Source organism: Drosophila innubila, chromosome X (genome assembly GCF_004354385.1).
Source record: "Drosophila innubila isolate TH190305 chromosome X, UK_Dinn_1.0, whole genome shotgun sequence".
Lineage (NCBI taxonomy): Eukaryota > Metazoa > Arthropoda > Insecta > Diptera > Drosophilidae > Drosophila > Drosophila innubila.
Window position 1 is genome coordinate 17,624,880 of NC_047626.1, and position 288,358 is coordinate 17,913,237.

The following is a 288,358-nucleotide window of genomic DNA, read 5'->3' on the forward strand; positions in this document are numbered from 1 at the left end:
TTACAATTTTAAGCGTAAGAATTATTGCATGCAAAATGAATAAATGAGTAAACAGACAAACAAACACATAAATACACACATTCATCTGTATTTTAATACTCACTCATTTAAATACACACACTGATGAAACAAAAATTCATCATCTTTTTAAAGTCAGCACTCTTTAAAAATCAATGCGGTTAGTGGTTGATGAGTGCGAGTATGCGTGTGTGTGTGTGTGTGTGTATGTTTTTTTGGTGATGTATTTCCTCTGATGTTAGCTCCCACTGTGCAGTGTTTCCGCTTCCGCTGGCTATTCAAAAAACCGTTCGCCGATGACAGCAATTGCCCCGACCAGAAGGAAGCGTCAACGCTTCATTGGATTTTAGGCAATCATAAGTAGGACGTCGCGTCGATTCCCTCAGCTTCCACTCCTCCTGCTCTGCTCTGCTCTGCTCTATGTCTATGCCCGTATCTGTGGACAGCGACTGCCACTGCCATAGTCATTGCTGCGGCTGCAGCTGCGACCGAGACCGAGTCTGGCCTCGTTGCTCTCTATCTGCGATGCCCTTTTTGCAAAAAAGGAAATGCTTCACAAAAAATAAAAAACAAGTGGGCAGCTACAGTCGAGCACGCTCGACAGTAGGATACCCTGTGCCCACGTACTTTGTACTAAAAGTTGATTTTCGACCGATTGTTACTATGCCAGCTATATGATATAGGAAACCGATATGAACCAAATTTGGTCAGGATAAATAACACCAACTTAAATGCATATTCCATGACTTTGGTTAAGATATCTCAAAAAACAAAAAACTTTTTCATAGTAAAACTTGATTTTTGACAGAGCGTCTCTATGGCAGCTATATGATATAGTGGTCCGATATGAACCAAATTTAGGAAGGATGTATAATACCAGGCAAAATGTATATTGTGTTAGATTGGTCGAGATATCAAAAAAAACCTAGAAGTTTTTCATACTAAAACTTCATTTTCAATCTGTCGTTCCTATGGCAGCTATATGACATAAGGGTCCGATCCAAAAAAGAAAAAACAAATTTGATCTGCGTATCCAGGAACCTACTTACCAAGTTTGAAGTCTCTAGCTCTTATGGTTTCTCAAACAGACGGACAGACGAACAGACAGACAGACGGACAGACAGACAGACAAACGGACATGGCTCAATCGACTCGGCTGTTGATCCTGATCAACAATATATTTACTTTGGGGGGTCTGCCACACCCCTTCTGCCTGTTACATACATTCTGCCAAACACAGTATACCCTTTTTTGGCCATTTTCAATGGGCTCAGGGTATAAAAAGCGGGAGTGTTGGGTATGACAGTCCAACGGCTACCGGCTACCACAAACGAAACCGGAAGGCACTGTCGGCGTTGGCAGAGCTTTCAGCTACAGAATATGCCCCCAAATTCTATCCACTATTCTCCATCCTCCTTCCTCCAGTCTCCATCCTCCTTCCTTCAGCCTCCACCCTCATTCTCTGTGCGTGTCCAGGGGATGAATTTCGAGGCCGGCTGCGAACCAAAACAGACGGCGTTCACTTTGTTGCATACTAAGCACTTTAAGAGAAATTTCAGATATGTAGCGAAGCATCCATAGAATATTCATGAGTACTCGCATTTACATGTACTAGTACGTACTAGTAGTAGTATTTCAAGAACAAGAGTGTTCGATATATCTACTTCTATGGATAGTGCTACTTTTTCTACTTACCTTGTCAGTGAAGTGAAGTACATGAAATAACATGTGTTCTTCAATTCCATTTCAAATAAAATAACGCATATTTCTTTAATTGTTTTTTATTTTTGGATGGGGTTTTATTCATATTGAATTATTTATTTGGTTTATATTTATTCTAAGTATTTACGCATAGACAATTTCGCTTTGACGCTTCTTTTTGCCCAAATTTTCCTGTTATTTCATTACTGAATTTTTCGAAACACTTAAACTGATTATTTGCTCTGAAATTTCTGCTTGCTTTCCATCATTCATTCATTATTCATTTTTCATTTGTGAGTACGTAATTTTCTAGGTCAAGTGTCTTTTTAATTACTGGGAAATTTCATGCGAAGTTGTTTGGGGATTTTTGTTTATCTTAATCTTAAGTAAGTACGTTACAATCGCTTGACCAAAATCCTGCTGTTCTGCACGTTTTAATAACGATGCCAACCTTCAAACCTGTCTGTGTCGAGTCACTTACATCCGAGTACATACATATACATATATAGATTTATATTTACTATTTGGACACAAAAAAAAAAAAAGATCTCTTTCATAATTGCAAACATCGATTTATCAATAACTATACCGTAGCCTGTTTCGAATTCCGTTGAAGTTCAAGTCGTGATGGAAGTTGAAGTTGAAGTTTGAAATCGAATAATACTTATGTTTAATACTGAATAGTATTTGCTATACATATACCATATATGTATGCTAGATCGACTACTTATAATCATAAATATGCAAATTAAATATTGACTACTTGAGTGCAGCGATTGAATTGTGGCCAACAAAGTGTTTATTGCCAACACTGACAACTGACAACTGCCAATTGTTGTGGATAAAGGTAAAGATGAACGAAATTTGAAACAGACTCTCTACTTTTGTGTGTGTGTGTGTGTGTATGTAGCATACTATCTCTGTAAACACATATTTGTATTTATCATACTTAAGATTTGGCCTCGGCAATTCTCTACTCTCTCCATTCCAACAACACTCTCCACTCTCTTCAACATTTTGCCTATGTTTTTTTTATATTCATCCTATTTTTATGCATATTTTGACAGAATTTTTCATCTCTGTTTCTTTGTGTGGGTGTGTGTGTGTGTATGATACTTTGTAGGTTGTGCTGAAAAATTGACATATTTGGTGCTTTCATATAGAACATGCTGCTGCTGTTGTTGCTGTTGCTGTTGTTGCTGTTGCTGCCACTTGAATAGCTTGAGTTTTCTTTGGCTGCTTTGCGTTTCCGCTTGGCGTTGACTAACAGCTTGAGTTTCCGGTTGAAGCTTCGATGGTCGGGTCTTTTGGCCAGAGTATGGATACGTAGAATGATGATGATGATGATGATAATGATGATGATAAGGAATGTGAATCTGATTGCAAATGTAAGTCGAATCAGGGAGCAACATCAACTGATTCAATTTACTGGCAATGCAGCTTTGATTTTTTTGTAGACCAATTACCTAGCAACCGACGTAGAGCGAGAGAGAGAGCGAGAGAGAGCGAACAGAGAAGGAGAGAGAGAAAGTGAGAGGAAATGGGAAAGGAGGATGGGATCGTTTGGTTATCGGAAATGTGTGTTAACTGTAAAAGTCGCTTCAGTTACAGTTTAGCCCAAGATCTTCTTGAAATAGCTAACAGTTTCCGGTTTTGTTAGAGAGCGTCGTCGATTTGGCTTAAATGGCGCCTCAGTTTCCGCCTGTAGGAAGTTTCGTCGTGTTGTCGCGCCCGTTGCATCAATTTCATCATCATCCTGCTCCTCCAGCTGCGTCTCCTCACCACGCCCACTCTCACTTATCAGCCGCAACTTGGCATCGCCTTTCATTTCAGCATTTGCTGTTGCTGCTGTTGCTGTTGCTGTTGCTGTTGCTGTTGCTGCTGTTGCTGTTGTTGTGGTTGCATTTAAACTGTTTTCATTAGATGTTGTTGGCTGCTTTGTTGTGGTCGTTGCCAGCAGATGTGCTGCCTCAGTGGTCAGCATTTTTGTTGCTGTTTCAGCTGCTGTTGTTGTTGTTGTTGTTTCAGTTGCTGCTGCTGCTGTTGTTGCTGTTGTTGTTGGGGCTGTCATCTTTGTTGTGCCTGCTGATGCTGCTGTTGTTGATGCTGTTGTTGTTGGTGTTGGTGTTTCACTTGGCTTTCTTGCAGTTACAGTTGTGTCTGGCACTGTTGCTGTTGTCACAGCAGCGACAGCAGCAACATTGAGTCGACTCGACGTGTACGTTTCCTCATTCACCTGTGCACTTGTTGTTGCAGTTGCAGTTGCAGCTGCTGGTGTTGTTGCTGTTGCTGTTGTTGCTACTGTTGTTATCTTGGCGACGTGCTGCAACTTATGTTCCCCGTGCTCGATATGCTCGCCGTGCTCAGCATGCTCAGCGTGTTTGGTTGGCGGCACATAGTGTGATTTGACTAGAAGCATTGGCGGAATAAAATGCGAGTTGTCCGCCGTTTCCTTAATGTGTGGATGGGGCATTTCGTCCCGCGACTGCTGCTGTCCCGGATGTATAGGATGTGCGATACTGACCGTCGACGCTGCCGGTGATATTGCTGCTGTGGTTGGTGCCGGTGCCGGGTTGTAGTTGTTGTTGTTGTTCTTGTTGTTGCTGGTATAGGAATTGAAGGGTTTGCTGGTTGCGGCAACAACTGTTGTATCTGCTACCGTTTCCACTTCCGTTTCCGCTGCCGTTGCTGCTGCTTCTCGTGTTGCTGTTGTTGTTGTGGCTGTTGCTGCTGTTGCTGTTGCACGAACAATGTGAATTTCAGTTGTTGCACGTGTTGTTGCGGTCGTTATTGGTGCCGTTGCTTTTGTCGTTGTTGTTGCGGGCGCATGCGTGCTGCTGGCGACTGTTGTTGTTGCTGGTGTTGCTTCGGTTGTTATTGTTGCTGCTGTTGTTGTTGTTACTGGTGCTGCTGTAGTTGTTGTAGTTGTTTCTGTTGCTGCTGCAGCTGTTGTTGTTGTTGCTGCAGTTGTTGTAGTTGTTGCTGCTGCAGCTGCTGCTGTTGTTGTTGTTGTTGTTGGGGTTGCAGTGGTTGTTATAAGAGGTGCTGCAGTTGTCGTTGTTGTTGTTGTTGTCGTAGACGCCGCTGTTGTTGTTGTTGCTACTTCCTCAGGTATTGGCGACATGGTCCTCAAATCCTGAGGCAATATCTTCTTTTTGTGAGGCAACGGCTCAAAGATTTCATTGGAAACATCAGCATCGCTGACATCCTCCGGCAGCTGTTCGTCACTCAACGCTGGCTGATCGCCCATCATCATATCCAAGTGGGACACCGGCTTGGCGGTCACCTTGCGCTTCAGCTGCTCCTGCTGCTCCTGCTGCTCATGCTGCTGTTCCTGCTGGGTCTTGTGCTGGGCCAACAACTTCTTGGCATACTCGTCATGGATATTCACTTTTTTGGCTGATTTCTTGACCGGCATTGGCACCTCGTCTGGTAGTATATGGTAACGGGAGAGTGACACTGGCGCATCCGCCATCATAAGCTTGTCCAGGCTGAAGCGTTCGACGGGCGCTGGAGCAGATGTGGCCACTTCGATTTTAGGGGCACTTGCACCATAATTCGGCACCAGCGGCAACAGTTCGATGTCGTTGTTCTCATTGTTGTCGGTGCGTATGTTGTTGATGATTTGCAGCGACTTGAAGTGCGAGTTGGTGATGTCGTTGATGCGCTGTGCCTCCAAACGCTCCTTGGGACAGATGAGCTCGCGTATGGCGCGTTCACGATCCTTTCAACAGAATAAAGAGCATGTGATAAATGAGATGAAGAGAAAAAGAGAAAAATATCGATTACTCTTGTCACGGCCCCAAATGTCACGGCACCATGGGAAAAAAGCCCGATATTTTTGCCTTTTATTCAAAAATTTTGGTGTAAAGTATCTTGTAATTTTTTTGATTTTCTAAATCTGAATACCTATGTGATTTTTTTTAGGTTTTTCGTGACTATGGGTGAGGCTTTTGTGCATCACAAGAGTTTTGTTGAAAGGTTGTTAACTTAACCATCCTTGAATCAGATGTCATTTATATTTTTTGACCGTTTTCGCCTCTATTCGTGAAAAAGCACATGTTGCAGATGAGTTAAAAATGATAAAAAATCGGATTCTTTTCAATGTCAGTATGGTAGGGGGGGTGAAGACAAAGTCAAATAAAAAAAACAAAAATTAGTATAAATTCTACTTTAGTTTTACTAACAAATATCCAAAATATTAAGTGTTGGGCCTTAGATTAGATTTGATTTAGATTTGTTTTTCAATTGTAATTTTTGAATTGTTCGAGGAGGGAGGGGGATAAGATAAGATCCAAGTATCAAGCTTCTAGCTCTATATTTAGATTTTTTTGTAAATATATTACACTTTTCTTCAAAGTAGGATTGGGAGGGCGAGGGGTGAAGGCATTAAAAAAAAATTCGAATCCTACATTAGTCTAACTTAGCTCTATGCCAAATTTCAAGTCTTTACATTTAGAGTTTATGTCAAAATATCGGGCTTTTTTTCCCCTAGTGCAGCGGTGGGCAGCTAATGACTCTTTCTGCTCACAGAGCTCAATCCGTTATGTCTTGGTAAGTGATTGCACAACTGACTTATTTCACGACTTAAAATTGTAGTTCAGTAAATTAAGCATAAAATCTGAACTCTACTGTATTTTTAGTCTGTTACTCACCTCCTTGCCCCTACATGTGTGTCGCAGCAGACCCTCCTCCTGACAGTTCCTGATCAACTCGATGCTTGCCGTATCGGCCATGTACTGCATGGTCAGATTGGGCATCTCTTTCAGTATGCATGCGTCTGCCCAACTAGGAACTGTGCAACACAAATGTCCAGTATGAAGTATTGATCCTTAGCTCCCTTTTCTTCCGTTTTCCTACTTACCAGGCATTTCACAAAGAAACGAGGCCGTCTCCGGGCCGCCACAACGCAACGCGTGCCATCGATAATCGCGTATGGGATCGATAACAGCACAGAGTGGAGCATCCATCAGTGGAAGGGACTCAGCCCAGTAGCCGGTATCCACCACCAAAGGACGTGAGTTGCTGTGTGAAAATAGTTACTTATTGTATAATCTAGAGTCTAATTCAGCTTGATCCAGTCGATAATTTGAAAAAGAAAATCGATTGAATTCAAAAAAAAAAAAAAAAACCTATGAACTTAATAAATTGATATACAATCGATTAACTTTTAGGTCAGATTTCAAAAGTTAAGGCAGATAAATTTCCGTTAATATAAAACGAGTTTCACATAAAGCAATTTAAATTTTATTTAATATCGTAAAAATACTAGAATATTGTAATTTTCGTTTAGAATCAATCGATAAATACTTTTGTTAAACAAAATGTAAGCAATAACTTTTCTGTTATACAAAACGAATTTCTCGTTAAGCAATTAAGTTTTACGAACTTGTAATATCATAACGATAAGAATTAATTATTATTGTCACTCAGTAAAAATCACATTATATCAAAGTTAAAAAGCATAAAGAGCTTTTTGTGTTCTATATTATTTGAAAATTTATATATATTTAAGAAGACTGAAATTGTTTTGGACTTGAGTCTTATAATTTGAGTAGCTATGAGTAGAAATCGTTAATATTCACGTGCTCAACTGCTCATGACAATAAATACACATATCAACACAAACAAAACAATTACAACACAATATATACGTATACATGATGTTCGTTGTGTTGCTGTTGCTTTTGTTTTGTGAGTTAAGTTGGTTTGGGTTGGGTTGGGTTGGGTTTGTTTGTCATTTAGGGGTGTTGCTACTGTACTTACGACCACATAAAACGATCCGAGTTCTGCGGTCGCATGAGTCCAATCCAAACGATGTCGTTCACATCCAATTCCCTCAGCAGGTCGCGCGTTGCATCAAATTGAAAACTGTTGTCGACTGGCAAAAACAACACAACAATAACAGCAATAACAACAATAAAAAGGGGTACAAAAACAACAAATGAATACAACGAAACGACAACAACAACGACAATGAGAATGAGAAGAGACAAATGGTTTTTATTTGTACGGTACGAATATTTCTATTTAATTTGCCAGGCGCATTGTATTTTCGTGTTGAGTATTCAGGACAGTGACCAGAAAAACAACAAAAAAAAACCCCATAGCATCCTATCCACCCAAAGTATCCAGAAGACCCAACACGCCAGCTGACAGAGCAACCCGATCGTTAGGTTTCAGTTCCCATCTTGTGTCAACACAAATTGTTAAAACACATCCAAAAAAAAAGACAAAACTAAACAGGTTGAGTGATTCGACTACGAAATACCCTGCATAAGCCGAAATGTAATGGGTTCATTTCACAAATAATTATTTCTTTGGGAATTCCATAAAATTGTATTTCTGTAGGCGATTCTTCTTTTGATTTTTAAGAGTTTCACTGTTGCCGAATTTTTATTGAAAGATTAAATAAATATTCTCTTTTTCAATCTCCTTGAAATTTTGTATATAAAGATAACTGTATATAAGATACATGTTTGCTGAAAAACATATCATACAATATTTTATTATAATCAGGTTATCTACAAGATAGACTTAGGTTCTGATACTGACATTTTTTTTCTTTTCTTTTCTTTTCAAATATCAGTTTATTTTGTCGATCCCAATAATTTTCGCAACCTTAGAAAACAAATACCAATTGCATTGAAATTCTTATAGACGTACTAAAAAATTTTTATCTTTTAATGTACCGAATTGCTTTATAATTTCATATTAAATTTAGCTTTTTAACTTTTCAGACCAGCTCTAGTTATCTCTGCCAGCGAATATACCTTGCTTCTGTCTGGTTTTTTGTTTGATACATCTATTTATATATTTGGTCATACTCTCGTGGTTATTTAACTGTGTACTTTCAGTTCTTCTTGTTATTTGTTGTTCATCTGTTTCACACATTTACATGGATCCGTGAGCTGCAACTTATTTATGCGCACTGACCCCTCCCTCTTCCCCCCCCCACCCTTTCCCCTAGATATATGTATATTTCAGCTCTGTGTTGTACACAAGTTAATACAATATACGAAGCAACGATATTTATAAGGGATGAAGGGGTTTTGGCTATTGGCCATAGCATACAATCAGGCATCTCATCTGTGCGACTTTCTGAGATTATATTCGTAATTTGAGAAGGGAACTGGGCGAATATTCGCATACGGATATTCCCTCAATGGCAAATGCTTTGTCTCATTGTTGAGCGAGTTGGCCCAATGACATACTTACATAACATATATTTCGATATATTGAAAGCTTGAATTTCCATTGTCATTGAGTGGCATGAACAATTTATCAAGTGAGCATACATATCCAAGCATTTATCTATATACAAGTACAGTGTGCACATGAAATGGTTGACCGCTGTTTGCTTTACTTGAACATGGAACTATTTGAACACCCTGAACCCTGACCCCTGACCACTGAACCCTTGCACCCTACACCCTGTACATTGATCTCGATTCGGCACTGCAGTGGTCAGTATTTGTCACATGGATTTATTGTGTACTCTTATGAGCTATGCACATGATAGGCTTGTGTCTGACTGACACTGGGATTGCCATCGGACACGACCCCAATACACACACATTCACACAAAGCCCTTGGCTCTGGGTCAGTCTGCAGGCATTTTGCAGTCCTTTCGATTCATTTCTCCCATTGGAATCCCAGTGCCCGGTGGATGTCTCCTGGACAAGGTGCAGCTAGTGCCTGGACGTTGTCACAACAGCTGCCGGACATTTGCAATAATGTGCATCCATTTCAGCCCCTCCCAGTTTGTGGGTTACTCTTGTTGGTCTCAGAACTTTGTGCTCCATGCTCTGGCTTTGTTTTCTGTTGCTTCTGTCATTGGGCTTATTTGCATATCACATTTTGTTGGCGTTTAGTATTCCTTAACATCGTCTTTGTCATTCCACCTGGCCTTTCATTCAATTCTTACCCCTAGCAGAAGCTGGCAATTGTGTATTGAGTTTATATTCGCTACAAGTCGAACTACAGCTTAAGCGTAACAGCCATCAATTGACTTTGTGGCTGTCTATCTATCCGTCTCTCAGTCTCTTCGTCCGTTTGTTTTACCTATCGCTTACCTGTCACCAGATTGGCATGATGAAACTGGCAGACGGCGTCAGCCTCGAACCAGGAGATGCGATCACGAAAGAATCGATAGAACACATTCAGACCCTCCTGTGGCATTGTCCAGGTGTTGCTCACGTTCACCTGTAAATTAACAAAAAGAGCCCAACAATGAGAACAGGTGAAAATAATCAGTTGCATGAAAGACTTCTTCGCTTTGCTTGTCAGCGCAAAACCTTTTGAGAATTGACTGAGGCACATGCTCTCAACGCGGCGTATACTTAATGTATTAAGCATACGCCACGTAAAACGCCTTCATTTTTAATGTTGTTGCTCGCTCACAAGCACAAACACACACACACACACAAACACACACACATGTATAATGAGCCAACAAAATAAAAAATAAATACACACACACACACACACGCTCACTCGTATTTTGTATGCAAATGTGTGTATGAGTGTGTGTGTGTGTGTGTGTATGTGAGTGTGGTGCGTGCCTATGTGTAAAAGCGGCTACAAGAAAAAAAAGAAAAAAAATGTTACTTTGAATGCTGCCATGTGTACGAGTAGATGTACTTCATTAGCTTAGGCAGCAGCCGGTTGTGGGGAGGATGTGAGACCAGGAACATGGACGGATACAGGGCCATGGTTGAGAGGGAGGGATGATGCAGGGTGGGGCCGGTACAGCGGCACTGAATAACGAATGGGACAGCTGGCATAAAGCACTGCATAGCATAGGCCATAACACAACCCAAAGCAGCGACTTTTTCCTTTGTAACAACCACCAAGGGAAGCGGATGGAAGGAAGGGGGGGGGGGGAGGGTTGGCAGAAGGGCATTGAGGTTTGCTTTGGTCTAGCCGGATGGTTGCTCCCCGGGACTGTCGCGGTGCTTAGGTGCTGTAATGCCAATGCGACCGACTACGCCAGCACATCAACTAATTACGAGTGAAACTAGAGACAAACAGAAAGTGAGATAAATGGGATAAAGGAGAGAGGGCGAGAAGGGGTGTGTATGTGTGTGTGTGAAGATAAATATGCATATAAACATAAGCCAAAGTAATCTTAAGAGAACATCAAATCATTTTACGCTCGTATGCGACCCACAGAGGTTTATCAAAGCCGTTCAAAAGAACACAATGCCAACAAAGTAACTGTTTGTCAAAGTAAAGCAAGGAAACTGTATGTATAAAACAAGCATTTAAGGATTAGCTAAAAACCAAGTCCTGATTAAATAAATATGTATGACAGACACATTCATAAAGTCGTAAATACACTGATAAACAATAAAAATTAATCTTAGTTTAAAAAAACTATACATTTAGAAATTTCGCTTTATAGTCGAAAAAAATTGAAATTAAATAACTTATAACATTAATTTCGAAGCATTTAACTTTAATTTTATTCATTTATTTATTAATTAATTATTAATAAATTTAAGTTAATTAATATTTTTGGGGAAGTGGCCATTGTTTATTTATTAATTAATTATTAATAAATTTAAGTTTATTATTAATTCTTTTCGGAAAGTGGCCATTAACCGATCCATAAGTTTTTAATCGTATTATTGCTATTAATTATAAAATGATCATTGTTGAATTGTTTGAAGAACAGTTGAAATTGAAATGAATACAAGTGGTGCAATTTCATATATAAGTACACAAGTATTGGTATTGAGAGCTCACCAACGAGGTGGCATTAAGAATGTGCATTGCGCATACGCCGCGTGGGCCAAAGCAAAATTTTGTGTGAGGCAACAAAGTGCAAAAACGAGCCAAACGTTTCATTAAGTTAATTAACTTTTAATTGAAATTGTTTGACAGACGCGAAAAGAGCGCGGCGGTGTACTTTCATCTTTTAATTGCAATTTGAAAGCGGAAAAAATACTGAACGCAAAAAATGAAGAATATAACAATAAAATTGTTGACTTAAGAGCGCAATGCCTCAAGACCAAAGCATGGCATACCAACTAAAGAAAAAAGAAATGTTTAGGGAAAACCAAGTCAAGAATTTCAATTAATGAGCACAGAAAATATGCAGACGACGACGTTTCTTGTTATATAATGTTTTTTTTTCCATTAAGACTTTGATTAGCTAAGACAATTCACATAATAAAAATTCAATTTTGAAAAGAATACTTCAAATTCTCTTTATCTACATATATACTATATTTAGTTGCTTTATTCAATTAAAAAAATTATTTTTGATTTTAAATGATTGAAATAAAAACTTGAGACTTGTCTATCTATCTATTCTATACAAAGCTCAGGCTATAAATCCACTCAACATTTTATACAATTTATTTTGAGCATATTTCTCTCATCTCTTTATATGTGAATTTGTATAGAACTTCGAAAGTCTACAATCGAAAATCGACTTGAAATAATATAAAAGTTCAGTTTTAATTTTTTTTTTATATTAATTTCTGCACGCTTTTTTTTGAAGTTTTTGTTGCAAATTTCCATTAACTGAGTTTGAGGCTAATGGAACATAATTTTTACTTTCCTTCATAGTTTCTTTTACCTCAATATTAATGTGTTTTTTAATAAATTGCCAACATGTCAAATAATTTTTTAATGAAAACTCTTTCATACAGGTCCAATAAGCTCCAAAGTCCCTTATTAAAGGACGTAATGGAAACTAATGGAAAAAGTGCAGCTGTCAAGCTCTGATTTGGGCTGTGCGTTGCTTGCCAATCAATCAGCACAGACAGTTTTATATATTAAGATTTAAACATGATTTTTTCGGATTCATTAATCGGGTTCTATTATATTTTTTCTCTCTCCCATTTTTTTGCCACAGCAGCCACCTATGTGAAATTGATCAACATTGTTGACAGCCGCAAATTGAATGCAACAATTTTATAATCTAAATAATTGCAAACATAAATTTTTTCATACTTTTGTTGTGTGTGTTTCTGCTTGAATATGAAAATATGCAGTCATTCAGGGCGTACTTTTGCAGAGGAGGTGTGCATAATTATTCAATTACTTATTTACACACGAAAACACCATGAATAATTTGCATGATTCATGAAATGGCTAAAAAATTAACTGAGATTACACATACGCCACGTGCATCCGAATTAATTTAACTGCATCGCCTGCAATCTCCACATGATTTTAAACATTAATGCAATTTGTATGCATACAAATGTAAATGTAACCGTAAATTCGTTTGCATCATTTTAAACAAATTAAGTTTTACTGGCGGAACCTTTAAGACCATTTAAAAAATATTTAAAAAAAAAGATTCGGTATTTCAAAAAAATATTACACATAACACATTTCCAACTTTTTTGTTGTAAGTATTACTTATGTTATTTTATTTATTTGTCAAATGTTTACTGAGCTAGAAACTATTATAATCATTTATATTTTAATTTAATAAATTATTTTATAGACTTAAAAAATCAAGGAAAATTGAAAATCCATCGGGAAAATTATATATTTAGTATTGTATTATAGTAAACCAAGGCTTGGAGATTTGCAGTCTTGATTTTATTCTATTTTTTTTTTTCGTTTTTGGCAAATTCGTGTGAAAATGTACAGAAGCAAAATTTTGCGCAGTCCTGTGCCTATGTACATAGCTAGCTTTATCTCCAGGGAGATTGTTGACTCTTCTGCCTTTTATTTTTATTATGCTATTTTGTTGTTGTTTGTGTTAGGGGAAAAGAAAAAGCGGGGGGACCACTTAGCAAGTTGCCGTGCAAATAGTTCAGGTTCTTCAGTTGTTTGTTTGACTGTTTGCCTCGTTATTCTTTGTTTGTAGTTATGATGAAGACGCGCAAAGGGCGATCTTAAGTATAAGAGCCTGTTACAATTTAAACAAAAGAATAAGTGAAAGCACTAAACAATTCTGTATACCACGTAAAACATGAAATAACTACAAACGGGTATAACAAGTAGATCCAAAACATTTCATGATGTTTGTACTGAATTGTGAAATTCATTCCATAATATAAAATATAACCTGATATTTAGTTAATGTGTAACTGCGGAATTGTCCCTGATCGATAGGGAAAACTTAGGGACATTGTATGAAAAAATGTTGAGGACTTAAACATTGTGATATCCTACCTAACCTTGTCCTCACAAAAAACTCCTAGTGGAACTCTGGCAAAAAAAATTTTTTTTTTTTTTCAAATTTTTGGTTTTTATTTTGTTAATTTTTTAATTTTTAAATTTAAAACTTCATGCATGATACTTTGACGACGGATGTATAACTTATTAAATTTTTTTTATTCATGGCTGCTTAGAGCGGAACTCGAACCCGGGAACCCGAACTGAAAAGTTCTGTTTGCGGCAAGTCGGCGACTCTAACCATTACGCCACTGGGCTTAAAATTGCTTGCCTAACAATAATGTACCAATTGACCCCAATTTTAAAGTGACGCTGGCAGAATTATTACAAAGCTAACAACAAAACGTCATGAAATGACAACAAAATCAGGGACAACGTTAGGGACAATCAAGCAAAGGGACTTGCAGAACTACAGGTATCTTGAAGTTGTATACACTTAACTACTGGCACATTTATTTTTGATTTCTCTTGTATAATTTTGGCATTTGCATTTCCGTCTTTTACCCCTTGCTTTGTCCTATTCCGTATCGCTATTTGCCCTGCACTTAAGGACAAGTTTTGTGTCCGCTTTGTATTTGTGATGCCGTGCAAAACGCTTTGCCCAGCACAGGAAGAGCCTACAACAGAGGCAGGGACAAGGACAAGGATTGTGAGAGGGATAGGGATGGGGATGGGAGAGGAGAGGAGAGGAGAGGACAATGTAATGCTAACTGCAGTCAAAGCCTTTGTCTTTATGCTGTGCAGCTGTTGTGAATCAGGCCAAGAGTCGCTCCAAGTAAGGCAACAACTAAGAGATGAAACTCTGCTCAGAAATGGAATGTTGAATGAATATAAAAATTAAGACAAGATAATCATTTTCCCATTTTGCTATTCCTATGTACACGTAGTATATTGTATCCACCTCATTGTGCTAATATAAATAATGCATTTATGTATATTTGTTAAATAAATGTCTCCAAACTTCAAGCACAATTCAAATACCTTAATAAGCATTGAGTTTTACGTGTATGCTTGAATGCCAAATAAATAGCTTCCTACACGATTGTCGATTAATAATGGCTGAATTAAGCCAACATAATTGTGGGTATACAGTGGGTCACGATAAGCGTGTTTAGCATTCACGAGTAGCAATAATTTTGATTGTGTAATTCCCCCCAAACCTCGATTCAGCAATGCCATAAGCTCAATGGGCTTCTAATGGTACTTTGTATATTCAAATTTAACGTAAGCTCTACATAGGCATTCACGTCACAAGCACACACACACACACACAGACACACACACACATATACATACTTATACACTTGAACAAGTACCGTAACAGTGGCGCTTTAAAATCAAAAGTGCGCAGCATCCTTGTCACTAGATGCCACGGAGATACATAGGTAACGATAGACATTCATGGCTTCCTATATATGTATATATATACAGAGGGTAAAGGGGCTAAAGTGTTGGGGTGGAGAGTAGGGTTCTGGAGTATTGGCTTTTTGGCATTGGGGTTGAATTTAAAGTTTGACTCTCGAGTGGCGCACACACACACACACACACACACAGACACACCTATATTAGCAATCCTTTTGATGTATTGTAATATTTTATGCATGGCAACGCTTTCAACTTATTTTGGGACACACAGTGTCCTCCCCCCCCCCCCCCACTAAGTACTTTTAACCGTGTCAAATGTCATGTCATTCGCAAACTCACTGCGATACTCGTACTTGCTATTCACGTTTACAAAGTATGGCCCCAAAAAATATCTACACGCATGCAACACCTGTCGCTACATTGTCGCATTTTGTTGGTTTGAGATGGCCCTGATTGCTAAGTGCTTCTTATGGCCATTATGCCAAATATGGCTCAAAACGTTGTCAGATGCCAGGTGAGTGAATGTTCCGTTCTTAATAAAATACAAGTATATTTTCCTATCTTTTCTAACATTCACTTAAAGTGTTATTTAATTTTCAAGCATATCTAATTATAATTGAAAAACGGAATTCTTCAAACATTTCTTATGCATTTGCATAGGTTTATTTATTCTTTTTCTATTAATTTAGTTCCATTTGCCTAAAAATGTGTTGAATATAGAGTAAGACAATATTCTCATCGATCTTTTAAATGTGCTGCCTGGCAATTTGGAAATTCGTTTTTTTGATAAACTTATTTTTTTTTGTCTTATTTTTGGTTTGTAGATTGACTGGAAACTTTGCATAAGGAAAAGTTTGTCATTGATTACTTGTACCATATGAGATGTCAAATTCGTTGCTAGCAACTTTTATAACTATCGCATTGCTGTACTTTCATCAACATAAAACTCGTACTCGTATTAATGCAACATTTGATATCAATAAATTGTCGTCACTAACTTTAGAGGGAGAACTAAAGCTTGCCTCCATGGACAACGTTGCGTGTGTGTAATTTGTGGTCATGCTTTTGCTATTACGATTCTTACACCATCACAAGGAGAAGTGGATGGGGAGGATGCTTTCAAAACTGTTCCATTTCCATTTATTTTGGTTGAACAATCAGGAATCAGAAGCTGCCAAACTTGCTGCTGCATTGAACGCTCAATTTGCTGGCGTTTGGTGTACAGCATCGTTGATAAAGGGGACAACGACACCGACAATACGACAGTCGGATTGCCTGAAAGTCTGTCTGACAGTCAGGTAAAATGTGAATGTGTGTGTGTGTGTGTGGGGGGTTAAGTTGGGTCTGACCCCAAATGATAAATAGCACTGACGCTTTGAGAGAAAAATTTACAAAAAATGTACACTGATAGAATAAATTTTCTAAAACTATGATTTTGGTCTAAAAAATACGTCGAGAACAATAAATTCTTAGATTAGGAAAACACATCTGGGTTTTAGCAACATTTCAAATAAGACCAAGTTCTTTTTATAAGAACAAATGTCTTCACATCTAAGTCAAGAAATAAAAAAAAGAAAAGATTTTTAAATTTTATTTATTTTATTTTATTTTTTTTGATTAATTTTATTTATATTTTGAGTACTCTACATGCTATTTAAAGCATTTTCAGTGCAATTTCCAGAATTTACAGAACAGTTTTTAAACATGGCAGGGTTCGAACCCAGTTATTTTTCAAACTGTAGTTCTAGTTCTAGAGCCACGGGACCACACAATTTTTTTTGTTTTTTTTTATGCTAACATTTTATTCTGGTTTTGTAAATGTTATGTGTCTTTTCCATGTAATGAGTGGGTATCGAACCCGTGCCTGGCTTTAAACTGAAGCGGCGACTTTTACCAGAGCGCCACGGGACCACTATTGTCTTATAATAAAATGTGACATATTTATACTTTCCTAACAATTTAAGATTTGTATTCTTGTATTGAGAACTTTGATTCTTTAGAATAATATTCTTAGAATTAGTAATATGGTAATAAATGGTCTTTAGTTAAGAATAAAATATTTCTACTGAATGTTCTCCATTTTAGAAGCTGGTCTTTTTTTTCAGTGTATATATATGAAATAAGCTCATGGATGGAGACAAGTGGGCTGCTCGTTGGCCAATAGAATGGGCGTGGCAAGCCTTATAAATAAAGCGGCACACACACACACCCGCTCACTCACTCAAGTGCATTGTCCTTGGCGTGACCCTCTCCCCCTCCCCCTCGCCCTCGCCCTCGCACCTTACTTCGCTTCCTGGCAGCTGCCAAATATAGCAGACTAGAAGCTCGAACTGTAACAGTCTGTGCCACAATGGGAGCAATATCAACGTGGCAACAATGTTGCCTGTGTCAGGCAAAACTGTGGACAAAGTGACGCCACGTCGATGTTGATGTCGATGTCCTTCCACCTTCCACCTTCCACGTTCCTCCTTCTGCCACTCCTTCGTCTTCTTAGTCTTCTCGTGTCTCACGTCTGTCAACTGTCGCGCTTGCTTGCATATAACTACATGCAGCCAAAATTTATTAAAATTGAAGACAACTTGAATGTCATGCAGTTATTCAGCCAGTCAGTCAGTCAGTCAGCATACAATGTGCATGTTGCATGTATCCTCGGGACACTTCACAACACACAGCTCAAAATGCAATACTCTTTTCAAATATCTTCTTAAGTTATATTTAAATGTTATTTATTGTTAATTAATTATGTATGCAAGTACACAAAACGCATTTCAAAATGGTTACTTATATTAACATTAAACGAAAATTTTATTAACAGCTTTCAACTTTTTTCCATCACTTTTAATTTTTATTTTCATGCTTTCCCCTTAATGATTTTCGAAAACTTAAAACTGTCATAACCTTGTAAAAAATTTAGCCAATTTCCTTCGGGAATGTGAATTTGATCATTATTTGGCCTCTATTTTGTTATTGCATAAATTTTTTATTCCATCACTGTCCAATTTTCCATATCTTCCCCTGGACGCTTTTCCACAAACTTTAAACTATCATAACTTGTTATCATTATTTCGACTCTAGTACTCTTTGATTCTGCATAAAAATTGAAATATTCAATTTTTTTTCACCACTGTCCATTTTTTCCATAATTTCCCTCTGACGCATTATCGAAAGCTACGATTTATTGGAAAAATCGTCACAATTGATGAAATTTTAAGCCTTAAATTTAAATTTAAAAAGCTATCTGAGCTATCACGACGGAAGACTATAAAAAATGAGAATATATAAAAAGAGGCTTTTGTTCAGATTCTAGTATGATAAAAATGCCACAAATTAAAAGGTGTACTGCACCACAACACGATTAAAAATTTACCTTTCAATAATGGAAAAAACTGTGTAAAAACGATGAAAAATATTTGATTTCATTTTGTGGAAAAAGGCTGTTACTTATATTCTTGAATAGAAAGTACAAATTAAGATTAGAGACTGCAATTAAGATTGAATTAAATAGTATTAAAAAACGCAATTAACATTATATGCAAATAACGAGAAATTCTATTCATTATTAGAGCATCTGAACTTGTCTCGCTCTAACCAATTAAGAGGAAAATCGAAACCAACATACTCGTAAAATAAAATAAATCCCTTAAGAAAACAGTTTACTTAGTAGACGTCTATCTTGTCTTATACGGTTTTATGCTGCTAATTCTCTTTTAGTCTCTCTCTCGCTATCTCTTCTCTGTGGCTCGTATTCTGCGGTCGCTGTTGCAGTTGACATGCGTTTTAAATCCAAGGATACTAACGTTATTTTCTGTGCATCGTTAAATCCTTGCGCTACTTTCAAGCCAATGCTGAATAATATACATACTCAAAGACGCAAAATATTAACAGTCGCACTTAAGTACATTTATAAGTGTGCATGCGTATATGTATGTATGTACCTTATGTACATTTAAATGTATACTGTTGAATGCATACATAAGTCATTTCAAATACAATATTTGAAGCATTTAGAAGCAGATGTGTCTGTGTGTGTGTATGTGTCTGTGTCTTTGCATAGTTGGGGGCCACAGTTGCCAGTGTGAGAATTTCTACGCTCTTATTTTTGCAACCGGCTTAAGTGATTTACTTTAATAGTGAGCTTCCAACGCACACACACATACACAGAAAAAAATCATCCTAGAATTCAATTTGAAAATTAAAATATTAAAAAGCCAAAAATATTTGATCTATTTCACTTACAAAAAAATCTTACAGAACTCTGAAAATCTAAATATTTGCTGAGAGCCAAATGAAAAATTGTGCTTAAATCATTTATTTTGTATTTGGCTTAAGGAAATCAAGATTGCTTTTTTGCCGGAATCCCAAGTTTTTTTTCTGTGTACAAATGTATATATATATATATATATATATAGATAACTGGCGTCTGTTATGGGTGGTGTGGGGTTGTGGGAAGGTGCTGGTGAATTGCCAAGTCGTTGCAGCTTCATCACATCACAAGACGTTACGAATGGCAGCTGAAAAGAAATTAAATTGCTCTCTCTTCCAACACTGCACTGAAAAAGAAACGCACACCAATGCGCTGCTAGAATCTGCTGCACCAGAGACAGCGGCAGCGGCAGAAGCAGAAACAGCGGCAGAGGCAGCGGCAGCGGCAGCGGCAGAGCCATTCGCTTGCTCAGTCGCTGCAGCTGCTGACGACAATTTGAAAGGCAGCAGAGCACATTTGAGACTGCTTTGGTGTGTGAGGCAGTTAAAGTTTCTAATTGAAATTGAAAGAGAGCGTCGGGCGCTGATGGCTGCAGTTAAACTTGTACTCAAGAAGAGAGAGACGGCACATAAGATGGCCGACCAAATTCAACTGTTATACTAGTTGCTGACACAGAGAGTAAACGAAAGAACAAAAATATGTTGGAGTCCATTGTTGCTTTGGTGTTTTGTTAAGGTGTGTTGTATAATGTATATCACAAAAAACTCATAGAAGAATGCGCGATAAAGTCAAGCCTAAACGTTTGTAAAAGTTTGGTATTTCATAACCTCTAAAATAAAGTAATTTATTTCAAAAGTTATTGTTTTTTTTTTTTAACTATTTTACTGCTGAGTCATTGTCAATTTATAAGCACCGAATTATACTCTAAATACATACTTAAAAACAACATTATAAAATCAAGAATTATAATTATATTTTTGAAAGGTTCTTTTAACTGTGCATAAACTATGTCTTTGGATAATTTCAATTTGATGAATCAAAAATGCAATAGTTTGTATTACGTCTAACCACATAGCGAACTTTGTTGATATGTATATAAATTTCAGCTCAATTAAATTGGCGACTAAAAAGTTTGAACAGCCACAAACACGACCATATGCATGTGCTCAATATTGAAGTATCATCATCATGTCATTTATTGTACGGTCTTCATACAGCACACAACTTTCATACTATATAGTATGTTAGCTGGCCCTCCGGCAAGTTGACAAACTTTGATTGCGTCCCACTCCCTTGACTCCCTTGACTCCCTTACCTGACCTCTCCTTTTCTCTTTTGCTTCCCAAACACCGCACAGCGATGAGATAAAACTTGTTCAGGGATAGCCTTAGGATTCGATTTCTAATTAAAAGCGCAAAAGTTTTGGTCCACGAATATTTGGTCATTGATCGATATCAATATCGAAAATGTCGCATATGATATAGTTGAATATAGTGGTGCGGGGTCGCATATCGCCAGGCGTATTCGAATGTATAATTGTTAAATTAAAGTATCTTTCCACTTTACTATTTGATTTGGGCTTTACAGGAAAATTTATGGTAGATACATAGCTCAGAATACATGTGATATCAATTGATATATTACTGAGACAATTTCCAACTTAATTTCATTCAGCTAGATGTTTTTTAATGATAAATAATTCAGTTTTTTGGCAGAATTTCGAAAACAGGCATGTATATACCCTGGGTATTATAAAACCCTTGGCAGAAGAATTGCTTTTTTTGTTTTAATCACCATAAATTACATTTTTCTTTTTAAATCTTTTTGATACTGTTCTAAGAGTTTAATTTCTGAAAACAAGCTTGAAGAAGAATGCAATCTCCGAAAGATATGCTTAAATATTTGTGTGGTATTGATTTGAAATGTATCTTTTAAATCTATGCTTTTATCAACATTTAAAGTAAGCTCTTTTTATTGCTAGTATTACAACAATTTGGTTTCAAATAATTCTACAAAGTGTTTTGAATAGAGATGCGAGGTTATCCCATATTAACGCTTATATTACTGAAATATATCACAGCTTATTACCCCATATTTAAGCTCGATTACAGGGAAAGTAAAGGAGAATGTATCTTTTTGAAACTTTTAAAAGATGTAAGCTCAAACTTCTTTAATGCTTATATTATAGTTACAAACATATATAAAAGTTTCGTTTAATTATGTGCTACAGCTTATTATACCCCATTTGAGCTGGAATACAGGGTGTTACGAATCAAAAGCGCAGAAGAAAAGTTGTTCAAGTTGTGACACATTTAATTAACATGAATCAGTGGCTAAAATCGGGGAATGGGGTCTTTTAATAGTGGGTATGTGTCAGGCCTGCGGGTATGCGTGTGTATGTGTGTGTGTGTGTGTGGTGTAGGGGTGTGTGTACAGTATGTGTGTATTTTAAGGATAAGTCTTTCATTTGCTGAAAATGCGGCACAACTGTAATTTGTTGGCGCTGAGTTGGGCAATAAACTTTAAAATTTCATGCCCACGAATCATTAAACTTAAACGAGCACTAAATTAACAATTAATTCACATGTGTGGCTGTGTGTGTGTGTGTGAGTATATTTTATGGCTTAGCATACACAAATTACTTAATGACATTCTTTATTGTTCAATTATTAAGCAGAACATGGGCAACATAAAAAGTTTAACACACATTAGAGCCCAATTGCTGGCCCGTTTCCCATTGCCCATTGGCATTTGGCCCGTTTGTGTCAGTTTGCCTTAATCAGGCAGGCAACAGCAGCCCAACAACAAGAACAACAACAACAACAACAACAACAACTACTTCTGCCGACTGCCTCGATTAATGAGCCAACATCAGTTATCAACGATGCCCAAGTGAACGATAATGTTTCAACGCCAGCATCAGCATCATTTTCATTATCAACATCATCATCATCATCGTTATCATCTCCATCATTATCTGCATCATCATCATTATTATAATTATCATTATCAATGATTCTCATCGACAAGAACAAAAACAACTGTGTCTCATTATTGCTGCGCCTATGCTCATTAACATCATCCGGATCATTCTACGGGCGAACTTTGACCGTCTCAAATGTCCGCAAATTAATTTGCCTTCATTGCCATAGCAGCTGCTGTTTTCATATTTTTCTTGATGTTGTTGTAGTTTCCATCGTTGCTGCGGCTGCCCCAAGTAATTGGAAAGGTCCCATTGGGTCGGCTTTACAGAAAAATCAGAAGAACACTTGCCAAAACAGCAGACATTTCTAGACTTAACAACCCATGTTCTACATTATCATCATCTTCAAATCACAGTTAGTATCGGTTGAACAGAAATTTAGAGAAAATTTTATGAATGATTTTCGTTTTTTTGTAAATCAACTTGACTTTCTGTTTACTATCAACATTTGTGTAAAGTTGATTCTGTTTTCTGCTGTCATTGCTCAGGCAATATATCATTTTTTTTCTACATGTTCATTAAATTATTTTCAGCAAATAACATAGCGCTCTAAATTGAGAAATTATTAAATTTTTATTAGTATTTGTGTTATTATTAATATTTTGTTTTTATCTTTACAAATTCGATTATTTTGTGATCAAGACAAAACACAAGACAAACATCACAAATATCTGACTGTACGACTGTATTAAAAGAATGTGTAAACTAAAACGATTGTTTGCTTTAAATGCGCTTGGGATATTCCCTAATAAAACTATCGAATACCTATCGCATTTGATAGTTGTGAGCAGCACGTGCAACTTGTGTGGCAAAAAGCTTCTGATGTCGCAGCTGACTCTTATAATTTGCTGCCAAATTGAAGTGAGACGCTTTGTTTGTGCATAACGAGGCGTGCAGCGCGTTAAACAAAGAACCCGGACCCGGACCCGGACCCAGACCGAAAGGCGCCAGCAATGCCAAATCCAACCGAGAAAATGGCTAAAGGTTGTGAGGATAAACACTGAGAAAAAAAATGTTCCAAGATCAAGATTTTGGTCTCAAAACTAAGAATTTTGCTATAAAAAATGCGTCGAGAACATAAAATTCTTTGGTTTTAAGAACATTTGGAATAAGACCAAGTTCTTATAAATGTTCTTAAAATTTAAGTCAAAAAATCAAAAATTATAAATGATTTTTAAGTTTATCATTTTTTATAGTTGTTTTAATTTTGATATATATACATTTTATTCTGTCTTTGGTAATTTTATAAATGTTTTTTTTTACTTTGTTACGAGTGGCGTTCGAACCGGCGCCTTCCGAATTTTAATTGAATCGGCTTCTCTAACCAGTGCGCCATGAGTGCACTCATTATTTCATATGAAGTAGTACATACTATTTATACCTTCCTAACAATATACGATTTTTTTTCTTGTATTAAAAACTTAGATTTTTAAGATTAATACGCTTAGTATTGTTAATATGGTCTTAAAATGGTTTTAAATTAGGAAGAAAATATTAAAGATAAATGTTCTTGATTTTAGAAGTCGTTCTTTTTTTCAGTGTACATACGTACTATACTATATGTATGTTGGGGCAGGGCTAAGTGCTGCCGCGTTAGCTTTGTGTTAGTTCGTTCGTTGCAAAAGAGAGCAGGGTTACCAGGGAAGGGGATGGGGGGCAGCAGGGTACACAATGTGGATAGGGATTGAGTAAGAATGGTATGGGCAAAGCACTGAAATAAACCGACTGCGAGTGCACCCGCATACGCAACGGAACACAACGGAATACAACGCAACACAACGCAACGGAACGTTGGGGGACTCCCGAATCGGGTCAAAGGAGACAAGGACGAGCGCAATTGAGTTGATTACCGCCTGTCAGGACAAAGACAAAGCTTGTGTTGCACGCCCAGTGAATGGAGGGCCAAGTGGCAGATGCATCACTATTGCATCATTGCTTACTCTTTCTTTCTCTCTCTCCCTCTCCCTCGATTTTTAAGTCGATTACATTCCCAATAAATACGAATTAGGCGTCTGCAATTATCACCAAATAAATAGAGATTTGTAATACAATTGATCAATCGCAGCCTCAAATAAATGTCATACAAATGACGGAAGATTAAGGCAAAAGACCTAAAAATAATTTATAATTTCGGAATGTATAAAGAAAATTTTAAAATTGTTTTTGTTTTAATAGAATCGGCTTGAAAATTTGTATTAACTGACAAATCGGATTTGATAATGCATAAAAAAATTATATGAAGCAAAAGTTTTATAAATTGTTCAGTGAAATACAAACAACTTTTAAGACTGATCACACTTGACCAGAGATTCAAATCGTAACTGTCATTGTCAGACATCTAAAGATGTGCTGCATATTATTTCAGCAGATGATACGAGGATCAAATATAAAATGAGTTTTGTTTTTTATTTATATGTATATCGAATCTCATAAAATAGATTTTTTTTTTTAAATATTAATATGAAATAGTTTTTTTTTCCTTAAGAGTTAAACAAAGTTTTGAAAAACCATTAAAATCATAGTAAAATTCAAGTATGTAAAAATACTGATTTTAACATTTATTTTTGTTTAATATATAAACCGGATATAATTGTTGTATTAAAACTATTTGCGAATCCAATGTCAATGACTCCGATAATTAACATTTTTGCTGAGATTGAAATAGATACCTAAAGTTGAATCAACTATTTCGTACTCGGTTTAAGTTAATCCGACATCACCGGTATTTGGACACTGTTTGAGATTAATTTTATCCCAGAATCGGGGATCGACTTCGATTAAGGCTTTTGGCAACCGATACTCGATATACTCATACAAATGTTAGTGAAAAGGTTATACTGAAGGTTGCATTGGTTTGGCAACCCAGTTCTCCGATTATAGCGTAATTGAGGGAGCCTATTTAGATGATAGGTCCTGCGTGAAGGTGATTTGCATTGCACGCAATCTGTTGATGGCTTCAAACTCAACCTGACTTCGTGTGGAGTTTTCAAGGTCTGAATTACTATACATATATTGCCTGCCACATGCAGCACATTCCATGTAATTTCCGTTTCCGCTTTCCGCCTTCCATTTTTTTGTTCCCTTTCTTTTTCATTCTTTTTGTCAGGCTGTGTGCGAAGTAATTGGCTGCGAAAATGCTGCCATAAATCAAAGTGATAATTATGTGGGCGAATGCTTACCGCCAGTTGCCAGTTGCTAGCTACCAGTTGAGAGTTGCCACTTGCCATAGGAGAGGGGCAGGCAAGAGGAGGCGCATTGCAAGCTTAATTTGATTGCCATTTGCTCGATTTTGGAGGCAAAGGCCCATAAATTATGATTTGATGTGCGAAATAGTTGCAGCTGGCTCAAGGTCGAATATTTTTTGCCTTTCTTTTTTTTGTTTTTTTGTATTTTTCTTCTCTTTTTTTGTTCTTCTTGTCTGTGCAGTGTGTCCTGTGCTGGTGGCCTTCGCCTGGACGACTCGTCCTTGATGTGTTTAAGTAAAAACTGAAAGTGGAGCAGCCAGTGGCTGTTTTGGCAATGTTGCCAACTACCTTGACTACCATGTGGTGGGTGGGGCAAGGGGGGAGGGGTTGGACTGGATTCTACTATGATTAATTGCATGTTGTTGCGGCGACCACATCGTAAATTGCTTTCAGTCGTGTCACCCGCACGTGGATGCCATGAATAAAATGGAAAGCATTTGCCAACAGAGCAGCTTCAATTCCTGCAAGGCTTCGTTACGTTACGTTACATTTCGTTACGTTATGTTACGCTGCGTTGCGTTTGCATTGTTGTCTTTGCTAATGTTGCATTATTAATGCATCTGCAACAAGAATGCCGCATGCCGCATACCGCATGCCGCATGCTGCCCCAAAAACTAGGCAACATTTTTGTCTTAAGCCAAGAACAAACCAAGCAAGGCAGCCAGCCAACCAAACTGCAAAATGACCAACAAGCAAAGCAGCAAAGACAGCAAGAACCACAGCACTACAGCACTGTATATGTATGTTTGTATGTATGTATGTAAGAATTCCGAGAGCAGTCACTGTATTTAATAATTCTAACAAAAGTTGTATATTTTTGGTAACATTTAAACAAAATGTCCTACGCTGAGAAATAACAATTATTGGTTCTCAAAGCTTTTTAATCACACAATTTATCAGTTTTGAGACAAAAAGCTTAAAATTGCGTGGAATATTTTGAAAAAAAAAATTTTTTTATTTGTTAATCTCGTGTATTTTTCTATTAGTTTTTTAAGTTTTCCTATTTACAAATTTAATTAATAATCTATTTTAGATACCAGTACCTGTACTCGTTACTTAAAAAATAACTTAATGGCTACATAGTGCTTTTTTTTAAATATGTCTGTGCGTCCGTTAAAAAGTAGATTCTTATAATTCTTATCAAAACGTTATGATATCACAATTTCTTGGAATAAACTGTGTTTGCATTAACAATCATGGAAATAACACCATTTATAGATTGAAACTATACCTTCTGCGAGAGTAGGTATGAAAAAAATGTACTTATCTCTGCAACCCAATACAAATTGGATGACACCCAATTAAATGCTCTGCTAGCAACAACTGGAACTTCCCTCGATTGAAGGTATGTGTGTAAGTGCGTAATGTTGTAGAGGCAACTCCTGCGGCGACTATGGCTATGGCTCTCGCTACGGGTAAAAGCAATCACGATAATAAGCATAAATAAAAAGCCCAACAAAAAATTACACGACCATAAAAAAAGGGCAAATGGCAAAGGCTATGAGGCAGGAGGTAGGGGCCGGAAAATGGTAGTATGAGCTTGGTGGTTAAAGGGGGGAGGGCGGAGCATTCAAAATGGCACCGCAAGGCAACCCTCCAAGTCCTTTAGACCCGCCAACAACAACAACAACAACAAAAACCACAACAGCAAACAACACGGGGAATGAGAACACAAATAAGTTTTGTAGTGGCTTGCAACCGCTGAACAACGTCGTAAAAACTTATTTAATTTGTGATTTATATGAATAAAATTTTCTAGTAAATTCCCAGAAATTATTCATTTCGCAGCGTGCTTACGGGCGGGTGGACAACACCAGCAACAGCAACAGCAACAGCAACAACAACAGCATCAGGAGCAAAACAAACGGAAGAAAAATGGCACTGGTAACCGGATGGTTAGGGGAGAGGTGGAGAGCCAGTCGACCAGTCGACAGGATAAACTCCACAACCCAAACAAGTCAGCCAGCAAGGAGCTGGCAGTTAGACTGGTTGAATTTCTGGCAGACGACAGAAATGGCGACGATGACGTCGCTATCGACGCCGCTTTCCCCTCAACAGCCAACCAACAAAGCATAAGAAGAAACTTTTTGGCTGGACTAGCCAAGAGTTCACGTTTTTGATTTACTCCCAGAAAACACACATACACACACACACACAGTCGCTCACAGTCGCAAGTTTGCGCATATGAATTGGGCAATTGGAAGCGCTGCCAAAAGCAGAACAAACACCACCCGACGGCCTACGACCACCGGACGCCAACATTGGCGCCTGCCATGAAAAACAATTTCCAATTTTTGGTGGTGAGTAACACTTAGATCGCTCTATTTACTGACCACAGGCGAACCGTCGCGAACTTTCACAAATTATAACTGAAACTGAAAAACTGTTACAACTTTTGCTCTCACTGTCCGACTAAGAATTCTGTAGGAAGAACAACAGTAACTAGACCATACCAATTCCAATCAAATCTAAAGACCATGTGTGTGTTAGTTCGTATAAAAGTTAATGCTTTAACTGGAGTTATATTTTAAACCATAATTTGTTCCGCATTAGTGCTTCATTAAAAAAAAAGTGCTTTTGTTTTTTTAAAATTTTTTTTTTAAGAAAAATATATTTGTCAACGAAATTTTATCGGCTCATATACATTGATATCTTGAGAATTCTGTTCTTTTGCTAATAATCCTATAATTTTATAGGAATTTAATTTGAATATTCGATAGCATTTTATGATCGGTGTTACTCATTGCTGCCAAATTATAATTACTCCCTATTTAATTCACATAAATTCTACCAATATTTTATTATTAAAATTTACTTTATAATTCTTACTTGTTTTACCACGAATGGATTTCAATTCTCTTTTATTTTAAGAAATTCTCGAGTACACATTGCAACATCAAGATTGCAATTTCCGTGACTCCGACGCACACAAGCTCCTTGCACTTATGCTCGCACCCAAGCGCATTTACTCTCTTGAGAGCACTTAATTTAACAATTCCTCTTTGTGCGACATTCTTAAACGTTTTACTGACAGCGCAACGCAGCACAGTTTAGCCTTCGATGTCTTTGCTCGAAATGAAGTAATCACGATTGTGCTTGAGTTTAGAATTTCGGTTAATGGATAGCGTTGAATGTGGCCAACTGGAGTCAGTTGAATGTGTGGAATTTAGAATGTGTAGCATGTTGTGTGTTATGGGAATGTGGCATGCTAGAGAAAAGAAGCATGCACCGGCCACACTGAGAAAAAAATAATTGTTTGCGCTGCATCTTTTAGAGAAAAATTCTTAGTTTTGGGAACAAAATATTTATTTAAAGACAAATTTTTCGCAAAACACGTTGAGAACCTAGATTCAAAATAAGATAAAGTATATTGATTTTAAGGCTGTGTTTTCTTGAATTTTGTAAGGGTGTCTTAATAAAAAAAAAATTCTAGATTTTTGATACTGTTTTTTTTTATTTGAGTGAACTTACCGCACGTGCATCGCAGCGCAAGATGAAGCTGGCGACGCATAGACCCAGGAGCGGCAACATCCATAGCCGGCTGGAGCTGACACCGGTGCGTTTTTGTGGCACCTCTCGTAGCATTTTCAGTTTATTTTGTTTTGGTTATTATATTTGTTTGAGTTAAAATTCTTTATTTAGGTTTTACTCTCGTTAACTTCTTCTGGTTGGTTCGCAATGCGAGTTTGTGGTTGGCGTTTATTGTGTTTATTGCCAGCGATTTGCACTACAAAAAACAACAAAAACAGTTGTGATAAACGAGGGCGAATTTTCAATGAAATGAATGAATGAATGGATTTCAAACTCGAGTCTTTCAGAGCTTCACTTGCTGCTCAGTGGAAGTGGAGTTAACATTTATGTAGCTGGTTTTTGTGCCTTGTCGAATTGCCGGCGCCTGTTCGGCTTGTTTACTTTCACTAGAACGCACACACACACAGACTCATACACATAGACTCAGACAGACAGACAGACAGGCAGACAGAGGGGCAACAAAACTGGCGCCACATATTCGCGGGCGCCACAACAATTGCGACAAGAGCAGAGCACAAAAGCCAACGAAACTAACAACAATATTCACTGAAAGCAGCAGCAGCAGATGAATTCACTGGTGAACGAAACGAACCGAACGCGCACGCGGCACGAATTGTTCTGGCGTCTCGGCAGCGTTGGCAGCTGATTTTGACTGAAGCCAGCAACGGCGAACAGGATATGCGGCGAAAGCGAAAGCTTCACGGCGAATTCGTCCACAACGGCCACTTGTCTGACGAGCGAGGGCAAGCGAGATAGCATCAACGGTGCATGTGTGTGTGTGTGTGTGTTTGCAATCAAGCAAGTGAACGAGCAAGCGAGAGAACATGAGCGAGATGGAGAGACAAAAGGGCCTGGCATGCCATGAAGTTTATAAAATGTACGTGACTGTGGCTCGCTTAGCGCTTGAAGTGTGTGTTAAGCTTTGCCGCTGCTGCCACCGCTGCTGCTGCTTCTTCCCCCCTCTGCTACCATCCAATAGCGCCTATGCATTTGGCACAAAATGCTCAAGGACACACACACACACACACAACCAGAAACGAGCACACACTGAAAGTTAATGCTTTTATTGTGCAGCATTTCTTTATTTTTAGTTGATTTGTTTGAACATTTTCGGTTAGTTCTTTTTGGACAGTGCCTGACCTTGGACACTCCACTCCACTCCACTCCAAGCCACTCCACACCACTTCCCTCTCACGACTTCCATTAAACTTTGCTCCAATTACAACCATTTTCGATGGACAATGGTCGCCACTTAAACTTCACGCGCTCGATTTCACTTGTACAAGCTTCAGTGGCATAATCCCTACCCCAATCCACTCCGTCTACCGTCTCCCGTTGCCACTTTCCTTTGCCACTTCCTTCCTGCATCGCTCACTTTGCGGATTACATTTGCTGCTGCCCCATGACACAAGGAATACATTATCCTAATCAGTGCACACAGTACAGCTGCGCTTAAATGGGCAAGTATAAGAGAGAAGGAGATAGAGAGACAGAAAGTGAAAGAGTGAGAGATTGAGAGGAACCCGATACAAGTACTTAGGTATTATTTGATCATTTCAATGACAGCTTTTCAAAAGCCGATTGTGTTTCAATTTGCAGTTTCAGTTTAAGGTGTTTACTACTTGTCTCTAATACATCCGCAACTAATAAATCATTCATATTTAATAACATTGATCAATCAGAACAAATAGGAGCATAGTTTACTTGTGTTATCGATGAAATCAGTCCTATTCCATGTATTTGTATATTTACGAAATTCCATAAATTTAACAATGCATAAAATACACTTACACTTATAGCTTATTTAAATAATCAGTTTAAAAAAAATTAAAGTCATATTTAACAGCCGGATCAGTCGAGCACCCTCGACAGTCGTATACCCTGTGATCTGCCCGATTAGAGATAAATTCTTGCAGGGCGTATAAGACAAAAAAAAATTAAGTTATTTACAGAAACAGCAACAATTTTCATACGATACCCTTGATTATGGATCGTTCCTTCCTATGGCAGCTTTTGATACCGAGAACCGATTAGAACAAAGTGCGCGAGGTATTATTTTAAAATAAACTCCGTCTGTCTGAAAATATATGGAGTCTATATTTCAAATTTGGTGCTTCTAGCTCTTACCATCTCTGAGATCTTTCGTATATCGTCTCGGCTATTATCAAGAATAAATATACTTTATGTGGTTTGCCACGCCTCCGTTACAAACTTAATATACCCGCCCAGGGTATAAAAATATTAATATGATTTAATTTAAAGTTCCATTTCTTAGTGTAATATGCATAGCATATTTATTGGAGCTGGATAGAATTGCCATTGCTTTGATGTATGTATTTACATACTTTTACATTTATATTTATATATTTCGTTTTAATTAAAAAGTAACTTAGATTTTAGTATTTTAAATGCAAAGAATGAATATTTATTTTGAAATATATTGTCATTTTTAAATGCAAAGAATGAATATTTATTTTGAAATATATTGTCATTTGTTGTACTTAATTGTTATGCTGTGTAACCAGTTGAAAAAAGTAAGAATACTACTATCTTTTGTTTAATCAAAAAACCCTTTGACGACCAACAAAGTTATGAATTAAATTGATAAAGGTAAGTGGCAATACATTTGTTAATATGTTTAATCATGATCGTATGTCAAAATTACATATACTATATGTACATATATTGAGTTGATAAATATTTTCATCCGTAATAAATGCGAAAGAACACTCATAATCATAAAGTGTGTATACAAATACATAGTATACGTAGGTTGACTAACATATGCATCGTAAACAGTTATAGATTACAGTTTCTTGGAATTTGGATGATAATACGTTACTTCGAAAACAGAAACACACAGAAATAGAGAAATGCACATGTGTAGTAGAATCTATTACAATCGCAGCACGTAGGTTTCCACGAACTCGTGCGGTGCGGGGGGTTTGATGAGTTGCTTTCCCGCGGCATCTACGTAGTCAGTGTAGGGCATTCGGTTGAGCAGCTCGAAGCCCAAGCGCTTCATCATGCGGGCTGAGTAGACACTCGTGCAGTCGGAGGTGAATACTGGATAGCCTAGTTCTCGTCCCCGGGCAGCCAGAGCTGTAACGATGCGTTCACCGATACGACGACCACGAAGGGATGAGTCCACCCCGATTGCATGCACATGCAATGCTTTGTTCACGTTGTAACGTTGAAAAACGTTGGCATCGCGCTCCACAATCGCCAGCAATCCCAAAATGCATCCCCACTTGCTGCCCGCTAAGCGTTCGGCTTCTTCGAACAAATGGTCCGCCTCGTCGGGCATCTTGGGACCAGCCACACCCGCGCCTATAATGCGTCCCTCGTGCATCGCCATCACACAGGTGCCATGCGGAAGATTGGAGAGCAGAAAATTCTCATCGGCTGCATCTGGTTCCGGCGGCTCGCAGCCGACGGTTAACGGCTCCTCTCGGTAGTAATGAACATGGAGGAACTTCAAGAGTCGCTCGCTGTCGTCAACCGTCGCAACAGAGATCTTTATTTCGTCCATATCCACTGCAGCACTCATTGAAATTTATTCCAGTTGTGACAACAAGACAGCTGATCGCGAATTTATCAGTAAACACACAGAATGGTGATCAGTGTGACCAAAGTGTGAAGCAGCGAAAGTCACAAATATATTCGAAATACTAAAAATACTTGCATGGATTTTATGTTATCGATAAAAAGAAATGCTTTTGATAACACTCTTGCTATTTGTCGTTACATTTTTATTGAAAAAGCTTACCAAAAGATAAGGCACTTCAATCTAAACAAATATGTTTGCTTATTAGTAAAAAACTAAAAATATGAATGTAAATGTAGATATTAAGCTCAAGACTATTTCGTGAAATAAAAATAACTAAGAAATTGCGATTAATTTATTACCGAATCATAAGTACACAGCTTACAATTGTTTTCGTTAATTAGCACAGTAAATCAATTAGAATTTGAGAATATTTGGTGTGTGTGTAATGAGCGCGAACTGTAGCCGGCGACAAAGGACGAAGGACGAAGGATGCAAAGGGGAGTGCAATTCCAATCGTTGTCGGGAAACGACAAAGGCAATTGCATATCTTTCAGTTCGCCTCATCTTTGGCAATCTGGCACTAATATCAGAATAATTAGTGAGCCGTGTCTAATGTCCCACTCAATTAGGCGCACATGTGCATCATTGAAATGGAATGTGGCAATGTGGCTGTTACTGTGGCAACAACATTCTCAAGGAGTCGCCTCTTAATCAATGTACGAGAAAGCACTGCTCTGTGTCATTTAATACTATATGAACCTACTTGTAGTCGATTCAATGCAATTAAAATGTAAAATTTGAGTATCAGGTTAAGGTCGACCTTTAGACTGCGAGCATATACACTTTCTTATTCAGCCTAAGAAGTACACAGTTTTTGATCTTGTAAGAAAAAATTATTAAGATATATGTAGTTGAATTTTAGAATAATTCTGTTTTTCAATTTTATCATAAAAATTTTAAATTAATAAAAAAAGTCTTATGTTAACAAATATATTATAATTAATTCGTACACTTAAGATTGATAATTTAAGTGGATCCTAATTCCAGAATATTCCATCTAAAATAAGGATTGTATATCTGAGATTCTCCCATTCATCTACATCATTTATTTTATTATTATTTTCAGTTTTCAGTTCAGAATATATTTTAAGAATAAAAATAAATTTTACGGAATAACTCTTATGTGAATTTGTAAAATAAAAATAAAATTAGTAATAAAAGTCTAATTTATGATTAATTACATTATGTACGCCGAATTCCCAATAAAGAACCCAGAATTAAATTTTTGTAAATAAAGTTCACCATCTACATGGCATGCCAAAAATGAATACCCTGTATTCTTTTTAAAACTCGAGCACAATCGAAATTGAGTATTATTTTGTGGACAAATTATTAGGCTCAATACATCTGTGAGGAGTTATGTGTAGCCTGCTTTGAGTGAGAAGCCACCTGTTGTAGTACTGTACCTTCTGTCTGCCGCCTAGGCATGTGGTTTGCTTTGATAAAGTAGACGCCACAGTGGAAATGAACCACAACGGCAGCTGGCAACAGACCGCAGACGATTTGGAATCATGCAGATGCGTATTGCTGTGTGGTTGCCTGGCTGACTAGTTGTGTGGTGTGGTGAGGTGTGGTGTGGTGTGGTGTGGTGTGGTGTGGTGAGGTGTGGTGAGGTGTGGTTCCATGGTTGCATGGTTGCGTGTTTGCGCCACTGCGTCGCTGCCTTACCGCTTTGATTGTGGCCAAGGTAACCGGCAAATTATTCATTGCGCATACGCCGCGTCCGCCCCGCTAATTAGGCGCAAGTGTTGTCGATAATGAAGTGGCGCTCTGTGTTCTATTAAAGCACATTATGTGTTGGTGCGCCAACCATCTGCCGGGCAGGACATAGATGTCGCAACACAACTGAGAGAAAAAGACAAATAGGAGAGAGCGGAAGGGGGGGGGGGGGATTGAGAAAGAGGACTCTCTTGTACGCCCCACGGCCGACATATGCCCGGACACTGTTTAAGCTGTGAAGCACGTCGCCAGACGTGGCATGCATTCCACGACGGGCATTGAGGCAGCCGTGTGCGATATCTGCTCTTGGCTGTGCGCGTGCTCCATTGTCCTGGCTGATGGCACTGGCAGCGCCTGCTAAATGGCAGCCAGATAACTTTTCTGCTCGCCAAAGACAAACAAGCGGCTCGACCAAAAGTTGCGAAATGTGGCAACCATGGAAGGAGCTGGACTTTGGGCAACGAGACGTGGGTGCGTTTCAAAAAAAAAAAAAAAAACAAGTGGGAAAGGCTATAGTCGAGATCCCGACCATAGGATACCCGTTACTTATTTCAATATATGTAAAAGTACTTTATAGAAATTACTACCTAATAAAAACTACTGCATACTTCTAAGTGATTGTATTGAAATAATAACATAATAACTTTGGTTAGCTATTACTCCCTTTCCACTTGTCCGAACTTGCTTTGGTTAAGTGAGAATATAGATAATATTAATAGAAAACGTTATTTACCATAAAAACTGTATTATCTTGAAAACTGTGGGTGTGGTGGTGTCAAAAATTTAAAACAAACTTAACCAGCTCCAACGCATTTGGAGTCTGTGGGTTTGGTATCTCTATCTCTTATAGTCTCTGAGATCTAGGCGCTCACACAGACGGACAGACGGACATGGCCATATCGACTTAGCTGTTGATGCTGATAAAGAATATATATACTTTAGTGGGTCGGAGATTCCAACGAACACAATATACCGTTCTACTTATTTTTTAAGTAACGGGTATTAAAAAGACTTCTAAAGGACAAGGAACTAGTTGGCATGGACGAAGCTGAACACAACTCTCTTCAATCCCCATTGAAAAACGTGCTACTCTTTTATAGCTTGTCACGATAAATAGCTACCCAATCACATGGCCCTGTTTGATATGCGACTACACGTGAAGCATGCGCGACTATTTTTTGATATTTCACGGATCTGCGAACGGATTACGATTGCGACATGTGCTCGATAATCTCCTAGGTTTTATTGAACCAAGGAGTAAATTGAAAAATAATAAACAAACCTGCTATGATAAAACTAGCTTCTTCCCCTTAAATGTTGCCAATCTAGCTTTATTTTAACATGGCTTTGAAAATTAAAAAAAAATATTAATTAAAGCAAACAACTGAAGTCAGAAATCTTTGAAATCGAAGGAAACAGAAAAATGACAAAAAAAAAATAATATTATTAAATTAAAAATTTTAAATATAAAATAACTCAAATACAAATTAAAGATACAAAATTAAAACTTATTAGCATTAAAAATAGTGATGTTTTGTTGTTGATTATTCTAATAATAATAGTAAATACTATAAATATAATTAAAGTTCAGACACCAACAAATTTATTTTATAGCATTGTTCCATTCATTAATGTTTCAATGCATATTTCGTATGACATTTTTAAATTTTAAAATGAATTTAACTAATAATTAAATTTTCAAGTTTTGTCTTGTAAATATTCTGTAGAATTCTAAAATGGAATTGAAAATTCGCTTTCTGAAGATATTTCGAGTATTCCGTATAGTCTCCTCGTCCAACTGATACTGCCTACAAACGTACTGAGCTACCCTCGTATGTTCTGTGTCCGAGTCATTGCACGCTCATCTCTCTTAGCCCGGCCAACAGTCCAACAATCCAGCTGTCCAAGTGTCCAAATGTACACTTGTCCGTATGCCAGATCACGTGCTATGTCTCTGTCCAAGGTCCACGACAAACTTGAGCCTCCTCATCCACATGATACACACGGACTGTGGCATCTGCCGTGCACAGAATTTGTATGCGTGTCACAGTGTCCGAGGACATTCATTAATTATATTAATATTACTATGGTTAATATAAACTTATGTCCAATTGTAATCGAAAGATGCGTAACCTTTTTTTTATTCTTTTAGATATAAATTGAAATTTTAAACAATATAAACATGTAATCTTTTCTGGTTCAACAAAGTCTATAAGTCTATTTAATGCACGTTTAGTCATGTACAATATGTTGTCCCACTGTGCCTGGGCAACTGCATGCAGTTAAATGTATAATGCTAGTGCTAAAGCTGAACTGAACTGAACTGAATCTTAGTGAACCAATCTGAGCATCTTGACGAGGCACTGCATGCGTTGCAATCTTGTATTTCTTTTTTTTTTTATTTGTTGAGCCGCAACCTGATCTCAATTGAAACCCATCAGGGTCATCAAGTGGCAAGTGGCAAGTGACGAAGTGAAGCAGCTTTACATATATACATACATACATACCATATAGTTGGGTATATGTACATTTGTATAAATAAGCAATGTGTTGGGTTCCTTTTGTCTGCAGTTGGTGTCGCTGTTGTCGCCTTTTTGTCCTTTTTATTGCCCGCCTGTCAATATCCGGCAGCACATTGCTTGGCTTGAGCGACAAATTCGTAGGATTCAGTGTTTGCACGGTTTCGGTTTGCCTTTTTCACAATTCGCTCTTTGATTCCATTTCCCGTGCGACACATAAGTAATGCAGCTCGAGATGGAGATGGAGACGGAGATGGAGATGGAGCTGAAGTTGTCGTTGAAAATGTTACTGGACGGGGTTTTGGCCAGTCAGTAAAGCCGTTGTTTGCATGTTACAACTTTAAGGATATGTGCCCATAAACAACAGGATGTAAAATGGCAGCTCCAAGTGCCTAAGGGAGCTGTGAAGCAGTGAGACGTATACCTCAGCCCCCATCTCCCAATCTCCTCTTCGTCTACTCTCTATCCATTTTATTCCCCCGACTGGTTGTTACTCACATTTGTTGCCCAGTCTCCCGCTATCGTAACCCGGAATGTAGTAAATACGGAGCCTCCACAGGATCCCCGACAAGTGTGAGGCTGAGAATGTGAATGCGAATGAGAGGAAGAGGAGTAGGAGGAGAAGTTGTCGCTAACGTAACCGTAACGGTTGCCCTTGGCTACGCACGATTTGAATTAAATTGCACTCGACGCATTTACCTGCAGTGGATAGGGCAAAGGACATTCACAGCAGTAGCCTTTGCCCCTCGCCCCTTGCCATGTGCCCCTTCTCGACGGTCTACCGATTCAATTAATTCAAGGGGGCACCTTGGAACCACCTGCTGCCACTTGTACACAAATAATAAAGTTAAGTTCAGATTTAGTTGGCAAAGTCATGAGCACAAATTTATTATGTTGCCAAATTGGCTTTTCCATATCATAACAGGGATATATGAATAAAAAAGAAAGCCATTCCACATCACCCTCCCGCCACAAATTGCTATTGTGGGTTGCTCGGCTGACATGAGATTTTTGCAAATTGTTAAGCAAATTCCCTTCTCTACAGGGACTGCTCTGTCATTTGCCAGCAAAGTAAAAGAAATCAAAAGAGCGAGAGAGAGAGAAAGAGTGAAAGGGGCAGTGAGTGAGAGGGGGAGGGCAATAGGAAGCTAGAAAGATAGAACCGTCAGCCACAGCTCGACAGGAAACAAACAGCACACACAGAGAAATTTAATTTAAAATGTGTAGTACACACAACCATGCTTATAAGTAACAGGAACACTAGATGAAGCACCTGAGCAACACTCAAAGCATTCCTCAAGGCTGTTACAGCCCCTCGGAGGAAGAGCAGGGGAAGAGGGTGGCAGAATGGGTGCAATTGCAACTGAATAAAAGCAAGAGCATATCAACTGCAGCATACAGTGGTCGCCAGGCCAACTGTTTTTAGCCACATTTACAGTATACAATTTCCACACACACACACACACATGTATGTAGGAACATGTGAATTGAAGCCACAAATACAATTTGCAATAGCTTCATCAGTCCAGACCTAATTACTAAAGTAATCTACAGATCTGAGCTGGAATTTCAAAGTTGCAGCCATAAAACGATTGAAATTCTGTGAAATGGAACATAAGAATTTTTGAATACGATTGCAAGGAAGACTGCACTACATCCTGACTGACTGACTGATTGACTGGCGGAGTGACTGTTTGATTGGCAATAAACGTAACATACCAAACAGTAAGAGGCAGTAAGCTAAAAATGTCCATTCAGTAACCTTTCGAAAATTCCACCCACATGGAATGCAAAATCTTTTGAATGAAACTTTCATTTTGATTCATTTTCAGAAAATAAAAATTTCCTTTTGAAAGATTCAAGCTGCTTACGTTAACCGCATTTACTCGAGGGATTTTCACACAGATTTGTACCCTTTAAATAATGCAAAAATTGTTTACAGTGTAATTGCCTCCCCAGTAAGCAGTAGTTTTAAAAGAAAAATCAATGAATTCCCAGGCGTATATTTATCCATTAGCTAAATTAGTCCGCATTTGCATGTGCTAGCATAGAAATTAATTTAGACCAGAACAGCCGAAAAACCATACATTAAATTTGGATTGTATAGTATGTATAAATGATTCAGATCATTTTTTTAATTTTAAAAAGAGTTTTTAGATTTTTAATAAGTATAAATTTTCAACTTAACAGTTGTTTTAACAATAGTATTGTGAAACAATTTGATACATTTCCAACGGATCCTGCAGTCAGTAGTTAATAGGTTATTATAGACCTTGTACATAACCTGTAATTCGCGAATTAATAATGCTCGATTGAGTTATTATAAATTGTCTTCAGCGGTTTTATTTTAAAAACCATTTTAGAACATCATCTTTTTTTTCTTAAGATACTCCTGCTATTAATTATATCAAGTAAATGCACTCTTAATTTCATTTATATAATCAGGTTAGGTGAATAAAACAAATGTCTTTACTTAATCACTATTTCAATCATTTGATTGAATTATTTTAAATTGTTTTTAGTGGTTTTCTTTAAAAAACATATTAAAATATCATCTATTTTTCTAAAGATACTCCTGTTATTAATTATATTAAGTACATGCACTCTTAATTTCATTTATATAATCAGGTTAGGTGAATAAAACAAATGTCTTTACTTAATCACTATTTCAATCATTTGATTGAATTATTTTAAATTGTTTTAGTGGTTTTCTTTAAAAACATATTAAAATATCATCTATTTTTCTAAAGATACTCCTGTTATTAATTATATTAAGTACATGCACTCTTAATTTCATTTATATAATCAGGTTAGGTGAATAAAACAAATGTCTTTACTTAATCACTATTTCAATCATTTGATTGAATTATTTTAAATTGTTTTTAGTGGTTTTCTTTAAAAAACATATTAAAATATCATCTATTTTTCTAAAGATACTCCTGTTATTAATTATATTAAGTACATGCATTCTTAATTTCATTTATATAATCAGGTTAGGTGAATAAAACAAATGTCTTTACTTAATCACTATTTCAATCATTTGATTGAATTATTTTAAATTGTTTTTAGTGGTTTTCTTTTAAAAACATATTAAAATATCATCATTTTTTTCTAAAGATACTCCTGTTATTAATTATATTAAGCACATGCATTTATAATTAATTAATTATTTCATTTATATACTCAGGTTAGGTAAATAAAACAAATATCTTTACTTAATCATTATTTTCTGGAGATGGCTGTTGTGTGGCAATCGAAGCATCCGGCTGAGATGTCGACTGCGATTCAGTTTCCAAAAGAGACGGGGATTGGGAGGGGCGATAGGTGCGTTCCTCGGTGATCTCAATGTCCTGCACCGACATGCTCTTCACTAGCGTCGTGTTTGGAAGAAAGGAGTATTTGCCCAATCTCTCGCCCCGCTCGCTGGCGATGGTCTCGGTGCGAAGGGGCGTGGCACCGGCAGCTGTGATCACGCAGAGATCGATGTTGGAGCCGGAGCCAAGATCGTTGAAGACACCAGCGCTGATGGCTTCTCGTACCAACTGTTTGCCCTGTTCCAGATCGATGTTCGGATTCCAGCCATTCTCCAGAACAGCCATGGCGGCCAGAGTGCCCGATCCCATGGCGGCATAAGGTATCTTATCGATGGAGCCATGTGGATGGATGCAGTTAATGTGCGGCCCATACTTGTCGACACCGCCCATGACCAGGGCGGCACTAATGTGGCCCTGGTAGCGGAAGAGCGTGTGACGGAGCAGCATGCAGGCACAGATCACCGGCACCTGTCTACCAGTATTGAGCTCATGCAGATCCATCTCGGCGGAGGTCATCAGAGTAATGTGCTCCGTATCCGCAGCGGTGCCGGCGCCACAGCAACTGTCGAAGGCAACAAATGTGACGAGATCGAGATCGAGGCTCAACAACTTACTAAATGTGATCCTGCAGGCGATGGATCTTCGAGCAGTTCTTGTCGGAGACAATGGGTCCCTCGGTGGCACGCGTGTCAGCGCCCAGGATGACGCCGTCCTTGAAGATAATACCCACAATGGAGGTGCCCGTGCGGACGGCCAACGGAGGCTTATAGCCCTTGACCAGCAGTTCACCATTGCTGCAGGCAGAAATAAGGTTAATTACTCGGTGTATACAATATACTAAGGACATTCGAAGGCATCACCGTTTGCTATTGATGAAGTTGAATCCATTGCCAAAGTCAAGCGGAACAAAACTGTCACTTCGAGACTCGGACAGCATCTTGGTTAAGGATCAGGATGAGGAAGAGGATAAAAGGATTTGTGTTACACTGAGGATTTTATTCGCAATTCTAAACCAAAATTTTTAATTTTCTAAATAGTTTATATATAATTGTGTTTTGTTGCGTAGTGTTTGATCTTTGAATCGAAATTAAATCGTATTGTAAGAATCAAAGAATCCAAAGCCTACTAAAACTAATTAAAGAGCTGCATCCAATAATTGTATCCTTGCTCAACTGTTGACAAGCCATGACAAACATACAGTGGCAAAGAGGCAGAGGGAGAGAGAAGTTGCGTGTAATGCAAGAGGGAGTTGGCAATATGCAAGACATTGCATTGGCATCCTAATTCCAATTGGAATACCTAACAGTTTGACAGAGCCTAATTGGTAAGTGTGTGCATTGCTCTTTCCACCTGTCTGTTTTGTGTGTACAAGTGTGTGTGTGTGTGTGTGTGCGCAATGTTCAAAGTTTGCCCATTTGACAAATTCGTCGTTTATCCTGCCGCTTGACATGACATTCGTAAAGGCATCTCTGACTAAAAAATATTCGTAAGTAAGTGTATTCTAATTAATACTTACTAAACTGATCACTGATCGCTGATAAAAGTATTAAAATAATATATAAACGGTAGATGCAAATTTTTAAGTGAAGACTGTACCATTCGATCGGTATATAACTCGATCTGATCGAACAGTCGTAGCAAAGTTTCCATATCAGCTGTATATATTGGTGCTGCTTTTGTCACTAGCGCGAACTGCCGTCCGCAGTGACATGTCTGTCAGGAATTTAAAGTAATAACTCAAAGTAATAAATCAAAGTAATAACTATTCGATTCTCTGACTCAAATCTGATTTTATTTTAGAAAATCTCTCGACTGTACAGAAGCTACAGTCAATGGAATGAAAGTGATATCAGCAAAAATATTCATAATAATTTTGGGTTTTCGAAATGTCACTTATAAATTGCATAAATCACTGTGGACGACAGTCCATGCTAGTGACGAAACTATCACTAAGGGAGCGAAGGCGACTAGCAACAATAATAATAATTATTAATTATTAAAAATATAATAAATAATCAATAATTTTATGTATTAAATTCAGGGACCGTTACAGTTTTAATTTTTAAATTGAATATTATGAAATACAAATTATATGCTGATTTTTATAAAAAAAGTTGAAAAATAAACATTATTTGTAATTTTTATCGTACAAATTTGAAATAAAAATGAATACAAACTTTTTTTATAAAAACTATTTTTAATTTTTAATTTTTTTTATAAACATTATATTCTTGATTAGCATCAATAGCCAAGTCGAAAATGTAATACAGCGCTCTGCTAAGGCGTCAAGTGAGCATAATATTTTTGAATTTTTAGCAGTCCGTCTCCGTCCATCTAGTTTTAAATAATATTTTTAACCTTGATGCAGGACTTATTATGCTTTTTTGAAATTAAGCTGAATACGACGAGAAAAACGCCAAATTGGCATCACTGTCGGCAATGTTGATAGGTCAGCCCGCATGTGGGTTGAATGCAGAATGTGTTGGCTGCTTTCTTGGTAAATCAATGAAATACTTGAGCCTAAAGAGCAGCGAGAACAACAACAACTGGTGACATGTCGAACGCGGTAATTAGCATTAATTAGAGCCCGGTTTTACTTTAATCAACACTTGGATGGGCGATAGACAAGTTCCACCTGCCACCTGCCACCTGCCACCTGCCACCTCTGAAACCTACTATGCAAATCACACGCACTTTGATTTGCAATAGGGGATGAAAATGGGATCGGGGTGTTGCTTGGTATGGGGTATGGATAAGAACTGGACATGCGGCAGAAGTGACTGGTTCTCGAAGTTGCGACTTGCAAATCATGGAGCCAACTTTTATACAACTTAATTGCGAGGGGAGTAATGGTGTGCGGGCAGAGGAAGGATAGCTGAGAGCTGAGAGCCGAGAGCCGAGTCTTCAGATACCGGTCAACAACTTGCAGGAAAGCAAGTCGCCAGTTGCCAGTTGTCCGTTGCCAGTTGCCAGCTGCCAGCGAACTTCAAGTTGCAAGTTTACTTAAACAATTTTGCGCTGCATTTGGCCAAAAGTTTTGGCAAGCAACAACAGCGGCAACAACAATGACAACAGTAACAACACCAACAACAAAGCCAAATCCAAATCCAAATCCGAATGCAAATGCAACTTTCTTTGAGCAATTTAGATTTTTGCTTTTGGCATTCGAGAAGCTTCCCAGCCAGTTGTGCCACTTGCGCCTAAAAGGGATTCGACCCAGGAACTGGAGACCCGGGCGGGACGAGACGGCCAACTGACATTTCAATTAAATCGCCGACAACTTACTTAGCACCGCTACAACTTTTATCTCAATATCGAAGAACTTTTATCTCTTTTGATAACACTGTCTAACAACATTGAAGTTTGTTTTTTTCTGCTTTGGGCCGTTAATGGGTTTCGATTTGTTACCTTTATATATGCATTTAAAATTTATCTTGAACTTTTTTCTAATCCAATTCAAATCTTTTACATCTTTTACTCGTTTTTTTAATTAATTAATCACGGATAAAAGCAGTTGGCATAAAATTGTGTTGGACAGTGTAAATAATACAGAATCAATGAATATAAATTTTAAAAGTTTATTCATTATTCTACTCAACTATTTTGGCATTGGAACTTTTTGCCTTTTCGCATAATTATGGTGCTATTCATTCCAGATTTCCAGTGTCATAGTTCTGTATTTTTTATTCTTTGGTTATTTAAATCGCTTTGGATGGATTGCACATGGCGAGAGAGAGATCTGAGTTTAGGCTTTAAACACAATCTTCGATGCAATCTTAATGGAAATTGTGAAGATTGCCCTGGTACCCAGCACCAGCACCAAGAGTAGAAGCAGAAGCAACGATACAAACTCCATGACTGCACATCTTCATTCACAGTAGGAGAGGATCTATTCTATCTGTTAATAAATCATTTGGACGCCAACGCGTCATTAATGCCGCTTAAGCTGCTGTCGGAAATTTGGAAGTTTATTAGCTTGGCTGCCAGTCTAGACGCGGCTGGTCCTTCCTCCATGCTGACTACATCCCTTCCCTCGACGTGTTTTTTGGTTTAATGTCCGCAACGGTCCCAGATTACTCGTAGTCATTTGTGTGGATTGTCGGTCGGTGGGTGGAAGTGAAAATTGGATGAGAATGGGTCGTGTCTCCACTCGGAGAAGCAAGTCGACAAATTTGAGTCAATGGCTTGGAATCGCGATATCCCCCGCCGTCAAACAAAGCTTATGCCACCCCCCTAAGGTCCGATGATTTATGCAGTCAAAGCAACAACAACAACAACTGACACTGCAATTTGGCCGCATAATTAAATTAGTTATTGCTGAGCTTTTCTTTTGTATGCCCTATACTGCAGGATCTATGGATAAAAGTAACATTGTTATATCCTGTATAGCGGAGTCGAATTACTTTTGAATTAACTTTACTAGCTCACTTACTCGGGCAGGACTCTATAGAGGGAAATATAAGAGCTCTTTTATTCAGAGAAAAAGCAGCTACTAAAAATTAATACAGTCAAAATTGTTTTAAACATATTACATTTAAAAATATAAAGCATATTAAAATTAAATATAAAACATTTTGATTTAACTTAAAACATACTTAAATGTTAAACTTAATGTGAATATAAAGGGTGTTCCATTTAAAAATTGGAATTTAATTTTGTAAAAAAAAAAAACGGCTCGAAATTTTTTAAAGGTTGAATATTTATTGAAAATGTTGGTTCATGTCATTTATATATGAAATTGGCAATAGCCCATTTGATCCACCCAATTTTTGAGAACATTTTCAATTGTTTCGGCACGAATCTCGTTCTTCAAAATATCGAGCCGTTTTTTTACTATAGCAAAATTAAGTTCCAATTTTTAAATGGACCACCCTGTGGTAAAACCAAAGTGAAATCTATTAAAAAGAAAAAACTTATTGTAACAATTTTCAATATCTAGATAACCAATTTCTGTCTTTAGTACTCACGCTGATTAAAATGTAATATCATATACTACAAAAAAACAAAAAAAAAAAACTATTTCTAAATAGTTTTTAAATTTTATTAGTTGTTTAATCAGTTTACAATTTCAAAGCACTTATTTCGGGCGTATGGCTTTTAAATTGAAAGCTGATTTTCAAGATTGAATTACCCTTTGCCATAAACGAAAAGTTGTTTGTTTTAGATCGGGCCACAATATTCCGAATAACGTGCTACATATTCTTCTAGTATAAATATATAGAGATTGGGTGTGTGTGTGTTTTTGTGAGCAACATGTGCAAAACAATTAAAGCAGAATTCAGTTTCGGTTAGAGGATGCACGTCAAATGGCTCCAGAGTCACGGATGCTGGCAAAGGCGGTTTCGGAACTGCGGTCGGGGAGTCGAGGCAGTCGTGGCAGTCGTGGAACAGTCACCGCCAACGCCAACGTCATGGCCATGGCCATAACCATAGTCGTAGTCGTTGTCGTAGTCGTGGTAAACTAGAAAAATACTCAGTAAATGCATAACGAGAAAGAACAATAAGCAAATCGTTAAGATTCACAAACTTTGTACTTCACAACTGCTGCAGATTCACACACACACACACACACACACATATTAACAAAAACACACACACAATCACACATACACAAAGACAAACGGATGCGGAGTAGCTTGGCCATAAGTTTAGTGTTCATTGTTGACGCTCTGAGAGCCTCCATTGCCATTTCACATGCCCTGCCATACTCATTCAGGCATGCACACACACACACACACACACACACACACACACACACACACACACACACACACACACACACACACACCATACGATCCTTTGGCTGCAGCAGGTGTGAAATGCACCTAGCGCACAGTGGTGTAATATAAAACATATTCACATGCAAAAAGAAAGACAATCAGAGGTATTCTAAAAATCCCTAACAGCGCCAAGACCACCTAAAAGCAACTATTGGGGTTCCTGAAAACAAGCAAGCATTGCTTTCAAATGTCTACAAAAAATTTGAGAGATTTCCCAAAATCAAATAATTTTTTTAATTAAACTAAATTAATTTTTAAATTGAATAAAAATGCATAAAATTCATTTTTGACTTCGAAAATATGTTCGAAATTAGTAAATCTCTGACATTTGAGGTACACCGACATTTGAAACGGTTGTTTTCAAAAGCAATTCTCTTTAAAAAATTCTAGAGATTTCTGAAACAAATATTCACATGTGTGTTTACTCCAGGCTTTGACATTTTTTTTCTTTGTTTGAGAAAAACTTGAGAAATTTCTTGTCTTTAACTTAGTCAACCTGTTGTAATTTGTAAGGTATCGATGACACTTCATTACGCTTGGATTAATTGGAAAGACGGTATTCAACGTCAATCTCTGATAGATTAATTGTCTTAAGCATAAAAGCCAATATGGAATTCTACTTACTACATAATGTTGTATGTGTGATATAAGACACAATAGTACAATATTATATACAGTTAAATTTGTCAAATTAATTGAATTGTCGGCCCACTGTGCAGAAATATGGCGACGTTCGAATGCAATGGCCGCACAGTTGCTTTCATAACATAACAGTGTATAACAGTTTGTGTAATGTATATATGTGTGGTCTGTACATATGTATGTACGAATGTAAGGGTTTGTGTGAGTGTGAGTGTGAGAGTGAGTGTGAGTAGGAGTATATGCAACAGCCGTGTTGCATGGTGTATAACGGTGCCCGTAGCTAGCTGAAGCTTATGACTTAATAAATACTTCGCAGTGTGCGCAATGTGGCTGGAAATTTAATAACGAAAGCAAACGGCACGGAGAAACAGAGCACGAAAAATGAAGAACAAGAGCAAAAACATACATTTGATTTACTCTTACTAGTCTGCATGCCACATTCCAGGATAAATAACCGGTATTTTAATACGTATTTGGTATTTTTAGCACTCAACTTTTGATTGAAGTACATTTCACATATGACTGTTGTAATAAAGTGATATAAAACCAATTAATACCACATGCTTTCTATCTAAGTACCTTAGTATAACCTTCTCATGACCTTTAATTCCTTTCTCCATTTTTTTTTTATCTCTTTCTCTCTCTCCTTAAGACTTGAAAGATGATTTCATGTGCTACATGTGATAAACTAAGAATTTAATTATATTATTTTACATACAAGCTGGTTAAAGATGAGGCTTTGTAGAATCTTAATAATTTTGATAATGTTTATACTTAGTTTAAAAATTCTTGATTAATGTTTGTCAGAGTTCCCTAAAGGAAAAGAAAAAAATATGAATTTATTTGTGAAAAAAGAGAAAAGGAGACTCAAGGTCACATGCAGGTTCTTAAGATGAAAGATATTAATGAAACGAAAATAAAGTAAAGAAAGAAAGAGAAACTCAAAAAAGGAAAAAGAGGGAGGAAGTAAAAATATATTCGTCTTTATTATGACATAAAATTCATCGATTAGAAGGAAGCAAGCCAAAATAACGTTATTGTAATAATTGTTGTTGTCTTTATTATTTTAGCTTTTTTCTCATATTTTTTTTCTTAATATTTTTTGCTGTGTTAATATTTTGGGCAAGGAGGAGGAAACTGTCTCTTAAGCATGCTGTGGTGTAAATTGTGCGCGATGCTGCTAAATATTTGTTCTATCAAATTCAATTAAAGTTGACATGGGTTCACAGCTAACAAGAAACAGACCCAGACCCAGACCCAGACGCATACCGAGAACCAAGCCAGACCTATGTAGACCCTAACTCAGTAGCATTGGCACAGGTTTAGCCGCTGGCTAAGCTGACATCCCGTTGGGGTGTGAGTCGGATGTGTGTGTTCTTTAGTCGGAAGTCATCGGCTGGTCCAGGAAGAGGATACTGCAGTGCCAATGACCGCCACAACCTGACTGAATTCAATTTGTATACCCCTTACTCGTTGACTACAAGGGTATATTGCATTCCTTGCAAAATACAAATGTAAAAGCCAGAAGGCGATGGGGCAGGAATTTTAATGTGTATATTTTAGTCTGGGTACATTTTTTCTCAATCAAGCGGTTGTCAAAATAGTTATCTACGATGAGTTCTAGGAAGGTCTGCCCAAGAACTCATGGCACTCAGTTCAATTTTATTTCAAATACTAGAAGTTTCTCGTTAAGTCCCATTTAATCACATCAAGATTTGATAATTATCACGGTAGTAAGAGCTGTTTAAAGTTTTCACGTTTGCAAAAAATTATGCAGGAATTTTTTTTTTTAACTCTTGCAACTTAAAATGCTTAGATAAAATGACTGATTAACTGATTTCTACTTTTTGCAATCAGCAGCACATTTTTTACAATAAATAAGATCAAATTTTGGTATCGGTGTTACTAAATATACATTCTTCCAAAAAAATGTAATACTTTCCGTTCCTGATTAATGTTACGGTTACTGATCCATTACAAATACAGGAATAATAACTGATTAAAATTTCCTGCTGAATGCCCCGCATTATGTTTAACGGGTATCTCATAGTCGAGAACTCGACCTTAGTTTTCAGACTTTTTTTTCATTTGCAACGACAAACATACACGACGTGGAATCCGGCCACGACACAGTACGGCCAAAAAGCAAAGCAAACTCAAAGAAAGATTCGTAAAAGATGCTGCAGCCGACCATTAAGGTTGGCCGCCTCAACTGTGGGCGTGGCATGGCGGGGAGCGGCAGGTCGACGGTTCAGCTCGCACTGATACGCACAGCGGGCCTTGTTGTACAAGTTGGTAACGCCCTTGACTCTAGGCCTTTTGACCCTGCACCGAGCATCATCAGCAGGAGCAGGAGCAGCAGCTGGAGCTCGAGAACGAACAGGAGCTGGAGCATCATCAGACGCAGCGTAATAAGACAGCCGGAGAAGAGGAAGGTTCCACCAGCCATGGGTTTTTTGGGGCAGTTGCTGTGCTGTGTTCCCTAAATTAAAACAGGCATACACACACTCATCCTCCCAGAAAGAGAAAGAGAGAGAGAGAGAGAGAGAGAGAGAGAGAGAGAGAGAAGAAGAAAGAAAGAAAGTGAGTAACTGCCACTGCCTCGGGGTCCGGAAGCGCAAACACAGAATTTACAACTGACTGGCGATGCTCCGCTTTTTACCAAGCTGCTGCTGAAGTCCCATTTTGATCTGGCAACAGTTTGGTGACAAGGGGAGATGGGAGAATACGGAAAGAGGAAAGAGCGGAGGCTGGTTGGGATAACAGAAGTGGACACCCGTTCCCACTCATCCCGCTACAAGTCGCTTTTCAACTGAATTCCGTTCCATGGCCGCTGCTCGAGTGTAAATTTGCTCGTTAAATTTGTTGGCACTCTCGACTAATTTGCACTTGCAACGCAACGGACATGGCCAGCAGACGGACATGGACGGGGCGGTGCGGTGCGGAAAGTAGTCTGACGCTGTGAATTGCTGGTTAAGTTTCTGCATTCTTGTGGTAATTGAAAAGACAACTGGCCAGAAGAATATGACCAAGAGCCGAATATGAAACTAGAAAGAAAATAAACAAAGTAAATCCACTTGTCAACATCATTTTCTTAGAAAAGCACTAAACTGATAAAAAAAAATGTTCTTAAATCAAGATTTTGGTCTGAAATCTAAGAATTTTGGTCTAAAAAAACACATCTTGGTTTTAAGAACATTTCAAATAAGACCATGTTCTTATTTTCAGAAAAAATGTTCTTAAAATTAAAATCAAAAATAAAAATTAATTTTTATGTTTATATTTATAATTTTCTTTTTCTTTTAATTTTTCTTTAAAATTTTCTTTTACCTTTTTTTTTTAATTTTTCTCATAATTTTTCTTTGAATTTTTCATTTTCTTTATTTGTACTGTAATTTTTCTCTGCGATGAGATATCTTAAAAAACAACAAAGATGTTCATATTAAACGTTAATTTTCGACCGATCGTTCCTATATATAAGACACCAACAAATATAAAAAAAAAAACTTCATTCATTTTGTTTGCAATAGCGAAACTTATAAAAAGATTTTCAACTTTTTAGATTGAAATCAAAAATTATGAATTTATTTTGATTGTAAAAATTGTGTAATCTGCAATCAATTTAAAGCAAATGACTGCCATCAGTTTTGAATATCTAGTTATTAAAAAAAATTGATTTTAAATTGTAATATAAATCATGGAGAAATGTAATACACTTAGAGATAAGGTTTTAAAGGTATTCAAGAAAATCGCACAATTAATTTTTAAAATTTTTCGTCTTTGAAAAGTACAGACTGTAACATTTTTTTAGAGAATGTTCAAATGTAAAGGTTGAGTTATAGTATTATAAATATATGCAGAACTATTCCTTCACAAAGAGTCATATTTTTCGGTTTATTTATTAATCGGCATAACTCTACTAAGCATACTCGTATGTATGTCAAGTTAAGTAGAATTAAATTCTAAAGTGGTATTTGAATTAGAAAATGTTAATGAATATTTTCCATATTTGCATACATATTTATTTGGTTTCTAAAGTGGAATTCGGAATAAGCTTATGATTGACAAGCATATTGAATCTATCAGATTTTGATTCCTATAAATTTCCAATCAAAGCTGATGCTACCTTGCAATAAGAATGAATGAATGAATAAAATGAAATGAAATGAATAAGATGATGCAAAGGAGACACAAAGCGAACTGAACATGCCACAGAGAGATTGCCGCATTGTGAAACTCATCAGCATTCTGCTGCCCAAACTCATTCGAATTCAGCGCAGTCATCAACTGGATTTGGCCAGGAGCTAGAAGTGTGCCGATAAAATGAATAATTGTGCCACATTATGTTGCATTGTTATTCGTCATCGGCAAATCAGTTGCTAAATTAATCGTATTGAATTCATTGGCGGGCCACGAAGCCATCCATCCGGTGGCTCGGCTCCATTTGCACAGCTGTCTGATTGATGGCTCTGGATATTTTTCGATAAATGCCAAATGAAGCATTGTTCCATAGGCAACAACTTTGAGCTGAATTTGGAGGCAGGGTTTGAGTTACGGTTGGGCGTTTGAGTGAATAGCAATGTGGATGGGAATGGAAATAGGAATGGGAATGGGAATGAGGAGGTTGTCGGTTGCTTGGGGAGCTCAGTGATTACAGCGCACGGTGGCGCCTATTTGGCGGACTAAGTCAACGATCTGGCGGCTTACACCACTATGAACCGCTGGCTTATTATTATGCAGCTCATGAGTCTCGTTAGTGGCAAAGTTATATGAGCATACTATATATCAGCAAGCCGCACAACTTTGCAACATGCGGCTGGCGTTGAGACGGGCTCTGTGAGTTTCAGATGCCACTTGCAAGCGGAAAGTGTTAAGCACAACGAAGTAAATGCTACCAACTTTCGAGATGGTCCATACAACCCCACACAACCCCATTCAATGTTGTCATAGCCCCAACGTCAACTGGCGGAAGTGGCTCCGACTTAACTTAGACCAATTTATCCGTCTCCTTTGCTCCCCAACTTCACACCCCAAACTGCGACTACACTGAAAAAATAAAAGAGCAATTTCTAAAATCAAGAACATTCATCTGAAATATTTTGTTTTTAAAATAAGATTATTTTAAGACCAAACTACTAAAACTAAGATTAATAATCTAAAAAATCTTAAAATCTTAATATAAGAATAAAAATCTTAAATTGTTAGGAAGGTATAAATATGTACTATTTCGTATCGACAAAATAGTTGCCCCGTGGAGCTCTGGTTAGAGAAGCCGCTTCAGTTCTGAAGCAGTAGGCGCCGGTTCGAATCTCACTCGTAATAAATTAAAATAACATTTTTTAAATTACTAAAACCGAATAAAATGTAAATAAATTAAAAAAAAAAAATTATATTTAAAAAATAATTTTTAGTTATTTTATTTTTTAATTTTAATTTTAAGAACATTTATTCATAAAATATGAACTTGGTCTTAATTAAAAAGTTCTTAAAATCAAGATGTGCTCTCTTAATTTAAGAATTTTATGTTCTCAACGCATTTTATAGACCAAAAATCTTAGTTCTGAGACCAAAGTCTTGATTTTAGATCACTTTTTTTTTATTAGTGTACGTCCACGACTGCGACTACGGCAACTAACCGAACTTCCCCGATAGCAGCAAAGCTTTTCCAATTCGCCGCAAATTGTTGGGGCGAAGTCGTTGCTCACGCACCGCCAACACGCTCGGGTTCGGTTTCTGTTTCTGTTTCGGGTTCGGGTCCGGTGGCGTTTGTATGGGGTTTTGTTTTCAACAAATCGACTATGTTTGCAACGCAACTCCCCCCTCTACTTGCTGCCTCCACCACGCCAAAGACGGTTTGTTAGCCCAAGCTAAGAGAAAGCGTAACTACACGTAAAGAAATAGTAGCAAACTAAAAAATAAAAGTATATATATAAATATATGCAAATAAATAAATGTTCCTTGTTATACAAATTTATATCGATTTCATCACTTTATTTAATCTCAGTGTGAAACTTGAACTATTTGAATAATGTCAATTAATTAATTAATTAATGTCATTAAATTTTAAGTCCGATCCCGACAAGATTCGTATCAAAACTCGTGTTCAGATCAGGACTCTTAAATACAAAGACAAATTGTCAAAGAATAAAAACGCAGGGAATAAAAACTCAAAAATTTTCAACTCAAAAAGCGGGGACTAGGAATTCATTTTAGAGCTATGGTTTCTTGGTAAAAACACCTTAGAATTGGCCGTAGTTCACGATTATGGGGTACCATTTTTTTTTCTTCTAAGAAATCGATGCACCCTAATGTACATATTTTCTCTGAATGAACATATATTTTGTTGAATTTAAAATTTAAGAATCTGCAAGAAAGCATTCGTGCAAAAATAAATCTTAGAGTAAATTTTATTAAAACAAATCGTACGATTTATTGTACCCCAAGAAGTATGCTATAAGCATTCAGGCTTGTTTTGGTTTTCACTTTCGGCCAGATTTCTCGGAATTGAATTTCTTTAACCTGTTTTGTTTTAGTTTGTGGAATTAAGTTCTATAAGGTGAAATACTATCATATTTAAATACTTGGCCCAAAAGCAACGTAAAATTTATATTTTATTGAATGCTATAAAGTAAAAAGAACAGTACAGGACTGATTGCATTTTGACTGTAATTTTGCTCAGTGTAGAGCACTTTCAGCTCAGCAGCCAAATAGGCAACTACAGCAACAACAAGAGCAGCAGTTGAACGTAGACTCGACTCGACAACACGATTAGCTTTAATTAGCTCCAAGTGGACAGGCAGGCAGCTCGAACTGGACAAGGACAATGGGCACATTGGCCCAAGGAATTCAAGAGAAAGCCCCTCCCCCAACTCCCAAAAAAAAAAAAAATAATAATAATAAAAAGCATGCCATGATTCAATTATCCAAGTCTCTATTTGAATCAAAGTGAAGAAGTAAAGATTTGGCGGAGCACTTGGGCAACTGGCAACTGCAATGCTCGTGCTTATGAATTATGTGGCAGTTGATGGGACCCAAATGAAGTCCCAGCTGCGAATGGATATCCAAATGACTGATTTGTGGCAAGGGCGCTAACAATTTACGCTCGATGTGGATGCCACAGAAAATGAGGATTGAGTATTCTACTCGTATGGTATGGTATTTTATGGTTTGATATAGTATGGTATTGTATAGTACAGTATGGTATGGCATGGTATGACAGGTGGAGAAAAATCGTTAAGTGTAGCGATGCTGACAGCTGTTTAGTCTGCCACACCACACAGCGGACCGGTCCAACTAACTGTTTAACAACAGCAACATCGTCTGCGGCAGCCAGTGAAATGCATCCCTCGGGTGTAGTTGTTGCCGTGCCGTTGCATCTGTTAAATTGTACCAGAATCATTGCCGGTTAGCTGGGGAGATAGGGATACTGGGAGACCGGGAGACCATGAACCGGGTCCATAGTGTGCACTCAGCTGGCCGAAAGCGCAGCACAGCAATAATTAGCAACAATCGAGGGAGGGATGGGGGTTAGAGAATGCAGGATGTAAGCGAGGCAGGACTGCTCTAGATGGTGGCAAGGTCCGTGACGGGGCATTTTGTGCGCCGAACTTAATTGAAACGAGCGCCAGCTGCAATTATTTTTCATTCTAATTCAAGTTGCTCCTCTGGGGTCAGGCCCCAGGCCCAGACCAGTTGCAACTTGCAACTGCCCACGTTAGGTTTCCATTTCAACTCACGCTTCAGCTGTGGCATTCTCAGGGGCGTGCGAAAGGGAAAATTTGTTCCGATACCCGCTTTTTCGAAATGAGAAAGAAAATATTTAATTGTCTGAAAAAAAAAATTAAAATAAAATAAATAATTATAATAGCCAGACTACCAAAATTAATCAATATTTCTTATAAATTCTACAGATTCTCTGATCCCCAGTTCATACCTTCACAGCGGATAGGGCCGTTGTAGCCTTTTCGTTTAATTTTAAATTATTCTTTAGTGACCTTCCCAAAATGAGATGAAAAGTTTGGTTTTGATTGTGTCTGTATCAAAACGTTGCAAAAGCTTAAATTTGTCGAAAAAAAAAACTCTCTAGTTTAGCGGGAAAATGCTAAAATTTGCTTAAACTGACACCCTTACAATTTCCAACCCCCCCATGCTATAGATATTTTCTATATATCGCTGGAAATGTATTTTTGATTTTTTTGGTATAAAGAATCGGAATTTTTTCCGCAATGTTAAAATTTTTTTTAATAATAATTTTTTTTTATTAATTTTGACATTGTTTTTCACAAAATGGGATACCAGAAATTTGGGGGCATGGAAAATCTTTTGTCACTAGACTTTTACCTCGTAAAGAGGTTTTTTTTTTATTTTCCAACATTACCGAAAAAGCTTTCCGTAAATATGACCGACTAATATGACCCCAAATTGTCTTGTTGCGCCCGTGGGTATTCGCATCCGCATTCGCATCCGCATCCGCGTGCGCTTCTAATTCGTAGCCTCGTGCAGGGTTTTTGCTTGTTGTTGTATTCAATTTCATTTTAGTTGCTGCTCGAATTGAATTTCAATTGGCATAGAATAGTGCAGCAAAAACAAGAACACCAACGCAAATGGAAGGAGCCAAGAAGTAGCAACATACACAAACATACATGGGTAGGTAGGTGCGTGGGGATGCTGGGAATCGGGGAATTCACCACTGCCGCGGTCCAGCAATTTGCTGTCATCCATCCGCCTGCCACTTGCCGCTCCTAACTGGACTGCCGTCATTTAGCCGTTTTGCAGTTATCGGTTACCATTTCAGTGTGCCACTGTGCAGCCTCATGCAATTTTCGCGTTTAATTAGCTGCAACGTCCATTGGCCAGTTTTCAGCAGTTTTTAGTTGGCCATATGCCAAATTCGTGTCTGCAAATGTTGCAAATGTTGCAATATGCAATTTGTGCATCCATGTTGCAGTCCATCAACACCTTTTTATATGTCGCTCCGCAACTGTCCATCAGTCCCACTGTCCCAGCATCCAATTGTCCAATTATACCCACTGCCCGCTTGGCCGCAAAAATTCAATTGCCTCACGCCCTGCTGCACAATGGGTTGGGCAGATGGATGAATATGGGAATGTGAGTGTGAACGTGAATGTGAATGTCGATATGGATGCCGACGCGAATACGAATACGAAAACGAATGCGACTGCGAATACGAATGTGCCAAGGGGCACGCAACATGATTTGCCCCAGACTTGCATATATTGCTACTCGGTGCAACGGGACTCGGTACACTGATAAAAAAAATTTTCGAAAATCAAGGTTTTGGTCTCAAAACTAAAAATTCATAGATTAAAAAAACAAATCTTGGTTTTGTGAACATTTCAAATAAGACCAAGTTCTTATTTTAAGAATAAATATTATTAAAATTAAAATCAAAAAATACTATAATTTAAATTATTTTTTTTAATTTATAATTATTTTATTAATTTTGACTTTTCTACATTTTATTCTTTATTATTAATTTTATAAATGTTATTTTATTTTGTTTAAGATTTTTATTCTTATATTAAGAGCTTAGATTTTTTAGATTATTATTATTCTTAGTATTAGTAATATGATCTTAAAATATTCTTATTTTAAGAATTTTAAGATGAATGTTCTTGATTTTAGAAGTTGGTCTTTTTTTTCAGTGTATCGACTGGGACCCAGTCACCTCGCCAAGCACTGCAACAAATAACAAGAGTGACTTTATGTAAATTTCTAATTGCATTTTTTGACCTCCTCTCCAACTCCCAGAATGCAACCCCAACTCAACTGCCCGCCGTCTCGCCTCTATGTATTAACGTAGGCCAAATGAACGCCTCGTTAAGCTGGGAAACCAAATAGACAACAAGTGACCTTAAAGACCTCAAGCTGTAGTTTTCGCTAACAGCTCTTAAACTTAACTTAACTCTTAAAAAATTTCTAAATACCTTAATCATTGACATCAGCTGTAACAATAATTTACGTATTCTATTAATATGGAATAAAACTAAGGTTCTCGATATGCTTAACAATTCAATTACAATACAACTGTGGTTAAATACAAGTATTATATAATTGTTCTATCATATTAAATGATTTAATTTATTTAACACAATGGAATAAAACTACCATAAAAATTACAGCCGTCTAGCTCTTACCATTTCATTTGTATATGATTTCGACATACCTCACTCAACAGAAATAGAAAACTATTTCAAAAATTTCAGCCTTCTAGCTCTTAGCCTTCTATCTCTACACGTTGATCAGCCGTCAGGAAATAGAGTTTTATATATACGGATAATTCAACTTAATATCTTATCACTAATTTAGACATTCTTCTATCGTATCCACTATAACTGAAAACAAATTTAGTTTATTTTTTTTAGGACATATCTCTCTCTTTCTAAATATTTTGATTATTTTTATTACTACAATATATATTTATTTTTACAAATGTTTTTTCATAATACTCTCAGTCAAGACAATTATCATGTATGTGTTCGCACATAACTTGATCCTAGTTTAGCTTAAAGGACGTATATAAATCGTTTACGAATAATGCTTTAATGTGTTTTCAAAATTGTCGGTGAGTTTTCAATATAACGTTATGATGTACATAGTTATGCTATAAAATTTGACGAGTAAACACATTCGAACGAACCTTTTAGATTATTAGGAACCTTAAAGTTTAAAGTGCAATCAGAGTAAAAGAAACACCATTAAATGTTTATGAATGAGTATGTTTGCCATTTTTCTGAGGATGGCCGACACCACGACAGGTAGCACAACTTTCATCTAAAACTCGTATAGGAAATTGCGAATATCTTCAAAGTCCTTTCACCCATTCTCTGCCAATGGGCCAGTTTGGCAGAAGGCAGAAGGCAGAAGAACAGGTTCCAGTACCACTAACTTCTAGCCACAAGCTGCTTCTCGTTACTTGCCACCCGTTTGCTGCCACCTGCCACCCCTTTGGACGCTGGACGTTGGCCGTTGAACGTTGGACGCTTGAGGCTGCAATTTGGGCAGGACCAGTGCGGAGCAGAATGCAACGCTTTGTGGTTGCAACAAGGACATTCCACTCGAGGGTGACTCCAAGATCTTTACCAAATTGACTTTGATTTGCCGCCTTCGCACTCAACTCCTTGCAATCGCACTGACCAGCAACGGCAACAACAACAACAGCGGCAACAACAAAAACAACAGCATCGCAGGCATTTGGCCGTGTCCTGGATGCAGCCATTTTTTATGCTTCGTTGCACAACAGCTCACACACACACAGGCAAGCACTTACACATATATGTACATACACATACACATACAGACATACGAAGGCACTTGGACTGGGCATTTGTTGCAAGGCCAAGGCACAAACAACTGCTGATGTCCCCACAATCAAAGTGCAACTCCAACCCGGAGTCCAAGCCAAACCGACCAAAGCAACGCAAAGCGATTGAAAGAGCGCAATCTATAAATATCTAAAAATCCCATAAAACTCAAGGACGTGGCAGGTGGCAGGTGGCATTAGTAAAGGGGCCAGAGGCAATGCAACGAGCCGGGCGAGCCAGTAAATGTCATCATTGAATGTGTGCGCCCAACTTTAGAGACTCAAGTGTGTGTGTGTGTGTGTGTGAGTATGGTTAGTAGGGGTGTGACGGTGTCTAGGGGTGGGGCAGAGTATGCCTTATGCCTACCAATTGACATGCGGTTGCAATGCTGTGGTTGCTTTCCAATTGATCAATTCAACAACGAGCCGTGGATTATCAAAACTTCGATGTCAGTCGTCGTCAGTCGCGACACACACACACACACGTCCCTGAGTGTGTGTAGAAGTGAGTGTGTTCGTTTAGACAATATTTGTGGATGATTGCATGCCACTATGGTCCGGATGAAGATTTTTTAGGAATAAATTAATAACTCGAGAACGAATAAAGTTTTTTTGGTCTAGTCTTTTGCATTGGGCCTATGATATAAATACGCAAATGGCCTAGAAAAGTGGGCGTGGTGCCGCCTTTATTTTCGATTCTGCGATATTTAAATTTTTTCTTTTTCAAGCTATCAAGACCAAACTTACAGGTTAGGCGTGTTACTATGCCCGTAACGTGTTGCCGAAATTTCATTCAAATCGGACAACTATATCATATAGAAACAATAGCAATTATCAGTCGAAAAGTAATTTTTTTCTAAAAACGCTATTTTTTTCCAAAATATCTGACCAAACTGATCGTATATAAGTGATATTATGCTCCTCACATTCGGGCTAACATAAATAAAGATCGGAATACTATCATTTATAATGTCATATTGTTCAAATTGTTAAAATCGGTCGTGAACTAAGTTTTTGTATGAAACAAGAAATTTTTATTTTTTGTCGATTGTAAAGTTTTAACATTTATTCAATACGTAAACACAAGTTTTTGTAATTTTAGCCAATGCGCCCATTAAAATAAGCCAAAAAATCATAATTTTGGTCATTTTGTCTCATTTGTTGTCGGCACACTTTAAACGAATACGCATTTTATAGCGTGAGGTTAGCTGAAATAAAGTGAAATTGTGAAAAATGCGCAAAAATGCGCAGCTTGAGCTTAATAGAACAATTTTAGAATTGATCAATCTTCAAAATGCATATAGTCACATTGCTGACAAGTGCTGACAAAATAAGTTATATCTTATTAAAGATAAAATTTAATTAAAAAAAATATTTTTTTCGTGGCTAGTTTTTAAATTACAGATGGCAACGTATAGCATTTTGATTTTAAGCAACACAGATATATAAACACAAAATACAAACCACAATGAATATAATCCATGATAACTTTTGTTAATAAAGCTTTTAAGTACGTGCTGTAAGAGAATTCAAATTAACCTTAAAAATGCGCATATGCGTTTCATGTGCTCTTTGTTCAAATGAACTCTGTTCAACAGCTGATTGCTGAACAGTGTTGAGAAATGTTAAGATTTTAGTTATGCAACATTTGAGCTTGATGTGTTTTGAATACATCGCCATAAAAATATCGGTACTTTGAACATGTTTATAAAATGACTTAATTCCTAAAAAATCTTCATCCGGACCATAGTGCATGCTTGTGCAAACGGCTTTCATGTACGTGAACGGCAAATTTATTTGCACGAGTGCAATGGATGCTTTGCTGCAGTGGAGGATGCTGCAATATTATAGTCATAGTACCCATACAGATCAGAATCCGCAGCAGACGCAGACGCAGACGCAGACCCAGAGTCAGATATGTAGCTGCATTCTATTTAGAAATTTGCCTGTAAATGCTCCTGAGTTGCACTGTCAAAGTTTGCCATTTCCAAATGCTGCTCGCCAGGTCTGACGTGCGCCATAAAAGTCTGTTGCATAAACCAATTTCGCATTTGTTCGCACAAATGCAACTCACTGAATGCCCGACTGCTCGGAATGGGTTCGGTTGACTTCGGTTAGGCATTGACTTATGCCAGCGTTTGCGTTTTGTTTTTTCCGTTTTTTTTTTTTGGTTACAACATTGGGTTTCAGTTTGAATTTGATTTGGGTGGGGATTATGCAAACGTTCGAGGCTGTCAACGCAACTTCTTCGCATTCGCATTCGCATTTGGAATCCGGATTCGAGAACCCAACGCCCACACAAAATCGTCGCTGATAACGTAAACCGCTTTGATTTTTATTTAACTGCACATTTCGCTTAGGGCGTCGCAGCTCCAATTTCATCTCGAACCATCTCTGCTATCTTCAGCGTCTGCACTCTAACAATTTCTGTCCCGATTTCCCATTGACGTTTAATGGCAACTTGTGAAGAATTCTCGATTTCTCTCTACCTCACTCACTCTCTCTCTCTGTCTCTGTCTCTGTTTTTTTTTTTTGCTGGCTCTGCTCGAATGGCTGTGGTTTCACGAATTTTACCAATTTCGCCAGTTTGCAATTTCACAATTTTCGCAACGATTTTCCATTTTTCCATTTCACGTATTTCTTTTATTTATGTATTTATTTATTCGCTCGCTGCTCAGTTGCCGATGAAATTGATAATTTATAAAATTGCTAGCAAATGTCAGAGCAAATGTTGGCCTCCACCTCCACCTCCGACAACAAACCCAGCGAATTGGCCACAACCCCTTCAGACCCCACACCCAATACTAAAACCCATCAATTTGCTTTCAAAGTCGCTACAACAATTTGCAACAAAAGTATATAGTATGCACCTATATTTGCTAGCTATTCAAAGGTATTCACCTATTTAAGCATCCTTAACATATTGTGAAGGCTCTTTTAGTGCGTGCTTCAAATTTTCTCTATGTAAGCGGACCAACCAGTTATTTAGCAATTACACGTATTTGAAACCTGTGAATTAAGTCCAGTTGATAGAACTCAGTAATGGTTGTTCGATTGTCTAGAACGGTAGTCAAGTTTTTATTTTGTTTTATTGCTTCCCACAGCTCTAATAATACGATGATCTGTCATAAGTTTCAGTTTCCTGATTGGTTCTTCAGGTAATCATAACTTTAAGATAGTCTGGTAGTCTGGAAAGTATTTTTTCCTTAGGCAGTTTATCCCAAATTATGATAGTCTCATCATGTATAGAAATTGTATCCTAGCGTGATACCTTAGTAATTGTTATTCGGATGGTCTGATAACAAAGTTAATGGGAAGACTTATAGTTCTCGATATTTTTTGACTTACAAAAGTCGAAAACTTTTCTTGTAGTCAGAAAGTATAGCAAAACAAAGAAATTAAAGTTTGTACAGTGGGTGAAATAAGAATTTTAAAAACCAATAGAAATCCTTACGAAATATTGAGTAATTTATTAGGTTTCAATATCAAAAGACGCTCAAAGAACAGAAGCAAATTCTTTTCTACCGTCTAGACCGATCTTGAAGCGGAATGTCATTTTGATCGTGGATTGACCTTTAAATTCATTCTATATTCAAATTTATGCAAAGGGTCTTCCGTTGTGTTTTCCGAAAACTGTAAACCTCAAGTTCAAATTTAGACTTTTTAAACTTATGATGTAATATTTAGTATAAAACAGCACTTTATTACTATTGAATTTTCAAATCAAGGTTTTTCTTCCCCATTTTTCCTTCTAAAACAAAATTTTTGTAAATAAACGTAATCAACTTAAAAAAAAAAAACAATAGCAAATATTTCAGTTGTAAAGAAAATTGTTAACTCTGTATGAATTGATAGCTTTAATAAATTTAACATAATATGGGAAATAAAGCACAACAATAATAATAATATTATTAAATTTAAACAAATTTGTTGTACCTGTACGTAGCGGTATCTCTGTCGGAACCGAAATAACAAAACTGCAATAGAACCTTTTTACCGAAATAATAGTTTTTGGAACGTACCGGAGCCGAAATTTGTTTCAGTTTGTTTCCCTAGACAAAATTGAACAAAATACAGCCGAATATGTACTTACCTTTTTATGCAGATAGATATGTAACTAAGAAACATTTTCAGAAAGTAAACTCAATAATTACAATTTTTGAGTTTGACAGAGTCGTTTAAATGTTGGTTACTCAGCTAGACTGGAAGTTCTGCCAACTTTGAGCAAGATTACAGCTTTTAAAATTATGCACACTTTGCCTGTTGCATTTACTTAGCACTCTAAGCAGTCCAATATTTTCCCTTTCCATCTTGGCAGCTCTATTTCTGGTTGCTCCACGAATGTGAGGTACTGCCCTACTACTCGTATATACCATAGGGCTGCCCCTACCAGTTGACGTATTTATTTGGCGCTTCGCTGCTTTTATTTTTATTGAAATTTATGATTTCTGACAAAAAATTTATGTTGTTTTGCATTTGGCGTGTTTGTGTTTTTGTGTGTGTGTGTGTGCTAGGGTAGGTGTGTATGTGTGGTTAAAAGCATAAAATAAACCTCAAATGCTCGTAAAATGCCATACGTACAAACCCCAAACGACCCCACGACCCCACGACCCAAACTCTATAATGCCATCGCCTTCACTCAGTAACGCTTCTTGAGCCCTTCCGGTAGTCTAGCCCCCCTTACACACACACACACACACACACACACACACACACTCCTCCCCATCCCGCTGCTGTGTACGTGTGTGCGTGTGTGGCATCGTTGCTGGGTTGTGCGGTTTTAAGCTGCCCAACTGAGGGGCCCAGACCAACGCGCGTGAATTATTTAATTCGAATAAATATTGAAAACTCAATTTTTTATGATGTTTTCTTGTTGGTTTATTGCGCTTTTGTGGTGTTTTAATATCGAATAACCTTGCTCGAGTGTCTCCATTTGTATCTGAGTACTTGTCTGTGTGTCTGTGTGTTTTAAGAGTGTGTTTGTATTCGAAAACCATACATACCTAAATGCCAGCGTGTGCGGGTATTCTCGTATTTATATGTGCACTCGTAAAACACAAAAATTTGCTCCCATATAATAGTCAAGATACACTTGGAGTACTACACAGAGAATATATTTCACATTGCCATTCGTAATACATGTGTAAATCAGCTGACAGGCAATCTACACTTTCGATTAAAAGTAATCCATCTGCTTATGTGATTAAGTAAATGCAAATATCATTTTTAAGGCGTGCATTCGATTTTAATTCTCCTATAAAAATAACTGAGTATAACCGTGAGTCAAATATAAAGAACCTCAGTTCGAAAAATAGCTGGGTTAAATATTTCGTTAAAAGATTAAGAGGCTTGATTTAAAATTGTTGTTATCAGCTTAGTACAAAAATCATTGCCATAGTTATGTTTATTGTGGAGCTGACTTGCTGAATTCGACTGTACCTGATACCTGACGAATTAAATTAAGAACTAATTGAACGAAAGTCAAGTTAAGTACCATTAACAACCTTTAGAACTTTGACTTTTGATCTAACCGTTTAGATAACAAGCATATTACAATTTCTCTCTATCGAAATTTGTATGAATATACATATTTTAGGCCAACAACTCTAACAGTTTGCTTAGATGCTTGACTGAAAATAGAAACAGCAACAAGCAAATGTGTATAATAACGAGTGTGTGTGTGTGTGTGTGTGTGTGTGTGTGTGTGTGTGTATGTTTGCGTGTGTGCACAACCATAAGTTGACTTCACACACATTTGCCTTGCGAAATAATCCCCAATGGAAGAAAATTGTGTAAAATTTGTGTTGGTTTCACTGATTAAGGATGGCTTACAGCCTGGCTGCAAGTGGAAGGTCTACCATTTGCCTACCGCCCCCCCACCAAACACCCCTCGCTGTCTACAGGCTGCTTGCTCTCGGTCAGTACCCTTGGGGAAATCCTTTGAAAACCAAAAGATGTATAGACCAGTCCGGCATCTAATATGTGCGAAATTTATCAACAACGATACTGTCTGGCATTCAAAGGCGCAGAAGGAAGGAAGAAGCCAACCGACATGGAAAATCGCAATAATAATTTTCCAGTTCAGGCTTTGTGTTGGAGGCCCTCTTGGATTCTGTCTGTCCAGCATACGCTTAAGGATACCAAGTGGACAATGGCATATTGCAGGGGCCTTATTACTATCTACAAAGACAACTAGACATGGGGACTGCTCAGTCGGTCCAATTATTTTGGACTTCAAACAACCGCAGGCGTTAAAATCTGGATAGATGTCCCGGATACGAAGTAAAAACAAAAATTACTCATATGCATATGCTCAACTAAGTATAACTTATATTTGTTTGTTGTTTCGTATAGTTTAGATTACAGTTAGTGTAACAGTTGGATTAAATTGTACATTGCATTTACAGACACATTTCAGATCCACTCTCAGCGCTTAACTCGTTACTTAACATTATGGTTTTTGTAGTATAGTAGTGTGATTTCTTAGGTACTTATTCGTTTCAGGTTATCAGGTTTCTCGTAATTTCTTGTCTTACTTAGCAGTTGATTGGATGAAAGTTGCCAGAAATATTCCTGTCAATGAAAAGCAATCAGCAACATAATTGTTATTAACAATGATCCTAGCACTTACCTAAGGCTAAGTTCCTTTCCTTTTTTGCTGGCTTTGGAATAAAGAAGCAACATCAATAGTGCCTGGCCAATCATAAGGAGCCAATGCTTGCCACAGATTTTGATAACCCAACTACTGAGCTGCGTGGAAGCCAAATGACTCTCGAGGTTCTTGCCCATATAGTGGTGCGACTGTTGTGCCAAATCTCGCCCATTAAATTCCTCCCGTTTTTCGCGCCGAGACACATTGCTTGTCAGATCGGTATCCTTTCGTATTATACCCCTTCGAGATTCTTGTCTATCCATTTGCTGCTCTTGTTCACGGGATTTACGTTCTTGGCTATAAGACATGTCACGCTCCTCTCGTCGGAGATCGCTTCTATCCTTTCGTCGCTCACGATCTTCTCGATTTTCTCGCAAATTTTCATGAGATTCTCGATTTTCTCTTCGCGATAAATCACGTTCCTCTTGCCGGAGATTGCTTTGTTCCTCTCGTCGTAGATCGCTTTGTTTCTCTCGCTGGAGATCGTTTCGTTCCTCTCGTCGCTCACGATCTTCACGTTGCTGCCTGTGTGTGGGAACATTCTCTTCTCGGCGCATATTTTCGCGACTTAAGCGCCTATCCATTCGATCTACTTGCTCCTCTCGTCGCTCACGATATTCTCGTTCTTGCCTGCGGGTGAGACCATGCTCTTCTCGTCGTAAATTTTCATGGGATTCTCGATCTTCTCTACGATATAAATCACGTTCCTCTCGTGGAAGATCGCTTCGTTCCTCTCGTCGTTCACCGACTTCTCGATTTTCTCGCAAATTTTCATGAGATTCTCGATTTTCTATAAGCGATAAATCACGTTCCTCTTGTCGGAGATTGCTTTGTTCCTCTCGTCGTTCACGATCTTCTCGATGTTGTCTGTGAGTGGGTACATTCTCATCTCGTCGTATATCTTCTCGACTCAACCGCCTATTTACTCGTTCTTCTTGCTCCTCTCGTCGCTCACGATATTCTCTCTCTTGTCTGCGGGTGAGATCATGTTCTTTTCGTCGCATGTTTTCATGGGATTCTCGATCTTCCCTACGAGATAAATCACGTTCCTCTCGTCGAAGATCGCTTCGTTCCTCTCGTCGTTCACCGATTTCTCGATTTTCTCGCAAATTTTCATGAGATTCTCGATTTTCTCTAAAAGATAAATCACGTTCCTCTTGTCGGAGATTGCTTTGTGCCTCTCGTTGTAGATCGCTTTGTTTCTCTCGTTGGAGATCGTTTCGTTCCTCTCGTCGCTCACGATCTTCACGTTGCTGTCTGTGTGTGGGAACATTCTCTTCTCGGCGCATATCTTCTCGACTTAAGCGCCTATCCATTCGATCTACTTGCTCCTCTTGTCGCTCACGGTATTCTCGTTCTTGTCTGCGTGTGAGATCATGTTCTTCTCGTCGTAAATTATCATGGGATTCACGATCTTCTCCACGAGATAAATCGCGTTCCTCTCGTCGAAGATCGCTTCGTTCCTCTCGTCGTTCACGATCTTCTCGCTGTTGTCTGTGAGTGGGAACATTCCCATCTCGTCGCATATCTTCTCGACTCAACCGCCTATCCATTCGATCTACTTGCTTCTCTTGTCGCTCACGATATTCTCGTTCTTGCCTGCGGGTAAGACCATGCTCTTCTCGTCGTAAATTTTCATGGGATTCCCGATCTTCTCTACGAGATAAATCACGTTCCTCTCGTCGAAGATCGCTTCGTTCCTCTCGTCGTTCACCGACTTCTCGATTTTCTCGCAAATTTTCATGAGATTCTCGATTTTCTCTAAAAGATAAATCACGTTCCTCTTGTCGGAGATTGCTTTGTTCCTCTCGTCGTATATTGCTTTGTTTCTCTCGTTGGTGATCGTTTCGCTCCTCTCGTCGTTCACGATCTTCTCGCTGTTGTCTGTGAGTGGGAGCATTCTCATCTCGTCGCATATCTTCTCGACTCAACCGCCTATCCATTCGATCTATTTGCTCCTCTTGTCGCTCACGGTATTCTCCATCTTGTCTGCGGGTGAGACCATGTTCTTCTCGTCGTAAATTTTCATGGGATTCTCGGTCTTCTCTACGAGATAAATCGCGTTCCTCTCGTCGAAGATCGCTTCGTTCCTCTCGTCGTTCACCGACTTCTCGATTTTCTCGCAAATTTTTATGAGATTCTCGATTTTCTCTTCGCGATAAATCACGTTCCTCTTGTCGGAGATTGCTTTGTTCCTCTCGTCGTAGATCGCTTTGTTTCTCTCGTTGGAGATCGTTTCGGTTCTCTCGTCGTTCACGATCTTCTCGCTGTTGTCTGTGAGTGGGAGCATTCTCTTCTCGGCGCATATCTTCTCGACTTTGTCGCCTATTCACTCGCTCTTCTTGCTCCTCTCGTCGCTCACGATATTCTCGTTCTTGTCTGCGTATGAGATCATGTTCTTCTCTTCGCATATTTTCATGAGATTCTCGATCTTCTTCACGAGATATAACACGGTGCTCTCTATGTAAATCACGATCTTCTCGCTGTTGTCTGTGTGTGGAGCATTCTCTTCTTCGGCGCACATCTTCTCGACTTAAGCGCCTATTCACTCGTTCTACTTGCTCCTCTTGTCCCCACGATATTCTCGTTCTTGTCTGCGGGTGAGACCATGCTCTTCTCGTCGTAAATTTTCATGGATTCTCGATCTTCTCTACGAGATAAATCACGTTCCTCTCGTCGAAGATCGCTTCGTTCCTCCTCGTCGTTCACCGACTTCTCGATTTTCTCGCAAATTTTCATGAGATTCTCGATTTTCTCTAAAAGATAAATCACGTTCCTCTTGTCGGAGATTGCTTTGTTCCTCTCGTCGTATATTGCTTTGTTTCTCTCGTTGGTGATCGTTTGCCTCTCGTCGTTCACGATCTTCTCGCTGTTGTCTGTGAGTGGGAGCATTCTCATCTCGTCGCATATCTTCTCGACTCAACCGCCTATCCATTCGATCTATTTGCTCCTCTTGTCGCTCACGGTATTCTCCATCTTGTCTGCGGGTGAGACCATGCTCTTCTCGTCGTAAATTTTCATGGGATTCTCGATCTTCCCTACGAGATAAATCACGTTCCTCTTGCCGGAGATTGCTTTGTTCCTCTCGTCGTAGATCGCTTTGTTTCTCTCGTTGGAGATCGTTTCGGTTCTCTCGTCGTTCACGATCTTCTCGCTGTTGTCTGTGAGTGGGAGCATTCTCTTCTCGGCGCATATCTTCTCGACTTTGTCGCCTATTCACTCGCTCTTCTTGCTCCTCTCGTCGCTCACGATATTCTCGTTCTTGTCTGCGTATGAGATCATGTTCTTCTCTTCGCATATTTTCATGAGATTCTCGATCTTCTTCACGAGATATAACACGGTGCTCTCTATGTAAATCGCTTTGTTCCTCTCGCTGCTCACGATCTTCTCGCTGTTGTCTGTGTGTGGGAGCATTCTCTTCTCGGCGCACATCTTCTCGACTTAAGCGCCTATTCACTCGTTCTACTTGCTCCTCTTGTCCCCCACGATATTCTCGTTCTTGTCTGCGAGTGAGACCATGCTCTTCTCGTCGTAAATTTTCATGGGATTCTCGATCTTCCCTACGAGATAAATCACGTTCCTCTCGTCGAAGATCGCTTCGTTCCTCTCGTCGTTCACTGACTTCTCGATTTTCTCGCAAATTTTCATGAGATTCTCGATTTTCTCTTCGCGATAAATCACGTTCCTCTTGTCGGAGATTGCTTTGTTCCTCTCGTCGTATATTGCTTTGTTTCTCTCGTTGGTCATCGTTTCGCTCCTCTCGTCGTTCACGATCTTCTCGCTGTTGTCTGTGAGTGGGAGCATTCTCATCTCGTCGCATATCTTCTAGACTCAACCGCCTATCCATTCGATCTACTTGCTCCTCTTGTCGTTCACGAGATTCTCGTACTTGCCTGCGGGTGAGACCATGCTCTTCTCGTCGAAAATTTTTATGGGATTCTCGATCTTCTCTACGAGATAAATCGCGTTCCTCTCGTCGAAGATCGCTTCGTTCCTCTCGTCGTTCACCGACTTCTCGATTTTCTCGCAAATTTTCATGAGATTCTCGATTTTCTCTTCGCGATAAATCACGTTCCTCTTGCCGGAGATTGCTTTGTTCCTCTCGTCGTAGATCGCTTTGTTTCTCTCGCTGGAGATCGTTTCGTTCCTCTCGTCGCTCACGATCTTCACGTTGCTGCCTGTGTGTGGGAACATTCTCTTCTCGGCGCATATCTTCTCGACTTAAGCGCCTATTCACTCGTTCTACTTGCTCCTCTTGTCCTCCACGATATTCTCGTTCTTGTCTGCGGGTGAGACCATGCTCTTCTCGTCGTAAATTTTCATGGGATTCTCGATCTTCCCTACGAGATAAATCACGTTCCTCTCGTCGAAGATCGCTTCGTTCCTCTCGTCGTTCACCGACTTCTCGATTTTCTCGCAAATTTTCATGAGATTCTCGATTTTCTCTAAAAGATAAATCACGTTCCTCTTGTCGGAGATTGCTTTGTTCCTCTCGTCGTAGACCGCTTTGTTTGTCTCGCTGGAGATCGTTTCGTTCCTCTTGTCGCTCACGATCTTCACGTTGCTGTCTGCGGGAGAGGTTATTCTCTTCTCGTCGCAGATCTTCTCGGCTGAATTGCCCATCCAGTTGCTCCTCACGTTCACGAGAGTCGCGTTCTTGTTGGCGGGATATTTTACGTACCTCTCGCCGCTCGTCATCTACTCGCCGCATATTTTCACGTTCCTCCCGTCGTAGATAGCTTTGTTTTTCTCCTTGGAGATCGTTTCGTTCCTCTAGTCGTTTCACATTTTCGCGGAATTCACGAACTTGCCTTTGTGTAACCTCACGATTATCTTTACGAAGAGCATCTCGATTTTCTCGTCGAGACAGATCGATACGAGAATGTAATAGCTCGCGAATATCCTGTTGACTTGCGCTGTTTTCATTTGGTTCCACATAATTACGAATTATCAGCTCTTGTCTTCGTGATGAGTCCCTCACTCCGTCAATATGCCCGCTTTTCTCATTCGGCATAGGTTCTTGTCTGTACACAAGATGCTCGTCATAATCATCCAAGTCACTTCGTCGGTTTTCCATCATCCGATGCACCGGCTCCGACATACACTGCACAGCATAATTGTCGCACAGCTGGTTATCGGAGTGCATGGAATTGATGCTGGAGTGTGCTAACTGCAGCCTGCCCAGCTGGAGAAGCATTATGAGAATGTTGAGCCTCATCCATCGTGGGTTAGCGGCCATCCTAATGTCCTTGATACTACAACAGCAGCGATTTCTGGTTTGGTATTTGTCGATGAAAGCTAAATGTTGCTTCAGCAATCCTTGGGACTTGAATGACTTTTTCAACCGCAATGCTTCGTTTTTATACCAAAATTTAGCGGAGAGTCCTTATGGAAAACGCCCACACATTGATTGGAACGCATTAAGCCTCAATTTCCTGTTGATTGATTCAATTGCGCTTATCGCACATGTGCACCAATGCGCTTTCTCTTGCCCCAACACTCCACTCAACTCCAGTGAAGTGCGTCAAATGCGTGAAGACCGTTTCTAAATCACAATTTCATGAATGAAACTGAACTGCGGCAATTTAGCTTGTGACGTCATTGACTTACCCTCTGGCCTTTGTTTCCCATTCCATTGCATGTATTATGTACATACTTAAGTTGGTATATAACAATACGCAAGTATATTATATATAAAAACGAGTAACCCAGACAACAAGGAACCGTTAACAAGGTCTTGAACCTGGGTCCTGTTGTAAGCTGGCCTGGGCTGGTTGCACAATTGCGATAAGAGGGTTTCCAATCAAAATCAAATTAAAGTGCAATGAACAATATGTTGGCCCTGGGTGTCGGACAACTGCTAACTAAATGAATAAGGATTGATGCTCATCTAGGCGTAAAATTGTGTACAGACATCGCAAATGTGCCCAAGTGCCCAAGCGTATGCCAGACGGCTATAAAAGGCTCTACTTGCCGTCCACATTATTGGCAGTTCCATTTCAACCAGGACGCGTGCGTCAACGTCCACGTCCACGAAGTGCCGCAGTGGCAGTGCCACGATGGTGCGGTGGAAAGTTGGAAAGTCGGAAAGTCAGCGTTGGTGGTGGTACAAGGTGAACTGGCAACTCGACTGCTAGCAACATTTGTTTGGTCCCGCTATGGAATCCATCGCAGCATCCGTGTAACAGATCCAGTACCAGTAAAGACTACCCTACTAGCATGGAAGATGTGAATCCCCGTTGTGGAAAATTCGTAAAATTATTAAGAAATTGTTAAACTATTTTATCGGAAATTTGGTACATTTACAGATACTTTGTTAACCAACACGCCATAAATATATATATATATTAACTATTTAATTGTTATGTAACCAATGATGAATATCCTTAACGAATCTATGCCGTAGTTAAATGTTGCTGTTGTTTGGGATCGTATTGTCAACTGAATGACGACGTCTTCTTATCCAAGTTTACTTACGCTCAAATATATATACATATATGTACTTTATATTCTCGTTAAATTTAACAGCTGTTATATGTATGCCATGCTATATAGACGATACAAGAAGCACATATGATAATGTTATAAAAACTGTGTCCCTATTCGACACTTACTTATTATAATTATATATATCATACAAGATCTGTACTCGTAAATCGCAAATAAAATATTCTAATCCATGTGTTGAGCAAACGAAAAGCTATTACAAATTTTATTATAGCAATCGCACTTCGTCAGCTGGGGTACTTACCTAATATCTGAATTATTCCTGAACGAGATAAAAATAATTTAAAACAAAAGCTAATTATTTATTAGTTTAAGATTTATTTTCTATGTAGATAATTGTTTTTATTTTGTGTTAAATTTCTGTATCAGCTATTTTGAATTTTTGTTGTACAATTTTGCAATTTGACATTCGACTTGAAGTATAATTTCATCTTGTTGTTCGGCTAGGATTTAATTTGTTTTCAACATTTTCAAAGAGTTCGCGTAGTACTCTTATACACACAAACACATATGCTTAAAACTATTAAGAACACTACAGCCGATCCTCCACGGTAATTTTGGACACTCTATACTCAGTTCAAATTTAACAACTATGAAATCTTCTACATATATATATATATATACATATGTATCTATATGTTGTTTGTTGCAGAGATGTTTTGTAGTTGTAAGTTAAAACAATCTTTAACTGATTGGTACACATTAAATATTAAAATATTAAAGACTGATCACTATAGTTATTAAATCATACTTTAATATTTTTATTTTGGGGCCTCCATGCTCTCATGTACTTAGAGTACATTCTATAAATGAGTCGGCTAGGCTTTCGGTCTATTAAATGAAAATACAATGTTATACCATATTAGATACGTTAAGTTTTAAATGTTATCTTGTCCATTACGAATTTTCCTAGTACTAATTGAAATCTGTGCCACACCACTCTTAATATTTAGATTTAATACTTTGCGATTTTGGATGGACAGTGGCAATGCTACTTGCAACTTGTAGAATCATATGAATCGCTTTGCAATTCGCAGCATTTCTGACGGAACAACTTTATTGGCAGAATTTGAATACCCGATGAGATAGCTTCAACTATCAAATACAATTTCGATTTGCTCTATCATCTCATGCATCGTCTATGTGTATTGTTTTTATATAGTTGTCTCGCTCTTTGGCATGTTGTCTCTTTCGTTAATGTGTATTCTTTGAACAATTTGTTTTTAATTACAATTTCAAGTTTTAGTTGTAAACCGTATTTGGTTTTGTCATTAAAATATACCTAATTCGATTAAAATTATCATAACTTTCTTTATTTTTCTTCATTAATATTCTAATTATTATTATTATTATTTAAACGTTGACCTTTGCTGCAAACGAGGCAGTGAGCGGAGGGCTTTCACTGGCAATGCTAGCAAATTTCCAAAAATTGCCGCACAATATCTTAATTTTTATTTAAAATACAATTTGAATTGCATGCCCAAAACACAACTGATTTCTCAAACCACTTGAACTCTATTTGCTACTCAACAGTGGCGCAATATTTACAAACAATTATGGTGAGCAAGAAGAAGGTAATACCTCCTCCCATCAGTTCAAGTCCTATTTGAAATTGACTGAATTCAATGTTTACTCCAATTAAATTGTTAAACTATCTAGAATACGTCCAATATTTATGGAGTTCGGGCTTACAACATTTTTTCTCTTCTTATAACATATAAACTTTTCGGCCGGATCATGCGCATATATATCTTTTGTCTTTGGCATACAATTGTGCCTTTTATTTGAGATCAAGCTAAAAAAAAAATACAATTTGGCTGGAATTCGCATGCGTTTGAACTATTTGCGAGTACTCGAATTCTGAATAACGAGTACCTGAATACATTTATAAAAATATGAATTGTTCAACACAAGTGAAATTTGGTAATTGGGTAACTTATCAGTACAGTACGAATAACAGAAGAATCATTAAAATATGATTTGCTTTGATTTAAATCCAATGATTCGCGTTTAACATAATTGAGTATGGATACTTATTCATAAAGTACTCAACTCTTCTATCAGTCACACAACTTTGTATTCAACTTAATTACATTTAGTATGGTATTCTATTTGTTGTTATTCTCTTGCAGCATATCCTCCAGTGCACCATTGAGTCTTCCCTTGCTGAGTGCCTCAACAAGCATATGCAATCGCTCTTCCCGCTCCGAATGACGACGCTCCAGGAGTGAAACCTATATATAAGAGAAATGGAATCAATCAAGGAACCAAATAAAATGACGATGAAATTCGATATGAGGATTTCCAGAGATTACGGGAATCATTAATTTGCATTTAATTCAAATCTAAGATATCACGATAATATAGATTTATACTGGTATTTGTATTAAATTATCTTTTTTATAGAAATAATTCCACGAATTGTCTACTGCAGCAGGAAACTAAGCAAAGATAACTTCAATCTTGTTAAATTTGTTTGATAATTTGTTAGATAAATTCCTTAAGCACTTGAATAAATTAATTTACCAGCTTAATCGCATGTCGAGTGCTAAATTATACTTAGTTTTAATTAACTTTCAATAGAAAGCTATATGATACTAATTCAGTCTAAATTAAATCGCTTGTAAATATTCTATTACATTTCGCAGATACTTGTAATTTGGAAACCTCGCTTTAGTCGAATACTATTGAAAAATAGGAGCAAGACAAATTTGTCTAAAAGTTTTAATAAATTTTTGTATGAATGTTCGCAATTCTTGAATTGGCCACATGAACTCCATCTGAGTATATTAGTTTTACTTGAATACCTTGGCTTTGAGTGCGTAATAATCGACTGGCACCTTGCGGCGCTTTTGTGTGGCAAATGCCTCCTCGCGTTCATTGAGACGCTGCTGCAATATGCGAACCGCTTCGTTGCACGACGCCAGCTCACGCTCATGGGCACTTTGCAATGTCTTCAGCTATAGAGTGGAGAATATACAGCGATCAGTTGGATATAAGCAAACTCAGGATATAGTACATCAACTCACATCATGCAATCGCTTATCGTGTAGCGTTTTATAGTCAGCCTCCAGCAGGTGGTACTTGTTTTGAGCCTCCTTCAGGGCCTGGTTTTCTGTGGTGGGAGGCACATGATCCTGGTAATGTTGGCTATGACTAAAGCGCTGACTGCTGCTTCCACTGGCAGACAAGCCACTGCCAAGAGTTTTTACTGAAATATCAAATAAATTATTCATTTAGGTTATATTTATGATAATGACAATACACATTTAAATACACTACAATTCTCATATGGTTTATTAAATGGTTTACTATTTTAAAAATATCATATTGAAATAAAATTTTTGTAATTGAAGTATGCATAGCAGAGCTCGGTGTTCGATTACTGGATAAATAAATCTACAAAAGTCATTTTAAAAGTGTTCCCAAACAATTTCAAGGTAACGGGGAGATACAAAATAAAATACCTTGAATATCTGAACAAGGTAAAAAAAATGTTATGGAAAATGGGACAGAGCAGATCAGCCCGATATATAGATATCTCCTTGATAATTGTGAGTATAGCGAAACAATTTTTATACCCCGAGACAATTGAAAACGGGCAAAAAAGGGTATAATGTGATTGGCAGAAGGGGGCGTGGCAGACCCCCCAAAGAATATACATTCAGCCGAGTGGATTGAGCCATGTCCGTCTGTCTGTCTGTCTGTCCGTCCGTCTGTTTGAAAGCGTCGATCTCCGAGACCATAAGAGCTAGAGACTTCAAACTTGGTTAGTAAGTTCCTGGATACTGTAGGCGGATCAGGTATATTATTTTTTTTTTTTTGGATCGGACCTCTATATTATATAGCTGCCATAGGAACGATAGATCGAAAATGAAAATGAAAAAGCTTGACCAATCTGACACAATATGTATCTAGGCTGAAATTATACATCCTGCCTAAATTTGGTTCAAATCGAACCACTTTATCATATAGCTACCATAGAGACGCTCAGTCGAAAATCAAGTTTTAGTACGAAAAAGATTTTTGTTTTTTGAGATATTTTAACCAAACTTATAGAAAATGCATTGAAATTGGTGTTATTATTACGTTAACAAGCTGACAATTAAGTAAGCTATTTTTGTAAATATCTCGTTTTTTGCCAAGTGTTGTAGGTGCAATTAACCCGTTGATAACTAATTAAAATGATGTATTTTGAGTTTATGTAAGACATGTCACGTGCCAGCCTCTTGATCGGGTTCAATGTACGAATCAAATTTCGAATTAAAATTTTCACAAAATAACAACAATAATAACAAACAAAAACCTCATAACATATAATTAAATAAGAGCGTAGACTGATTGCATAACTGGCGGCAAATGTATCCAAAATTTGCATTTTAACACGCGCTCAAAATGAAAATAGTTATTTATTATTATTATTGTTGTTGTTGTTGTTGTTGTTGATGCTATTATTAACACGATATTTACGTATGCTGTTGTTGCCGCTTAAGGTATTTTTTTGTGTCTTCTTAATAAAATTATGAACAAAACAAATGTAACAACAACAACAGTTACAAAAACAACAACAAGATGGTCAGACTAACAAGACATGAAATTATAAAACTTGCGCGCATGCGCAAACGACAAACAACAAACGACGCGACTTGATGCGACTTGTTGCGTTGCCAACTCCGCAGCCCCCTAAACAGTCTACAGCTTGGCCCAAACAGCTTGCTGCTGTTGCTGCTGCTTTTGCAGCATTTTGGGGCCGGTCCGAAGTCGCCGTCGTCGTCGTCGTCGTCTTTGACTTTGACTTTCGCTTTCGAATTTCCTTTTCTTTTGCTTCACTTTTTTCTCTCTCTTCTGCTGGTTAAAAAAAAAAAACCGAGAAAAAAAGACTAAAACTAAGCAAATTCAAATCGATAAATGTAAATAAACGAGTCCCACACTCAGGTGACATAACCAAGTGCCCGAGATGCCATTTGCTTGCCAGAGACAGGCATAGGTGCGGGGGGTGGGGTGGTGTCGAGGTGGCTGATAGGCATGCAAACGTGTTTGATTTTTTTTTTTAGATTCATTATTCATTTAAATGCTCGTATGTTGAACAGTTGCCATTGCCATTACTTGGAGTTGCCCGTTTGAAATGAGTGCAAAAAGTGTTCGGTCAAAAGGCCGCCCGAAGCTGGTCATACCGGACCGAGGAGGGCGTACGTTTGGGGGGAGTGACCAGCAACAGCAACATCTACAGCAGCAACAGTCGACGGTCGACAGTCATGTGCAATGATTTATTCCAGCAATTTATTTGCGTGTTGTTGCCTCGTCTTTGACTTTGTGTCTTGTACGTGCTGACGAGCAGTGAAAGTCCATAAATTACACTACAACGATCACTGGCGACCGAGTGACACACACACACACACACACATAGACAAATGTTCATAAGAGCATACATATTTAGATCTACATAACTGCTTGGTGCCTTCAACCGATAGTATTTGTTTCTACAATCGATAGTAATGCTATACAATCGACATGAAAATGAATTAAATCAACCTGTGTAGAGATAAATCAAAGACTTTTTTTAAAATTGAAAGGTTTTCAAATACATACTATCGATATATTTATCTAATAACTATCGGACTAAGCAAATATCTATTATAAATTAGTGCCATTATGGGATACTATTTGTTCCCATATATAGTATAGTTGGGACCCCGACTATAAAAATACCCACTACATATTTTTATGAGCTTCTATTGCTTCAAAAAATAAAACTTAGATTACAGCCGTTCCATTAAACCGATCTTATTTCGATTAAATAGGACGATATATAATAGTAAGAGATAACGTTTATTACCAAAAATAACGTTATATCTTAAAGACGATGGCTGTGGTACTTTTCGCGATTTGCGAGGTTTGAGTGTGGATTACATATTAATAATGCCGTGAAAAGTTATTGGTTAAAAATTACTAGATAAGCATTAACTCAAGTATGTATTAATTTCAAAACAAGTTTCTTCAAAAATCACTATCACACTAAATCACTATCAACTATTGACTAAATTATTATACGATCTTGATGCAATATAGTATCGAATTTCACAAACATTTTTAGCAGGTAATCAAACCGATACAAATATAGGTTACGGTTTGACATCAAAATAATAGCTAAACCTAAAAATCTTTGAATGCAGAATGAATTGAGAGACCAAATCATGATCAAAATGTCAATCCGCTTGAAATTCGGTTCAGTTTTAATCAAGTTATGACAGTTTGAATTTGGTCAGAAAGGGTTGTTTTATAATAATTACGATATATGAAGTTGATTTAAAGTGAAATCTTGAGATTAAAAATTTTGTATTTTCAAAATTTCAAAAGCGGGTCTCTTAGCATCGAAATCAATATCTAGCAGAATATAAAGGAAAATATTTTTTTTTAAGAATTTAATAAAATTTAAATGCAGAATGAATTAAAATGCCTAATAATGATTAAAATGACATTCCGCTTGAAATTCGGTTCAGTTTTAATCAAGTTATGACAGTTTGAAATTGGTCAGACTTTGGAGTTAGTCACTTTACAAGTCAAAATTTTTGTTAAATTTCATATGATTTTTTACAAAAAAAAGAAAGGTCTCAGAATCAAGTTTAAAGTGTTGTTTTATACTAATTACGACATAAGGAGTTGATTAAAAGTGAAAACTTGTGATTTAAAATTTTGAATTATCAAAAATTCAAAGGGGGGACCCTTACCATCGAAACCGAATCATGGTCGAAAATAATTGAATTTTCAAAATGAACAAAATTTGAATGCAGAATGAATATAAAGTCCAAATCATGATCAACATGACATTCCGTTTAAAAATCGGTTCAGTTTTGATCAAGCTATGACAGTTTGAAGTTGGTCAGACTGCGGACTTAGCCATTTTACAAGTCAAAATTTTTGTTAAATTTCATATAATTTTTTACAAAAAAATGAAGGGTCTCAGAATCAAGTTTAAGGTGTTGTTTTATACTAATTACGATATAAGGAGTTGATTAAAAGTGAAAACTTGAGATTTAAAATTTTGAATTTTCGAAATTTCAAAGGGGGGACCCTTACCATCGAAACCGAATCATGGTCGAAAATAATTGAATTTTCAAAATGAACAAAATTTGAATGCAGAATGAATTTAGAGTCCAAATAATGATCAAAATGACATTCCACTTGAAAATCGGTTCAGCTCTGATCAAGTTATGACAGCTGAAAGTCGGTCAACTCTTGAACCACAACCATACCGGTACAAACGTTTCGGTACTCGTTTCTTGACAGAGAATTTTCATTCGGTTAAGGTTTCAGTTGCGGTACTAAAAATGAAACGGTTAGTTTCGGTAAACGGTTCCGGTGTCATTCCCTGATTTTTAGAGTGATCTGTGCAAGCTACTACACCTGGATTGATGTATATATCTGTATAAGTTTTTATCAAAGTTTTTCAATGAAAATTATAATACATAATAGCAATGTGACTAGCTATCGATTATAAACGATCCATTTTGTTAGTTACCTGCACTGACAGTGGCTGCTCCATTATCGCGCTGCAGCTTCCTTATGGTCTTCTTGCAGTCATCCAGCTCACGGGTCAATCGCTGCATTGCCTTGTTTTTGATGGCCAAATCCACGCGCATGCTGCGCACTGAGCTCAGCAGTTGTGTCTCCTCCTTGTGACCTAGAGTCTGAGTCTGAGACTGAGACTGACCCTGACCATGGCTGAGCAATGATAGTGTCGAGTCCGATTGGGATATGGGCAGCTTGGAGCCAATTGGTATGCGTCTTTGAGTGCCACTCTGTTTGGAGTTGGGACGCGATGTGTTTGGTGTGGAATTGGCGGTGCTGCTGGTGCTGCTGCTGCCGGCCGAGTGCAACTGTTGCTGCTGCTGTTGCTGTTGTTGTTGCTGCTGTAAATGCTGCTGACAGATGATGCTGGGCGAGGGGCAACCGATCGTGTTGGTGCTGTGATCACGCATTGTTCCATTCGCCTGCGTCTGGGTTGCCTTCGTGTCGCCCGGTAAATGGAGCTGCTCCCCACCTGCTCCCTGGTCGTCAGTCTGGGTGCAGTTGTTGTAGTATCTATCGGCACGCTTGTGCATGAAGCGATCCAGTGTGCGCACTTGAGATTCGATTTGCTCGTTCAGCTTTGTGTTGATCTCTTGCAGGCTAAATGGTTACAGGGACTTCTGTTATAGCTTTATGGATAAAGGATTATAGCTGCATGTGTACTTACCTGAGCACTTGGGTCTCCAAATCGGCAATGTGCGTCTCGTATTTGGCCTGCACCGAATTGAAGCGTGCCTGCACATTGGCCAGAATCTGTTGAGCCTTGCGATCCTGCTCCTTGGCATCTGATTCCAGCTGTGCGATGCGCTGCTCCAACAGCTTGCGGCTGCTCAAGTTCTCCTGGTCATTCATCGAGCAAATGCCCGGATTCTTGGATGCAACTGCAAAAGGTTGGCATGCAACACATTAAAGCAACACAAATGGGAAGAGCAGGAGCAGTAACCGGAGATGTGGTGACTTACCAATTAACGCCGAGACGGAATCGGGATATTTGCGCATTAGAATGCGCTCCATTTCGCGGCACTGCCGCTGCAGATCCTGAATGAGCCGGGCATCCTTCTCCTTGACATCGGCCGCTTGGCGTCGCTCATGTTGCGCCTCCTCCAGTTCGGCTCGCAGCGATCGCTCCAATTGCACGGCCTCATCGCGATCCCGACGTGCCGACTGCAGCTCGGCACGCAGAACTCCCGCACACTCGTGTAAATGCTGTACGTCCAGCTTGAGCATCTCGGACTCGTCCTGCAGCCGTCCATTGTGCTCCCGCAGTGCCCGCTGAGTCTGTGACAGCGATTCGCTCTGCAATCGCACCGAGGCGAGTCGCTCCTCGGTGTCCTTCAGCTGCTCCTGCAGCTGCTCAATCTCATGCTTGAGCGCATGCTCCCGCGGCACACTGCAGGCAATCTGCTCAATTGGGGAGCTCAATGTGCTCACCAGATGCTTCGGGGAGCTGCCCACCGCCTTCTCACAATAGCTGGCCATGGGAGCAATGGGCTTGTAGCATTTGTTGCCTGAAACCGGACCAGGTCCTGTCGCTTGGCAGGAGCTGCGTCGCGAGTTGGCAGTCAAAGGTGGACAATCCTCCGCTTCAGTTATCTCCTCCATCTGCAGAGGCAAATACCATAAAAAAAATATCGGATTAGTTGACTTGATTCGACATTCGTGAAAGTGCGCCTGGCAAGTGCCGGCGCCTTTGGGTGTGTCAAGTGTTGTGCTAACGGTAACAGCCAACGCCGGCAAAATAGCAACAATAACAACAATAGCAACAATAATAACAACCAGCAACAACCGGCAAACAATGAGCATCAGCGTTGTGCGCTTAGTTTCCACGCGTCTCCACCCGAATCAGAAACCAAAACTGAACCGTAGCCAAAAAACCTCAACCTCAACCCCAGCCCCAGTCCCAGTCCCCCCCTTCAGTCCGCTTCCAGTCCGTCAAGCGCAAAAAAACAACTAAACCAGTCGAAACAACAACTACGCAACTCGCTGCACACTGGTTTCAATTTACATATGTATAAAATATCTATCAAATGGCAATTCCAATTCCAAAGTAGAGATTGATTTTTAAATACTTATCAATTACTGTGAACATTTTAGCCCTCTGGATCTTACCGTTTTGCCTTGCGTTTATTGTTATCGTCAGTCGGAATAATAGTTTAACATATTTAGATAGGCAAATAATTATAACACATGAAGCACTACATTTATACGACCACTTAGTAAAGACAATGTATACAACTGTTCACAAAATAATTGACTGCATACCGCTCCTGAACCACATTACTTAAGAAAAAACAAATGAAATGAAAGAAAAAAATTAAAAATTCGTTACCTTTGTTTGTACAAGTCAGAAGCAGAAGTGTCAAATCAAATTAATCACTCAAATTTCTCTATAATTCGAGCAGAAAAGTAGGTCGTGCTTTTACTGTTCTTTCAAAGAAGAAAGAGCAGGAAGAATGCAGATGATGATGAAATAAGTAATACTAATGATGAACATTATTACTTATTTCATCATGATGCAGACACATTGCTGAGTTTTAATGGCAAGTTATGAAAATCTTCAACTGCAATTGTAATTTGGGCGGTCAATAAATTGCCAAAAAATATAAAGAAAACATTCAGAATATTATATTCTGATGCTGTCTTCGGCTCGATGTACGGTTGCCACAATTGATGTTTTTGCACCAAAACTGGAATTGACTCTTTTTTTTTTCAAAGAAAGTAATTTAGATCTAAATATTTTCGCTACCAACAATAAAAATGTAATATACTGAAATTCCCAACATATGTACATATTTAATATGAGTACGCAAACCTTGGACTAAATCGAAGGTATTATGTTAATTTCTGAAAAATACTCGCAAATTTTAATATATTTTTTATTTAATAGAGTTTTTCAAATAAACGTTTTTAAAAAATTTCGTTTTACAAATATTTTGGTTTATTTATAAAATTAGATTGGTTTTCATGAAATGGGCTTTTTTTAGTGAAATTTTCTTTTTTTTAACATTTATTGGCCCATTTTTAATTTGTTAAGTAGCAACCGTGTTTCGATTAAAGATGTAAAAATCTTCAAAAACTCATCCCAAATTTAACTATTTTTTTAAATTAGATTTTTTTGGTGACACCCTAGGTAAAGTGGTATTTAAATATATAAAAGTTATTAAAAAAAATAAATGCATAGTTTTATGAGTAAGTAATATCCTTAATTGATATGCAAATTCTTTAGCTCTGTAGCAGGAACATCATATCTAAATCATTTTTTATTAAAAAAGATATTTATTACATTATCAATGATCATTGTTAAGAAACTGCTAATACAAAATGTCTGAAAAACTTATTAAAGATAATAATTTTTTTTTTTAACAACAAAGATGTTAAATTAATTTTAGGTGTATCAATGCTTTAGACCCACTGTGCGCTCTTTCCCCATTTCGTGCTTCACATATGTACGGATGTATGTGTGTGTGTGTGTGTGTGTGACGTGTGTGTATGAATGTAATCAAGTATTTAACAAGGGTAAGCGATGAGGATGAAGACGTCGTCAAAGATAATTATGATGATGTGGGTGTGCAGTAACAACAACAAATATAACAGTAACAATAACAACAGCAACAACAACAATGCACTCAATGAAACAGCGGAAACATTGAAGAAGAAAGTTCGTGCCTCTGTCCCCAACTTTGTTTCCACCCACGCCAACATCTCCACCATCTCCGATATCGCCTATTGTCCGAGCTGTGCATGTGTGTGTGTGTGTGTGTGTGTGCATGTGTGTGTGTGTGTTTGTGTATGTGCATCGCTTTTTAAGTCTCATTACAAAGCGCTTGTTTTTTTTTCTCTTTCCTCTTTCTATTTAGCCCACTCACTCCACTTGAACCACTCTCGCTTTCATCAGCTCAGCTCACTGATAGATTCTACCTGGAAGGCATCTGTCAAGCTTTAAATGGGGGGAACCCCCCACCCCCACTTTGCTTAACTATTAGCCCAGTTTATTTTAGTTTTTATTGTCTACTCCCAACTGGTATTTATTTTGGCATTTACTTGTATTTACACGTATGTTAATGATCTTTATGTACGTGCTTAGTTTTTCTGTTGTTTCGGTCAACTGGCAAACTAATTCCACTTTCCATTTCATTGACAAGAAAGCAAATAGCAACAACTAGAAACTACAACACCAACAACCACAACCACTATGGCAAAGACAATGAAATACTATAAAAAGTGTTCATAAATATTTAAAAATATTTTATTGAGACATTTTGGTCAAGGAGCATTTTAGAAATCTATTTAACGCCTGACTTGCTACAGCTTGACAGATCCGGAATTCCAGAAAAATATTTAAAAACTATTCCTCGGCTGTCTAGATTCAATAATTTGTCATGCTAATAATTCAGAATGACTGCTCCAGTTTAAACTTTGATCTTCGCTTAAGGTCTTAAGGTTTATTACTTTAATCATCTTTTATATGTTACTCGTCTCAATCATTACTTTTTCATTCGTAAGTATTTATGTATGTTTATCTATCTATTTATCTTCTTCTCTACGGTCATTTTTACGATCGTTTAAAAAGGTTCCACGATTCACAGCGAATCGCTGTCTTTTTCAAAAAATTGACAATACTTGGGAATTTTGAAAAAAATATATAAGTAGTATATTTAACAAAAATATTTGCTAGGGGTGTTTAGCCATGAAAACTAATTTGGAGGATATTTTTGAAATACATTTAAAATAAAGCTATGGTTTTGTAGCTCGACTTTTTTGTTGTTCCTGGTTATAAATAGATTATAGTTTTCTTTTATATATAAAACAGGGCTTACAATGTTGTTAAAAATGATAATAACTGATACGAGTGTGTATAATTGCAACTATATTAAAATACATTATAATTCTCTTTTATATAAAACAGGGTTTGCAATGCTGTTAAACATATTAATAACTGATAAGAGTGTGTATAATTGAAACTAGATTATAATAGATTATAATTCTCTTTTATATAAAACAGGGCTTACAATGCTGTTAAAAATGATAATAATAGTTGAAACAAAATAAAAAAAAATTATTTTCTTTTACCGAGCATTCTTTTTCTATTTCCTTCTCAACATTTTTTGACAATGTGAAATCTTTGGATCTGACAAAAGCTCCCGTCAAATGATTGAGCTTAAATTGCAATAACTTGATAATAGACGATAATTTCAAATGGCTACTCATTGATGTGAGTAGTTATACTTATGAGTGGTTACACTTATGACTATATATGAGTGCTATAAATGAGTGTATTTATGAATATTAAGGACAATTTCACTACTTGACTTCAATCCACTTTGATCACTTCAGCGTTAAATCTGTTGGCGCTTGGCAATTATTGGAACTCTCGCTCTTCCTCAATTGTCATTTGATAAACATAACACACACATACATTTTTCAGATGTATGTGAATGTGTGTGCGTGTGTGTATGAATATAAAGTGAAAGGAGCGGCAGCGATTGATTAGAGAGCGAGAGCAGAGAAGATCATAGTGTGGGTAATAACTGTTCCAGCAACAGCTGTTGCCGTAACTATGTTTATGTGAGTGAGTGTGTGTGTGTGTGTGTGTGTGTGTGTGTGTGGTTTATTCCGAAATCATGTCAATGCGTACAAATTGAAAACTTTTAAAGCTGAACGGGGAACGAGCTCATGGATCACGTCAAGAACTCTGAGGGCAAAATAATCGAGAAGGAGGAGCAGCAAAATGTGTCATTCATGTGTCGCGTGGGTGCGTCCTCGTCTCACCTCACCTTACTACACCTCACCACATCTGCAGTAAACCAACAGTTGAACAATTGCCGACTAAACAATACCAATAACAATGTGCCACATTTAACAGTTAACATTTACAAGTTACGCTACAAGTGGCACGCGGCAATTAACACTTTAAAGTTTAAACGCAGCGCAATGGCAAATTGACATCGATTCGTTATCGATAACGAGCTCGACTAATTGGGTAAATGATCGATGCCACAGCCTGGAGCTGAAGAGGCCAGGGAAGGCATACTGATTGTGCATATAGAAAGTCGTGCAAAATAATTGTAATTATGAAAATAACAATGCTATATTTATATAAAACGATGTATGCACGAGGTTCAATTGTCAAGTCTTTGGCTTAAGTATGAAAACGCTTTTTTATAATTAAGATATAATTTTATTGTTTTGTATCAGCTGGTATACGGTCACACTGTTTTGTTTTAAAAAAACATTTCGAGTGAACAACCTTGGCAAACTACTAAAATAAATATATATAATAAATATTTGGTTATTGAGCAGTCATTAGAATTCAGTTTTTAGAACATAGATACTTTATTATTCGGAGCTTATGGATTGATTCAAAGTAGAAGAAGATTTTAGTCAATTAAAGAGATTATCTTTGTTAGGAATTTCTATTTGAGGACTTAGAAAGTGTGGAAGACCGTCGAATGAAGTGCATTGTTACAAAAAAAAAAATTTGTGAACAAATTTTGAAAATATTTAGTTACTTATTAACCCACCCTTGTATGGTAACCAAATATTGCTCATATCATATTGTATTGTAAATATGCATTCAATTGATTCATTCATTTAAAATTCTGCGCACGAAGTATATATAAGCTCAAACAAGGTCAATATTCGTATTACTCAATTCTTGATCAATACTTATTTAGTATATAAAATGTTTGTATCTCTCTCTCCCTTTCTCTCTCTCTCTTTCTCTCTCTCTTTCTCTCTCTCTCTCTCTCTCTCTCTTTATACTTATATGTGTTCTATTAGCCTAAAATAGTCTATTTCCCCTAAAAACAAATTCGTATTACTCAATTCTTGATCAATACTTATATAGTATATAAAATGTTTGTAACCCTCTCTCCCTCTCTCTCTCTCTCTCTCTCTCTCTCTCTTTATACTTATATATGTTATATTAGCCTAAAATAGTCTATTTTCCCTAAAAACAAATTTATGTATCATGGATCTATCGTAAGCTTATCATTTAAAAATATATCTGAAACATATTTTAAATTGTTTTCCTTTTAGAAGAATTATCTTCAAAATGACCCAAGATTATATTGTGATTTTAATGAAATTGTTATACCTACATAAATTTTAAATAATTGTTAAGGTTTGTTTCTTTATTCGATTCGGGAATTTCAAAAATCCCAAATTATAAAAAAGTATATAAATTCTTGATATTATGATGAGCATTACGTTATTGTGTTATCATTATGAGACGCGGCATTTAAAGTTATTGTAATCAATCCCTGAAAGAAAGCGAGAGCGGGCGGCGTTGGTGTTGTTTGTAATCAGATTTGAAAAAAAAAAAATTAACATAAGAGATTGAAAAGCAGCAAGCACAACAACAACCAAATGACAAAAAACACCGTCCGTCGCATTTATGAAGATTCATGCAACCGATAAACGGCGACACTGGCGACGCGACGCTGGCAACACTGTCCGCTCACAAGGAAGAGAGCGTCGCAGTCGCAGTCGCAGTCAAAGTCGCTACAAAGACAAGCGTCAGTGTCAGCGTCGACAGCGCAGTCGACGTTGACGTCGCTGTTGACGACGTTGTGGACTTGTCGCTGTTGTGACCATAAGAAATGAGCGACGGCATCGTCGCATTTACATACATAACACGATCCCCAGACACACACACACACACATACAGAGAGTTTTGTAAAAAGATAAAGCTTTTTAGCTAGCCGCTGTTAGAGCTGTTAACGCTGACGTCGCTGCCGACGGCTCTGTCAACGCAGCCACAGAGAAAAATATCGAAAATGAAATGGCAATACTTTCCCAGCGTTGATATAAAAGCGCCACTCCACCAATGGGACATGTCTCATTACGGTTTAGTGTTAGATCTCGCCAAGATGTACGATGCGAGATCAAGAGCAAGGCTTTCAGCCAAACAAGCAACAACAACAGCAACAACAACAACAGCAACAACAACGATAGGGATGCAACAACGTTTGTTGCCACTGCTGCTGTTGCTGCTGATCAATCAAGCGACATCCATGTCGCTGGACCGCTTGGCGCTTGAGAGGAATGAGCTGCCAGCAGCGGAGTCAACGGCAGCGTCGGCCGTGGTCGTGGATGACATGAAGATGGCGGCAGTGCCGGCGAATGGAAACACGGATATGTACATGCTGGTGCCGGAATCGGTGGCCAGTCAGCTGGACGATACGGAGCATGTGCATCGCAACACAATCGATGCCGACACGCAGTCGGAATCGGAGGCGTTGAACGAAAATGCGGACATGCTGATGCTGGAGAGTGATGATACGCCGACAATGCAACTGGTCGAGCTGCCCAGCGACATAACCATGGCGGAGGTGGAGCCAGAAGCACAGACGGAACAACAAACGTACTTCCAATCGGAATCCGAGCCAGTGGCAGAGGCAGCAGTTGCCTCGCCCGAGCTGATAGAGGAGCATGTTGTGGAGCATCCAGTGGCAGGACTGGAGCAATCAGCGGAGCAAATGCAACTACTAGCGGTACAACAACCAGCCAGCCAAGAAGTCCAGTTAGAGAACGCTGACAATGTGGTGGAAACGGCGACCGAAGCACCACAAATCGTTGCCATTGAGGAGCCACAGCAGGAGATTCAAGCTGACGATCAAGTGGCAGAGGTTCCCGCGGAGGCTGAGGAGCAGCATGACATTCCAGTTGCCAGCGAAAAGGAAACCGAAGAATCCCTGATGACCATGCAAGCGGACACAGAACAGGAACAGCAACAGGAACAGCAACAGGAAGAACAGACAAAGGCCGAGGAAGTGCCAACACCAGTCGAAGCAGAGAAACAAGATGAAACCCAGTCGGAAAATGAAACAAATAAAATGCAGGACAATGAAGTGGACACCACTGAGGTATCTATGCTAGAATCCATGGCCGAGGGCATCGAGGAAGGTCTGAGCGCCGTCATGAGTGATCTGTTGCCCGAAGAACTGAGCACTCCCGCTGCAGTTGAATCCCAGAGCAACCAGCAAGCTGAAGCAAATGAACAGCCAGCTGTTCAGCAAGACAATGCTCCAGCCGAGCCCGAGGAGCAAACAAGCGAGATTGAGGCACAGTCTGTGCTAACAGAGACTGAAGTGGAAACGGCAACCGAGCAGAGGCTGCAAGATGAACCAATCTCAGTGGACAATGAAGTTACTGCTCCAGCTGAGGAATCACAGCCTGAGCAGCCAATGACAGTTGAAAGCCAGCCTGAAACCCAATCCAATGCCGAAGCCATAGCAGAGCCTCAACCACAGTCTGAAGCTGAAGCTCAACCAGCAGCTGAAGCTCAATCAGAAGCTGAAGATCAATCAGAAATTGTAGCTCAATCAGAAACTGTTGCTCAACCAATGATAGAGACTAAACCTGAGGATGCAACTCAACCAGAAGCACAGGCTCAGCCAGAGATTGAGACACAACCAGAGATTGAGACACAATCAGAGATTGAGACACAACCAGAGATTGAGACTCAAGCAGAGATTGAGACTCAACCAGAGATTGAGACTCAACCAGAGATTGAGACACAGCCAGAGATTGAGACACAACCAGAGGCTGATGCTCAACCCGAGACACAACCAGAAACAGCCGAGAAAGAGACACCGAATGAAGTCGAGCCTATTCCAACTGAAGTTCTTAGTTTGCCCGTTCAAAACGAGGATGAAGCTGTAATTCCAGCTGCAATTCCAGAGCCAGAAGCGCCCACAGAAACAGAGTCGATTGAGAAGGAGCCCGAAGTAATACAATCCATTGCAGAGCAGACATTGGAAGCGGAGAAGCAACCAGAGATTTTGGCAGATGAAACGAGTGATGTGGCCGCAGTACAAGCGGAGCCGAAACCACAACCAGAATCCGAGAAGCAAGTGGAGCAATCAATGCTAACGACCATTATTCCATTGGTAGTGCCACAGATGCCAACGAGTGTCCAAGAGACGGAGCCAATGCATGTAATCGACAGTGTGCTCAACTATGTGAACGCTTCATTTATGCAACAGGAGCAGGATATGCATAAGACGCAACTGGATGAGTCCCAGGTGGAGTCCTCATTCAATGCTCATTTGCGCCGCTATGACGGTGCCCAGGTGTGGCGCATTGTGGTGCAAACGGACAAGGATAAGAAACTGGCCGATGAACTGCAGTCGAAATATGGTAAGTGTTGCCACATGAAACATGCCACATGCCACAAACATGCTAACAATTGTTCACATGCAAACAGATGGACAACTGTGGAAGGAGGTCAAACAGGAGGTGGACTATCTGCTGAAGCCCCAAGTTCTGGCAGCAGCCGAGCGTCACATTCGTGCCGCCAATTTATCGCGTATTGTGCTTATCGATAACTTGCAGCAGGTCATCGAAGTGGAGAATCCGCCCGCTGAGAAAATCGCCGAATTGCAGAATCGCAAGGGTGAGTACTAGAGATCGGCACGGTTCGTTTCGAGCTTCGTGTCTTAAATTCATACACGTGATTTTTTTCGTGCGATAGTAGCCGATAGTACAGAAAGAATATTTTCCACTTAACTTTTTATACAAATTTTTAAAAGTAATTTTGTAGTAATTTTATCGATATGTTTACAAATCGCAAGGGTGACTACTAGAGATCGGCACGGTTCGTTTCGAACTTCGTGACTTAAATTCATACACGTGATTTTTTTTTCGTGCGATAGTAGCTTATAGTACAGAAAGTTAATACGAGAACAAGGAATTTCCACTAACTTTATAAACAAATTTTTAAAAGAAATTGTGTAGTAATTTTATCGATATGTTTGCAAATCGCATGGGTGACTACTAGAGATCGGCACGGTTCGTTTCCAGCTTCGTGACTTAAATTCATACACGTTATTTTTTTTTTTCGTGCGATAGTAGCCGATAGTACAGCAAGTTAATACGAGAACAAGGAATTTCCACTAACTTTTTAAACAAATTTTTAAAAGTAATTTTGTAGTAATTTTATCGATATGTTTACAAATCGCATGAGTGACTACTATAGATCGGCACGGTTCGTTTCGAGCTTCGTGTCTTAAGTTCATACACGTGATTTTTTTTCGTGCGATAGTAGCCGATAGTACAGAAAGTTAAAACGAGAACAAGGAATTTCCACTAACTTTTTATCGATATGTTTACAAATATCGGCGCTTTTGTTTTTTTTTTTTTTTGATAGTGTGAGATCAAAAATACAACCAAAGTCATAGAAATTTCCATTTTACATACCTAAAGAATAATTATTAATATTATATAAGAACAAATATCGGGCTTTTAAAAAATATGATCGATTGGCGCTGGATTTTTAAATTAAATTTCGTAAGCCGGGCTTCCTATAAAAGGTCCATCTCTAGTCAGCAGCGCAAGGACTTCTAAGGGTGCAAGGGTTTCTTAACACCGCGATGCGGGTGTTGCCGTAAACGAGCTATTAATGACGATAATGGGGCGGGCGTGTGAAAAGTCATAAAGCGAAAAGTGACAGGACACACGATAGACTCAATCGGAAACGAAGAAAAGGGTTACCAGAAAGGAGACAGAGACGGAGCTGAGCAAAGAGAGTGAGAGAGAGACAAGCAAAGAGACATCGAGACGGCAATTGAGTGACAGTTTTGACATTCTTGCCACCAGGTTGCAAGGTGATACAATAATGCACTTAAGACAACCATAAACTTGAATGCCCACGCATTGGGCAAATGTGGGCGGGGCAGCAACAGGGTGGCAGGGTGGCATGGGCTGTAAAAAGGGGGCGCAACTTGTAAGACACTTGTTTAATCAATAACAGACAGACCGAAAGACTGAGACTGAGACTGAGAAACAGTCACGCAATTTCCTTGGCGGGCACAGCCGGAAGGACAATTGAGTCATTGAAGGCGCCGCGTGTGCAACTTTCTTTGCCACTTGACAGTCGAAGGGGGTTTAAGTCGTACTCGCAGGTTGAATGAACTTGGCCTGGGTTGCCATAGCGTACATATATCATTTGTTTCATTGTCCTGACCCTTTTATCCATGTGTGCAGGTCATCGTCTAACCTGGCAGGCCTATCATCGTCTCGAGGACATTCACGGTTTTATTGACTATATGGCCAAGACATATCCGGACATTTGCTCAACGGAAATCATTGGCTATTCGGTGGAGAAGCGACCGCTTAAAATACTCAAGTGAGTTTTATTTTCCTACTCAAATCTATGGAGGATAATAATGAAATGTTTGTGTTATTACAGGATCTCGAATGGCAATTCACGTAATCCTGGCATCTGGATCGATGGTGGCATGCATGCCCGTGAATGGATCAGTCCCGCGACGGTCACATACATTGCCAACCAGCTGGTTGAAGGCTGGGAAGATCTGCCGGAGCATATGAGGCAAATCAACTGGTTCATACATCCGGTGGCCAATCCTGACGGTTACGAGTACTCCCACACCACAGATCGCCTGTGGCGCAAGAATATGCGTGCCCATGGACGTCAATGTCCCGGCGTGGATCTAAACCGCAACTTTGGCTACAAGTGGGGCGGCAAGGGTACCTCAGCCAGTCCCTGCTCGCAGACATATCGCGGCAGCAAGGCCTTCTCCGAGCCGGAGACCTTCTACATATCGAAATTCATCAGCGGTTATCCACGGGAGACCTTCCAGGCTTATCTATCATTCCACAGCTATGGTCAATACATTCTCTACCCATGGGGCTATGACTATCATCTAACCAAGGATCGGGCTGATCTGGATCGCGTGGCACGCCAAGCTGGCACGGTAATCATCAGCAATCCAATCTACACCTCTATCTATTTATTTATCAACATATCCTTCCACTTCTTCCCACACAGATCATCACCAAGTCATCGGGCGTTAAGTACACGGTCGGTTCTTCCGCCACAACACTTTATCCAGCCGCCGGCGGCTCTGACGATTGGGCCAAGGGCATTGCGGGCATCAAGTATGCCTACACCATCGAGATGGGTGACACGGGACGCTACGGCTTCGTCCTGCCCGCCCAGTTCATCCAGTATAACGGCAAGGATGGCTACACTTTTGCCGACACCGTTGCCCGTGCTGTCACCCAAGGACGCAGCAAGGACGGCAGGAGCAGCAGCCACCGTCGCCGCTTACATTAGTTGCATTTTAGATTTAGTTCAATAATTTTTTTTTTTGCGTCCAATTGATTTTTTTTTAATGTTATTTATACGAAATTATTTATTTATTTATTTATTTGTAACTAGACAAATTGAACATTCATCAAAAATAGACTGAGACATGTTTATTGAATATCAAAAAGCTCCAATGTTTTTCATTTCCTTTAACTTTGAGTTAAGCTTTGCTGAAATGATATTTAAAAAAAAAATTAACTAAAACTTACTTACCCAAATAGATACGAGAATGGACTGTTAAGTCATTGGGGTAAATAGATAAATTTAAACTTTTTCAATACAAATTTTACAAATTTTTGAGGTTTCAATGTATTCAATGTTTATGTATAATAGTTTTATAAGTTCGCTCGAAAACTAAAACTAAATCTAAATTAACAACACTGCTCGACGGAAAGAGATCTCGCTTAAATGCAAGATCAATCCTATTATTTGGAAAGCATAAATGTAAAGATTATGTTGATAATTACATTTACTCAGACCAACGACCTATCAGCCCAATAAAGAATAGAGAAAGAGGGAAGAAATGCTGCAGAACTTTTGTGACTCACCATGTAACGTATAACAGATATATTTATGGCAAACGATATGTATAACAGTTGAAGCAAAGTAAAAGTTTGACAACAAACCAAAGAAAAAGCAAATACAATAACAACAATATATTTAAGCTATGCTAATTTTGGCCCATTGAATGGCCCAAAAAGTTGGAGAATTGAGAACACGTTGGTCAAAAGTGGCCGTTATCTGGCGGTCTCTCATCGTGTCGCTTGCCAAACTGAATTCAACGGTCACACGGGCAACAGGTATCAGAAAGCAGAAATCAGATAATAAGTAACAGGTAGCATTCAACGGGAAAGAGAGGATATTCAAGATGCGTTACGCATACGCAGCGTGGACAGCAATATGCGTGTGTCTCACATGGATACAACCGATGAATTCAACTGCCGCTAAACGTTACGATTTGCTATCATATCCACGCACAAGAGATGCCCTTGTCAGGTTACCCTTCTTTGGCGGTGGCGTGACTCAACTCCTACGCTATATTCGACCCATGGAGCAGGCGGGCAAAGGTCGACGATCCGCACTACGCTCGGCACTGGATGAGAACTACGTTAGCTATGGGGGCGCCCAGTTGTGGAAGCTCAATTTCAATGGGACACGAAGGCGTGCCGATAACTCAAAGGATGCACAGTTCAATCATTTCGTTGAAGAGTTTGGTGAGTGATGCGCCCTAATCGTACACAAGAATCTATGAATCGCATGCATGATCAAGAAATCAATTATCGAAATTTGATATATTGACGTGCTTCCTGTCACACTCTTATGAGATCTTACGACATTTATATGTTAATTGCGGTCAACATTCAACAGTTCCCTCAGCTTCAATTTACGAACTAAAGACCACAGTGCGTGTTTGGGCTGTTGACCTTTTGGCCGAGTCTCGTTGCTGATGATAAGGCCAATAGGAACATGCAAAAGCACCAATAATAACCAGAACTAAAGAAAAAGGTTGTCAGCGTCACGTCGAAGGTTTTATACCCTTCAAGAGCTCTTTATATATGATCGATACCATACTCCAATTTCAAATTTGTATAAGCCAACACGAAATGCAAAATCTGTAAAATTAGTTGAGATATATTAAAAAAGGTATGATTTTAACCGATCGTTCCTATGATAGCTATATGATACTGTAGTCCGATATCAACAAAATTTATTCAGAATGTATAAGACAACACTAAAAGCACAAAATAGTTGAGGTAGCTTAAGTTTTTCATACGAAAGTTTAAATTTCGATCAATCGTTTCTAGCTATATGATATAGCGATCACATCCGCATTGTTCCGACAAGAGAATAGTTTAGATAAAGACAGAGGTTAGTCTATATTGACTCAGCTCGTCGCTCTGATCATGAATATGTATGTAATTATGAGAGCTGTCTACCTTAATGAGTTACATTAATTACATTGGAAGGGTATAACAAAGTCCGAAGTTAGAAGAGAGCGTCAGAGGTAGCACTAAAACAGTGAAACATGTCAAGCATTTAACGCCCAGTCAACGGCAGCGATCAGGTAGATGGCCAGCTAACCCAACCAGCTAGAACCAGGTCTTTACGCATAATATTGGCATTAATCAGTGGGGCAACAACAGCAAGAACAGCAACAACAGCAACAAACATTCTTTGAGAGGCCATTCAAAATCTTGACCTTCTGCCAAGAGCAACGAGAGAGTATCGAATTAGTTCTGTTTGCGTAGCACGATCAGCATGTTGTTCATATTGGCATTGGGTCTACTGGGTGTACTACCGTCATTAGGTTTTAGCAGCGTCCCGTTAATTCTATGGCGAAGTGTATCTGTGCCAGGGCTGGCCACTTTACCCGATCTCTGGATGCTCAACAGCAGCGAGCTGTATGAGGCGACCTTTGAGAGTTTGCAGTGGCTTGTGCCAACTGATCTGCGACGATTCGATTTCATATCACCGGGCTCAACATACCAGATCAATCGACGGTATCGAAATAATGCCTCGGTGCATCGATACTACGGCTATCAGCTGTGGAAGTTGCACGAAACGCGTTTGGGTCAGCCTGAGTTGCGTGCTTTCATTCGTTACTTTGGTACTGCCTCATCTAGATAGTGATTCCCTCTAATTGTTTAATCATAGCACCTCAACTTATTTGCTTTCAGGTAGCGAGGTCTGGAACGTCAATCATGACGGCATCGATATTCTCGTGGAGCATAAGAATGTTGAGGCGGCACAAAAATATATGGAACAGACTGCCTTCAGCTACAACATCATGATCGACGACATCGAGACTGCGATCGATGAGACCTACACAGAGGTCAGTGATGCCGATCTGGCGGATATCTCAAGTGCCAACTACTCACTGCCCTGGCTGAACCGTGAAGGTTCGCTTTTGACCTGGAGAAGATATCACGATCAAGGTGATATACAACAGTTCTTGCAAAACATTTTGGAAACACACTCCGACTTGGCAGAGATCATACAAATTGGTCTCACACGCAACAAACGTCCTCTGGAAGTGATAAGGTAAGTAGTACACTGTTATCGCAACTAGTAATGTTACTGTTAAAGATTCACTTAACAGTCACTGCATCTGTTTGCAGCAGCTGTAATTAGTTCTGTTACTTTATCTGTTATATACTCAATCTTATGGTGATTGTTACTGTTAAAATGTTGAGGCTTTAACTACAGTAACATTTACTGTTGTAGTATCAGTTACTGATAAAGATTCATTTACAGCTAAAGTAACAGTCACTGCATCTGTTACAGCAGCTGTTATTAGTTCTGTTACTGTTATGTGCTATTAACTCAATTTTATGGTGATTGTTACTGTTACAAAGTTAAAGCTTTAACTACATTAAGATTTACTGTTGTAGTATCAGTTACTGATAAAGATTCATTTACAGCTAGAGTAACAGTCACTGCATCTGTTACAGCAGCTACTATTACGTATGCTATTCCAGTAATCATCTGAATGTTATGTTAACTGTTACTAGTTATGTAAATGTTAAACATACAACTACTGTAACATTTTCTGCTACTGTGACTGCTGCTGCTCTTATTGTTACTTCTACTGTTAGTGCAACTCATGTTTTTAATATTTCTATTCTCTTTTCTTCCCCCAGAGTCTCGAATGGAAACCCCAAGAACTGGGCCGTCTTTGTTGATGCCGGAATACAGGCACGGGACTGGCTCAGTCCCGCCGCACTTACCTATGCAATATCGAAACTAACCTGGTTATGGGGTCAGGGCAGAGCGGAGAAGTCCATGCGCCACATAGACTGGTACTTTTTGCCATTGGCCAATCCCGATGGTTATCAGTACTCGCGTCTTACCGACCGTCTGTGGACCAAAAATCGCAATTACGACAGTAATAGTGGCTGTTATGGCGTTAACTTGGATCGCAACTTTGACTATGCTTGGGGCGAGGCGGGCTCTACGTCGAATCCTTGCAAGAATCTGTACCATGGCGCCAAGAGTTTCTCCGAGCCCGAAACGCGAGCCATGCGGAATTTTCTGCTCGGCATGCGCGACTATTTGGGAGCGTATGTCTCCTTTGGAGGATATGGTCAGGCGGTCACGTATCCCTGGGGCGATGCTGACTTCTTGACGCCCAATCAACGTGAACTACGTCACACTGCCCGCCAGGCGATCCTCAACTTTCGCCGCCTCAATCACGCCGAGTATAGCCTGGGCAGCAGTTATCGCCAGAAGCTGGCAAGGCCGGGCAACGCAGCCGACTGGGTGCAGGATCGCATCGAGCCGCAGTTTGTCTATAATGTATACCTAAAGGATCAGGGACGTTATGGTTATTTAATGCCGCCACACTACATTCCCGAATCCGGCGAGGAAGCTTTCGAATTTCTCAGGACAATAGCGCAACAGCTGCAATAAGGACTGACTAGCCCATCTGGGCTCTTATACAACAAAATAAATAATGTCCATTAATTAATTTATCTATACTTATTAATATTTATTTATTTAATTTCTTAATAAAACCACAGATAAAAAGCTTTTGTGTTTCAACACTCTTATTGAAAATGGTTAAACCAATATAACTAGGTATATAACATATATGCATAAGATCTATAGGTAAATTAACTAAACTGGACGAATGACAAAATCACTGCTTCAATCGGAAATACTCTCTTTTAATACTTACAAAATCTCTCAGAAAAGAACCTTAAAAAAATGAAAAAAAAAAAGAAACTGTATGTACAAATATAATTTTTAAGCGATCGTTGACAGCTATATGATGTCGTTTAGCAAAAAGATAGTTAAGTTACCAAGTTAAATCAACATAACATTAAAACTGTGAGACTTGTTTGCATAGAAACAGAGAAAAACAATAACTAAAATTTTTTTTTTTTTTGATAATAGTAATCCTTTTTTTTTGCCGCTTAATAAACAAATCAATTATAAATCACAATTTTTTATTTGTTAAAAATTTAAATTAGCTCTTATTTTTAATTGAATTAATAGTTTTGAATTCACACAAATAATAGTATTTGTATAATAGATGCCATATTTTGCCGCATTTTACCAGAGTCGGGGAAAAGAGCAAAAAGCAACTTTCATAATAAAAGTTATGCTTTGAATTAAGTTTTGCATCGAAATAGAAAATCGCCAAAAAATAAAATATTCGATAATTCGTCAAAAAATCATCGAGTTGAAGTACTTGATTATAGCTTCATCGATAATCAAGTTGTCGATAATTCGATGTATTTTTACATCACTAAAAAAAATCAACAACAATTTTTTATTTGAAAATTAATAATCAGTACAGCTTCTGTTCAAAAAAATTTGGTATACTAAAGTTTCGAACGATTGCTTCTAATAAGTACGCTACATTGACACAAAACCAGTCGAAGGCATTTCAGCCAAAAAAATAGGTTAATGTTTAGCCTATCATTGCTAAGGTTGACAAGAGATATGTTATTCTGATCCAAAATGTTGCAGTAATTTATTGTTGCATGCAGAAGTGCTTTCATAACATTCCAGCATTTTGCATATTTCTGATTAGCTTGAGTTGCCTTGTAAGGTAGCAGGACCCTCCTTTGTATAATTTCATTATATTTTTAATAAAAAAAAAAAAGCATTTTGCACTGCTTGGTGTAAAAAGTGTTGCATGCTTTTAGGCGAAACGTGCATTGTGCGAAGCTCTGTAGCTGCTGAATTGAATTGTGATACTGAAAAAAAAGATACTCGTTCGTATGTAATTTGAAATGGATGCAAGTCAACTGCATTAATAATTGGCAATAACAATACGAATTTGGCATATTCATAATGCAAATCTGTCAATCGAATTATGTAAACTTTGTTACCATAGCTGGAACTTATTGGACAAAGAAGAATGTTGAATGAAGACCAAATAGAAAGCAGTACAATACTTATATCAAAGTAAGAGAATATGTGTGTGAGCATGAGAGAGCGAGAGTGATAGCGGGAGTAAGAGCGAGAGGGATTATGTTAGGAGAGGTGGCCAGCAAGCAGCCAGTTGGACTTGGACAGCGGGAACTTTCACTTTCAATCGCGTTTTGAAAACCAGTAAAAGACAAATGTGGCGACGGGCAAAATATATATTCATTTATTTACATGCATATAGAAATTATGCGGGGCAGGCGAAAGGCCCGTTTGGAGCAAAAGCTCAAAGCCCGCAAAGAAAGTGTTTTACAAGCTGAACGCGTTACCAAAACAGGTGAGAACTAATAATGTTTGCAAATGCCCGACTAACACACACCCTACATTCAACAATAATTGTGAAAAGCCACAAAGCAAATGCCAAATATCTCTTACAAATAAATTTAAATTGGCCATGTCATTGAGATTGATAAGAATGGAACCACAATTGAGTGGGGTTTCAGATGGTTTTTGTTAAATTTCTATAACCACATGATCTGTTGCAGTTTACAGAGCGCGGTTCCAAAGGGTAACACAAAAAAGTGAAAATCTTTGAAATGGGCACAATGTTATTGAACTATACGCAAATGTTGAAGAAGAAGCAACAATGGCTAAAGACAAGAAGAAGAGCAGAAGATGAAAAAAAAACTCAAATGGAGGGGGCATGTTTATCATCATTAAAGGCAAAAGAAAGTAAAACTATGACAAGTGGGTCAAAAATTGCGCCGTCATACGCATAAACTTAAATATGAAGATCATATTTACATAAATATAATTTTGTATGTTTGAGTAATTAAGAAACTAGACGAATTTAAATACGAAAGCAGAGACAGAAGAGTCTACATCCTGCGGGCACAAAAAAACTGCGCTGTTATACAACACTATAAAATTTAAATTTTAAAAAAAGTGAACGAATAAAAGAACTTATGACAGCTTGACTAATGAAAGAGACTCCCACTCTTGACAGGAGAAAGGCAACTTTCTCGAGAGGATAAGTCCAAAATGATGCGACACATAAAATGACCGAGCGCCCAATTGGACTCCTATAGTGTATGTTGACTTTATGTTGAACGGTGCAAGTGAATCAGTTTTACAGCACGTTAACAATTGTAAAGACGCAACGCTTCAATGTTATCTTGAATCTCTCTCTATGTCTCGCTCTCTCTTTCTTACTCTCTCGTACAAACACACACACATAGAGTGGCAAGTCGAGATTCATACATAGTACTTATCTGGTCGGTCAATTCCCAGTCATTGGGTAACTCCGACTGACAGTGATTATGTTGAATTTTTCAATCAATCTATAAATTGTTTGCATTCGATTAAATTTTTTACCCTGTAATTATAAAAAAAAAAAAAATGGAAATGCTAATGCCTGATTGATATCTTTGTGAAAACTACGGGAAATTTCGCATTTAGTAAGAAATATGTGAATTCTTAATTTTTTTTTTTACTTTATAGATAGTAATCTCTTTTATCAGAGGGAATGCCCACAGTGAACAAAAGACATCAACACGGGGTATTTGCTAGCCGAATATTTTTATTTTAATTTTATTTTAATTAATTCATTTATAAACATATATAGATGGGAAAATAACAAAACAGCATGTGTTATACAATATTTTTGTTAATTGTACCAAATTGTATTCATTTTTAATAGGTGTTTTGATTAACATTCTCATATTATTGGACGTAATTAGAATCGTTATCAGATCGAAACGGAAATCTATAATAACTACAATAAAATGAGGAGCATGAAGGTCAGTTTAAACATGCACCTGAGTACATGTAAGTAAATATGTGTCATTGGTACTATCGTTTGCATTTATTGACGTCAACGATCTTTAAACATTTTAATAATCAAATGAATAATTTGGGAAATCGCTTAGTATTTAATAAAAGTCCCACAGCCAACGATTTAAATAAGATTTTATATTTTTTTAAGCAAACTAACCTAAGCCACAAAATTAAATTATAATCGAATGACAAAAATATGAATGTTACTGATCATCAGTCCAGAAAATGACAGTGTTCCCAAAATAGAGGCGCTAATTTAATTTTATATTTTTAATGGAGAACTACGCAGAGAGTAGATGTCTCGATTTGAATGCTGAATTTGATGATAGCTTTAATAGCTTTAAACTAACTATAACTTTAACTGTGCAACTGCAAGTGCAAAGTGCAAAACTGCATTCTATCTCTGTCTCTCTCTGTGTATGTGTGTGTGTGAGCAATAGATTGGACTTTTGGTGAAGCACACAATAAAGACAATGCAATGAGAACAACAACAACAACAGCAACAGTAACTGCTGCGTTACAGCATGTCGCAAAAGAGAGTCAATGTCGGTGACTTGCATTGTCAGGAGAGGAAAGGAGAGGAGAGGAAAGGAGAGGAGAGGAGGGCGTAGGCGTAGGCGCAGCATCGGTTACCACCCTTTGCCTCTCTCTCCCTCTCTCTCTCTCTCTCTCATTATCTCTCTCTTCCTGCACACACATGCTTGCAGCCATTGTCAAAAACATGCACATGTGCAGACGGAGAAACACTCTTTAAAAATGGTTGTTGTTGCTGTTGCTGTTGCTGTTGTGCTATTGAGCTTTAATCACACCAAGCGTGACTCTCTCGCGCGCTGCCAGCAAACGCGACGCGACGCGTCGCTGCTGCTGGCGACGCAGCTGCGACTGGCGACTGCGACTGACGCTGCTGCGGTTGTCATTTCATTCAGTACGCGCCGATCGCTCCAAGATCGGTCGTCAGCCAGCAGCGCAATTTTTTTCAATATTGGTTTTTTTTTTTTCACTTTCTGTTGTAATTCTGTATAACGCTGGTATTTTTTTTTTTGTTTTTGTTTTGTATGTTGTTCGGTCTCTTTTTTTTTTTGTTGTTGTTGTTTCTGATTTGAGCACAGCTGTTGGCTTTATATAAAAATTGAAGCGCACACAAAGGCAGCATTTAGTCTGGCACAGTCACTGGCCTGTCCAGTGTCACAGTCAGACAGCAGCAGCAGCAGCAGCAGCAACAGCAACAACAACTGACCGGCGACTGCAGCAGCAGCCAAGAAGAACAAGAGGAAGCACAAGAACGTCAGCGACAACAATAAAAAATAACAAACAAAAAAACATCAACAACAAAAAATGTAAGCAAAAAACAAATACAAATGAAATATGCGTGTATGCATGCGAGTGTTAGCGGGTGTGGGGGATGCAAGAAAGTCAATGCGGATGCTTATACACACATATGTACATATACAGTATGTCAACTAACTGTGCTGACAAATTTAAAAATTCGCTTGTTAGATTTAAAAAATACTTTTTCTTATTTTATTATACCTTCTTATGGTTCTTAAATAAAGTTAAAAAATATAAGCAAGATCACTGCGGACGGCAGTTTGCGCTAGTGACGAAAGCAGCACGAATGGTACGAAAGGCGACTAGCAATATATACAGCTTATTTGGAAAATTTGCTATGACTGAAAAATTGTAAATCAAAATATATATAAATTTAAAAAAAAAAGCGAAAATTGGCATTCGGCACTGCGCAAAATGTAATTTTTAGGTATAAAGAAACTCCAAATTTTTTTTGCACAGTGCACAAAGCCAATTTTCGCTTTTTTTTATTAGTTTCTATTTTTATTTAAAATTTTTAAATTAAACTGAATGTTGTTCGTCACAAAATTGGATATCAGAAATTTTGTGGCTAGAAATTGCTTTCGTCACTAGACTTTTACCTCGTGTAGTGGTTTTTTTTTGTGGGATATAAGAAAATAGTACAATGTAAGAAGAACTTAAAGCTTAATTGAATCGGTTACAAAACGGTTATTTCGCTTAGAATAATTTCGGTATATTAACAAAATTCGGTTTAGATTAGGGTGTCAGTTACGGTTAACAATTTCAAACGGTTAATATCGGATAAAAAATAATGTTTAATTACGGTTTTATGCCTTGGTTAAAACACTTTCTTGACTAGCTGTACGATTGTTTTCTTTGTCAAAACAGTTGCTTAACATACTGTACGTTAGCATCTTGGCTTACCCACATTAACATTAACATTTATATTTCGCATTAACATTTCACTCTGGGGCCCAAACAAGTAGTTTTCGATTGCAGCAAGTTGCAACAAGTTTCGAGTTTTTTTTTTTTTCAACTTGCGTCAAGGCAAATGTGCAGTCGCTCCAGTTAACATAAATAAAAAAAAACACTAAAAACGTAACGTAGCGAGAGCTGACGATATCATCGGGGACACGTGATTGGCACGAAGGTCGGGGGCAATTACGATACTATATCATTCTATCACACGCATCACTATAACAGAAATGTTTGTTTAGTACCAGAACCAGTTCTCTGGGCTGCTTTCTGCATTAAAACCACTGAAAAACCAACAGAAAGAAAAAAAAAACAAATCGTAAAATAAACTACAAATCTAAACGGGTCGTTGGGGAAAATTAGCACAATTGCGTGCTAACCAAAAGCGACAACAGTTTCGAAATTGGTTTAGCGGACGTTTTCTATTTTCATATCAAGTCGAGCCAAACAATAAAAACTGAAACTGAGAGATTTAGTTCACTCGTAATTCAGATTCTGTCTTCGAAATAATATTCAAATAATAATAATAAAAAAAAGAACAAAAAATAAGCAGAACCATAATCAATTGCCTTGGAGATTATGCGATCGTTTAATGCATACAAATGATGCAATTGGATTTATTATACATTTCGAATTACCTAGAGTACAGTCCACACTCCATATACCCCTTGCCGATCAAATTTAAATTCCAAAACAGGTGTTTAGCCTTAAAATCCGCGAACCAAATCAATCGGCGTCACTCAGTCAAACAGACAAACTGCACTAGGGCAATAAAAATCCACTGCGAGTCCGATTTCATTATAATATTGAACTTGGCCGTTGCTGCCAACTCTTGGCCAAGGCCACACACTGCACCCACACACGAAATTGGCCAAGTTTTGCACATTTAAATTATTCAATCGAATTCAGCATTTAATTTTGATTTTTAATCATGATGCCTGATTACTGCACAGAGCAGAACATTTTCAATTATCAAACCATCAAATCTTGGTATCATTCTGTTAACTGTTATAAGTTTTTCTATTTCAAAGTTTCAAAATAAGAGTTATTTCTGATTATTAAATAAAAGTTAGGAAATTACCTCTATTTTTGAAATTGAAATAAAAGTTAAAAGATTGATTTAGTTAAACTGTGACTTCACAACTGTTATTTTCGGTTTCAGTGTTTCACGAGTGACGAATATAGGTTTTTCAAGCACTTTTCAACGAGAAGTTAATTGATTGATTATCACTTGGAAAATCTATTAAATCAACTAAGTAAATTCGTCTCGGGCTTAACGGGTCTGGGCACATATCATAAAATCTACACATTTGTATAGTATTTTTTTTTTTTTATTATTTCTGGAGTGAACGCCTCTGGGAATTCAGACTAACAGATGCTGACATCAGCATTAGATCGATCTTATGATATCATACATAATCCTATGTGCTTTTTAAAGGGTAGTGACAAAAAGAAAGAAAATTGCATCTAACTAAAACTGGAGACTCTATTAATTACTTAACCAATCGCCTAAACAACTGATAAGATATTATTTCACAGACATTGAACTGACTACTGATAACCACTAAGATGGCAATGAAAGTTAGACTTGAATTGCTGCCGCTAGCGATGCTGTTGGCAATGTCCACAGCAGCAATAACATCGCTGAACAGTTCGATGCCATTGGAAGGTATCGAGTATGGTAATGGGATTCCAGAGCGCTTTGATGAAACGCAACTGTGGCGCATCTACAATATTACGGAGGCAATGCAACAGAGTATTCCAGTTGGCCAAGTGATGGAGCAAAAGTTTGGCGGCAACATATGGAAAGAGAACTCCAAATTTCTGGACATTTCGATTGCCAAGGAGCATGTGAAAGCAGCGCGCAGTTTTCTGGACGCACATCGCCTGGAAGCGCAAGTGTTGACCGAAAATGTGCAAACATTGATCGATGAGGAGCAGCTGGATGGAATCAATAGTACTCAGTCGGAGCCTGGTTATCGCACAAGTGGGTTGACTGAATTGAATGTATGAATGAATTTCGGAAATTTAACTAATTTTAATTGACTCTCAACAGAGAAGGCATCGCGCAATGGCAGCGGCATGCACTGGAAGGATTATCACGATCTGGAGACCATCTATGCATTTATGCGCGAGATTCGTGCCAAGTTTCCCACCATATGTCGACTCTATACCATTGGACAGACGGTCGAAGGACGCGATCTCAAGGTTTTGCGGTAAGTTGACTACTAAAAGCAAGTCCCTTAGATACTCTTACATTCAGTCGCCCTAAAGCAATACGACAAGCCCTTTATCCTAGACAAATTGTTTCTTTTTTATATCTTTAGAGTTTATTATCTGATTTTAATGAAATTTTAAGAGCAGATTCATAGTTAGTTATATAACATACGTGCGAAAACTCAAGACTCAAACTTTAAATTTGCATTTTTATATAGTTTTTTTTTTTTTTGGTTTACGCGGGAGGCATTTAAATCTTGAAATGAACTTGATTAGCCTGCACATATGTATGAGTAGTTATCATACCAAATTTGGTGACCCATTAAAAAAAAAACCTTAAATCTTACTATCCTATAAAAGATGGTTTCATGAAAACATCAGCACAGAAGTGGTCACGAACTTATTAATCAATATACCCTCAAATTATATACCCTCGGCACAGGGTATAGTAACCACCTAAAAGTATGCTGCATTTTAAACAATTTTTAACCCTATTCCAAATTGGAATTTCCAATTGCGAACTTCAAATACTTTTTCAATCGCCGCCTAAGAGTATGCAACAAATTTTTGTTTTGCTATTTTACAGGATCTCGGAGAACCCGCGTGAATACAAAAAAGTGTGGATTGACGGCGGCATCCATGCACGTGAATGGATAAGTCCCGCAACGGTTACATTCATATTGTACCAGCTGATGCACAACTGGGAGAATCAGCCAGCGCATATACGCGGCCTCACGTGGTACATTATGCCGGTGATGAACCCGGATGGATATGAGTACAGCCGGACGGTGAATCGACTGTGGCGTAAGAATCGTTCGCCTTCGAAACGTCCAACCTGCTTTGGCGTCGATTTGAATCGTAATTTCGATATTGGCTGGAGCGGCTATGGCTCCTCGACGAATCCCTGCAGTGACACGTATCGCGGCACCTCGCCTGCCTCCGAGCAGGAGACAAAAGTGGTCGCCGATTTTCTCTCAAAGCGCAAATATAATCTCGAGGCGTATCTAACGTATCACAGCTATGGACAAATGGTCGTCTACCCCTGGGCCTACAAGGCCGTCAAGGTCAGAGACTCGAATGTGCTGCAGCATGTGGCCAACACAGCCGTGGATCGTATAGCACAAATGACGGGCACATCCTATCGCGCCTCGGTTACCCACGAGGTGCTTGGTGTTGCCGGCGGCGGTTCCGATGACTGGAGTCGTGCTGCCCTTGGCGTCAAGTATGTCTATACCATTGAGCTGCGCGATCGCGGCACCTACGGCTTCGTTCTGCCACCAAAGTTCATCAAGGACACTGCCCTGGAGGGTTGGACCGTTGCCGAAACGGTTGCTCAGGCGATTGTCTAGTCAAAGTGACCTAGGCGAGTATATATGTATGCGTGTTTAAGTGTGTGTGTGCGTGTGTGTGAGTGATTGCCTATTTATGTATGCGTGTACATTGTACATATGTAAAGTAAATAAATTATATAAATTAATTGTTTAATGCACTCTTATGTATTTATAATTCTTTTGTTTCAATGTCTTATAACCAGAGAATAACACCGGAACAGGTACCGGAACTAAACGATTCTTTTTTAGTACAGGAACCGAAACCGTAACCGAATGAAAATTCTCTGTCAAGAACCGAATACCATTTGTACCGGTACGGTTGGTGTAAAGTTGCTAGGTCACAGAGTTGTCCAACTTCCATTTGTCATAACTTAATCAAAACTAAATAGAATTTCAAACGAAATGTCATTTTGATCATGATTTAGCCTCTAAATTCATTCTGTATTCAATTTTTGTTCATTTAGAAAATTTAATTATTTTCGACCTAGATTCGATTTCGATGTTAAGAGTCCCCCCTTTGAAATTTCGAAAATTCAAAATTTTAAATCTCAAGTTTTCACTTTTAATCAACTCCTCATATCATAATTAGTATAAAACAACACTTTTAACTTGATTCTGAGACCTTTCATTTTTTTGTAAAAAATCATATGAAATTTAACAAAAATTTTGACTTGTAAAGTGGCTAAGTCCGCAGTCTGACCAACTTCAAACTGTCATAACTTGATCAGAACTGAACCGATTTTCAAACGGAATGTCATTTTGATCATGATTTGGCCTCTAAATACATTCTGCATTCAAATATTTTTAAATTCGTTTAAAAAGTTTTTTTTTGCCCTAGGTCTGTCTTTTTTTTATGTCATATTTATTATAAATCTACATCTTAAAATTTTAAGTGTTTCTAAATTGATTTTTGTAAAAATGAATTCAGACTTTTCAAGTTGAAAAACGAACAAATAACTCGTTCAATAATTAAAATATCTTTCGTTTTTGAATATATTTTTGGGCTCAGTGTTTAATTTACTATAATTTATGACTTCAGCAGATTTTTTTTGTCTAAGATTTAAATTACAAATCATAAACCAAACTGAAAATGACCAAAAAAAAATTTAAATGCTAAATCAACCCAATAGCTAAAGATCCTTGAGACGGAGGAGACTTGAAAAAGATTTGAGCATAGATTTCAAATATTTTTTAATAATTTAGATATTTTGTTGAACAATATTTTCGACAATATCAACTACTTACCGTATCCTCATCGTCGTCCGTGTTATCGAGGTGTTCCAGCTGAAACTGGGCGATAGCCTGACCGTTCTGTGTGTGATTAAGCATATCCTTGGGCGTGGACTCCTCGGAGATGACCGATTCCGAGGGCAGGTTCTCGACAAACGCCACGAAGTTGCCACTGTTGCTTAGCTCCTGTGGCGTCTGGGCTTGCTCCTGCCCTTTAGTCTGCTTGGGGGATAAGGACTTTGGCTTGCTTGAGTTGGGTTGGGAACTAGACTTATTCACATTGATATTGACATGCTCAATGGAGCGCGTGTAGCGCGTGTTCAGCTTGATGCTGTTCTGTGGCGATGACAACGACTGTGGCGACGAGGACGAGGGCGTCTGCCGATCCAATTGGGAGCTCGGCTTAAGCTGCACATCATTATTGCCGTTGGCATCTCCGTCAGCGGCGCCCAGTCGCAGCTGTTGTTGTATGAGACGCTCTGCTTCCAGCAGCAGCTCATCCACGGAGCGCATGTCGGTGTTGTCTGAGAGGCGATTAACCTCCTGGAATATGGTGTCCGGATCAGCGGGCTCGATGCTGCAATCCTGTTCCTTGGCCAGAAACTCAATGATCGAGCTGCCACTTGTATAGTCAAGTGTGTCCAGATCCATGCTCACCATATCCACATCCACTACATCTGCCTCCATGTCACCGCCCCCACCCCCATCCCCGCCCATTTGGCGCAAGCGTGGGCGTGGCCGATGGCGCGACACCGTCTGCTGCTTGTGTGGACTGAGCACCTTGGACATGGCGCCTTTGCTGCAGTGTCCGATGGCGTTGCCGACCCCTTCCTGTTCCCCTCCCCTTTCCCTTTCCCGTTTACGTTCTCTTTCTTTTCTCAGCGCTCTCTTATTTACTATTTGTTATTGTATTCGCACTGTCTCGCTCTTTGATTAACCGAGTTTTGTTTGTTTATTTTGTTGGTATTTTAATAATTTTTAGTTTTTTTCTCTTCAACTTGATTTCTTGATAATAACGTTGCAATTGACCGTCTTTGCACTCAATTTAGTCACTACAGCTATACGTATAAAAAAATAACAATTTTCTCTTTACTTTTATTCTCGCAATTATTTTCCGTCTTGTTTGTATATTTACTAAACTTATAGAGTTGTATCGTTCATAGTTCATGAGCAGTGCTGCCAACTTTTGAGGAAAAAACATCATAAGCTGCCACCCAGTGAAAATTTCAGGTCTGGCTCATTTTTTTTTACCAAAAAAAAGGTTAATTTAAAAAAAAAGCATGTGTAGTTTTTCATTTTTTCTTAAAATCAAAGCTAGAATTTTCCACATTATTGATGAATTTTTATTTTAATTGTATCGATTTTTTGATATCCGTTTTAATTAAATTTGTAACTTCCACCTTTTTAGGGTTTTAACTTTGCTTACCTTAATTTTATCTTAATTCAAAAATAAAATTTTCCTTAAAAATTTATAACTAAATTATTGCCAAATAAACTAAAAAAAAGGTTCACATTTGAATTGTGCGCCGCTCACAAACAGATATGGTGTAAACAGTGCTGCCAACTTTAACGGAATAGATAGCTGTTTCTGACTCGAAATCATTTTTGCGTGCTCTTTTGCATAGATTTAGAAGAAATACTAATGCAAAACATAGCTGAATATATATTGAAAATTACCATTTCTGCGGCTAATAGCTTTAACCAGAACTAGCTTTAAAATAGCTAAGTTGGCAACAGTGTTTATAAGGCAGCTAAATCTGATTTTATTAAAACTGTCCTTCAGAAAGATCAAAATTTATGTTTCAAGCATACTAAATTTCATAAATTTAAGCAGCAGCATCAATACATTAATTTAAGCAGTCATCAAACATTGATTTAATTTGATTTTAATTTATTTCATTTTTTATGGGAGTTATTAAAGACTAAAATAAAAGCTTTTAAAATCTTATTTTTTTGGTGAAAAGAACATAAGTTACCAAAGAACTTCAAGCATCTTCGAATCAATCCGACTGACATATAAACTTGACAAGATTTGCTACTTTGAGCTTATCATAAATATAATTTCCAGGGAATAATACCGGAAGCGGTACCGTAACCGTTAACCGAAACTAACCGTTTCACTTTAGAACCGGAACCGAAAAAATATTTTTTAAAAACCGAAAACAGAAACGATTGCATAAATATTTAGTAAAGTTTAAAATCCCAACTTCATATATAAGGGGAATAAAAATCACAATAAAATATAAATTAAAACACTCTTATTGATTCTCTTCCGCACACTATAATTGTAAGTGGGCCTTTTCAGAATGAATGTCTGCAAATAGAATTTCCATAAGAGTTCGCTTAGAGTAGGGTACAAATCAAAATCCCATATCATTCCAATCATAATATGACGTCATTCCATTTGAATTTTATTTAATATTTTCTTTTTTTTTGCAAGAACAATATTTATATGTATAGTGTGTAATAGTATCTTATAATATTTTTCACATTATCGACAATTTTAAAACAAAAATAAATACATTTATATTTTGTTCCCGAAATTGTTTTTTCTCTGTTTTTATATCTCAGTTGTAAGCCTAAATATGACATTTTTTTAAACATACACAATACATACATACATATTTAATTATGAATAGAGTTGTACTTAAATGTATATGCAATAAAATAACTATATATTTTCTTATTTTCTGCACTCCATTCCATCTTTATCTTTTTACATGTACATGTGTTTGTATGCCTATAAAAAGCGTTCTACAATTACAAAAAAAAAATATTTAAGTATGTATAATATAATATTAATAATAATTATTATAGAATAATAAAGAATAGAAACATTAAATAAATCCTAGGTTGCGCTTGATAAAATCGTTGAATAAACAATATGTACAATTGATTATTTTATGTGTATTTATAATAATAGTTGCTAATATTGCTTATGACTATATAACGTACACATATCAGTAGTAATTTGGATCATTGAGTGTTGTATGTATCTGTGTGTGTGTATGTGTGTGTGTGAGTGTGTATTGGTGTAGGTGATTGTAGTTATAACGCTGACCATGCTCATGAAATTTGCTATCACTTTTTGTTGAATACAATAGAATACAAACGCTAAGCTAAAAACCAAAGCTGAACAGAGCCGAGCACTAAAACTAATTGCTAGCAGCACAGTGTTCATTGTAACTGTGCAAATGTTGTTGTTGGCTATTTGGCGTGTGTTTTCGCATTGATATACAAAAAACACATGCATACAGTGCAGGAAGTAAACACATTCTACTATGCATTTTTCCTCTATTATAATTAAAATATACATAATTATTTTGGTGGCAGGCTTTCTTTCGGTGTGATTGGCGACGGCGACAGCGACAGCGACGACAACAGAAGGGAGGCAGCGACGGCTGTTTATTTATTTTGAGAGCATTCAGTATTCGGAGTCTTGTAATTATCTGTGACTGCTGTAAGTCTTAAAGACACGTGGCATGCTGCTACTGCTGCTGCTGGTGGTGCTGCTGCCGCCGCTGCTTGTGTTGCTGCTGCTTGTGCTGCGCATCGCCGTTGGGGATGTGGATGATGCATTTGCATCTTGCGATTGCACTGTATCGTTCGGATCATGATGCGTCGTCGTCTCCAGATTTAAGGGCATTGGCATCGCATGATCTTCAGCATGCTCATAGATGTAATCGCGCTTTTTAAAGTTGTCAATGATCTTCTTTGTTGATTTCATATGCGCCACAAAGGCTGCCTCCAACTACAAATAGAAACAAATTAGTTAGAATCAAGATTTAAATGCTAAGTAAGCAATTTTCCCAATTAACACTCACGCTGGAAGTTAGGTTCATGAAGGTGTGATACTTTTCCAGCACACCAACGATCTCTTTAAAGCTATTGCCGCGCAGCTGCCGCCGCACGATTATCTCATACTGCTCGTTGTCCGTGATCAGGTTACCAATGAGTATGGCCGCATAACTGCCCTTCAGCGTGTGCTCCATGTGGTGGCCAGCGCGTTGCACAACTGCAATTAATAAATAATGTTGAATAAATAGTAATAACAGTAAGAAAAATATAGGATTGATGCCACCCGCTCACTGAATATGGAAATCATTTGTATTCCAATATTTCGATAATTACTTTGCTCTGAGTCAACAAATTGCAATAGATTCAAGTGTCACAAATGTATATAGATAATTAAGTTGCAACCTTTATATCACATCATTATTTACAAAAGATATTTAGTTTCTTTCCTTTCAAAAACAAAATACTGTGGAATTTCAATTGGTAAACAACAACAGGTGCGATAACATAAATGCATTTAAATGGAATCGAACTTACGATTGTTGACTGTCTCCTCGACTTCCTCCTGCTTCTTTTTGCCCTTCTCATTGCTCTCCAGGAAGGCATCCGTGTTCTTCTCCACAAGTCTGCAAATATATTAATTTTGAATAAGAATGTGAATTGTTTAAAGAGACAGCGGCATTTAATACCTGGCGAGCTCCTCACACTTATAGAAATAGTCGAGTAGTGCCTGGACCGCGCTAACCGCCTGATCACCCGGCGGTGGATTCTCAGCCACATATTCGGCGGGCGCATGTGCCTGCATCAACGTGGCCCGATTGGACGGTGTGTGCATGCACAGATTGATGAGCAGCGTCAGCACCTGATAGAAAAACAAATTAGTTGAGTCACTTTTAAATTAAGACAGATATTGACATATTCTAATCACTGATTTCAAGAAATTAATACAGGAATGAATTTATGAGGAGTGCACATTTATTGTACCCATCGTTTTTGCTAAATATAGTGCAACTTAATTGCTTCCCAGATATAATGATAGGTCTTTCAAATTGTAACTTCTGTTGTTCTTGGTTTTTGCTACGTACAAATTGTGGAAATTCAAATATTTAAGGCTAGAATGCTCACCAGAATACTCAGCTCAAAGACGCAGCGATCCGGAATGTAGTTGGACGCCAGCAACAGGAGGTGGAAGCTCGTCTCGATGACATCGCTGCGCTTGCCGAGCAACTCGGCGCCCAGCGACGGCTGTGCCTCGTTGAACGTGTGCGTCAGGTTGATGAGGACCTTCATGACGGGTATGAGAAGTTCACGCATTGCCACGCCCGGATGCTCTTTGCTGCTGCTGTGCTCCGTCGTTGAGGGATGCAGGATCAGCTGCCGATCGCAGAGTCTATAGAGTAGGCACAGTGTGTCCACAGCCCGTCCCTTCTCGTAGGTGAGCATGTACCGCTGATTTGCCTCATTGTGCTGCGTCACATTCTCGAGAACCCGTAAGCAACGTGCCACCGTTTGCATATTGTCGAGCAGTGCCGGCTGCCAGGCAATCATTGCCATGTCAGTGACAGCTGTCGATATTATGGGTTGGCAGAAGTCCGATATCGTTTTAATGATGTGCTCCAACCCGCCCAGTTTACGCAGATCCTCCTTGAACCACTCGCCGGCACGTTTCGAGGTCAGCGAGAGCAACGTTTCCATGGCCAGAGTGCCCACCGTTATGGATTCAACATTTAAATGGGTTCCCTTGCCCTGGGCCTTGATCTCCTCGCACAGTTCCCGCACCTTCTGCTTGTTTCGCTCGTAATTGGCGCGATCTGTTGGCGCTGCCACGCCCTCAGCCTCCAGTAAGTTGATCATCAGCTCGAGTGAGTCTCGATCCAAGTCCATGTTAAGTCCCTCCTGCGACAGTATATACATAATGGCCGAGGTGCACAACCCCAAGCTAAGATCCTTATTCGCGTCGGACAGTGCCTGTGGAGAAACGAATGGAAAGATTAGTAACCCGTTACTTGCTACTCGTCACTCGCTACTCACCTTGAAGAACTTGGTGACAACACCGTGGGCACGAACATGCATACGAAATGCGGGAGTCATGCACTTGGTGGCCAGCTGGAGGGCAGAAAGACAGCGTGTGGGAGGCGGATTGTGTGGCTGCAGTGCGTCCAGAATGTATTCAACATCGTCATACATCTCCTGGTACTCGCCAATCTCCTGTATCTGATGTGCCGTCTTCACGTTGCGCACCACTGTGTAGTACTCCTTGGTCTTACGATCCACACGCAATCCCGTCGTCCGCTCGCCACTGCCTCCTCCTCCTCCACCTCCGCCACCAGCTCCGCCGTCTTCCGGACCGGGTTCCAGATCCATATCGAACGCATCCGCCGATGTCGCTGCCGAGGACTGAACACTATGCTGTGGCTTAGCCTGTCTTGAGAGTTTCCCCAGTGCAGGACTCTCGCCACGCAGTGCGGAGCTACTGCAGGTATTATTATTGGAATTGCTATCACCAAAGTCGCCATAGATGGCATCGATGGCTGCCGATGATTTGCTGGTCGTCAGACTGTCCGTTTTGGCGCCACTGCCCGCCGCCGTTGAGGCGGAGGCATTGCTGGCATCACTGCCGGTTCCAGCGCCATTGGCCTCCAGTGCCGCATCCCAGCTGTGCTTGTACAGATGCCGCTTGGCGACCGTCGCCTGCTCAGCCTGATCGGAGGGCACCAGCGCTCGACTCTTGAAGATGCTGCCCTTCTTCTTGGAAATGACCAGCTTGACGGCGCCCCGTTGTCCCGTCTCCTCGCTGCCTGGAGCTGCAGTCGCAGCTGGAGCCGGAACAGCGCTGCCTGATGCCGTTTCAGATGAGCCAACAGCGCCATTACCCGCTCCAGCAGCTCCCGCTCCAGCCACTTGAGTGTCCAGCGTGAGTGTGCGCTTAAACTTGTCCTTGAATTTGTAGTCACGTGGCGGCGGCGATGAGGAAGATCCATCGTGCTGCATTGAGGAGCCGTTCGAGGTATTTGATAGCTCATCCATGCCGGGATCGGGATCGGGTTCCGGATCGAGCTCTGTGTGCGGCATCTTGGCGGGTGTTGGATTCATATCCTCCAAGTCCTCATCATCATGGTGCAACTGACCCAGCAGCTTAAGCTTCAGTTGCTCCGCCTCCGTTGCTGCCTCCGTCTCCGTCTCTGCCGTCTCCGCTGTTGTCTCCGGCTGCAGCACCTGCGTCACCTGCTGATTCTTTCGCTTGCGTCCATAGCTGCGAGTAGCGGCGCCACCAGCGCCATTGTCGGACGCCCGACTGGCCTCCGCCTTGGCCGACAGATTGGCGGCTATTTTGTTAATATTATTGTTATTATTGCTAGCCAAATTGTTGTTATTCGCTCGTGCTGCGGCGCGTCCACGTCGTGGCAGCGACAGCGACGATGACGACTCACTGGCAGTCGCCTCCACTGCAGCAGATGCCTCTCCCGCTCCCGCTCCTGCACCTGTGCCCGCTGTCCACTTTTCCGGCGACTCATCCACTTGCATATCATCGTTTGGTGCTTTCTTGGAAGGACGACCGCGTGTCGCTCGCTTGGTGACTGTGGCGGATGCGGGGTGAACTGTGGGCGATGTCTCCATGGGCTTGGCCCGTGTCCTTGTCCGTGTTTCCGGTGCCACTAGCACATCTTCAGCATTGTTGTTGTTGCTATTGTTATTGTTGTTGTTGTTTGTCTTGCGCGCTCGTCCGCGTGTCGTGCGTTTCGCCTGCTTGGCTCCGGCACCGGCGTCGTCTGGAGCGGCTGCATCTGGATCTGCATCCACAGTGCCATTTAGACGTGGCACCACATCGCCCCGCAGCACCGCCAGAATATCATCCTGCAGCGGCTCCTCGACAAGCGGAATCCTTGCATGTGGATCGCTTGTGTTAACAGCTGAACTGTTGCCATCCATGGTCATCATCATGGACTCCAATCGCGATTCAATGTCCGATGGGGGCGCCACTAATGACGAATGCTGGCTGGTCTCCAGATCACTGGTGATGACACTCGATCCTCGACTGCGTATCACACAGCTATCCTCCTGGACAGCCTGCGCCAACAATTGCGGCGTACTGTTGCCCTTGGATGAGATGCTGCCCAGCACGGAGGATTGCGAATCAAAGTCGTGCTCGGATCGTGTCGTTGGCGATATGACCGAGCCACGTTGATGATGAGCTGGATGATGATGGGCCGGATGTGGTTGCTGCTGGGGCGGATCACTTAATGCCAGATGCGGCGATGGCGTCTTAAACTCGGAGGCGGGATTCTCCGTGGCATTCACTGGAATCGCTGCCACAGTTGCCGCTGCTGCCGCTGTTGCAGTTGCACTTGCAGTTGTTGTTGCCACAGTTGAATGCTTCAAATGCTTATGCTTTTTGCTCTTGGATTTCTTTTCGCTGCGCGAATCCTCTCCAGCGGCTTTCGCTGCTGCTGCGGCCGCTGCCTTTGCAATTGCGTTGCGTATCACGTCCGTTTTGATGATCAGCTTCAGTCGCTCCTTGGGCGGCTTATCCGGTGATATTTTCACAGTACAATAGTTGATTTCAGGTGGTTCTTCCTCCTCATCCTCCTCTTCTTCCTCTTCCTCCTCCTCCTCTTGCTCTTCGTCGTCGTGGTCCTGCTGCTGCTGCTGCTGATCTACATGCGTCGCTGCATTGTTCGCTTGTGACGTCACTTCGCTGCCAACTGCAGCGTCTTCTGCCAAGTCCGACGCCGACGTCGACGCCGCTGTTGCCGGTGGCCGCAGCGGTTTAACAGTTATTTTTGGCGTTGTTGCTGCAGGAACTATGGCAATGTCTTCATCCAGTGTCGCATCGTTGGGCGTCTCAAAATGCCGCTGAGCAGGCGAACTGTTTGGCGGCTCCTCGCTGTCCGTGCTGACTAAGCGCGATGTGCCCTGCAAAAGATTCCATTGTATATACAGTAAGTCAAGTCATTGTTTTCACAAACAACACAAAAATGCACACATTTCATTTAATACTCTGAGAGTATACATACATTTTCCTGATCAGTATCACACTATAGGAGCTAACGACATTATAGTATAAATAGTATGTACATAGGTTCTTAGATACGATACACAAGACGCAGGGAACTGCATAACAAGAGCAACCTTAAAGCCATAGACTTGGAATTTCGTACACATGACGAACACGGTGGAATCAATGAATCCCAAAAATTTCATAACGATCGGATAAGAAACTCACAAGATATTCAATAAATGGGTTAAAATTCCTACGTATCTAAAGTCTTCTTATTTAAATAGTTAAACCCAATCAATAGAACTCATAAAGATAATGATAACATAATAAATTATTATTTATTTTTTAGCTGTTTGTAAAAACCATAAGCAACTCTTGTAATATAAGGAAAAAGAAACCTAGAAATGATTTCTTTTCAATTCCATGTGAATTTTGAATTTAGTTAAAACAATTACTTGACTAACTGTACGTCGTACATACAGCATAAAAGCCATTGTTTTGACAGCGACAAAATTAATAGAAAATTTAATTTTCTCGACTTTTTGTATACATCTACTTATATATAGGTTACTTATGGTTCTTAGAACAAGTTAATGAATAAAATTTTAGTAGAATTTGCTTTCTTGTTCAATGATTTAGTTGACATACTATATATGAGTTCGTTTCAGTCAAGACAGAGCATAGTTTGTAGCATTTATGTATGTAGTTTATTTTTTCAGCCGCAATTAACACTTGGACAGTAGTCACAACAACAACAAACAGCAACCAGAAAAACACAAAATAATGCGGACAACGGGAGCGACAACTACCGCCGAACAGAAACAAACAGAAACTGCGAGCGGCGAACGGCGCAGCAGCAAAGTGAAAATGAAGAAAAAAACAGAAGAAACAGAAGTTAAAAAAAAAAAAAAAAAACTCCGCTTAATGTAAAAGCGCGCGTAATTTAACACTGCGTTTCTTGTTGTTGTTATTGTTGTCGCTTTCTCTTTCCCACACATCGCTCAGAGAGCGGTTCAAAATGACAGAGATGGCGTGCCGTCTAAGCGAGATAGAGAGGTAAGGGTAGCGGAATTTTGACTCTCTCTCGCTCTCTCTGTGAGCGCGTGCGCGCTCAGCTTAGCAGGCAACGCACAGTGGGCTTAAAAGTATAAATACAATTGCATAAATCGTAATCGATTGATTAATAGACAATAGCTTGAAATTTGTGAATATTTCACGGTATGAATACTTCATAAAATTAACTAAATAGCATGGCATGAACTGGATTCTAAATAAAAAAAATAGAAATAAAGCATTAAAGATTTCTTAATTTTTAGTTTCAGACCTTTAAATTATTTTACAGAAATTCTATTTATGCAAGGAGGGATATAGTTTAGATTTGAATATTGCTATTGCTTAGCTATTAGCTATGATGGTAAATATATCGATAAGGATATTATAGTTTGTTTATTGGAGATATGTTATATCTTCATAAAGACATTTGAAATAATTTCGATAAGACCCGTTTTTTTCGCTGAAATTGTATCTGCAAGATATTTTTTAATTATTAAATATTATTAAAATAAAACCACTTTGTCGATAAAAAAAAATTGAATGCGAACATTAAAAATATTTGATTATTTTTTTATATTTTGGTATGAGCATTCAATTTATTTTTAAAATTTGTATATTTTAAAAGTCATTGAACAAATAAAAATTGATAATACAAGTTTTTCCTGTTTTTTCTCGATCCCCGATTTCTATACTTTTTACGATAAAATATCTATAAGTTAACTTTAAGCTAAACTGAACAATTTAAAAAAACATGGGCAGACTGTTCTACAAAAATTAAGGCTTATTCTCAAGCTGCACAAACTCACTTTGGAAATGCGCAGAACAATTGGCGGATGTTCAGGCGTGCGGGAGGCACTCGACGAGGCGGAGGCAGACGGTATTGTTCCAGCTGCGGATGCTGCTGCAGATGCTGTCGCTAATCCAGAGGAGGCTGCTACTGCTGCTGCTCCGGCTGCTGCACTGGGTGCCGTTGTCGGCGGAGGAAGGGCTGGAGTTGTGTCTGCAGTTGTATTGGAGGCATCTGTTGCTGTGGCTGTTGTTGTTCCATCTGTTCCACGTGTCTTGGGAATGATCAGATCTTTGACGGGCGTTGGATAACGCTCATCCTCATCCACCTCGCAGTAGTTGACTGCCTTGCGGGCGCGTCCCAAAATCCGTGACGGTGGCGCTTCCGGTTTTAGTTTCTTCTCCTCCTTGACCTTCTTCTTTTTGCCCTTGGGTTCGTGGGCTGTCGGCGATGCGCCAGCTGATATATCCATATGATCGGATGCATCCATGTCCAAGTTGTCGCCTCTGTCGGCGGCGCCAAACGCACCTGGCGTTAAAGCAGCCGCAGCTGCCGCCTTCTTCTTGGGCGACTTGCGTTTCCGCTCAGCGGAGTTGCCTTTGCCCAGCTTGAGCTTAATGGGCTCCCGGGTCGGCGTCATCGACGTCTGCTCCCGCATCGGTGACGTTGCGCCGACGCAGTGCGGCAATTGTTGTATTATCTGTGCTATAACCTCTGGCGGCGCCGCATTGCGTGACTTGAAGAACTTTTTGGGCTTTGGCGGCTCCGGCACGGATACGGACATGTCATTTGGATCATGATCATGCGTCGAGGCCGGACTCTGAGCCGGACTAGCCGCTGCCGCAGCAGCAGCCGCCGCAGCGGCCATTGGATGCAGGGCAGAGAGCGTGTACGTCCGGGTCGAGGTGAAACCCATTTTGCCCCACTTGCCCACTGTGCCCACGGAGCGAGCAACCGTTGGCCGATTCGTGTTCTCCTTCTCCTTGCAGAGCGAGTCCAGTGGGACGACGATGTTCTTTCCCCAGCGCGACATCTTGACTGGAGTCCTCCGAATCCGACAAGATTCCAATCCTTCAAGTTGAGCTTCGGTGTTTTGTTTACACTTCTTCTATGGCCACTTGATGGCAATTACACTGCAATTGCACAGGTAAACAGAGACGGAAAGAGGGTGGGAGAGAGAAAGAGTGAGAGAGAGAGAGAGAGAAGAATACGAAACACATGTTTATTATTATTATTATTACTGCAATAATTAATAAAATGTGTACACACTCAATTCAATTGTAAATTTACTCCTGAGCCGAGTTTTATTTTAACAATGGCAACAAAAAAAGGAGCCTTAAAGCAAATGTCAAAAAGCAACAACAACAAAACACAACAAACGAGTGACCATAACCGATGCACGCGTGCGAGAGAGCACACAATAGTAGCGCTGCACACACACGCAGACACACGCACAGTGCATGAGCGCGAACGATTCACAATTTTTTTTTATTGTTGCCAAAAACAAATCAATGCAAAATAAACTGTTTGCTGCACTGTACGATTAAGGAAATTGTTGCGTTTCATTTGTAAAATATGTATATGTGTAGCTGGTATGCAAGCAACAATTTATGGTACACATGTAGGTACACACATACGTTTCGTATTATGCTCACCTGAAACAAAACATTTGAGTTGAGGACGATGTTGATTCTTGTTTGTTGTTGTTGTGCTCCGTTTATTGCGTGAATGCATACATATGTATGCTTGTATGTGTATGCTCAAATCTCTGTTGCTGTATGTACATATGTATGCGTGCGAGTAGGAATGCAATAAAACAGAAACAGACAGAAACGTCGTCGTTTGCTTATTGGCGCAATTTTTTGTTCCACGCGCGGATTCTTCGATACTTCTTGCTTTTTACGAATAAACACAACACATATTTAATAATATTAACTAACGCACTATTTCGGCTCGCTTCTCTATGTGCATAGTTAGTAGCAACTGCATGTTTTTTGTTGCACACATTTTCCACCACTTTTAACGCTGCATACGAAAATCGCAACGAATCAGGTACAACAACAGCTACAAATTACATACATACAAATAATTGCTTATGGAAAACTTGAAATTAATGTGCATAGCCGACACTAGATTAAATACATTAAATACACATTTGCAGTTTGCCAATGCAATTGAATTGGTTTAAAAACACACAAAAATATTAAATTTTTTCTTCGCAACTACGATTTAGAGTGACCGAATTTTGTTTGCGTTGTTCAGCCTGCCATTCGCCTCGAACGCTCAGAGTTGTGTTTTTCGATAAATTTATTATTTACGTCGTCTTGCTCTTTTTGCGGTAACGTGTCACATTTTGCGCTGCTTTTTTTGCGCACGGCGCCAAAATTTAAATGTAAATTCTATTTAGCAATAAATTAAGATTGTTAAAAATATGTAAAAGTCAAAATTAGATTGAAAAAATGTTTTGCAAAATACTAACAAAAATTCTGTTAACATTTTCAAAATTTGTTGGCTATCGCACTTTTATTGAATAGAAAGGCTGCCCGATTTTAAAGTATCGGTAGTTTTCTGGGACTGTAGCTTGAGCGATTAGACAAAATAACTAACATTTCATAAATATATAAAAAAAAATATATAAAACTAGATAGTTTTTTTTTATTCAGCTATTTTTCGGTTGCTTTCCAGACAGGAACAGCTGTTCATTCCCTTAACAAGTTGGCAGCACTGCAGAGCACTTCACGCGAGTAAGAACTTGCGCGCAGCCAACTTAATGGGAGTCAACAATTAGCGCGCAGCCAACTTCACGTAAGATAATATTTTGGCGCCATCGAATATTAAACAAAAACTACATACATTTTGATTAGTTAGTGTCTGGTTTATTTATAACTTTAAATGTATCTTGAGAGTTTTGATGTTCATTTACAATATACGCCAGTGGATCGTCTTTACTCGACTCCATCAGATGCTCGCACGAAGTTTGATTTATGGCAAACATGAAAGATAAATCAATATCATAGCGTGGCAATTTCTCTCTATAAATTTTTACGATTATTAGCGCATAAAATTTTTTAGCAAGTGATTGTTGTAAATTACCTCAGAAAGGTTACCACATTGTCTCCCAGCGTAGATTCCCGTGAGAGCAACAAAGCGGACAAATAACGCGGATGCTTCTTCTTCTCGGCGCAGTGCATAATTAGACCCCAATTTTGATAGTCTGTATCCAGGACATAAGTGTTGTATATGCCCTCATCTGAAAATTATATATACAAATATATTTCTAAAAGTACATTTTTTAAATGGTATTTTCTGTTTCTATTTTGCAGAATTCAAAGTTTAGTAGACTCAAGTATCAGACACCATTTTTTTTTTTTTTAATTTTTTGGTCTGTTTTTATCTTTTTTCGAAACTGTCACAAATGTTAGAGTTAATGAAAGCTAATGAATATAAATATCTATTAATCATTCAAACACCGTTTTAAATTTATTTCGAAAGTTTTAGAAATATATACTTTGAAGTAAAAAAAAATTTCTTTTTGAAATTTTTTTTTTATACTTTCAAGTTTTAGAATAATTCGGAAAATGTTTGTAAATTTTGACTTAATACTTTATTTATATATCCTTTAAGATACTATTTGTTCGAATCGGTAAAGATTATACCATATCAGCAAACTCTTTTGATGTCAGCTTTCAGAAAGTGTAAAGCTTTTTAAATCAGTTGTGACATTTTCGAGAAATGACTGAAATTTTGATAATTAAAAAAAAAAGCTTTACCATTGAACAATATTTTAAGTGATTTTTTTTAATGTACAAAAAAAATCTGTCTGTTATCAATTGTCAATTTTTGTTTTGAAATAGTCTTTTGGCAAGTGTTTTTTCGTTGTTATTAGTTAAATCTGACCTAGAGTCTGCTAAAGTATTTGTTTAAGGGCCGATTTTTTAATGTGTCCTTATATTTTATCAAAAGGATATTTTAAAAGTTGTAATTAATTTCTATACATTTTACGTCAAACTTTTTTTGATATAGTTATCAAACCCCTTAGACATTGACATTGACTAGACATTGAAAAACTGCCCTTAACTCTTTTTTTGGAGTGGTCCCTGAACTCACAAATATCTTCTGTGTGCATCCAGTGGCCGGGTGTACCAAAGTCTGGTATTAACCAAGTAATGTTGCCTTGTAGCTTTTCCCGCAACGGATCCTCAGCGAAGATATAGCTAAAGTTCATAGTAATCTAAAGTTGATACATATTGTAATTAAGGCACTATAAAGTAAATAGTAGGTCAAGTAATTGTTTTGACAAAGTAATAAATACAAATGTGTGTTAGATAATTTAAATTTTAAAGCCAATCTGTTCAATTGAAATACTTACAAATGGTTTGTTTCTTTGTCAAAATAATTACTTGACCAACTGTATGTGAATTCATTCAACTCACATGCTGATCCTCAGTGGAGAAGGCAAAGTTGCTGCGCATGCAGGCGTATTCCGGCAGTTCCTCGGTGGATGCATAATATTGCACCACGTGCCAGTTTCCCATCATCAGCTCCAAATCAAAGTTGCGTATGGCGCGCACCTGTTGTGTGGGTGGCAAGTGGTAAGTGGCAAGTAAGTGGTTAGTGGCAGGTGTTAAGGTGCAAAGTGTTAGGGTGCATAGAATGATGAGCTTGTAGAAAGCTGACATGAACATAAATAACAACAAAACACACGCTCATTTCAAGACAAGTGCGTGCTAAGCGAAATTAAGCCACACACACACACATACTCGTACATTAATACAAAGCCTAGTTAGACCCTGTACCGAAAGTACACACAAAATTGCACATTAATACAAATTTCAATCTTACAAACTATATTTTCCTATTGTTCTGTTTTTTTTTATAAATCTTTAGACGAGTAAAATATTATTTTTAATATTTTTATTAAAATTTAAGAATAGATAAAAAAAGAAACGATTTTCTAAATTTCCTTCAACCTTATGCTAACACGTCAGGTACTTATTTTGAATATATTGCAGTGAAATGATCCTCTATGTTTAATAAAAAGTTACTTAGATCTTGAAAAGTTTTACATAAAAGAAAAATTTGCACTTCAAATAAATTTTGATTAGAATGTGGGGTACAGGGTATCAATATCGTTGGGTGCGCTCTACAGTTGCTTTTCCTACTTGTTGCATGTGTCACTTTGTGCATTTCTTCAATTTGTTTGTGGCTTTTGGCTGTGCATTTTACACTGCACTTGACCGCTGTCAGCGGTGCGCCAGCGATGCCAACTGTGAAGTCGACGTCGACAGCGACAGCGACGCTGACTGCGACGTCAGCATGCTAGCAGTCACTTAGAAAGTGTGATTGATTTTGGCATCAGTGTGCACACATTTCTTTGGCCCCAGACATTCTGAACGCGAGCTTGAGTGACTCGCATATTGATGAGAGCAGAAACACACACACATATACAAACACACATACACACACTCACACACACACACACATACACACACGTGCTTACACTGAGCCAAAATGTGACAGATTTGAGTATTTTATGTTCTTTTGTCTATTTCTGACTTATACTACAACTGAATATAAAATTTACAAACGATCTCTCTCTCTTTTAAACTCTGAAAATCGCTGTAACGATCTTAAAGAATTCAAAATGAAATGCCAATTGATCCAAAGACCAAGACCTTAAATTTTTGTGTAATATCTAAAAGACCGTCTCTGAATAGACTTTTTTGGTTCGAGTATAAATATATCATAATTATAAATATATATCTATAATTTTATAGATATGAAGTGGAAAAGTTTTATTGGAGATGAAAACGCACTTTATCTGCACGTAGCTTGAATTTTATATTTTTCGCTAAAACAAGAATTTTATTTTTAAGTTACTTAGATAAAATATAAAATGTATAAATCGAGAAAGGCTAATGTATCAACAAGCATTTTTAACTGATATGGATAAAAAAAATACCGGATTTAAGGCTTACATTTGGACACTTCCGGCGTAGATCTGTGCGCTTCCTGCTGGTTGCCGTGTAACTGTTGTACTTCATCCATGCATCCGTTAGATGGAGCAGGAGCGCAAAGAGCAGCAGTGCTGCCCAGTGCAACAATGATCTCATCACCAAAAAGAGTTACCAGATGGATATGGATATTATTGATAAAAAAAATAAATGTTTGTTTTATTCCTGAATAAAACGTATGATTTAGACGAGCGCTCGTTGCTGCGTTCTTTATGACACTGTTTGTTATTCGGTTTCTCAAACGGATGCCGCAAGCAACGGTTCGACTTTTAGCGGATAAGGCGCCTTATACTATATATACTTATATATATATGTACATGTATTACACAGAATATTGCATAGATGTTTGTACTTACAGTTATGTATATTTCATTAAATCGTTGTGCGTTGTTGTCGCTTGCTTATTCATTATCGTAGCTGAAAATAAAACGCACTCACACTCGGACACCATTGCATGATCAGTGGTGAGTATTTAGTTATTTTTTTCTTATAGCTTAGCCCGAGAAGTTGTCCGATTTATCAATATTTTAACATAACTTTCCTCTGATAATAACAAATTCAGTGACTATTTGCAAATAAGAACACTTTGATCTGGATTATAATAATAAAAAAAAACACTTATTTTTGGGGCTTTTAATCTGTAGCTAACACCTAACTGATATCATAAAGTTACTTGGACAACTTAAAATTATTATAAGTGTATGAGAAACTTTTTTGATTACAATTAGTTATTATATTTGAATCTACTAGGACCAATAACTGACTATAATTATTGAAATATTATTAAATTCCCAAATCAAAATTTTATATTTGAAAATGCAATAAGAGTTTAAAGTTTTATATCAATCTTGAAAGTGGAATCATGTCTTTATAGAGATTAAATAAAACGAAAAACTGTTATTTTTCTATTAAAAAAGCTTAAGTTAAAAAATAGCTAAGTAAAGCTGTTGATCTAGCGAAACATTGCGAATCAGTTGTGCACAGTGGCACTATGTCTGTGTTTATACCCTTTCAGACACTATTTTCATTTTTTCACTAAATATGTAACGCGACTATGTAAGCTAAAGATTTCCAACTTGGTATGTAGGTATGTACTAAAGCATACAGCTGCCATAGGAACGATTGGTCGAAAATCAAGTTTTAGTTTAAAAAAACATCTTTGTTTTTAAAGATATCTCAACCAATCTTACAGCATATGCATCTGGGCTGGTCATATACATCCTGACTAACATTGGTTTGAATCGGTCAACTGTAACATAAAGCTGTCATACACTCAAAACTGAACTCAAAAAACTGTTGTTTCTGGATCTATCTCAATTAAACTCGCAGTTTATGAATTTATGAGGCGAAGACCTCTTGTATTTTATTAAAATCGGTTTTATAACAATTATTTAACTAACAACATTTATTTTTTTGAAAAATAGTTACTTCATGTTACTTTAAATTTAAGCTTTTTAATAAATCTACTGGATTTGGTAAGGGTATCCAATGTTCGGAGTACTGAAAGTAATTGATTGTTTTATATGGCAATGCGTCATTTTGTGCTTATAATTCAGATTATTGAAAAGTGACCAAGCATCCAGCGCCGCGCTCAAAGTTATCATTATCAGCCACCCCCATAAATACATACTATACAAATATATATGCAACATTTCACAATTGTGTGCAACTGCACATTGAACATGCGTGTGTGCCATTAATAAATATGTATGTGTGTGTTTTTCATAGCACGTGTACCACGGTGCGAGTACACATTGGATTCCAGAGTAAGCGACAAGTTTTATTTTTGGATTCATTTGGAGTTGAGATGCGTTGTACTTTTCAATTTAGTCAGTTTTCACTTGACGCTGTCGCCCGAGCGGCACATTGATCTCAGTCCGGTTCGCAGCGATCCCTTTATCGTTCCCATACCCCCACCCCAACTCGAACAGCAAGTGGAACCCAAATTCTGCCTGAAGGCTCACATTATATGTGGTACATACATATGTACATACGAATGCGTAAACGCAAACGTACACATACATATAACTTTCTCGCTGCACTTGCTTGGGCGAAGGGGGATGTGTTGATAAAGATGAAATTTTTATCCAGACTTGTAAAAAAGAAAAAAGACAAAAACAAAAACCAAAACCAAAAAACAAAAAAGGTATGCAGCAAACAGGAAACACAAATTTATTCTTTACGATCGCGAGAACAGCCTGCCTTGGACACTTTCTCTTTATTGCGAAACTCGTTGGGCGGCATTTTCACGCAGCCATCGCCATTCGACATCCACATTTATAACGACATCCACATCCACATCGACATCCACATTGACATCCACAACGGCCATCCTCAGCTTCGTTCTCTTCAGGTGGCGGCGGCATTGCACAAATGTAAACAGCGATGCTGATGCTGACGCTAACGCTAACGCAGACGCTGACGTTAACGCTGACTTTGGCAGCGCAGCGTCTTCACTTTCCTTCTTCCGCCTGCGTTTGAGTTGCGTTTGCGTCTCTGTCTGGTTTGGTCAGTCAGTTAGTCAGTCACTTGGCCAGCCCGAAAACGGCGCAAACTTTCGTTGTGTAGTCGTGATTGTGGTTGTTGCTGCAACTGCAACTGCGACGACATCACTTGGCCATGGCCATGGCCAGTTCCGGCTTTAGCGGTCATCTCCACAAGACTTAACAGCCAACAGACAGAGACGCAGACAGAGACGAAGACGCAGACGCAGACAGAGACGCAGACGGAGGCGCAGACGCAGCCAGCAGGCAGGCAGACATCTCTCTCATCCAGGCGCGACGCACTTAAACCAAAAGCCGTTTTTTTTATGTGCGCCAAAAAAAATAAGTAATGAAAAAAGAAAAAAAAATGAAAGAAATAGAAAAGAAAAGAGCGGCCAGTGCAAAAAAGGCGAGAAAACGACCAACGAGAAATGTCTCCTGATCTCGCACACATACTCATAAATGCAGTGAGTGAGTGTGTGTACGTACATATATGAGTGTATTTGTTGCAGATGAATGAAAATGACTGGCAATTGAAGCATGCGCCAAGGGCGTAGACAAGTCGCTAACTCAACTCAACTCGAACTCGTACTCGTATTTATGCTGCTCGTTACAGATGGGCGCGTCTCGTGACACGAACGTGAGCACGCTCGGCACGAGTTGACTTTAATTTTATCGTGCGTGTTTATGTTGTTGTTTAGCTAGAGACGGCGACTTAATACTACCTAACATACATACATATTGTCGAATTGGAAAAGTGTTTTACTAGCAGATATCCTGTACGAAACTTTAAAATGTTCTCATATCTATATCTAAAGTCTTGTGAGGAAAGTCTTTTCATGTTCCACAAATTTTGTGACGAACGATATTAAAATACGTCAAAATGAAAATTAATAAAAAAAATGTATTCTAAATTTATATGTATATTAAATGTAATAAATACTTACAATTTAAAATAAATAATATTTGGAAATATGCTTAAAAAATTACAATTAAAATAGATTGCATACAACTTAAATTGAAGAAATTGAGAAAAATTTACTAACTTAATCTGGTAACAGGGTATGCCTGAGTCGAAAGACTTGATAATATGTTGGATTTAAGTGTATAACATTTGATTTGTTGAATTGGATTGAAGCTGATAACCACTATGCACTGTGGACCGATTTCTCAATGAATATCATGAGCCAAAAGAGTTTGCCATTAAAGTTTTGGACATGCCAAGACTGCAATGACAACAGCAATCACTTGGACGACAACAACAACAGCAGCAGCAGCAACAACAACAATACAAACCACAAGACCTGCAAGCATAAAAGAGAAAAAGTTGTGCGTATTCGTAGAATAAGTTAATGATCATGATGTTGATGATCATGAAGTTGAGATGCGACACTTGAATGCTTGAAATGTGCGCGCCACGCCCAACAACAACAACAACAGCAACCACAACAACAGCAACAACAACAACAGCAACCACAACAACAGCGAGAGCAACAGGTGGCAGCGGCTCGCCCGGAATGTCAAACGTTTATTTGTCGGTAATTAAATTTAAAAATGATTTAAATTTCACCAGAGATTTTTTGGAATTGGACTTAACACTTTCTTCTCAATCCACCATTCCAACGATCCCAGTTGTTAACGTTGCCCCGCCGTCTCTCCGTTTCATTTCTTTTGCAGGTGGGGCCACCCGCAAGCGCAACATTGCATGTCCCCATACGGCCTAGGCCTCCAGCCCCTTCCCCCCCGGGCCATTGAGCATCGCACACGTACCCATAGACATATCCAATAATCAATACTCAATACTCAATACTCAATACCCAATACCCATACCCGGACTTCAGCCCCAAGAGCAATCCGAAAGATCAATTCGACTGATTGGAGATTTGTTTTCTATTTGCAATTGATTGATGTTTGGCAGGCAGGCGGCAAACGCAAAGGCAAAAGTCGCGGCTGGACTTTGCTCACTGTGCACTACCACCACCGCTAGCACCAGCACCAGCACCAGCACCATCACCGCGCACCACTGTGCACCACCACATTGATCAGCATCTTTAACCGCCATTGGCGCTTGTATTTCTTTCGCATGTGTCTGTGAATAGACTCGTAAGACTATTCAAATTGTTTCTTCAATAATCATAATTGTGGCTCTCATTCATTACTTTTCAATTTCCATTTCGGTGCTGGTAAATCTGCCAAATTCGACAATGCTTTGTCTGTATACAATATTTAAGAGCCTATAAAAAATACAACATTTAATAATTCAGCATCTGGCAAATTGATATCCCAATTTCATTGAGGAGTACGAAATTATAAATTGATTGTTTCATTTAAACCTTTCGGAGCGGAGTTGAAACTCCGATTCTTTTTTGATTTAAACAAAACCTTTTTGGAAACTATTTAGAATGTAATTTAGATTTCTATATTTTCATTACCAACAGTAAAAACTTTACAAAAATTACCAACACATGTAAATTTTGAAAATCAGAGAGAAGAGTACGATAATATCAATGGCTGATCTAAATCTAGAAAAATTATATAAAGTTATAGATTTTCGTAGACTTGAAAGTCAGCATAAAGTGGTGATTGAACTAGAGCTGAAAGATTACCTATTTTATCTTCCAGCCCACTTCAATAGCATTTCGGATCGTACTTTTTCTATACTTATTAGACATGGCGGGAGACTTACCAAACAAGAAAATGTTTTTGGTAGAAAAGAATATGTTACTTGGGTAGATCAACCCCACGAAGTTTCCTATTATAGAAAATTTAGGATATTCATTTTCTAATCTTCCATAAAATATATGTATTTACAAATTTAAAATATATCTCATTTATAAAAATAATTTTATTGCGTTTGTTTTTTTATAATATTTATAAACATTTTTATTGTTAGCAATTTACATTTTTATATATTCCAAAAAAGTATATATACTCTTTATGAGCATCAAGCGTCTAGGAATTGATTTTAGAACTATGATTTCTTGGTGAAAACATCTTAGAATTGATTGTAGATAACGAATTTGGACTTTCTCTGTTAGAAACTATCTCCGTATATGTTACATATGTGTGTACTTTCAAAAGTAAGTTAGTAAATTTGATTGATTGTATGTTCAGGGTTTGTTTATAGATTTTTTGGATCCGCTTGTGCATTCACTTGCACACGTACATTTTGTTGGATTTGTTGTTGATGGAGTTGCAACTAAATTATGCGCAGACACATTTTCATCTGGCAGTGCGTGCCCTACCTGTTGCACCATTCATCTTGCTTGCCACATCTTGTAGCACGAGTCGATTTCATTTGTTTGCACATGCGTGGCACATTTCAGTTTGAATATTTCACAATTATTGACGTCTTGTCTGACACTCTGTCTGAGTGTGACGTTGGGGTTGGGTTTCGAACTGGGACTGGGACTGGGTCTGGAAATATTTAAATATTTCACTTCGTGATGCTATTTGCTGATCTACGAGTTTTGTTTTCATTTGGAAAGTGCGTATAATTGTTTTCATTTTTTTCTTTAAACAATATTTTTGGAGTAATATATTAAAATCAAGACGTCGAATAGTTCGTTGATTTCTATAATGAACTAGTTTTAAAAGCAAACTAAATTCTTTTTTGATTTCGAGTACAATATAAATTGATTCTATCTTATAGATTTGGACACCGAATCATCTAAGAACATCACCAAAATCAGTTGTAAAATGCTGATAATACTGTTTTATTTTTTATCATCTCAGTTTTAATTTTACATTTAAATTTTTAAGGTATTTTCATAATTTTAGTTAAACTTATGTCAACTGTTCTTAGTTGACACTGAATAAATAAATAAATAAAGTAAGTTAACTTTAAGTCTTCGTACTTTCTATAAAATTGTTGATAGCTCTTACTTTTATTATAATTCAGTTGGTATCTGTAAAATATTTAAGGTGTTTATGTTTTAAATAGTAATCAATTATTAACCGAGTTTAAATGTGGAATTTATTTTATAGTTGTCACACTTGCGTTCCATATTCTTTTCTTTTGAACTATCTTGCGTAACCAAACTTTTATGGGAATTCTAGAATATCTTTAAATCTATGTATCTGAGAGGCCAAAACAAAGGAACTGAGATAAGAATGTCGTATCAGTAGCTGCAGATTTATGTCTAATTGTATTAAATATATAAAAATAAAATATTAATGAATTTATTTATGTTATTTTGATACATTTTTTATTATAATGAGCACTCTATATGCTAACTGAAGCCTTTTCAGTTCCATAGCAGGATTTGAAACAAGACTGGCATAAGATTTTTAAGACGGCAGTGTAGGAATCGTACCCAGTTATTTTTCAAACTGTATTTGTAGTTCTTGTTATGTGACAGGTTGGCGACTCTATGTAGAGAGCTACGGGATCTCAAATATTAATTTTAACATAATTAATTATATTTTAAATTATATTTCAAGTCAAATGTAGTCAAGTTCAGAGCGATTTATAAAAAAAAGAAAATCAAAATTCGCTTGCTTTACTTTTTTACACGTATAAATGCAATTTTGAAATATGTTGACCTTAACTTAGGTTAAGAGATCATAACACAACATATATGTTGATCTGGAACGCGAAGCCGGATCCTCACTTAAAAACTACATGTACATACATACATATGAGTATGGAAATACTAGTATGTATGTCAAAAAGGTAACGAAATATTAGTTTCATGACATTTACAGATCTTCAGTTCCGTTAATTCGCGAGATCAATAGAAAAGTGGCATTTGCTGCAGTGAGGTAGAGATAGACAGAGAGGAGAGAGAGTGAGAGAGAGGGGGGGATTGAGGCGCCTCTAGCTATGGTTTGAAGTACACGTATGTGTAGAAGTACAAGTGTGTGTAGAAGTATGTGAATGACTGTGTGCACGCCCAGTTTTGCTAAAAAAGAAAAAAGAAGGCCATGACAAGAATAACAATAGCCATAATTGACGAGTGGCCCTACCCCTCGTCCCCCTTCTCTCTCACTCACTCGCCATTCCCTCTCACTAACCCCTTTTGAAGTGTCCCCCTTTTAAGAGCGGCGAGAGAAGAATCTTTTGGACAGCTGCTAATTGACTTTCAGTGTTTGGACCAGCTCTTTATTTTGTAGTTGCTGTTGTTGTTGTTGTTGTGGTTGTTGCTGTTGTTGTGGTCGCTGAGAAAGTGAAATTGATCGCACGGCAAGTGGCACTGGCGAGCTTGCTTCATGCTTCCTCTTGCTTCATCTTCTTCACTTCACTTGTTGTGCGTCTTGTTTTTTTTAAATTTTTATTTTTGGTTTTTTGGTGATTTATGAGGCTGTGAGACTGAAAGAGATTTGCACATTCCGCATACCAATCCACAGGGATTCTAAGGAGCTGCCATTGCGGAAGCTGAAAAGCAGATGGAGACGAAGATGGAGATGGAGTAGGAGAAGGAGCAGCTACCGCTTTCTAAGCCGCTGTTGCAAGTGATGCGATGTTGCTGTTGCTGGGATGAGTTGCATGAGTTGCAGCTTCAGCTTTTACCACGCATGCACCGGCGACAGTTAAAAGCGAAGCGAAATGAAATGAAATGAGCAAATATCAACAACAACAACAGCAACAACAATAACAATGCTGGCATCTCTGCTGGCAACAGCTTTAACCCAATTCTTTGACTGCATTTCCGCCGCATTGCCACTGAACTTCTCCAAAGGGCCAAAGCCGAAGTCGACTCCCAACTCCCGACTCCAAAACTTGCAGCTGAGTAAAAAGTGTCTTCTCATTGCTTAATGGCAGATGTTGCTACTGTTTCTTTTGTCGCTTTTGTTACTTAGTTTGTTTCTTATTTGTGGCGTTTTCACTTTGGTCGCTGTCGCAGTTGCAGTTGCAGTTGCAGTTGTAGTTGCAGTTGCCATTGCCACCTTATAACCCAACAATAATGGACACATGCGACCGATTGCAGGCAGCGCAAAGGTTATTGCAACAACAGCAACAGCAGCAGCAATATCTACAGCAACAGCAACAACTACAACTTGGACAACAACAACAACAACAACGTTGAATGCGGCAGATGACAAACGACAAGCCACTCGATGATGGAGTGTCAATGCAATGAAAACTAAACTAATAAATTGTGAGAGCGACCCAAATAGCTGGCTAGAAACTGGCAACGTGCAAAGAGGATTTACTGGGCGATGCCTCTGACTTTACTATCTATATACGTGTATATGTTGTTATGTTGTTATATTGTTATGTTGGTCTTTGGCCATCGCGAGGGCGTGGCCGAGGGCGTCGCCACTGTGGGACTCTGGCCATGTAAATGAAGCCATCAATCCAACAGCAACAGCAAATAAATCTCATCTTCAGACCAATCGAAACGATCGTCATGTGAATCACAAATGATGCAGCACAACAATCATTTTTATTACAATTACAATTTGCATTTATTTAGATTTTCTTTTGTTATTATGCATTAAAGTATATCAGGGGAAATATTTAGAGATTTTGAATCAAACTGATTTGCATATCTCTGAAACCAAACAGTAGATGACACAGAACTTTGAGATATTTAATTTTTCGGAGTATTCCAGTATATTAAATTAAACAACTTAATGTGTATGTTCATTTGTCATAAAAAAGAACAATCAAAATGACATATTAAAGACTCCAAATAATTTTGAAACTGATTCCAGCTTACTTGTGTAAATTTACTAAATTTGACAACAATAATTTGTACTGAAAAAATTTGCATAACATAGTTAAACGAAGTGTAAAACTTAACAGATGTTATTAACATGACACACATATACGATATTTTATTCGATATTTAGCACTTTTGGTATTTTTTAGGGCTTTGTTATGTTACTTATGTTTTTTTTTTTTTGCCATCAGGAGCATTTGCTTAAAGTGTCTGTGGCTAAGCGAGCTGAAATTATTATATCATTTTTTAAACTCACCTCAAGGGCTGTTCATTATTTTCTCTACTAAATTTACGTAAATACAAGTTTTGTGAATACCCTAATTGTATTGATCTTCAACTAGCTGAGATCTCACAGTACTTAAAAGTCTCATATGGTGCTCTAATTAATCTCTAACAAGATATTAGTTTCTCTTTATAATTCCCAACTTAATTTAATGTTTTTTTTTAGGTTAGTGATTATATAAACTTAATACTTTCAAATGGAATTTGATTTACTAAGATTAGATGAGTATTATTTAATAATGCCATGTACTTCCTGCTTCTGTGCCATTGAAAATACCTATGTATAATTAACCTGACTTTTCTTTTTTTCTCTCTCTCTCTCTCTCTCTCTCTCTCTCTCTCTTTCTGTCTCTCTGTCTCGCTATCGCCGGCCGGCAGATGAAAGATGATGAAGTTGACGACAATCGGAGAGACCTTCGCTTGGGGCAGCGCAGCACCAAATTTGGTTTGAATCGACTGACCAACTGTCCCAAGACCCCTCCGATTGGACCCCTCTCCTCTTCTTCCTCTCTCTCTGTCTCTCTGTCTCTCGCTATCTCTTTCTATCTGCGCAGAGTCCATGTGTGTGAAATTGAAGCGCAATTCAAGTCTGCGGTCGGTGAAAGTAACAAGATACTTTTAATAAGACATCTGAGCAGAGAGACAACGGCGGGCAGCGTGTGGTGAGGGGTGGGGTGGGGAGGGAGGGGTTAAGTGGTAAAGGGGGAGCAGCGTTTACTTAAGATGCGCGCGGCGTGCGCCCAGCTATTAAGCGGCAGCAACAACACTGCCACAAACACAACCACAGCCCTTGCCACTTGCCACTTGCCCCTTGGCCCCTGGTCTGGCCCTTGCCTTGTCCTCAGTGGCGGGTTGTCTTTGATATTTGAGCTTGGCAGCTGCGAAGCTGGAGCTTAATGGAGCGCCTAGCAATCTCGAACTAAGCGCGTTGGCATTGGATCAATGATCATGCAAAGCAGATCAGCAAATAATTGATCAACCAACTGGCAGACTTTGTGGCGCGACTCAACCCCAGCGTAAGTCGCGTCCGCGTGTTACTTAATGTGCGTCGATAGACAACGACACCGACAACGACAGCAACAACGACAACGACAGCAACAACGACAACGACGGCAACAGTAACAATAACAACAACAACGGAGACTGGCTCAAATGGCCAATTTCAGGCGGAACCAAGTGGTAGGCCAACAGTCGATTGGTAACCAGCTTATGGCCAGCCTGAAAGATGCGATGAAATTACTCCAATTTCGAGACAAGTCATTTTGGTCATATTTAGCAAACAGGAATCGAGGCACTGCTCCTAAATCTGCCAACTACCAACTACCAACTGCCAACTGGACTTGAAATGGCGATGAAATCGCTACTCACCCATGCACAGTGGTGCAAGTACTTCTACTTTACACAAATGTTCACAATTTCGCTTTTAAGCCTTTTAACATCATGCATTGCAATATTTTTATTAAATGTATGCTTTAACAAATTTCAGCCTACCTACACTAAAAAAAAAAAAAATTTAAAAGTCGAAACATAAAAAAAGAATTATAAATTAAAAAAATAATTAAAATTTTTTCAATTTATTTAAATTTTTTAAATTTTGATTTTAATTTTGAGAACATTTAGTTTTTAAAAAAGAACTGGATCTTACTTCTTAATTTAAGAATTTTTATGTTCCCGACGCATTTTTTTGACCAAATTCTTTGTTTTGAGACCAAAATCTTGATTTCAGAATTTTTTTTTTATCAGTGCAGGATGTTCAAAGCTGGAAACTGACTTAATTTTTTAATACGTTTTTATCTCATATTTCTCTTACTCAGTAGATAATTGCTATATTATGTTGTGCACTTTAAATAAATTCAAAATTAAAAAGTTAAAATTTACATTAAAAATGTAAACTTATAAATTGAATTTTTAAATAAATATAATTAAATTTAAAATGTACTTAATAAATTGTAAAATTAAAATTTTAAATTAATGAAAGCACATGTGCTAAATAATATCAATGAATTGAAAATCACGACTGAAATAAATAATTCTATAAATTTCATACTTTTTTTTATTTTAGTAAATTGCATTTATTTTGTTATATAAAGTTTTGATTGTAACAGTCGATAAAATAAATAAAAATCTTTTTAATAAAAAAAAAGGTTAAAGGCTTCGAAAATTATAAAAAGAGTAAAATACTTGACAAAATTGTGTTGCATAAAATTGAGTCAAGTCTTTTCAAAAACGTTGAAGGTTTGCAGCCTTGATCTATACAAAAAATAAGAATTTCTATTATTTATTAATTTTATTTTGTTTTATTTATTTACTTAATTTGAACATTACTCATGCTATCAGTACAAAGATAAAAAGTAGAAAAAATAAAGAATGCTAAGAACGAACTTAAATAATAGTTGCTAAACATTTCTTAAGTACTTTTTAATTATTATTAATTTCCAATTTAATTGTAGTATGTCTTAACTTTAATTGCTTACTTCTTAAATTTTTTTTTTTTTTTGTAAATCTCTTAAAAACCTTTCAAAATATCTATGGTGTCAGTGTGCAGCAACGCAACCAGAGCAAGTGCAGCGGGTGCAAAGACAGGGAAGACAAAGTAAGGGGGAAAGGGGGTGGGGGGTCTACAGCGTCATCGCCATTGTCGCTGACTGACCAAAGCAAACCAAATGCGAAGGCACTTGGCAAAAATATTTTATGGAAAAGTGGAACAATCGATTAAACATTACGACGATGCCATGAATAAAAAAAAAAAATAAAAAGAAGAAGAAAAGAAGAGCAGCAACTGCAGACGCAGAAGAATAATGAGAGGCGGCAACAGTTGTTGTTGTAGCTGACATTAGGGTCTAGTCTAGGTACATCATTCCAGCAAAACCATGCCCTCTTTTTTGAATGCGCTTAGACGCCCACAAGCTAATGGCTTGCTCTGAACTTGATCGATCCTCAATGGGCCAATGAACAAAAAAGCAAATAAAAATAGAAGCAAGAAGAGAATACGTGTGTGGCATCTGGTGTTGACGTTGCAACGCGTTGGTGGCAAGCGGTCAGTGGTGCAGTGGTATAGAAAGTGCTAACAGTTTGAGGATGTTTTGTCGCATTTGTTGCGTCTGCATTGCAACTGAAAGTTGCCGTTTGCCCAGTGTAAACAAACAGACGAATGGGGAAACCAAAGCGCGCCACAAACGCATGCCACAGTCAGAGCCACAATTGCAGTTGCCGTCGCCGTTGCCGTTGTTGTTGCAGTCGTCTTACCGATACCCGAAAACGATACCGATACCGATACCCGGTTAACGTTAGCCGAAGCAACACTTACCGTATTTGTATTCGTGTCTCCGAGTGTCTCACTTATTGCTGCCTATCAATGAAAAGAAGAAATTTCGCCGTCGACAGCAGCAGCAGCAGCAGCGGCAGCAACAACATCGACGGCGGCAGCGCTGCTTGCCTCGTGGTCGTCGCCGCCGTTGCGCATGCGAAGTGTTTCGCTACGAGAAAGCAGGTGGATGCAGCATTCGGCGCTTACCCACGGCGCGGACCAGACGCGTTTTCAACCACTTCGCTTGCTTCGTGCTGCAAATCGCCTTCAACTCAACAACAGTCTATTGTAATACTTGTAATCAACAAAAAAAAAAAAATAATAATAAAAAAACCCACACTAAACAAACAAATATCAAATTACAAATAACAAAAAAAAGAATACAACAACAAACCAAAACAAAATATAAGCCAAACTTTTGTATTGGCCAAGTGCAAGTTGCATAAACTTTTTGTTGTGTGTGTGTGTGTGTGTGTGCGCGCGAGTGTGTGTCTCAACAAGAGTCCTTTTTCCGTGTTGGCATAATTTTTTATTTTTTTTTTTGCATTTTTTTGTGGTATTTTTGTTAGTATTTTCTGTGTGAATATTTAAATATTGTTGTTGTGTCTATCCGGGTGCAACGCCGCTGCACGTCGTTAATTGCCACCGGGTGCAACCTGAACTTCAATCGCATTGTCAACAAACAATCCACAACGAACAACAAACAACGAACAGCAAACAACGAACAACGAACAAACAACAACAACGAACAGCAACTGCTTTCGAAAGTCACAACGAACACACATCCTGTTTGTCAGCATTGCATCAAAATTGGAATTGCGGTGCTCTCGGAATTGGTCCGAAGCGAAGGTAAGTGCCGCTAGAAGCCACCACTAAGCCACAATTGGGGCCACTGGGTGGATGAATAGATGCAGTTACTCAGCACTGGGCTGACTACTCCATTTACTCCACTTATTGATAGTAATTAGCCCTGCCTGATTCTCATATGACTCCAATAACTGACTCCAAACAACTGTAGATCATTAGGTTGATATAACCAAACGATCATCATCGATTATTGGCTTATTAACTTTCAATTACTATCGAAGTTTCAAACAAAGCGAAGTTTCAAAAACAAACTCTGTTTTTATTAAATAAAGTGTATTTTTTTTTGACTTAGAAACATTGTTTTTATTTAAATTATAAAAAACGATAATTTGTGCCCTATTTGGTAATCAAAAAGAAAACCACAGATTATTTGATAATTATTTACCACCCTAATGGAAATAAATATTTTAGAGACTAGTGGGACGGTATAGTTGTCATGTCTTATAAGCTATACTATACTTTTAATTGGTTTCTTATTCTGAATTCTTGTTCTTAACAGAAACCAATTTCATAATTGCTTTTCTCTATTTAATTTTCGATATTATTATTTATAATAGTGATGGAAAAATCGATCTTGGTTTTTATACATGTAATATCTTCTACATGCAAATTTTTAAATGACATAGTGATGTTTAGAAATCAATTAAGCAGTTTTTGCACAAAAAATATGCATATATATCTATATATAGGTTCGGCAAAAAAACAATATATCGCTGTATCGAGTTGTTTTACATCATTAACTTATAACAATTGAACAAAGTAACCATTTGTCATTATGACAAATATTCTTCAAAAATATACTTAATTTTTTTTTCGATTGTTTTCATTTCTTTTACTTTACTCCAACTGCAAGTGTATCTGTTTCCCTCTGGGCCATCCCTTGTCTTGGCCAATTCTGTCACTTGTTCTTGTCCTATTGCAAGTAAACGGTCAACAGTCTACAGTCTACAGTCTGCAGTCTGCAGTCTTCTAGATAATTGCTCAACTTGATATTTGTCTTGGGCATGTTGACGTTGACCCACTTTGCTTATGGAACCTATTAACACATTTCACCTACCAACACCTCGTCAACAGGTGAATGAGTTGTCATTAAAGTGCTTTGTTTTCTTCTTCTTATTCTTTATATTGTTGCCACTGTCACTTGTTGTTGTTGATGTTGATGTTGTTTCAATTGCTCAACTTCTTCAATTTGCATGGGTGGATTGAAAGGGCAGCTAAAAAGCACTGTCAAATCAATCAGTTGAACGGTTCAATCAGTCAATCAGTCAATCAGGCAGTCAGTCAATTAGCCAAGCATTTTAACTGCAAAATTACCAATAAATTATAATTAACAGACAGATACACAAATAGAAACCGGACACACCTGAAAGCGAAAACGACAACAATAAATAATCATGCTAACAACAACAGCAACAATATTAATAATAAATAATAATCACTATTTGAGTGTATGTAAAAGCAACAAAGCCAACACTTTCTAGTGTTTCAACTTTATCTTTATCTTCTTCTTCTGTTTCTTTTGCTGTTGCTGTTGCTTCTGACCATTCAACCAAGTTCAGCTTCTATTTGCCACAATTCATTTGCTTTTCCAACAACAAACTATTGCAGGTAACAACAAAAGCGTGCACATGACAACAACAACAACAGGAGCAATACATTAATTGCATTTTATACATACATTGACAACGACGACAATTGCAGCAGCAGCAGCAAGAGCAACAGCAACAACATGCAACGACAACAGCAACACTCGCAGCAAATGCATAAACAGCAGCAACAACCACAACAACAACAACATCAGCCAAATATTAAACAACAACCACAACCACAACAGCAACAACAGCAACAATTGCGTTGCCAAAGTCATCGCCATCGTCATCGTCTTGGGATCAAACAGATTTGGCTGCCGCTTATCGTTGCTTTCCTTTCACTGCAGGTGAGACAAACAACCAAACAACCAAACAACCAAACAACCTAACAATCTAACAGCTTAACAACTTAGCAGCTTAAGCTTTTCATCTTTACACACTCGCACATGTAATTAAATTTAATTTAAGCTTAATTTTGCAACTCGTCAATTCGATAACAATCGATAGGCACAAGTGAAAGAGCTTTCGCGAAATGCAATCACACAAATCATAATCCGCTAAAGAATTAACAACCGTGATTACTTTACATACTTACTACTAGATAGCATAGATTAAATCTATCCAATATTAGCCTTACATATTATTTAATTGAAAAATTATCAACTTTTAAAAGTATCTCTTTTAAGATAATGATTTATGTATAATAAACTATAAAATGTATATAATAATGATTTATTCATAGCGAACCTTATGTTAATGGATTCAGAATTCATGACATAATTTAATTTCTTGTTTTAACAGTTTAAAATTTATCAAAATGGGAAACAGGGAAAATTATTGAATTTCAACAAAATATACACCTTAATTCTCTAAATCTTTAAATCTCTGAGTTCTGTTTGTTTGTTATTTTAAACTAATTTATGTGGCACAAGTACACTACTATGGAATATTCTTCTATATCATTTAAGATCATTAAACATTTTAAATTTAGGAAATTTGAAGAGACATAAATAATTTGTAATGATAAAATAAATCCAGGTACTGAAAAAATATTAAAACTTTAAACGGAAATGGCAATAATATAAAATAATATGATTGTAATTCCCTTTATTTCTGTCAAAAGTCAAAAGTATTTACACAAAACTAAAATTAAATCTACTCGCTATTTAAAGTTCGTTCATTTACATTTTGGCATCAATGGAAAGGTCCTCAAAATGTCGTTTGAATGATACAAAACTTTTCTTAATCCATTAAGTAGCCATTGAAAATTTTGAATTTGGGGAAATACTATTTATTTGCCTTTTTTGCTAGGGCTTCCACAAATAATGTTTTGATGCAAAAGCTTCTTCAAACAATTCTAATAGTCACTGCAAACATTTTTTTATGATTTTTTGAAACTTGCTAAAAATTACTTTTTTTAAACACATTTTCCTCCTTTTCATGCAAATATTTTTAAGATCTTTCCATTTTATCAGTTGATAAAATAATTTTTTGCATCTCAATAGTTGCTGAGTAGTATAATTTATTGAAGATTGACGATTGACGAGTCTTGACATGTCAGAAAGAATGTCATTGCCACAAATCGTTGTTAGAAAGTCTTCAATTAGCTGTCTCTTTTGGCTTAGCATGTGGGCGTCTCACGTTCCTCAGCTATGACACAATTTTCCAATGTGCTTGAAGATGATTTCCCTTTCCTTGGCTGCACGACAGCAAAGGCAACAACAACGGCAACAACAATACCAATAATGACAACAATAACAGCAACTGCTGCAAAACTCTTCCTTTTTTTTTTTCACAAAGCTTCACTCGGTTCACCTTTGACCCCCAACCAGATCTTGCCCAGCTTTTTTGTCTGCTTGCCAAAAAATGAGATAGAAAAAATAAAACGAAAGAAAAAACCAATTGCAAAGAGAAAAAAAGAAAAAAGATTCACATTCTCTGGTCAGAGAAGCTGGCGGCATCGCAGTCGACGTTGTTGCTGCTGTCGACGCTTTTTCGCGTTTACTTTCTCTCGATTTGGTGCGCTGCCAGACTCGCTGCTTGCAACTGCAACATTGAGCCAGACTCAGACTCCAGTGCCAGACAGCAACTCGAAATTTTAGCATTGGTCGAGGTCAAGATGAGCAGCAGCAACAACAACAACAGCAGCAGCAACAACAACAGTGACAACAACAACAACAACAACTAAAGCCGGCATCAGGTGGAGTTTTAGCTTTGGTTCCGTCTCCATCTCCGGCTGCAACTTGTGGCTGCTGGCTGTCGCATCATTAGTTGTCGCATTAGCAGCTGCCGCTTGCAACAAGCGCTCACGATTTGTTCACTGCGGCATTTGCGCGTTGCACGCTGCACGTTGCACGTTGCATGCTGCAAAAGGAAAACTTGGCACACATTTCACATGAATGCTGCATCGAGTCTTAAGGAGCTGTAGCAACTTCTGTTCACCACACCTCCAACACACATCACCCTACTCTGCATCCCCCTTTCCCCTTTCCGCTTCCCCCTTCCCGCCTCCCTTGGCCATCGATTCTCCTCTTTAATGGTAACGCGTTCTATTCGCATTGCGGAACCGGATCACGCGCACATCAAAAAGTCTAAAATCGAAATGAAACCAAAGCCTCGGCTCACCTTGTCTCATCTGCCGCTGCTCCGCCTGCTACCTCCCATCTGCCCATCCCCCCATTCCCTTGCTCTTAGCTTAGCGTCTCGTCTCCAGTCTCGTTGTTATTCATGGCCTGTTGGAAGCGTCGCCCGTTGGCCGTTCCAAATCACGTCTACTTCCAATGTAGCATGCAAATTTGCTTTTTTTTTATAGTATTTTTAGAATTTGTTTTCGGAACTCGTTTGCCAATTTATCTTAGTGCCAGTCTCTGTGTGTGTGTGTGTGTGTGTGTGTGTGTGTGTGTGTGTGTGTCGTCTGCCGCCTGGGCACATCACTTTCTACCTAAACAGGATTGGCGCAGGATGCCACGACGATGCAAGTCGCGCTGATTATGTGACATCCTCATGCTCATGCTGATACTGTGCCTGGGAGAAAGTTGTTTTGGCTGCGGCACAGATTGGCCAAATAAAATACTTAGTTTGGCATTGGGCCAGCTGGTCAGTTAGCCGTCTCAATCACCAGTCAGCAGTCACAGTGTCTGCCAAAATATTCACCTTACTTTGTGCACTTGTCTCTTCATTTAACTACAACCAATTCAAATCTTAAGCCACATTTCCTATATATCTCAGAGACCAGAGGCTGCAAATCTATTAAAATTTTGTACACATCATACCAATACTCTATACTTTTTTAATATATCGTTGCATTGATAAGAAATTCTTAGCTTTGTGGGAAAAATGTTAATCTAAAAAATGCGTCTGGCACAAAAATTCTTTAATTAAGAGTAGACATCTTCATTGTAAAATTCTTTTATTTTTTTTTATTAATTTTTTCCCTTAAAGTTGCCATTTAAATAAAAAATTAAGTAAGTAATGTTATTAAACATTTGTATTATTTTCTTAAGAAAGCATTACTCCTAGATACAGTCTGAAAATCTTATAAACGAACGTATTTCTTCTTAAAGAACTAGCACGAAATTTTTTTATAATAGATACAAATACCTTCTGGGAACGTATGTCACTTTTCTTTATATAACTTTTAATTCTGTAAAAGATATATATCTCAATATATTTAATCAGAAATAGACTGAAACGAAAATCTCTGCTCTTTAATGAAATTTTTGTGAAAGATTTAGCTACAATAGATCAAAACAGTCGAATTATCCATAGAATAAAGTTTTCTTTGAGTTATAAGATTACTTTAGCTTTTATACATAAGTAGCATAAATAATAATAAGTCAGACATAGGATACAATTTATGTTTCATCCGTGTTTTAAATTATGCAGTCTCTAAAACTGTCGATAATTATCGACATAATTGATCGATTAAATGCGCATAATTAGATATAATTACTTGGCAAGAGATTGTCAATAAGCAGACAGCTGGCTCTGGCTTTGGCTTTGGCTTCGGCTCCGGCTTTGTCTCTCTCCGGTTCTAGCCTTGACATCGTTGTCGAAAAGGCGGATCTCGGATGAGGCAATTGGGTCACTTGAAGCTGGCGATGGCAAAAAAGTGAAATTGTTACACTTTTGCGTTGCTTTTATTTATTCTTTTTTTTCTCTTTTCTTTTTCTTTTTCTGTTTTTTTCTGTTTTTTTTTTTTTTTTTTGCCTTATGCAATTGAATCACAAGTCGCATCCGCCATTCGCTGGCAGTTGGCAATTGGCATGCGACATGTCTGTGCTCCCATTGTACTTAGTTTAGATTCTTGGCAGCACCTTATTAAGGCGAGCTACTCTCTTATTTTCTTCACCTTCATCTTCATCTCCATCTTCTTTTGTTTTTTTCTTGCCTTTTTCAACTACATTTTATGTGCGATCCATTTTGCAGCTCGTTTTGATCTGGGCGGATGAGGTTGAGGTGGTGAAGGCGGTCGCCGGTGGTGGCAATGATGAGCTCACATTGGGTATCTCCGACCATGACAATGAGGTGGACCAGATGGCGCTCGAATCGGAACAGGAGCAACAGCAGCAGCAACAACAACAACAGCAACAACAACAACAGCAGCAGCAACAACAACAACAACAGCAACAACAACAACAACAGCAATCGGTTCCAAAGGTGCAAGTGCATTATCAACACAATGGACCACCACCGGCTCCACCACTTGGTCTGAGCCTTAGAAGTAAGTGTCTCTTAGCATTACTTAATTATTCAATTTCAAAATATCTTGTGTCTTATCCCCAAAAATTGTACATTCGATATTAGAAAAATGTACAACAAATTTCAAGTCTCTAAAAAAAGATCCATACTAAAAATTTGCATCCGATTGTTCATATGGTAGCTATTTAAGATCCAAAAGTAATCCAATTTTGAAAGAATTATACAATGTGTAAGTTTAGTTGAGAAAAAGTTTTTCAGGCTTTAAGTTAATTTGAATCCAATTGTTCCTAATGCAGTTATATACTTACTAAAAACATAATCATCAGATTTGGACCAAATTTAGTTGGAGTTAAGAACAAGAAAATACAAAATCTATGAGTTTGATTGAGACAGCTACAAATAAAACAAAGATTTTTACACTAGCAAATCACTCAAAGTGTAAACTTTAACGCACTTGGAGATCAAAGTCTTAGATACGTTGTGTACAAATTTCAGCCTTCTAGTTCATACGGTTTGGGCTTTGCAATGATTAGTCAGAGCTTGGTATGGTAGCTTCAGAGTAAATGACAAGTTACATTTTCAGGACCTTAACTCTGAGACTTGAAATTTTGTGTACATGTTCTTATATTAAATATAAAAAAATATGTTCTCCATACAACGAAGAAACGTAGTATTCAATATATAATCTTTTTTTTTTTTGCATAGGCAACAATCAAAGTCTTTGATACGTTGTGTACAAATTTCAGCCTTCTAGTTCATACGGCTTGGGCTTTGCAATGATTAGTCAGAGCTTGGTATGGTAGCTTCAGAGCTTATCACAAGTTACATTTTCAGGACCTTGTCGGCACGTGAAGGATTTAACTCTGAGACTTGAAATTTTTTGTACACTTTCTCATATCAAATATAAAAAAAAAGTTCTCCATACAACGAAGAAACGTAGTATTCAATTTATAATCTCTCTCTTTTTTTGCATAGGCAACAATCATCAGAATATACCGATGAGCTTTGGACAACCTTTTGGGCCACCACCGCCGCCAGCTGCACAATTTTATAAGGGACCACCACCACCAGCTCAGCGTCCACCACCACCGCCACCGCAGGTGCAGCAGCAGGTGCAACAGGTGCAACTGCAATCGTTGCCCGATTTGAGTGTGGGCGCATCCAGCAACAACGAGATCTGGGCCTCACCCGTCCAGGATATGCCCAAGATAGTGTCGCTGGATGTGAAGTGCGAAAAGAACGGCATGAAGGTCTTTGTGCAGTTCGATAAACCCTTCAATGGCATCGTCTTCTCCAAGGGACACTACAGCAACATGAACTGTGTCCATTTGCCGTCGGGTTTGGGTCGCAGCTCGGCGAGCTTTGACATTGGACTCCATGAGTGTGGAACAGCGGGCAATACGGATAACTATAATCAGGGTTACGGTCACGAGTCGGGTGGTGGTGGTGCCGGTGCTGGCACATACTTTGAGAACATCATTGTCATCCAATACGATCCGCAGGTGCAGGAGGTGTGGGATCAGGCACGAAAACTTCGATGCACCTGGCATGATCAGTATGAGAAGAGCGTCACGTTCCGTCCCTTTCCCGTGGACATGCTGGATGTGGTGCGAGCTGATTTTGCTGGCGATAATGTCGGCTGCTGGATGCAAATCCAGGTGGGCAAGGGACCATGGGCATCCGAAGTATCCGGTCTGGTTAAAATTGGACAAACCATGACCATGGTGCTGGCCATCAAGGATGATGACTCCAAGTTCGATATGCTGGTGCGAAACTGTGTCGCTCACGATGGAAAGCGTGCTCCCATCCAGCTGGTGGATCAGCGTGGCTGCGTCACTCGACCCAAGCTAATGTCCCGCTTCACCAAGATCAAGAACTTTGGGGCATCCGCCTCGGTGCTGTCGTATGCTCACTTCCAGGCCTTCAAGTTCCCCGACTCGATGGAGGTGCATTTCCAGTGCACCATACAGATCTGTCGCTACCATTGCCCCGATCAATGCAGCGCCGAGACAAATCTACAGGATGTTCACCATCTGCAGGTCGGACCCGAGTCCCAGTACGGACCGCCACCCCAGCTCCATGTGGATGCGTATCATGTGGCCAGTGCCATTGGCAAAAGACGCGACGAGCGACGGGTTCAGCGGCGGGCACGTGCCGTTACAACGCCCACAGAGCAAGTGGGTCTCAATCGGATCATTAAGGTTGTGTCTTCCGGTGATCTGACCTTTGCCATTGACGACCCGGCCGGCGGTAATGGTGCCAATGGTAGCAACATTGGCAACAACATCGGCAACATTGGCAACACATCGCCCCAGACCATGGTATTCCCCGTTCGCGAGGAGGGACTCATCTGCATGACAACGCCAGGATTTGCCATAACGCTTATTGTGCTGCTGGGCATACTCGTCACATCCTGCCTGATGTCCGCCGTGCTCTATGTACGCCTTAGGCCATTCTCCTCGTTTGCCGCCAAGGAGCGTGCCGTCGCCTTCACGAATCCGCAACTGGCAAACGCCACACTTCCCGTCATCCATCTGCCCGCGCCGTCCGATGCGCTGCCGGGCACTCTCTCCAAGAAGCGGGCGCTCTCATGAGCTCAACATCCAATCAGATATTAGCATGATTCCCATCTCTAATCTCTTATCTCCCATTTCCTATCTCTTGCCCCCCCTTGTCTCCATTCTTGTTAGGTTAGACAATGAAGTTTTCCAATCGTATCGCTAATTGCTATTCATTAGTTTAATTTTTGACACAAATTATTTATTTAATTATGTAGTTCATGCCGTTCACTGGGTTTCTAACACTCACACACTTGCACTCTCTCAATCACTCACTCACACTCTTTCTCTCTCTCTCTCTCACTCTCTCATGGTGGCAGTCATACTTGAAAGAATTAACGAAATCAGTTAAAGCATTTTAGTTTAAGTCTAGTTTCTACATTAAATCGGTGCTAAGCCAATGCTATTACAGTTAAAACGAATTGACCAATCTGGCAGCTCTGTCGCTGTTATACAGCTACCAATCTGGCAGCGCCGTTGCTATCTTTTCCATGCAACTGGTAAGAATCTACTCACACTTGCACTTTCTATCGTTTCCTCTCTCCATCTATCTCTCTCTCACGCTTTCTTGCAGCACTCTCTTTAGACTCTCTTAAATATATAACATTATACTTACATATATGCATGCATTAGTTATGCATATGTTTCAATTAGTCACTAAATATTTTAAGTGCTTTAATCTTAGTCTAAGCTCCGTTCTGCTTCTAGCCAATTCGATTCGATTCGATTCTTTGATCCTTCGATCCTTTGATCTTTTGATCCTTGAAGCGCCTTGTTATTTTTAATAGTTACATTTCTAATGGAGCGCATCTTATTTATATTTATTTATTTATTTATTTACCAACTAGTAACTATCCCGAACTCCATCTATTATTTATTACGAGTATATATTTATTTGTTTATTTATATTTTTTTTTGTTTTTTTTTTTTCTATTATTGTAATTCCTGCAATTAGAGGAAAAAATTTAAGACAAGAACGTGTTCAATTAATCGATAATAATAACAATATGTTGGAGACTTGACCCTTGAAATTAAGGTACATAAACAAGTATGAGAACATGAGTACTCACATAACAAAATATCAAAATATAATCTATTTATTTACGAAATGTATGAAACACACATAAAATTAGCTACATTGTACTTATGTATGAGCGAATAAATAAACGAAAATTATACAAGACTTTTCATTATTTTTTTTTTACCTGCATTAAATATTTTGAACCTAGCTGACAAGCTAACTGGCTTTATATAGGTTTATTTTTGTTACGTTGTCATACCGGTCTCAGTGTAAAAAGACTATTATTGGATCTATCAACAAATAAAAATAAGGTGGCAGCCCAAGAAAAATATAACGCCAACAGCCGTAATGTATGCTATACTTTTTTATATACTTTTTCTGTTGGAGTATCCGATCGAAACATCAATAAATTCACTAGCAAATATATTTACAAACTTAATTCAATTAGAAGTGATGTATACTAATAATAAAAAATTTGGGAAGAAATTAAACAATTGACTAACTGTATAACTTGAAATGATTGAAGTCCAAACATTTAGTATAAAAGACAATAGTTAACATATGATGTTAACTTTAACAAAAAACAATCATTATAAAATGTTTGTTTTATTTTTTTAATTGATTTAATACGTGTTTATTCCACCAAGAAATAAATGAACTTTTGAGTAAAGTTAGAGCTTACACATTATTTATTCAGCTGTTCAATCTAATGAGTGAATTGAAAATATTTAAAGTTGAATTATTTTATTTGATTGATTGTATTTCCAACTATGTCAATTAAAAAACCATTCATTTATCATTTTTGTATATTTATTCTTAACTTTAAATATTTATTTTATTTTTGCTTTCATTTCATTACAATTTGCAGTGATTTGTTTTTGTATTTCTTTAGCTTTACGAGTATAAAAAAAAATTATATAAAATTGTATAAATTATTTGGCCTTGACAACCGATTTGCATTTGTTGTGTTTTTGCTTTGTTTTGTTTTTTTTTTTTTGTTTTTTTGTATCCATTCCATTCCATTTTAACGACAATTTACTAGATATATTAGTATGTGGTAAGTAAGTACATAAATCTAAATTCACATAGATCAGAAATCTGGTGAAATGTTAAGAAATGTATTTTCTTCAAAGGAATTGCCAAATAAATAAGAGTAAAAGCCATATATCTGACCTATCCGAATTTAGATATAATTTAACTAAAAATTTCACTTAAAATTTGCTAATCGCCGCATCCGAATGACTTTACGAGTAAGTTTTTAAAATTTTTAATTCAAGATTTCCTAATAACAATTTTAGATATCCATGTGAGCCGCCGCTTAAGATAAGTTCCTATAGATTAAGTAAATAAGTTAAGTTATCCCTAACGTTAGTCATGTGCGCTGTTGTATGTATGAATACCGGATCATCTCTATTTGAATGTGTATTTCGATAGAGTCTTATAACGACTAAATACACCCAGAAGCAAAACAAAAAAAAAAAAAGGTTCGTAGGTAATAATCATTACGTGTATAATCATAAATAAATAAATAATTAATATTCAGCACCAAATTGTGGACCGGGACATCCAACGCATCTCTCTACCGGAACAGAGTTGGGCATGTTATACGACCCACTAATTGCCTCCAAGTATTGCCATGTTGCCCGCGTAGCTGACGAGAGAAATAACTAACGAGTTCAGAAACTAACGAATGCCATTCGACTTTTGCTGCATTTGCATTTCTTTTACAATATTTTCTTCTTTTTTTTGTTGTTTTCTTTACGAAGTGGAAGAGGTGCAAGTATAACTTGCCAGTCAGTTGGATATATTCTCTTGTAGTTGTTCCAGTTGCTCTGCTAATTCGACTTCTGCACAACCAACAATTAAACAAATCAAATTAAAAAAAAAACAAAGAACGCATGGAATGTTGCAGTTAGGGATGAGGAGAGTGGAGAGTGGAGAGTTGGGAGAAGGAGTCAGTGAATTCGTCGATCACTGCACCGTTTCATGACCAGTCACAGTACTGGGAGTTTGTTGCGGTTGTTGCGGCTGTCGCTGCTGTTGTTGTTGTTGCTGCTGTTGCTGTTGCAGGTGTCGCATGCGAAAGAGTCGCAACGTCATCCAGGAGGCGAGTGTACCAGGCACTGGCATGGGCGTCTGCTTCTCGAGCGCCTCCTTCTGCAGCTGATAGCGATAGAGCAGCGATCCAGCGATGAGCGCCGAGACAATTGTCGCCGAGATGACCACAATGAAGAGTATGCTGAAACCGGGCACGGGCATGCAGATGCCATAGACGACCTCCTCGCTGATTTTGCCCTGAAATACGGTGACCGCTTCCTGTTTGGAATCGGGCGAAAAGGCCAGATCCGCCTCGGAGATGACATCGTAGAGACCGCTGACTCCAACATCCGCACTGCGCACCTTACGATCGGATATGACCAAAGAACGACGTCGGCGTCGCGTCGGCGCTTGCGTGGATGATGATGAGGATGATGATGATGATGAAGACTTTCTTGTGTCGTCCGCATCGGAGCTGTTGGCTGTTGGCTCATCCAGATCAATGTGATCCTCTCGCGACTTTTTCAGTGCCTCCGCCTGTGGCCGGTAAACTGGACGTGGCACATCATCCATATCCGATTTGGGCTCCAGCGAGCGTGGTCCAGCCATGGGCACACCCATGCGCTTTTGTGCCTCCAATTGTCGTGGACCATGTGGGAATTTACCGCTTTTCTTCAGGCCCAAATAACGCTCGCCCTCGCTATCCATGTCTTCAAGATCATCATCGCCAAAGAGATCGGATAGATCAGCCTCCTCATCGGGATTCTCGTGCACCGGACGCGGCTGCAGATTGACGCTCTTTTCCTCGTACTGATCTCCGCCTCCAGCACCGCCCATGGTTTGCTTATGATCGTGTATGATGTCCTCGTAGAAGATGTCATGTTCCAGACCCATACCCATTCCCATGTTGGCCATGCCCATGTTGCCCATGCCCATGTTGCCAATACCATGTTGTCCCGACTGCGGTCCATGTCCCATCGATGCCGGCGGTAGGGCCAAATCTCGGAGAAGATCATTGCTGCTGCTGCCGACAGTGTCGGTCATGTGGACATCCTTGCGCTCATTGGCACTGCCAATGGACAGACCCGCACCATCTCCACCAGCCGTATTCTGGCAGTGATCCAAGCAGCCATGACGACAGATCTCCACCTTGCATTTGATGTGCACACTGAGGGCATCCGGGAACTTGAAGGCGTGGAAGAAGGCATACGTTATGACCGTGGCACGCTCATCGGGAGCGCGTGCCTTGAGGAATCGGGATATCATCTTGGGTCTCAGCACACAGCCAAATTCATCGGACAGATTGATGACATGGCCCGATCCATCCGATGCCACACACGACTTGACCCGCATATCGAATTCACCTGCAGACAGATAAAATGTTTAGATGATCTGAATGGAGGTTATGGGGAAAGAGATCACTCACCACGATAGTCATTGATGGCCACAACCAGGGTGAGTGTGGATCCTAGTGGCACAATGCCACTCACTGGCGGTGCCCAGGGTCCCTTGCCATGCTGTATCTCCATCCAGCAATCAACATTGTCGCCTGACGGGTTTCAAAAGCAAACGTTATTTGGCGGTCGAATAATTGAAAAGATTTCAAAAAAAAAAAAAAAAAAAAAAAGAAAGAAAAGGCCAAGGGCTTCTCTTTCAACCTATTTGCTGGCCCAAGCAGTCATACTTACCGCGAAAGTCGAGTTGTATTACATCCAAATCGGCAATTACCATCGGCGGCTTGGAGGCGGTCTTCTCATAGTCGTTGAACCATTCACAGCGCAATCGCTTTGCCTCGTCCCAGACCTCCAGCAGATCCTTGTCATACTGCACGACTACCTGCGGTTTCAATATGTACCATTGACGGTGAGCGGTTAGCGGTTCAGGCTTAAGTAAATGGCCCAAGTGAAATGGCCTCGAGCAGGTGAATGTGGGAAAGCGATCGGTGATCGTTTCTCCATTTCCTTTAATTTACTATACATAACTCTTCTCATGCGATCAACATGCCCTGATCCTACCAATCAACGATGCAACGATCACTGATCACTGATCACTGATCACTTGACCCACTCATATTGGCTTTTTGTTTAAGTTAACCATTACATGCATCAGCATCAGTCATTCCACTTACCGTATTCTCGTAGAACTGGCCATTTAGATCCGGTTTGGTGCCGCAGCGGGAGTACGAGATGCGGAATGAGAAGAACGTCTTGCCCGTCGATGGTGGCACATACACACAACGCGGATCACTGTGTTGTCCTAAGGATTTTATGACATTCATTAATTACATACTATACTACGTTTGAAGTCAGACAAATGATTGATTAACGCACCTTTGGAGCTCACAATGCCCTCAAAGGGATGGGAGAAGGTCAAATGCACATCCATGTGATCCTTACCACACATGACCTCAAGTGAAACTATGTTTGGCATACCATCGGGCCGCTCCATGGGCCACAGTTCATTACCAGCTATGACTAAACTAAACTGCAAGTAGAAAGATGATTTTTTTGTAAATTCAAATTAGACAGGTTGCAAATAAGAGAGATTAAGAAAAATTAAAGACCTAAGGACATTTTTTAATATTACACTTAAATGTAGCTAATAATGTCGCTTAATGTATAATAATATATTGAATATCTTAGGAACCAAGTCTTATAGGCTATTTCCACGACCACTCACATTTGCCACATTTGCTCACATTTGAATGTGCCTCATATTTGGCTTTCCACGACCAAATGTGAAACTGTTAAGACACTTAAAGCAAAGCAGCTGTTCGGCTTCTGTGCACAAATTATAAAAAGCAGCCAATAACAACATTTTATTATTTATTATGATATTATAATTGGCGCAAATTTAATGCCTACCGATTTTATTGATTAGAACAGCTGGTTAAGGTGATAATTGCTTTTTTTTACGAGTTTATCGATAAACATCGCATGTTCGATAAAAAAATACTGAAATTCACAGGGTCAAATGACAAAAAATCGGCTCATTCATAATGAATGAGCCAAAATGATCATTCGGATTTTGTACTGAAATGAAGTCCACATTTGAACCAAATGATGAAAATGGCGTCGAATGAGCCAAATGTGCTGTCGTGGAAATAGGCTATTAAAAATTAACCTATCTATCCTTTTGATCCTCCCAGCTTGCTTCCAATATCCGAGTTTCGTGTTTTGCGAGACTCTTCTTGTTGTTCTTATTTATTTTAGAAAATATTTATTTTTTTCAAGAGAACGGTCACTTTGTTCAGACTTTAAGTTTGTCTGCGGATCAGTTTCACAAGTCCCACTATTCTTTTTATTAAAGCCTAAAAACCAGAGGTCAAAGGATTCTAATACAAATACTCGGAAAGAATACTAGCGAAGCATTTGAAAAGAAGACATCTGTATGAGTCTACACTACATACCCAGTTACCAAAATGTAATTAAAGCTTTTCGTTTGGAAACAACTTGGACTTACTTGAATTATACTTAAAGCGAAACGTTTCAACTTCATCATCTCATGATCCTCAATTTTCACATGTAGATCTCTTGGCTGAGATGCTGACAACGATGTGTAAACCGTTATAATTTCTAATTAACGCAATTCCCACAGGCAAACTTGACACCTGCAGCTGCAGCTGCAGTTGCCCCATCAACCAAGCGACCAAGCGACCAAGCGACCAAGCGACTAAGTAACTGCCACAGCTTCTTTGAACTGGAATGAATCCCAAGCTGGTCCCCTAACCGCAGACCTCTTCTCGTGTTACGACGAATCTGGCTTGGAATTCGCGCACTAAATTAACAAGCAGCGAGATTGGTAAGTTAGTTAGTTTGTTAAGTTGGTTGGTTGCATTCCTTCTTTCTCCTCCTCGCGCTCTCTCTCTCTCTCTCTCTCTTTCTTTCTCTTCTCTCATCTTTCCTTTTATTTTGCCACTCGCTCTGATAAAGGGTCGTCTGTTGATGGCCTTGAGGCTGTCTCTCAATGCTAATCACTTTATTTATTTTAATTACACTTGTTAGCCAGCCAAACATGTTACCAATAAAAACGAAATGCCGCTTGAATTTTCATACCAATAAGAAAGCAAATTCCATTGCACATCGCTGGCTGGAGAAAAGGAAGGTGGAGGCTGCAAGTTGAGCCAAGAAGCAAGTTGAGGCATTGGACAGCTGCAAGTGGAGTTTCAGGCATAGACAACTCGTCTATCTGGAATCTGGATAGGTCTGGCTGGCTTAGCCATTTGCATACTTGCCCCAAAGCTGCCTTGCCAAATGTGGCAGGCAACCGAGACCAAGACCGAGACCGAGACACGAGCCGAACTGAGCTGAGCTGAGCTGGATTCCGGGGCATCTCGACCAGGCGACTGGCTTTTGGTTGAAATAAACTGACCAGTTAAATTCGCAGTTGTTGTGGCCAAATTGCAAATGGAATTTCTTGTTGCACTCGCAACAGTAAAAATTGCTCTACTTGCCATGCAAACAGCATACAAATATCCAATTCTTACCACCATCTTCCCTTCCCTTTTCACCCTCCGCTTTACTCCATTTTAATATCTAAATACACACAATGCCTTCGGCTGCGATTGAGCGACAGCTGACCAGATATCAACGAATTGGCCAGAGACGGTGCCAAATTGTCTGCAGCATCCACTGTACAAGCCAACACTATGCAACACAACTCACAAAATGTGATGCAGTGTAAATCAGCAACAGCTGACAAGAAAAGTTGTCGCTTTTTGTATGCTGATGAACTGATAATCCAAAGTAGTTCTTTCGAAACCATTCTTAGCTCAACTTATTTTAATCCAAATCATTAATCAAATATATCCATACACTCAGAAAAATATGCCATCCTAAAATTAGGTACGACCGTACTTGAATTTATACCGTTTCGTTCTTAAAGTTTTAAGATTGCTGTGTACTAAAAATCTTGACTTAAGTATAAATCGATCTTAAATTTAAATTTGTGACTTCACATTCCTGTGGCAGCTATCCGAAATAGTAGTCCGATTTTATCCAAACTTAGTCAGAATATATAAGACCATGGAAAATATATAATCCGTGAGTCTCGATAAGATACCTCCAGAAACAACTGAGTTATTTGTACTAAACTAGTTTAAGATTTTTTTGTACTGAGTTTAGTTTTTTCAAGATTAAAAAGAAGTTAAAAATAAGATCGTTTTGTACTAAAAACAAGTACGTTTTGGAATATTTATTTTGCGTTGTCGCACCTTAGAATCCTCAACTGGTTCTAGCTACGCAAATATGACGTTAAGGTTGGATCGCTGGTAAAATCAGCACCTATTTCGAAAGGTCGCTAACCAAGAAAATAAACCATTATTTAGTGGTATATAATTTTGGTATTTTGAATAGTATTAGTACACATACTAGTGTATGTTTTAAGATTAAAGTTAATTAATTATGACACTGTTTTGTACTAGAAACAAGTACATTTTGGGTTTACCTCAAGATTTTTGTGTACTTAAAGTAGTATGTTATTAATTTTTTCAGACTTGAAGTAAACCCAAAACGTACTTAAAGTATCCCCAAAAAATCTATTTTTAAGATTTCCGTACTTGCAAAAACCGAACTTGAAATAAGATTTTTGTTCTCAACTTTATAAATTCGGAACTTAGACAGCTTTTGAGATCGTTTGTACTTGAAAATGGCCTGTTTAAGTACGGAAATCTTGATTTTTTTTGTGAGTGTACACATAGTATCATCCTTAAGTTTTAAACAATATTTTGAATTTACAATTTATATAATATGCTAATTATGTTCACCACTCATGATGACTGATCCCCAGTTCTTGCATTTATCAGCAAATTGGCAACAATCATAAACATAAAATTTGGTAAGGCTATCACAAAAAAGATATCGTACAAGCGGTGATAACTGATACTGATAACTTTCTACGAACGATAAAACGAGATTTTTCTAAAGCATTAAAAAAAAAATAGACATGATAGACTTATTTAATAATACAAATTTATCATGCAGTAGATTTGTTAATTACCGTCTTATTTTATTCTACTAGTTCTACTAGTTACGAATTATTGATCACTAGCAAAGGAGCGACTTCTGATTGATATTACATAACTGCTAAAAACTCCCATGAATACTTTAATCATAATTTTTGCAAACTTATAAAACAACAGCATCTTATAATTAATTGTGTTTATGATAGTTTCATATATTTACAAATGTCTTGAATTAATTTAATTTCGTTAATTCCAACAAATTAGCTCAACATTATTTTCAGTATAAAACGCTAACAAAGCGCAGAAAATACACATTTTTAGTAAACATTTTTTGTTTAGATTCTCACTGAAGTAAACTAATATCTGTTTTTATTTCACAATATTAGTTTAAGTTTAAAAGCAACAAATTAAAATGAAATTAAGGTTTTTTTATGCTCCACAAGCATGACTAGCATTAGCAAACAAAAACAGATTAATATTCTTATAATGGCGAAGATAAAATACCCTCTAAAAATCTATTTGAGTAAATACATGGATTTGTATTAGCATGCTTAAAACATGTTAGATAGACTCATCATACCCTTTGTTGGACTTTGCAAATGTTGCTCTCACACAAATACTGAGAGCCGTGTCGTTAGTTAATTATATGTTTGATACGCTCTTTCCGTCAGCTGATCAAATCGCAAAGCACCGAAAGAGAGTGAGAGCAATGAAACGAGAGAGTGAACTAAACAAAATATCTCTGGGCAAGTCGAAGTTTGAATACCCTTGCAGATCAGTGTGTTTAATTTTTGACTGATCGTTTCTTCAACAGCTACTTGTATGGTATATGTTTTATATTTATATAAAAATAATACCAAATACACTAGTGTTGTGAAACAACTCGATACATCGATGTTTTGACTTCAGTAAAAAATATATTTATGTATGCATACTTTTTGATTGTGATTAATGTCTTTAATTAATGTAAATATTTACAAAATATGCATATATATATTTTAATATATTTCCAGTTTAAGAATTAGTATCGGATTTTAAATAGATTTTTTAACATGATTAAAATAGACACTCTGCGAGTATACTATAATTAAGATATCTTAAGAAACAAAAAAAAATTTGTATACTGAAGTCAGATGTGATATAGTAATCAGTTAATGAATTTGTTCAAAGAGCACTAGAAAATAGCAAATATCTCAAAAACAAATTGGTTTTTCATGCTAAAAGTAGATTATATATCAATTATATATACTATATATACATCCAAACGACGTCAGCTAGATATTCTAATCAATTATTTATTATCTTTCTGGCATCTGTCACGCCTCTTTTAATGCGTGGCACATTGAGTGACAAAAGTATAATACCCTCTGCAAGGGTATTAAATGGAGAGTGTTGTTCTAAGTGGACAGTGTGGGCAACAGTTGTAAATATCAGCATGACTTTGAACTTTTTGAGGGTTTCGATCAGAGAGTGGCTATGTAGCAAGGCGAAAGGGGGGCGGGGCGGGGGAGGGGCTGATGGTTAGCGAATTCAATTGGAACGCATAACCAGACAAGTTTCGGTCGCAAAGCTATAAAAGCAGCGGTGCACAGGAGCCTAGGCTTCAGTTGGTGTTTTAATAAATTGGAGGCAACAACTACATATAAATATACATATTTATCAACTTTTGTTCATACACAATCCGCGAACAAGAAGAAAATGAATCGTTGGTCGAATCGCGTTGCTGTGGTGACAGGTGCCAGCTCTGGCATTGGTGCGGCATGTTGCAAGGATCTGGTGGCCAAGGGCATGGTTGTTGTCGGCTTGGCACGTCGCGAGAACCGGCTGGAGGAGATCAAGGCTGCACTGCCGGCGGATCAGGCAGCGCGCTTCCATTACCACAAATGCGATGTCAGCGATGAGAAGCAGGTGATCGAGACTTTTGCCTGGATTGAAAAGACGCTTGGGGGTGCCGATGTGCTGGTTAACAATGCGGGCATTTCGCGTCACACGACTCTCACCGGTGAGGGGAACAGCGCGGATCTGCGCGCCGTTCTGGACACCAATGTCCTTGGCGTCTCGTGGTGCACGCGCGAGGCTTTCAATTCCATGCAACGCCGCAAGATTGACGATGGCCACATTGTCATCATCAACAGCATTGCCGGTCACCGCGTCCCAATTCTGCCTGGCATGAGCTTTAACATGTATGCGCCCTCCAAGCATGCGATCACCGCCCTCACCGAGGTACTGCGTCAGGAGTTCCTTGCCAAGGGCACCAAAACAAAGATTACGGTAAGCATCAAAAGCGACTCTCTCTGTTCCAGTTCATATACTCAATACTCCTATTAATCTCATACTCCTTTGCAGAGCATTAGTCCCGGTGCCGTTGATACCGAAATTATTGATAAGAATGCTTTTACCAAACTGGGCGATTTTCCCTTGCTCCTTGCCGAGGATGTTGCCGATGCCGTTAGCTACTGCATCCAGACACCGCCAAATGTTCAAATTCACGAGCTGACAATCAAACCCGTGGGTGAAAAATTCTAAAATCCTTGCGGGAAACATTTTACGAGCTAAGAAGAACCTACACATTGGAACATTGTTTTAAGGTTTAAATTATTCACAAAAGCTATATTTATTTGTTTACTATTAATTCTTCAATTTTTCCAAATAAAACACTATGTTAAAAAATAACTAACACCCACAAAACAAAACAAATTTCTTATTTTGAATTTTTGATAGTATTTAACTAGCACTATTTTTAGGGCAAAAAGTAGCTTCAGTCGAATATTTAATATATTTGCAATCAACATAAAAATCATTGTAAACATGCATCTAACTAAAAAAAAATATAGAAATGCAACATAATTTTTAAGATTGATAAAATTAAAGTAAAACTGGAGAATATAGCTTTATATAGACAGTTGTCTTTTTGAAATATATAGGAGCTTTAAACATTTAAGTATTATTTAGAGCGACATTAAAATTAAATTAATATATAATATAATTTTGTTTTTTTAAGGCTGTAACTATTTCTCGAGAAGTTTACTATTAGTACTATTCATTTTAAAACTTAAATAGACACAAGTCGTTTTTCCAGTTTCAGTTTAAAAAGACAAAGGTTTCAAAAGGTTATGAAATCGATTAAAAAGTATATATCATTTCATATCTATTGGTTGTACGAGTGTTTGATAAGTTCTTTACATATATGTACATATGTACAGAACCAAGCTACTGTTTGTATGTCATTAGTCTGGTCTTAGCCTTATCACAAATCACGTTTATATACACAAGAGATAAGATATCATAAGTGAACAGGCAGGAGAAGTATTTAATATTTGTTATGTTTATAAATCGTGTCTATATATTTGTAAGCATACAATTTTATATATTTGAAATATGAAACTAGTTGGATTTGTAAATATAAATAATAAATCTCTTCGCTCTGATTGAATTTGGTTGATTAAATAATTATTTAACTCACCATTAAATTTAATATAAATATACAGCTACTAAATCTAAGGTCCCACAGCCGTGTAGGACCTTTTTGTGGGCTCCACATGCTGACGATGTGGCCGCTGTGCCTATATCTGCAAATAGAGACAAAGATATAGAGAAAGAGAGAGATAGAAACTGTTAGTTTGGTATAACATTAAAAAATATAATTAAAATAATTATAATAATTATGTGGTTTGTAGCTTGTAGTTTACAATGTTGAAGCATTCATCAAAAAAATATTTGTAAATCTTTTGAACACTTAAGCAAACAGTTAATTAATTGAACGTTTTAAAAGTTAGCAATTTACTAGTTAGAGAATTACTACAATTATTTCTTTCATCTTTTTATTAGATCAGTTCAGAAGAATCTTTCTACTTGTCTATAAATCTAATTTAACCATATGACTTGCGATTTTTCAGTTCACAGTTATCAAAAGTGTGATTATTTCTTTTAAAATATTAAATAATGTTGCATAAAAAATTATACATAAGTTTATTATTGATCAAGATGTAGACAAGTGCTAATTGTTATGCTTTCCGTTACGGCAATTTCGAAGCCAAGTTTCTAGCGTATTTGCTCCACTGTGCGGCAGCTTTATTTGCCACTCGATACATAATATCACTGCGATAACACAAGTTGTCGATAAATTATTGAGGCGTTCATTGTGATAAATTCTTAAGTGGTTCAGGTGTTTATCGTATAATCCAAATAGCAATTACCCAGATCGTAAATCAGATCGGAGAGTCTTACACGCAACTCAATCGACCTATTTGATCTGTAAAATTTAGCACGTTGTACTCGTTAGCTCAGTGTTTCGAATCCGCGGCAAGATAAACGATATTGCGGTTAATTTCACTTCGGCTCGAATATTATACTGAGGTGGGCAATTGCCTTGGGTCAGAGTTCAATTACCACGTTTCAGCTGCCATTAAGTGACCCCCCTCCCATTTCGTGAGTTACTCAAGAGATTTGTTTTTTTGCACTGTGGGAAACTATCTACCAAATGTGCTATAAACAATATTAAAAACATTTCCAATTTTTATCAATAAATCAAGTCAGTTATCGCATCAAATAATACTTTAGGTCGAAAAGATTAGATTGTAAAAATGGCGAGCATTTTGGGAATACATTCCAAAGGCTTCTTTAAAGTTTATTTCAAAGTTTTACGTTCTTGATTAGGGTGCCAAGGCTGGCTGGATGGGAGGACGACGGATGAGAAGTTTTAAAAATATTGTAAAGTGGCAACGCTGCTCATTGGTATCGCTGGATATGAAAATAAAATTGAAGAACAAAAGCGTATTTTAACGTCCGTATAAATGGTCGAATTATTTTTTGCAAATCAATTTTATCCGGCTTGATTCCCTTACCGAAAGAAATATCGGTTCCGGATAAAATCGATTACACGATTCACAGGGGAAAACATTTTTTAGAGAAGTTAATTAAATTTGGACGTAGAGTGAATTAAGAGGTCACACCATGATCAAAATGACATTCCATTTAAAAATCGGTTTAGTTTTGATCAAGCTATGACAGTTTGAAGTTGGTCAGACTTCGGACTTAACCACTTTACAAGTCAAAATTTTTATCCAATTTGGCATGATTTTTTACAAAAAAATGTAAGGTCTCAGAATCAAGTTTAAAGTGTTGTTTTTTACTAATTTCGATATAAGGAGTTGATTAAAAGATTAAACTTGAGATTTAAAATTTTGAATTTTCGAAATTTCAAAGGGGGGACCCTTAGCATCGAAATCAATATCTAGTAGAATCAAAAGGAAAATTTTTTTTTTTTTTTAATTTAATGAAATTTAAATGCAGAATAAATAAAAATGCCAAATAATGATTAAAATGACATTCCGCTTGAAAATCGGTTTAGTTTTGATCAAGTTATGACAGTTTGAAGTTGGTCAGACTTCGGACTTAACCACTTTACAAGTCAAAATTTTTATCCAATTTGGCATGATTTTTTACAAAAAAATTTAAGGTCTCAGAATCAAATTTAAAGTGTTGTTTTATACTAATTACGCTATAAGGAGTTGAATAAAAGTGAAATCTTGAGATTTTAAATTTTCATTTTTCAAAATTTCAAAGGGGGGACCCTATGGTATTAAAATCTTAATCAATATCTAGAGGCAATTTTTTTTTTTCGAAATTAATTAACTTTAAATGCAGAATGAATTTAGAGGCGAACTTATGATTAAAATGACATTCCGCTTTAAAATTCGTTTAGTTTTTACAAAGTTATGAAAGTTTGAAGATAGTCAAATCTTTGACTTAGCAACTTTACAAGTCCAAATTTTTGTCCAATTGGGCATGATTTTTTACTAGGAAATGAAAGGTCTTAGAATCAAGTTTAAACTGTCGTTTGATACTAATTATGACATAAGAAGTTGATTAAACGATGAAACTTAAGAATTAAAATTTTTAATTTTCGAAGTCATAAGGGGGGACCCTTACCATCGAAGTCGAATCTTGGCGATGATGGTCGAAAAAAAATTAAATATTTTAAATGCACAAAATTTGAACGACATTTTGTTTGAAAATCGGTTCAGTTTAATGTAGCAATGTTACTGCAACCGTATCGGTACAAACGTTTCTGTTTTCGGTTCTTGAAAAATAATATATTTCGGTTAGTTTAAAAAAAAAATAATCTGAGGGCCTGGGCACAGGGTATATCGTAGTCGTGCTGTCTCGACTAGAGTGTTTTAACATATTTGATTTATACTAATTGCTAAACAGATATCAAATAACCATATTTCAATTGTCAAGATTTGAGAAACAGCTGAAGAAACTAACTGTAATCAGGTGGTTCAATTTTGTGTTGTGAATCCGCTGTCGGCGCTTTGTTGCAAGCTGCACTTTCACTGCTTTTGCGGCAAGTAGCAAGAAAGTAATTTAAAAGACGCCGACATTGGCATGAACCAATCAATCAATCAAGCCAGTCAATCACTCAGTCCCAGCCCACAATCGTCGTTCACAGAGCAATACTAATAAAAATACAAAAAAAATACAAAAAAAAGAAGAAAAAAAACTTAACTTTTAATTCTTTTTCTCTTTTATGATTGTCGTAGTTTTATTTTTTTTTCTTTTCATCCCGTTTCTTGTATTTGCACACTTTTACCGCTGGCAGGCGATGAACAACAACAACAACAACAACAATAATAATAATAATAATAACAACAACGTTAGCACAGGTGAAAATGAAATCGAAATTATTGTTGGAGTTGCTTTCAATCGATTGTGAGTTTCAGTTTATACAAAGGCAAATGACGAATGGGCAGGTGCAGATACAGATACAGATGCACATACAGATACAGATACGAATACAGATTAAGATACAGATACATAAACATAAAGAGCTTGCTATTGTTAAGCTGACTTGTTGTTGTTTTTGTTGATGTTGATGTCTTTGAATTCAAGCGCAAAAATGCGGTCAGAATCTCTCGCAGAACTGTAAATTGAATATGTCGGAAAGAGCCCAACAACATTAACAATAACAACAACAGCAACAAGAATCAATAGAAATGCGATTTAACAACGGTAAATTGTCTGTATAAATTTCTTGTTGTTGTTTTTTTTTTTTTTTGTTTAATTTGAGACCAATTAATTTCTCTTTTTTGTCGTCACTCGTTTTGAGCGTTTTCACTCTTTGCTCTATGTTTCTTGTTGTTTGGCTAATTAGATGAACTTGTAGACCACATATGTTGGACCGTTTTGGCCATTTGGCTAAAACAAACGGTAAAGAACCCGCCAACACATGTGTTCGCTGTTGTTGGTCGGTCAGCTGTTGTTGTTGTTGCTGTCAAGATCAAGATCAAGACCGAGATCGAGATCGAGATGTGGGTTTCAATATCAGAGACTCGTGCCACAAAGCGTCTACTCGTTTTGCATGTGCCTCGCCCCTCCCCTCCTGCCGCTGCGGCTGTTGCTGCCACTGCCCCTTGGCATCGACAACGTTGTTGCCACGCCATGGCGCCCAATTAAGTGGCTCGCCTGGACGGGATCTACTTAAAAAGTAGCTGAGCTGAACTGAGCTGAGCTGAGCTGTTGGCTGTCTACCGTCTGAGGTCTAAATATGTAAGCCAAAGAAAGTGCGGCATGGTGGCATGGTGGCTGCTGCGCATGTTGCACGCTCCGCTAACGCTTAATTAATGGTAATGGCAAGCAGCAGTCGCAGTCGCCGTCGCCGTTGCCGTCGCCGTTGCTGCCACCACAGCCGCGTTGCAATTAACAGTATCGCATTTTGAATGAGGATTTTAAAATGATGGGGCTTTCCAACCAGCAACTTGCCACGCTCAAATATGAACGTGAGCTGAGCTGAGCGTAAGCTGATCAATGCTGCCACTTGCTACCAATTCAGTTGCCCAATTTGTGGCAGCAGCTGTGTGGCAACAACGGCATTTTCATTAAAGCCGCATTTACGTACCGTGTTGCGATCAAATGAAATGGAAAAGCAAATTGTCGCACAATACTATCTGTGTATGTGTGTGTGTGTGTGTGTGTATGTGCGGTTTTCACTTTTCATTTTTAAGCTGTCACACCGCCTTCCACGGCCAACTTGCCACAGCCTCACTCATTGTACCGGCCAATAAATTGAGCCAAATATCAAAAGCCATTTGGGCGGTTTGACTTGGGAAAATTGCTATTCGAAGACCACTTTCGAATCGTAGAGTTTTTTCACACACACACACACACACACACACACAAATAATCAGCTAAACGGTAAACCACCAAACAAAACGCAGTTACTTATAAAGCATTTTTTTTTTAATGCCATTTTCTGGTTTTCGGTGTTCGCCTTCTTTGAGATGCTCTGCACAATGAAAAATGCACCACAATAGCCATATTAATGTTAATTAAAATCATCATAATACCCGAGCTATAAATAAAAATTAAACAGCTAAATCTAAAAAATAAATATACGAGTGAGTACATTCGCAAATGGTTCACTTTCTTTTGCACCCAATTTTAATTAAACTGGTTTCTAAACTAGTCACACAAACTGGTATTGTTAGCAGCACCAAACAATCTGGGCAATGTTTAGAAGTGGCTAATACTTAGGTGTAGGGCTAACAGATAACTGTTAAGCTGGGGTTATGAGAACGGAACTGTGAGGGGAGAGAAAATTTTATACATATCATATGAAATCAAATTATTAAAATTATCCAATCATAAGAATTTTTAATGAAATTTGTTTGAGAAAAGTTAACGTAATATTCAGAATGATTTTTAACAAAAGTTGTAGATCTGTATTCTTATACAAACATTAAATAATTTCTAAAATAAGGTTTAATTTCTAGAATTTTTAGTAAAGTTACAATTCCCAACATTTAGATTAAATAAAAGCCATTTAATAAAGATTTGATAGACAAAATACGTATACATAACTATAAGGATAGGATAAAAGTATAAGTATAAGCTATAAAAATCCCATACAAATATTTTAAAAATCTGTTACGGCTATTTAAGTGAGAGCTTAAAGATCTAAGTATCTTTATCAACTTATATCCATTTATTTCAACCAGTGCAACTTATAAAATTTAAAAAAGATTTTTACTCTTCTTAGGATAAGGTGCAATAGGCATGCTAATGGCACAACAGCAATAGAGGAAGGGAGAGAAAAATTTAAAGAACGAAAGAGAGAATAAATTGGGAGCTAGAGAGGGGGGAACAATCATTTGTAATATTCAAAATGGGCGTTTCTAATGACACAAGAACGTGTCAAATTGCCCGACAACATTAGCAACAGCTGCAACATCAGCAACAGTTGCAACAACAGCAACAATTGCCACAGTTACAGCCACAAAATGCTTTGGGAATTGCGACTCACAGAACTTGGCGAGGTCTTTTGCTTTGTTTTATTTTATTAAGCTTTGTCAGCGAAGTCAATTTTGAATCCCAAGTGATGGCAAGTGAAGCTGACAACCCTGAAAGAACAAAAAAAAATTTAAGAGTTGCCACTTACAACTTGCCATTTGAGGATCAAGGCAAGGAACACGAATGTAATTGCACTTCTTAAGTTGCTTTTGATCAGCTTTTGTTAGTTAATTTATTTGTTTGAATGCAGTTCTGTGAATTATTATTTTGACTAAATTGCCAATTCGAAGGTCAGTCAATTTTATTTGCAAATTTAACTTTAATTTGTAACCGATTTTTGTTGCTAGCAAGTCTATGTGATCAATCATTAGATTTGCTTAAAAAGATAATCAATAATATATCATATTGAATGTTAGTAATGAGGAGTATTTTCATACAGAATAAACAAATAAAATTGAATATGCAATAAAGTAATTAAAGCATTCTTCAGCACTTCTTCACAAAAATAATCCGTCAGTTATGTTACAAAAAGTCTCTTTTGATTTACTATTCAGGGGCTTGCTACTTCTCTATTATGTATTTTCAGTTAATACTATACATTTGTAATTGACCTGGTATAGAAATTCGGGAGCTTACATTAGCTTGAAAGCTAGTTTTCTTTGCTATGCCTCCATATCAATATGAACCATATTATTAAAGGCAACTTCACTCTCCATTTTTATCGGATACAATTGAGTTTCAGGGAGAAGGCGTCCAAAGAGATTTCCATTTCATTATTGGAATGCAGTGAGATACGCGTAGCGGAGTCGAAGATGTGTGTGAGAAGTGAGATGATAACAGTGCTTTTTGTGTATGTGTGTAGAAAGGCAGAAGAACAGTTAGACGCCGGTGGAGATTTCGAAAATTTAAGACGAAAAAGAACATGGAAAATATATTCGAATTGTAAAAAAAAGAAGAGAAGACAAAAAACTTGTTGAGCGCAAATTAACATTTTTCGAAGAAAGGCATCGCATGTTGCTGTATCTGTATCTGTATCTGCATCTATAGCTGTATTTGTATCTGTATTCTCGCAACAAGCTGCTGAAGTAAAAGATGCCAATAGGCAGGCAATGGCAAAAACCGAATTAGCTTATAAATTATGCGTCATCAAAAAGGGGAAGAAGGTTAAGAATGTGACTGGGGGGAGAATATGGTGAAGAGAGGTCAACAAGTAGATGTTGATGTGTTTGTTGTTGTATGTTGTTTATAGCCGGTAGTTGGCAAAAGAAAGAAAAATGTCAAACAATGAATGAAATTCAAATGAATTCGAATAGCAAATCATCAGCAAATGGGAAAGATCTATGAGTTCCTTCCATACCAAGAAGATGCAAAGGAAATGGAGTTAAAAAAAAAGGTATGCTCATAGATCAAATAGTTACTTAGACAGTCCAGAGACCAGAGACTTGAATGCAGACGCGTCACGTCTTCATAGGGTGTCCCATGTGCAAAAGCAAATGATTTGAGGCCAACACACACACACACACATCACACACACACATACATTTATATACAGTTGTAGAAGGGGACCGTTGTCGTTGCTGTTGATCTCCGTTTGCCAACTTGCAACAGATGCGACAACGACAACGACAACGGCAACAGCAACAACAACAGCTTGCAACTTGCAACTTGGCATTGCATTTATGGCCATGTCGCGTGTTTGTTACCTGTCTTTCTTAATGTGTCCATGTGTCTGTGTGTCTGTGTGTGTGTGTGTGTGTGTTTGTTTTTCTTCTATTTTTTTTTTTTTTTTATTTTTCTAACTGGCGCGAGGAATTGAGTTTATTGTGCCACCGCGCGGCGTTCTTTGGTTTGTCGCATCAGCTTGATTAGAATTCGAAGTAGTTAACGGTGCATTTAATGCGCTCCAAGACGGATCAAATGCATTTAACACCGCTCTCTTCTCGACTGTCTCACTCTCTCCCTCTCCCTCTCTCTCTCTCCTTCTCTCTTTGTGTGTGCGTGTATTGTTCGCTAAACGTTTCGATTGCTATTGATTGATATGTGAACTCATTAGCTTCAATAATGTCTAATTACACTGAACGAAATGAGTGCTTATTAGCAAATGATTAAAACTAATATAGGTTTTGTCGTAGCCACACTTTTTGAATTCGTTTATTTAAATATTGATTACACTAGGTAACTAGGTAATTTTCCATTCTAAGACAGTTGAACATTTTTTTTTTTATTTAAATCCTTTTTTTCTAAGGATTTTCTCAAGCTAATCTTGCATCTAAGATCATTACTCGAGATTGTCTTAGTCGATTTTTGCTAATCAAATAAAGAGCAATACAAAATTCTTAAACACAGTTTATCAAAATTTATTAATGAAATATTTTTAGCTTTGATATTCATTCTCCCTTGAAATTCTGAACTTGAAATATATTTCCATTATTATCGATTATCATTTTTTTATATTTTACTACGACTATTACCAAAAGTTGAAAGCTGTCTGGCAACTCTGAAATTCTCAAACAGGACGTGCAGATAAATGCATATAAATGACAATGGCATATCACGATATACACAAATACATACATATGTACGTGTATAGTAAACATAGATTGATTGATGGCTTAAGGCCATTCAATTCACAGTTCCGTTTCACGTACTTCTTTATTTTCCCATGCACAAGTGCATGTGCATATACATACAAACATATACATATGCATATGTATGTTTGCATATGTGTGCACACTCGAATGTTTCCACTTACCGGTATAAAGCAAATGTCCTCGTGTTAAACTCTTTCTCGCTCTCGTTTTCGCTCTCGTTCTTCAGCTCCTTCAATGCTCCACTTAATGAGAACTTTTACGTGTTATGTACATACATACATATATGTACATATGTATGTATGTCAGCGTGCGTGAGTTGTTTGTTTATATTGTCAACGATTTATATGCTCTCCGACTATGTAAGTCAAAAAGCAGCAAGTGCATAAAATATACCAAAAACAACAAAAAAAAAAACATAAATAAATAAAATAACGTCAAAAAATGAGATGTTGATGTTTAACAAGATGCAGAAGAAGAAGAAGAAGAAGTAGGCGACGATAAGGAACGTGTAAGTACGTTAAAGAAGATGAAGTGAAATCGGCAGACCGCTGCATACTCGTAGCACGTAACGTACTCGTAAATAAGAACCAGCCAAGCAACCAAACAGTCAAGAAGCCAAGCAACCCAGCCAGTAACCAGCCAAGACACCGAGCAAGCAACTCGGGAGAAATGCTGCCACGGAATGGAGCTGCGACTGCGACTGCGAGTGCGACTGTGTCTCGAGTTGTACAAGTGTTTGTGGTCTGGGTCTGCGACTGGGATCGGAGTCGGAATCGGAGTCGGAATCAGGGTCGGGGGAATATCATAAAGTATTTCTTTTTACATTGAAAAGTTATAAAGTCCATGATGATGATGCTGGCAACTAATTAGTGATTAGTTAGCCATTTGACACATATGCACAGTTAATCAAGCAATTGTTTTGACAACAAAAATTAACTTTATTTTTTTTATTCAAAAAAAAAACCTTTAAATTTATTGACTATTTTTTTTTTCTATTTTAACTTGTTCTAAAAGTCAAACACACGAATAATGAAAAAAGACATTTTCATTTTCATACATTTTCGATATTGTCAAAACACTTTTATGGATTTTATAATCTTTTTTTTAATATGATTTATTAATAATTGCGTTTCATTCCTATGGAACTTAAAAACACAGTTATAATAATACGACGGGAATCGAACCAAGTTATTTTTCAAACTGAGTATCTCTATATGCGAAACCTTCAATTATCAGTTAGTCAAGAAAATGTTATGACAAAAACAAAAATCATAATTTTTTTGTATTTTACAAATAACAAAATAATCATTTGCTTGGAATTTTATTTTTGATTTTCAATTTGTTAATATTTAATTTAACAGTTTTATTCTACGTCAAAACATTTACTTGACTGACTGTATGCGTGTCTCTATCTCTCTCTCCATATCTTCCTCCCTCTCGTTTTGTTGTATTTGGATCAATGGCAATGAAAGCCGGAGACGCCAAAAGAACAGACAGACATACAGGTGTACACGTATGTAAGTATGTGTGTGTGTTGGTGTGTGTGTTTATGGGAATGTGAATGGCATTGGTTTTACAACTATACTATTGTCAATAAGTAATAACGAGAGTAAAGAGTGACGTAGAGAGGAAAGCTTATGACAAATCACTTTTTGTTTATACACATTGTTTTGATTTGTGTATAATGATTTTTAATACGTTTTACTAACTGTAACTGTAATGTTAAAAAAGACTTTTGCATCCGCAAATGAACAAAAGAAAAAAAAAAAAAGATACTTTGATTTTGATTTCGATTCTCAGTTGGGCAGAGAGAGCACAGCTTTTGTGCTAATTGGAAAAAATTAGAAAGCATGAAATGCCGAGTCCGCTTGCCCCTGACTGGCTGGTTAATCGGCTCTGCGGCTTCGCAGTTGCAGCGGTATTTACAGCTGCAGCTGGTGCTTCTCCAACTCCAACTCCATCTCCTTCAACTTCAACTTCTTCATTTTTTATCTTTTTCTGGTTGTTGTTGGTTGTTGTTGGTTGTGTCCTATTTGACTGGCCGGAGTCCAATTGGAATCATTTAGCGTACACATTAGTTCAATAATAGTAGTTAGGCACAAAAAATGAAAAAACAAAAAATGTATAACCACAATAGAAATACAATTTCCTGAGTTTACGATCGTTTGCTATGTAGTTGTCTGTTTTGAGTGCTTAATGGCCACTCAGGGGTATACTTAGTATACTTTAGTATGTCTAAGAACAAAAAAAAAGTAGTTACAAAAACAACAACAACAGCAACAACAACTACTACAATGACAGCAATAACAACACTCACTTCACTGCGATCTCTTTCTTGCTGGTGTCTATGATGCGTGGTTGTACTTGTTGAATAGCGGTAATTGCGAAAAGCACAACAACAACAACAACGGAAAAAAAATTACAGAATTTAATACACACTGACACTGACACTGGGGCAACTTGGGCAAGAGCACGAGACAACAACGAGACTCGTTTACGTTCCGAGCGGAATTCGGATGCGGAATTCGGATTCAGATACAAAATTCTCAGATTCAGATTCGGTATCGGTATCGGAATCAAAATCTGATTCTGTGCAAGTTGCGCCAAGCGAGCAAAAGACGTGTGAACTCGTCGAGCGACGAACGCGAAATACACGCGAGCCAGCCAAGATACTTTCTTTGGCCTCGTAATGTAACTGTCGGGAACAGAAGAAGAAATTCAAGACAAGATACAAACACACACACATAGACAAGAAAATCTGACGCTGAGACTGCGACTGCGGCTACGACTAAAGCCAAAGCAGAAGCAGAAGCAAAAGCAGAGACAGAAGCAGAAGTAGCCAGCCGCCTGTGACTGGCTGCGCCGGCGCTCTCAACGATATCGAGGCGACTCGACACGACACGACACGAGGCGACGCGACGACGACGACGACGACGGCGACGACGACGCCAACTGCACAAATGAGCACAGCAGAGCAGCAGCAGAATCTTAGAACTCGAACACTCGTAGTTAGTTGGAACACACAGACTCCAATTAGCACTTGTTGCTTCTCAGTTGGGCTGATTAGATGGACAAATACAACAGAATCATTTGACAATTGGGCGCCAGAAATGGTAATAGGAACGTCTGAAGCTCCTGCAGGATCATTTTATTGACAGCGCTGTCGACGCCAACACGCACTTGAACTTGAATTTTAAGCCATTGGCAGCGACTGAGCTTTGCATTTGGCTAATTTGTTGTTGTTGTGTTCACAGAGTTGCCAATCGTCTATTAAAATATGCGATTAATCGCATAGCGATTTAGATTTTATTAAACTTTTTTTATATGCCTACATTTAGTTTAACTAAGTCTTAATATTTAATTATCATAATAACGATAAATCGTATTGTTTCATGAGTTGTTACTTATATTATAATTTTCGATTTATTAAAATTATCTACCTTCGTACCCGGACAGAACCCTTTCGAAAATGCTTCGAAAAATAAATATTTTTATAAACTGCATACTTTATTTTATAGTACTATCTATAAATTATTTTAGATTAATTTTAAAACAGTATTTAATTTTGGCTAAGTTTTCCCATGATTTTTAATGGTGACTGTAAATCCTATAAAAGTTTAAACATTAACAATTACATACATACATAAGTACTAAGCTCATATTAATTCATAATTTAAAATGCATTTTATTAAGATTTTTTTAGATAAGAAGTGATACACGGAACAGGCTTAATATTATTGATCATTATTTTTCAAAAGTTATAAGTTTTATTATAAAATAATTTACTAGGCTTAAGAAATCTTAAAAATTTGGAAAGCAATTAATTGAAAAAAAATTATAATATAACATTGAAAGTCTGCTCTGTGCTTTCAAAAATTAGAAGTTTTGCAACCTTTATAAAACGAGGTAATTTTCATCTGATTTAAATCAGAGGAAGTGGCAACCCTGCTGTCACCAATTTTAAATGTATGTGTGTGAGTGTGTGTGTGTGTAGTGGACTTAAAGTTGCTGTTGCTCCGCTTGTGCTTTTCTCCTCATTTGTTGTTGGTGACTGCATTGACCGATGCAGTCTCTGCTGCTGCTGCTGCTGCTGCTGTTGTGGTGACTGCTACTTCAGTCTCTCGGTCGCTCTCTCTCTCTCTCTCTCTCTCTCGGTGTCTCAGCCTCTGATGCTGTCTGTCTCGCTTTTGCACACTCACACTGGCAACTGGGCGCATTTCAACGGTAAACATCATGAATGCATTTGGAAAGTGGCTCGTGGTGTTTGCATTTTGCATTTCTTCGCATTCTTTTATGTTTATGTGTAGCTGTTGCTGTGGCTTTTGCTTTGCCTGCAACTGGCAACTGGCAACCATCGCACAATTGTGCCAGCAACAACAACAACAACGACGATGATGCCGAAGACGGCGTTTTCATTTCTCAGAATTGATTGGCCGTCGCGGCGGCTGCTGCAGTCGCGTTCGCATACTCCGCACGCCAGCTTTTATTTTTTGCTGCATTTTTCTTTCAGCCGTTGCCGCTGTTGCTGCCTCTGCCTCTGCCGCTGCCTCTGTCGCTGCCAGGCACCTGTCGTTGTTGCTGTTTTGCCGTTTTGCTGCAGACGCTGCTGAGACGCCTGTTTGCCAGTTGTGTACTTTTGTTTGTGTGCGTGTGCGTGTGTGTGTGCGAGTCTATCTGTGCCTTTGCCTTTACAATTCTGATTAAATAACGTTTGACTTGGCGGGCGTCGACGCCGCCGTCGTCGTCGTCGTCTGCGTTTTCATCTCTGTAAGCGTCGCGTCGTCATCACTTACCTTGTTTATGCGACACACATACAAGCTTACATGCATATCACGATATTCCCATATCCCTGCACAAGTATACATATGCCCGTTATGAACTGCGTGTGAGCAACTGCCATTTAAAATTTTCACATTCGTTAAATTAAGCTTCATAGGTGGCAATACTTGTTGTCATGACACATATTTTTTATGCAAATTGTGTAATTCCCCTATATTTATAATAAAGCTACATTTGGCGAAAATAGTAAAAACGCTATGGTTAAGTCTACGACTATTTACGACTGTATAAGATACAATTTATAATTAGAATTTAGAATTTATTATTTTTAATCATTAATGGTATACTTATGCACATGCACGTATTTAGGCACTTGGGGCTCCTTTAAAAAATAATTTTTATTTGTTTTGGTAATAATATACATGTATTATAAAAGGGATACTAAAGTGTCCTGCTACATTACTAGGCAACTAATTTAATCAAAAGTTAAAAAATAAACGGTCATAACTTCCGTTATATTAAATTTTATTAAAATAGTCCTTTTTTAATTAAAAACTGTTGGTATGCTTAAGATTATATACGACTAGTAAAGGTGTTAGAAATGTTTACAAATTTTAAAACACGCATCAGGATAATACGTCCACCAACTTTGGAGCGTCTAGCTCTTTTAGTGTTACAGCTAGTCGCTTTTATTAAATAGTGGGGCGGCTTTGGAAAAATACTTGAATTAACTTTATCCTCATAAAGTTCAGTGATGTCAGCGTGTCAAATTTGGTTGCTCTAGCTCTTAAATCAAAATTTAGTCAGATGTATAGTTCTAAGAAGTTTTACTGTCGAATTTTGAAGTAATTATAAAATGGGGGCTATTATTGAGTTTGACATTTTTATCCATACATTTAATATCAAAATATCTTTCAGTTTCGTGTCTGGGAGCCTAACTAAACACTGAAAGAACTTACCTTACACTTTATTTCCAAATGCTTGCGAAACTGTATTCAGTATAATGTTTTTGGTTTGTTTACAAAGCTTGACTTTCATATATTAGTGTGTTATGCGATACGTATAAACGGAAAATCCGGTCGCTTCATTAGCTGTAGATGACGAGGTGGATAACTGTGGCAGCAAGGCAACAATGTTGCCACTACAGCATTGACCAGTCGTCGTAGTCGTCATCATAATCTGTACATATATCTGACTGACCGTCTGAGTATCCGAGTATCTGAGTACAAGTATTTATTTGTGCTTCTCGAGTTTGATTCTGTGCTCATTCTCATTCCCATTCTACGCATGCGCAGTCCACTTTTTGAATTTGGCATCATGAGCAACAGTTGCTGCTGTCGTGCTGTTGTTGCTGTTGTTGTCGCTCTTTCATTTCTTGCTTGTTTCAGTTGGCGTGTAAATCTATTAACGTCGCCTGGTTCTATGACTGGCATCGCAATGTCGACCAGCACACTTTGGCATTGGCTTCTTCAGCAACTCTTGTCATCATTGTAATTCCTCAAAGCACCTGTCGCCTGTTGCTCCTGGACATTGCCGTTGTCGCTGCCGTTGCTGTTGCTATTGCTGTTGCTGTTGCCATCGTTGTTACCATTGCCATTGCCATTGCAGTTGCCGTCGCCTCGTGCCAATTTGCCTAAGTCGACTATTTAACTATTTTTGCCGTTTGCTTATCCAGAAGATGCTGCTCCATTTGGATGTGCGACTTTTATCTCTGATTTTATTTCACGGCACGTCGCAGTTGTCACTGTTGCTATTGTTGTTGTTGCTGTTGTTCGGTTGGCAGTCAATCAACGTACATAGTTAAGCGTCACTTGTATCTCCCCATTTATTTACCTATTGTAGGGTCTGTAAAAACACATACATACACACCCAAAAGTACCGCTAATTTGAGGCCATTTTCGGGTCAACATACTCGTACTTCAAAGTTCGAATCCAAGCAATGTCCAATGATTGATGAACGACAGTTGTTGCCACTTAATTGACGCGACATTAGCTGAAGCTGTTGCCCACATTGAGGCTGCCGCTTGCCACCACAACAAAACACATCACATCACATCAGCCATGCCACGCCCGTGAAAGTAATCATTGACCCACTGGTGACAAGGTTCAACCCACAGATGCAGTGAATCAAGCATAGATTAGATACAAATTCATATGTACAGCTTAAAAAACTTAAAATTGGAAAAGAAAACGTACAGTTAAGTTTTTTTATTAACATTTCTTGCTTCGTCTAACAAATGTATTTATGAATGTATTCTAGATATATATCTAAGCAGTTTTAACAGCATATAGTTTTCTGGATAACTTTGATATCTGAATAAACTAGCAGTATAGCTTAACTTAAACTTTCTTAAACAAAGACTATATTTATAATTTTTATACCCTATGCCGAGGGTATTATAACTTTGTGCAAAGAATCTTACAGACAATAACTGATGTGGTAAGCCTCCAAAGTTGTATACAGTTTGTTAAAAAACTATTTTTGACAAAAAAAAGAATTAGCGTAAATTTTTTCTTATAAAATAAAAATGGATCCTAACGGAACTTTTTTATAACTTGTTTTAAGAACCCAAGCAACTTTAATATAATCTGAAGCAAAATAAAATATGAAAGTTTTTTAATTTGTCTTTATATGATTGTTTCTATATGAACAAACAGATCTTAAAGACATTTAGATCTAGAAGCACCAAAAATTTAACCCTATATGTGCGAATCAAAGATTAGTAAGAAGTTCTTAAAATTGCCTTTTAATCACATTTATAAAGAAGCCTAAGAAAGAGGAGCAAAAATTTACTTTTACAACTTTTTTCAAAATTTAGGTGAGTCGACAAATCGCTTCTTCGACTTTTAATTCAATGCACAGTTTTGAGAATAAAATAGAATACATATATCAGATATAAGATGTCAATTATTAAAACATAGTATCAAAGAGGATTGAAGATTCATACCTTATAATTTCAACATCCCTTGATGATGTTAATGTAATTTAAAGTTAAGATATTCTTGGCCATACATACTTTCTTTAAGAATTTTGGATTGACCGTTAAATGTACTATAACTGGAACTAATGAAACTCGTACAATATGGAACTGTATTGATCCATATGCGAGCCGGAAGAACCGCTCGGTCGGTGGGTGTGGGCTAATTTACTTTGATTGGTAGTCGCTTACATACTAGAAATAGTGTCGCCAAGTTGCGGATGGGAGGAAGATGGGGGATGTGTGTGGCAAACGGGACTGTCTAATGGAACTGGCACTGCACTGACACTGAGACTGAGACTGAGACTAAGACTGGACAGTGGTGCTAGCAATGGGACTGGCAGTTGTTATGTGGTTATCTGTCTATGCCATATAAGTCGACAAATGCGCAGTTAGGCAAGTCTATGGTCAATGCCTGGGCCATGGCCAATAGCTCTTGCCAGATACTCGTAGTTGATGCCTGAAGGCAGTCAGTCTGTGACAACGTGTGTGTTACGTACTCGTATTTATGATTGGCAGCTCTAACTCTGTCTCTGTCTCTGTCTCTAACTCTGTAGCTGCATCTAACTTTAACTCTAACTGTGGCGGCGGATCAGACTCTGTAGACTCTATAGACGGCTCAAACTATTGCCAGCCGGCGGAGCAAACACCGTTCACTGAATAAATAAAAAGCGTACTCGTACTTACGATTGCAGATGCAGACGGCACTTGGAATGCGTTTAGTGGCGACTCAAGACCATCCTCTATTCCCTCCTACTCCTCCTCCTCCTCCCTTCTCCCTCATCCCCTTCATCTCCTCCTCTGCCCCCGAGAGGCATTGCCAAGAATGTTAATGCAGCCACAACTGCTATCGGCAAACGACAACATTGACAACAACAACAACGACAACAACAACAACAACGACAACAACAACTGTAGAAATGAGCACAAACATTTACTTAATCCATTTCCAATGCAATTGCTCTTGTTCCCGTACACGTTCCGTACCCGTAACCGTTCCCATTTCTTTTCCCATTCCCGATCCCATTTCTATTCCCATTCCCGTTCCCATTCACGTTCCCGTTCTATCCAGAAGTAATCTAGTTGTTTTTGCTATACTTTTTGCAGATGCTTCATAAGAAGTTTAACACAATTATATACAGCAAAACAAGCAAAAATGTTACCAAATCCAGAGCAAGGTCGCAATACTTAAGCTTAAATATTATCTGAGAGTTTTCCATTTTATGAATGACTTTTTAGATCCTTTACTCAAATAGTAAAGATGGTGTGATATTCAAAAATTTAAATTAGTTTAGATAAGTATAATTTATAATAAAAATCGCTTATAAATGAAATATTAATAAGTATTAATTTAAATTTTTGTTATAATTTTTTTTAATCAAAGTTTAATTCGTACTTAATTCCAAGAACGTAGACAGGGGATGACAAAAATCGGTTGATATAAATTCATTTTAAATATTAACAAAATTATTAATTAATATATGTTAAAAATTGTTTTAATGTATTATATGCACTTTAATTTAATTAAAAAATACATTTAATTTAATTCAATAATTTTGAATTTTTAATTGCAACCACTGTTGGTTTCTAGGGCATCAAATAAAAATTGTAAAGAGATTTGGCATTAAAATAATTAATTTTTCTAGAGATTTGTGTGTAAAAAAAAAAATAAATCACACAAACGCCCTTGCTTAATTCAATACTTATGGTTACTAATTAACAAAAAAAAATATTATTCAATAAGCAATAATTTTAGACAGTTTACTTAGAATTAATTTGAGTCGTAGATGAAGTTGGCGATGTGTTTTTGGACCTGGCTCGATCTGGCAAAAAGTATGACATGCAGGTGAGCAGTACCACTACGCCAAGTAGTGTCCAGAAGGTGACTTCACAGCTATTGAACAGCAATCGACCCATCAGATTGCTGCCCACAACGGCGCCCAGGCGACCTATCATCATGATAAAGCACATGCCCATCGCATTGATCTGTGTCGGATAAAATTCCATTGCCATGGTGCTCACCAGTCCGCCACAATTGCCAACAGCCATCACCAAGGTCAAGGCGATAACCAGCGGTGCAAACTGAGTTACATAGTGTAACAACACCAGGCAGATCAATGTCAACATCATCCATCCAACTGCAAAGATACCAAGACAAATTAGCTAAAGGACACTTTTAAGCAATCCTAATTACTATAACTTAACATATTCTACACTGAAAATCTGATCTGCATATTAAACTCTAATTCTTGAAAAGAAAATAATATAAAAACAAAGTCTGATCTGCATATTAAATACTAATTCTTAAAAAGAAAATAATATAAAAACAGCCTGAAGTTGCTTTAGCTATACCATTGTATTCTAGAATTTGTTCAATAATAAATAATATTCACATTAAACAAATTAAGTGTGGCCAATGATCATCACTTAGAAGCTTTACAAAATATAAGGTATTCCATTTATATACAGGGCTTCCACAGAAAACGAAACCAACCGAAGCTCTCCCGAAAAATGTGTGAAGCTTTGAGAGATTTTTTGGTTGGTTTCGTTTTCGATAAACTGTTGTCAATGATCAAGAACTCTAAAGTATTCCAATAAACTGATCATCTAAAACCTAACTAAAAATTATAATTATATAATTATTATAATTATTTTTATTTAATTATTTAATCAATTTTTTTTCGTTATTTTTTGATAAATAATATAAAATAGTTTTGATTTTCCTAATTTTTGTTATCCTAATTTTAGTCTTCCTAATTTTTAATTCTTAATAGCCGTATTCCTATTTTGGTATCCCAATTAAAGATTTTTAATTTTAGATTCCTAATTTTAATTTAATAATTTTTTCTTTCGAATTTGCGTATTCTGAGTAATATTTTACGACATTTGTATAGTGAATTATTGTGCAGTTAGTTAGTTTTATCGTTAGTTAGGACTTAATCTTTCGATCGGCATATAACTCGATCTGATCGGACAGTCGTAGCAAATTTTCAATATTAGCTATATTGCTAGTCGCCTTTTGCACCCTTAGTGCTGCTTTCGTCACTAGCGCGAACTGCCGTCCGCAGTGATAATTTCGTTTACTCTGTTTGATGTGAAAAATTTTTTTCAACATTCATTTATATTTTTATACGCGTTACTTGTCTAAATTTTTAAAGCAATATAAGCTCCTAAAAGTATATAACAGGTATTTCTTTAGTCGAACTCCCGACTATAGTCTTTTTAACTAGTTTCCTAAGAATTATTATCAACTTTGACTCACTCAGCAGATTCCGTTTGCCAAGCAGATCGATGGTATAGGCGAATATAAGATAAATGATCGTGAAGGCGCCGCCAATGGTGATCATCACCTGGTAGGTGCTGATATCGGGTGATACAATGCAGGCACCATCTTCAGGCACATTCTGGGGTGAACTGTAGCCCTGCAGTACAGTACAGAGTAGCGAACCCTGTGCGCTCTCCTTGCCCAGTTCATTGAGTATGGTTGGGAACCACATGAAGATACCCTGGGCAATTCCATAGATCATGAACTGTATGAGGCAGATGTTCAGTGTTTGCAGAACCCGCGACCTGAAGAAAAGTGGAACCGTCTGCTGCCAGATGAGACGCACTGCATCGCAGAAGCCGTGCACACTGGACAGACTGGCACCGCCGCTCTGTTGGGCCAAACGCTCCACTGGATAATCGGAGCTAGATCGTCCCGAGTTCTGTGCATAAATGTTTCGCAGTGTTTCCAGAGCCTCTTCGACTTGGCCCTGCACTAGCTGATACTTTGGTGTCTCCGGCAGCATATAGAGACCGCACAATGCTAGGAGCGTAATGGATACATCCGCAATTAGGAAGATACGCCAAGAGCTTATAGCCATCCCGAAAAGCGATGCGTCGAACTGCAGAGGGAGGATGCCAATGGCCACAGCTGTCAATAGAAGTATGTTAAATGGAATAAGACTAAAGGAATTCTCAGGTTGATTGGTGTGGTCACTTACCTGGAGCATACATCATGGCAATGCACATAAAGCAGGAGAGCAGGGTTACATGTCGTACCCTCGACTTGTTACCATGGAACTCGCCGCACAGACTAAAGACGCACGCCTGACCGCCCGAGATGAAAAAGCCGGTGAGGAAGCGACATACGATCAACATCCAGATGTTAACTGAAAATGCTGAGACAATGGAGCTGATGGCACTGAACATCATCGCATAACGCAATGTGGCGACACGTCCCCAGGTGTCAGCTAGAAAGCCCATCGCATGGGAGCTGAGCACGACTCCAAGGAAACCAGCGGATGCAAGCATTCCCTGCTGCTCGATCGTTGACTGGAGATCACATTTGACCAATGGCATTATCAGGCTAACGCCCATAATCTCAACCATGACGGCCATGAAGCAGAGTCCACAGATGAGCAACAGCTTAAGGTGAAACCTGCCGACACCTGTCAGTGTGATTGCCTCCTCGAAGCTGTATTCCCTCTGAGCGGGCTTGCATTTTTCCACGGTGCCTGCAAAAATCAGTGAGCGCATATGAGAAGGAAGGTAAATGCAATCGCCGTCAATCAAAGTCAATCAAGATGTCAGCTTAAATTAAATTCAGTTCTCATTTGCATAATTGGAACCGCCATAAGAACAGCACTGCCATCGCCAACCGTCCGGACTCTGGAGTGCATTCGCGATGGCGACATCAGCAAAGACCCCGGAACTATTGGCGGACGATGTTCAACTGCCCAAGGAGCAGCCACCCTCCGAGTTCTTTGAGTCGAAAACTTTTCGTCTGATCTCAATTTTTATCTATTTGAGCGGCATCAGTGGCCTGGGCATGGCCCTGGCCTTCTACTATCTCATCTTCTTTGACTCTCGCATGCCGGACATACATCTCAAGTTTCCTGTCTCAATCGGCGGTCACCCGGTGCAGAAAGTGCACGAGTACCAGTGAAGAACCGCTGGCACAGTCAGGTGAGTCAATACAAACACCCGGCCTCCAAAACCCAGCCATAAACCTACGCCAAACATACGAGCTCATGTCTAATTGGATTTGCCAATGGCTCATTGGCGTCAACAACAATTGGTACTGCTCGACTATCGTCGACCCTACAACTAATGTAAGGAAAAGTCGTGTAAATACTTTTCTATCAGCTTATCTTAGCCAACCAAGTAGAAACCTTAAATCCAATCGCGCAAGGTTTCATTCAAGGAGCAGGCGAAGAGTTATTTTTAGTGTTAAGGATAAGATCTACCAGACTGAGGGAATGAAGTAGAAAAAATATTTAACAGGTTGTATGAAGGACTAATTCAACGTTTTCGTGATCTCCTGACGAAAAGTCTTTCCCAGTTTGTCTTTACCAACCAGCTAATTGGACTTAGAACAAGGACTTAGGGTAAGGACTTAGAATAAGAAGAGGCGGATATTCCATCCTAGTGTACGGAATAAATCTACCGAGTTGAGGACATAATAAAGTGAAAAAAAAATAACAGATTGTATGAACAACTAGTTCATCGCTTATGTTAAGTCATTTACCCCTAAAGTCAACCACGAGCTTTTGGGATAAAAGTCATTTCTGGTATGATAATCTACAAGAACATAAAACTTAGTTTTCAATTCAACCAAACTAAGTCAATAATTACAGTTAGGGTATCCACTTTTCCTATCAGCTGCTTAGAAATCTTATAAAAGTAACATATTCCGACAGCAAATTAGTGTCTAAAGGATCTCTCAGGAACAAGCCTGCAAACCACCAAAATTTTGGTAAAGGTTCGGTTCGATGGTTTGAAGCATAGAGCAAGACTGAGGCTTGGTTCGCAAACCGGCTTATGTACCCTTTACACCCAAGGTTGGGGTTCCAACATTGGTTCAATTTTATGCAAAAAAAAAATATTTTTATTGTATATGGTTTTTTTTTGATTTTTTTAACGTAAAATCTAATTTCATAATTGTTTAAATTATTATCAAGATGACTTATTATTATATGATTTTTATGTTATAATATAATTTAAGTGAACTTGTTTTGTTTCCGAACGATTGAATTCACTTCACTTCTCGATAAGCACTAAAACTCCAAGAATAGTTTCGATTGTAGATCATTTAGTTATGCAAATGAACTATGATGAAGAAACTCCAGTGAGTTTTCGATGTTTTCATGGATATTGATTTAATCAACTGGATAGATTCACTTTCGCAAATATCGGGCTTTCGATATTTCGATGTATTTTTACATCACTTATAAAAAGTATGGAATTATTTTTTTTTCGAACCGAACTTTTTATGTAAAGAAGTGGTTCGGTTCAGGTTTGGGCTCTCGGAGTATATAATATATTAGTTTCGGTTCAAAATCCGGTTCGGATTGCTTAAAAACCCGAACCGAACCGGTTCAGCGCGGTTCGGTTCAGAACCGGCTTGCAGCCTTGTTCAGGATCTTGTCTTGGGCGGAATAAACCCTTCTTGGAACTATTATAGGGTGCAGTCACTGCATATGAAGCAGAGAAGAACAAACGAACGAACCAAATCAAACCAGGTCAAGTGGCTAAAGAAGTGCGCACGTGATGTGGGCAAGCCAAAGGGTTGAGGGATGATTGTAAAGCGTAGGCTGAAAGACTAGGCGACTAAAGAGACATTAGGGGGATGGGATGGTCGAATCTTATTAACGTCGCGACGCGGCCAAGACGCTGTCGGAGCACGCCTCACTTGAACGCGGCCTGAACGAACCTCGATACCGCTCGACCAGAAGCAACAGCAACAATACCAAGAACAACAATGCAGAAACCGCAAAACAAATCAGCATAGAGAAATAAATAAATACGAGAAATGTGACTGGGCACCGGGCAATCGACAAAGTCCGCCGCCATTCAGTACGCCACGAGAAACGCAAAGCCGTGGAAGACCGCAGATTTAAACGGTTTCTATTTTTTGTCAATTTTTTGCTGTGCCAAGTGTTCGGTTAGTTACAAGGAATACGATAGTCGCGTCTTTGTTCAATCTACAGCCATGTCAGTCACTATGTCCAATCTGGCCGCCGTTGTCAAGGAAGCAAAGGACGAGGAGATTCAAGTGCCCAAGTCCAATGACTTTTTCGAATCCAAGACATTCCGTCTCCTCACACTATTTCTCTATATGGGCGGCGTCAGCGGCATGGGTCTAACTCTGGCCGTATACTATTTATTCATTTGGGACTCTCGCATGCCGCCACTTCCCATCTTCAAGCATACCCATCCAATTGGCTAAGAGAACAAACAAAGTGAGAGATAGAGGACGAACGTTTCATATGCCATCAGTATCGAAATTATTTGGGTGAGTGTATATTGTTCTAGTGTCTTAGGTCAGGGCTTATTGAGGGCCTACTACGAGTACGTCTATTAACAACTTCTTGCGCTTTCTACCACCTACTGGGATTAATTTGGGGCCTACAAAGCATAATGAAATGCGATGTGAGAGGTGGGTGTCAGTGTCTGTATCTGGATCTGATACTCGTATAATTAGTTGACAGGCACGCACAAAACTAATCCGCTTTTGCACGTTCCACTAAATCGCAGAGCTGGATTGTCCACAAACAATCACTCATACTGCCTACATCCATGGGCAAACCTCCAGTGTCCCCTCCCGCCTGGCTTGCGTCATCCATGGCGACGGCCACGTCGCCATCCGATTTTGATTTTATCGACGTCAGCGTCAATGAAATGAAATCAGTAATCGAAACGCCGCAAAGCAAGCCAGGCCAACTGTCAGGTGGCAAGTGGCAAGTGTCTAGACGCTAGATCCAAGCAGAGATTGCCAAATCCAAAATCTAAACACGCTTACCATGTCAGCGGAGGCAACCTCAGCAGCAGCTGCCGCCAATTTGGCTAAAATAGTTAATCTTATCGGTTCCAATGCTCGGGATGAGGAGCAGCCCACCATCCAATCAGTCAGCTCTAAGAGTGTTCGCCTGGCCAGCAGTGGAACGCCTAGACGCTCTGCTTACTCATATGTGCCCAAATCGCCGCAGCTGGAGGAGATTGTTTTTGCCGAACCGACGTGCTCTGAACGCTTTGCACGTTACTTTGTCATCGTCATCTACCTGTGCGGTCTCTGTTGTCTAGGCTTCTTTTTATCCATCTACCACATATTCTTCTGGGACTCCCGCATGCCACCCGTGTTCAAGGGTCAAAAGAAAACCCCGGCCTTTGGCTAATTTCTTAACCATCTAAGAATCTCAACAGCAGCAATGCTCACTATAAAGGTAAGTAGTGTATCATATTGTTGACCACACAATAGGGTATACTTGATGCCTCTAAAGATGAACAATTTAACCTAATTCTATAAATCTCAAAAGAAGACAAATACCCTGCTACTGGAAAAACCTGAAACACAGTTTGGTTTACAAAAGGTAATTCATTCCATCAACCAGCAAGATTGCACAATTACACAATTTGTGACTTTGGTCAGGATACCTCAAAGAACAACAAAGTTTGTCATGCTAAATTGATCTTTTGTGGTGCAAACTTTGACCCACTTGCAGGTCAAGTTTTCCATTCCGTTCATTATTGCGCGCCTACACCATACCATAGCTTGTATGGTGTGAAAATTTCAGGTTTCTAGCTCTTACTGTTTCGGAGTTGTAGTGGTTGCCAGTCAGTCAGTCAGGACAAAGAGTATTTTGTATTGTTTTGGATGAGCAGTGCAAAGTAGTTAAGCAAGCAGCTTGTGTGTTTCGGGAATACATTCAGATGTACATATAAGCTAAAGGGTATCTTCAAAACATTAAATCTTGAGTGCAAACCAATTAAACGTAATGCAATTTTTGGCAAATATTTTCCCTTGAAATTATCTTTTTACTGCACAACAGACAAAACTGCATTACGTGCAAATGTTTACTTAGGTAGATTTCGATTTCAGGATAACTAATATTTCAGATTGTTTTTGTTGCTATTGTTGTTTTTGTGCCCAAGAAGGCCGTCGAAAGCGGCGTGCCACCTGCGACGGCAACGAAGATTCCTTGAGGGCCATTTTAAAACAATGTTGCATTCGCTACTCGTATACCTGCCCTTAAGGGTTGGGGGTTGGGGTTGGGGTTGAACAAGGGTGCAAGCATTGGAACTGGGCGTGTATGCGTTTGGCCTACATTCAAGCGAGCCAACATGATGAATGTGTGTAGTATGTGTATGTGTGAGTAAAGCTTATACAATAAAATCAATGGCCAACGTTGCAAATCGCTCGGAGTCCAAGCAGATGCCCGTGTACTTTCTCTCTCTTTCTCTGTGCGCCTCTCTCTCAGTCTCTCGTTTAGCTTTCAGTTGCATTCGCTTCGTTGTCCTAGTGACCTAGTTGCAGATTATTAACCTCCAGCCAACAACGACCGAGCGACCAACGACGAGCGATTGCCGAATCGCAACAGAAAACAAGTAAGAGTGTTGCCTTTGATTGAATGCTCGATTAGCAAATACCCTGTGATAAAGCAACACGTAACAGAAAATTAACAGTGCGCTAACAGGATGACAAAAAACTGCATTGAATTTGTGTTATACACATGTCTTTGTTTGGTGTTCGCGTTAAAAACTAAGTATAAGTATAAATATTTTGATAAACAGTCAGTCAAGTAATTTTTGTGGCAAATTCAACATAGTTTGAATTTTTTAAATGATCATACAAACAATTAAAATATTTTCTTTGATTTGTTATTTTATTTCTCAAGTTTATATTTTAAAGTAGGTTCTGATAGTTCAAAAAACAAGTTATGCAAAATAATAACAATAAGCCATTGGGCATAACTAAATAAACAAATAAAAACAAATACACTGTCACTCATTCAAATAGGGAGAATAATTTTAATTTGCTGAAAATGTGGTAGTTGAAAATTTCTTTAATCTAATTAAAAAACACTTAAAAATGCTTATATTTCGACGGCATAAATAATACGTATTAAACAGGGATCGCAAAAAAGACTAATTTTTATGAAATTATTAAATTTAACTCTTATCTTTTATACAAAAATAGTATTAATTAATAATTATTAAGCTTTATTGACAAAATTAAAAAATTGCTTTAATTTTTGATTTCTCTAATAAAAACTGGTAAAAAAAAAAATAAAATAAAGATTTTGGTTTAATTACAAACTATATTTATAATTTTTTTAAATGAAAACAAGAGTTAAAATTAATTTTTAGAATAAAAATAAGTCTAATTGGCGATCCCTGGCTTCAAGTACATAATTTTAAATTCTGTGAAAACAATTAATTGACTAACTGTATGTTAATCAGCAAATTCAGCCGTATGAAAGAATCGAGAAGTCAAACTTTGTGTACCAGTTACATTCAGCAATAAGTATACAGATGGGCATACCCATTCTTCAGACCTTCCTTACAGGGTATACAAAAAAGCAATAAAGCAGCGCATGGTGCTTGCAAGCGAAGGTGCAGGACTCAACGAACAGCGAAAGTTTGCCAAGAAAACAACAACAACAACAGTGAGAGTTACCTGCACTGCCCTCTGGTGTCCTTCGCGACGCCTCCTGCGAAGGTTGCACCTGGGCATGGTCACGCGAAACGAGCATTAGGAATGGAAGATGCAACGACAACGGCAACGGCAACTTTAATGCAAATTGCTACAGTGTTTGGCCATGATTTCCGTACGCGAGCATTTGATTGATGTTGTTTTTATTTCATAAAAGTATTTGTAATATTTGTAGATTATTATTATTATTTTCATCTTATTTGGGGTAAAAATCAGGCGCGCATTTGCAGTCAAAAGAAAAAATGCTGACCGTTGACTCATTACACAGCACATTGCACAGTCAGCTTGGTGGGCGTGGGACAGACGTGGGCGTCGGACTGCCTCGCTCTTGACACATAAAGCAGTGACAGGCCGCAAGACGTGCCGACGTGATGCCCGCTGCCTTTGACTTTGCAGTTGCCTGTTTATTCGGAATGCCAACGGCGCGTGCCAGCTGCAGTTAGAGCAACAACACAACACGCCAACGGACCGCAACCAGCCGCTTATTGACGCTGACGCTGACGCCGACGCAGACGTCGACGCAGCATTGTACAGTCAAAAATTTGTATGTAAATGAAACATGAACAACGGCAGCAGAGAGCGGCAGCTGGCGCGGTGTAAACAGGCATTTTATGAATGAAATTATATGCGAAAATAGCGAAAAGAACAGCAGCGATTAAAGGCTGAGGATCGCAGGGCGACAAGAGCGAGCGAACGAACTAAACACGAAGGCTAAACCAAACGAACGATGACGATGACAATGCCGATGACGATGACGATGCCGATGCAGGAGCCAAAGGCATCGCTAGCAGCAGCAGCAGAGGCAGAGGCAGCGACCGCAGCAGCAGCAGCAGAAAGGCTCTGCTTTTGGTTGAAGCTTTTTGCGTTTGGGGCGTCATTTCGCTTGCATTCGCTCGACGCGTCGGTTGGCAGCGTTTTTTATGCATAGCAGAAGACAGAATCTGCAACTGTGAGCTTTAAAATTTCAACTTTCAACTGTAAACAGTTGAAGAGAACGACGCGTCACAATAACAATAACAATAATAAACAAGCAGCAGCAACAACTACAAGAAACATTGCATTTATGTACATATATGATTACAACAAATTGAAAATACAAATACAAAATAATATTGAGACTAAACGGTGCACTGCCAGAAGCAACAACAAAGCTGAACATATCAAAAAAGGAAAGTGCTAAATACACAAGTCAACAAAGAAGCACAATCAAAAAAAAAAAGAACCTATTGAATCGAATCGAATTGAGTCAAAATCAAAATCGAACATCGCATATTGAGAATCAAAAGCAAACAAAACGGAAGTTTTCAAAAAAATAAAAAAATAAAAACCAATAACAGTAATAACAAATAAGTAGAAGAAATAACAAATAAAAGAAAGCGAAAATGAATTCCAAAGTCAATTCACTGGAGGAGAAAGTGAAACTGCCGCCCACGGAGACAATAAGCCGTTGCTATCAGCCGCAGCAGAGCAATCGTAAGGTCATCCGCATCCTAACGGTAGCCGTCTATGTGCTATGCGTCTCACTGGCGGCCATCATGCTGTCACTATATTATATATTCATATGGGATCCAACCATACGACCCTTTGTTACCAAGGCCAATCAGTGCGGTAAGTAAGCCAAAACAAAAACTCACTCTCGCGCATCGTCGCCTCGGCCAAGAGTCGCTTGGGTTGATTTCCGTCTGTTGTCCGTCACTTTTTTACGGGCCGCATTCATTCCGTAACTGGCGTAACTAACGCAATGACTCCTCCAATCCAATCAAAGTTTGGGAGTGGAAGTGGGAGTGGCAGTGGCAGTGGCAGTGGAGGGGAAGTGCGGCATTTGTACTATGTGTGGTGGAATGTGGTCAACAACTGGGCCCATTAGGGGCCGGACTCGGACCGACAAGTCAAATTGGGGCAAACAGACTACCATGAACTAGGCTACTGTTAAATTGCATTCATTCACCACCCCAGCACCCTTCCATCCAACCCCTCCTACTCCCACCAGGCTTTCCTCAATGGGGCCAACAATAACGGTAACAGCTCGGAACGTGTCGGCTCGGTGTGGTTCAGGGTGGTTGCGTTGGGCGTCCGAGTTTTTTTTCCTTTTCCCTTTTCCTTTTTTTTGTTGTTGTTGCTGTTGTCGTTTTTCAGTTTTGTAAATCAACTCGAAATTAGGTCAATGGGCTATCTCATGCACACACAAGTGCACGCATATATGTATATGTATATGCATGTGTGTGTGTGTGTGCGTGGAATTGTGGTTGTATGATTGTGTGTGTGTAATCTGCTTGCATGGCATTTGCGGTTCAATAAACGCATTGTCACCAACCATGAAATTGGTTCATCAACAAAAAGCTTACCGAATATTCGAATCTTTTTCAATGGATGCTACGAGTACTCATAATGTATGAGTATTTATCCCTATGAATTCATTATGCATAGATCAACTATGATGTTTTTATTTTAAGATCCTTTTGACTTAGTTACAGAGTTAAGGAAACTTGTTTAAATTAATTCAATAATGAACGAACGACTTTTTTTCAGGTACATTTTGAAATTGCATTTAAGTTAAAAAATACTATTATACAAAGCTAAATTAATGAAAACTTTTGGACTTGATAAATCGGAAGTTAATAAGAAGAAGAAATAAGAAGTTAAATTTCGTATATGGGGTCTTAGGCAATGCTGAAAGCAAAACAAACCGATAAATGTGAATGTATTGGAGTACTTTACACTTAGCGATTTGGCGCTTAGGAAAACTTTTCAATTATTTACTGCTGCCGGTTGTGAATTGTTTTTAAATGAATTGAAATTTAGTGTAGCTACTTTGCTATTAACAAATTGAACTATTGCTTATATTTATATATTTATTAGGGTTAACATTTAATATAATATAAATCAAAGAATTAAACCGATACAATTGTCAAAGTCGGCTTAGGTTCCGGTACGTCCCGAAATAATTCTATCCGGTTTCGTCCTTTTGTAGTGGTACAATAAATTTTTATTGAAAAATTTTAATATCTTAAAGTTGTGTTTTGTACGCGTTATGACACAAGATGTTGATTAAAAGTTGAAACATGAGATACAAATATTTTAATTTTTGAAAAACACAGGGGAACCCCTTGGCAGACATTTAAATGACAAAGAAATTAAGATGCTAAGCCATGTTTAGAATGATATTCCGATTAAAAATCGGTACGCCCCGAAAAATTGTTAAATGTTTAAAAAAACAAAGAAAAATGCATTATTTCTCAAGTCGGCTGTTGATGCTGATCAAGGATATAAATATATTACGTGTATATACTATCTATATATATAAAACTCTTTGTCAAACTGACTCACTGACTGACTTATCTATTATATAAATACACTCTTTGGGGTCTGTCACGCCCCCTTAAAATTCCCTTTGTTCTTTATTAAGAACAACGAAAATAGTTTAACAAAAAAAAAAAAAAAAGCATAGCAAAGTTTTTGGAGAAAGTGTGTTTGGTAAATTTTAGAAACTGTCTGATCCCAAGTGTTATTAATAGTGAAGTATTCGGAGATAAAATCTAATTTGCCTTTATTCCGTTTATTTACATGACATTGGATGACGAATGCTTACCAATTAGACAAAATTGTGATACCCGAAAAAATAGCCATACGCCTACTAAACTCATCGGAAGTCACCGCGGAGCAGTTCTATAAGCACATCCTCGATCAGTACCGCATCCTGAACCATCTACAACAGCAGCGACAGCAGTTCCTGCAGAAGCAACACCTACAGCTGCAGCAACTGGAAGCCAGCAATCGTTTCCAGGAGGTATTTGCCACTGCCACCATTATACAGGCACATCCGCATCCACATTCGCGGGATCCGCTCAAGAAATCCCTTGGGCCAACGTCCAGCAACAGCAACAACAACAACAACAGCGATTCTGGGGCATTCCGTCTGGAATCACCCTTGGCGCCATCGAACATAATGGACGTGGCCTCCGAATCATCGGCCCATCACATGCCCATAGTGCTGGATACATCGCCACCAGCGGACATGGGCGGCATGACGCACCTGAAGCGCAAGTCCCACCGTGGTCACTACAAGCATCATCGAGCGCGAGGCGGAGGCAGCCTAAAGAAGGCAAGTTCATCTGGAGGTGCTGAGAGCACTACACCCGCGTCCGCATTTGCCTTGGGGGATCAGCCAACGGCAGCGGCACCACACGGCTATATGGACACGCCTCTAAACCCGGCGGCAGGTACCATCTTGCAACAGCCGTTGCAGCTGTACACCTCGATGCCCATACCTCTCATACTGAGTCCCAGCAATAACGAGAAGCGTCCGGGTCACCATAGCCACAGTCATGTGCATGGCGAGAGGCGTGGTGGCGGTGGCGGTGGTGCACAAGCGCGTCGACGCACCACCACGGCCACAGTGTCCGGCTACGATGCACGAACATACCTCAATCCGTTCCTCACCGGCGAGTTAATCTTTGAGAAGTAAACATCCTCGTCGGCATCAATGTCTTTGAAACACTTTGTTCATTTTTTACAAGAAAACAAACCTTAAATAATTGGCCAAAGATTTGCATGTACAGTAGGTACAATAATTTGAGACATCTGGCAATCCGGAGCCAGATGAGGGAATTGGTTAAGGAACTCAGACTCGGACTCTGTCATATCACACAGACATAGCCACAAACATACATGTATATGCCACTTCAGTACTTAATACTATCCAAAAAATATAAGGACACTCGCACGACACGACGAAAGCATCAGATATCAGATATCAGTTATCATCTCAGATACAAACATATATCAAAAACGAATTCCACTAGCTGAGTGATTCATTCATTCAATGAGTCGACAACTCTTCTCATTATATTTTCTTTTTTTTCGTTTCGAAAGATGAAAATGTTATGCAGTGGAATGATCGTAAGCTCGATCTACCCTAACGATACAATCTATAGGGTATCATTTAGAAACGAAATGAGAATTGTACTCGAAGAATCTATATCTCTGATATACACCTAGTAGGTACAATAAATATTCGATGCAATACAATACACACACACCACAACACCTTCAATACATGTGTTACCAATATATCAGATACTATATAGAGGGGCATTACATACATAGATACATGCATAAACTTGTAGACCTACAGATAAGACACACACACACACCAATACAAACCTAATGGGCAGAGGCACGGCAAGCGCATTACTAATTATTAGATAAATACCATTGCATACGATAGTTAAACGATAGCTAGGTACTTGTATACATTTGTACCTATACGGGACCCACTCCAATAGAGCGTCACTCACTGCGGCAAGCAACAACACCCCACCTAGGACACTGCTTTAAGGCAGCTAGCGAATGCTACACCAACTATAATACAATAAATAATTAGTTAACTTTAGTATATCCAATAATACACAATAATAATTGCAGCCAAAAAAAAAAAAACTCACACAACTTCACGGCATCAGCATCAGCATCAGCATAAAAAATATTTTGAGAGCGGGTTCAGCTTAAAAACTGCATAACATACTATATAGTACATACGTACTAATATGTACACAATTATATATTTACATATATACGAGTATAAATTATTGTTAGATTGATCAGATTGAGTATATATCAGTTACATGGTATTTTGTACATACATAAGCGAAGTGCACGGCACTCGACAACTATATAGAAATATATACTACGTATTCACGTATCCGACTTAGTTGAATTTTTTTCAATATTTGAATACAATAAATAAATGTGATTAAAACAATATTAATATACGATTATGAATGAATCGAAAATCGGTTAAATTTAAATAGATTTTTAAAGTGTTCAAAATAATGTTTGTATAGAAATTTTTGTGACACGACAAACGTAAAAAAATAATACTAAATAATCATCAGATGACATTTCAAATATTAACGATATATTGTTTTGTGTTTTATTAGTCTCAATGTCATCAAATGTGGATACAAATTTGAAAATGCTTTAATTTTAACGTACTTTCAGGTTGTTTTAAGCGTTTATTGGTTAATATCTGTTAAATGCACGAAAATTTTGAGCGTGACACGACACGCATGCATCTCAAATGTGCTTTAATCTTTATTTTTGTCGTATGTTTAGAGAAAGTACTTGAGAATTCTGCAATTGTCGTGATTTTAGTTTAATTATTATTTTTTTTATTGCATGGCAATTGCATGCACATTTCTGTACGCTCAGCGAAAATAGCGATAAAACAGAACTTGATTATATAACTATACTAGATATATATATACATACATATACATATATGAATATATACCCAACATACTGCTGTGGCACACCACTCATTGCATAATGGAACTGCAACCGCATGTGCATTCTCAAAATAAAATTAAATAAAATAAAATAGAGAAATGAAATGTATCTCAACTACACTCCACACATTTTACACTTGACAATTGAATAAACGAATTATAATGGCAGATATATCAATATGTACCACTTAACTATGTATGTATGTATATGGCTTTATGACATAGAATTGAATCCTGTATCTGTACTTGATGGACATATGCATATAACATATACATGAATACCGTGTACTTAGAAAATAATAAACTGAAGTCATTTCGGCAACACAATAATAAAGCGTAGAACATAGTAAACAAACAAAAATTTTACGAACTTTGTTTTCTTTTATCTTGCTAAAAAAAACTATAAAATACCCTGTGTCTTAGTCTGAGGAACCCCAGAAAGTTCTCAAAGATGGCTGGGAATACAGAAATCTAGAGCAAAAACCAGTCTTCAGACTTTAAAGATGACAGACAATATTTAAACTAAATATGAACAATTTTGAATTATATCTATATGTTGTCTGTTGTCGTTAATCAAGAGCTGAATATAAAAATTATTGTATCGCATATTACATAAATTAGTATCACTTTATGAGTAACATTTTGGCATTTTTTATGACTAGATAAAAAAAAAACACAAAATTTCGGATACTAAAGATAAGTCGGCTTAATTGCTCCCTTATAAGTTATAGCACATTTAGACCCAGTTATCACTCAAGCACTTAAGTTCTGCCCCATGTAATACAAACATGGCCATAATTTTAACAGTTCTGCTCCGACTTTCACTTGTTTTTACTTGAAGTTGAACACACGCCAATCGAAGAATATCAATGGATAATTATCAATTATATACTAACGAATAACTCACCGAACTCGCGCTCGCAGTCGATCACATAGCCAGGATTATCCATTTAAGTGTAGCTCAAAAAAACTTTGATCCGAAAAAAAAAGAAATAAGAACTAACACGCACTACAATTAGCTCAGAGATCGGATCAGATCGTATCTTACTGTGGTAACACAGATACTGGAGATACTGATGCGTCTGCTGGCACTGCCGAAATCCAACTGGCAGAATGTATCTTCAAGTAATGCTTATTTGAAAGACCGATTGCAATTGGGTTCTGTAAGACCAGAGATCTACGTGTAGCCAAAAAACACAAGACAAAACATACAATAGTCAAGACTCCTCGACGTTTAAATACCCAGCACTTTGCCTTGACATCATCGAATTGTAGTGAATTCAAAACTGACAATAAAAATATGTGTTACGTCTATAAAAATAACTCTTTAAATACCATTTTTTCGTATATTAAGTGAAGAGATAGGGGTGGAAATATCTTTATCTGTTTACATTGAAAACACTGTTTAAATGGAATATTAAGTAAGTATTTTTTTCAAGGTGGGTAGAGATTGGTTAAATGACTATTATGTTTAATATTATAATATTTTTACTTTGGCAAAAATACCTTAAAAAAATAAATAATTTTCATACTAAAAATTAAATTTTCAACTGATTTTACATACATTTCGGATGTATAAGAATGTTTAAGGCAGTGCCACATTGACAATTTGTGAGTTTGGTGCAGATATTTTAAGAAACTAAAATGTCTCATATTAAAGGCTGATTTTTAATCAACAAACATATAGTAATATCTTCAATATACTCCATTGAGTAAGCCATATTATAATACCGCCCGCAACAGTATACTTGGCTCCTACAAATAGGCAATGATATCATACTTGTGTATATAAGACCCCTCTCGACAGGGTACAGGGTATTCAAATGCGATATCAAGCAACTATCAGCGTGGGTTAACTGCGCTGTAAAACATTAATAACCGCTTAGGTAAACTTAAGAACAGTAACTCTATAAATTAATGCAAGTCAGCTCCAATGGGTTAAAGTACTCTCACTCTTCATAGCATAATCACAGCTGTGGTTGTTGTGATTGTTGTGGTTGCTGGTGGTGCTGCGCGGTAAACGGTCAACAGTTGCCAAGAGTCTTAAAAGATGACAAAAAATAAATAAATGCTTTTATACACTACGTATATATACTATATAAGTACTACAGATTAAGTTCTTAAGTTTCTATATACTTAGCTCTAAGATTCATATTAAAAACTTTAACAACTGCTTGAGGTGTTTTCAAGGACAGCCAGCTCACGATTTAACAACATCTGCATTCACTTTCTAAACAAGGTCATAGGGATTAAACTTGAAATTAGAGGCGTTTATTACACAAGGGAACAAAATTGAACTGTTTGTGTGTTGATTTGAAAAGTATAGAAGTTTTTTTTCTAATTTGGGGTCGCTTATTTCAAATCTGATCTCCATTTTTCTCCATCATCTCTCGTTTTTTAGTTACAGGTACTTATCGAATTTTTGACTTTTTTCCATCAATAAAAGTTTGAAAAAAATCGTAGGTTTATTGTTGACGATTTTTGGATATTTTTTTAACTGAATATGCTAAACGGTTATCCAGATATTCCAATATACATATGTAAGGCCTTAATTTTGGAAATAACGGTATATCGCGAAAAGTCGAGCCGACAAGTGCCGATTTGGATTCAGCGCCCCAATCACGGTTGCCATTTGATAATATAAAAATGCTGCAAAAATTTAAAAAAACAGCCAATTTCACTAAAAAAAAGAGCCAATTTCCTTAAAAAAATAAGCCAATTTCATTAAAACGAACCAATTCTTTTTAAAACAACCAAATTATTCACAAAACGAAATTTTTTAAACACAAAAATATTTAAATTCAACTAAAATCAAAAACCACATTTTTTAAATTAACATTAACATTGAGAATTTCAGTACAATGGTACAATACATTTATATTGTTGGTAACGAAAATATCTAGGTCTAAATTAAATTCTTAATAGTTTTCAAGAAACTCTTGTTTTAACCAAAAAAGAGCCAATTCCAATAACAGAGTGCCATTTCGCCAACAGGAAAAAAAAGAGCCAGTTTTGGCGCAAAAACGCCAAGGGTGGTAGCCGTGGCCCCAACTGTCAATTCTTAATCAAATTTTTGTTGCCTTGTGTTAACATATCAGATATTTTAAGTTCAATCTATAAGTTAGTGAAAATATTTCGATATAATATGTACTATATTTTTTTTAATGGCACACATCTTAGGTTCATATACTCGTACTCTAGAACTTATCGATACCACAAAAAATAAATTATAGACAAGATATTAAAGTTGGTACACATACTTTTATTCCCCAGGGAGAATGGATTGTAAGAAACCCTCTTCTGGCATTTAATAACAATCAGGATTATGATATACGATTATATGATAATTGATATTTATCTGTTTGAATAATCAGCGTACTTATTGACGTCTTTGCATTTAAATTTACAAACATACATACATATGTATATGCCACACGCTGTCTCTGTTTCTCTTACTCTCTCTCTCTCTCTCTCTCTATTTCACTCAATTCGTCTTTCTGCATCTGCCACACTTTTCTTATGTATGGACAGTAATTTGCACTTTTAACCCAGCAATCTATTTATCTATTAATGAGTAGCTTACGGTTTATGAAGATTTAGGTATATGTATGCTATAACAAAAGCCATGTAGTTAAATAGTTAAGACCTGGCTGACAATATTTACAAAAAACAAGAATAAGTAAAAAAAATTAAGCTAAACAGAATGATTCGACTTAAGAATAACATCTTATATACAGTTATACAAATACAAAGATACTCATACAGAAATAGATACAGATACATGTGTATCTTACTTTTAATGGTAAAGGTTAATTTCACGTCAACGTCAGTTGAAAGAAGTCTTACATATACGTGTATGTAGGTAAGTGTTACTTATCTTAAATAGTACATAAGCATTTGCTGATAAACTGAAAACAAAGTCTTTCGATATACATACTCGTACCTGACCAAAACCTAGTCAAAGACTCCCATTGTTTTCTATACAAATCAACTTTTATTAGAAAAATTCCTTTTCATAGTCATATTTGCCATCTTAGTCTCAATGTCAATCATTGGAATTGCAATGCGACCGGTAAACATAATGAATGATGCAATGATGCAAAACGCAATTCCAAATACATCATCAAGTAAATGGCCTTTTATTTGCTCAAGTTAAACTCAAGTAAAAAAAAAAATATAAAAAAAATCAATAGTAGGAAAGGCTACAGTTCTGCGAGCTCGAACTTGAGAGACCCTGTACTCATTGTGTATAAGAGCAAATTTTGTTAAAAATAAAATAATGTTAATAACGCAAAATTGCAACACGTGTTACATTTCATAACGTCATCGTTACGACAGTACTCTTCTCATCTTCTTATAGCCCTACACTTAATAATTTCTTGAATAACTTGGTACAAACTATTTTCTAAATCTGTCCGTACAAATTATAACGATCAGGTAAACTCGAAAGTTATTCAAGAAACAATTTTGCACAGCGCTATTGACAACCTTAATTAATGTACTTTTGAAGTACAGGGTCTACAAAAAAAAAATTAATAACAATAATCATAATTATTATAATAAAGAAAGCGTAGTTATCATATTGCAGCAAACATTCAATATGTTTTTCTTGACTTGGTGCTTGGTTTTAAATGTTCTCATTTTTACCAAAAAATGGAAGAAATAACGAAGAGCTACGATGCAAACACACATAGAATACATTTCAAAGCATGTATATTCGCCAAGATCAGGCAAAAGTGACATCGAGATATCTGATCTTGAACAAAGATATTCAAACATATTACGCATATACATCTATATATGTGTATATTAGTTTGCATACTATGTATGGTTATGGGATTATCAGGTTATCAGTTTATCAGGTTATTGAATTATCGGATTATGGATTTTTGGGTTGCTTTTCAACTCAAAACTGAAATGGCGGCGCGTCGCGACAGGTGTGTGCGTCCATTGGCGTTATGACCACGTGCAGGGAGAGCGTATTGCGCTCATTTCCAGTCAGATGGGGACTCAAGTAGCGTGACGTATGCTCGAGCTCCTCGTACGGTAACAAGTTATCCAAATTGATGACTCTCGACTGATCGGAAAAGTATTCCGTTCGCTCCACAACAGTCCGTATATGTGGAATCTCGTTCTGTATGCCAACGATGAGCACGGCAATCTGTTGATGAGTTCGATTTAAATTATAAATGCATTTGCAGTTCAAAATTTATTCATGGACTACGCACCTTGAAACGTTTCTCCTCAATATTTTGATGTTTGCATGTGACTCTCAGTCGCACCGTGTTCAGTGAGCAACCGGGCACATCCTCGCCACAAACCATTTTGGCCTTGTTGTACTTTACTCCGCGCGGAAAGAATTCAATTTCCCAAGTCATGCAAGGATCTGAACAAAGAAAATCATTTGATAACATTAGATAGCAATAATTCTTAGGAATAATAAATATGATTATGATTTTTTAAATAATATAATACATACATATAAGACAAGCCCAAATGCATATGGTTAAGATATTTCAAAAAACAAAAACTTTTACGTACTAACAACTTATTTTCGACTGAGCGTACTTATGGACTGATTTGAACTAAATTTGTTCAGTATAAAAGCAGTCTAGATGCATATTCTGCTGGATTGGTTGAGATATCTCAGATTATAAAGAAGCTTTTCATACTAGAACTTGTCGATTTGTGGTTCGATCAAAAACTAAACAAAAATTGATCTGCTCACGGAATTCAGAAACCTACAGTGTCTGAGATCGACGCGATCAAGCAGACGGACAGACGGACGGACATATTTAGCCATGTCATGTCGACTGTTGATACTAATCAAATATAAATATACTTTAGTGGGCAAGACTCTCTTTGCATTAGTTAAAAATGTAAATGAAGTTCTTATTTAATAATTTTTTTAAGATCGAGAAATTAAATCCTTTTACAGGATAAGGCTCTTACAACAACAATAAATTGAGTTTATCCCATTCATCTACGTTACTTTTTAGATTTGATTTGTTTAAACTAAACTCGTTATGAAGGTAAATTAGTTTATCAATTGTCCAAGAACTCACCGTCTTCAGTCTCGGCGATATGACGTTGCGAAAAGAAGCAGGTTACATAGTTTTTATAGTCCTCAATCTGTGTAAAGTTGGGCACATCGATGCCAACGCTCCACGTGTCGTTCCAGTAGAGTCTTGGTGTGAATTGCAGTTCCCCACATTCGGAGCTGCGAACCTCACGGACGCGATCTTCCTGCCCGGACTGATAGCTCAAGCCAATGGCCGTGCGCTCCACGAGAAACTCCTTGTGGTACTCAACCAGTGGGACAAACAATAGATGGGCCAGCTCACGCGGCGTCATCATGCCGAACCGTATGTGCATGACAGTCTGCTCGATAATTTCCATAAAGCTGCTGATCTTCCTCTCGGCGCTCATGGTGGGCGTGGCCTCGATTAGCTCGCGCCTATGCAGCAGCCACGTCTGCAATATGGTAAACAATTTGTACTCACTGGTGATAACAAGGTCGTTCTGCTGAAGTAGCAGCTGCAATATGGCCGGATCCATATCCACAAAATCCTTTGAGTCGGCCACCATTCCCAGGTTCCATTTAAGAAAACGCTTCAGCGTCTCAGTGAGATCATTATGTGTGGGCGTAAACGACAGCGTATATTGTAGCCAAGACACCAGATATCCACTGGTCGCCGCTTTGGCCACATGCTTCATCATATATCCCACACACAGTTCGATGAGATCCCGCACATTGTATTTGTCGGACAATGCCAGCATTGGCATCACCGTCTGCAGTGTGACCTCAATGTGGCCCACATACAAGTATTTAATAAACTGTGGAAACACCGCCGAGCAGCAGGCTTCCTCGTGAAGCTCAATCACGTGCTTGCTGCTCTCGTTCCACTGCGGATTCATGAGCATTACTTGAAAGACATCGCTGCTGGCGCATAGTATGACTCGATGTGCCGGATACTCTTTCCCATCCACCAGCAGCACAATGTCCGACATCAACTGATCCGCATAGAGATGTGCAATCTTATTGAGCACACTGTTTGCATCAATCATCTGTACATATGTTTCATAAATAAAACAAAAAACAAAACAGACATTTGCATATAAGCAGATGATTAGGGTATTAAATAAATGTGCATACTCACGGTGCTAGCGCCATCCTGGGCTTCGTCTGTTTCCAAGCACTTGCGCCGCTTGGCGTCCTGGTCATCATTGGCGCCGTTTGTTGCACTGTTATTGTTACTGTTACTGGTGCCAGCGCCAGCGCCAGCATCACCTGCACCTCCACCACCGCCTCCAGGACCTGGGCCAGGGCCGCCACCACCAGCAGCAGCACCACCGCAAGCTGCAGCACCGCCAGCACCAACACCAGCTGCACCACCACCACCAGCTCCAGCAGAGGCAGCTGCACCACCGTTACTGTTTGCGTTCATAAAAAAACTTTGCACGCGCTTGCAGTCAACGTCTATATAGCTGAACAAATCACCTGTCACACTGTTCAACTCCAAATGAATTGATCTGGCAGCTCTGTCTATGCCTACTACTGCATCACTCGTGCACGAGCTACGGAGGACATGCCCAACATGTTAACATCAGTTAACATTTATTTCCTGCAAATGGAAAACAACAAATTGCGTTTGTGTGTGCGCTGCCAACTTAGCTGTTTTATAGCTAGCTCTGGCTATTTTCAAAATTCGTTTGCTGGAAATCTGGCTATTTTACTATTCATATATTTGGTAAAATTACTAAGCAAATAACCTTTAGGAAACTCAAAAGGACGGTTATTTTTTTACAGGTCCATATTAAATTTCACCCGTGGACCCAATGTCTGACGTTTTGTATGGACACTTTCGTTGTATTAAATGAGTTCTCTATAGGTTATTTGCTTAGTGGTAAAACTGTGCAAAGTGCCCAAAATAACATATTTATATGCTTTCCAGCCAGTAACAGTTATTGTTCCCCCCAAAACTTGCCATCACTGGTGAGGAAGACTGCCACCCAGTCCAAAGGCTGCCACCGAGCAGAATTTACCGATCTGGCAATGTGAACCATTTTAGGAACATTGTCAAAATTGGTTAAAAAAAAATGTTTCCAATCAGTTTTGGCAAAGTTCGTAATTTTGAAGCTAGAATTTTTGAATTTTATGCAGAATTTTCTCGATTTTTTTCTATTTAGTTTTTTAGAATTAAATTTTGTAATTTCTCTCCCAGAGGGTGACGAACTTCAAACCATCATTAAAATGTTAACCATAATTTTATGTAATTTCGTATTTAAAATTTTCTTAAAATTGTTAATTAATTACAAAGCTATGGCTTCTTGATATTTGCAAAACCTAAGTTTAAAACTAAAAACTTGCCAGCACTGGTGTGGAAGGTGGCAGCCTGGTCCTTGGCCCTTGGGCGGCCACCCTACAAAATTTCCCGATCTGGCAGCTTGTACTAATTTAATAACAATAACAAATTTAGATGTTTTCCAGCCAGAAACAGCTATTATTTCCCCTAAAAATTAATTTTTATTCCTTAAGGAATGTGTTCAAAAGTGTAGGGAAACCTTAAATTAATATAGATTTACTAAAATCTGAATAAAATAGTTTAAAACCATTAAGACAATCCATTCCCAAATTGGTATTTATTAATTTTGTTTGAGCTAAAATTATTACACAAATTGAATTAAACTAGAATTAGTTTTTAATGTGGAAGAGTAAAGCTGAGATCAAACATGCCAGATATCCTTTAAATATTCGTATTCTTGCTTTCTAGTACATAAATAGCTGCAATTTTATAAATTGTTCTACTTCAAGGCTATTAAATTCAAAATGTGATTGATTGTTTCCTAGATATTTGGCACATGTGAACTAAACTTTAAAATTATAAAGAGAAAGAAAAAAATGGATCAGAACAAACATGTTTATCGAGAAACACATTAAATTAAATTTGTATCAAACATTTGGTTTTTTTGTTTTCTTGTTTTTTAAATGGATGACTACTCGTTCCAAATGGCACGACTATCAACCAATATCCTCACAGGAGCTAAAAGAGGAGCTGGCTCGAACATAGAGTAATTATGTTACTTTGGCGATGACATTCGAATATGTGTGATTTTGTTCTTCATTTGATGATTATACACAGCTCAAAGTTCGTCATGTCCGATGAACTTCTTGATATACGCCTGCAGTTCCGGCAATGAGCGGCTGCCTTCGTATTCATTCTGACGCTTGCCATTCTTGTAGAGGAAGAGCGTTGGATAACCCTCCACTTGCTGGTCTATGCAGATTTGTTTGTTCTCCGGCGATGTGCAATCAACCTTGGCAACAACAATGCCGGAATCGCTGGTAACCGTTTCCGTTGCCAGCTGCTCCCAAGTCGGCTGCAGCTTTTGACAATGACCACACCATGGTGCATAGAATTTGATGAACGCAATGCCCTCGGCAATTGCCTTCTCGAATTCCGTATTGCCATTCAACTGTAGCACAGTTTGCTTTTTAGCCTCATCTTTCGCATCTTTTGCATCTTTTGCGGCATCATTTAGATCATTGCTGCCACCACTTGGGGTACCAATCATTTTCTCAACGTAGCCTTTCAGCGTTACCATGTCGCGGGCACCGGAGTATTTTTCAATCTTCTTGCCATCTTCAATCCACAGCAATGTGGGATAGCCTTTCACTTCAAAGTCCTGGCAAATGGAACGATATTGTGTGCAGTCCACTTTGGAAATCGTTGCCGCTGTCTCTTTGATTAGTTCCTTTGCCAATTCATCCCAGGTGGGCGCCAGACGCTGTAAATATAGATAACATAAAAACATAAATTAGTGATTAGTCGAAAGTGAATGAATTAATGAGACAATTACCTGACAATGACTGCACCAGGGTGCAAAGAATTTCACAAAGTGATTGCCACTGGACACATGCTTGGCGAACGTATCCTCAGTGAGATCAACCACTTTGCCAGCATTGGGATTTGCATCAGAACCATCCACAGCGTTCTGTTCGCTCAAATCCTCCTCGGCGGGTGTGTTGAGCTCTTGGTTAATAAAATCTGTTATCGCTGGCAAATCCCGTGTGCCCTTGAACTTAATGGATTCCTTCTCGCCGAGCTTAAAGAGGCGCAGGGTTGGGTAACCGGTCACTTGATGATCGGCACAGAGCGTTTGATGCTTGGTGCAATCCACCTTGGCAATTGTCACCTTGGGATCATCAATGTTCATTATTTCAGCCAACTGCTCCCACAATGGATGCAATCGCTTGCAATGACCACACCTGCAAATGTCAACAATAATTATTAATTACCATTTATTATGGGAATTTAAAAATTGATTAGACCCTGATGTTAGTATTATTATAGTATTAAAAATTATTCGAGTTCCTTAAAAGCAATACTAATACAAAAATAGAATATAATTTGCAAGAAAATCATGAGAAATTTAATAATATTTAATTTAACGATTTTTTCTATTTTCTGTTCAATTTTATAATTGTTTCTTAACTAATAAATAAAAAATAATAATTATAATGTTTTTTTTTTTGTCGTTTTTTGAGGTATAAGCACTTCTCACTATGAAATGTATTTCCAAATCTGCTAATTCCCATTTAAAAGTGACTAGAACACTTAAAACAAAACAGCAAATTGACATGCGATTTTAGTTAACTAACTAACTGCTTTATTAACTAAATTTGGGTTGTTTATTGAGCTTTGGAAAACTTGGTAAACAATACGACAATAAACTACACTTTTGAACAGATTTAGATAAGCGCTCTTTCTTATCGATCAATAAAAGCAGTATTTTCAAAACGATTTAGAAGCATTTCTTGATTCAAATCTGAATCTTATGAGTCAGGTCAAAGAATTAGCACAACGATAGACTGAAGAATTAGCCATATATGGTTTTTTGAATGTGATTTGTTACCATGTTAAAGACACGTCTTTGAGAAGGAGTTCGGGGAAGGGAAGTCAAGTGAAACTTTATTGGATAAGACGTAGATCTGACGTGTGGAAACGCATGTTGAAAGAATATGTGTTGTCGTACATGATATACGAGTAATGGGGTATTAAATTGTAAACTGATAAGACGACGCTTGCCGGTCAGTGCTCAACTTAGTATATGTATTAGTACTCGTTTGAGTGTGTGTGCGTGTGTTTGTGTGTGTGTACAATGGCACTTTGTACATACATATGTACATACTACTCATGTAGTATTTGTCAATCAATTGTGATTCTTGACTTTTCTCAAACAAAGCCCCTTTGACCGTTTGGCAACGTTCTTATCATAATACGTGTTCAATTTCAAATGAGTACGTCAATGACACCGAAAACAGCAGCTGTTGCTGCCGAAACAATTCTTAATTATTTATTTTTATGTGTGTCAACAGGGAAATATGTTTGTACATATGCTCACACATATGTATGTATGTATGTACAGATGTCTTTGGGAATGCGTGGCCACTTTTGATGCCAACGTACATTTGTACATACATATATACATATAAGTAAAACTCCAATTATCTGACAGCCATGACCGAAATATAAATGAAATCTGCCAACTTGCGAAATATTGAATACGTTTTGCAATTAACTCGTTTGCTTACCATGGCGCAAAGAACTTCACAAAGACATTGCCGGCACCGATAACCTCGTCAAATGTTTCCGGGTCCAGTTCGACGGCAAATTGCTTTTCATCTGTTTGCTTTTGCTCCTCATCGGTCGCAGCTGCTGCCAAAAATGGTGACAAGCTTAAGGCGCAAATGGCAAGCGGTATAACTGATCTGAATAACATTTTGGACTGTTTGAAAAATTTTTAATTGTGTTTGCACTTAAATACACGACATGAAATACAGTGTTGCCAGCTCTTTAGAGAAAAAAAAGCGCTCGCTCTGCCAATTAGAAATTTTTGACGCTGCCACCAGGCAGAAAAAAGTTGCCATTTATTTTAGCGCTGCCAGACTTGGAAATCTGTTCTAGATCATCTTCGTATTTTATCGTTGTTTTCAGAATGATTTTCTTCGTCCATTTTTTTTTAATTTGAAGCTAGAAAATTTTTGCATAATTCTTGTTAGAATTTTGTCGGTGCTTTGATATTTTTCACGAAACGGCTTCCGATAGTCGATTGCCAAGTTGTATATTCATCATTTATCGATGTTCAGGTGATGTTTCATCTGCCTAATAACGATAACAGTTAACATTTGCTTTTAAATTTGACAGTTGTATATTTGCCAAACTTGTAGTACTTTATTTTATATAAATTTTAGATGCTTGTATTAAACTTTGATACACAAGATGTGGCCAATTAAATTCATACATACATGTGATCACATTAATTTTTAATTGGGTGCAATTGCAACTAAATTCATAAAAAAAAATAGCACTAAACCCTTTTTAATTGATATAAGGATTTCAGAAAAAATGAGTAACAATTGTAATATAATCTTTTTATATCGTATAAACAATATGTGCATATACCAAACAACTTTATAGAGTTTATAATTTCAGTCTAAGATGCCTCGTCTATCAGTTTCTACAGGTTAGTTTTGTTTCGTATAAAGGGGACCTGTAATACATTTCATGAGTATTGCAAAATCTTTTACCCAATTGTAGCACATAATACTCATACGTCTCGTGCCCAAGTTGAATATACTGTTTGTCTAGTAACTGTTTTGTTATTTTTTTTTTTTAAATAGTTTAGCCCAATGGATCTTGTTTAACCATAAGCAGCTCTCTTATTATGTATAAAAAAAACGGGAAATTCTAATTATAATTAGTTTGCAAAATAAAATATGCGTATTTTCAAAACAGTTACTTGACCAACTGGATATATGTGTCTTTCTCGGTTAACTTTGGGATCTGTCAGAAGCTAGCTTCAATAGCATGAGGTTTGTGCCGTGATGGAAACAGTCTTGGGGTAGTTGTACCATTATAATAGCACTTGTTTACTTTGCCGTACAAAGTTATTTAAAATTAACATACTATTTTGTGTACTCTTTTTAAAATATCGATTGCAATTTGTTTTGACTCTTATTGTATTGAATTCTTCTGAGTAGGCTAACGAATCAATAACTGGACGCTCCAATCATTTTGCGTATCTGCTCGAAGGATAACCAGAAGGTGAGCGACCAGGGCGCCATGCGTATCCAGCAGGGCAGGAATCCCTTATAGAGCGCCACGAATCCTTCCTTGCCCACAGTCTGGCGCAGGCAATCCACAGAGCCGCGATAGAGCAATCCACTGCAAGGGAATCAAGTTGGAATCACAATGATATTTAACTCAAGTTTAGGTTGGATACATACCGTCCCAGGTCGTCGGTGGGCTGGTTCATGATGCGCGTCTTAACCACATCCGCCGGAGTGCCCATGATGGCCGCCACGAAACCCGCGCAGACGGAGGCCAGTATATGAACCGTATGGCAATCGGGCATTTGAAGGCGATGCATGATCAGATGCTTGATGGTGTCATATGTGGTAAGATCGCCCAAATTGACCAGTGCAGCTCGCTGCACATTCGGTATGCTGCCTTTCCACAGACCCTTGATGCCGCCACGATTGACAATCTCGCGGAACGCATGCGCTGCTCCATGGACACGGGGCGCTTCGCCCATTAGACGTCTGCGTCCCTCCATTTGGATTTGCACCTTGACCAGATCAGCGGGTGAGGCCAACCATTGAGCAACGGCACCGGCGGTGACACCACACAGCGCCGACTTCCACACTGGCAATGCCTGGGTGCCATTCTGCGTGAACTCCTTGCGCATCAGGTCATAGCTGCAGATGCGCACGCCACTGTCGGAGGAGGATACGAGATTAGTTGGCTGCTTGGCACTTAGAGTTTACTTAGAGGCCTCTTTTATGACGGTTATGGTGTCGGTTATGCTGTTGGCAATCCGGCAATCGCAGTCCAGTATTGCAAACTCTAACCACACGGAACGATTGAACGATTGTATTGTACAATGTACATGAGATTATACATATGTTGATATTTGCCCACCTATAGACGACGTGTCTGTAGAGCGCCGGCGTCACGCCCTGCCACAATCTGAGAGCGCCCTCCTCACGTACAATGCCAAAGGCGGTGGCGACCATGCCGCGATATTGCATCTGGTAATGGGGGGTGGGGTTGGTGGTTACATAATATGTACTTGGTTCATCATATAGAACATATATACCCATACTATACATACAATTGTATACATGTATGCATGGCAACAAGATTCACATTTAAACACGCACAGTGAGAAGGGATTAAATGGGGAAACTGGGGAATCATGAAGCATTTGGCGGATGGTTAAGTGGTTATATTGATGGGCAATGGCGTTTGGCATGAATCACAATCACCTGATCTTAATCTATATACCCCTATCTATTTGGGCAGATTGACACACCCCAGAAAACAAAACAAACAAACTTCAAATTGTGAACTGTACAAATATTAGAGCTTATCAGTTAGCTGATAATGGATGTTGCTGACCAAAATAATACACAGATGCTAATCTGGCCTTAACAGCAAAAAAAGCAACAAAGTTTAAGTTAACTTTCGAACACCGAAGCGTTAAATACCCTTGCAGAGGACAAACTATCTACCTACAACTTAAGTTGTTGAGAGGAAAACAAATTCATAATTCGATATATCGAGTCATTTGTAAGCAATCGGAAAAATGTAAATATTATTTTAATTCCACAGAAATTTCAACCGCAGCCAAATATTTAAAATTGATCAAAAACTCACAACTTGTAAAATTTTTCAACAGAAACATTTTCAAGTTACTTGTTTTAGCATTTTACATTTGAATTAATTCACTAGTATGAGTACTAGTTTCTCTAAATTTTTGCCTGTCTTTTTAAAAAATGATTTTTTGATGATATCTTTCTTCTAGCATTAAAAAGTTATTAGGAATGCGAAAAAAGTACTTCAATTTTAATAATAAAACTTCTTAATGACTTAAAAAGCTCAAATTTATTTCATACGAGGTAAACCAAAGATATAATCACGATGGAACAAAATGTCCCATGCGACAGTGATTCAAATTAAATTAAAATTGACCGTTTAACAGTTTGGACTTAAGTATAAAGAATTTTTTAGATTTATAAATGCATAACATTTTAAAATAAGTCGTATTAAAATATTCTCTTAGGTTTCGCTGATATCAGTGATTGAACTGTTCGGCATAATAATTTATAATTTTCTTGAAAGCGAACTATTGCCTAAAATCAACCTTAACATCAATTATCCAATTCGACATTAGAGAATTGCCCACATAAGGAGATATTTTTCTTGTTTATAGATAATTTACAATTCTCGATCAAATTGTAAAAAATGTTATTGTCTAAGGTTATGGAAGCTCAAATGAAATTGAACTGAACTAAAATGGTAGCGGTTGAAATTTGTAAAAGCATTGCATTTATATATTTTTAAATTTAGGAAGTTGTTAGAATGTGCAAAATTAAATGATGTTTTATAATTGTTACTGCAAAGGTTTAATCATTAAAAAAGCCGGGAAGAAAAAGCTAAGCATGCATGAAAGACCATCACAACAAGAACAACAACAACAAGAGTAACAATTGAATTGAAACTGCCAAAAATTACTTACATTGGTTTTTGCAGCTGCGGCCACACTGGCCGCCTCGCCTTGGATCTGCAGACGAGTCTTGGTAAGATCTAGCGGATATGTGGCCAACTCGGCTATGGATGCGGCCACAACCGATACGACATAGGTGCAGGCAAACGAATCCGCATAATCGTATTTCACCGGTCGCAGCTGGTGACGTCCACTTGAGACGGGACTATTGCTATTTGCTGCTGCTGCTGATGACGCCGCTGCTCCTGCTGCTGTCGCCGTTGGCGTCGTCGTCGCCGTTGTTGCTGTGCGGCCATCGGGGCTGGTCACACTGGCTGTGGTTGCTGCTGTTGCAGGCATTTCTCAGCTGTAAAGTGGAAGACAGGAAGACTTGATTAATTTGATTGATTTGCTTAAATCATTTGACTGCATAATACAAAAACGACGCCAACACACACGCGTTTATTGAAAACCAGCCAAATTTTGTAACTTTTGCTGCTGCTGAGTATTTTAACAAAACAGATCTCGTGACTTTGCTAAACGCAGTGAGAAATCTAGTTACAAATCTCTCTAGCTTTAAAATCTCAAGGATGCTGCGCGCTCTTAATGCTGTTGCTGAATTTACATAACACAAACAGCAACAACAAACAATACCAGTAGCAGCAGCAGCAGCAGCAGCAGTGACAACAACAATCAACAGCAACGGTTGCCAACGTCGCGATGTCAATGTATGTGAAAAATAGAAAACTACAAATCAGAACCAAAATTAGTTTAGTTTTTGCTCGCCTTTTATTCCGTGGCCGTGTATCGGCCGTTTGTATTCAATTAAACGAAAGCGCTAATCGTCCGTTCATTGCAGAATTGATTTGTATGTATATGTATATCAGTATATGTATGTGCTTTATTGGCGCTTATCAATTGTGCATCAATAAAATAAAAAATGTGTGTCACAATAACAAAAACAAACCCAAAACTGACGGCAGTGTTGCACAGCTGTTTAAAACACAAGCCGTGAACACGGTTGCCACCTTATAAAAGTTATTCCGTACCAGTTTTTAAGGGAAATTTGAACTCTTTCAAATAAATTGTACCATTTTTTGAATGTTACTAAATTGAGGGATATTTTGAAATAAAATGTTAGAGTTCATGTGAAACTCAATATTGAAATGAATTTAAGTAACAAAATTATAGAAAAATTAAATTGATAATATTTGGGAACTGTTCACTAATATATATTGACTAATCCATTAAAAACGTTTAAAATTCAGCTCTACTGTATCGCTCTATGACTATTTGAATATTTTTATTCAAATATATGTATGTTATCCCAATCGATAGAAAAATGCATATTCACTTAATTGAACAAATGTACTATACAAAATTTAGATAAAAGAATATGCAAAAGTTATATAAAAAATGGAGCATTTCGAATAAAATGTGATCCAATTTACAAACAAACAAAATACTTACCAGTCTTAGTGCAGACGTACCAGGCGTGAATAATGTTTGTAAAAGTCTGGCATCACCGATACACCTATCGATGCATCGACCAGCGAGTTGGCTGCTCTGTAGTTCTAGCTATTTTCAAAGTAAAAGAGCGGTGCACAATTTAAAATTTTGTAGTTAATTAGCAATAACTTGGCGAAAAAATTAACAATTTAAGGTAAATTGGTATATCGAAGTAATTATAAAGTAAAGGTGCATTTTTATAAGGGGAAACAACTGCAGACAACTGCAACTAAGTTTAATTTAAATTCAAAAATTAGAAAAAATGTTCAAAATTCTAGCTTGAAAATTAATAGAAGTTACAGATTTTGGTACATATTGTAAATTGCTCACAATATTTGTAGCCATATTGCATGATAATTTCAGCTATTTTCCGGATGCTTTCCAGCCAGAAACAGCTATTTATTAGTCTAAAAAGTTGGCAACACTGGTTGGCTGTAGAGAAAACAGATGATTATGACGAAATCGGGCCTTGCTATTCAAAAACGGGCTCTTGTGGTGCTTACGCTTTATTTACTATGCACTGAGCGTCTGTTTGCTGATTACTTCATAACAGGGGCCAGCAACTAACGCTAATCAAACAGCAATTGCACCAATAAAACAAATAGAGCGATAGCCAATTACGACACAAATTATTGTTAACAGCAACAACTCATTAAAGTATGTAAGTAACAATAACAATAAGGCTTCAAACATATGGATGAGATACTAACAATTTATTTTTATATGTGTGCGTGTGTGTGTGTTCGATAGCATGAGCAATAAAGAAGCAACAGCGACTTCGTCGGGGTCGGCGACATCAGCCTCGCCCAAAGCGGAGTCGAATGGGCGCCAACATCTGGAGACGTATCGTGTCTATGTGGTCACCTGGAATGTGGGCAGTCGATTCCCGGATAACATTTCATTGCGTCAGCTGTTGGGTCTGCACAACGATGCTAGTGGTGATTCGGCGGATTATCTGCCGGATATTTATGCAATTGGATTGCAGGAGGTGAACGCACAGCCGCAGCAACAGGTGTTGGGTCTGTTCAAGGAGGATCCGTGGACGCACAAGGCCAAAAAGCTGTTGCGCTTCTACGACTATGTGGCTGTGAAGACGGAGCAAATGCAGGGATTGCTGCTGACCATGTTTGTACGGCGTCCGCATGTTGAGCATATTAAAGACATGGAAGCGGAGTTCACGCGCACCGGCTTCGGTGGCATTTGGGGCAACAAGGGAGCGGTGAGTGTTCGCTTCACCCTCTATGGCTGTGGTCTGTCCTTTGTGGTGGCCCACCTGGCTGCCCACGATCATCAGCTGGACGAGCGCATTGAGGACTACAAACAGATACTCGAGAATCATCATTACCATGTGAAGCGTTATCGTGAGATCTACGATCATGATTATGTCTTTTGGTTTGGCGATCTCAACTTTCGGCTGGAGGGCAGCGACTCTGCCACGGAAGTGCGGGATGCGTTGCGGGATGATCAGATGCTGGATGCACTCATCCAGCGGGACCAGCTGTTCCAGGTGCGTGAAAAGTCACAACAGGCGTTCCAGGTGATGCATGAGAGACTGCCCGCTTTTCCGCCCACATTCAAGTTCAAGGAGGGCACCTCCGAGTACGACATGAAACGCCGTCCGGCGTGGACGGATCGCATTATGTATGCGGTGCAGCCGTTGAACCGCCTGCCGGGATTGCAGCTGGCCATTGAACAGTGCTCATACAAGTCGCATCCCGCCTATAATATCAGCGATCACAAGCCAGTTACCAGTGACTTCACCATCAAACTGTATCCCAATTATCGGGCACCAGGTGTCCATTTCACACCGCTGTCCGTGTGGAGCATTGGCGATGAGAATACCGTCGAGTATCGCAAACAGACGGAGTTCGAGGAGGGACCCAATGATTGGATCGCCATTTATGCCACGGACTATGCCAGCTTGGCTGACTATGTGGCCTATGAGTACGTGAATCAGGCTGAATCGCCCAACTCCTCCGATTCAAATCCCGAGCGCGATTACTTTGAGACGCCAGCTCCACAGGCCCCACAACGTCGTCGTAGTCGTCATCGTCATCAACATCATAATCGTCAGCGTCTGCGACGACAGCAGGATGCCAACGAGGAGCTGGTGCGTCTCGATTTTGCTGACGACGTCGATCTTCGTCATGCTGATGAATATGTGCTCATCTACTTCCGCAGCACTGGACTTCGCGGAGTGACCAGCATTGCCGGCATATCCGGCAAATTTACCGCCGAGAAACGGAGAGGTTCCCCGCATCGCACCGAGTATCATGTTGATTAGCTAGCGGAGGCGCTGGACATTTATATAATTTAGTCGGGAGATTGGGGATGTCAACCCATTGAAAATATGTGACTTGTTTCGCCTTATTTGTTGTATCTTCTATATATGTATGTTACATACATTGTATATGCATTTCATGTTATAAATATGTAGTGTTGTTTTTTTTATATATACATGTTTCCACTGCACATTTCAGCACATAAAATGTATTTTTTTATTTTTATATTAATTTATGTATATTTACCAATATATGAATAATACACAAATATATACACAACAACTACACAGACCAATTGAAAGACTGTCCGTTTCCATAGCGTACGTAACTTTATACATAGTTTTTTTTCCCAGAATTAATTATATATTCTCAATCCGCGTTAAATGCTTAAATGATACTTAAACCTATTGACATGCCTTATTCAGAGAATATCTCTCATCTGAATTCTCCACAGTTCAATTCAATCTTGCCTAATAGGATATATCAGTTTCTCCAGGTTTGTAATCTCTTATTGGTGCATTACAGCAATCTTTATTTTTATAAATGATGTCGGTTGCTGAAGCATTTATAGCATATTGTAACCGGTTTTTGCACTGTTCGCATTGCGATAAATGTTAGTTACGTCACCTGCAGCTCATTTACATACAAAAGCATTGCGAAAGATGACAAATTTAAGCTTTAAGCCAAAATTTGGCTAAAAGTCTTTAGTCTCCATGTTTCAATCCCAATAAACTGAGAAAACAATTTTGTTTTAAGTTTTTCATATATTTTATTGTAAGGTGATATTTAATGATAAATATAAATAGAATACATATTATAATAGTTGCCAGCGCTAGTTAGTGATCAATATAATGCACTTATCTATAGTAACACATTATGATATACTAGATAATACATCCAGCAAAATAGATACTTAGCCTACACATATACATTTATAAAATGGGTGGCTGAACAAATTGTTTGCTGAGTTTTCAGTTTCGCTTTCGTTTAATTGCCCATTTTCAGAAAATTTTTCCGCATTAAATGTTGTGCGCCATAAATTAAAATACAAAAAAAAAAAAAAAAAGGCACACGCTTCGAATAAAATGATTGGGAACGCCTTATAAACAAGCGCTTCATAAATTATTAAAAGAGATATTTGCAGAATATATACATATATATATTCGCATTACTTCCCTATTAAATATATCTTTTGATGGGACTGCGGTTGACTAACAAATTTTCCAAAGGACTGCAGACTTTTCATTTTCAATTGTTCTATCTAAGAATTGAATACTTAATTAGTTCCATTTCAAGGAGTAAAAGAACAGAGCATATTTTTGTTAAAAAAAAAAAAACATTCATTACAAACTAGATACTATATATCTATATTATATACTATGTATATGAAAACTTAGTCAATATTCGTTGATCAGAATCAGATATAATACATGCTTATATGGTATATGGGATGATGATATGCATTCATGCATTGTAGTACTCAATTATAGCTTAGAAATTTCAATTATCAATTTCAATTGTTTAATTAAAATACATATATTTATATAAATATACATATACATATATATACTACTTATAAATACATTTATTTGCTGACTGCAGTAGTATCAAAAATAGTATGCCTGATACTTATGGATATAGTTACACATACTTGTAAGTAAAAAATACATAATTAGTATATATTCGCTGCCTTTTGCCTCAGTCAGTTAGAATTTCATATTCGTTGTGGTTGCTTGAAAATTTTTTCAAAAATACATACATATATACTTTAATTATATACAATCACAATTAGACACAGACAAATTTCTTGAATCATACACTCTCGTTATAAAACAATTAGAGGGAAATATTACTTTTGGCCTGAACACTTTGGAAGTACATATAAATACGTATAATAATAACTATTTATCATAATACATGCTCTTAAAATTAAATTAGATTATTCTTCTTTGATTTGTTTCAATTTTTTTTGTCGGTTTTCAAAACGCATTTTTCTTTTTTGACATACGTTAAACGCATATAATGATTTTAAAAACAAAGGCAAATAAATAAAAATGTTATTAAAAATATTAAAAATTGTACTGTTTTTAGTTTCTGCGTTCAATAAAAAATATTATAAAAAAAAAAAATACATTTTGTAAGTGTATAAAGTCTACATACAATTTGAGCAGATCTGGCAACGCTGTTGGGCTAACTTACTAACGGCACATTGCGTCTTCCTACAGATCAGTGTGTGTGTGTGTGTGTGAGTGTCCGGTTAATTAAACTTGCTTTCTTATTGGCATCTTTGTTATCTGTTTACGTTTTGTGTTTCTATTTATCATTTATGTGTTGCTGCCTTTTTAGGCCATTTAACCTTGATCAGTTTCGTTGCGTTGAACTTTTGATGATAAATGTAAATATGTACATTTGTTTGTGTGCATATACATATGCATACATATATATACATATATATGTATGTTTGTATGTATATCAAAGTAAACTATTAACCAGTTCAATGTTTGTTTAATTAAACGCGCGCTTTTATGCGCAGCGAAAACAAAACACACACACAGCACAATTACAATTACACACACAAACGTGCCCTATGTAAATAAACTTTTGGTGTTTACAAGCAGATCATCAGTTTTTGGAAAGATCGCCGCTCCCAACCAGGATCCACTTGTGCTGCCCACATACATAGAAGAATGAGCTGGAAGGAAAAAACAAAACAATTAGTTAATACCAATGAATTGTGTATGCGTGATTTTCATTTAACTATACATGTGCACATACAAATGCACACATAAGGAAGAAACTCAATTAACTAAATACACATAAATGAATCATAGAAATCATCACAGGAGGTCCCAACCAGTGGGAGACTCTTGTCGAATAGCACAGCAGTATCTTCTAATAATATATGTTAACTACTCTGATCAACAACCATTCCCTATTGGGTGGAAGAACCAGAGAACTGAAAACAGGATCAAGTAAGGGACTCTTTTTTATTATTAATCCAGCAACAATTATTTATATCTTTATCTTTATGATTGCAAAGAGAGAAATCATGTCATTGGCCTCTTCCGATGTATTTTAATTTATTGGGTATGCAATAATGCCATCCTATATAAATAATGTCCACAAAAATCCCATTGGGACTGTTCCGAATCTCGAGTATTCATAAATTCAGCGGAAAAATCTATGCAACTCGTAACCTAAAGAACAGCTAATATTTTTATATGGATTTTGGTTTTCATGCTCAGAGATTATGAAATAAATGAAAATAAACATAAAAATGGTGAATAAAAGAAATCCTTACCTTGAAGTTCACGATTCAGCTAAATTAATTAGCTTTTTTTATTATAGAATGAAATGTAAAAAGTATTTTTATTTAATAAAAATAAAAAATATCATATGATATATTTTTTATTTATGATGTATCTTTAAACAGAAGTCGAGTGTAAAAAATGCAAATTTAAATCTAAACTGATCGATGCATCTTTTAAACATGTATCTTGTATATTTATTTATTGTCAATAATGATCTCTAATGTCAGCTAATGATATCTAATACTATGTATATTATATCAGATCAGATGGGTAATTTAAATAAAAGCATCAGCTATGCGGAGTATTTTGAATAAATATGTTTTAATTTTTTTGCTATAAAAAAAGCAAGCACAGCAAAAAACAGATTCCAATTTTTCATTCAAATTATTGAAATTTTAAAGCAAAATTCAAAGAATTGCCAATAATGCGGCTCTTACAAACAAACAGCTAAACATTTTAAAGCAACTTCAACATTAGCTAAGTATTCCAAGAAATAGAATTACGTATAGACAGCGATGAATATAAGTTAAGTGGAAATTATGCACAAAATACTTTAGTCAAATATTGTGCCATGATTTTTATTTTTTTGCCAGATGCCACTGAGACAAACAATTTGGACATGTCAGGCAAGGAGTAAACGAGGAGGTCACCTGGTTAATGATTAAAAACCTTTTTTTTTACCTGAAACTCGTATTGTTGCGATGTTTTTTGCTAAACACTCTCAGTAAACCCAACCCAAAATATGTGCAAAGCCTTTTAGACCTTATGTCAGTGGTCAAACATATTGTAGGTAAACATGAAAGGCTTGAGCCACATAAAAGTCAGTAATTAATGAACAGACTCAAAGTATCTGGCAAAAGGGGGGGAATCAGTAGAGATAGTATCTACTAAGCTCATGACCACACAACAAAGAAAAAGAAAGAACATTAAAAAAGTCAATTAAATTTCAAAGTGTGCGGGCAACATTTCTTGTAGAATGAACCAAGATAACCTCACAGTGATGCAACAGTTGAATTACTATCGATAGTATTCGTGAAAACTGTAGTTAATAAAATTTTTAATGCATGAAAGCATATTTATTTCTTATATAAAAATAAAAGTTGTGGAATAAGATTGATTTTTGAATACAAATTATTACAATCTACATGTGTATGTTATGTTATCTATGGGCCTAGGTGAAGGGTATCTCATAGTCGTGCACTCTCTACTACTTCTTGTATCTTAAACATATTGAAAAAAAATCACATTCACAAAAAGTGCAATCATTTTATAAATGTGTCTTCAATTGAATATTTAACTTTCAGTATGAAAGTCACGTAACTCACATTTTTGATATCATATACATAGATAGTTCCGCAGCTCTTTCATTCAGCATCATCTTAAAGGCACAAACTAAACCATATATACAATTTATATATAGAAAATGTCTGTATATACGCACTAGAAAACCTACTAATTGAAAATTTAAACATCCAAAAGTGTATTTTATTTATTTATTTCACCCGAGAGAGGAAAAAAACCCCACTTAAAAGATCATAAAAAATGCTGGAATGAAATACCGAAAATTATTGAGCAATCGAACAGACAGAAAACAGCGACACACCAATACACGGACACATATACATTGTACATGTGTGTGGATACGTGTGATGACGTGAAATGCAGCCCAGTCGCAATCCAAATTAGAATCAGCTAATTTAAATGTTGCCGATTTCTCACACTTGAACGTTTTGTGGCTGACAAGAGGCAGCGGCAGCGGCAGCGACAGCGTAAGACACTTAAAAACAAAACACAGCAGAGTAGAAGTCGAAGTCGAAGAAGAAAAAGCGAAGAAAAATAATATAAACCTAACTGAGAAAAAAATGCCTCAACAATAAATTCCTTGTGACTATCAGTTGGTGCTAATGTTGCGGCTATTGTTGTTGTTGTTGATGTTGCTTACGTTTGCATAAACAAAATACACAACCACACACACACATTGAAGTGCACACATGCATACATTAGATGTACATACAGTAAGTCGAGAAATTATTTGAACAAAATCACAAATTTGCACACTTTCTCTAGCAAAAAAAATTAATTTATTTGGGATTTATATGCATTTTTATTTTATTATTCTTGTAGACCAAGTTTGGAAAAAGAAAAGTAATTTTCATTGAGATTAACCATTTTTAAAAAGTAACAAAAATAAAAACTAAAACACTTGAGAAAAACTATGCGTACAAGCTCAATGCGAAACATTGATTGTCGAAAAGAAAATACTTGTGTTTATGATATTGTCTAATTTATATTTTAATTTATGTGTTATATACTAAAAAAAAATAATTTAGACATTTTAGCAAGTTCACGAATTTTTTTGTGACAGTAAAAGTTTCGCATAGTTTTTTTAGTCAGTGTATGTGCAATATTAATTTGTCAAAACATTTTCTAGACTGACTATGTATGTGTGTGCGAGTGTGTGTGTGTGTGTATTGGCATTTGAAAGTCTTTGAACAATGGCAGCGCTTTGTCTGCCATTTTGTTGTTGCTTTTGTACATTCCTTGCCGCCTACGCAGACTGCATTCCATTTGCAGTGTTTTGCAACACTGGCTCTTTTCTTGTCTTCTGTTCAATTAGAATGTTCAGCTCGACCTCTTCCTCTCTCACTCTTACTCTCTCTCGCTTATTAAATGCTTTGCACACCGTTATTTCAACAAATAAAAGCTTTTCTTCTCAGGTTAAATACTATTATATCTACTTACATATATAAATGTGTGTGTGTGTGTGTAAGTAGTTTGTTCGTGTCTGTCGCTTTTGTGATGTCGGTAAAAAACGGATTTTTAAAATACGGCTCACACATACATACCTACATACATGCACTTGCACAATATACTTACATTGAGAAATAAGCTTGGCCAGCTGAACTGGGCTGGGCAGTTTTTGCTGTTGTTGTTGCTGACCACTCGGTCAATGCGCGTGCTTGAATGTTGAATGTACCCGTTGTTGTTGTTATTGCTATTGTTGTGGTTACTATTGCGCAAGTGTGAATGCTTGTTGTTGTTGTCGGCCCGTTTCATTGTCATTGTTGTTGTGGTTGTTGCTGCTGTTGTATTGTTGTTGTTGTTGTTGCTGTAGGACTCGGTTTACTTTCGCATTGTCGCTCGTCTCAGTTTTCTGCAAAATGTTAAGAAACAAAAGGGCAACACATGATTACAGACATATCAGCGTAAATGCGAGGGTAGCACATGAACTATACGGAGCCAAACAATGATATCTATACATATATTAGGAGTGTAAATTAAGTTTAAAGTTTTGAAAATTACATCAGAATAGATTTGAATATTTAAATATCTTTTACAATTATATAGTATACTATATGAAATTTTTGCATATAATTATAATCGACAAATATCTTTTTTTATGACAATATACCAGGGAATCAAACCGAAACAAATATAGGTTACGGTTTAAAAATATTTAAATGCAGCATGTATTAAGAGGGCAAATCATGATCAAAATGACATTCCGCTTGAAAATCGGCTCAGTTTTGATCAAGTTATGACAGTTTGAAGTTGGTTTGACTGCGAATTTAGCCACTTTACAAGTCCAAATTTTTGTTTATTTTCACATGATTTTTTACAAAAAAATGAAAGGTTTCAGAATCAAGTTTAAAGTGTTGTTTTATACTAATTACGATATAAGAAGTTGATTAAAAGTGAAAACTTGAGATTTAAAATTTTGAATTTTCGAAATATCAAAGGGGGGACCCTTAGCATCGAAATCAATATCTAGTAGAATCTAGAGGAAAATATTTTTTTAAGAACTAACTAAAATTTAAATGCAGAATGAATTAAAATGCCAAATAATGATTAAAATGACATTCCGCTTAAAATCGGATTAGTTTTGATCAAGTTATGACAGTTTGAAGTTGGTCAGACTGCGGATTTAGCCACTTTACAAGTCCAAATTTTGTTTATTTTCACATGATTTTTTACAAAAAAATGAAAGGTTTCAGAATCAAGTTTAAAGTGTTGTTTTATACTAATTACGATATAAGAAGTTGATTAAAAGTGAAAACTTGAGATTTAAAATTTTGAATTTTCGAAATATCAAAGGGGGGACCCTTAGCATCGAAATCAATATCTAGTAGAATCTAGAGGAAAATATTTGTTTTTAAGAACTAACTAAAATTTAAATGCAGAATGAATTAAAATGCCAAATAATGATTAAAATGACATTCCGCTTAAAAATCGGATTAGTTTTGATCAAGTTATGACAGTTTGAAGTTGGTCAGACTGCGGATTTAGCCACTTTACAAGTCCAAATTTTTGTTTATTTTCACATGATTTTTTACAAAAAAATGAAAGGTTCCAGAATCAAGTTTAAAGTGTTGTTTTATACTAATTACGATATAAGAAGTTGATTAAAAGTGAAAACTTGAGATTTAAAATTTTGAATTTTCGAAATATCAAAGGGGGGACCCTTAGCATCGAAATCAATATCTAGTAGAATCTAGAGGAAAATATTTGTTTTTAAGAACTAACTAAAATTTAAATGCAGAATGAATTAAAATGCCAAATAATGATTAAAATGACATTCCGCTTAAAAATCGGATTAGTTTTGATCAAGTTATGACAGTTTGAAGTTGGTCAGACTGCGGATTTAGCCACTTTACAAGTCCAAATTTTTGTTTATTTTCACATGATTTTTTACAAAAAAATGAAAGGTTCCAGAATCAAGTTTAAAGTGTTGTTTTATACTAATTACGATATAAGAAGTTGATTAAAGTGAAAACTTGAGATTTAAAATTTTGAATTTTCGAAATATCAAAGGGGGGACCCTTAGCATCGAAATCAATATCTAGTAGAATTTAGACGAAAATATTTGTTTTTAAGAACTAACTAAAATTTAAATGCAGAATGAATTAAAATGCCAAATAATGATTAAAATGACATTCCGCTTAAAAATCGGTTTAGTTTTTATCAAGTTATGACAGTTTGAAGTTGGTCAGACTGCGGATTTAGACACTTTACAAGTCCAAATTTTTGTTTATTTTCACATGATTTTTTACAAAAAAATGAAAGGTTCCAGAATCATGTTTAAAGTGTTGTTTTATACTAATTACGATATAAGAAGTTGATTAAAAGTGAAAACTTGAGATTTAAAATTTTGAATTTTCGAAATATCAAAGGGGGGACCCTTAGCATCGAAATCAATATCTAGTAGAATTTAGACGAAAATATTTGTTTTTAAGAACTAACTAAAATTTAAATGCAGAATGAATTAAAATGCCAAATAATGATTAAAATGACATTCCGCTTAAAAATCGGTTTAGTTTTTATCAAGTTATGACAGTTTGAAGTTGGTCAGTGCGGATTTAGACACTTTGCAAATTTTGTTTATTTTCACATGATTTTTACAAAAAAATGAAACAGAACATGTTTAAAGTGTTGTTTTATACTAATTACGATATAAGAAGTTGATTAAAAGTGAAAACTTGAGATTTAAAATTTTGAATTTTCGAAATATCAAAGGGGGGACCCTTAGCATCGAAATCAATATCTAGTAGAATTTAGACGAAAATATTTGTTTTTAAGAACTAACTAAAATTTAAATGCAGAATGAATTAAAATGCCAAATAATGATTAAAATGACATTCCGCTTAAAAATCGGTTTAGTTTTGATCAAGTTATGACACTTTGAAGTTGGTCAGACTGCGGATTTAGCCACTTTACAAGTCCAAATATTTGTTAATTTTCACATGATTTTTTACAAAAAAATGAAAGGTCCCAGAATCAAGTTTGAAGTGTTGTTTTATACTAATAACGATATAAGGAGTTGATTAAAAGTGAAAACTTGAGATTTAAAATTTTTAATTTTCGAAATTTCAAAGGGGGGACCCTTAGCATCGACATCGAATTTTGGTCGAAAATAATTAAATTTTTTAAACCAACAAAAATTGAATACAGAATGAATTTAGAGGCCAAATCATGATAAAAATGACATTCAGTTTAAAAATCTATTCAGTTTTGATCAAGTTATGACAGTTGGAAAGTGGACAACTCGTTGATTTTTTTGGAAAGGTAAAGAAAACTTAAAAACTAATGTAATGTACTTCATTTCACTTCACTAGTGAATGTTTCCTTAAGTAAATGGATATCAATTACAAATTGTATATTAAACTGTGTAAAACATTTACCATTCACTACATAATTGATATTAATTATATTTCGCAGCTAGTTAAGCGGACATTCACTCCTGGGTTAGAAAGCATACAAAACTGTCTTGAAGTATTTCAAATGCAGCAATATTAATGTTTAATGCGCAACTCCTATTAGTTGTAATTTTTGTTGTTGTTTAAATATGTGTATTGCTTTATTTGTTTAAGCCTTAATGACTATTTCTACTAAAGTACTTTAAAACGTAAAGTAAAAGCCAACATTAATATTTCATATTCTGACTCAATGTATAAACATACACAAAACCATCTAATTAACTAATAAACTTTTAATATACAGATAAGAAAATAATGCAGTTTATATGCGCATGAATTCATTCATTTGAGTCTACCCTCGCACAATCAAGACGGAGCAATTTCGACGATACTCGTAGTGGTTGAGTTGCACATAAAAAACGAAATAACAATTCACTAAAGTACAACGAAATTTGAATACTCTTGCAGATTGCATTTTTTAATCCAAATATGAATGCAAAAATTAAAAATTAATTTATTTAGCTATATTTAGAAGAGAGAATATAATTGTCTGATAGTCTTATCTGACCGGATATCTCTATCATCCTTATACGTCGAGTTTAATTGGCAGTAAAAGTATAATGTCTTTTGTAAGGGCATTGCAAGCCGCTTTGCGTAAAATATAAATGGGCCATATTGCAATTATAACTTGAAAAACTGCAGAACGTAAAAATTAAAATTGCCGCTAAAAACTCAATTAATGAGCTGCCCTCGGATGTGTGTGTGTGTGTTAGTGTATCTATGTGAATGTGGAACGTTTTGCATTTCTGCTGTTTCGCCAATTTGACAAAAGAACTGAAAGTTCTCGTACTCCGGATACTCGAATTCGTATTTATATTTGCATTTGTATTTGTATTCGTACTCGTTTTCGTATTCATGAGATACACACACATTTTGGCTGTGGCAAGAAATCATGTCGATATGCGCGTACCGGTTGACGAAAGATGCCATTTCCCGTTCTCCATTCCCTTTTCTGTCCCTCCCCTCCGTGATCCCATAGAGCTCAACTCCATTGGATCGACATGATCTGTGGATCGGCTACAAGTTGCAAGTTGCACGGTTGGGACTAAGCGTGACGGTGACACGTTGCCCTGGGATTATGCAAAAGAAAAGAATGAAAAGAAAAGAAATTGCACATCAACTGCCTGCCACAAACGGCGGCACAGACAGCTGTGGCAAGCAACGTGGACAGATCGACAGACAAGCGGACAATACCATCAACGCATTTGCGGATGCACAGTGGGGCCAATACACGAAAATGTGCATTCCCATTTGGTGTAAACAATCAACAAAGTCTATAGCACATTCACACTTGAATAAAGAAATCATTTTGTTTGTAAACATCATCAGAAATAAATAAAGAACGGAGCAACCTTTAAATATTTCTAGTACTAGCCTATAGTAAACAATGGAATTACATTTGATTACAGTAAACACTAGCGATTGACAACCAGGTAACTGACAACCAAAATGGTGCCAGATACGAGAGATTAAAAATAAATCAAAACAAAGTTTCTAAACTCCATTTTAAAAAGCTTAAAATATTTCAATTATTTGATCAGTCTTTACTCTGATTTCATTTTAAGATGATCCCAAAAATATGCTTCATATTTCTGTAGAATGGATTTGAAAGTAAAATTTTTAGATTTATACACATTTCTGTACAATATCTGACACTTAGATTTCAAAGGTACTTAGATTAATAAAAGTAACAAAGATAAAAAACCGATATACACGTATATCATAGCTACTTAATTTCAGATTACAATCAATTGTAATTCATATTCTAAGAGCGACATGATAAATAATTTAAATATTTTAAAGTATAACATAACATTTAATTTCAGATTATGGAAATTCTCTTTGCATCAACTGTGATTCTATTTATGTAATCTAAGCACGATCTGAGTTAATAAGCACATTCCTCTGGTATGTCACACTGTGCGACATGTTAATTAAAGAATTCTATATTCTATGCCACACTGTCTCAGTCTGAGGGTCTGAGTCGAAAGAGTTGCTGCTTCGTTGTGGCGTAAATAGAGTGGAGTAGAGTGGAGTTTAGAGTATGTGCCCCACCAGTGTTGCCATTTCATCTATTTTGTAAATGCAAAAGTTAGAAAAAGTGTAAAAATTATGTTTGCTAGAAATCTGGCTCTTTTGAATTATAATTTCAGATAACTTCAATATGCTATATATAAATATATATGAATATTATAATCTATAGTTTCATGATTCTAAGGTACAATTTAAAGAAATGGACCTAAAAATAGCTACATTTATTTCAACATTAACCAAAAAAATTGAATTTATCCAAGCACTTTTTATAATTTGTAAGCGACTTTTAGCTAACTTTATTCTTGTATGAAATTAGCTATTTTAGCCCTTGAAATTCTGGCAGCACTGTTGTGCCCATGTGCTTGCCATGGGTAAGACAGAGTGCCTTAGTATGTGTGAGTGTGTAAATGCATATGTAGACATTCCACTTGTAATATGTATAACGTTAACACAACTTGACCCGGCACAGTTTTGAGCCGGGTTTTTTTTACATTTATTTTTTTTCCCAAAATTCGGTTGCGTAACAACACGTTAATGGCCTATGGGCCTCTTGCGTTGAGGTGTTTAGTCCAAAAGATTTTGGTAAAACCTCACACATGTACAGTCATTGGGGGCATCGTTGATGATTATTGGCATCGTAAACAGATCGATCTTCCCTCTTTCTACCCGCTGTCCGCTGTTAATTCCATTTACCTCGCCATCTGTTTCTGCAGTCCATGACGCAGTTTGCATTATTTTCAATTTCATTTCATTTCGATTTCAATTTCAATTTCGTTGTGATTGTTGTTACAATGTGTCATTTTAAAATGTGAGAGGGTGGAGGGTGGGGGTGGTATGTGGGGTAAGGTGGGAAAAGTAGCTGCTTATCACAGATATCTCTATCAATATGGAATATATATGTATTTCAATTGCTTTTCGAATGCCACAAGCGGTATTTTGTTTTGTGGCATTAAGAGGCTGCCAAGCAACAACACACACATACACGCACTCAGTGTGTGTGTGTGTGTGTGTGTCAAGGGTTGCGTTGATTATTTTATGGCCATGTGGAAATCTACAGGAAATGTCCGAATAGCGAACGGCGTCTAGGCGACTGCTGAGTCGACGATGTTTTCCAAAGAAAAACGTTGAAAAACATTTCACATTTTTATGGCATTCTCAAGTGGCTTGCAATGCAACAGTGATACAAGAAAAAGAAACAGTCCACGTATAAGACAAAGCTGTTAACTTGGCGCATGGCCGTAAAGCAATTAAACAATGCTAGAAAATGGGCAAACACACACACACACACACACACATAAACACTACATATGTATGCATTTAACACGGCAATGAGTAAATTACCCATTTGGAAAATGGAAAATGGAAAGAACGGACAATCGAACAATGGAACATGGGACAAACAGCAAATAGCTGTAACATGCCTAAAACATTCGTCAGGCGCCGCGGCGCCTTATCGAATAGTGTTGGAAAATTCCCACAATAATAGGAGCTGCACAATGAAGCCATAGAATCACCGTCAGCATATGGAATCAGCCACAGCAGTGGATTACTCCTCTACAATTTTTTTTTCGGATGAAGTAGATTACAAAGAAAAATGTGACTAACAACAAGGTAAAAGATCTTATGACTAAGAATGACGCCACATTGACAACTTGGAATAAAGCCAATTAATAATAGTCTGAAAATTACCAAATTTGTTAAATGTTATACTATCTATAATCTTATTACACATTGCTTTTGAAACAGTAAAAACATTATACAACAAATAATATGTAGCTCATTGATATAGTACTCCGATTATAACCAAATATGAACAGGACAATAACAAAATCATCATCTGTAAGATTGATTGTGATATCTCAAACAACAAAAAAGTTATTCATACCAAAGGTCAAAGAGACGAAAAATTGTATTTATTGGTACTATACAATTGTTCCTTTTACATTTATTTAATGAATGATATTTTACATAAAGATCCGATAACATATTTATGTACAATACTTATAATATTAAATTAGGGGCGGCATTTTTAGGTCTTTAAAGTCTTATTTGCTTAGACTATGTCTGAACTAAAAATACAATTATATAAATACAATTTATCCAGAATTATAAACTCAACAAATAGTAAAAAAAAATACCCCTCAAATCACATTATTTTCATAATTCAAAAATAAATATGTCTAAAACTATTGATTGATTGATTTGATTTAAATGTAAAACTGTCTATGTTCATTGATTTTATTTTATTCAAACCATTGAACTGAAACTTCTTCAAAATTAAAGAGATTTCCCATTCATTTTAAACAAAAAAAAAAGATTGTAATCAGGTTGTTTAGTTTAGAGTTGCTAGAGATCAACAGAAAAATGAAATATTCGTATCTTATCTGATTATTCATCAAGCAAGATGCAAGAAGCATCCAGTCTAATGTTAGGATTGGGATTAAAAATTGTTGTGTCAAGTTCTCAATTTCAAGAATGTTTGTTTTCCACTCGCGTGGAGAAAGTGTGTAAACTTTGGAATAATCTCTTTAAGTATGTGCGAGAAAGGTGTTTATCTTGGGTGTGTCTGGATCTTGATATCAGGCTTACCTGCGCCTGTTTACTTCAAAAACAACCTAATCTTATCATTGTGAGCAAACACTTACCTTTAGCAAATAGTCTCCATCGGTATTTTTGTAGTTGTTGCTGTTGCAGTTGCAGCACAGGTGGGAGTTGAAGTTGGAGAAGTGGGCGTGGGCGTGGCATCATCTAGAGTGGGAGGACTGGCTGGGGCAAGACTTGATGTTGTTGTTATGTTCATCGAGGTATTTTGGGTGAATTCGGTGCCACCACCGGCCATGGAGGGCAATCCCTGTGAGCTGCTCGAGTGCTGTACCCCATTGGTGGTGTTGGTGATGTCGTGCGTCAATCGCGGGCAGCAGATCCGTTTGCAGGCGGTCCACACCTGCGGCTGGCAGCCGACAACAATGAAGATAAAGACGCCCTGCAGCGCATTGATCAGATCCGTGACCAGCCAGGCATCATGTGGACCACCGACCAGCCACGAGATGATGTCCCAAATCCAAGTGACACCCATGACAACGACTAGCTTCAGGCACACTCGACCCAGTGCCGACTTCTCCGACGTGGACTTGACATCGTCCCGCTTCCACAGTCCGCAGGTCAGCTGATGCGTTGTCGAGATGAAGAGCATTATGTTGGCGCAAAGGAGCAGACCAATTGGACCATAGAAATAGGCGAATATGGCCAAGGAACGATTGTCGAACCAGCAATAGAGATGACCAAAGCCCGGACGCAGCAGCGAAGTCTCCGTCTCCGGCAACTGATCCACACAAGCGGCAATGGCGCAGATTAGAAGAGGAACGCCCCAGGCATATGCCGAGTATAGCCGGAGACGCAGTGTCTCCTGGTTGCGTTCCAGGGAACTGGGCCGAAAGTCGCGAAATGTCCACCAGATGTTAAAGCACATCGTGTTGAGCCAAAAGAAGGCGGACAGGAAGAAGAACTGCATGCCCATTGCCAGGAGTAGACAGCTAACGGTACCTGGCACCAGAGCCGTGCTCAGCTGTTCGATAACCAGCAGAATCTTGCCGAGAAATAGGCTAAATACATAATAGATCTGGCAACGCCAGTGGAGGGCATGATGCACCGCTGGCAACATGTAACCCGCCACCAGAGTGGCAGCCAGAAATACCACCGAGATGATGATGCCCACATCCAGGACAGCCTTCTGCAGACTCCCATCGTCCACATAGTGAGGATTGCCGTTGTCCTGGGCAAAGTGTTGGGTGCAGGCAATGATCTTGACCTCACCAGGTCGCTCTGTATGCTCCAGGCAATACTGCATTGCACTCAGATTCGTGTGCATCATGTGCAAGGAGCCGGTGGTGCGATTCAGAGTCGCCTCATGCCAATCGCCGGCGATGGCGTAACCGTAACCATAACCGCTGCCATTGCCCTGACACTCGGGCAGGCCATAGGTGGTCTGATAGCTGCCCAGTGGCAGTTGTGGCTCCAACTGCAGCTGACCATTCGAATCCGACGGCGTCTGCAACGTGCAGCTCTTGACGCTGCTGTCATAGATGCCACGCTTGCCACAGCATTTGCGCATGCGCAACGTGCTGCTGCTGGTCATGGAAGCACTCTGATCATCTGTGGACTGCGAATCACCTGGCATTCGTTCCTTGTTCGCTGGAATCGGTTCATGATCCACACAGACCAGTGCCACATCCTGATCCACACAGTAGTTGATGGGCTCCACATGAATTCCACGCTCTCGCACCGACATGGTGCCATTCTGGAAGAGAAATACGTTTGCCTGCCGGCTGCTGAAGTGCTCCAGCTTTTTGCCCTGCTCCTGGCAATTGGGCTGCACATTGGGCAGAAACTTGATGAAACGCGGCCTGTCGCCTTCGGGCTTAAAGAAGCGTCGCTGCTGCACCAGAAACACAAGTGGAACCCATCTTTCGGAGGCGCCAGCAATGCACATGCGTGTGGTCACATTCAAATATTCACCCTGGTGGCAACACTTGTTGAGCGTGACACGCGGTGGTCGTGACTGGCCAGCAGATGGGGCTGCTGTTGTGGATCCTATTGTTGTTGTGGATGCTATTGTTGTTGTTGTTGTTTCTGGGCCTGCTGTCTCTTCCTGGCTGCATGTGTTATTGATAAGCGGCAAGAGCAGCAGCAATAGCCAAAAGCTCCTCATTCTGTTATAGTATGTGTTCGTTATCCTACCACACAGCAGGCTCAAAGCTTAAAAAGAGCTTTTAAGCTTTTAAGCCAAATCTACACGAATACACTGTTAATGTGTCGAGTCTTCTTTTTGTCTGCTCCTTTCTTTGATCAATTTTCACAGAGAGCTTCAAATTGCTGAGCGTGCCAGAGCTTTCAAGACAAACTTGCACTAACAAACACACACAGATTCATCTATTGTATTTACACACGCAGATATATATATTTTGGATGCCTGAGTGAGCTGAACGTTCTTGTGGTTGCTGTTGTTGTATATCTTATTTGTTGCTTCGTCTAATTTTCTTGCGCTCTTGTGGCTTCTCTGGTTTTCTTGTGTTTGTTGTTGTTGCTGTTTTGTGCTCTCGTGCAATGCTCACGTTTGCAGGCGCTCGTTGTCAATTATGTGAAAATACAAATACTGTTGTTGTTGTTGTTGCTCGTTTTTTCTTCTTCTTGCTGTTGTTGTTGTTGTCTGTCTTGCATTGTTTGACACTAGTTATCACCCCTCCCCCTGCCGCATTTGTCGCTACCGTTGTCGTCATCAAGCACGCATCATGATCTTTTTTTCTCTACTTCTCTTCAGCTATTCGCTTCTTCGTCTTCTTTGCGTCTCACAATTGTGTTGTGTTTCGTTCGGTTTCGGTTCTCAAGCGTAGCAGAAAAATTGCTTTTCACTTTTCTTTTCTTTCGTTGTTGTTCAATGCCATTTTGGTGCTTTTATTTTTTCTTTTTATTCAATTTTTAATTTGCCAACGAATCACGCTGAATTTATGTGTAAACAGATTTTATTAAGTACACTTAAAATCACTTCGCGTCAGTTGAACGAACCACAATTGAATTTCAAGCGCGTCAAGAAAATAATTAAATCGAAAAAAATTTACGAGCTCCACGCCCGCAACAAACGAGTGTAAAAAACCGACTGCCAACTGTAATTTAACATAGAAAACATGTATTGCTCTGCAGCAGTGCTGCCAACTTTTTAGAGAAAAATGCCATAAGTTGCCACCCAGGATAAATTTCAGATCTGGCTCGATTTTGTTTCCATAAAAAAAGGTGTTAAAAAAAAAAAAAATAAATAAAACATCCCTTTTTCCATAATTTTGAATCTGGAATTTTTAAAATTTTTGCAGAGTTTTTGTTAGAATTTCTTGTTTTTTTGATATTTTTTTGTAGAATTAATTTTGTTGACTAATTTCAAGCCTTCGTTAATATGTTTACTTTTGTTTCAGCTAATTTATAATTTTAAATTTTCACCAAGTTAATAATTTATGGCAAAGTTTATTTGCATTCTTGCAATTTGCAAATTTAATCAGTGTTGGCAACATGCCTAACGTCTTTTTTTCTTGGGCGCGGTGCTGCCAACTTTTTTAAGGAGAACATAGTGCGGACAACGTGGCAACATCGGCAAGGCCCGGGTCGCTTAAAAATTGAATTGACTGCGAAGATCAGCGACCGCCCCATTTTGTCCAATGTTGCCAACTTTTTGGAGGAAAAAATAGCTGTTTCTGGCTGGCAAGCATTCAAAAAATTGCTGAAATCACGAAGAAAAATAGCTAAAAGCCAAATGGCAGCCCAGTACCCAAAAAAGGTGTGTGAATCCCAGAAAAAAGTAAGGGATGTAAAAGCCGAAAATAGTAAAATTTCAGAAATGTATCATTTTATGTATTTTTCTTAATTTTTAAGCTAGAGTTCTTGAAAATTTTTGTAAAATGTTTGTTAGAATTTTGGCGAATTTTTTATATTTGTTTTTAGAATCAACTTAGAAAACATCTTTTCCCGAACTTCAAGTCTTCATAAACATGAGCACGTACATTTGATTTAATGTTCAACTTTGAATTTTCTTTGATAATCTTTATTGATTGCTAAATTATTGCTAGGTTCACTTTTGAACATTGCGCCGTTTACAAACAGATACAGTGTAAGCAGTGTGAAAAATGTTTGCGAATAAACTATCGCACTCACAGGGCTGCCAACTTGAGAGGAAACGGCTGTTTCTGGTCATGAGCATTTCAATTTGTTTTTGCGTGCACTTTAGCATAGTTTCATGTTAGTTTTTAGTTGTTTTGGACGCTTTGGCTTTATTCGCTGTGGGAGCTTTCTTAGTTGTAGTTGTGTTCTTCGCTAAGGTTGGAGGATTAAATATTTGTGGAGATGTAACATACTTTTAGACTGCACTTTCAATGTGGTGAAGCTTTTGCATTGGTTTGTGTCGAAACTAAGACTGATAAATTGTGTTCCCAGTATTGGGAACAATTGATTGCTCCTTCCTTGAGGGTGTGAACAGTTAAGTGTGCTATAACTGTGCTATAAATAAATAAATTTACTCCATAAAAATTTTGACATTATACATAATACAAAAAAAAGGAAAACAAAAATTGCAATAAAAATATTTTAGGCAAGTTTTACAACAAGAAATTAAAAATATGGTTTGGAAATGTGATTATTAAATTAAACAAAATAATTACCATTATTAGTATTCAGATTCAAATTCTATAGTATAAATAAATGTTGAAAGCTGAATAGATAAAATAAAGTTAATTTTAATAAGTTTAAATGCAGATTTACAGATATGTTTCGATCTTAATTAAATTCAATATGTCGATCGGCTTTGTATGGTGATCTATGTATAACCCATTTGTCCTGCCTCTGGGAGTATTCGTTTCTTTGGAGATCTGTAAATTGGGAGTATCGTGAGTTATTGTTGCACCTAGGCCAGTTAATACCTTGAGAGCTCAGCTAAAAAAGCTAATAAATCGTGTCGCCCTGTTGTCGCCTCTGCTAAAAGGCCGAGTGTCTGGAGAGGATGGCGGAGAGGGGAACTCAAGAGAAAGATGGTGTGGGAAGGGGGGAGGGGGAGGGTAGAGGTTACTTGGTATCTATTTTTGGGGTGCACTGGGGAAAATTAGATAGAAAATAGAAACAAATCCATTTGATTAAAATTGTATGCCCAGGCGACTGAACTGAACTATGGAATGATGCTGTCATCTAGGGTGGTTCCATCCGTGGTTCTATGTTCGGCTTCAGGGTGGTGGTGGTGGTGGTGGTGGTGAGGGGTGCGGGTGCGGGTGGTGCACACGGTTGGCATTAAGACATCAAATTGACAACTGAAAAAGTTTGGGGCAACAGTGAAAATCGTTAAGCAAACGATGTGGAACAGACAGACGAATTCACCACGGCCTTGGTAACAGATTCACCACCCACTTCCACTCCCACACCCACTCCCACTCCCACTTTTCTAGCTCCATTTTAACTGGGCTTACTGGGTGCGCTCTGGTGCTTGAAATTAGATTTTTGACTTGTATAAAAATTGGCCAGTTGCTCGGATTTGGATTCGGGTTCGGATTCGTTTCGATTCTTAAGAGCGCTACCGAGTGAGAAGGAGGATGAGGAGAGGGGAGCTAGCAAATCCTTCAAACAGCTTGTGATTTATAATGCAACGGGCGGCGGCTGTGGACAAAAAGGGGGAAGCCCCTGGCCAAAGGTGGGCAACAAATAAATGTTTATGAGCGGATTATGTTGGCCTTAACCAAATTCCATTTGAATTTAATGAGCCCAAAGATTACATATAGAGAGTCAGCGAAAGAGAGCGAGTACACTAATAAAAAGAAAATGCATTGTATAATTAAATATTTTTTTTTGTTAAATAACTTATTTCAATTCAACTTAAAGCAGCTGATCAAAATTTAAAATAAAATAATATTGGCAAAATAAATTTAAACTTAAACAAATTTTATATGAATTAAAATTATAACTGAAAAGATAAAAAAATTGCATATTAATGGCAACTACAACTATAAAAAACTTAAATTGAACAACAAAATGTAATTAGACGTAAAAGTTAATATGAATATATTAAAACTTAAGTAAAAAAGCGCTTAAGAATTCCAGAGTTCATTTAAAGTTCAGCCCGATTTTTTTTTAATTTGCAGCAATTGATTAGATTGTATTTAAATAATATTTTCATGTAATTTTTTTTTTAATTCGAAATTTAATTTAAGCATTTGTGTATGTTTTTATTTATTAATCAGAAAAATTATTTAGGCTTAATATTTTTCACATTTAAATTAGAATTTTAAAAATAATTTTTTGATCGGTGGGCGCTATACAAATTAAGATTGAACACTATTATAAAGGTCTTTCACATTCAGGCTTATGATTTACTTTAATTATTTTTTTAAAGCAAGATGAATTTATATAATATGATAATGATATCACGTTCTTATAAATAAATTCATATTAAAAAAAAGATCTAAGTGTACACACTTTAAATCAAAGAAATTGTTGAATAGTTGAATAAATAGTTTTTTGCTCTGTGTAGGAGGAAGCGTGTGTGAGAGAGAGAGAGAGAGAGAGAGATAGTAAGCGATGCAGAGAGAGAGAGAGATATAGAGATGAATCGTCCAGTCGTCGCGTCATGTCGCTGTGCATTTTAATTGAAATATGTCGCGGCGACATTTCATACACATTTAACAATCCATCAGACGATGCGATGCAGCCACTCCCCTGCCCCTCCCTACCTCCCTCCCTCCCTGCCAATCTTCACTTCAATCCACTTAATGGCACTCTTGTTCTTGTTCCTTATCTATCTCTTCTTCTTGTCTGCTTCGTCTTGTGTTCTCCGCTGTTGACTTGTTCTCTAATTTATGCCGCCAGCGTTGCCGCCTTGTCTTCAATTAGTCGCTCGGCAAATGCAACTGCAACCGGCAACTGGCAACAGGCAACCGGCAACTGCAACTGCCGCTTGACATTGTTGCTGCCCCCGGGGAACGCAGCAGCAGCAACATCTCCACTTACACAGTCCCACCCTATTTCTTCCTCTCCGTCTCCCTGTATCCATCGAACAGAAATCAAACTATTCGTCTAGCATTACTTGATACTTAAACGTCCTTTATTTATGTGGCTGTCAACGCCTCTCAGCTGCTCGCTTTCCCAAATGCAAAAAACCAAAATATATATATATTAGATAATGCATTTCGATTTGAATGGTCGCACGTCATATACCCTAACCACACGCTCAACTTTACTTTTCAAACTTAAACTGCAATAAAAGCCTTTCGTATTTAAATCAATAAAATTGCAATCATTATATAAAGTCATACTTGATTGTTCTTATGTTTTTACATTAATTATAATAGTACAAATTTTAATCTGCATTGATTTTTTGCAAATAATAGCAACCAATTTTTATTGCAACCACTATTTGATTTCAATCCATATTTCAATCAAAGTTTAAAATTGTAATCCCAAAAAAACAACTGTTTTGGTACATTTGGGACCCCAGGTAATAGTTTTAAAGATATATATTCTTGAAATAGGCAACATTTTGTTTATTTCTTCTCTTTTTTTAAATTGTTTCTAAATATGTGCAACCCATTTTAATAAATTTATTGAAAAATTTAAATATTTTCGAGCTCTTGGTTTATGTTTTATTTGTCTATGATTACAACACACTATAGTAATATATTTTCAATTGAATTTGGTTGAGTTTTATATATATATCTTATATATTATCTGTTTATATATTATACACAAGCAAAGACTTAGGTTAATAACTCAATATATTAATTAAAAATTATTTAACATTTTCTAAAGATAAAATTAGATCTTAATTTAATAATTAAATAAAATGAAGAGTATTATAAAATGTTGGTGTATTTAGTGTAATAAATTCATATTCAGTAATTTCTACCTCAATGCTTTACAAACTAAATGAAAATATCATCTTTCCCAACGTTAGGGTACAAGAACTTCTTCAAGTTTTCGGCTCATTTTAAAATGGGATGGAGTACGGGTGGAGGGGGGTAAGGGAGGAGGAGGGTAAGCATTTTGGGCGCCCTGCAGTGGCTTTTTGTTAATTGAAACCTGTTGTAAATCACAAATCATATCGACTGTCGGCTCGTTGTTGGCGTCACTTGTCCCAACACCAGCAACAGTTGCAGAGAACAACAACAATAACAACAATTACAACAACAACTTGAACAGATGTCGTCAGTTTTTCATATTTTAAAAGCTGACTGTAGGCGGGTGCAACATGTTGCAGTTCATTTGAGGCCCATTTTAGGGATCAGATCATAAAGTTGATGCACCACTGTGGCAACTGCCCCACATTAAGGCGCAGTCAGCAATTGAGAGTCTTTAGTTTCTACTTACTTCCCATACGATATCAGCTGTACGCAACGGTACAGCAAATCAATTTAGAAACATTTTAATAAATATGTCATCGAAAAAAACAGACCTAGAGCAATCAAAATTTGTTAAACGAATTTGAATGCAGAATGAATTAAGAGGCCAAATCATGATCAAAATGACATTCCGCTTGAAAATCGGTTCAGTTTTTATCAAGTTATGCCAGTTTGAAGTTGGTCTGACTGCGGATTTAGCCACTTTACAAGTCCAAATTTTTGTTCAATTTCACATGATTTTTTACAAAAAAATGAAAGATCTCAGAATCAAGTTTAAAGTGTTGTTTTATACTAATTAGGATATAAGGAGTTGATTAAAAGTGAAAACTTGAGATTTAAAATTTTGAATTTTCGAAATATCAAAGGGGGGACCCTTAGCATCGAAATCAATAGCTAGTAGAATCTAGAGGAAAATACTTGTTTTTAAAAATTAACTAAAATTTAAATGCAGAATGAATTAAAATGCCAAATAATAATTAAAATGACATTCCGCTTAAAAATCGGTTTAGTTTTGATCAAGTTATGACAGTTTGAAGTTGGTCAGACTGCGGATTTAGCCACTTTACAAGTCCAAATTTTTGTTCAATTTCGCATGATTTTTTACAAAAAAATGAAAGGTCTCAGAATCAAGTTTAAAGTGTTGTTTTATACTAATTACGATATAAGGAGTTGATTAAAAGTGAAAACTTGAAATTTAAATTTTTGAAATTTCGAAATTTCAAAGGGGGGACCCTTATCATCGAAATCAATATCTAGGAGTATCTGGAGGAAAATATTTGTTTTTAAGAATTAACTAAAATTTAAATGCAGAATGAATTAAAATGCCAACTAATGAGTAAAATGACATTCCGCTTTAAAATCGGTTCAATTTTGATCAAGTTATGACAGTTTGAAGTTGGTCTGACTGCGGATTTAGCCACTTTACAAGTCCAAATTTTTGTTCAATTTCACATGATTTTTTACAAAAAAATGAAAGGTTCCAGAATCAAGTTTAAAGTGTTGTTTTATACTAATTACGATAAAAGAAGTTGATTAAAAGTGAAAACTTGAGATTTAAAATTTTGAATTTTCGAAATATCAAAGGGGGGACCCTTAGCATCGAAATTGAATCTTCGTCGAAAATAATTAAATTTTCTAAATGAACAAAAATTGAATACAAAATGAATTAAAAGGCCAAATCGTGATCAAAATGACATTCCGTTTGAAAATCTATTCAGTTTTGATCAAGTTATGACAATTGGAAGTTAGACAACTCTTTGATCTAGCAACTTTACCAACAAACGTTTCGGTATTCGTTTTTTGACAGAGAATTTTCATTCGGTTACGGTTCCAGTTCCGGTACTAAAAATAAAAGGGTTATTTTCGTATAACGGTTTCGGTACCGGTTCCAGTGTTATACCCTGCTATAAATGGATGTAAGAAAAAGATTTTTCACTTTTAAAACAACTTAAAAATAAGTAACATTTTCGACAGTCTCGAACTCAATTTAAAGCTCAATGCTAAAATATGTATATGTTATACATATATATGAAATTATAAACATATTATATGAAATTAGTTTTTTAGCTGAAAATAATGAAATTATTGGTTTGAAAAAGTATTTCTAGCTTGCTCCGATGAATTTCCTTTTGCACTTGTTTTAACATTTGGCAACGAGAGACGATGTCATCATCGATCACAATATTGGAAATGAAATCAGACAACTGTAAACTAATGACATTTGCAGTTGATGCTACCCTCCTCTTCCTCCTTCTCCTGCCACTCCTTCTACTGCCTTGCCTCCTGCTGCTGTTGCTCCTGTCCCTCCTGCTTCTCTCTTTCGCCTGTGTCTGATCCTTTCTAGCTGCTGTGTGTTTGTGTGTGTGTCTTGTGGTCTTTTCTGTGTATCCGCTTACAAATGCAACCTTTGAGGGTTGATCCTGTTCTCGACTCGAATCCACTCGACTCGACTTGTCTCATTTGTTTGTTTTGAGTGCGTCGCTTGCTGTCCAAATATGCGGCAGCTTGTAACAATTACCAAATGACACCCTCGACAATTGTCAATCGGTAATCGGAAGTGTCCTTTGCGAGTACAGCGAAATGGAGAAGGACCAGAGGCAGGAGCAGGAGCATCAGCGGGAGCTGGAGACAAAACAAATGCGCAAATATTCACTTGTCGCTAAATCAATGACAATATTTTTGCCATTAGTTGTCGTTGTCGCAAATGAAGTAATCAAGCGAAATCAACTTAAAATTCAGCCGAAGGGCGAAATTTATGAAGTGGAAGTGCTTCGGCTCATGTCTTTTTGAAACTACGCACTTGTCAGTCGATGGGGTTGAATACCCTGATGAGATTTCGATGTGACTGCTTTCTTATCAGCACGATTGAGTCAGGTTCCTTAATGGGAGTCCTCTTTGTGCAACTAGAAAGCATAAGCGAATAGAACTTAAGGGGTTCGCAATGATTCGGAATTGATTATTCCGTCAAAATAAGTTAGGATTCTCGGCAAATGTCTAGGAAGTTACAAATTAGATGTGGTAATCCATAATAGAATTTGGGCAAGTAAGAATACCAAAATTACGGCAAAATAAGAAACACACAACTTAAAAACTTGAAATTAGTAACTACAAATTTAGAAAAATAAAAAATATTAAAAAATTAGGAATAACATTGGAAATTTTGAATTCAAACCACTCAGATTTTCTATAAAACATTTTTAATTTTGGCAATTGCACTTATTTCTACTATAGCTCAGCATTTTCAAAATATGATTTTGTTTAGAAATACTCCAAATAACAACCAGTTGAAAACACAATATTTTATCGTAACATTTTTTAGAATCATCTGTATTCATCTGAGTACATATGTTTTGCATAATGTAGTATTAACCTGTTCTATGAAATGGAAATGTATATTTTTATTTGAAAATAAAAATCAAATGGTGTCCGAATAATCAAAATAACTTTTACCAATTTTTGCACTTGTTTTTTAAGTTTTCTATAATAGTTTTATTTTTCATTTTTAATATACCTGATTAATTTTTTATTTTGGAATTCTTTTGAAAATATTCAAAATTCGCATGAGATACCAAGATTTTGATAAGAATATTGAAACTGATGGACAAATAAGATGACCTTAGTATTTTTGTATGACTTCAGGAGAGGCTCTAAAAGGTTCAGATAATTATAAGAATTAAGTAATCCGGAGAAAGGAGTTAGCTGGAATAAAGTTCCTTTGTAACATAATTAGAATGTCCATTGGGGAAAGGAAGCGGGAGGAGAGTCGGAACAGCCAGTCAATTCCCAGACAACTAATTTATGTAAACTGTCTACGCATATTTCCTGCCCAGAGTTGCCTAATAGACGCACAGGCCGCATAGGCAACCCCAAGGATTGTCGGAGGCAAGTAATATAATTCAAAAAGCACTTAACCCATAAAAGTGAAATAATTCTATGAAATAACAAACGCACTTAACAAATTACAGATGTGAAAATTTCATTTTGAGTGTCAAGAGAACCCAGCAACAACAACAACAACAACAACAACAGCAGCAGCCACAACAACAACATTAACAACAACAGTATGAAAAAAGTAACCCAGTTGGCCGTGGGGAACAGGCAGAACGACCCTCTGGGCCAGAGAGACATTCCACTCTGCCACACTCTGCATTCCACAAATTAGAAAATGATTAATGGACTCAACCGGTTGCACAAATTCTCCGCTCTCCCCTCCACAAATAAAAACACTCACTAACTACACTCGAAGAAGGCGCCGTCGCAGCCGCTTCCTCTGCAGGAACTGTTTGTGGGTGCTGGGAGTTTGGAGTTGGAGTACAGGAGTACAGGGATACAGGGATACAGGAGTTGGCCGGTGTCTGGCACACTTCAGCATAAAATAGCACTCAGGAGAATCAAGCTGGCGGCAGGACACCCTCGCATCCTTCTGACCGCCAGGAGTCGCGTTAAAATCACTCTTCCGTTTCATCCAAGCAACCCCAAAAAAAAAACAGTACACTGCAAAAAAAGACCAACTTCTTAAATCAAGAACATCATCTTAAAAATGTTGCTCTTCAAATTAGAACATTTTAAGACCATATTACCAAGGCTGCAAACCTCCAAAATGTTGTTAAAGGTTCGGTTCGGCGGTTCGAACCATAGAGCAAGACATCGGTTCGGTTCGCAAGTTGGTTTATATACGCCCTGAACCCAAGGTTTGGGTTCAAACCTTGGTTCAATTTCATACAAAAAAATATTTTTATGGCTATAAATTTTTCTCTACATTTTTAACTTATTACATTTTTTTTTTTTTAAAGAAGGTTCAGGTTCCGGTTCAGGCTGCTTAAAAACCCGAACCGAACCGGTTCTACGAGGTTCAGAACCGGTTTGCAGCCTTGCATATTACTAATTCTAATTCAGAGTTCTTAATAACAAATTAAATTAACATATATAAAATGTAATAAAATGTATAAAAGTCAAACTTAAAAAAAAAAATAATAAACATAAAAAATATTTTTTTTTTTATTATAACTAAAAAAAATCATTTTTAATTTTGTTATTTGTTGATTTTAATTTAATTTTTAGAAAAAATGTTCTTAATTTTTTCTTAAAATTCGAGCTTGGTCTCATTTGAAATGTTCTCAAAACCCAGATGTGTTTTCTTAATCTAAGAATTTTATGTTCTCGACGCAGTTTTTAGACCGAAATTCGTAGTTTTGAGACCAAAATCTATAGATATTAGAACATTCTTTTTATCAGTGTAGCAGCTCCTGCTCCTTCTCCAGCTGTAGCTTCAGCTCCAGTTCTGCAGACACAGCGCAGCAATGATGATGCGAGCAATTCGATTCCATCCCATTCCATATTAAAACATCCCTTTCCGTTCAGCTTCATTCAGCTGGGGGTGTGTTTGTTGTCATTTATTGGTGTTGTCCTGTCTCCCGGTTTCGGTTTGCCGTTCCCGGTTCCCTGTTCCCGTTTCCCGGTTCCTGGTTTCTGCTGGTAGCTGGTAGCTGGATTCTGGTTTTTGTGTGATTTTTCTGGGGTCACGCTTGATCTTTTGATCGCATTCCCCTTGGCCGAGAGGACTCTTGCCTAACCCATGAATCAAATTACACTTTAAATCCTTGATTTTAATCTGAAGGGGCTGACAAATGGATTTTTATGTCAATTTTTCCTAAATTACTGCTACACTCGTCCTCATCCCGCTCCTCCCCCTCCTGACCCCCTCTCATCACAGCTCTTCAGCTCCTGCTGCGCACAACAAAAGGATAAGCAATTGAATTTTGCATTTTGACACAACGCAAACATTACACAACAGAGGGATGACGGGGAGGAAGTGTTGAGAGTACGGAAGGAAACAATCAGTGGGCGTAGTACTCAAAGGGGGCCAGCTTTTTAATCTCTGATTAGATGGCTAAAACTGTTGACGCTGATGAGGTTGCGCATTTTGACACTTGCAGCCGGAGTCAGAGGCGGAGGCGGAGTCGGAGCAGAAGATTCCGGAAGTACGACAAATACTGTAGATAATTGTGCTCAATTAGCGCTAGAGGAATGTGAAGAATGTTAAGAAGAACGTTACATATGCCATAAGTAATGATTCAATCAGTTTATACACTGTTAAAAAAAGTGCAAACTTAAGCAAAATTTTATCGCACAACTAAGAATTTTCCTATAAAGATAGTTAGTTAAGCACAAAAATATTGTATTTTTATCTTTAAAAATTGAAGTATTTAAACTAATATTCTTAAAACTTGAACTTAATTAATTGTTACTTTGAATTGTGATTTTTTCATGATATATTAGTTGTTTTTATTTCAAGTTTATATTCCCTTTATTGATCACATTTCATGGAATAGTTAAGAATAATCAGCTAATTCTGTATAATGTAATAAAATAAATATGTCATTTCATTTAAAAGATGTCAATTGATAAAATTAATTTTGGATTTCAGTCTCTTGGAAATATGTTTTTTATTATTAGCTCAAATTATTAGTTGCTTGAATCATTTTCTCTTAAAGTTTTTTTTTTTTTAAATATATTTCTTACTTAATAAATAACTCACAGTTCATTTACTAACCAAGCGTTCGATTCATAAAAAATGACACTTGAATGTTACGAATATTATCTACAACATTCATATTCATATTGACTTAAATGATTATCAACAACAAATAATTTTGAAACACTCGCTATACTTTGTGGATAACATAGTAAACACTAATAATATCAATAATAACAAAAACAACAATAATAATAATTATAATAACAAGAACAACAACAGTAACAACGCTGGCAATCAAATGGACAGCGTCATAAAGAAAATGGTATAATAACAATATTTCAAAGTCTCCACAGGATATCATTGTTGCCATGTTAACGCTTATTTTTTGTTTACATTTTGATAATTTTGAGAGACTACAGAATAACGAAAACAGAAAGCGAACAAATATTAATAATAATAATAAAAATAATAATAAAGCCTGCAGTCGATTGTCAGTTTCGGCTCGAATAGAAACCGAAGAGCGGCAAAGACAAGCGGGAGAAACCATACAAAGAGCGAAGAGACAAAGGGAATTTCGCGGTATTTTCACGCTTGATGCAATCCCAGCAAAGAACGAGAAAAACTGTAGAATGATGGAATGAGAGATACCCTTTGAACAGTACTCGAATCGACAAATTTATGAGATTTCTGTGTGGGTTTAAATTTAAATCATCTTAATCTTAATGAGTTGAGAGTATACAGTGCTAAACATATCAAAATGTTCGATTATTGTCTAAAAACTAAATTTGTTTGGTCTAAACAATAAGAAAAAATAAAGAATGGAAGAAAGCATCTATCATTCGAATTTGTAATTTTTACTTAAAGATATCTTATGTAAAAAAAATATTTCTTAGTTTAGAAGCCGGTCTTATATACATATGTAGGGTGGGAATCAAATTGAGATCGATGGTTTGATAAACTTGTCTGTTCCGTTAATATTTAAAAATACATTGCTTGCTGACTTACCTTATTATCAAATAGGTTATACCCGCTTTGTGCATGAAATGTACAGGGTATGCAAGCAAAGTCGGGTTCGACGATGGGATTGGGGCCCTGAAACTGCTCACGGCAAGTGTCTGGAGGCTGCTGCATTTTGGTTTTGGATTTCATTCAGGGGAATAAAAAGCAAACAGCGTTGGCATCGCTGAGTTGCCAGCGGATTAAAATGATAACAAGACTTTCAGCTGTGAGTTGGCTTTTGTCTCGTCGTCGCTGGGTTCATAGGAAACAGCCAAGACCTAAAGGATCTGTCTTAAGCCCAAGGTTTAACCCCTTTTTTTGATTGGGATTTTGCATTTACGCTTCAATGTCTATCGATGCTTAGCAGCTATTTCACTATTGATCTAAACCGATCCTAACTACAGCTCAAAGCTCTCTCTATTCGTGTCAGTGGAACTGAAAGAAATCTGCGGGTTGTCGCGAGTCTTTTTCTTATTTTTAATGATTTTTGAATGGTTTCAAAACAACTTCATTTCGTCTTGTTATATGCTTTTTATGACTTCATTTTGGGCATTTTGACTTTGGAATATGTCCTGCATCTTTATGAGCCGTAATTAAATCTTTATGGCTGAAATAAAGGCGCCCCTCCATCCCCCGTTTCCCTATTAAGCGGACTACCTGGCGCCAAAGTCATAAAACGGCATTCAAATCGCAACTGAAAACAAATGTGGCCGATTGTGTGGGAACTCCCTCCTCTCTCTCACTCTCTTTTCCTCTCTCTCTCTCTCTCTCTCTCTCTCTCTGTATGTGTGCTAGTTATCTCTATGGATCGTATAACCATTTAGCACCGTTTGTAGCGGCACTAGATAAGCAAAGGCAGAGAAAGTGCGACAGAGAGGGAGAGTCTATAAAAGTTGTATATAAGTCATAAGAGTTTTGGTATGAATCGTTGGATTTAATGGGTTGGGTTAGCTAATGAGGAAGGGCGTTGCCAAAATGTCAATAATAACCATATAAAAGATACGCTCAGTCGGGTTCGGAGTTGGAATTGGAATTGGAGGTGGAGTTGGAGTCGGAGTCGGAGTCGGAATTGGAGTTGAGTTAAAGTTCGAGTTGTTGCATGATAAATGACTCTCGCGCGTGCCCCTTGAGTTTTGAGTCTTGCCACTAAGCCGACTGACCCAATATGAGTCCGCTTGTGCTACCTGTCCAACTGGCTACCTGTATTTTTGATCGGCCAGGTGCTATTTTGATATATGACGACCGCATCATCAATTATCCGCTGCACCACTTCAACTCTCTCCCAAGACCAAGACCAAAACCAAATTGATTCTTGAAGATCAGGAGTGAAACAATTGATGGATTAGTTGCATTAGTCGCTAATGATATACGCCCATAAGTAGCCTACGCCTGCCCCACTTAGTCGAGTCGCGAGACTCGCGACATCAGCACCCCCACCTCCACGGCTCGTTGCATGCCGCATGTTGCACGCTGCATGTTGCAACGCTTCCATTTATCAGCGCGTTTCCGCTTTTAATTATTGCAACGTCGTAATATTGCCAAGTCGCGGCCCTGCAATGACATGCAACCAAATTGCTGGCAATAAATTTCGCACATTTCACAACAAGATACAGAAAAAAAAAAGAACAAGAAAATGCTGTTTTCTGCACGCCGAAGTTTTGATACACTAGCAGAGCGCTAATTGTTCCTAAGATATAGAAGTCAAATTCTAACCACAGTTTGAGATACTTAATAAAACAAAAATACCTTTTTCTACTAAAGAATAATCTTCAACTGGTCGTTCCTATATCAGCTATATGACATAGTAGTCCGATTTTAAACAAATTTGATCAAAATGTAAAAGACAATATTTATTACACAATATGTGAGATTGGTTGAACACAGATCAAGAATATATATGGGTATTAGAGTGAGTAAATTTTTTTTTGCGACAAAGCGGTTATGAAATTCGTAATCTACGATGAATTCTGAGAAGAATTGTCCAAGAAACCATATGTCTAAAATCAATATCGAGCTTCCACTCTAGTATGTATATATAGGGTATATACCTTATGAAGTCCGTTACGCCTCCTTTAATGTGTTACACATTTTGTGACAAAATTATAGTACCCTCTGCAAGAGTATAATGAAAACGTAAGAAATGGATTGAAATACTTGGAGTGCTTCTCAAAGCGGTTCCACAATTGCCACTTGACTACGCACTTTGTCAACCAACAGGAAGAGATCGAGAGGGGGGGAATCGAAGGAAAGGAAATGGGAGAAATACCAGCGAGCTGCATCAAGGCGAAATACATACTATATAAGTTGAGTTCCGATTAACGTAATCGCAGCATTATTTTTATTTTTTTTTTTTATTATTATTATTACCATCCTTTAGGATTTTAAAGATTGAAAAGTGATTTTGAAAAGAGAGAAAGACAGAGATGAAATGAGAAAAGGAGAGGGGAATAAAGAAAAATAAGAGATAGAAAATAAGTTACGTTCCCGCTTGCGTAATCACAACATTAGGGTTAAGATCGCAGTTTATCAAGGAAAGACAAAAGACATGAGAGTAAGAAGCAGAGGAGATAATGATTTGTTATGTTTCTATGTATGAATTCATAATAATGCATTCAAAAAAGAAAGGATAATTTAAATGAGAGTAACCAATAAACATAGAGACAGAGTAAGACAAAAAGAGACATTAAAAAGGAAATTTAAGCTGAAATCTCCAATAGCGAAACTCTTTTAAATTGAGAACAACATGACAATATTGAAAATTAGCTGATAAAAGCCACGTTGCACATAGAAGAGAGGGGTGACTGAGAGAGGGAAACTAAGAGTGAGAGAGAAATTGTTTTGTTGCTGGAATGCAGTTGCAATTGGCACAGCAACAAATTGCTGGAATAATTACGCACACATTGACAGCTACAGATTGATATGTTATCGCTAAGGACGACAAGAAGCGTCGGGACCAAGTGACTGACTGACTGAGTGACTGACTGACTGAGTGACTGACTGACTGAGTAAGTGAATGAGTGAGCGAGAGATGCAAGTGACAAGCATGTAGCTACCTTCTGTTCTTCTGTTCATTGATGAACGTGAGGTGTCAAGCAAATTGACTGCCCAGCACAGAGATTGCCCAGAGGCGTTGCATTAAACAACTGCAAGAGGGGCTAAGGTGATCATGCAGCGAGTGAGACTTCAATCTGCCAAAGGCAACAGTCAATGAGACTGCTCCCCCCGCAAGGGACGCCTCTGTGTCACAGTGACTCGTCTGTGTCTCTGGAATTTGCTGTTTACGTGAATTACGCTCAAATTACAACACGCCAATCGAGTCGAGGCAAAAAAGAAAAAAAAAAATCAACAAAATAGCAGGGAAAAAAAAGGCTAAAAAACTTGCCTGAAAATAGCTGCAAAGCAATGAGAATGCATCGCAAATTAAAATTGCTCGCAAAACGTTCGACAATGAGTCGAGATGTTGGCAAAGAAGAAGAGAATGCTGGCCCGGGATTGTGGCATGGGGGAATAATACAGGGTGCTGCGCTCGTGCACACAGGGTGTCTCATCAGAACTGTCGCTGTCGTTGCGCCCATTAAGCTCGTTAGGCGATAACTTTATGCGGCATTAAATTTTATGCGGCCATAAAACAAACAAATTCAAGTCGTACATTCATTCATTCACAACATACACAAATATTACGGCAAATAAACACGACACGAAGCAACAACACACAAAACAACAGTGCAACAGCAACAATACACCACTAACAACTACAGCAACAACAATAACAATGCAATGGGTTGTGCTTGGAATGCACTCTTAAAACTAAGAGCACTACACTGAGAAAAATACCGGTTGCCAAAGCCAAGAATTTTTTATCTAATTATTTTATTTTGAAAAATCGAGACAAAAAGAAAAAATATACACAAGTAAGTTGTCAAATTCTCTATTTAAAAAAATTCGTAGCTCTTGGTACAGAAATCTACCTTTAGCACCTTTTTTTTGATCAGTGTACCAGGAGTACCAGTCAGCAGTAGCGTTTGCTCTTCTGTGTGTGTGTGTGTGTGTGTCTGTGTGGTATGCGAGCCGTATCGTTAAGTGGAACAAGAACATGTCGCTTTACGCCTCGATACAACTCAACTTGGCCCATTGTGTGTAATCGAATATACCCAAATATGGGCCGCACCCAATTCATACCGGTTGCCAAGAGATGTGCAAGTGTTCCAATACTAAATATTCGGTTCAGCTTAAGCCAACTTAATTTTGCAAATAGGTAAACTTAGTTAACATCTAATGCGAGACTGCGTCTTTAATAAGTAATTAATGCTAGCTTGCAGCTTGATTAGTTACTCAATTTAAATATGTAATTATTTAATCAATGAGTTTTAAAATCCACGAGGCTCACATTGCCTTAATACTTATAACATTCAAACTTAACGTTACATAATATCGATCATAATTAAGTATGATGATTATCATTATCATTATTATAAAAATTAAATATCAAAACGCTATTTCTAAACAATTTTGGGTGTTCTGGAGTCATTGTTGATGTAAAACTAGTGATGTAAATCCAAATATTAGATCGAGTTGAATATCAAAATAGAAAATCGCCCCAAAAAATCATCGAGTTGTCGATGTATCATAATAATGTCAGAAACTTCAACGATTTTTAATAAAATAAAGTTTATTTAATTAACCAGTTTAGTCTTAAAATAAATTTTGATAGCTAAATTCCTAATGATTCGCCCTCTTTTTGTAATTGTATTTAGTTTTTTTTTTTTTGCAAAGGCTCCCGATAACAGACCTTTACCGAGCGCTTAATTTCACATAACTTCTCGATAATTGCTTAATTTCAAGAAAAGTTTCGATTGTAGATCATTTAGTTCTGCAAATAAACTACGATAAACGAACTCTTGTGAGTTGTCGCTGTTTTCATGAAAATCGATTTAATCAACTCGATAGATCGTAAACAAAATGATCAAGTTGAAGTACTTGATAATCTCTACCGCAAAAATCGAGTTCTCCATATTTCGATGTAAAACACATTGAAAAATAGAAAATTCGATTTCGTCGGAAGCTATTTTTAACTATTTTAACTTGATAATTAATTTTTTACGATATATTGAGTTTATTAAACGATTTTAATTTTTGTCCACACTTTCACCCTGACGCTTTTTCCAAAACTTCAAACTGTCATAGCTTTGTCAAATCTTAACCGATTTCCTTGCGGACTGTCGATTTTATTAATATTTCACCTCCATTTTTATTCTGTATCAAAACTGCAAAATTCAATATTTTTTTCATCACTGTCAAAATTTTAAAACAAACTTGATCTGCCCCACACTTGGTAGCTATAGCGCGTACAGTTTCTCAGATCTACATAGGCTGATAAAAATATATAAACTTTAAAGGATCTGCCACGCCTCCTTCTCTCTGTTATTTTAGTATATACAATATACTCTCTACTCAACATGTAACGATTATAATAATGGTAAATGCGGTCTGAGCTAAATAAATTGCAGGACAAACATGAATTATTGAATGGATGGTAACCCTAGGGTTACCAACATTTAGCAAAGTCTCCAGTTACACGCGTTTTCATGTTTTCTAATCACGTGTCAAATCTGAAAATAATTTTGATAGTAACTCAAAACCAAAATTCAAGTTTGGCTCTAGACAGAGGGTAGGCAATAGGAATCGCAATCACAAATTGCGATAAGATACTACAGCAGTGCTGGGAGCGGTTGTGCAGGGAGCGGAGCGGAGCGGAGCGGAAGGGGGAGCGGTACTCTACTGGCTTTGGATTGGGGCATTGAGGAAAGTCAGCGAGCCTGATGTTAACTGATTAACAAGCCCGATAAGCGACATGCCTCAAACAATTGCCGAGCACTCGCATTTGCCACTTTTTGAGGCTGCCACAATGGCCCATTGTCAGCCTTTGTGCAGCCTGTGTCCTTCTCTGTTGCTCCTGCTGCCTCTCCTGGTCTTTTGTCATGGCATTTAGGGGCGTTGCTGTTGTTATTGCCACAGCTGTTCTAATAAATGAAATAATGACTCGGCGTGGGTCCAACAATAGAATACGCTGCCCGTTTCACTCCTGAAGATCTCAAGTTATTCTGGTAGAGCTAATTCTTTAGTATTAGATGCAAAAAGTTTGGAACGTATGGAACCAGGATAATCTTAAAAAAAAAGTCCGATTATGGTTCCGAATGAAGTAGTATCACAAAACAGAACCGTTTTCAAAATTTTGAAGGCTTGGAAATCAAATTATTTTGGAAACTATGACAGTAACGAATAAGTTGATAAGTACACTGATACAAAAGATGTTTTAAAATTAAGATTTTGGTCTCAAAACTAAGAATTTTGGTCTAAAAAATGCAACGAGAACATTAAATTCTTAGATTTAAGAACATTTTAAAAAAGACCAAGTTCTTGTTATGAGAACAAATGTTTTTTTTTTAAATTTAGGTCACAAAAAAAAAAAAATATGTATAACTTTGTTTTTATATAATAACATTTTATTAATATTCTAAGAATTAGCAATATGGTCTTATTTTTCTTGATTTTAGAAGTGGGTCTTTTATTTTAAGTATACCTGTATAATATTATCCACCATGGCTTGTACGGGTATAAGATGAAAGTCTTTGAAAGGAACTCGAAAGCTAATAACTTGGTATTTCGCCTGGTAGCACCTGCTGAGCCGCAGCTCACAACCCATGGAGGGACATGAAATAAAAAAAAAAAAAGAATAACATTATAAAGCATCTAAGAAATGATGTGGCAAGTTAATTTCGTAGTACTTCGTGACAATAGATTAATAGCATTCGATTCACAATGTTGTCGTTGGCAAGAAGCGTGAACTGGGCCCAAACGCTACCGTCTACTCTAGGCTGGTGCTGAACGGTCGGGGTACCCCGAGGGCACCCGATGTGGTGTCCCCTAGTGCCTATTAATGAGCACGACAACCATACGACATTTGTGGGTTTTCAAACGATGATTTATGCGGCTGTTCATTAAGTTCATTAAAAGTGAAAGGATGCCTGGCGATTTGTCGATCAGACGATCAAATGATTGGACGATCCAACTGTCCACCGATCCACCGATCCACAGATCGAACCATCTACCGATCCACTTGAGTCTTGAGGCAGGTGCTTCTCAGTCAGTTTGTTTATTTGTTTGTGCGTTTCCAAATGAGCCGTAACCAATAAATATTTACGACTCGGCAAGGGGCAAGTGGCAAGGGACAAACCGCAGAATTGAGGCAACGCCTACGGTTGCCCATTGAGCACAATAAAAATCATCTTGAACAACATTAAAATGACACATTGTTCGTTCGGGCCAATACCAATTTTAATTCAAAAAACCAACTTCAATTCCAATGCTCAAAGATGATTATCATTATGATCATTATCATCAGCGGATCAGTAACTTTTGCCCAGGCGCCAGACGTTGTCGCAGCGCTTATCAATGGTTAACGGTGGGTCATCAGCGGTACAACCCGCTGTGTTTCAAGCCAAACAAAACTAAAGCAACAATAACAACTACATTCGTAATGGGCACAACAAATGCGCTGACAAAAGGTAAACCATATTTTTTTGTTGTTTAGCTAAGTAACACCGAATTTCAAAGACCCTTGATTGAATATTATTTTTGGAATTTGGAGCTAGTCAAAGAGTTGGTCAGGGCTGGTAAACGGATGAGGAAATAAGAAATAAACTGCTCAGCAATGTTAACTAATAAAAATTGGTACACTGAGCGAAATAAAAAGGTCCAAACCGAAATGCATCTACACTGATAAAAAAAATGTTCTAAAATCAAGATTTTGGTCTCAGAACTAAAATTTTTGGTCTAAAAAATGCGTCGAGAACATCAAATTCTTGAATTAAGAGAACACATCTTGATTTTAAGAACATTTTAAATAAGACCAAGTTCTTATTTTAAGAATAAATGTTCTTAAAATTAAAATCAAAAAATAAAATAAATGATAATTATTTTTTATATTTATATTTTTTTTATTTGTAAATTTTGATTTATTTATATTTAATTCTGTTTTAGTAATTTTATAAATGTTATTTTAATTTGTTACGAGGGGGATTCGAACCGCCGCCTACTGCTTCATAACTGAAGCAGCCTCTCTAACCAGAGCGCCACGGTGCCATCATTTGTTTGATACGAAATAGTACCTATTTATACTTTCCTAACAATTTAAGATTTTTATTCTTATATTAAGATTTTAAGATTTTTTAGATAAATAATCTTAGTTTTAGTAATTTGGTCTTAAAATAATCTTATTTTTAAAACAAAATATTTAAGATGAATGTACTTGATTTTAGAACTTGGTCTTTTTTTTCAGTGTACTATTATAAATTAAATTTATTTTCAAATTTTATTTTTTTTAACCCTCTTTTTAAGAGATACTAAGGACACCGTATACTCGTAGAAGACCCTCTATACTCTCCGCTTTACCTAGTGGGTACTGTCTTCTGTCATCTGCTATCAGTTGTATCTAAGGCACAGCTTGAAGAGCATCTTCATGCGGCTGTGGACAGGTTGTTGCCGCACCATTAATCATATGCTGATTCGGTGACAGTTTTCCATTTGGTGACCTTATCGCATCTCGATCGAGCGATCAATTTTGTGTGCAGGTAGATGACTCAGCTGCCATGTGTGACGTCACAAATGAACCTGATGGTATTTTAATTATTACGACTAAAAATGATAAAGCGCTCAGCGTTTATCAAAGCAAATACGACTCAGAGTCCAACAAAAAGTCAAAGTTCTTGTTCATGTCTTACGAGTACCACTTTTATTTGGATTTTTGCAAATAGCTGCAAGGCGTGAAGTTCGTACGTTGTGCCTGGGTTCGTGTGGGGCCGAGTGCTTCAAGTGGCTCAAGTGGCTCAAGTGGTTGCAGTGGGACGGCAGGTGAATAAACTGCGGTGCAACTGTCCGCCCTTTCTTAAAAAACACTTTGTGCATGCTATAATTATGCTGATCTTGCTATTTGTTTTGCTCTGTGGTCCAAATAGTGCACAGTGGTTTGCGAGTCACCAAAATGCAATTAATAGGATTGCCAAGTAAAAAAAGATACACTTTTTTTTTTAATTAAATGCTTTATTTTATTTCAAATTGTTGGAATTGAAATTTCTTGTGACGTGATCGACACATGAAACGGTAGCTGGCACCACTGTGACTTGATGCGGGTTGGGGCTCAGATTGTGAGCCCGCACGCACACATTTCACTTATTATTTATGAGGCGTGCGCTGTGGGCGTGGCTGGATTGTTGATCGGCGCTACATACACGAACCGGACGGCAGGTAAACTGTACCTGGGACGGTACGGGACGTTTTCAATCAACGTTCTCGCTGGCCGCTTGGCATGCCAGGCGAAGACAAGCGGGGACCACCCTTTTAATGAAGCCCTAATTACAGTGTTTATAACAAAAGGTGATTACCAAAGCAAACCAACAACACCAGACACCAGCGAACCAACGAACCAACCAAGAAACCAACTTACCAAGCAGCCAACCAACCTCAATTCCAGCCAGGCACTGGACACATCAACAGCTCTTTAGGACAATCCAACGACTGACACCGACTCCGTCGAATCGACAAAATGCTGCTGTCCTCTCCGCATTCGCCCTTACCGCCGTTGTACCTTCTTCTTCCTACTGTGCGCCTTGGGGGCAACTGCCCTTTTTTATTTCAGATCGCAGCACGAAAGACTTAGGCTCTGGTTCTCTTTTAGACTGTTTACTTTGGCTCACATTTACTTCTCGCCTCCTTAATACCCTGCATAATTATACTTGAGAGGACATCGGCTATAGTAATTGAAAGTTAACTATTCAACTTATTCACAATCAATTAAATATGAGCACAATTGTTAATCAAACTAGCAGATTCTTTATTTTTTTGTTTTAAGGATGCACATTTTAAAAAATTATAAAAGGATTAATGATTTGTTGGCTTACCAAATTTTTATTTTATTTTCATATTCTGTTTGTTTTGTAATTATAAATTATAACTATGAACTCTGCTATTGTTGAGCATAAAATTCATAAAATCAACTAAGCCTTTTTAAAATATACCTATTCAATGTTCATTAAAAAATGTATTTGATGCAATTTTGTTTTTTTAGAGTAGTTATTAACACAAACTAGAAATATTTATCTTTTTTTTTTGTTTTATTTTTATTTAATTCGATTGCATAAATTAAATATTAATTTTAAATTTAGTTATAAATAATAGGAATATTAATTTGGTACATTTTTCACTTTAATAAGGTACACCATATTTTCAGGAAGTGTCTGTTTACAGGGTATCTTTTAGTCAATCACTTGTTATTGTTGAATTTGACTTGTTTTGTGGTGTGTTTGTGTGTGTGTGTCGTCTTCGTCTCTGTCATCGTCACATTATTTATAACATTTCATGTTTAAATTCGTAATTTTGGGGCGCAATGCAGCCGCCCGACTTGCCCCCATTTTCCCGATTCCCTCATTCCCCCCATCCATCTAGGACCATAACCACCCAAGCATCTGACGCTCCATGGCGCTCGTGACTTGTAAATATTGATTTTAATCGAAATTGCTCTAAATTGCTTGTTTTTCATGTGTTTCGGGTACGCAATTTAAGACACTTTTGCTGTGAAAAGGCGCTCCATAAGCTCACTGTGCCAACTGTGGATCGTTTATGATAATATAGTAGACGATATTCAAAGTAAACAGCTGCTAAATTCATTTAAATTATTAAATATTATTCAATAAACTTAAGTTGCTTTTTAGTGTGATATTTGTTTTATTTAAATATCAAACCATTATGTTATTTATTATAGATACTATAATATATAAAGTAAGATAACTGAATATATGTATATTCATCCAATGATCTGCTTTAAAAAGAAATCTAAAATCTAAATCTATTCTAATTAAAAATCAAATAATTATATCTTATTAAAATATAAGAAATATAAAAAAAATCTGACTACAGCTGTCTAAGATTTTAGATTCTGCTCAGACAGATACTGATCCGACTGGAATTTCTTTATTCTAGAGCCTTTGAAATATTAATTAAATGCCAAGTACTAATATCTTATATGAAATCTGTCTTTGTATTTATCTATTGCCTGGAGTGCCAACTGAAAATCTGATAAATATGAATGCAACAAATTATCGAGCACTACTGAGGTTTATCTGTAGTGTCCTCCCTCAGGTAATGCACCAGGATTTGCAAGTAAAACATCAATTCAATCGCAATGATTGAAGAGACTTGAAAGGCAGCCGACTGAGGCCGGTAAAGCCGATCCAGCAACTTATCATGTCCAAATTAAGCTCAATTCCAAATAAACAAGAGGACGACTGCGTTTTGTGTATCCTTTCCTTGCCTGACTCTACCTTACCTTACCTTACCTTACCTTAGCTTACCTTTCCTGGTCACATCAGTTTCACTGCCTGCGATTTTCAATTCCCTTGGTTGTCGATATGCCAACTCTATTTGCATTGGGTGCGGCTAACCACGTTCCAGACATCGCCTTGTAGTCCGAGAGTTGAAGCTCGGACTGAAGTTGTAGCTGTAGTTGGAGTTGGAGTTGGAGTTGAAGCTAAGGCGATGGCAATGCGGTTCTGCTTTCGCGTTGGCCTTTGTTTGAATTAATCGAAGTGATATTTTGCTTGTCCCGAAATAATTTATCCCAAGCAGTGCAGTGATCGGTGCCCGAAGCCTGTTGGAGCCATTATTGGTTTTTATTTGCTGGCGCTCAGCGTCGTCGAGAGAAGCACTGAAATATAAATATTCTCCATATGGGATTCATTGATACATTCTGACATGAGTTGTGGCCTAAGCGCGCGTTAATAACCGCAATTTATGCGATTTTGAAGACTGCCGCAAAGAAACCAAAACGACAGACAACGAAAAAAAAAAACAAACAACAAAAAATTGAAAAAGAATCAAATGCAGTGTTAGTAAATTGATTTTTCTTTTAAGTTTCAAGCTCAAAGGCATTCCAAATTGATTCAAAAAGTGAATCTTTGGCTAGTGATCAACAAGTTTTTTACACCATTTGTAAGATATATTCCAATGTTTACTTAAATTATATCAAAAATATGTTGAATAATAGAATCGTTCAAAGGAAAGTATTATTTTTATACTTATATAATTGAATAAATTTTAGATTTGAATTATTACATTAAACTTATTAAATATATTATCATTGTTCTTAAAATATAATATTAAAATAAATATAAAGCCTCGAAAAAGTTGACGATTACCGAAGCTTAGTTCATAATTATGTTTTACTAATAAAATATCAATTTCAATTGATTTACAAAAAAAATTTGTTGTAGCTTTTTGATTGGTATTTTAATACGCTCTTGGTGTCAGTTTTTCTGTTGACAGTATTGTTGTTGTTGTTCCCATTTTGTGGTCGCTTTTGCCTGTATTGGCTGCAGCTGTTGGTCGCAAGCAGAGTTCGTTGCCTAAGTCTTTCGTTGCGTGCCTGATGCGTGCGTGTTGCGAACGTTGCGAACGTGGCAATGGGGAAAAAGTGGGGACTAAAGGGGCGACGGTGATGCCATTGGAGTGGCAGGCTGAAACGTTATGCACAATTAACAAGATTCGCATAAAATTACAAAACTGACATAATTCAAGATAGCAACGCGCTCGGCTCTCACAAAATAATCTCATTGCGAGTCGTCGCAATGTCCGAAGCCGTCTGTTAAATGGCCTGCTAATGGCCTAAAGTGTACTTGCAGATAATATTTAGTGCAAACGCATCACTTAGGGCTGCTTACCAGTTTCTTCGTCTTTCAGTCCATCTCTCTCTGACGCTCTGGTGTGATCAGCGCATTAAGTTTATATAGTTTCAGGTGGCATTTGGGCGCTTGGTTAAGCAATAAAGTGTTTGATATTATGGCTGTTGGCAGATGAAATCCATTTACATGCATTCAATTACAAATTGTCAGCCATTTCTGGAATCAACATGAAGACGAAGACCAAGAAGAAAATAAGCAGCCAAAACAAACGCTAACTTTCCAGTGAAAATCTTGGCCATCAGTTTATGAAGTTTACGAGCCAACTGCCAACTGCCAAGTGCCAACTGCTTGTAACGGCGCGTTTTTACGATGCAATACACCCCTTACCCTTCCCATACCCTGCCCCGTGATTCGCTGATCGTTGCGACATGTTTTGTAGCGTTGTTAAACGCTTGCATGATTTTGATTTTGATTTTAATGATACGAGAAGTCCCACTCGGACTTGGACTTGGACTGGGACATGGACCTGATCTTGGACTTAGAGCTACAGCTACAGATTGCAACTGCTGCAACTCTGGTGTGGGACTTGCAACACATCCTAATTAGCGCCCGACTGTGGTGGCCATCAAAATAAACACTTTTAGAATACGAGCGAGCCGAGCGGAGGCTGTGCAGTTGGAGATTGTGACATGTTTTTATGGCCATAAATTCACCGAGTTTACAGTGGGAATTCTGAGATCTGGCAAGAGATTACAAGAGATACTCTTTGCATGGCATTTCTGATGGTTTCCTGATGGCGACATTGATGGATATTCGATTGATTCTTAATTGAATAAGCAAATACTTTTGGCCTTATAATCAGCACGGATAACACCCAAAGTGCTTCTCTGTTTTTGTCTCAGCCTCTCGCTGTCTGTCTCCTTCACTTCTCTTCTCATCACTTCTCTTCTCTGCTCATTGGAGCAATAATAGCAAATTCATGTTTATGGGCGCCATCCGCTTATCTGGGTGCTCTGTTTCACATACTTGGTTAGCAGCGACAATGTCTCTCTTTCTCCCCATCACACAGATTAACAAGCGACTAATGGCTAATGGCTCATCCATGCCATGTTGCGATCTGCCATTTACATACTCGTATATCCACGATCCTCTTCCTTCTGACCAATAATACGAGAAGAACAAATGAAGCAAACATCGCAATTCTCGGGAGACTGTCGTCGATTTCTCTGCCATAATTTAAATACAGACGCGATAAGACAGACTCTGGTTGCAGAAAGGAACCAGTCAACCAGTTGACTAAAGGGAATTAAATAAATGCATTTATTTTACAGCTTCTCGTCGAATTTGTCATGATTTATACATATGATTCCGCTTTAAGTCTTCTTAAGCAGACAGACGGACATGGCCCAATGAACTACGCTGTTGATGCTGATCAAGAATTTATATATAACTACTTTATTGGATCTGTAGCGCCATCTGCTGCCTGAAACATACATTATCGCTAGCTTAATATAGCCTCGACATAGTGTGTTCAAATATGTACTGCGAATAAAGATTAAGAATATTATTTAACGCACTTGCAGTTCGAATTTCCAAAACAACGTCTTCTCTGACGATGAATTTATGTTATCTATGTTGTTTCCAAATTTCAAGGTCGCACGTCAAACGGTTTGGCCCGTACAATGCTCAGTCAGTCAATACATTAAAATGTAAGTTTTTTGAGCTGTTCATTTTAAACCGCCAATATTGACCGAATATTCCTTCAATTTCCTGCTGATTACTAACCAAATTTCCCTTCTTTAATATAGTGCTGGAAACATTTCAAATTAGTTGATTGAAAAACAATTCTATATATATATTTCCCATTATCCAAAGGGTTCTTAAATTTTCTGCTGCGTTCCTGGGCTTGGAAAACTTAAATAACATTTTAAATGGGACTTTTTATGGTTTTTCATCGTACATATATATTATTTTCTCGCCTGACATTTGGTTTATGACTTGGCATATATTTTAGCCGAATAGGAACATCTTTGGCTAAGCTAAATTAAGAAAATTGGATGCTTAAGGGCCGCTAGAATAAGTTTCATAAAATTTATTTGGGATTTGCTTGGTGTATTAATATATACATATGTTATAGGAATTAATTTTTTAAAATTTTTTTTAATACTTTTATAGATATTATCTATTAATCTAAGTTTACCAGCTGACTCAAATCAGTTCGATGACAAGCCTGATTCATTTCAAGTCAGGAATAAGAGTTAATTAAATGTTGCATTGCAAACTGAAGCAACAACAAAAGAAGGAGCCATAAGAGTGTCCGAGATTGCGACTGGGAGAATTGGGATTGGTCAGCATCTGGTTAAGTTAGGGGGTTCTGGAGTTGGTACAAAGCCTAATGGCCATAATAAATGGATAAGGAGCTGCGTTTACACGAATGCGTTGATATTTCCACAGACCAAACAATATATAAATTAAGGTAACTGCATGGGACTGGGATTGGGCCTGGCGCACAGGCTCATTACTGGCAGGCAGCAGGACCAACAACAACATGGGCAGAATGAGGAGCAACGGGAGCAGAAGATGCAACAGGAACAACAGCAACAACAACTGGCATCAGCTTGCAACGATTTGGAGTGTCTGCTCAAGTGCTCTGTGGCATATACTTAATTTCAAGTTGTCCGCGGGAAAACTTAAGCATATTTAACCGCATGTCGCTGAATTTTATGTGTGTGCATCACAGGTGGGGGGCCCCGGTGTGCTGTTGCAACTGCGGTGGATCTTAGTCTCAGTCGTACACTGAAAATAAATGAAACAACTTCTAAAATCAAGAACATTCCACTGAAATATTGTATTCTTAAAAAAATACCATTTTAAGACCATATTAATAATATTTAGAAAATTTATCTAATAAATCCAAGATCTTAATACAAGAATAAAAATTAAATTGAATAAATTGTTAGGAAAGTAGAAAACAAGTATGAAACAAATAGTGGACTCGTGGCGCTCTGGTTATAGACGCCGCTTCAGTTAAAAACAGCAGCAGGCGCCGGTTCGAGTCCCACTCGTAACAAGGTAAAATAAATTTATAAAATGTATGTAAATCAAAATTAAAACAATAATAAAAAAATATTAATAAAAAATAAATTTATGAAATGTATGTAAATCAAAATTAAAACAATAATAAAAAAATATAAATTAAAAATCCTTTATTAAATTTTTTATTTTTAGACTTAAATTGTAGGAACATTTATTCTTTTCATAAGATTATTTATTCTAAACATAAGAACTTGGTCTTGTTCGAAATGTTATTTAAACCAATATGTGCTTTCTCATTTTAAAAATCTTATGTTCTCAACGCAATTTTTTGACCAAAATTCTTAGTTTTGAGAACAAAATCTTGATTTTAGAACATTTTTTTTTACCAGTGTAGTCGCAGTCTGGGCTGAAACATACTTTGGATATAGTTTCCATCGCAATTCTCAGTTGAAACTTGGTACTGATTTGAATGTTATGCTTTGGCTGCCGTCTGGACAGTTGGGACAGTTCACTGGAGACTGAAGACGGGAGACTGGAGACTGGTGACTGGTGACTGGAGACTGTAGAATGGCCATGGTTTTGGCTATGGCAATCGCTTGATCGTTGCCCTGTTTCACTTCTCGTGCCCCTTCTGCGGGCGACGACGCTCACGCATATTCCGCATATGCAGACAACGCGCGACGGGATGCAGGCGCCACTTGGGCACACGCACACACACACACACACAAACACACACACACACTCACCTAACATGCAGAAGAGACACACAACAGGTAAATGCTAATGCCAATGCCCTCTTGCTGCCTCTGACTGTTTTACTGTCTGACTTGCTGCTTGGCTGGAATCTGGCAGCTTGCAACCAGCTGACCTTTGCACATGCCACATGCAACAACAACAACCAACGCCGACAACATGGAGTAGGAGGTCAGATGTCGTCAGTTGGCCTGTTATAGCGCCATCCGTTGATTCTGTCCAACCATCTTACCATCTTACCATCCAATTGTCCAACCGTTCAACCGTTCCACCGTCCGTCGTCTTCATCTTCGGTCTGCTGTCAACGTTGCCATCATATCAAATGACAAACTCGACTGCACAACGAAACGCAATGCGTGCTGGCAGTCTTGGAGATTATCAGAGCTCGGCTAGCTCAATCGGAAAATGATCGATGATCGTGTGTAGCATCATGGTCATGCACTTGAAATGGGTTCGCATAAGACCTGACATTTGTATGGCTCTCAAATTCACCTCCATCTCCATTTATATTGTACATATATGTACATACATACATTCACATATTGTCAGTAAGTCGGTCTAAGGTGGCATTTTGGGCATTGCCCTAATTAAGGTCTACTGCTGCTACTGATTCCGAGATTCGTATTCTCTGAATTTGTATCTTTGTATCTCGTCAATGTCACCACACACAACGAGCTGTTGAGTGCTCGGTTGTAGATACGCCTTCGACTGAGAAACTGAAAGCAGGTTAATTGACCTTTTTTTTAGGACAGATTAAAATTAAAGAATTAAATAGATTTAAAATAATACATTACAAAAATCCACAGCACTCCTAAAATACTAAGCAAATTAATAACAAATAACGAATAATATCGAATTTTTATTATTTGCATTGTTAAAGAAATTTTTAGCATTCCAAACATGTCATATGGGAATAAATTTAAAGAAATTTAATTTTCAGCAATAACACAAATTTTAGTGACAAATTGAAAAAATTCCATATTTTGAGCATATCAAAAAGTGGTTCCATAGGGAAAACAATACCAAATTAAATAACCATAAAATAAAATAAATTTGATTTTGAAAAGATAAAATAAATTTGATTTTCAAAAGACTTAAGCTAAAGTCTTCATCGTTGATATTATTTTTTTATTAGTATTATTTGTAAGCTAAATAAAGTGTTTAGTCAAAAAAATAAAAAAAGTAAAAATGCTATGTAAATAATTTTTTTTTTAACCAAAACTTAAATTTAAAACAAGCGAAAGAGTCGAGCGTACTCGACAGTAATATACCCTGTGCCTAGGCGCGTATCTGTCATTGGGGACATATAAGACGAAAGACAATTCATTATCTGCGAGTTTGATTTAGATATCTTAAGAAACAATAACCATTTTTATACTAATTCTAAACTATGGCAGCTAAATGAATTCTTAAAAAAGATTTAGTAAACTGGAAACTTTTTTAATTTTTTATTGTAAGCTGTCAATATTATAAAAAAAAAAAATTGTTGGACTATTTTTGCTGAGGCTTACTAATTATATTGTAAATTAGAGAATATGTTAGTAAAGTGTTTTCAGAAAAAATCGAGTTTTAGGTGAATTTGGTTTTGGGAATATATCCATTTTCATGCTTTAAATTTAATTGCAAAATCAATTATTAAAAGGCAGCAAATTGCAAATACGTTAACTGTTGACATTGTTGTGAAAATGGAAAAACTTGCTTTCATTTGTGCGAGAGCAATGCTTCAGCTGGCGACGGAATTGCCCCAAGTTGCAAACACAAATGAACATGTCGACGTCCAAGTGTCACCACAAAATAGTAGCCAAGTAGTTGGGACAGAAAGTGGGACACACATGCGGGAAATGGGAAAGGGAACAGGAACGGGAAGAGGGACGGGAATGGAAAACGGGCAACGGCAAAGGGTATCGTGTCGTGTCCATGTAGCAGCAGCTGCAACTGCTGGGGTCCAGCACTAAGAAGGGCATCGCCATCGCCATCGTCGTCGCCAGCGTCAACTGCAGGAGGAGCAAGGGATGTTGTTGTGCTGCCAGCGATTGCAATCTCTCGATATCTCTGTCTCTCTCTCTCTCTCTCTCTGTCTCTGTCTCTCTGTTTTGTTTGTGTGCCACGTTTAGAGACTCACTGTTGCAGTTGTCGTTGCTGTTGCTGCCACAGCGAACTTAATTTTCCGCCATTTGCTCATTCGGTCAGGCCGAACCATAAAGCGTATGTGCCAATGCCATATGGAGGAACAGCAGCGGCACCAGCAGCAGCACCAGCAGCAGCAGCAGCAGCAGCTCATCACTGCAGATCTCGTGCAGCTGATAAAGGAAACCGCCGCGAATGAAGTTGTCGCTAACCGGGACACAAAACATACACAATTTAATTAAAGAGACGACTACCGTGCAGTTCCACTTAACGAAACAGATCGGGATTTGATCTCCCTCTCTCTCTCTCTAGCTGTTTCTCTTTCTCTACGTGACTTTCATTAATCTCATCGATCGATTATTATAGCTTTATACCGATTAAGCTGACCTTACACTTTTCACATTGTAAGCAGCATCGACTTAAATTGAGTCGCATCGACCTTGAGACGCTAATGAAGATCTTTCATTGACTTGAAATCGTTGGTTACGAACAAACGTGGCCGTTTGCATAATTCATTTCCAATTTATATGCTATAAAACCCGATAATGTCCGCAATTAAGTTCGTGTCCCTTTGATAATTTTCCACATTTACGCGGCCATTAAAGTGATTCCCAGTGCATTTTTCTCGCACATTATCAGCTCCTCATTTCCATAGTCGATGACATGCAACGACGACGACAAGGTTCCATTCCCATTCCCATTCCCGTTCCCGTTCCCATTCCCATTCCCTATCCCAATGCCAGATCTGTTTCTGTTTCAATTTCAGTTTCTGTACCAACTCCATTCGCATTCGCTTATCGCATGCAGTCAGACGAAGAAAAATGATAGACGCATTGTGGAAAAACATCTTAGTTTTAAACTTATGGGCCTACCTTTTAGGGTGCCTCAGTCGTAGTCGTAGTCTGTAGTCGTCTGTAGTTCCTGCCTCTCTTCTATAGTCGGTGCTTGTCGACGACCCTAGGGCTGAGGTGTTAATTAGCTTTATCTTAATGCAGGTTCCGGCACACAGTTCAAACTGAATTATACATAATAATTTGTTTGCCACTCTCTAAAGTGGAACTTAATGTAGCCATAGCTGGCCATAAAATCCAAGATATGACACCATCTTCCCCCCTCTCTCTCTCTCTCTTTCTGTTACTCTCTTAGTCTCTTTTTTCCTCGTTCCCTCTCGTTTAGTATTATTCTCACTCTGTTTCGCCCACACGTCTATTGTGCTCTTTGCCGTTTTATGGCTGTTAGACGCCACCCACAGTTTTTAGCCAGCTCCATTTAGCCACGTTAGCAGCTCGTGTTAAACGGCCATTAATCACATTACATATGCATTAATTCGGGACACGATTAGAAAAAGCTCGTGGACTCTGCTTCTGGTAATGACATTAGAGTGAAACATAGAACGGGCCACATTTCATTGCTTCTCTCTTTCTTTATATTTGTATGAAAAACATTATAAATACTTTAAATATTTATTAAGGGATGAAAAATATTACAACTCTCTATAAAGCCATCCATTTATTTATTACTAATTATTTATTTAATCAATTGCAAAGCTTTATAATATAAATACATATTTTAGAATGTAATCTTGTCAAGCTTTGCGCTTTACAATTCATTTATTAAAATAAATGTCTTGTATGAGATATGTTCTATGTTTATATGCACTGATAAAAAAGATGGGTTTCTAAAATTATGAATCAATATTTTCTTTTCAACATTAAAGACAACTTTTGGAGAAAAATAAAATAAAATCAAAAAGAAGTGGTCTTAAACCAAGATGTTTTTATTTATTTTAATGTTTTTTATCAGTGTGGTAACTCCATTTGAAGCCCAACCACCCACAATATCAACCCCAAGAAATATACACAATGTTAGTAAAGAGCAACATCGCTATCTTTGTCACTGTATTTGTGATTATCTATGTGAGCACCGCTTGCCGACTGTGTGTGTGTATGCGTGAGCGCAAAAGGGGCGGAGCTAAGTGGGAACAGCAACAGCAACAGAAGCAGAGGCAAATGAAAACATAAAGAGGCCGCAGATACAGAAGCGGTGGGTCCAAAGGGGTTGCATTTGCATTCAAGGGTATTTCTGTAATAATGTAAGCGTATGTACATACGCTTGCATGTGAGCAGTGAAAGTATTTGCCATAAAAACGCGTTATTCTCTCTCTCAGAGCGCGCTCTAAGCTGAAGCTGGTCGCCATTATAACGCTTTATTAAACAAACAAACAATGAAAAGAGCATTAAGCAAACAGTAAAATAAACACAAAGGCAAACGCACACATGCAAACGCATAAGCACAGACACAGGCAAGCAAGCGAACATACATACATGCACATATGAAGAGCAGCGCTGAGAGCTCAGCCATTATGCTCTCTCTCTGCTGGCGGCGAGGTGAGAGCGAGCGTATGCGCAAAATGAGAAGGCACTGCGTGTTGTGTATAAATGTGTTTAGTGCTGTTTCGCTCGCACGCGCACACTGGAGCGTGGGGAGATGGAGATTTGGCAGCGCTGCGGCTGTGGCGGCGGCTGCGGCTGCGACTGTGGCTGGTTCTTGGCTGGCAGAGATACTTTTCTTGCGGCGTGCACGCCATACAAAATCAGTCAATGTCTTGGAGTTGATGGCGCGAGTACACGCGACACGAGGTGACTGCGACGAGTGCGAAATCAACTCGAACTGGAACCCAATATCGAATATCGAATATCAAAATCGAATCGATGCGAATCGAATTGTGTCTCTTTGCGTGTTACGTGAGATAAGCTGAAGCCGCCGCCGCCACCGCCGTCATTCGCTACGTGAACAACAACAATTGCATTTTGTTATACAAATTTTTTTTTTTGAAGTGCATTAGAAAGAAAAGCATAAAGTTAAAACAAGAAAAGTGAAACATGCTAAAACTGTTCGGTTCGAAAGATATTGAAACTTAACGTAAGGTGTTGCCTATATTACAGTTCCTAATTTATTGAAAAAAAAAAACAAGAATACTTAATAAAAAAAACCGATTGATATATAATTATCATCATCAAGGAAGGAGAACATCATTATCACGACGTCGTTACCCGGGTCAATAATGCTGGTGCCGTCGGACATGATCGCGGCACAGTCCAAGATGGTCTATCAAATGAACAAATATTGTGCGGATCGTGTGCAGGTGCGAAAGGCGCAGATCCACAAGCAGATCCAGGAGGTCTGTCGCATTGTCCAGGACGTGCTCAAGGAGGTCGAGGTGCAGGAGCCCCGCTTCATATCCTCCCTCAATGACTACAACGGCCGGTTCGAGGGCTTGGAAGTGATCTCACCCACAGAATTCGAAATCATCATCTACCTCAATCAGATGGGCGTACTCAATTTCGTGGACGATGGCACCCTACCCGGCTGTGCGGTGCTCAAGCTAAGCGATGGACGCAAACGTTCCATGTCCCTGTGGGTGGAGTTCATCACAGCATCGGGCTATCTATCGGCGCGCAAGATCCGCTCCAGATTCCAAACGCTGGTGGCACAGGCTTGCGACAAGTGCGCTTATCGTGACATCGTCAAAATGATCGCCGACACCACCGAGGTGAAGCTGCGGATCAGGGAGCGCATCATTGTGCAAATTACACCCGCCTTCAAGTGCGCCGGACTCTGGCCAAGATCAGCCTCCCATTGGCCATTGCCCGGCATACCCTGGCCACATCCCAATATTGTTGCAGAGGTTAAGACTGAGGGCTTCGACATGCTATCCAAGGAGTGCATTGCCCTCCAAGGAAAGAACTCCGCCATGGAGGGTGATGCCTGGGTGCTTAGCTTTACAGACGCCGAGAATCGACTTTTGCAAGGTTCGTTTACAATTCTACTCCTTAATTAGTAGTTAACACACTTCTTCAGTGCTTGATTCTCTATTCAATTTTGCCGTCGGCGAAACAATCAATTCGCATACTCCCATTGACGGTCTGTCTATATCAACTAGCAGTCCACACTAGTGACCAAATCAGACCCCAAAAGTACACATAATATATCTAAGGGTAAAATCATTGAAAACACAGGGAATTAATATATTATATACACGTATGCAGCTTAGACAGATCTGCTTAAATTCTACCAATCCATCTAAAATTCTGACAATAAGAAAGTTCTTAATAGTAAGCTGCACTAATATTTTTAATAGTATTTAAAATATTATATTATTACCTTAATTATTTTTCCATTTAATAATTTTCAACGACATTTTGGACCTTAAGTTAATATTAAGCAATAGTACTACTATTATATAGTTTATCAAACCGAATCGAATTTAGGTTTCACTTAGGGTTTCTGTTATGCTTTTATTTTGGTTATCGGTTACGGTTATCATTTGAATATTGCTTTCGAAATGGTTACCGTTTTTTTTTTTTGTATGCTATTGCTTAAGAAAACCGATATATATTGGCTTCCAAATAAAGAAATAATTTTTGTATAAATGTTAAAAAGATCTATTTAATAAAATTAATATTAAAGAAACAATTTTTGTATAAATGTTAAAAAGAACTATTTAGTAACATTAATATTAAAATTTTAAATCAAAATTAGTTTGAAAAGCAATAATTACACAGTAAGAGTATAAGTGAATTTAATTGATCCAAAACCAACCGTTGTACATGAATCGGCTAAGAATCGGTTATTTTAGTTTCGGTATCATAAAATACATTGTTTTCGGTTGGGTTTTTAGCTACGGTTACCATTTTCAATCGGTTAATACCTGTTAAAAGTTACGATTTCGAATACTGCTTTAGTTCCGCCTAATAGCTAATCTAACTACAAGCTGCATTTCAAAACTATTTTTAGACAATATTTATTTAATTTCTGTTTCTAAAAAAAACACCTTTTAAAAAATATTTCAAAGCTACAAAAAAATTGATTTATTCGAATTGTCCATTAAGCCAAACACCTTCCTTAAACAATCTACGAATTATTTGTATAAATTGTGATTGAAATAACATTTAAACTATCTAACAATAATTGGGCATTTTAAGTAATTTCAAGAGTACATAAAATGGATCTGTACCTAATTTTGGGAAAACCCAAACACTCCATTAAACCAAAACCAAACAAAACAAAAATAAATGTTATTCGGTTGTAAATTAATCCAGAATTCGGTTGTACGAGTATTCGTAGCGAACTGTCAACGGTAGTTATACGAGTAGCAAACGTTTTTACAATCAGTGACACACTTAAATTTAATTGATTTATTTCCAACAAATCAGCGACTGTAGATTCATATAATTGCTTGTAAATTATGTATTTGGTCTGGTCACACGACGCACGATCAGTATGCCACAAGATCGTTGGGGGCCGATATCCGTATCGGTGTGGCAAGCAAAGACCAAAGTCGCCATACTCGTACTTGGAGATCCATTTGATAAGGTGTTCATTAGTCGATCACAATGCCTGATCACACATATGCGTGCATACATATGCTATCGCTTTCAATGGGGATCATTGATCACAGTTAAATTAATGAATACTCGTTCAACAATTTCACCATCGATTCACAATAGATTCGCAATCAATTCACAATCATTTAAGCAGCAGATCGAGTGATTTAGTTCCAGAACCAACCTTGCTGCTTGAAAACGCATCCATCGTTTATCGGGAGAGAGATAAGAAATGAGATATGGTCCCGTATGGCTGGCAGCGATCATAAATCTGTTCAGGGCGACGATTGCTGCACTGGCTGAAGAAACTAAACTATTGGGTTGCCTCTCTTCTCCACTTTACCCTCATGTCTCCCCTTTTTTCCACGCGCACAAATCAGTTGATCTTAGTCAGATAAACACAATCGCAGTCGCAGTCGCAGTCGGCGTCGCCGTCGCCGTCGCAGTCGCTGCCATAGCTAAAAGGTAGCCTGTTAGTCAGTCGTTTGGTCGAAAGAAACGGGTTTCGGGTCCGTAGCTGTAGATATCAACAATGCCAATGCCTGAGCCATAAATAAATTTCTAAACGATTTTATAAATATTTTAAATCTCGGCGATTAGATAAAGTCAACAAATAAATAAAACAACGGCGCGCAGTCAGCAAGAAGCTACCAAAAAAAAAAAAAAATAGCTACAAAAACAAAAGCGAACCCAAAAACCACCAGAGACGACAAAGCGAATATAGAAATTAAACCACAAACGAAATCCAAAACCACAAGCAATACCAAGACCCAAATCGGAATCGAAATCAAAATCAAAATCAAATCTCCAGCCCTCACAGCGATTGTGTGTGCCTTGATGCCATCTTCGTCTTTCCGTTCTTTTCCTCCAATCTTACTATGAACTCTTATTCGATCTTAGTCGATCCGATCGTCTTGACATTTAATTTAATGCGCTGGCGCATAATAATTTTGCTGTGATCGTCGACCGACTAACTGTCAAAGTGTCTGTCTGATACAGGCTGTATCCATTACAATGTCGTTATCGTTATTGCTATCTTATATCGCATACATAGCTATCACATTCTTCCAGACTCGACGCTATACACGTGGTTCCCTTAAAATTTAACACAATTCAGCTCAAGAAGAACTTAGTTACGAGTATAGTCTATAGTTACAATTCTAGGTATTTTGAAAGATTTCGTTTTGTATATTTATTGTTAAAAAAATTATTTTACAATTCTGCTGAATAGTTATGTGTCAATGTACGGCTAAGATCGTAGTGTAGACAGTTATACAAATTCTACAAGATTTTGTTTTTAATGCTATGGACAAGTTAAGCACAATTGTGATGAAAACTATTTTTGTGAATGCAGAGCCAAAATGAAAAAGTTGTGATTGTTTTGAAAGATTTTCACTTAATCACGACATTCTTAAGATTTAAAAAAAAGCTACATATTGGTAGAGGACTTTAAATAATTGTAGTACAAAACTTACTCAACTTATTGTTTTAATTTGTTTGACTTAGTTTCAGATTTTTATAGAACTTCCAAATAATTATGCTAAATAATTCTGAGTATCGGAAATCACTATATCAGTCTGCAAAAAGATAATTTGTATATTATTATTATTATTATTATATTATTTTATTTGTCAAAAATATTATATTTTTAAATTTTTCTTTATGATGTAGACTTATGTTTTCATAAACTCTTTTATAAGTGTTGCTTTACACTTTATATAACAGCTCCACAATTTTGCAAATATTTCCTCCCTGCTCTTCCAAGATTTGTTCCTTGTTCAATTTTAGAAACCCAATTAAATTTCAAATAAAGTTAAATATACTAAGGGCCGGTTTTTCAATATGTATTTAAGGGGTTTGATAACGATATAACAGATATTTTGACGTAAAATGTATAGAAATCAATGTCAAATTGGAATTTATCTATTTTATAAAATTTAAGGATACATTGATAAACCGGCCCTAAGTTTCTATGCTTTCCACGGTAAAACTTATAAAAATCAAATTCTAAATTCTATTTTTACGATGATTGTACTAAGTAGACTCACCACTATCTAAACGGCCTATAGTCGTTGAAAAACTACAAATATAAATGTACTCCACCGTGATTATCGGAGCAGGTCAAGATTAGCACGCTTGACACTCCATGTCCATGATTTATGTGCTGTTTGACATGTGCGTTGGTTGATCAATCAAACCGGTTCGAGGCCTAGTTACCGATCCGACATCTTATTATTAGCACATTCAAAAATGTTAAGGGGTAGTTTGCCTTTTTATATAAGTAGTGTCAATTATCAGAAAATTAGCGACAAAGCTTGAAAGAGACAAACTAATCAGTTAGTCAAACAATTAACATTTTCGAAGTAGCACTTATCAAAGTTTATAAATGTTCGTTTTTGTTCACTTTTCAAACTTTTCAGACACTTGAGTGCTATTAAAATGAGTAATCGGGCATAATTGAAATTAATCAATGTCCAAACTAATAATTGAAAAATTGTGAAATCTATTATGTTGAAAATATATGAAATTATAGATCATCAAGCTCAGATTATTTTATTAATGGTTTCTAAAATTTTTCAAAAAATATTAGCTTTTGTGATTGATTCAGTTGATTATATAAACTTGGAAAACTATAGAGTGCTACAAGAATCTAATAAATGTTAGAAACGAACAGAAACTAAAAAATTGTAGAGCCTTGCTAAGAATTTTGTCGATAATTTAATTCATAGTTGATAAAAATCTTGGGGAAACTATTATAAATCTTCATTTGAGTGTTAAAAATATAAATGAATGGATTTTACACTTTTATTTATTTAATTTGATTTTATTTGATATAATATAATAATTCTAAATCTAACTATAAAAAGCAATATCAATAGGCTCTAAAATTTTTACCATCTGATTAATTAAAACTTTCAAGAATAATTGCAATATTATCGCTTTGCAAGAGCATTAAGAATATTTTGTGCCAAGATTAAAAGACTTATTGAAAAGATTCTAAGCCCTTTATTTAATTTATTTTTTAGGTGCCAGTCGCCGTCGTTGCCTTAGCATATTAAAGACTTTACGGGACCGTCATCTGGACCTGCCGGGCAATCCCGTAACGTCGTACCATCTGAAAACCTTGCTGCTTTACGAATGCGAGAAACATCCGAGGGAGATGGAGTGGGAGGAGAACTGCATTGCGGATCGCATCAATGGCATATTTCTACAGCTGATCTCGTGCCTGCAATGCCGGCGCTGTCCTCACTATTTCCTGCCCAACATGGATCTCTTTAAGGGCAAGTCACCAGGTGCTCTCGAGAACGCCGCCAAACAGGTCTGGCGTCTCACCCGTATCATGTTGACCAATGTGCGCTGCCTGGAGGAGTTGTAGGGTGCCTGAGCAAGTAGTGAGGGGATCTTTTTTTTTTTAAATCATTTTGTTATTATTTTTATTTAAATTTAAATTTTGTTTAATGTTTGGTTTTTTTCTTTAGTGTGGAAAACGAGCTGAAAACAAAAGCCACATAATGTGACCCATTACAATTAGAGAGTAGAATGGGGGTAGAAGCGAATGGGGGTAACGCTCAGAGAGGTAGTTCGGAAATTTATCCCAAATACTATTTGATATTTCATTAGCTTGTAATTTAGTTCTTAGGTGCTTTCGAAAAGTATACGCCGCTTAAAGAGTTTCCTATATTTAATTAATACAAATACACATACATATACAAATACGTATACAAATACCTACATAGATCTACCATATAATACTTATGTAAATGAGTATAACAAGATCATAAATACGCACAACATTATGTATACAAATATATATATATATATATATTTATATATATAAACAGCGCCTAAGTAAACTAAGTTTAACTACTCCAATTTTTTTTTAGATTGCAAACATTTTTGCCAGGCGGCAAATAAAATTAGCTAAAGTATTTAGTTTAAGTTAAGAAACAATAAGAATCGCTCAACTTGTCAAAATGCGGTTGAAGCTATTTTTTTTTTGTTTTAATTATTTATTTGTGTTTGCCTTTCTTGTGAGTTTAGTCAATAAAAACTTAAGTTTTTTCAACAAATTTCAATTGAGTTGTTATTTCTATTTGGTTCAACAGAAATATCCACTGATATTTGCCATTGGTTGTGAGTATGTTAACATCAATAACAGCACTCTGTTAACTAACAACAACTTAACATACTTGTGAATTAATATGCTGATACAATTATTATTAAATTATTTGTATATTTGAACTTAATAATCTATTCTAGCTATTGAAAATAATTATTTAACTTTGGATTTTGAGTCCGGGTCTGGTTTTTGGCGCTACTTTGATGTTCATCGGCGTCGTGTGGAATTTTCGGTAATTCTGGTCAATACAAATTTATAGGTCGATATTTAAAAGTCGTCAAGCCAGGCTGACAGACAGCTCGACTATTGAAAATGTCAGCGCGACTGACAGTCGGGTCTCTAGTTGACACGCTGTGAATTTTAATGGGACATTAAAGAAATTTCGCAGACAGCTAACAAACCCAATAAACTTTACATCAATTGTCGCAAAATTATTGCCAATTCATTGTCCGTCTTCGGTTATGGCCATAAACAGTCGAGGCGGCCCACTTTGAGCCTGACTCAGGCTACTGGCCAAGTCCAAAAAACAACCATCCCAATGGACGATTGACGACCGATGGCGCATACAACATTTAGATCACGTGTGAGTTTCAGTTTCAAGCAACAGACATAACAGTCAAATTAAATTTAATGCCATTCATAAATTAATGTATTTAACATTTCAAGTTGCTTCTTTTTTCGATTTTCTAATACCCTGCACAAAAAGATATTCAATTGTCAACAATAATAAACAAATATTGGAACATGTTAAGGCTGCACTCTTCTAAGAATTAATTTTGTCTACTAAACTATTTTCTGTCACCTCAAAAAAAAAAAAAATTTCATTAATAAAATGATAGTTTCTTTTTTATTTATATTTTAAGGATAATTTATAGTTTTTTTAAATTTGTTCTTCGTTTGGATTCAGGTACAAAATACTAGGTACTTCAAGTTATTCATATATTTAGTGCTGTTCAGTGTGTGGTTGATTCATCATTTTTACAATTCTCGTACATACTCTGATATAGTATAATTTTATTGTTTTCTTTTGATTTATGTTTGCATGTTTTGGATTTTAAGTTCAATTGTTCGAAATTTCTCCAAAAATGACAATTACAATAGCAAAGTCAACTGTTTCCATCGATGTTTTATGGTGTTTAAGTGTGCAAATATGTGATTACTTCAATCAATGAACGGTTAACTGATGTTTTAGGTTTATCAAGTTCACAATTTCTTATGTGAAGCACGTATTCTCAATAAGAATGAACATATGAACAAGTTTAATAGTATATTTTGTTTCACGAACCAGTTTTATGTTGCATAAAACCTTTAAAATAGGTAACATACATATATAATGACATTTTATTCCCTTATATAGTACAATAATTATTTCTTTTGGAGCAGTATCTGTACCAATTTAAACTAGCATTGTTTAATAATGTTGATGTTGATCAAGAATATATATACTTTATAGGGTCTGCCACACGTTCTGTCTGTTAAAAACTTTGAAAAAACTTAAAACCCTCGAAAAGTATATACAATTTTTTAATTTATAGCTACATTTATGTTTTTATTAAAAAACTGTAATTTTAATTATAAAAATTTAAAATGGACGCTATTCCTAAATTTGAAATTAAAATTAACGGCACTACAAACCAAAAATATTAAAAACTTCCAATAGTATAACAAATATATAAAAATATCAACAAAAAAATAACGAATTTTCTTAAATACACGTTTGGTGTATGCATTCAATATTTATTTTTATACTACTATTTATTTTAAGCTATGAAATTTAAAATAAAAAAAATATAAATTCAAATATGATTTCAAAAGAATAAGAGACATTTTTTATTGTTTGATTAAAATGATTAGAAAAGTCATATTTATTTTTTTTATTAATTTATATTTTTTATTTATATTTTAACAAACACATAAGTTTCGATCGCCATTTTCAACTGATCTGGTTTAGTGGCAATATATTCTTAACTAGCGTGTGGGCATATTTCTCTCTATAACCGATTAGGTCGCATGTCGGTTGATTGTTTGGGCAAGAAGAAGATTGGAACCAAAATTTCAGTTCGGGTCGTTAGCCGGTTAGTTGCGCTTTTAATGAGTTGTTGTTTATTTGATTTGATTTGCATTTTAATATGCCCAAAAATTTATTATTTGTTGTTGCTTGCGGTTGCTTTTATATTTCAGCTGTTATCGTTGTTGTTGTTGTTGTTGTTGTTGTTGTTGATGATATTGTTGAGATATTTGATTTTTGACTCGTCGCATTTTTATAATATTTTTGGTCACAAGTGAGAAAGAGGCAGAACGAGAGAGAGAGTGAGAGGTAGGATAAATGCCATTGATGCGTTGCTTCCCACACAAATTAAAGAACAATTAATAAATGATAATTTCCCCTCCCCTCTTTATGGCCCATTGTTGCTTACCTCCAAACTCTTCCTCCCTAACGCCCCTCGAGCCATATGAGTCGCCTGTCCATTGGCATCATCATCAGCAGATGTCAGTTGGGGCCAATTTGTTAGGCAACTCTTGTTCTTTTATTTTTGTTTTGGTTTTGGCTGTGGTTCTGGTTGTGTTTCTGGTTCGTGTCTTAATGAATTTGATGCAATTTATATTCATTTAATGGCCAGAAGCAAATTTTTATGAACGTCTCATAATCACATTTTGAACACACAATTTGTTATAAACAATACGCCTTTTTCGTACCACCATTTGATAATATATTTTATTGGGCAAAGAGAACAACAGATAGAGAGAGAGAGAGAGCTGAAGGCACTTTAAATACGAGTAAACGCTGTAATAATCGGGAATTAAAGCTCTCAAAGATTGAGTAGCTCTGGTTTGGCTGGCCCCATGATCATGATCATGATCATTATGGAGGCTGGAACAGCTACCAACAACGAGATTTGTGCACGGCTGTCAACCGGCATCACCATCTTCGTACGTCCCTCTGTTCGTCCAATACATTTGCACCACACTTGCAGCGTATTTTAAGCGAAAATGAAAACAAATGTTTTATTTAAATGGTTAATTTGATCAGTTTGTTGCTTGAAACTGGACAGACTTTGGGAATTTGGTAACTCGTTTGTTGCACATAGCCAAATGAACAGCTTACACGATGATGATGAGACGCTGGCGAACACAAATGAAGAACAAATGACGCGGGTCTGCCAAATCGTGAGAATTGCATTCGAGCCCCAACCTCAACTTGGCTGACTGACTGGTCATTTTAATTTGCGGGCTTCAATCAAACTGCAGTGGCAGGCAGGCAGGCAGGCAGGGATCGGTGGATAGGTGTATCGCAAGATCGGGGGTTGCATTAAACCCGGCCGAGATGAGCTGTTGCCTGCCTGTGACGTGATGTTGCGTCGGCGCTTGCCACTTAGCATAAACGGAATGAAGTTGAGCACAGAAACGGAGGCAGAGCGATCAACGATCAGCGACCAACAACCAACAACCAACGTAGAGCGACCCGATCAAAGACCAGTTGGCAGGATCGTTACTTTGCGTGAGCCGTGAACGGTGATCGCGGAAAACGCGAGCCAAGTGAGCCACGACCTGTGTGGCCAGTACATCAGGGTAACAAGCTGTAATTAGAGCCTCTTAGCCTGTCATCGCCAGTGTGCTTGATTATATGCTTTTGACAAAAAGCAAATATTAATTTAATACGGTGAGCCACAAGCGCCGCAGGCAACAATGCGCCTGCCTCACGTTGAGCTGCACATCAGCAACAATCCACAACAACCACAACAACAACAGCAGCAACAACAACAACATGTATAACAACAACAACTGCAACGTTGTGCTATCAAGCGAGTTGCTTGAAAATCTGTTACATGGTTCCTGTAATTACACTGATACAAAAGAATGGTGTCTAAAAAAATATATTTTTTATTTTAAAAATAAGACAAATTTAAAAGAATACAAGATGTTTTCTCTACTTTTTAGAGTTCTCTTTAGTAGCAAATTGTTAGAGACTATAATCTTAGTTTGTGACCTTTTTCAGTGTATGTGCATGGGAAAAGTAAGCAGTAAAATTCACTAGAAGAAAGTCAGAACTTAAAGAAAGCAACTGAAGCGACGTGGAGCTTAAGAAATGAGGTTTCGATATGAAGAAAGTTGCTGGTCAATAATGTATACTAAAATTAATTATATAGTACCTTGTATGTCCTGCAAATTAGCTATATAGGTGTTAAAATGTGGACCTAAACCAGAACATAACAGACTGACGCACTGTTAAATGTATAGCAAAATTACCAATTAATTCAAAATAATTGATTAACCTTGTCGAATTTTTATGTAAAATTTTCAAAGGAGAAAATTAAAAATTAAATAAGAAGCCCCATTTTATCTTCTGTTATATCGAAAGTGAAACAGTGTAAAAATTTCTTAAATTTAAAGGAAGACGAGGGTAAACTATGTGATGTCTTTGTATTCCAAATTTTAAAAAAGTGAACTTACAAAAGAGTTTAAAGATAAAATATGTGCCAAATATAAATTAGGTATAAGTTGGAATATGAAATAGGATATTATATAGTCAAGTTAATTTAATAAAAAATGCTGTTACTATCCAAGAGACGCTGTAGGTATAAAAAAATAGAAAGAACAAGGGGCTCGTGGTGAAACACGGCTACAGTTGAGCGTGCTCGACAGTAGGATACCCTGTGCCCAGGCACTTGAATGCCATGCAGCACGTTGAAGACTTGATGGCCTTTGCCAAACACTGTATTAGACTGATTGTTTCAATGACAGCTATTATGATATAGCAAACCGATGTATTAGACCAACTAAAATGAATATTCTGTTAGATTAGTTGAGATAATTTGAAAAAAAATATTGTACTAAAACCGATCATTTCTATGATACAGTGGTCAAATCCAAAAATAAAAACAAACTGTATCTGCTTACCGTACCCAGGAGCACACATGAAACATTCGAAGTCTCTAGCTCTTGTAATTTCTGAGATTGACGAGTTCAAACAGACGGAGAGACAGGGCTAAATGGACTCCGCTGTTGTTAGTGATCAAGAATACATATAATTAAAGGGGGCTGCCACGTCTTCAACTGTATGTTACATTCATTCACCCAAAAACATATTATACCCTTCTTTATTTGCACATTTTTATTGGGTACAGGGTATAATAAAAACCAAACCCAGGTAAATACTTGTTTCATAAGGATTTTTTTCAAGCACACATATGTAAGTATGATTTTCCGTTGGAAGTTTCCAGATATACTGAAGACTTGTTGGGAATTATTGAAATAATCCAGTATCTATCAATTAAAATTGAGTTAGATTGCCAAGTCCAATCTCAATTTTAGCCCAATTGTAATACTTAACCATTATCAACTTAATGCTAATGTTGTTGTTGTTGTTGCTGCTGCTGTTGCTGTTGTGTATGTTATGGTTGTTGTTGTTATTATTGTCGTCTTCTTTGTGACAATCGTACGCCCATTTTTGGTTAAAAACAATGGGTTCAAACGGCTGCGCTTCAGCGGAAAACAAAAAGCAGCCAACGAGCCCTAAATCAATCACAAGCAGCGACATGTCAACAGCCGCAGTCTCAGTCCCAGTCCCAGTTTCAATTCCAGTCCCTAACCCTATCCCAGAGAGAAGCATCCGCTCACCCGTACACCCGCAATTGTCCAAGCCAAATGTCAACGTGATCATTGCAGCTTGAAAAGGGCCGCCGACTTGGCCAGCTCATATACTCGTATTGGCCATATAAGTATGTATGTTTTATATATTGTACAAAGGCAATGTGAATTGGAATTGGAATTGGAATGGGATTGGACTTGGACTTGGGTACTGGACTATGTGGAACGTGGCGTGCCCATGCCGAGAAAGGGTCGAACATCTCCGGGCTGTGTGTGCGCGTGATATCTGAACTACGAAATTGAGATCGATTTCAAGTACGTGTTTGAAATGAGAATGCCTCTGATATCACAAAAAAAAAACAAAGAGTGTGCCAGAGAGAGATAGAGTGCAAGAATCAGTTAAGGTGAGAGAGTGAGATAGTTGGCTGTAACGATAAATTATGATATTATTGAAAATTAACGTTAAGCAAAATGACAGGGGCTCTGGGTCCCATTCTCCGGTTTCGAGCAATGCGTGATTAGCGTGCACTTGTCGTCAAGATTGTAAGTTAAGAGGGCGGCAGAAAGGGAGACTTGGCTGATACACTGCACTCGTAATTAGTATTCCAAACAGAGGATCGCGAAACACATGTACGCTACTAGGCAATGACCAATTCCTCGCTCAGTCTCAATCTCAATCTGAGTCTCAGTCTCGGACTTGGACGCGGTTTCAGACTTGGACTCGGTCTCAGGGCTACAAGCGCAACGCGTCGCATGCGTAATGAGACGCAGACGGAGATTGCAACGGTACAGATATACAGAACGAAAGGGAGGGAGAGAGAGAGAGAAAGAGAGACACAAACTGCGCCCAGACAAATTCATTTCCACAAAAAAACACATTGACCGCTTTGGGGGCCGTTCACAGTGTATAAGGATGTGTGGTTGGTTGCTGGTTGCGGATGTGGTCGAGGATTCGTGTCGCTGATTTGTTCGCTGTCATAATTCAATAAAGTAGTCAAATGTCACCTGTACTTAAGCAAAAAGCGCAAGGCTTACGGATGTTATTGTTGTCATTGATGTTGACTGCATTTATGTGTGGAGCACGCTGCACCAACAACAACAACAACACCACCAGCACCACCACCATCGAAACCACCACATGAAACAGCTTAAATAAACGGGTTTAATGGCTCTGCAAATCCGCTTAGCGATTGCCTTCTTGCATATTTCTAACAGCAGCAAGAACTGTAAAGCTAAGAGAGAGAAAGAGGTAGATACAGTGACAGAGTGAGAAAGAGAGAATGAAAGAGTTGAGGAGAGTAAGGAACTAGGGCTTTCAAATTCAATGCATGTGCTTATATGGTAAGTATAGTAAATAAATACAGTTGACATGTTAATTAACATTTTCCGTGCTGTTAACGTAACAGCTGCTTAACATAACAGCACGCAATCTGTTATATATTTTCTAATTTTAATTGTTGTGTACAAATATCACATTTTGCTATGTAGTAGCAACTTGTTTAATAATTTCAAGTGATGCTCCTTAACAGCGAATTAACATTGTAGCAGACTGTTAGTAAAAGAACACCTTTACTTTAAATGATAAAGTAAGACTTTTCAAATTTGTATAGTTGTTAGTAACTAATTCCAAGTTTTAAAATATGTAGAAGGAAATTGTTTAATAATTTCAAGTGATGCGTTCTTAACAGTCACTTAACATTGTAGAGAACGCCTTGACCTTATATGATAACGTGAGACTTTTTTGTAATAAATGATAAGTGAATAAGTTTAATTAACTTGGGATTTATTTACGACTATAAATGAGATGTTGATTAACATTTCAAGTGCTGCTGTTAATGTTAACGTAACAGCTGCATAACATAAAAGCGTTATATGGTATTTGTTATAACTTTCCTAACTTTATAATTTATAATTTATTAGTTTTAAGATCTAAAGGTTTTTCACTTTAGTATTTTAATATTTGTAGCAGGAATTTCGCTTAGTAATTTCAAGTGCTGCTTCCTTAACAGCAAGCTAATATTGTAGAAACATGTTAGAAAAGCAGCGCCATAATTCTTAGTGATTAAATGAGCGTTTTTGTGAGTTTTATGCATAATATAATATGATAAAAGTTTAAGTGGGTTTCAAGATTCGCAAATTGATATGTGGAATTTATAGTATATAATCTAGTTATAGTATATAATATATGTATGTTGGGATTCTCAGGTGGGGATGAATGCATGTGAAATTGTGTTATTGTTCTTTTCCATAGAAACTTGGGCCAGTTGACCAGTTGAGAAGTTGAGAAGTTGAGCAGCGGCTCTGAGACAGACTGGACAGACTGATATATCTACAAGATAAACGACTGCGTTGATGGTCAATGGTCGACGGTCGCATTCGCGGGCGACGACGGTGTCGGTGACGCTTTTTAATAAAAACAAAAACAAACCAAAAAAAAAAAAAAAAAAAACAATAACTACAACATCAACAACAATAAGAAGCACAAGCAAAGACAAAAGAGACGAAGGAGCAGAGCTGACAAAGCAGCAAAAAGACAAACGTTGCGGCGACAACGCAGCAAGTGACAAACGTTTAGATGGATGGATCGTTCTTCATTTGGGAACGAACCCGGAGACCGCTACAGGGATCGGGACAGAGGCAGCGGCAGAGGCAGAGGGACACGTGGAAGGGGGGAAGGCTGGCAACAAGCGAGCAGGCAAATAAACCAACCGAAAAACGCGACGATTGCACATAAATTATATTCAAATTTCTTCAAGATCTAAGAGATATATAAATACGGGAAAAACATACTCACTCACACACACACACACACACACACACGCACATACAAATTTATAGTACCATACATGCTTGTTTCCACTTTTTACCTTTTGGTTTTCTTTGTGTCCGTCTGTCGCCCTTTGTTTAAAATTTATGCAGATATGCGCCGATCTAAAAACATCGCCCGCCTCTCTTCCGATATGTGAAAATCCCCTCGCTAAAACGAACCAAATGCCATGTCTTCCAGCTGGCCCTTATTCTTCACACATCTACTCCCACAAAATTCAAGTTCATTGGTACAAGTAATCGTGATAGTATATCACAGCAGACTTTAAAAGATCTATTGATATTCCGCTGACAACGCTGATAACATTTAATAATATTCAGGCATTGCCAACTGCTTCCTCTTTTTAGTCAACAAACTTACAAATTGAGATCTGAGAGTCTAAAAAGATTACCACACATAATATCTTAATGATTACTGAATACTCAGATATTGTTTATTCGAATATGATCAGCTTAAATATCTATCTAAAAATTTCTCGATTAAATTACAGTTGTTGTGTCTATGTGTGAGATCGATTTGGCTTTGAGTTTGATTTAGGTTAGTATGAATACATATTAACATATCACATACAAATGTATGTCCATAACTCTTGGAAAAAAAGTATGTATTTATATCTCTGCACATTAATCTTTGTAACTAATTGATCGATAAACAACACAATCATTTGGATAACTCAAATATATTTTCAACAGCTAAATACTTCATGTATTTAATGGGTTTTGAGATCTGTTTTTGAAGATATGAAGAGATATATTATATTGAATATTACAGGGAATCTAACCAGAAAAATGTAATTTAATTTAAAAATTAAATAAAAATACAAATTTTTAAAAGTTAAAAAGCAAAAATATATAAGTATGCGCAGATATATACTTTCGGTTTATACCTAACTTAAATTTTTTAAAATCAATCAAAATTAAATACATACAGAAACCAACAAATAATTTTTGATAAAATATAACGAAACCGTCACGGAACAAACTTTTCATTTTAATGTGCAATCCAAATCTGATTTCGTGTAAGAGAAATAATCCCTATAAATCAAATTCAAATACATCTAAAAGGAGTTATAATAATAAATAAGAAGAAGTTTAAGATCCATTTTTAAAATTGATTATAAACTCTTATGTGCATTTTTATATCTAATTTCTTCGGATTATGTTTCAAAACTAATTTTCAAGCGAGTATAATAAACAATATAAGTTTAAGATCCATTTTTAAAATTGATTATAAACTCTTATGTGAATTTTTATATTTAATTTCTTCGGATTATGTTTAAAAATTAATTTAAAAGCGAGTATAATAAACAATATTCATTGAGATTCTCCATATCCACTTTCGATTCAATACTTAGCTTTACTATGTCTTTCATTTTCGGATTTTTAAAAACTAAAACACAAATGGGATGATATATCAGTTTAAATACAAAATATTCATTTGTACATATTGTTTATTTTTTTGTGTTGTCTTTTTTATTATCTGGTTTTTCTGTTTATTCATGTATTTGATGTTTTATGCGCTATTCGTCAGCTGTTTGTGTTTCCATCGATTTGAATTAGTGCCATCTGAGTAGGAATTTCGTCTAATTGAAAGATACAAAACTAATTTGACGATTGCTTTGATCTGCACAGATGTCATTTGTTGGAATGACACTTGTCTTTAATGTCCAGTCGATGCTTTAACTATGAAAAGTTTTAGATACATATTTCTCATATGTTACAGACTTGTATATATGTTAATATAATAATACTATTAAGCCTTAGCTGGGGAGGAGTTGAAAAGCAGGCTGGAGGAGGGAAAGGAGAAGGCGAAGGGGAAGGGGAAGGGGCTGGGGCTGGGACAGAGGAAGAGGGTCGTTTGGTTGGAACAACGCTGTCAAAAATTGCCAACTGGCACATTAATCCAGGCGACATATTTATGAATGTATCTGTATCTTTGTAGCTGTTGGTTGCATGTGCTCCGAGTATCTGTGAAATGTAAAACTTTTGTGTGTTCGTGTATCCGTGAGATATAAAGATATCGCCGTCGTTTGCGCTGTTGTTGTTGTTGTTTTTGTCTCTTTGGACGAGGGTTACTCGTTGCTCGTTGCTAAATGAGTGCACATTTCAGATAAATTATTGCACACAATTCGTGTACGACGGCGTCTGGCACAAAATGTATTTAACAAATTAAATTTACACACACACACACTCACACACACACACTCCACTCGCCTTGCAGGCTTGCAGCGCTAGTGCGAGAGGGCAAGAAGAGAGACAGAGAGACAGAGAGAGAGAGCGAAAGAGAGAGAGAGAGAGACTTCAAAGAGCGCGCCGCGGTGTGACAGCGTCTGTCCGGCCGACGGCACGTTGCACACTGCTGAATCCGCGCTCTCTCTCTCTCCCCTTCTCGCTCTCTCTTTCTTTCTCATTCTCTGTCGCGACTGGGCGGAGCTTGTGTGCGCCGGTTCAGCCAATGCCATGGCTCGCTCACATAGATACACTCACGCACACCAGCCGCGGTAGATTCAAAAGATACATAGATACAGATACACACTTTCACATTGGCTGCAAACAGGGTCGCTTTGTTTGCTTTGAACTTACTTACTGTTTGCTGTTTTCGCTCTTTGTGCCACTTACATACACACATGGACTTACACACACACACACACACAGACAAAACTCCAGTATCTTAACGATTTTTGTTGTTGCTGTTTTTTTTAGCTGCTGCATGGCACGAGACTGAGCAACAATGACACGGCCTCTGTCACGTGACACTTTGACAGTTGCATCTGTATCTGTATCTGCATATCTGCAGCTGTATCTATGTAACTGCGCCTGCAGCAGTATCTGTATCTGTATCTGCATTTGCATCTGTGTCTGTATCGGAATCTGTATCTGCAACATACATACTATATATGAGCAACTGTATTTGTGGGTGTAATCACACTCCATTCATGAGATGGCGGATAAACTAACACACACACACACACACACACCGACACAACAAGAGCAACAACGAGTTGCACTTTTTTTTGCCGACGCAGCAAGTGTGTGTGTGTGTGTTTGAGTGTGTTTGAGTGTGTTTGAGTGTGTTTCTCTGGCCGAACGTTTTATCTGCCAAAGCTGTAAATATCCGCGAGATTTACAACGCTGACGACGAAGACGGCGGACACGGACGACGACGGTGACGTCGACAACGTTGCGTATCTTTTCATATGAATCGGTATCGGCTGTTTTGGAATCGTTGCCAAGCATTCGACAGCACGACAAGAAGACAACACGACTCCAACTCGCAATAACGCATTACGCATCCGTAAAACGCGGCTAATCCGCCAGATTTCGGCAGCAGATCTGCAGCTACAGATACAAATGCAGATACAGATGTAGCTACAGATACAATATCTGTCAGATACGCGCCCGTGAGTCCAATCCAACACAATTTAACACACCAAAAATACACATAAAAAAACAAAAAAAAACAAAAAATTTGTGTTGTGCTCCACTTGCAACCCATTGTTGCCACACGGCCTGTCAACGTAACTCACAATTGAATTGTTCCTTTGTCTTCGCTGCATTGCGCGGACTTCGAATCTGACTCCGATTCCATTTCGATTTCCATTTCCGATTCCGAGGCTCAATCGCATCTTCAAAGTCACATAATTGGCAAAAGCCTTTGGGGTCACGGTCATCGGTTGGGTTGTTTGTAGTTAACCGCCAGATCTGACCAGATCAGCCCCAGACCGGGAGTCGTCAGTCGAGTTCCTGATTTGAGGATCAAGTGCTCATCGATACTATCAACATGCTGGTGCCACCGGACATGATGGCCGCCCAGACGCGAATCATTTACCAGATGAATCGATTTTGCGCCGAACGCGTCCAGGCGCGCATTTTTAAAACGGCGACGGCCATTCGAGAGATCTGTAAAATTGTACAGGATATACTCAAGGAGGTGGAATTACAGGAGCCGCGATTCATCTCCAGTCTTGTTGAGTGCAATGGCAGGTGAGTATTAAGAATACTTTGAATACAAATCAGAAATACTTACGTTAAAGAAAAATCAATTAAATCTATCTTAATAAGAGTAGAATATATAACTCAGCAAGTATAGTAATCCTTTCAGCAAGTATAGTAATCCATAATACGCAAAATTAGATTTCCATCAAACCTAGCTTAAGTTTTAAAACAAAGGAAGAAATTGAATCAATTGCAATAGGAGTTAATTATTTCATTTATGTTTATTTTTGAATATATAATAGAAAAGAAAGACACACGAGAAAGATTAATTTGAATTAACTTTAAATCACACTGACGATATATTAATTTTCCATAGATATTAAGAATAAATTCATATTGAGAACTTTTAAATGAAAAGCTAGTGTAAACCTTGTCTAAATTAAGCTTAACTGAGATGTTTTACAATATAAGTTCCCACCTAAATATTGTGGATAATTAAAACTATCAGTTTTTCTTCACTTTATAACATGAAATCGCATTCGAAAAAAGGTTTTCAACAGTAAAACTTTAAATTGCCTTCCCAATTTATTTTACCTTATAAGATTTTATGTAATTTCGTGCCCAGGTACTTTGTACTAAAAGTGGATTTTCGACCGATTGTTCCTATGCCAGCTATATGATATAGCAAAGCGATCTAAACCAAAGTTGGCCAGGATGTATAACACCAAACTAAATGTTCTATCAGTTTGCTTAAAATATCTTCAAAAACAAAAAAATTTTTCATACTAAAACTTGATTTTTGACTGAGCGTCTCTATGGTAGCTATATGATATAGTGATCCGATTTGAACCAAATTGGATGGATGTATAATACCGACCTAGATGTTTGTTGTGTCAGATTGTATATTGTGTCGAGATATCACAGGTATATGGGAGCTATATGATATATAGTAGAGGTCCGATCCAACAAAAAAAAAAACAAACTTGATCTGCGTACAGTATCCAGGAACCTAAATACCAAGTTTGAAGTCTCTAGCTCTTATAGTCTCTCAGATCGACGCGTTAAGACAGACGGACAGACGGACAGACAGACGGACAATGCCCAATCGACTCAGCTGTTGATCCTGATCAAGAATATATATAATTTGGGGGGTCTGCCACGCCCTCTTCTGCCTATTACATATATTCTGGCAAATAACGCTAAATAACAGCCTGATTGTAACATTTACAAATAAATCCCATCATTAAATGGATTTCAAAATTTCTAATTCTGTCATTTACAATATCCAAAAACATTTTTTTTTGTTACATGACGCAAAAACAATTAAAAAAAATGTTTTTTAGCTGAACTTAAAAATTAAACATATTTAGCGGTAAGCTTTAATTTTTATTCTGTTTTTTACATTTTTTAAAAGCAAATTAATATATATTTTTTTTTTATTTAGACACACTTATACCAGAGAAAATGTATCTGAAAAAGTAGTTTTGGTTTATGTTACAAGCTAAAAGCGTGAAACTTGTTGCCTAGTGTTATTCATTAATCATTCCAAAGACAATCAGAATTCAAAATATTTGTAGTTAGGCGTGCGTAAGGTGTGCGTAAGACAGTCATTGCCACAAGATGTTGCAATCAATATGAGGTGATCTGGGCAAGAGGAGCATGACTTGACAGCAATGACAATGCATGTTCCATGCGATGAAAGATATCCGATGTTGTTATATTGATCCCTTGGCAGCTCGAGGGCCACACAGTGGGACGATGACAGCCGTCAGTCGACTGAATTACGCATATCCAATTGGTGGATCCACTTGATCCGCACTAGTTCTAAGATTATCAATGGATTATTTGACCCACTGCAGCAGTAACGTGTTAATGTCTTCTTTTAGGTTTGAGGGTGTTGAAGTGATCTCGCCCAATGAGTTCGAGATTGTGCTCTATCTTAACCAGATGGGCGTGTTTAACTTTGTGGATGACGGGACACTGCCCGGCTGTGCGGTGCTCAAGCTGAGCGATGGACGCAAGAGATCCATGTCCCTGTGGGTGGAGTTCATCACTGCGTCGGGATATCTGTCGTCCCGCAAGATTCGGGCACGCTTCCAGACATTGGTGGCACAGGCCTGTGACAAGAGCATCTATCGGGATATGGTCAAGATGATTGGAGATACCACAGAGGTGAAGCTGCGCATACGGGAACGCTTTGTGGTGCAAATAACGCCGGCATTCAAATGCTCCGGCATCTGGCCAAGATCGGCGGCACATTGGCCCATGCCGCACATACCCTGGCCACATCCAAACATTGTCGCCGAGGTGAAAACCGAGGGCTTTGATCTACTCTCCAAGGAGAGCATCATCATGCAAAACAAGAACAACAATGCGGCCAGCATGGAAGGCGATGCCTGGGTGCTCAGTTTCTTTGAAGCTGAGAATCGGCTGTTGCAAGGTAGGTGAGAGGTACACAGAAAAAAAATCTGGGATTCCGCAATAAAATCAATCCAAAGCAGCGTCAAAAGTACGGTAGTCCCAGATTTTCTTACGTCAAGTACAAAGTACTTTATTTAAGCAATATTTTTCTCAGCAATATTTAGATATTCGGGATTCCGTAAGATTGTTTTCAGTGCAAATCAAATCTTCAAAAAAAAAAAAAAACTTTTCACGAGGTCAGAGTCTAGTGACGAAAGTCTAGGTGCCCAAAAATGTATGATATCCAATTTTGTGACGAATATATCTAATATATTAAATTATAAAAAATAGTTCGGCAATCGGCACTGCGCAAAAAAAATAAATTTTTGGGTAAAACGAATGTCGAATGTCGCATGCCGAACTATTTTTATTTTTCATCTGATCGGATCTGATCGGACAGTCGTAGTAAATTGTCCATATTAGCTGTATATATTGCTAGTCGCCTTTCGCGCCCTTCGTGCTGCTTTCGTCACTAGCGCGTGATATTTTAGAATTTTTCGACTTTTTTTGATATATAGACGTTGCAGTTTTATCCGCATATTGTTTTAATTTTACAATAATATCCTGAAGGTATTACCTTAGAAATTCATGCTTAATTCAAGAATTTTTACTTGATTTTTAGAACGATTTATTTTTTTGTGTAGGGAGTAAGGATGACCTAGAAGTGGAGTAAGATTTTGTGCGATATACAATTGCAGTTTGAAAAAAAAGAAAAGAAAAGAAAAAAAAACCAAACTGATGTACATACTTGTATCTTCAAAGGTAGCTGCCGTCGTCGCTGCTTGAGCATATTGAAAACGCTGCGTGACCGTCACTTGGAGCTGCCCGGGAATCCGATCAGCGCGTATCATCTGAAGAATCTGCTGCTCTACGAGTGTGAGAAGCATCCGCGTGACTTTGAGTGGGACGAGAGCTGCATTGCGGATCGACTGAATGGTATATTCCTGCAGCTAATCTCGTGCCTCCAATACCGACGCTGTCCCCACTATTTCCTGCCCAGTCTCGATATGTTCAAGGGCAAATCTCCCAGCGCCCTAGAACAGGCGGCTAAGCAGGTCTGGCGTTTAACTCGTGAGATGCTCACTAATGCCAATGCCTTTGAAAAGTTGTAAGCGAAATCTCTCAGCAAAGGCAGAGAAAGAGACAGAGAGAGAGAGAGTATAGAAAGAGAGCGAAGCGTGTGTACGAGTATGATTCAAGGTGCTAAATTTTCATTGTCACAGGGCGACGATTGCGTTGATCTGATAAGCGACTGACCTCAGTGGCTGCCATTTTGTGTGCCATGTGTGTGTGCCATGTGTGTGTGTGTGTGTGTGTGTGTGTGTGTGTGTGTGTATCAGTGTGTGTGCATAGCAACAACAATAGCAAGCAGCGAGACCCGAAGTGTTAATGCAAAGATGCGAGATAAGCCGCACTTTTGCCCACTCCTCAAATCCAGCAAAAAAACACAAAACAAAAAAAAGGAAAACAAAATTCGACTCTTTTTTTTTTTTGCAACTGCTGCTGCTGCTTCTTCTTCCTCTTGCTTCCTCTCCCCAGTGTTGCCAAAATTTTGAGGGTCTAAATAGTTTATTTGATACAAAAAAGTAGCTGGAGAATGCTAAAAGTTTATTAGAAATGCTTAAAAAATTTCTAATTTGGTTTTAAGTTTTGCATAATACTACGAAAATACATAATTGAAAGTAAGTAGCTATAAAAGAATTTTTGTTAACCTTAAAAACATGTTCCATGATAAAATAACGTTTAAACATTTGAACAGGATGTATTTTAAACATTTTTTCCGAATACTAGCTTATTAATGCTTTCTTTAAATATTTCTACGATGAATTGTTGATTTTCATAAGTATATTGATTTTCTATTTATTTAAATAGATAGATTTCAAGCTAAAAGCATTTCTATAGTTTTCTAGCTTTTGCAATTACAAAATAGCCAAGTCTAGATACAAAATAGCCAAAATGGCAACACTGGTTCTCCCTTTGCATGCCTGGCTGCTTATCCAGCGAATATTGTTTTTAATAACTCTCCGCTTTCGACATGTTTCTCATGCTCCTTTGCCTGTGCCTTATGGCAAAACAATGGCAGCAATAACAACAACAACAACAGAACAAAGCAAAGCCAAACGCAAAACAAAAAACAAAACAAAACAAATACAGCAAAAAAAAGAACATTTGGCGGCTTCCTTTGCATGTCCGCTCAACTGTGAGAGATGACTGATAGAGAAAGAGAGGAAAAGACAATGAAAGAGAGTTAGAATTGGGCATCGACTCGTAAATTGAGTACTTTACACAGTTAAGTATTCATTGTAAGTAATAAATACCCATGCATAGGTAATTGTATACGATAGAACTAAATATAAAGCACATATGAAAATACATATTTATATATATGTTAATGTATACCTTAATGTACGTACATATGTGTATGTATTGCGTTATGTGTATATTCATTTGTTCTTCCAAGTCTGGCTGAGAGAGCTACAAAATATTTCAATTACTAAAACACTTATTAAATAGTTCTTATCCCTATTATAAAATATGTATGTATGTGTCTTTCTTTTTATGTTTGAATATTAAATGTTCACTTTTTACTGTCTTCCTACATATAATACTATATATAAATATATATTTTTTTTTGTAAAATTAAGATTGTATTTAGATTGCTTAAGACACAGTTAAATGCAATAAATTTTAAAACAGCCCAAGGCAATTTTTGGTTTACATACAACTTATTTCATTTTTACATACAGATATATCAGGGATCAAAAATCGATTTCCAAGCTTATTTCAGAACAAATACTTTCCCAACTTTACTGGTACTTAAAGAACTCTGAACTGAACACTCCTGTAAATTTCATATTGATCGCACTAGATAAAAAATACTTGGATGCAATATATTTTAAGGCACCGTTTACAAAGAGTGTTAAAACCAATCATTTTACAAATCATTTCGCCTTTATTACAAATCAAATAACTAATCATTACATAAAGAAATTGGTGAATTGTCCTTCCTCTATTTTCTTCGAATTGCGGAGATTCAAAGAGAGAAAATTGATCAGCTATCCTTGTTAAAATAATATATCAGTATTATGTATGTTGAAATAAAAAATATCATAAGATAGATCTGACAAATAGCTATTTCAAGTCAATTCAACTTATTTTTGAGAGAATTTGGCTCAGAAATATCGCCAGGCTCCCAAAATGGCATTTAGAGCATTTCAGTCCGAGGATCCATGGGATCGTGATCAAAATGAGGCTCATTAAAAGTTGCAGTGGTTCTGTGGGGACTGTGAGTTAATGTTATGAGTATTGGACAATGTCGGATCGCCAAAAAGAATTTATTTGTTGCTCTTAGCCAGGACAAGCGACAGAAATCAGGAGAAAGGGGGCAGGAGACAGAAGACAGGAGGCAGGCTGAGAAGAAGAGCTTGTAAGCTTGTTATGGGTATCAGCAGCTGCAGCGACAACTGAGCATCATTTTTATGACCCTTATTTATGGTTATGTTTTCGGGTCTCCAATTGGCTCCAATGGATTCTCCAAGTTGTTTGCCAGCCTGTCGCCAAAGGACGGACAAAAAGTTTCAGCGAATGTAATCGATATTTTCGCTTTGGCAAGCGATTCTCGAGATTCTCAGACAAAAGATGTAATAAGAGGGGGGAAAATCCAGTGAGGATACGAGTACTTGTAGTATTATCTTAAAAAGGACTAAGAGAAAGCAGCACAAAAAGTGGAAGGGAGCAGCATAATGCGATAGTCAAAATAACAAATTATGCTCAAGCACGCAGGATCATATTACCTTACATACACATCTAAACCATTCCATGTCATTATTCCATTATAACCGCCTCCCCCCCCTCAATACAACGCCCATCTCATTCACAACTGCGTAGTGGAAGGGGGCGTGGCAGCAGCAGCAGTAGCTGGAGTTCCTTTGGCTTGGGAAAAGCAGCATCAGGTGACTGCGGTCGATGGTTGCTGCTGCTGGTGGCAAAGTGCGCAACGTGCAACCGGCCGTGGCACGTGTCCACATCCATAAGCAAAACCTCCGACTGTGGACTGTTGGCCATGTGGATCATGAACCATGGACCATGTGAATTACCGCAGGCTGCACGCCCCCGGCTGCTGATAAGGCACGTTTATGCTCTAACCAGGAGGAGGAGCAGGAGGGGAGACACAGACAAAGACAAAGACAGAAAGAGAGTGAGAGAGAGTTCCGGGAAGCAGCTTGTGTTTTGACAAATTATATTTGAAATGCAATTAAAAAAAGGCAGCTGAATCGAGTCACTGTTCCCAGTGTTTCCATACAACCTTTTTCTTCGTCCTTTTTTTTTTTTTTTTTGGAGAATCCTTTGACCTGTCACAACTTTTCCTAAAGCCAAACAAAATGTCCTCAGATTTGTTTGTTTGTTCATTCTCTCAATTTTTCTCTGCATTTTGTCATATGACATTTAAGCAACCCCTTCCTTACACCGCCGCCCCCTTCTGCCACCCCACAGCCCCTGTCGCAGCGAAAGTGGGCGTGGCACGCGTTGACAGGCAACTTGCGATAATGCCGCATTGTTAACGTTGCGTCCCTTTGTTGTTGCCTTCCTTTGTTTTAATTGTTTACTAATGATATTTAAATTAGTACTCTATATGACCGCGAGCGGTTTCTTTGTTTTATTTACTCGTAAGTCCTTCACATATCATCGAGACCCAGTTCCCTGCATTTGACATTCCCCACAACCCTTTTGAAATCCACACACATACGTACATACGTACATATGTTGTAAAAAGGATTGTGTGCTTCAAAGGGAATAGTCCATAAAACAGAATGTTTTGTTTTATAGTCAAGTATTTGACTGGCAGGACAGATGTTAATTTACAGATGCTCTGCAGCATGCAATTAACAGCTCTGTAACTTAACAGACTAGTGTTATGTAAGTAAAAACCCTTCCGAGGTCTCTAGTCAATTTTCAACTGATCGTTCCTATGACTGCGATATGTTATAGTAGTCTGATCTTAGCCCAATTTGCTCAAGATGCATGAGACAATAAAATATACACATTATTTGAGATAGCTTCAAGATAGCTATAAAAATGAGACACTAATATGTACACATTTCGTGCCTAAATCAAGTATTTTAAAAATTACAAAAATTGATATTCGTAAGTAAATATAACTATATATTACTCCGTTTATATTCGAGTAGGACCTAGTGTCTGCTAGATTTAAATAAATACAAGTATTTTAGACGTCGGAGTGGAAATATAACTACTATCACTTTAATAACGTGATAAGTTATGTTATCTGGGAAAATAAGAAATGATCCGAAGAAA

At 37.7% G+C, this 288,358-nt stretch overlaps 25 protein-coding genes and 1 long non-coding RNA gene across 37 annotated transcripts; 12 read left to right on the forward strand and 14 right to left on the reverse strand.

Moving 5' to 3' along the window:
* Window positions 1–1,912: 1,912 nt before the first annotated feature.
* Window positions 1,913–29,824, reverse strand: LOC117787618. Its single transcript, XM_034626192.1, has 9 exons — window positions 29,787–29,824; window positions 29,135–29,390; window positions 9,795–9,924; window positions 7,486–7,600; window positions 6,584–6,744; window positions 6,375–6,514; window positions 4,799–5,443; window positions 3,791–4,585; window positions 1,913–3,745 (listed from the first exon to the last, which is right to left on the reverse strand). Exons 2-9 carry the CDS (start codon window positions 29,246–29,248, stop codon window positions 3,332–3,334), a joined length of 2,514 nt encoding a protein of 837 aa, XP_034482083.1. The 5' UTR covers window positions 29,249–29,390; window positions 29,787–29,824; the 3' UTR covers window positions 1,913–3,331.
* A 1,991-nt stretch (window positions 29,825–31,815) lies between these two features.
* Window positions 31,816–32,794, reverse strand: LOC117793777 (dopamine N-acetyltransferase). Its single transcript, XM_034634170.1, has one exon. The coding sequence runs from the start codon at window positions 32,742–32,744 to the stop codon at window positions 32,091–32,093; it is 654 nt and encodes a 217-aa protein (XP_034490061.1). The 5' UTR covers window positions 32,745–32,794; the 3' UTR covers window positions 31,816–32,090.
* Window positions 32,795–40,195: 7,401 nt separating this feature from the next.
* Window positions 40,196–41,363, reverse strand: LOC117790963 (proteasome subunit beta type-7). The gene is made up of 3 exons (XM_034630586.1): window positions 41,217–41,363; window positions 40,971–41,150; window positions 40,196–40,918 (listed from the first exon to the last, which is right to left on the reverse strand). The coding sequence occupies exons 1-3, from the start codon at window positions 41,291–41,293 to the stop codon at window positions 40,258–40,260; spliced, it is 918 nt and encodes a 305-aa protein (XP_034486477.1). The 5' UTR covers window positions 41,294–41,363; the 3' UTR covers window positions 40,196–40,257.
* Window positions 41,364–60,080: 18,717 nt separating this feature from the next.
* LOC117794069 (centrosomal protein of 162 kDa) lies at window positions 60,081–107,511 on the reverse strand. Of its 2 annotated transcripts, XM_034634534.1 has the most exons (8): window positions 106,733–107,511; window positions 79,792–80,431; window positions 79,497–79,710; window positions 78,780–79,429; window positions 74,290–74,471; window positions 74,068–74,220; window positions 73,354–73,494; window positions 60,081–60,095 (listed from the first exon to the last, which is right to left on the reverse strand). In XM_034634534.1, the coding sequence occupies exons 1-7, from the start codon at window positions 107,504–107,506 to the stop codon at window positions 73,369–73,371; spliced, it is 2,739 nt and encodes a 912-aa protein (XP_034490425.1). In that variant the 5' UTR covers window positions 107,507–107,511; the 3' UTR covers window positions 60,081–60,095; window positions 73,354–73,368. The 2 variants fall into 2 exon arrangements, with proteins under 2 accessions (XP_034490425.1, XP_034490424.1); XM_034634533.1 differs by lacking the exon at window positions 60,081–60,095 and having other exon boundaries at window positions 72,727–73,494.
* LOC117794070 (trichohyalin-like) lies at window positions 64,406–66,827 on the reverse strand. The gene is made up of 4 exons (XM_034634535.1): window positions 66,106–66,827; window positions 65,932–66,000; window positions 64,733–65,826; window positions 64,406–64,674 (listed from the first exon to the last, which is right to left on the reverse strand). Exons 1-4 carry the CDS (start codon window positions 66,694–66,696, stop codon window positions 64,638–64,640), a joined length of 1,791 nt encoding a protein of 596 aa, XP_034490426.1. The 5' UTR covers window positions 66,697–66,827; the 3' UTR covers window positions 64,406–64,637.
* Window positions 67,416–68,963, reverse strand: LOC117787628 (trichohyalin-like). Its single transcript, XM_034626203.1, has 2 exons — window positions 67,966–68,963; window positions 67,416–67,680 (listed from the first exon to the last, which is right to left on the reverse strand). The coding sequence occupies exons 1-2, from the start codon at window positions 68,961–68,963 to the stop codon at window positions 67,416–67,418; spliced, it is 1,263 nt and encodes a 420-aa protein (XP_034482094.1).
* Window positions 70,776–71,452, forward strand: LOC117794074. The gene is made up of 2 exons (XR_004618353.1): window positions 70,776–71,005; window positions 71,062–71,452. It is a non-coding gene; the product is annotated as an uncharacterized LOC117794074 (long non-coding RNA).
* On the forward strand, window positions 92,872–96,353 carry LOC117784142 (carboxypeptidase B). The gene is made up of 4 exons (XM_034621801.1): window positions 92,872–93,157; window positions 94,252–94,551; window positions 94,622–94,985; window positions 95,585–96,353. Exons 1-4 carry the CDS (start codon window positions 92,872–92,874, stop codon window positions 96,351–96,353), a joined length of 1,719 nt encoding a protein of 572 aa, XP_034477692.1.
* LOC117794071 (carboxypeptidase B) lies at window positions 100,764–105,641 on the forward strand. Its single transcript, XM_034634536.1, has 4 exons — window positions 100,764–100,993; window positions 103,479–103,926; window positions 103,996–104,155; window positions 104,743–105,641. Exons 2-4 carry the CDS (start codon window positions 103,509–103,511, stop codon window positions 105,503–105,505), a joined length of 1,341 nt encoding a protein of 446 aa, XP_034490427.1. The 5' UTR covers window positions 100,764–100,993; window positions 103,479–103,508; the 3' UTR covers window positions 105,506–105,641.
* A 1,752-nt stretch (window positions 107,512–109,263) lies between the features above and the next one.
* Window positions 109,264–119,588, reverse strand: LOC117794068 (protein wings apart-like). 2 transcript variants are annotated; one of them, XR_004618352.1, is made up of 9 exons: window positions 119,007–119,588; window positions 117,371–118,484; window positions 112,544–115,426; window positions 111,638–112,480; window positions 111,202–111,374; window positions 111,050–111,138; window positions 110,542–110,732; window positions 110,105–110,468; window positions 109,264–110,074 (listed from the first exon to the last, which is right to left on the reverse strand). XR_004618352.1 is itself a non-coding variant. In XM_034634532.1 (8 exons), exons 2-8 carry the CDS (start codon window positions 118,382–118,384, stop codon window positions 110,163–110,165), a joined length of 5,499 nt encoding a protein of 1,832 aa, XP_034490423.1. In that variant the 5' UTR covers window positions 118,385–118,484; window positions 119,007–119,588; the 3' UTR covers window positions 109,264–110,162. The 2 variants fall into 2 exon arrangements, 1 of the variants encoding a protein (XP_034490423.1); XM_034634532.1 differs by having other exon boundaries at window positions 109,264–110,468.
* A 615-nt stretch (window positions 119,589–120,203) lies between these two features.
* Window positions 120,204–123,529, reverse strand: LOC117794073. The gene is made up of 5 exons (XM_034634537.1): window positions 123,330–123,529; window positions 121,785–121,922; window positions 121,459–121,582; window positions 120,445–120,601; window positions 120,204–120,383 (listed from the first exon to the last, which is right to left on the reverse strand). The coding sequence occupies exons 1-5, from the start codon at window positions 123,462–123,464 to the stop codon at window positions 120,212–120,214; spliced, it is 726 nt and encodes a 241-aa protein (XP_034490428.1). The 5' UTR covers window positions 123,465–123,529; the 3' UTR covers window positions 120,204–120,211.
* Window positions 123,530–131,864: 8,335 nt separating this feature from the next.
* Window positions 131,865–157,523, forward strand: LOC117780721 (farnesol dehydrogenase). 9 transcript variants are annotated; one of them, XM_034617380.1, is made up of 4 exons: window positions 131,865–131,872; window positions 146,705–146,717; window positions 156,533–157,111; window positions 157,187–157,366. In XM_034617380.1, the coding sequence occupies exons 3-4, from the start codon at window positions 156,539–156,541 to the stop codon at window positions 157,364–157,366; spliced, it is 753 nt and encodes a 250-aa protein (XP_034473271.1). In that variant the 5' UTR covers window positions 131,865–131,872; window positions 146,705–146,717; window positions 156,533–156,538. The 9 variants fall into 9 exon arrangements, with proteins under 9 accessions (XP_034473271.1, XP_034473279.1, XP_034473285.1 ...); XM_034617388.1 differs by lacking the exons at window positions 131,865–131,872; window positions 146,705–146,717 and adding exons at window positions 136,696–136,701; window positions 138,250–138,252 and having other exon boundaries at window positions 156,536–157,111; XM_034617394.1 differs by lacking the exons at window positions 131,865–131,872; window positions 146,705–146,717 and adding exons at window positions 143,894–143,907; window positions 148,193–148,196 and having other exon boundaries at window positions 156,536–157,111.
* Window positions 138,789–146,484, forward strand: LOC117780697 (the record flags this gene model as incomplete). Its single annotated transcript, XM_034617328.1, has 3 exons — window positions 138,789–138,908; window positions 142,990–143,284; window positions 144,238–146,484. Coding segments are annotated over 3 exons (2,034 nt in total), but the record flags the coding sequence as incomplete, so codon positions are not given.
* LOC117780794 lies at window positions 147,829–169,080 on the reverse strand. The gene is made up of 8 exons (XM_034617455.1): window positions 169,040–169,080; window positions 166,884–167,077; window positions 158,304–158,409; window positions 151,209–151,362; window positions 151,007–151,134; window positions 150,567–150,714; window positions 150,305–150,427; window positions 147,829–150,242 (listed from the first exon to the last, which is right to left on the reverse strand). Exons 3-8 carry the CDS (start codon window positions 158,379–158,381, stop codon window positions 148,813–148,815), a joined length of 2,061 nt encoding a protein of 686 aa, XP_034473346.1. The 5' UTR covers window positions 158,382–158,409; window positions 166,884–167,077; window positions 169,040–169,080; the 3' UTR covers window positions 147,829–148,812.
* A 6,975-nt stretch (window positions 169,081–176,055) lies between these two features.
* On the reverse strand, window positions 176,056–192,289 carry LOC117780687 (synaptic vesicle 2-related protein). Its single transcript, XM_034617318.1, has 4 exons — window positions 192,151–192,289; window positions 178,466–178,978; window positions 177,742–178,395; window positions 176,056–176,617 (listed from the first exon to the last, which is right to left on the reverse strand). The coding sequence occupies exons 1-4, from the start codon at window positions 192,191–192,193 to the stop codon at window positions 176,241–176,243; spliced, it is 1,587 nt and encodes a 528-aa protein (XP_034473209.1). The 5' UTR covers window positions 192,194–192,289; the 3' UTR covers window positions 176,056–176,240.
* On the forward strand, window positions 179,145–188,576 carry LOC117780777. The gene is made up of 2 exons (XM_034617431.1): window positions 179,145–179,429; window positions 188,553–188,576. The coding sequence occupies exon 1, from the start codon at window positions 179,149–179,151 to the stop codon at window positions 179,407–179,409; it is 261 nt and encodes an 86-aa protein (XP_034473322.1). The 5' UTR covers window positions 179,145–179,148; the 3' UTR covers window positions 179,410–179,429; window positions 188,553–188,576.
* On the forward strand, window positions 181,443–181,718 carry LOC117780784. The gene has a single exon (XM_034617443.1). It carries the CDS (start codon window positions 181,456–181,458, stop codon window positions 181,690–181,692), a length of 237 nt encoding a protein of 78 aa, XP_034473334.1. The 5' UTR covers window positions 181,443–181,455; the 3' UTR covers window positions 181,693–181,718.
* LOC117784192 lies at window positions 182,267–182,680 on the forward strand. Its single transcript, XM_034621858.1, has one exon. The coding sequence runs from the start codon at window positions 182,267–182,269 to the stop codon at window positions 182,636–182,638; it is 372 nt and encodes a 123-aa protein (XP_034477749.1). The 3' UTR covers window positions 182,639–182,680.
* LOC117780705 lies at window positions 186,316–191,608 on the forward strand. Of its 2 annotated transcripts, none has more exons than XM_034617345.1 (3): window positions 186,316–186,564; window positions 188,553–189,431; window positions 189,463–191,608. In XM_034617345.1, exons 1-2 carry the CDS (start codon window positions 186,339–186,341, stop codon window positions 189,419–189,421), a joined length of 1,095 nt encoding a protein of 364 aa, XP_034473236.1. In that variant the 5' UTR covers window positions 186,316–186,338; the 3' UTR covers window positions 189,422–189,431; window positions 189,463–191,608. The 2 variants fall into 2 exon arrangements, with proteins under 2 accessions (XP_034473236.1, XP_034473229.1); XM_034617338.1 differs by having other exon boundaries at window positions 186,324–186,564; window positions 188,553–189,427; window positions 189,460–191,608.
* Window positions 192,290–194,484: 2,195 nt separating the features above from the next.
* On the reverse strand, window positions 194,485–198,909 carry LOC117792890 (BTB/POZ domain-containing protein 17). The gene is made up of 4 exons (XM_034633202.1): window positions 198,404–198,909; window positions 197,309–198,311; window positions 196,472–196,629; window positions 194,485–196,404 (listed from the first exon to the last, which is right to left on the reverse strand). Exons 1-4 carry the CDS (start codon window positions 198,689–198,691, stop codon window positions 196,150–196,152), a joined length of 1,704 nt encoding a protein of 567 aa, XP_034489093.1. The 5' UTR covers window positions 198,692–198,909; the 3' UTR covers window positions 194,485–196,149.
* A 949-nt stretch (window positions 198,910–199,858) lies between these two features.
* On the reverse strand, window positions 199,859–203,098 carry LOC117789093 (thioredoxin domain-containing protein 5 homolog). Its single transcript, XM_034628133.1, has 3 exons — window positions 202,840–203,098; window positions 201,105–201,513; window positions 199,859–201,032 (listed from the first exon to the last, which is right to left on the reverse strand). Exons 1-3 carry the CDS (start codon window positions 203,025–203,027, stop codon window positions 200,388–200,390), a joined length of 1,242 nt encoding a protein of 413 aa, XP_034484024.1. The 5' UTR covers window positions 203,028–203,098; the 3' UTR covers window positions 199,859–200,387.
* Window positions 203,099–204,030: 932 nt separating this feature from the next.
* On the reverse strand, window positions 204,031–207,764 carry LOC117793533 (mitochondrial uncoupling protein 4). The gene is made up of 5 exons (XM_034633866.1): window positions 207,582–207,764; window positions 206,829–207,162; window positions 205,229–205,338; window positions 204,535–205,023; window positions 204,031–204,472 (listed from the first exon to the last, which is right to left on the reverse strand). Exons 2-5 carry the CDS (start codon window positions 207,153–207,155, stop codon window positions 204,298–204,300), a joined length of 1,101 nt encoding a protein of 366 aa, XP_034489757.1. The 5' UTR covers window positions 207,156–207,162; window positions 207,582–207,764; the 3' UTR covers window positions 204,031–204,297.
* A 1,004-nt stretch (window positions 207,765–208,768) lies between these two features.
* On the forward strand, window positions 208,769–210,740 carry LOC117782415 (inositol polyphosphate 5-phosphatase K). Its single transcript, XM_034619524.1, has 2 exons — window positions 208,769–208,965; window positions 209,055–210,740. Exon 2 carries the CDS (start codon window positions 209,056–209,058, stop codon window positions 210,586–210,588), a length of 1,533 nt encoding a protein of 510 aa, XP_034475415.1. The 5' UTR covers window positions 208,769–208,965; window position 209,055; the 3' UTR covers window positions 210,589–210,740.
* A 2,149-nt stretch (window positions 210,741–212,889) lies between these two features.
* LOC117782402 (probable G-protein coupled receptor Mth-like 1) lies at window positions 212,890–227,860 on the reverse strand. Its single transcript, XM_034619522.1, has 3 exons — window positions 224,831–227,860; window positions 216,775–217,051; window positions 212,890–213,278 (listed from the first exon to the last, which is right to left on the reverse strand). The coding sequence occupies exon 1, from the start codon at window positions 226,891–226,893 to the stop codon at window positions 224,833–224,835; it is 2,061 nt and encodes a 686-aa protein (XP_034475413.1). The 5' UTR covers window positions 226,894–227,860; the 3' UTR covers window positions 212,890–213,278; window positions 216,775–217,051; window positions 224,831–224,832.
* Window positions 227,861–261,325: 33,465 nt separating this feature from the next.
* LOC117788345 (protein mab-21) lies at window positions 261,326–268,181 on the forward strand. Its single transcript, XM_034627091.1, has 2 exons — window positions 261,326–262,536; window positions 267,138–268,181. The coding sequence occupies exons 1-2, from the start codon at window positions 261,789–261,791 to the stop codon at window positions 267,485–267,487; spliced, it is 1,098 nt and encodes a 365-aa protein (XP_034482982.1). The 5' UTR covers window positions 261,326–261,788; the 3' UTR covers window positions 267,488–268,181.
* A 12,070-nt stretch (window positions 268,182–280,251) lies between these two features.
* On the forward strand, window positions 280,252–284,488 carry LOC117790767 (protein mab-21-like). Its single transcript, XM_034630324.1, has 3 exons — window positions 280,252–280,630; window positions 282,469–283,022; window positions 283,805–284,488. Exons 1-3 carry the CDS (start codon window positions 280,428–280,430, stop codon window positions 284,152–284,154), a joined length of 1,107 nt encoding a protein of 368 aa, XP_034486215.1. The 5' UTR covers window positions 280,252–280,427; the 3' UTR covers window positions 284,155–284,488.
* The last annotated feature ends 3,870 nt before the right edge of the window (window positions 284,489–288,358 follow it).

Bases quoted from the DNA above. Each gene is read 5' to 3' on its own strand.
- LOC117790963 (XM_034630586.1), bottom strand. From the start codon at position 41,293: ATGCTGTCCGAGTCTCGAAGTGACAGTTTTGTTCCGCTTGACTTTGGC. The intron at 41,151-41,216 runs GTGATGCCTTCG...TTCTGCCTGCAG, and splicing joins AACTTCATCAATAGCAAACG to CAATGGTGAACTGCTGGTCA. The intron at 40,919-40,970 runs GTAAGTTGTTGA...TGCCTTCGACAG, and splicing joins CGCCTGCAGGATCACATTTA to TTGCTGTGGCGCCGGCACCG.
- LOC117780721 (XM_034617380.1), top strand. From the start codon at position 156,539: ATGAATCGTTGGTCGAATCGCGTTGCTGTGGTGACAGGTGCCAGCTCT. The intron at 157,112-157,186 runs GTAAGCATCAAA...ACTCCTTTGCAG, and splicing joins GCACCAAAACAAAGATTACG to AGCATTAGTCCCGGTGCCGT.
- LOC117787628 (XM_034626203.1), bottom strand. From the start codon at position 68,963: ATGCGCCGAGAAGAGAATGTTCCCACACACAGGCAGCAACGTGAAGAT. The intron at 67,681-67,965 runs GCGACAAAGTCG...TCGAATGGATAG, and splicing joins CAAGAAGAGCGAGTGAATAG to GCGGTTGAGTCGAGAAGATA.
- LOC117780784 (XM_034617443.1), top strand. From the start codon at position 181,456: ATGTCAGTCACTATGTCCAATCTGGCCGCCGTTGTCAAGGAAGCAAAG.
- LOC117782415 (XM_034619524.1), top strand. From the start codon at position 209,056: ATGAGCAATAAAGAAGCAACAGCGACTTCGTCGGGGTCGGCGACATCA.
- LOC117780794 (XM_034617455.1), bottom strand. From the start codon at position 158,381: ATGTGGAGCCCACAAAAAGGTCCTACACGGCTGTGGGACCTTAGATTT. The intron at 150,715-151,006 runs GTAAGTGGAATG...TTGAAACCGCAG, and splicing joins GCCAGTTCTACGAGAATACG to GTAGTCGTGCAGTATGACAA. The intron at 150,428-150,566 runs GTAAGTATGACT...GAAACCCGTCAG, and splicing joins AATACAACTCGACTTTCGCG to GCGACAATGTTGATTGCTGG.
- LOC117789093 (XM_034628133.1), bottom strand. From the start codon at position 203,027: ATGTTATTCAGATCAGTTATACCGCTTGCCATTTGCGCCTTAAGCTTG. The intron at 201,514-202,839 runs GTAAGCAAACGA...TGACATTTGCAG, and splicing joins GTGAAGTTCTTTGCGCCATG to GTGTGGTCATTGCAAGCGAT. The intron at 201,033-201,104 runs GTAATTGTCTCA...CTATATTTACAG, and splicing joins CCTGGTGCAGTCATTGTCAG to CGTCTGGCGCCCACCTGGGA.
- LOC117794070 (XM_034634535.1), bottom strand. From the start codon at position 66,696: ATGGATAGGCGGTTGAGTCGAGAAGATATGCGACGAGATGAGAATGCT. The intron at 66,001-66,105 runs GAATACCGTGAG...AGACAGCAACGT, and splicing joins TCACACGCAGACAAGAACGA to GAAGATCGTGAGCGACGAGA. The intron at 65,827-65,931 runs GCACAAAGCAAT...GAACGACGAGAG, and splicing joins AAAGCGATCTACAACGAGAG to GAACGAAGCGATCTTCGACG.
- LOC117792890 (XM_034633202.1), bottom strand. From the start codon at position 198,691: ATGAACGCAAACAGTAACGGTGGTGCAGCTGCCTCTGCTGGAGCTGGT. The intron at 198,312-198,403 runs GTGAGTATGCAC...ACATATGTACAG, and splicing joins CCCAGGATGGCGCTAGCACC to ATGATTGATGCAAACAGTGT. The intron at 196,405-196,471 runs GTGCGTAGTCCA...ACTCATCAACAG, and splicing joins TTGAGGAGAAACGTTTCAAG to ATTGCCGTGCTCATCGTTGG.
- LOC117794071 (XM_034634536.1), top strand. From the start codon at position 103,509: ATGGCAATGAAAGTTAGACTTGAATTGCTGCCGCTAGCGATGCTGTTG. The intron at 103,927-103,995 runs GTGGGTTGACTG...GACTCTCAACAG, and splicing joins GGAGCCTGGTTATCGCACAA to AGAAGGCATCGCGCAATGGC. The intron at 104,156-104,742 runs GTAAGTTGACTA...GCTATTTTACAG, and splicing joins CGCGATCTCAAGGTTTTGCG to GATCTCGGAGAACCCGCGTG.
- LOC117794073 (XM_034634537.1), bottom strand. From the start codon at position 123,464: ATGAGATCATTGTTGCACTGGGCAGCACTGCTGCTCTTTGCGCTCCTG. The intron at 121,923-123,329 runs GTAAGCCTTAAA...CCCACACAACAG, and splicing joins TACGCCGGAAGTGTCCAAAT to GTGCGCGCCATACGCAACTT. The intron at 121,583-121,784 runs GTGAGTTGAATG...TATCAACTTTAG, and splicing joins TCTCCACTGAGGATCAGCAT to ATTACTATGAACTTTAGCTA.
- LOC117788345 (XM_034627091.1), top strand. From the start codon at position 261,789: ATGCTGGTGCCGTCGGACATGATCGCGGCACAGTCCAAGATGGTCTAT. The intron at 262,537-267,137 runs GTTCGTTTACAA...TTTATTTTTTAG, and splicing joins CGAGAATCGACTTTTGCAAG to GTGCCAGTCGCCGTCGTTGC.
- LOC117780705 (XM_034617345.1), top strand. From the start codon at position 186,339: ATGAATTCCAAAGTCAATTCACTGGAGGAGAAAGTGAAACTGCCGCCC. The intron at 186,565-188,552 runs GTAAGTAAGCCA...CTTACCAATTAG, and splicing joins TACCAAGGCCAATCAGTGCG to ACAAAATTGTGATACCCGAA.
- LOC117780777 (XM_034617431.1), top strand. From the start codon at position 179,149: ATGGCGACATCAGCAAAGACCCCGGAACTATTGGCGGACGATGTTCAA.
- LOC117787618 (XM_034626192.1), bottom strand. From the start codon at position 29,248: ATGCTACGAGAGGTGCCACAAAAACGCACCGGTGTCAGCTCCAGCCGG. The intron at 6,745-7,485 runs GTAAGTACAGTA...ATTTTCACACAG, and splicing joins TCGGATCGTTTTATGTGGTC to CAACTCACGTCCTTTGGTGG. The intron at 4,586-4,798 runs TCTACGACAACA...ATAACAACCGAA, and splicing joins CAACAACAACAACAGCGGCG to GCAACACCAGCAACAACAAC.
- LOC117790767 (XM_034630324.1), top strand. From the start codon at position 280,428: ATGCTGGTGCCACCGGACATGATGGCCGCCCAGACGCGAATCATTTAC. The intron at 280,631-282,468 runs GTGAGTATTAAG...GTCTTCTTTTAG, and splicing joins CTTGTTGAGTGCAATGGCAG to GTTTGAGGGTGTTGAAGTGA. The intron at 283,023-283,804 runs GTAGGTGAGAGG...GTATCTTCAAAG, and splicing joins TGAGAATCGGCTGTTGCAAG to GTAGCTGCCGTCGTCGCTGC.
- LOC117794069 (XM_034634534.1), bottom strand. From the start codon at position 107,506: ATGTCCAAGGTGCTCAGTCCACACAAGCAGCAGACGGTGTCGCGCCAT. The intron at 80,432-106,732 runs GTAAGTAGTTGA...TTGCCTCTGCAG, and splicing joins CGGACGACGATGAGGATACG to ATGGAGGAGATAACTGAAGC. The intron at 79,711-79,791 runs GTAAGTCACCAC...AACCTTTTGCAG, and splicing joins TTCCGTCTCGGCGTTAATTG to TTGCATCCAAGAATCCGGGC.
- LOC117780687 (XM_034617318.1), bottom strand. From the start codon at position 192,193: ATGGATAATCCTGGCTATGTGATCGACTGCGAGCGCGAGTTCG. The intron at 178,396-178,465 runs GTAAGTGACCAC...TTCTATTGACAG, and splicing joins TGCCATGATGTATGCTCCAG to CTGTGGCCATTGGCATCCTC. The intron at 176,618-177,741 runs GTGAGTCAAAGT...GTATCTTTGCAG, and splicing joins TGGCAAACGGAATCTGCTGA to TTGGATGGATGATGTTGACA.
- LOC117793777 (XM_034634170.1), bottom strand. From the start codon at position 32,744: ATGAGTGCTGCAGTGGATATGGACGAAATAAAGATCTCTGTTGCGACG.
- LOC117782402 (XM_034619522.1), bottom strand. From the start codon at position 226,893: ATGAGGAGCTTTTGGCTATTGCTGCTGCTCTTGCCGCTTATCAATAAC.
- LOC117784142 (XM_034621801.1), top strand. From the start codon at position 92,872: ATGAATTCAACTGCCGCTAAACGTTACGATTTGCTATCATATCCACGC. The intron at 93,158-94,251 runs GTGAGTGATGCG...TACCGTCATTAG, and splicing joins TCATTTCGTTGAAGAGTTTG to GTTTTAGCAGCGTCCCGTTA. The intron at 94,552-94,621 runs GTACTGCCTCAT...ATTTGCTTTCAG, and splicing joins TGCTTTCATTCGTTACTTTG to GTAGCGAGGTCTGGAACGTC.
- LOC117784192 (XM_034621858.1), top strand. From the start codon at position 182,267: ATGTCAGCGGAGGCAACCTCAGCAGCAGCTGCCGCCAATTTGGCTAAA.
- LOC117794068 (XM_034634532.1), bottom strand. From the start codon at position 118,384: ATGTCGCGCTGGGGAAAGAACATCGTCGTCCCACTGGACTCGCTCTGC. The intron at 112,481-112,543 runs GTGAGTAGCGAG...GTTTCTCCACAG, and splicing joins TTGTCACCAAGTTCTTCAAG to GCACTGTCCGACGCGAATAA. The intron at 110,469-110,541 runs GTGAGTGTTAAT...TTCTATTTGTAG, and splicing joins TCATGAACCTAACTTCCAGC to TTGGAGGCAGCCTTTGTGGC.
- LOC117793533 (XM_034633866.1), bottom strand. From the start codon at position 207,155: ATGCCTGCAACAGCAGCAACCACAGCCAGTGTGACCAGCCCCGATGGC. The intron at 205,339-206,828 runs GTAAGTAATTTT...CCCCATTACCAG, and splicing joins CCGCAGCTGCAAAAACCAAT to ATGCAATATCGCGGCATGGT. The intron at 204,473-204,534 runs GTATGTATCCAA...ATTCCCTTGCAG, and splicing joins CCCACCGACGACCTGGGACG to TGGATTGCTCTATCGCGGCT.